Source organism: Harpia harpyja, chromosome 4 (assembly GCF_026419915.1).
Source record: "Harpia harpyja isolate bHarHar1 chromosome 4, bHarHar1 primary haplotype, whole genome shotgun sequence".
Lineage (NCBI taxonomy): Eukaryota > Metazoa > Chordata > Aves > Accipitriformes > Accipitridae > Harpia > Harpia harpyja.
This window is the reverse complement of record NC_068943.1, coordinates 82,180,958-82,392,605: the sequence shown is the minus strand read 5'-3', so window position 1 is coordinate 82,392,605 and position 211,648 is coordinate 82,180,958. Positions and strand designations below refer to the sequence as shown.

General features: G+C 50.7%; 6 protein-coding genes and 1 long non-coding RNA gene across 19 annotated transcripts; 1 reads left to right on the top strand and 6 right to left on the bottom strand.

Annotated features, from left to right (window-relative positions):
- Positions 1 to 1,850: 1,850 nt before the first annotated feature.
- On the bottom strand, positions 1,851 to 31,713 carry MRC2 (mannose receptor C type 2). The gene is given in 35 exon segments (XM_052785086.1): positions 1,851 to 4,734; positions 5,246 to 5,272; positions 5,662 to 5,841; positions 6,244 to 6,363; positions 6,653 to 6,802; positions 6,993 to 7,161; positions 7,249 to 7,487; positions 7,988 to 8,096; positions 8,292 to 8,455; positions 8,539 to 8,653; positions 9,033 to 9,178; positions 9,300 to 9,338; positions 9,341 to 9,399; positions 9,633 to 9,700; positions 10,016 to 10,176; positions 10,544 to 10,579; positions 10,896 to 11,034; positions 11,152 to 11,254; positions 11,672 to 11,763; positions 11,765 to 11,815; positions 12,058 to 12,160; positions 12,162 to 12,273; positions 12,396 to 12,411; positions 12,413 to 12,508; positions 12,510 to 12,546; positions 12,707 to 12,822; positions 15,271 to 15,378; positions 15,650 to 15,804; positions 16,996 to 17,184; positions 17,733 to 17,876; positions 18,632 to 18,745; positions 18,935 to 19,099; positions 19,311 to 19,484; positions 19,733 to 20,131; positions 31,541 to 31,713. Coding segments are annotated over 35 exon segments (4,407 nt in total). The 5' UTR covers positions 31,632 to 31,713; the 3' UTR covers positions 1,851 to 4,513.
- Positions 31,714 to 39,572: 7,859 nt separating this feature from the next.
- On the bottom strand, positions 39,573 to 83,928 carry TLK2 (tousled like kinase 2). Of its 7 annotated transcripts, none has more exons than XM_052785076.1 (23): positions 83,355 to 83,928; positions 81,126 to 81,214; positions 79,228 to 79,293; positions 72,638 to 72,709; positions 70,065 to 70,134; positions 68,962 to 69,005; positions 67,708 to 67,803; positions 64,798 to 64,965; positions 64,123 to 64,218; positions 61,059 to 61,151; positions 59,526 to 59,636; positions 57,992 to 58,128; positions 56,442 to 56,594; positions 52,613 to 52,679; positions 50,617 to 50,714; positions 50,160 to 50,241; positions 48,367 to 48,458; positions 47,310 to 47,399; positions 46,652 to 46,821; positions 45,016 to 45,154; positions 43,774 to 43,885; positions 42,665 to 42,772; positions 39,573 to 42,284 (listed from the first exon to the last, which is right to left on the bottom strand). In XM_052785076.1, exons 2-23 carry the CDS (start codon positions 81,204 to 81,206, stop codon positions 42,111 to 42,113), a joined length of 2,319 nt encoding a protein of 772 aa, XP_052641036.1. In that variant the 5' UTR covers positions 81,207 to 81,214; positions 83,355 to 83,928; the 3' UTR covers positions 39,573 to 42,110. The 7 variants fall into 7 exon arrangements, with proteins under 7 accessions (XP_052641036.1, XP_052641037.1, XP_052641038.1 ...); XM_052785077.1 differs by having other exon boundaries at positions 81,126 to 81,211; XM_052785078.1 differs by lacking the exon at positions 83,355 to 83,928 and adding an exon at positions 83,001 to 83,017.
- A 4,435-nt stretch (positions 83,929 to 88,363) lies between these two features.
- On the bottom strand, positions 88,364 to 107,972 carry METTL2A (methyltransferase 2A, methylcytidine). Of its 5 annotated transcripts, none has more exons than XR_008234825.1 (11): positions 107,632 to 107,972; positions 105,679 to 105,770; positions 101,328 to 101,689; positions 99,910 to 99,959; positions 99,370 to 99,430; positions 98,060 to 98,199; positions 97,155 to 97,261; positions 96,904 to 96,969; positions 95,256 to 95,539; positions 89,680 to 92,276; positions 88,364 to 89,439 (listed from the first exon to the last, which is right to left on the bottom strand). XR_008234825.1 is itself a non-coding variant. In XM_052785083.1 (9 exons), the coding sequence occupies exons 1-9, from the start codon at positions 107,718 to 107,720 to the stop codon at positions 95,388 to 95,390; spliced, it is 1,119 nt and encodes a 372-aa protein (XP_052641043.1). In that variant the 5' UTR covers positions 107,721 to 107,972; the 3' UTR covers positions 92,933 to 95,387. The 5 variants fall into 5 exon arrangements, 1 of the variants encoding a protein (XP_052641043.1); XR_008234823.1 differs by having other exon boundaries at positions 88,364 to 90,970; positions 92,093 to 92,276; XR_008234822.1 differs by having other exon boundaries at positions 88,364 to 92,276.
- On the bottom strand, positions 107,965 to 119,781 carry EFCAB3 (EF-hand calcium binding domain 3). The gene is made up of 18 exons (XM_052785850.1): positions 119,111 to 119,781; positions 118,868 to 118,967; positions 118,295 to 118,494; positions 118,081 to 118,160; positions 117,072 to 117,176; positions 116,400 to 116,498; positions 115,491 to 115,823; positions 114,818 to 114,889; positions 113,770 to 113,862; positions 112,768 to 112,870; positions 112,064 to 112,137; positions 111,442 to 111,585; positions 110,979 to 111,050; positions 110,315 to 110,441; positions 109,782 to 109,975; positions 108,901 to 109,064; positions 108,690 to 108,812; positions 107,965 to 108,120 (listed from the first exon to the last, which is right to left on the bottom strand). Exons 1-18 carry the CDS (start codon positions 119,320 to 119,322, stop codon positions 107,965 to 107,967), a joined length of 2,451 nt encoding a protein of 816 aa, XP_052641810.1. The 5' UTR covers positions 119,323 to 119,781.
- A 2,448-nt stretch (positions 119,782 to 122,229) lies between these two features.
- Positions 122,230 to 143,438, bottom strand: ITGB3 (integrin subunit beta 3). The gene is made up of 15 exons (XM_052785074.1): positions 143,174 to 143,438; positions 137,789 to 137,874; positions 133,189 to 133,381; positions 130,881 to 131,133; positions 130,206 to 130,368; positions 129,421 to 129,582; positions 129,167 to 129,262; positions 128,854 to 128,943; positions 128,334 to 128,468; positions 127,479 to 127,908; positions 124,974 to 125,196; positions 124,648 to 124,739; positions 124,402 to 124,521; positions 123,178 to 123,344; positions 122,230 to 122,440 (listed from the first exon to the last, which is right to left on the bottom strand). Exons 1-15 carry the CDS (start codon positions 143,229 to 143,231, stop codon positions 122,372 to 122,374), a joined length of 2,337 nt encoding a protein of 778 aa, XP_052641034.1. The 5' UTR covers positions 143,232 to 143,438; the 3' UTR covers positions 122,230 to 122,371.
- A 3,366-nt stretch (positions 143,439 to 146,804) lies between these two features.
- On the top strand, positions 146,805 to 148,737 carry LOC128140803 (reprimo-like protein). The gene has a single exon (XM_052785084.1). The coding sequence runs from the start codon at positions 147,580 to 147,582 to the stop codon at positions 147,913 to 147,915; it is 336 nt and encodes a 111-aa protein (XP_052641044.1). The 5' UTR covers positions 146,805 to 147,579; the 3' UTR covers positions 147,916 to 148,737.
- Positions 148,738 to 152,253: 3,516 nt separating this feature from the next.
- Positions 152,254 to 170,320, bottom strand: LOC128140804 (uncharacterized). 3 transcript variants are annotated; one of them, XR_008234827.1, is made up of 6 exons: positions 169,795 to 170,320; positions 158,588 to 158,746; positions 156,191 to 156,877; positions 155,377 to 155,718; positions 153,178 to 155,222; positions 152,254 to 152,821 (listed from the first exon to the last, which is right to left on the bottom strand). It is a non-coding gene; the product is annotated as an uncharacterized LOC128140804 (long non-coding RNA). The 3 variants fall into 3 exon arrangements; XR_008234828.1 differs by lacking the exon at positions 153,178 to 155,222; XR_008234826.1 differs by lacking the exon at positions 152,254 to 152,821 and having other exon boundaries at positions 152,840 to 155,222.
- Positions 170,321 to 211,648: the final 41,328 nt, after the last annotated feature.

Here is a 211,648-nt window from a genome sequence, read left to right as displayed (position 1 = left end):
ATGTAGACGCCGCAGCTCAGCTAGCTGCCCCAGCCTTCTTTTTTTTTATTCAAGAGAACAGGGCACTTGAGGTCACCATTCATCTGACCCAGTTTAGACCTACTAGTGCCCAGTGAGTGCATCCGAGCTGACTCCGACGGGAGCCTAAGGCTAGGCCAGCAGCCCAGGTTGACTCAGATTTATCAGATGAAACCCACCTTGGAGTCTAGGTGTGCTGTGCTGCACTTAGACACGCTACAAATTGCTTCTGAAAATAAAACAGACGTTCATCTTCAAAACCCTTACCACTAGTCCGCAGGCCAGGGACTGGCAAGAAGCACACCTGCCAATGGCTAATTTTAGTGTCCTAGTTGCCAGCCTCGGAGGTGTTGCCTTCCCTTTGTCTGATACCTAAGTAGTCAGTAGGGAAATTAAAGGGGATTAAAATAACGAGGCTATTTCGTATCCTTCTCCAGATGAACCCAGCCTGAACCAGACCTCATGGAATTTTCTAATGACTCCCTTCAAATGGGTGTGCTCAGCTCAAGTTCAGAAGAGCAGATAAAAGGTGGAGACTTCATTTCCGTGAGAAAGGGCCTTTGGTTACTACAAACTACTATTTTCTCCAAAGGCTGCATTTCTTTTAAATAAAAAAAAAAAAAAAAAAAAGCCCATTCTGTGCTTCACTGTTTAAAATCAGCAGTGCAAGTTTTACTGGGCTTCCTTTGAAGAGAAACCGCATACCTGAATTCAGGTCAGGTCACCCTGAGAGCATTTAAGCTCCAGAATGAGGATGACTCGAGTGTCCTTTTCCCCGCTGCAGTGCGGTGTCGCTCAGCATTATTTCCACTGCTGTTTGCAATTAAACGGAGCAGCCCTCACTGCCCCCCCACCCCGCCGTGAGGTCCTCTCACCTCTCGGGTGAAAAACAAAAGAAGGGAAAAATCATCTCTTTCTTCAAAGGCATCCTTAGAGCTTCTGCTCCAAGCACCTGCTCTGGGCTCTTCACCAAACGAAAGGCAAAACTGAATGGCCCCAGCAAACCCGAGGGAAACCTCGTTGAAATCTCCTCTCTCCCAACCCCATCAGCGTGGTGGGAGGGCGCTGGGTCTGGCCCCCCAGGGAAGGGAGCAGTGGGTACGGGCAGCCCCAGGCTACCGAAGGGATGGGGAAGCCCCGAAGCAAAGCGAGGCGAGAAAACGGCACCCTGAGCGAACGCGGTGCAAGCAGGGGGAAGCCTGGCGTGCGGAATCGCGGCCAGACGTGATGCCCCCGACGCGATGCCCGTGCTCCGTGCCAGCGGGACGCTGCCGACCTGGCTGCTTCGGGAGAAGTTCTCTTCTGCAACGGCTTTGGTGCAGCTCGCCCCTGCCGCCTTCCTCCAGCAGCAGCGCCCAGGAACGCCGCAGCCCCGGCCAGGGCGTTCGGTGCTACGGTGGTCGCGTCCACTGTTCACCGCTCCGATATGAGCTACGGCATGGAGCAGGTTCGGCTGGATTACGGTCCCATCTCCCCACCCTTGGCGAGAAACAGAAATTTCAGTACTTTTCCAAGGACCCTGCTCAATCTGACATCTTCCTTGAACTCAGGAGTCATCCACAAGGAAATGTTGCCCGTTCTCCTTTTTCTTCTCCCTCCAGCTGACTCTGCCAAACAACAACCAGCAGAGGAGAGCCACCATACCCACGGGACGCACAACCAAGCAACGCCAGGAATTAATAGAACACACCCCCCCTCACCTGGGCAGCCTTTGAGCCTTCTCCACTAGAGACAGGTAGGTGTAATTTCAGCTTTATGTTCGCTACTTGTTAGGGAAAGACAAGTTTTGTTTTTCCCAAATAAAGGGGAAAAAAATAAAAAAAGGAATAAAATAGGTGGGGAAGGAAATTTTATTTCCAAGCTTCTAAAAGGATCTTACAAACCACAGAGAGTAAAAAAATGCAAAACTATATATATATATTATATATATATATAATTGACAGGGTCCTTTGAAGCAATTCTTCACATTATTCTAATGGTGATAGGAGATACCACTTAACCATATATGCGTTTTTCCCGTAATCCTGATCACTGCCAACAGCTGACAAAACTCTTCTCATACAAAATTTCTCCTAGACTGTACAGATTTCTTTTCTCGAAAGCAAAGAAGGAGGAAAGAGAACAAATTAATCAAGGAGAAAAAAAAAAAAACAAACAAACCTCTCTTAAACAAGGTGTTCCCAGGTAGAGCTGTGTGAAAGCCGGTCGCGATGCCTCCTGCACGGCTACGGGACCTCCTTCCTAACCCCCAGCACTCCATGACTCTCTGTGGCACGGGCTTTCCTCCGGCACCGATAACTCACCACCGTCCCAGCCGTATCCCCCCGTGCTTCCCTGCGCCCACCTTGCCTGGGCTCTCATGCACTTCTCCAAACGAGCCCCAACCCTGCCCAGCTGCACCCCTCGACCTCAGCACCGCTCCTCGCCCACTCCTTCCCACCAATCCTAACCTCAACCTTTATTTTTTTTTAGGACTTCCTAACAGCTCGGCTCATCCAGGAGGAGTTAATCCCGGACCTCCATCCCCACCAGCAGCACAGCTTCCAGCTCAGCATCCCTCCTGCTATTCCAAGCACCCCTGCAGCACGGATGCCAGCGCACTCCAAGCTTGCTGCTTGGTACATCAACGCCCGCTGGGGACGAGAAGGAATTCACGCTCGGCTTTTCAGGATCCGGCACCCACGGCAGGAAGCCATGGGCCCATGGACAAAACCAACAGCTCCAAACCAGAAAGGACCTCAGGAAATAAATGCAGAGAAAGCCAAGAGACAGAAATGGAGCCGGGGCAGCTCCGTGCGCTCCAGATTCTTGCTCGCCCTGAAACGTCGTGGCTGCTTTTGGACATTGCCAAAAAGTAAACAAAACCCCAACGATCCCTTGTTCCCCCATCCCACCCCCCCAACAGTTTCTTAAACACTTAATGTCCAGCTTAAGTGAAATCAACAGATTTTAAAATCCACACAGATGTCAAAAAGGAGAGTAACAAAAATTAGCTAGTTCCCGTTGTCGTCACAACAAAAAAAAAAAAACCCCAATCAAGCCTCGGAGGCAGAGGGCTAAATGCAACGTCTCTTGTAGGGGCTGTGCCGCCCCACTTCAGAGGTCTAAGGGGCTCTTTGGGTCCCATTCCCAGCAGGGAACCCCCCTCGGGGCCCAACATCTCTCTCCGTCTCCAGACATCCTCTGTCCCGACCCCCGTACCGGGGATGCTGCTGCAGGCAGCCGAGGGAGGAGGATGGCTCAGCCCCGCTCCTTCCTGCACTGCTCAAAAGCCAGGCAGGGGCTTAGCCCTGTGCCGCCTTCCTCCTCCTCCTCCTCCTCCTCCACTGCATCCTACACGTAAAACAGGCAACCACAAACACCCCAGCCAGCTGTGTGAAAGAACGTATATATTCAGCACGCACTCAATACAGTATAGCAAAAAAAGCTATCGTTTCCTTAAAAAAAACACAAACCACTGAACTTTCAAAATAACCACCAACGCTTCCAAATTGCTCCCCACCCTACAGCCCTGACGCTCGTCCTTCTGGCCCGAACAAGGCAACCAGCGGCAAGCGACCCCAACCCCACGCCGTCCCTGCCTGGCAAGGGACAGAGGGTGGCCCCGGCTCTCCGGCAGCGCCTCATGCCGCAGCACCCAGCTCCTCCCGCGGAGCCTGGGGTGCTGAGGATGCTCCCACCGGAGAAGAACCTGGCCAGCCGTTTGCTCCGGTGCTATCCCGTGCAGTTATTTGGGGGACACACACACCAAAGAAAACAGAAAACTGGGCAGGCTCTGGCTGCCAGCCCGGGGCGAGCAGCCGCAGCCTCGCCGGGGCTGGACGCAGCCCTAGGGATGTGCCAGGGAGGAGAGGGGATCCCATCGCTGATGCCGGGGGCAGGGGGGGTCCACGCTCGGATCGCTGCGACGGCGTCCCCGCTGCTTTCTGCCGGAGGTTGGGGGACGAGGCCGAGGAGGGGGAGAGGAGCGGCACGGTGGCGGGGACGGGGGGCTGGCAGGGCCCTCGCCGCTGCGCGCGGAGGGGAGGTAGATCGGCTTTAGAGACCTCTTGCCCAGGAGGATGTCTTCTCGGACACCAGCTCGGTTCCTGGGGGGGAACGAGCCCACCGCAGGGCCCTGAACGCCTGCGCCTGCCTTCTCCCAAGGGGAAGGTGTCTCGGAGCCTGTTCACGCCGCCGGAAAGCTCTTGAACTGGGGGGGCGACTTTCCTCGAAACTTTTTAGCCCTGAAACTGCCCCTACGGCTGCTGCAGGCAAACTCCCGGCAGCTGGGGACAAGCCCGGAGGTGGTGGCAGCGACCCGCGGGGCAGGAGGGACCCCAGCTCCCTCCACTCGCCCGCCTGGCCGGACCCCAACCCCGACCCCAGCCCCTCTCCCTGCCCTGCTGCAATGGTCCCGCTGCCGCCCCTGCCCCGTGTGCCGTGGGGATAGCGTGTGTGATGCTCTCCGTCCTCCCCCCTCCCCGGGTCCCCGTCCCCAGCGTCCCCCCTGCCGTTAGTCTTGCTGCTCGTTCATCTCCATGTCTGACACCAGGATGTTCTTCTCGGCGGATTCGCTGGGGTTGGAGGTGGTGCGGCTGTAGCGGGCGCTCTCGAAGGCCCCCCGCTCCGCGCTCCGCCGACGCTTGTACAGGTAGACGGCGATGCCCAGCATGGCGCACAGCGCCAGCGTCGACAGCACCACCACCGCGATGGCCGTCGTGTTCTCCGGCAGAGCTGCGGGGAGGAGAAAAGGCCGGTGAAAGGCAGCCTGCCGTCTCCCGCTGTCTCACCCTGCGAGAGGGGTTTTGGCCGGTAGACCCAGCCAGCCAGGGGCTCTCGGGCAGAACGGGGCAGAGCGGGACAGGACTGTGAGTCTGCTTCGGTGTTTTGGGGACATCCTGCCTGTGGCACAGCTCCTGAGGCCGGGCAGCCTCTCTGGGTCACTCCTGATGTGCGTGAACATCTGGCAGCTGCCTGGGATGGATCTTTGGGATCCCACCAGCAGGGGCAGGCACTGTGGGCAAGGGCAGGAGAGCCTGGCAAGGGGCTGGCTGGACACACTCCTCCACGGAGGAATGGCTTCTGCTACTGGGGAGTCCTAACCCAGGACCAAAACCACCTGGAAGTGGGATTTCCCACCCGCAAACACCATTTTTTGATTATTAATACAAGCCAGGCTGCAGTATGGTCCCCCAGCACTGGTTCCTGGTCCCAGTACTGTGCCCAGGCTGATGGTGCCACTCACCTGCCTTGGAAAAGCTGCTCTCCTCCACTGCAACAGCAACACAGACAGATGAGTGCTCGGCCACAGCACCCTCCCCTCTTCCCAGCGCCGGCACCGCCGGCTCCGCATCCTCCGCTGCTCCCAGCGCCGCACCGTGCAGACGCTGGGTGACGCGCAGCTGCGGGGACCCGCTGGTTCTGCTCCACCACCGCCCCACCGCCCTCACCCTGCCCCGAGGTGCTGAGCCAGCCGCTGAGACACGCACAGCCCAACGGGGACCTGCAGACCCCAGCACCCTACAACCCCCCTACGCTGGAACTGCCCAAAACACGTGGCTGGTGCTGCCAGCGGGACACAGCTCTGCCCTGCACCACCCGGACCCCCGGCTCACCCCACATCAGCCCCAGGTGCCTCGGGCAGCAGCGGGGGGTCCCTACCTCGGGGGATCTTGCAGATGACCCCCATGGTGACGTTGGTGCAGGAGCCCAGGCGCCACACGCCGTTGCTGCTCTGGATCCAGTAGCAGCTGTTCTGGCTGAGCATGCTGGGCCCCGTGTCGTGCTGGCCCCAGTTGGAGTAGTTCACGGCAGTGTTGTCATGCCAAACCAAGGTGCCGCCTGGGAAATGGAAGAATTAGGTCTGGGGAGGCTGAAGGGGATGTCTCATCTTTTTGACCCAGTTCAGAAAGCACAGGGAGGTGTGATGGGGCGATGAGGAGGTGTGATGGGGCGATGGGGAGGTGTGATGGGGCGATGGGGTACCTTCTTAAACCTGCAGGCTCCAGTGCCTTGGAGGAGGCTCTGGGCTTCAAAGCACCACTCCATTCCCACCAAGCCAGAGGAGGACACACTTGGCGCATCCAGCACGGCCTGAGGCACTGGGGCTCCTGATCACACCACGGCACGAGTTCCCCCCCCACCAGTGCCACCACCAAGGGCTTCCTCTGCTCACCACAGACCTGGTGGGAATTCATGGTGGTGCCTGGGGGAGTACCTAAAACCTCACTCCTTCCTTTGTACCTTTGGGGTTGAAGGTCATGCCCAGCCAGGCACCCTTGGATGGGCCCTTGTACGCCTGGAGATGCTCCCACACGAAGACGTTCTCCATCTCGTCCTGGATGGACAACACTGTGCCGCCGACTGCGGAGGAAAGAGTGTCAGGGAAGAGCCCAGACCTCAGAGGACGGAGCTCGGGAGCAGCAGTGCCCGAGAGGACAAAGCTGAGGAACCACCCGTGAACCACGTGGTAGCTGGGGAACCCTAGCACGTAACAGCAAGGAGGAGACGATGGCTGACCGAGGCTGGACATGGGCAGGGGTCCCATTCAAGGATGCTCTGCTGCACCCACGGGCATCCTGGGGAGCCCACCCTCTTACATTTCCAAGGGTGCATCACCCCCCTCTGCCACCACCCCCCCCCCCCCCCATACCTTTCTGGCACCTCCTCATGGCATCCTTCTGCCCCAGGGTGATCTCCATGTGGAAGGTGTAGCAGTGGTCCCGGAAGGGGATCCAGGACGAGTCCTCCAGCGATTTGGGACAGCTGCCGCTGTAGCTCCACTTGTGCGTGCGGGGGGCACCTGGGAAGCACACGGCGCATTGGGGGTGGGTGGAGGGGCACAGGGCGTCGGGCTCTCGCAGCACGTTGGAGCACCCAACCCCGCAAGGATGCTCACCGGTGGGATGCCATCTCCAACCCTTGGTCGTTCCCCACCTGGTCCGCCCTGCGCCGAGCCCCCCCGTGCGTGCCCCCCCCCCCCCGGCCATCACCTGCTCGGAGCTGGCAGATGCCCCCCTGCAGCTTGGTGTCGCAGCCGGCCGTGCGCCAACTCCCGTCCACGTCCATGTAGGAGCAGCCGGCGACCTGCTGGGGCTCCCCGTCCTGCCAGTTAGCGTAGAAGAGGTTCTCCTCCGTCAACCACGAGTAGCTCCGGCCTCCCTGGAAGAACAAAGCGGAGGAGAAGCCGGGGGGGCTGCCGTGACCCTCTGCGGACCCTTGGCCCCGGTGCCTGTCCCCTTCCCTCACCTCGTCGTTGGCCAACCCGATCCAGAGCGGAGCCCGCAGGCTGCTGACGGCCTGGGTGAGGAAAGCCTGGCTGTAGGGGTCGGGGATGGTGGCCAGGGTGGCGTTGAGGGTCTCGCAGAGCAGCAGAGCCTCATGCCACCTGAGGGGTTTCTGCAGGATGCGGTAAGTGCTGTTGTGGTAAAAGAGGGTGCCGGTGGGCGAGGGGGGGTACGGCGTCCGCGCGGGGCTCAGGGATGGGTCTGGGGGAGCAAAGAGACATGGTCAGAGGGCACGGAGGACACTCCTGCATCCCAGGGATGACCCCCTCATCCATCCCACCCCCCCAGACTGGGGTGTCCCTGACAGCGCTGTGCACGGGGCACGGGCACCTGGGGCCATCCCGGTGCAAGCAGGGAGGGCGGCGAGGCCACGTCCCCAGGGGTGACGAGCAGTGACAGCCCGGTGCCATCCCCACCTTGGAGCCGTCCGTCAGGATGCACATCCCTATGGGACACGCCGAGCCAGGCTGGCGTCCACAGGTTTGGGGCTGCCCCACAAATGGCTGGGACCAGGGACCCCCTGCCCCCCAGTCAAGCTTGTCTCCCCGCACTCCTCCAGCACCCTGACCTCCCCCCAAGCTGAGCCCATCGCCCCGAGCTCCCCAGCCGCAGCCCCACCACAGCACAGGGCACTGGGGGGGGGGTGGTGGCAGGTCCCCAGCGAGCAGAAGCCGGGGCTGTCCCCCTCACCCCCCTCCTACCTATACTCCGTTGGCAGATGTAGCCATGCTTCTCCTCCAGGCAGCTCCGGTCATCCCAGCGTCCCGTGAAGTGGGGGGGCAAACCGTGCCACACCACCACGCAGTTGGTCTGCACAGCCAAGCCGCAAGGTCTTAGCATCGTCATCCCACCCCCACGCCAGAGACCCCCACCCTGCAGGGCCGGATCCTGCTCTGCCCTGGGAGAGCCACCCCAGCACGCTATAACCTTCCATCCTCCTGGTGGGACGTGGGGCTGAGACCTTCCCGGGGATGGGGGATGCTACGGCGGGGGGGTCTCACTCACTGGCTTGTCGCGGGCGCCGGAGGCACCGCAGCCCGAGGGCTCGCCGGGCGCCCAGCTCACGTGCCGCAGCGGCTCGCCCTCCACCCACTGGAAGTCCCTCTGGGCGTCGTGGAGGCCGATCCAGAGGTCAAAGGAGATGTTGGGCAGCATGGACGTGATGAAAGCTGCAAGCGATGGGTGAGGCGCTTGAGTACCACCCCCGGCAGGTCCCCAGCCAGCGGGGCCGGTGGCGGCGGAGCGGACCTACCCTGCTCCAGGGGGCTGGCGATGGTGGCCAGGACGGCGCCCTGGCTCTCGCACGCCTGCTTCGCCTCTGGCCACATCACTATCTCGGCTTTGTCGTGGCCGTTGAAGCTGAAACACTGCACAGGTGGGGGCACGGGATGGTCCAGGGGGTGCAGCCATCCCCCCCCCCGCCTCAAACCCTGTACCCTCCCTACTCAACCACCCTCTGCAGCCCCATTCTGCCCCAACACTCCTTCTCCCCTTTGCACCCTCATACCTACTGGTCCCCCAACCCCTCCCGCACCCCCACCCCACGGCGCACCTCTCTCCCAGCATCCATGTACATGCACCCGCACCTTGCCCAGCATCCCTGTGCGAGTCCCCCCCCCAGCATTTCCCCCCAAAACACATACACGCGTCCCTCTCCACCCTGCCATTTCTCAGCCACCCCCTCTCCGCCTCGGCGGGGCTGGTGGAAGGCCAGGAGGTGGCCGTCCCCTCTCCGTCCCACCGTACCTTGCTGAGGAAGGGAAACCAGCCACGGGGACAGCCCCCGCTCGTGGGAGCGGGCAGCGGCGGGAGGGAAGGCTTTTCGGCCGTCCCGTTGCTCCGCTTGCAGATGTAGGGCAGCGCCGTCATGCACTTCTGGTCCCCCCAGTCCTCTGTGGGGAGGGACAGGACAGGCATGACCCCCCCCCTGCTGCACTGGGATAGGGGTGTCCCCGCTCAGCCTGCGGTCCCAGCCCCTCCAGAGCCCCGGCACGGCCGGATCCTGCCCCTCACCTCTGCTGGCCGTCATGTACACGCACTTCTTGTCCTTGTGATGGGCCGGGGCTTGCCCGGCGCCCAGGAGATGAAGTTGAGGAGGGACCCGTCGGACCACCTGGGAAAGGCACCAGCGGGAGCACGAGGCCGAGCAGTAACTTGGCGAATGGGACCAGTTGCACTCCCCAACTGGGACCGTGCCCCACCACAGCCCTCTCTTGGGTGAGGAACCTCCATCCCAGCACCCCAGATGAGAGCCCCGAGGTGCAGGCGCTGAGCCACAGCGCTCCGAGAGCCGGCGGCAGTGGCGTGGGGACATGCAGGGATGCGGTGGCTTGGTCTCTGACTTACTTGAACCTCCCATCGTTCTCGTAGGTGTGCAGCCCGATCCACCAGTGCTGCTCCTGGCCCCTGGAGAACTGCACGCCCGGAGAGGACACATCAGTGCCCTGCAGGGACTGCGTGTCCCTGGGGACAACCGTGGCCACCCCGGGCACGGGGACCAGGCAGCCCACCCTGCAGCTTGCGCCGTGGCAAAAAGCATCACCTTGCAGTGATGCCCCAAACCCGCACCCAGACGCCGGGACCTGTTGCCACCACACAAGACCCCAGCAGAGCCCGGCTTTCCCCAAACAACATCCCTCCAGCAAAGGACGAAAGAAGCCGGGGAGGGAGCAGCCTGGGGAGGCAGCGGAGCCTGTCGGTGCCCCGGGAGGTCCCCGTCCCCCTGGTACCTTCTTCAGGTTCTGGCCCAGAAAGCGCAGCTCGGCCTCGCCGTGCACCGACGCCAGCTCTGCCTGGAACCAGCTGCAGATGCGCTGCGCCTGCACCCACGTCGAGTGGTGCTCGAAGAACTTGTACTCGGCCTCCTGGTACTTCACCCACTCTTTGCTGCCTGCAGGCAGGGACCGGTGTCACGCCGTGGCTGTGACACCCCCCGTCGCAGCCAGCAGCACCCGTCACCCTGTCCCTCGGTCCCCCGTGGGTTGGGCTGCTTTGCTTTTGCCCCTCTCCTGCAGCCGAGGGGGCCTGATCCTGCCCGGTCCCTGCAGGCAACCCCTGCAGCCACGTTGTGCAGCAAGGGGCAGCAGGATGCCCGGGCTCCCCTCCCTCCTACAACCCTACGCAGGATCCGTCCTCCTCCGGATAACGCTGCAGGGATGCTCTGCAGGGACCGCGTCTCGCTCGCGTACGCGACGGGGTGGCACACGCCCGGCGAGGACGGTCTACATCGGATGGACGCACGTCCACGGCCAACGCACCTTGGGTTGTGATCTCCGGCTCCTTCACGTCGGCGCCTGGTGAAAGGGCAAGGAGAGGCTGTCAGCGGGATGCGGGGCTGGGATGCTCCCGCTGATGCTTGCCTGCAAACCGCCCATGGGCTCCAAGGGTGAGATGCCCTCCCGAATGCCCCTGGGATGGATGGCAAGAACCTCTCCTACCTCTCCCAGCCCCTGAATTAGGACTCATCCTCCCATAAAAGCGCAGCCTTCGGAAGGGAGGTGACAAGAGGGTGCCCCTGCACCCGCCCCACCATCCCGCAGCCCATCCTCGGCCGGGTTATTCAAAGCTGAAGGGTTTGGGGGGTGGGGGGGGGGGCTCTTGGTTGGGTACCTTTGGGCAGTTTGCAGATCCAGTCCAGCTGGGCTTCGCACTGCATCGGCATCCACTGCAGGGAGGCCAGGTCCAGCACTGCGCAGGTCCGGATGTCATCGTCGTCGTAGTTACTGCGGTCAAAGTTGTGGTAGAAAAACTGGGGGTCGAGAGAGATGGGCGGTGTTGGGCATTTCCACCAGCGCCGGATTTGCCCCCCCCGCACCCCAAATGCCAACCGGAGTCATCTTGCCAACGCTCTCCCCCCCAGACTCACCCCCAGCCCGTCGCTCCACCTCCAGCTCCTGTCCCCTGCGGGGTCCCGCCGGTTCAGGCCGATCCAGAACCAGTGCTGCTCGTGGAGCTCCGGCTCTGACTCCCTGCAGGGAGCCAGGGGGAAGGGTGAGAACACAACTCCTCTCCAAACCAGAGGTTTTTATATTTATATACAAATATATATTTATAATCTGGCCTTTTTTTGTTTGTTTTCAAAGCCCGCTGTCCCCACAACACCCAAAGGCAGGAGCTCAGATAACAGGCATGCCGGCTAAGGGCTGAAGGATTTTTAAATCCAAGCTCTATCCCCAAATTACACCAAATTTCCTACACTTCTCCTGCATCCCCACTTCGGTGTAGCCACACCAACTGGCGCACCTTCTGCACACAAGTTTGTACTCAGAGAGTCACGTCCATACCGCGTCCATCCATCCATGCGTGCCAGAGCACGGGCAGGGGTGTGGGCTCGTGCCAAACACACTCGAGCAGCGGGACATGTGCCGGCACAGCCAGCCTCTCACCCGAAAATCTTGTTGAGGGTGTTGGCGACGAAGTGCTCCTCCTCGTAGCTGCCCAGGCTGAGCAGCTGAGCCCCCAGCTCCCGGCAAAAACTCCTGCGCCGCAATCCACGTCTTCTTCTCTTGCAGTTTTTCGAAGTTGAACACCTGGGGAAGGAGGAACCGGCAGCGGAGGGGCTCAGCGCTGGGAGAGGAGCAGAGCATCGTCCCCCGCCTCGCAGGCAGCAGCATCCTGGGGCACGCTACCATCACTCAGCCTGAACCAGGCTCCTGGGGTCCGGGCTGCCCTTTGCAAGCACCAAAATACGCTCCTTCACCCCTCCTGCACCAGTGGGGAGGCACACAGACCCCCACAACGGCCAGGACAAGCCCCCCCAGCAACCCCTTACCTTGTAGCAGTGACGGAGCTTGGAGTCGGAGCTCCATCCCGGGGGGCAGGCGGCGGCGAGGCTGGGCGTGGGATAGGGACCGGGCAGCTCGGGGTTGACCGGGGCCCAGATTCTGCCGGCAAATGTACTTGGCCTTGAAGGTGTTGCAGTTCTTCACCTCCCACAGCCCCACGGAGCTGCCGGTGGCCAGGGCCACGCAGCCGCCCTTGTTGTAACCTGGAGCGCTCACGGGAGCGGGGAGGATGCCAGCCTTAGGGTCAGACCGTGCCGGGCGGCACAGCCAGCACCCACCCTGCACGGAGGGGACGTCCCCATCCCACCCGCGGCCGTCCCCTTACCGGGCTGGTCGCGGTTTCCAGTGGGTGTACATAACCTCGTCGCCGCTCAGCCAGCGGAAAGCGCCCGTCTCGTTGATGTCCTGCAGCGCTGTCCAAAAATACTCCCCGTCCCAAGCCGTAAATAAGGCTGCTGACATACGCCTGCTCGAACCTGGAGGGGCGGCGGAGAGCGGGCGATGCTGCGAGCTGAGATGCTGAGCCACTGGCGATGCTCCAGCCCTTGTGGGCAAAGCCCGGCTGTCGGGTCGCACCTTGCCTTAGGGAGCTCGTTTTGGGGCAAAAACCACCACCACCACCAGCGTGGCACTGACCTGTTGGTGATGGTGACCAGCGTGGAGCCGTAGTCGGAGCACGTCTTGCGGGCGTCGCTGTAGGGGACGCGGTCCTCGCCCAGCCAGAAGCAGGAGGGGCTGTGCCACTTCCAGCCCTGGGGACGGGTGACAGGGGACGTCCGCCACCGCTCACCCCAGCCCTCCCCAGAAGGACAGGAGCAAACCCGGGGTGGGGGCGAGACCGACGTCCCACGTCCCCTCACCACCACCTCTGCCTTCTTCTGGGAGGTCTCCTGCCCCCCCGCCCCAGCCGCCCCGGCTTGACCCCGCTCAGCTTTGAGCTCTAACAAGCCCCTGGCCCCAGAGGACATGGCTGCAAGGAAAAACAAACACCCAGGCAGCTTCAAAGCCAGGGAAATGGCTCTCCCTGCCAACGTCCAGCCCCAGCCGGGGCGCGGGGAGGGGAACACAATCCTCCTCTATACGCCACAGGGCCGAATCCAGAGCGAGTCCCACTGCAGCCTCCTTTAATCCCCCGCCTTGTTGATGTTGGAGCCTCTCCGGGGCCAGAGACACAATAGTGCCTGTTTTCTGCCAGAGCGGGGAACGGGGCGGCCCCAGGGCTGGCAGCGGCAGTGGCGGCATGGGGAGGGACACGGGGGGCTCGTCCGCGAGAGCGGACACGCGCACGATGGAAGAGCAAGTCAGGGTGGGAAGGGTGAAGGGGCTCAGCTGGGGAAGAAAGTGGGTCCAGGCTCAGGGACCCTCCTGGCACGGCAGAAAGCATCGCCGGGGTTTTACCCCCTGGGTCCCTCAGGCATTGGAAGGAGAGCGGGGGACACGTGCCATCTGCAGCACCATCAGCACGGTGGGGAGGGAAGTGGGAGGGTGAGCAGCTTTGGGAGACCAAGAGGAAAATGACCCCAAATCCCATTTTTTTTCCTCCAAGCTCCTGCTCCTGCAGTCATTCCCCAAAGTTAGCACACCCAGGTATGGACCCACCGGCTGGCTCCCACCGGGAACAGCATGGATGCCGCTGAGCAGCTGAGAAAGGGGCCCAGCATAGGACAGTGCAGGTCCCCGATGTCCCCAGAGGGGTCCGGATGGTCCCAGAGGGGTCCCCAACTAGCCCCAGGCCTCAGCACCACTAAAACCACATGGGTGCTCTCCCATGCACTGAGCACCACAGAAAGGCCCTGTGATCCAAAAAGGGGCCAGGATGGGACTGTCAACCCCAACTGCTGCCTCCAGGTCCTGATCCTGGCATCCCTCTCCGGCTCTGCCTTTCCCATGACCCAAACCTCCGTCCCCCATTGCTTCCTTTAAGGCTGTTCCAAAAATAAAGGGGGTTTGGAAAGAGGGAGAACAAGCAGCAAAGGCACCAAGAAAAACCAGCACGATGGCCAGAGAGGACCGCGGCCGATCCTCTGAGCAAGATGCTGCCTCCTCTCCATCATCCTCTGCATCTGGGTGGCAAATAGCCCTGTTGAGGATGAGGAGGAGGAGGAAAGATGGGAAAAGGTCTTTCTTTGGTTCATTTATCACTCCCAGTTTGTTTCCCAGCGGGTACATCTCTGCTGGACACTCAGGGCCAGGCTAAGATGGTGGCTGGAGAGGCAGGAGGGAGTTAAATAGGGGACATCCTATTAGTCTTCAGGACTGCTGTGGGGACAAGTGGACAGGTGGTGGTGGCACATTGCCATCGAGCACCTTGTCCCCAGTACCCGCTGACACCGGGGCTCCTCCAGCTCTGGCTGGCAGCTCCCCCCTCCCCGAATCTGGCCCGGCATGCCAGCTCACCCGGCTGCTGCTCTCCCCCCGAGCTCTCGCAGAGCCAAGTGGCTGCTGGGGTTTGTCTCTGCTGCGATGGGGTAAAGACCTGGGAGGAGCCCGGCAGCACCTCTGGGAGCTGGCCCGGAGGGGCTGCTTGCTAGTCCGAGCGCGCGCCGGCTTGCTCTAAAACGCTGGGAGACGTTCAAGAGCGGCGGGAATGCCAGGCTTGCCACTCGAAGACTTTGCAAAGAGGCACAAAAGCCACTTCCCAGCAAGCGTGGGAATGGGGCGGCCTCAGCCCTGCTCGACAACTGGGGAAACTGAGGCAGGGCGCGGTCCGGGTGAAAACCCACCAGTTTGGTGGCCGTGTCCCCAAAATGCCTGTATCCTGCCCGGAGAAGGCAGCCTGCCATCACGCCGAGGCACAGGGCTGGCAGCTGCCTCCGTCCCGCCGGGCTCCCACGTGGAGCAGCTTTGCTGCCGGGTTTTGGCAAGAGAGAGGCAAGGGGAAAAAAAAAAAAAAAAAAAAAAAAAGAACATCCCTGCTGGCAACCAAGCCAGCGCAAGGGGAGGATCTTGGACGACAGAGACATGCGTTTTGTCCCAATTTCTTCCCGTGGCCTCATGCAACCATGGAAGCGAGGGGCTCAGCAGCCCCAGGATGCTGTCACGCTGGCAGCCCCCAGGCACAGACCCACAGCTCCGGGTGCTGCTCAACCAGGGCTCCCTGAAATGGTTTTGGGGAGAGGTCCCCCGCAACCCCGAAGCCCCAAGCATCGGGCAGAGCCGTGGAGCGGCCAGAGCCACCTCCCGCCCCAGGTCCCCCTCACCTTTCGGCATCCGTGGTCATCCTCCTCCTTCTCCTGGCTCACCCGACCGGGCTTTTTGCAGATGGATGGCAGGGTCTGGTTGCACGGGCTGTCGTTCCACCTCCCCTCCTGCACAGCGGGGAGAAGGGCAGGATTGAGCTTATCTGACAGCCTGGGGAATTTCCCAGCCCATCCATCCCCATCTTGGGTCCACAGACTTTCCTTCCCTGCATCAAATCTCCAAGGATGCTGTGCTGGATCCCTCCCATCCCAACAGCCAAGATAAGCCAGGTTCAACCCTAGCCAGAGGTGCTCCCCAAGGTATCCCTTCCCCAGCCATGAGGATGGTGCAGTGCTCCCTGCAGAGGTGCAGGATGAACCCTCCGCCCCGGGCTCTCACCGGTCCCCAGATGGTCACGCAGTCTTCCAGGCTGTCGCGGAAGTTGTTGGGCTCGAAGGGGTGCCAGTACGTGAACCTCACGGGTGTCCCATCCGACCACTCGAAGTTCATCTGCAGCTTGAGGTCATTTAGGCCAATCCAGAGCTCCTCCACATCTGCCGAGACAGGAGGGTCGGGGGGTGAAATTGTCTCTGTCTGGCTGAAACCTTGCAGAAACCCCCCCGCCGGTGACATGAACCCCCGTGATGGGACCGTGTCTCTGCAAAGCACCTGCCAAAACCCCACTGCAGGACTCAGCCTCGAAGCCCAGCGGTGCCAGCAGGCAGGAGAGGGCAGGGCAGGGCAGCTCCTGCCCGCAAGAACGGACCTGCAGAGGGGGAAACACGGGGACATTTGCCAGTTTTCACAGAGGTGCTGGCAGCAGCAGAATGGTAAAAGTCCAGACCCGCAGGCTCAGGCCCAGTGAGCTAATGGTTTTCAACCATTCCCTCCCATCCCATCCCCATCTGGCAGCGCTGGCACATCCCCCTCCTTCTTCCCCCCTCCTATGGCTCCTGCCTCCCTCGGCATTAACTCCCTTCAGCCCCCAGCCCCTCTCCGGTCCCCGCTGAAGTCTGGGTCCCCCCACGTCCCCACAGTGGGTTTTGCTGCCAGGCTCTTCCTCTGCGGCACAGGGTCGGGCTGCGGGCTGGCGGGAGCGCGTAATTTGGCCGGAGGGGCTGCGCTCACGTGGGAACAGCAAAACTCGAGCCGAGGGTGACCCTAACGAGGGGTGGCACAAGCAGGGTCTGGAGCACGGGGGCACGGCTGCTGTCCCGTACCACCGTGTGATTGCTCGGGCTGAAACTTCCCAATCTACCATCCCAGCTCCGGCACATCCCGATGCAGGAAACCAACCCACTTACAGCTGGGTGAAGCCAGAACTGGGAAGAGAAACCTGGGATGCCGTAGGCATCTTCACTTGACCTGCTGAGGAGGACACTCGTGTCCTGGGGAGATTTAGCAGTAAGAGGTGCAGCCTCCTCCCGCAAGCCCAGCAGGACTTTTTTTTCCCATCTTTTTCTACATTAACCAACTGGGACTAGTGCCATTCCCAGCTGCAGCTGTGTATTTTCTTCCTCGGCACTGCAGGCTCCTGGGAACAGCTTTTGCATTTGCTGGATGGAGGACGCGCCCGGCACACGGGCTCCTCCAAGCAACACATCACCTCCCAGCCTGGGGCCTCCACTCCCTTCACAGCCACAAATTAATTCAATTTTGCAGTCTCCATCACAGAGAAGTGACCTTTCCACGGACCCCAAAATGGGACGGGAAGGGTGCTGCTGACACAGCGGGCTCCCCCTTACCTTGCTTGATCTGCTTGGTGACGAACTCCAGCTCGGAGAGGGTGTGGATGCTGACCAGGTCCCCCCCGCTCCGCAGGCAGGTCTTCTTCGCCTCCTGCCAGCTCTTCTTCTCTCCCACCAGACGGTAGCAGTTGGACTGGAAGGGCTGCCAGCTGGGCTCGCAGTCCACCTTCACCTCCGACCACGAGTCTGGCAGGACACAAGGCAGCCTGAGGGCTCCTGTCCTGCTCTCCAACCCTCTCCTTGGCAGGAGGGAACCACAGTCCCAAGGGGTGCTCAGGACACCAAGCCAAAGCAACAGTGGGAAAGCTACGGCCGAAACGTAACGCGCAATGGCAAGGTATGGGCAAGGGTGGCTTTAGAGCTCCAGGGACAAAACAAAATCCCTTTTGTTTGCAGAGGAGCGATGGCAGAGCAGAGCAGAGAGCACCCCATCCCCTGGGACCACGGGGGACCTCTGGCTGCTCTCAATTCCTCCCCTACCACCCAACCTGTGATTGCACCAAGCGCTTCTCAGGGGATGCTCCTCGGGGAGGACCTTTTCCAAATCTAGGCAACCCTGGGGAGCTCAACCACTGCTCTGCACACCCAGGGCACCAGCAAACTGGATACACCATGGCCATCTCCATGGGCTGCTCCGGCATGCTGGCAGCACCCCCTGACCGAGCCAGGATGGGTGCACACCCGTTCGGGATACGGGGCTACCCATTCCCAGTGCTACTCATCCCCCTGCTCACCCGTCAGGAAGGGATCGGCGGTGGCGTTGGGCTTCTTCTTGCAGACGTAGGGGAGGGCGATGCCGCAGTCACGGTTCTGCCACCCCCCGGACGACTCGGTGCGGATCACCCCGCAGTTCTCCTCGGTGGGGTTGTCGGGCTGGTCTGGAAAGCGGGGCGAAGGGGGGGACACGCTGCTGAGGAGCTGGGGCAGAGCTGCCAACGCTGCCCACGCAGGCAGGGCACCACGCGAGGGCAGGCGTCGACAGGGTGCAGCTCTCCCGGCTCCAACACCAGCAAAGACCTCTTTATTTTGTTATTTTGCATGATGAAGACGTGACCCCGCGTGCCCAGGATCGTTTATTGTGCCTTGATGCACGAGGACCTGGAGCATCACCATTTTACCCAGAAATGTTGGATGGCAGTCGGGGGGGACACGGTACCAGACCTGAACTGCTCCTGCCTGTCCCCAAACCTCCTCCTGGGCTATCACTGTCCCCATGAGTGCCTCTGGTTGGCAGCACTGGGCATAACTGGAGCAGCCCTCGCAAAGGGTCCTTCTGTCCCCCGAGCACCCCAGGGTTAGAGATGGGTGTCCACAGCTGGGGACCACTCCTCAGCCACACTCCAGCACCGAGCTGGGATGCAACGACCCTCCAAACGAGGAATCTCAACCCAGGTTATCCGCAGGACTGCTGAAGGCTTGCAGAGGGACAACCCCCACTCCAGCACCCTGAATCCCCCCTCCAGCTCCACTGACGTCCCAGGCTGCTCCGCAATCCCACAGGGCTCTCCATCCCTGGGCAGCAAGGGGACACCCCGCAGCAGCCTGGGTCACCTCCCCTGCCATGGGGCCATCTCCAACGGTGACAGGCTGTTCCCCTGCTCCCCCATCACCACCGTGACCCCCCCTGTCTCACCACTCTCCCAGTTGAGGTATTTGAGGGGCGAGTTGTCCGACCACTGCCAGCCTCCATTGATGTCCAGGTCGTTGAGCCCAATCCAGAGCGTGGAGCTGTACCCCGTCAGCAGCCCTGGGATCGACGCAGCCAGAGGGGCAGGATCAGTCCCCCCCAGCCCGAGCTCAACACCCAGCCTGTCACCACCCCCAAACCAACCACCCGGGGCAGGCAGAGCGACCTGGCACCGGCGATGGCCGCGGTGCCACCAGCTCTGCCCCGGGTGAGGAGGACAGGGGTGCAGCCACGCTGCCGTCGTCTCACCGTTGATGTAGGTCTGCTCGTGGATCTCGGTGATGCTGAGCAGGTTGGCCCCTTGTTGCTCGCAGCTATTCCAGGCCTCCCGCCACGACAGCGTCGACTGGAAGTTGAACTGGTAGCAGCTGTTGGTGAGGTGGTCCTTGTCCCAAAAGGTCTCGCAGTCGTTGCCTGCAGGGACGAGCAGGGTGAGCACCCAATGCATCCCCACCTGCAGCTCCGAAAGACCCCAATAACCCAGAAAAGCCAGAGAGAGAGAAGCCAGCGGGGCTGCTCCGGCACTGCAGGCTGCTCGTGGGAGGAGGGATGAGGCAGGAGGAAAGCGGAGAGGCAGGAAAGCCCCCGGGAGGGATGGACAGGGATGTGTGTCCCCCCCACTTACTCTTTATGGGGCAAAAGCCCCATCGCTCGTCCTTGCCGTAGTCCTGGGTGGTGGCACACCAGAGATGGCCGTCCTCCCGCCCCGTGCTGGTGCACTCGTGAAACCACTGGTTGTCGTACTTGAAGGGGATGGTGCACGGCTTCCCGTGCGAGTTGCCCTGGATGGTGTAAATCTCTGCAGGAAAAGAGGAGCCCTTGCTTGAGGCTGCGTCTACGGGGGGCTGGAGGGAGGTTTGGGGTGAGGGGTGCGGGTTGGCCCGGCATGGGGGCTAGCGGGGTGCCCAGAGGCTGCCTGCTCCCCATCATCCTGATCCTGCCTGGTTTCGCAGGCAGGACCCGCTTGCTGCAGCACCACGGCCTCAGCTCACGTTTCAGGGCTGGTTTGGGTGATGGGATTAATACTAACGCCCAGCGAGGCATTACCAGAGTAAGGCACGGAGCACAGATCCTCCTCGGTGCCGTACGTCCTCCACTGCGAGCCGTGCCCCTGGTCCCCCCTGTCCAGGGAGGAATTGCCCGGGCGGGCACCGAGATGCTGGGAGAGCTGCTCCCCGAGGCCGCGGCAGCTCCAGCGCATGTTGACGGACTCACGGTCGCACTCGTAGGTGGCCAGGGGGTGCAGCCCCGCCGTGGCGTTGGCCCCGTGCCACGACACCCCCAGGCACTGCATGGCCCCCACGTTGAAGAGGCGATTTCGCGAGACCCATTTCCACTGCTGGGCCGGGGCGCTGGCGTTGCAGCTCTTGGTGAGTCTCACCAGCGAGTCCTTCGTCTCCAGGCAGCCCTGCGCGCCCACGTTGTAGATGAGGAAGATTTTGGAGTCTGGGTAAAAAACAGGGGGAAAGGGTTAAAGCATCGCTGAGGATTCGGCGTCCTCGTACCACGCATCGCCCCCAGCCTTGCCAGAGCATCCTGGCTCCCTTTCCATGCACATTAAGTTTTGGGGTGCATCCCTGTGCACGGCACCCAGCTCACTGAGGACCACCGCTTCCCCACAGAAATAACCCTGGCTTTTGCCCTGATGCCTGTCCTCGGGGTGATGGGCTCCAGACAGGGTCAATATGGATGGGTGTTTGCACCCAGAGCTGGCTGAAGCCTCGCAGCATTCCCGCGAAGCACCGGCGAGTGGCTTTCGGGCACCGGAGCCATTTCAAAGAGCTTGCCCGCTCTAACAGCATCATCAGAGCCATTTAAAATTGAATTCCCAACCGCAGCATCCTGAGGCATCGCAACGAGCCCCGTGCCGGCACTGGCAGAGCCCACGCCGACGGCTTCGGCACCGGCCATCTGCTGCGGGTGGAGAAAAACAGAGCGGGGAAATAGAGAGCACATCTGTCGGTTTTTACGTGTATTTGGGGACCTGTTAAAAAAACTGCGGAGCACACAAGAACTTCAGGGGAAGGTCTCCCAGCGCATGAGCAGGGAGTGATGGAAAACGCCGGCATGCAGCCGTGGCTCCCGCGGGCACGGCCCCAGCCCCAGCAAATACAAAACGTCGGGTCAGGACCCTCTGAAATCCCAGCCCAGGCGTTGGGAGGCGGGAGCGGAGCGAGGGGAATCGCTGCCAGCAGATAAAGCGCTAGCGCAGCTGCCGAGGGGAAAAAGGCCGATCTCAACCCCAGCTCGATGCATGTCCATGGTGACGGCCCAACCCTGCATCCCCACAGCAGTTCTCCGACCCCCAGCATCACCGAGGGCCGCCCCAGCACCCGAATCCATCTCAAAACCTGTATAAACCAGTAAACCCTGGACATTACACTGGGACACGTTGCTCCAGCTGACGTGTCATTTTTAAAAGATACTTTATTTCTTCAAATGACTGTTTCTAAGCTAAAAAGCCGCCCCCGGGCTCCGCGCAGCCGCTTCTTGCCCCAACACCCCAGCAAAAAAGCTGCCCAAAGCATCAATAAGATGACTTTGGTCGGGTTTTTTCTGTTTTAAAAGCGACCCTTTTTTTTCCACCACAAGCATTCACCAGAAGTCGAAGCGAACTCACGGGCCCTGCTATATTTAGCTTTGGTTTGCTTTGGTTTTTTGCCATTATATGAATTTTTTTGGGCTGAAAAGGTTTTCATTTCCTATTCCCCCGCAACCTCACCCTGCCCCAGCTATGTTGTTACAGGCAGCTCCGGCACATTCGAGCAACAAACATCTTGGCTCAGTGAACTTTCCTGACTTGTCTCTGAAAGGAAAAAAGAAATGGAGGAAGAACGACACCCCATTTCATTTCGGAGCTTCAGCATTGACCCAGCTCCAGAAAAGAAATGATGCAAAAGGCCTGTTCCCCAGCCAAGATGAGATCACTGATGACCTCAAATAAAAGTGAAGCCTGTTCACACGGCCATCTCCGGCGAGCAGGCTCTGTGCACGTGCAACAGAAAAAGGCAGCGATTGGAAGAAGAAAAGTTTCATTTCTGGGAAAATAGTTTTCAAATCACGACAAGTGAAAAAAAATACACAAAAATTCAGGTGGGGCTGATTTTGCCTGGCTGAAGCTCAGGTCCCTTAAACCGGTGCTGGTGTTTCCCCAGCTGGAGCTGGCTTGATCCTGACCTGGACATCAGGACACCAGCTGGTCCCCCCACCAAACACCCATCTCACCGTGCCAGCATCAGCCACGGCATCACCCAGCCCATCGCTCTCCCCCTTTCCCGCATGCAGTGAGAGGTGGTACAACCACCGCCAGCACTGGGGACGTGGCGGGGGGGTGTCTTTAAGCACTTCTAGGGTGATGCAGCATCAGTGCCGTGACCTGCTGGACCCAAGTACCAACACTCGGGCAGGATGAGGCCTCCCTGGGTCACAGGCTGATGCCACAGTGCCTTGCAAGGAGCCAAACACCGGCCCTTTGGTACTGGGAATAGAAAAAGCTGCTCTACCGCGAGCACTGCCGCTGCCGTTAGCAGCAGGGGTCAGCAACGGGACACCCTTCTCCGCTTATCTGTTAGCCCGGCTTTGCAAGAAAAAATTAATAGCATCTTGGAAAAGCCCTGGAGCCAGCGCCAGGAGTCGGCGTCAGGGTGCTCAGCGCCACATCGGGGCCGTGCGGCATCACGCAGGATCAACGCTCGACGGCCACCACGCAGCAGCACGGTGCTCAGAGAAAGCTGTCCAGACCGGAGGGGGCAGCCCCGGGGCCGGAAAAGCATAAAATACCATTTTACTCTAAAAAGAGAAGAGCTGGAGGTAGGAAATTATAGGCTAAGGGTTTTGGTCTGCCCCCACACGCTGCAGGCAGCTCAGCCCATGGCCCCTTTGCTCGAAGCAGGCAGAAGAGGACACCCAGTGTGTGTGTCCCCCCGGTCCCTGCTGAGCCCTGGAGGAACGGGAAATCTTTAGCACCAGCTCAGCCCTCGCACCTCTCCAGTACTTCCATCTTCTCCCCTTGCAAAATCCACTGCGCAGTGACGGCAGGGAGCTGCTCCCAGCGAGGCTGGAGCTGGGGAGGACGACCAGCACGAGCTCAACACACGTCAGCAAAGGCACACGCTGTGCTTCACCCAAAATACGCTTTTCTTTCACTTATTTATAGGGAATTTGGGGCTGACTTGACCCCTGTTGGTATCCATGTCATTGGCAGGCGCGCTGGGACAGGCCTCTGATGCACTGAAAGGAGTTTTCAGCCTCCCTGGCATGGCTGAGCCCGATGGGCTTCAATGTCTACAGAGCAAACAGCTCCCCAGCAGACCACCAGTCTTTTTTTGCACGGTCCTGAACATCTCCCAGCCGCCGCTTGCGAAAAAAACCCCAAAACGTGGCCGCAGGCGCTGTGCCGCCGAGCACCAGCCTGGCTGCGACCGGCTCCAGCTCCACCAGCGATGCCCAGTGCCGAAACTGGGGCCTGAGTGAGCTCTCCCTGCTCCCACCCGGCTGCCGATGAACGGGATGGATGCAGAGTTGGGTGGGATGGGGCAAGTTTGTATTGATGAATCCCTTCTCCCAAGCTGGTATCTCACAGAGCAAACCCAGCCCTCGCAGGAGGCAGGTCCAGAGCAGCATCCCAGTGGGACTGGGAATGTCCCCGTCCCTTCCAGGGCCCCCTCTCCTGCACTGCCCTCCGCAGTGGCACCCATGGCACAGCTATGGGTGATTCCTTTCAGAGATGCTCCTCAGGTTTTTGCATCCACCTGCGGACCTGAAACCCCACCGGCAGAGCTTCCCAACCACCCTCCGGCTATGGAAACCCAACCACGGCAAACACTGGCCGATCCTTCCCAAAGAGGAGCTGCCCTCCAGCGTGGGATGAAGAGCACTGGAAAATGCAACTGCTGGATGCTCTGCCTAGAATCACCAAAATTAAACCAGGGCTGGATCTGATGAGCGCTGGAGTAGGTACCCTGCGCACCCTGTGCCTCTCCCTCCTGCATCCTACATCTTTTGAGCAGGACCAGCTCAGAGCAGCTCTGCTCCATCATGTCCTGCTCCTCCTCCTCCTCCTCCTCTTCCTCCTCCTCTGCAGAAGAACTGTGAAAGCAAAGCAAAAACCTACACTTTCAGCAAGGATGCTGTCTTGTCCCAGACACGCAGACACCTGGATGCCGCCTCTGGCTTACTGGTATGAGCGTGGAAACGAGCTGGTGCTATGAGGCAGCGTGATGCTGGGGATGGCGGGGAGCTGGGGCTGAGAGCGAGACACCGGCTCTGCCCGCAGAAACGTTCTCCTCTCCCACGGGGGAAATACTGGGATGCTCGCCCTCCGGCACAGTGGGAGAAACCGGCCTTAGCACCGGCAGCTGAATGCAGCAGAGATGGAGAAGCTGCGATCCTTTGGGGCAGCCCTCAAGGGAGTTTTTACACCCCATGCCTGGCTCCAGGTTCTCTTTTTTTTAATTAAAAAAAGCAAGTTTTTAGCCAGCACAAAGTCTGAATTGAAGGGAACTCAGCTCAACCCTTCCCACAACAGCTTTACCACTCCGTGGCAAATAAGGAAAGCTTCGCAACCTACAATTTTGGGGAATGTGGGCAGCACTGGATGAGAGAAGTGACGGGGATGGGAAGGCTCCAGGGGACAGAGGTGGCTGTCGGGTGGTGGTAGACACAGAAAGCACTGCGGCACGGCACGGACGGGTGTCCTCGGCACCACCCTGCCCCGAGCGCGTCCCAACCCGGCCACCCACACCAGGACACCCAGAGCACCCCTGCTCCATTGCGTTTGTCACCCTCCCATCACCAGCAACAAACGCAGGAGCAAATTTAAGAGAGGATTGAAGCTATGGCTGGACCCCGGTCCCGGTTATCCCTGGCTGGAGCAGCTCCAAGGCTCTGGCCACGATTTCATCCGACCGCAGTCAAAAGTGAACGCTGGCCTCAGCACGGCAGTGCCACTCTGGCTCTGTGCCCGCATCCCCTGCCACCCACTTGGCTCCTCTGCGAAGCTCATCGTGGCACCCACTTGACGGCAGAGCCCTTCACGCAGCTCTGGGGCTCAGCCCCATCCTGCAGGTGAAGGTGCTCCCTGCTTGGTGCTCTCGCTTGGGATCGCCCTTTATTTGGGGTGTCCTGAAAAACCCAGCTCCAAGCCCGCTTGTGCAGGAGGCTGAGCACGCACAGAGCAATGGGGACGATCCCCTCCTGGAAGGATTCTGTGCCGCAGACACGGCCACAGATGTGGTTTGCTCCAAACCACCCATCAAAGGTAGCAAATCCTCAAAGCCCAGTGTGGTGCCCCAGCCACAGCAGCAAACTGGGCTCCCTTGGGGCTCCGAGACCCAGGAGCTTCTCAGGGGCTGCAGACCGCCGTGCAAGGAAAGCAAGCCTGCTAACGAACACCTTTGTTTGACTTTAGGAGCCCATGCAAAAGTTTTACCCATAACATCCTGCAGCAAGAAACCCACCCTTTACTTGCATGGTATATAAAGAAACCTCCTTTCAGCCTGAACCTCCTGGTTTCATGTGCTTTCACCCACTAGAAAACAGGGCACACCAGCCCCAAGCCACTTGCTCTAAACCGCTGGCTTTTCAGCCCATTATTGCTGCCCGAGGGTGAGCAGCAGCTCCGAAACCCACGCCGCACGGCTGGAAGAAAACCTGTGGGAAGTGGCAGCTCATTCACAATAAACAAGGTGGGGATGCACCAAGCTCGGGGGGAAGATCAGCAACAGAGAAGCAAAACCCCCTGGAATAAAAAACAACAGAAAAAGAGCCAAAAAGCATTGCTTGTCGAATACAGGAGGGCTTCACCCAACAGAGTGAGCCTCCACCAGGCTCGGCTTGCACAGCCCTGCAGGAGGGGAGGGAACTGCTGGGATGGGGAGAGAGCCATCCCAAAAATTCACCCTCCAGTGACACTTGGGAGTGCAAGACCCCAGGGCTGCATCCCAGCATTGTGCCCAGCTGGCTCTGCTGATGGATCTGCAGGGGCACAGAAAAGCCCCCAGCTCCATCTTAAATTCCATATTATTGGATGAAATATTCCTCTGGAGGAAAACCCCCTTCCTGGAAAAAAGGTCCCAGCAAAGCCTGGCATTACCACCCCTGGCATCCGCGCCCCCAGCCGTCACTCCAGGCGTGGTTGATGCCATCCCCAAGGTCTCAGTGTGGAGAAGAGCAAAAGCATGGCCATTGCCCTAAAGAGCAGCAATTTTGGGCCCGAGGAAGGAGCCTGTGCATCCCTCTGAGGGCTGAGAAGGGGAAGCGGTGATAAGAAAAGTAGCAGCTGTACCTGTGGGAGCTCCCGACAGCAGAGCTGGAGCATCCCTGCTGCCATCGACCACGGGGTACGAGAGCAGCCCCAGCCTGCTGGGAGGGCATCGCTGCTCTACCTGTCCCCCGAGCTGCTTTTGGGCATTGATAAACACTATGCAACCCCTTAAAGAGGCAATTCAGATTTAAAAAAAAAAAAAAAAAAAAAAAGGAAGGAAACACAGACTGCCAGCAGCCGCAGGGCACGCCGTGAGCCTCTGGCTCCGGAGGGGGCACCGGCACTGCTCCCGTCTGCTCGAGAACCGATGGCATACACCAAGCCACCCACCTCTGATGCTCCTAAAATAGCGGTTTGCATCAAAACACCACTGCTGCCCGACGTCCCACAGGCTCGCCCTGGGGCCAGCAAATCCCTGGAGCTCAACTGGGGCCAGACTCAGTCAGAAGCAGCTCTGGGTGCTCCAAGCCAAACTCCAGAATAAAAGATGGGCATTGTTGTTTTGTTTTTTTAAAAATAAACCTCAGGGAATAAGGAGCAGATCTCTTGTTACAGGGAAGAAAGTGAAGCTCCTGATGGCCTGGTTGAGGCTATGAAGCAGCAGGACCTGCACTTGGAGCCGAGAAACTCCTCTTGGCTTGCCCAGCGGCGTGGAGAGAAGCTGCTGTTTATATGGTGGGAGCCGTATGAGACAGGCTCCTTACTTGGCCACGGCCATGAAGGCTACCTACCACCCTGCTTACTCTCTGCTGCCTCGTAAAGATTTTGGATGGGGTCCACATACCACATTTCAGCCTCTCTGCAGACATTAAAAAGTCCCCTCTCCCCGCACCCTGCCTGGGATGCAGACAAAATGCATTCCACGGGGGATGATTGCCTGTGGGCAGCTCAAGTGACTAGCCCACAGCTGTGGCAGGGGACAAGGGAGCCAGGAGCCCCCGCATCCTCCCGCCGGTACCCAGCAAAGGGTAGAAAGATGGAAATTTTCCCCAAATTTCCCCCAGACCCGCTCCAGGCTCCAGCCCCGCAGCGGCCGCACGCATCCAGAGGTGCAAATCCCAGGTTTGCCGACTCCCCGGGAATGCAGACGGAGGAAAGCAGCCCCATCCATCTAACGGGCTCCAGCCGGGATGGAGGAGTGTGATGGACCCCAAGAGCACAGCAGGGAGTGGGGAAGGACAGGGGTCCCCCAGCTGCCACCGGCCAGATGATCCCCCCAGGAGGTGGTGGCCGGGCTCCCCGCGAATGTCCTGTCCCACAAACATCTTCTCACCCAGCCACAAAATCCCGGCAGTGGCAGCCTCGGCCATGTCCCAGGGGACCGCTCTGGCCTCGGCTCGTCTGATGACCCCCAATTTGCTCACCCCGAAGCATCGCCCACCAGCACCGCAGACCCTCCCAGTCAGCAAATTCAGGGCCATGTCCAGGGGCGTGATGTGATGTGCGGGACAGCCCCGACACGTGTCCCCAGACACGGTTCCAGCCCAGTTGGCTGAAAACTACCCAGTTTTTCAAAACTACTGAAGAAATTTCCAAAGAAAAGGAAAAAAGATCCAGAGATTTCTACTCCTTTGTTTCTCCGGCACCATTCCTGATATTAACACCCCGAGCGGTGCCATCAGTGTCTCAGGACAGCAGAACCCCCATTTCACCAAAACCAAGCACATTTGCACAGTAAGGATCAGACCCTGGTGTCCCACAGCCTTTTTTTTCTTTTTTTTTTTTTTTTTTAAATTAAAATTATTAACATGAAGCTTTTCTCACCAGGTGCTCTTTGCTTGCCTCGTGCCCAGCACTCAAGGGCAAGACTCGGGTAAATGGGGCCATTCCTGTAGAGCCCAAAGTCGCCGTGTCTAGATTCAGGCAGAGGAAAGGGAAGGGCTCGATCTCCCCATTCCCAGTCTCAGCACCATCCTGCAAACACGCTGTTTTACACGGAAAATCCCACTTACGTCCCTGTTACGACAGCACGAGGTGCAGCGCAGGATTGAGCTCTCACTGTGATAGGGATGAAGGGAGCATCATGCTTGAAAAATACCCTGTGCCCCCTGCCAACAGCCAAACCTTCGCTCCTGGGCTAAAGTGCACTCCCAAGAATTTGCAAGTCAATCCACTAATCATTTTCTAATCCTTAATTAATTAAAGATGGGTCCTTTAAGAAAAAGAGCATCTGTGTGGCTCTCTTTTGGGCTCGAGCAATCTTAAGAATGAGAAAAATGTCGATGCTCCACAGACTCGGCACAGTTCAAATTAATTAAAATCCTGCTTCTCGGCTGCATGCGAAGAACAAAATTTTACAAATCGCTTAAACAACCTTTCGAGGAAATGGCTGGGTCGGGACGGGCTCGAGCGGGCTGCAAGGGCGGCCGCCGCAGACGCTCCCACCCAAGAATCGGCCGTACTCGATGGAGCCGAGCAGGGTGCGATGCACTGGCGAGCAGCACCGGGACCTCCGGCAGAGCTGCCGACGTGGGCAACAGCCCTTCGCTGCCCTTCTCCGAGCACCGGCCGAGGTACCGGAGCCAGAGTCTCCTGCTATGGATTTATCAGCCGGGAAAGATGATTTAGCAGACAGCAATTATAGCCCCTCAGCAGCCATTTGCTTTGATTTCGGGGCAAAAAGTTTCCCTGGAAAATATTTAAGGAAGAGGGAAGGCAGGAGTGTGCCTCTGCCCTGCAGGGAAAGGTGCAAAATCCAGCCAGAAATAAAGCCAAAGAGAGAAACCTACAACATGGCTTTAGCCATCACCGGGACCTCACGCCTGAAAACACCTTCTCGTGTGCCGGTAAGGTGGCACCTTCACCTGGGAAACCTCCTGGGGCCACCACACCGTGCTGGGTGGCTTTGGGGGGAAGGGACAGTTTTGCACTGAAGGCTAAATCTCTTTTGCTTTTCATTCTTGTCATTCTTGCGCAAGCAGCCATCCCTCCCCTCGTCCCTGTCCCACCCGGCTGGCTGCTGAGGCTGCAAGCGTGCCGGGGCGGCGAGGTCCCCGGTTGTCCCCTGCGTCCTGCCGGGCGCAGAGCCGCTGGGCTCTTAGCCGCAAAGCCGACACCTCCATTCCTCTTTCCTGCTCCCAAATAATCCGAAGAAGATCGAGTTATGATTTCTTGGAGCTATATTTGCCGTGCAACAAGCTATTTCCATTGCAAAGAGGAAAATGGGGGCGGGGGGGGGGGGGAGCTTCATGCAAAGGCTGCTCTGTTTGTTTTACAGGCTGTAAATTCTTCCCTGCGTCCCCTTCACCCCCTTCCCCTCGCCACAAAGCCGATGAGGCAGCTCCTGCCGGCGGGTCCCGCACTGGGCACCGGCCAGGTGGAGAAGCCGATCCAAAGCACTGGCAGCGCCACGTCCCCCGCATCGACACGGGGACCTCGTCCCGCCTGCAGCCACCGCGGGACAGGAGCTGCTGCCTCAGTTTCCCCATGACAGGCACGTGGGTGCTCAAGCGATGCTGCAGAGATGGTGATATCTCACCGAGGAGCCACAAACCTCCTGCCAAAAGCCCCGCTCCGGCTTCCCGGCTGTCCTGGAGGCAAGGATTTGGCACGAACCCCTCAAGGAAGCGACGGGTCCCCAGGGAAAGCGATGCCGTCTGCCGGGCCAGCCCCCGCCGACAGCGACCTTGCGAACAGCACTCGCTCATGGGACTCTTGCAACTGACCCACCCCGATCCCAAAATCCCAGCGAGGATCCTTTCCGAGCTGCAAACCCAGCCTGGTGCTGGGGGACCTTGGATGTGGCACCTCCATCGGTGCCATCCCCTGCTCACTTCGCCCACTGGGACCAAGCCAGGGCTGATACTGGGGAGATCAGTGGAAAAGTGGGGATGGGGTGGGGGGAGAAGAACCGTGGGTGCTTGCACCCACTCGCCAGCGGGACGCTCAGCACGAGCAGCACAACACCGTGGGCTGGAGGCAGCTGAAAGCCGCCTTGTTCCTTGCCCTGCCCCGGCGCAGGGTCGGCTGCCACCGCGCTCCCCGCCTCACCACGCCGCCACGAACCGCCGGGACAGAGGTGCCTCTGTCCTCGGGCTCGCCAGACCTGGATCCCACCGACATTTTTCAGGGTGAAACAGCCAGACTCGATCCTTGCAGGTAGCTAAGCCCAGCTGAAATCAAGTGATTCCCTTCAAACCCGCAAAGGGAGAAATTCACGGCCCTCAAGTAAATTATGGGGAGGTTTAATGGGAAGTTGGGGGTTCAGCTCGGATGTCTCCAACCAGCAGCAAACCCTGGCAACCGCTCTTCTAAATGCCCCGGGGTACGGGGGTCTCCTTCCCCATCGCCTCCTCCTTTCTCCATCTCTCAGACGAGCAGTTTCTCCCGGCCGGGCGCCTCCAAGCCCGGGCTGGACCCCTCGCCTGGCACCGGATCGGTGCCCAACGGCATCGCACCACAAAGCGACAGCAACCCCACGCTTGGCCCTTGCGACGCTTGGCCCCGGGCTGGTGGAGAAGAGGGGAAAGCGGGGGGCAAGGAGCGGGGGGAGGAGGAGAACAGTGCCCTCCCATGCTGCTGTTTCCAAATCTGCTTTGGATTTGCTAAATGTACTCTAATAAAATAGGCCAAGGGTTTACGGTTGTTATTGTTCAGGCAAAAGTAGCCAATTTTGCTTTTTTTTTTTTTTTTTAAGAAGTTTTCTCAATAGGGCCAAATTAATCCAAGGAAGCAACAAAAGCAGTTTCTGCTTCTGTGCTAGACTATTCTGGGGTAAAAAAGTGTCTCAAATGGCAATTCCAGGGGCCGTCCCAAGGATCCTCAGGCGTCTGGCACATGGTGTCTTCAAGAGGTTTTAAAAAAAAAAAAAAAAAATGCAACCCGCTGCCTTTCTTGTGAGAAGTTACCAAAAAAAAAAGAAGGAAGTCTGCAAATACCCACTCGGGCCCCGATCCCGCGGGGCACTTTTCTATAGGTTTAACACGCCGGGATACGGGGTGGGGGGGGGTTGGGGAGGGGGGGGGGGTGTCAGGATGGGAGGGGGAGGAAACCTCCAACAAAACACTTCGGCCCCTTCCCGACCTCCCCCTCCGCGAACTGCCCTCCCCGGGGAGACAAAAGGCCGGAGCGGGGTTGCGGGACGCTGCGGGCCGGCGGCCGCCCCCCTCCACCCCCGGAGCCGCCCTGGGCCCCCCCCGCGGCCGCGGAAACGTTTCCGCCGGGCTCGCCAGACGCTGCGTGGCCGCACGGCGCGGGGAGTTAAACTAAAAATAATAAAAGCGAGCGTAAAACGCGGCGGAACGGGGAAGAAAACACGACGCGACGAAAGTGAAGAAAACAAAACGCGGCGGAACAAACCGCCGCCGAAGGAGGATGAAGTAAAACAAACCGCGATAAAAGCAAAGAAAACATTCCGGGAGGAAATACAGCGGAGCGGTGTAAACCGCGCCGGAGCGAAGCGGTGCCCCCCCCCCCTTCCCCGCCCTCCCCGCTACCGGGGGTCCTGCCGCCCCCCCCCCCCCGAAGAGCGCCCCGTGGGGGGGGGGGGGGTGTTCCCCATCCCTCCCCACGCTGCTTTCACTCCTCACCCCCCCCCTTCCCCCCAATAATAATTTTAAGGGGGGGGCAGGAGGAGGGAGGCGCGGTCCCACCTGGGTGCGCAGCGCCGAGCACCAGCTGGAGGCCGAAGAGGCAGCAGAGGGGGGCGCGGAGGGGCCGCGGTCCCGCCGAGCCGCGCCCCATGCCCGGAGCTGCCCCGCTCCGCTCCGCTCCGCTCGGGGCCCTCGCTGCTCCCTCGCCGGGGCCGGGGGACGGCGGAGGGGCGGGCGGGGAGGGAGACGGAGGAGGAGGAGGAGGAGGAGGAGGGACACCGAAAAGAGAGAAGGAGGGGAGAAAGGGGGAGGGAAAAAAAAAAAAAAAGTTAAAATAAATTAAAAAAAACAAAATCGTGTGCGCCGGCCTCAGACACTGCGTCAGCGGGAGCCGCGCTGCCCTCGCCGGTGGGCCCAGCCCAAAAAAAAAAAAAAAAAAAAAAAAAAAAAAAAGCGGCGGGGGGAGCGGGGAGGCGGGGGTTGGGGCCGGCCGGGGGCTCCGCCGAGGGGGCGGCCGCGGCCCGGGCACCGGGGAAGGGGCGGAGGGGGGGGGGTGGCCGGGGAGGGGGGTGTTCCCCGTCCTGCTGCCCAGTGTCGGGGCTCGGCGGCGCTGCTGGGAGGTTTGGGGGTGGTGCTGGGGGGGGGTGGGGGGGTTAGGTGGGGTTTGGGGGTGAAGGGGGGGGTTGGGGGGTGAAGGGGGGCTTGGGGGTGATGTTAGGGGGGGTTGGGAGTGAAAGGGGGGGCTTGGGGGTGATGTTATATGAGTTTTGGGGGCGAAGGGGTGGTTGGGGGTGATGTTAGGTGAGTTTTGGGGCGTGAAGGGGGGGTTTGGGGGTGATGTTGGGGGGGTTGGGGGCAAAAGGGGGGGTTTGGGGGTGAAGGGGTGCACAGCCCAGTGCATCCCTGCAAACCCCCGGAGAGGGCTGGGCCCCCCCCGCACAAGGGCCGTGCAGCATCCCCCTGCACCCCAGGCAGCCCCGGTGCCCCCAGAGTAAGGCCGAGGGCACGTGGGAGATGCCCACGGTGCCGCCAGCCCCACGTTGGGTCTCGCTGTGCCGCAAGCAAACGCCTTCCCCCGCCCGGGACCTCGGCGTGGGAGTCCATCTCTGCCGGCGAGAGGAGCCAAGGGCCGCTGCGAGCTGCTGTCGCGTGTTTTCGGTTGCACCTCTGGGTGCTCGGAGGGGTTATTTCAGCCCAAGTACAGTATTGCTGAGCCAAACCAGCTGAATCCTCCTCCATCCATCTCTGCGGCACAGAGCTGGGCAGCTCGCGTCTTACCTGCGGATGGGGGAATGCTGAGGTCGGACACAGCTCGTTGCATCTTCCACCGTGGGGCTGTTGGTACAGCGCTCCAGCCTCCCGGTACTCTGCTGAGGAGCGTGGGGTGAAGAGCATCACACAGTATCCAATGTAAATATATCCCATACCCAAGAGCTGAATATAAAAGGCTTTTAAAAACTTTAAAATGTCTTTTAAACTTTTTTTTTTTTATACCTGCCCTCCAGACAGGCCTGCCCAACCTCCCAAAAGCCACCCAAAGAAGGCAGCGTATGTGGAAAACACTGGAAATCAGCATTTTCCTGGCTTCGTACGGCCGTTGGGCGGTTTCTGTGCAAGGAGGCCCACTGCAATGGGAGCCACATGGGCACCACAGATTCCTGCTTGGGGGGGTTTCTTCGGTGCTAAAAACCATTTGCACCTTAAAAACCACCAGCACCAAACCAGTGCGGCAGCTCACACCTCCCCAGAGGTCTAGCTGGAGGTAACAGGTCACCCCAAGGCACCTGCAGAAGACTGAACGTCGCAATTTGCTTCAAACAAAAGCCCCAAATCCTTGAAACCTGGGGGGAAAAAAAATCCCCATCAGGCAGCCAGGCACTGGCTCAGCTGGGCATCGCCCTGCCCGGCCGCTGGAGAGCTGGTTCTCCTCCATTTCTGGAGTGATCAAGAAAGCTTTGAGTGGGGAGGTGGGAACACTTGCGGCACGGTGCAAAGATTTGGTCACAGCGATGCGGACAGGGTGATGCTTGCGGTGCCCATCTCGTGGGAGCATCCCTGGGGATGCGGGAGCCTCACCTCTTCCTCGAGCTTCCTCTCGATTTGGGCAGCACATCAGACCTCGACACGCAAACACTGACGTACAAAAGTCAGGCAAGACGATGCTTTTAATCAGCCCAAGACGATGGCAGCGCTTCCTTGAGCGGGGGAGCAGGATCTGGCCCTGAGACGGCACGACGCAGGGGGACGCATGTAAGCCAGCCACGTGTTTGGCCGTTCTTGCAAAAATAAATGAATCTATTGTTTCCCAGCAAGGCAGGAAGGACCTGCAGACCGGTGCCAGGACGGGCTTTGGGGATGCAAACCCTCCAGGGGGGGCCCAATTAAACACATCAGCATCTGGCTTGTTGGGTTTTTTTTAAGCCAGGGATTATTTTTTAATTGAAGCAGCGCTGGAAGAACAGCCTCGCTCGCCTTCCACAGCTGGATGCGTGCCGGCGGCTGCCCGTGGGTAGCAAACACGACAGCCCAGAGGAGAGGAGGGAATTGCCCAGATCCTCGCTCCCATCCCTAAACCTTGGAGACCACTCCTGGGGGATGCCACCCACCGAAGTGCCAGCGGCTGGACGCGATGGAGCCGTGAAGTCCCACGAGTGGGACCCTCTATCCATGCCGGACAAGCCTGAAAACCCTTTTCCGGGAGGCAAATTCCATGCAAAGGAGACACGGCAGAGTCAAAAGGCTTCGAATCTCATGGAGCATCACCGCCTCCTGGCCTGGTTCACCCCATGTCTTGGAGGCCCCTACGCTGCATGTGATTAGAAGATAATTAGCACTTCCTAATAATTAATTCCTCCATTGCAGGCCAACAGCTCCTTACCTACTCTCCTCCTAATCCGGTTTAGTACCAGCTGAGTTGCTACTCGTTGGAGTGGATCGGGAGGAAATGCATTTTTTCCCTTTCTCTGGGGTGTTTCCAAGCCGTCTGACCTCTCTGGCCCTAACGAGTTGCTGCCAAACGAGGGGACGCGGCCGCGTGCAGGGGACGGCCGACTGTGCCGTCAGCCATGCTCTTGGAAGAGCTCCTTGCACCAGGGGATGGATGGGATCGATGGGCTCATCCCGGGCTTAGCCAGCCCTTGGGATGTTCAGAATCTGTGGCTGATTCCCGCAGTTGGAGCATCTGTATCTGTCCGCTAGCTGGAAAAATAAATGCTGGTTTTTGGCCGAAGCAACATACCGTATGGGGAGTGGTTGCAGTGGAGGGGCTGTGATGAGACAGGGTGAAACAGCCTTGGCTCGAGTGAAAGTCACCCTGCAGAAGGATTTGGAAAACCTTTCCAGAGATGGATCCGTGCCACTCGCCCACCTTTGGCTGGAGGTCTGCCCTGGTCAAGAGCACTGGCAGAAAATGGGTCAGTCAGGATGCTTAACTTCCCACAGGCTGGAAAATAAGTGTCACTAACGAGCTGTGGGATTTGGGATGGGAAAGAAAAACCCAGATTTGAAGCTGGGGTGCTCAATGGCAGCAAGGCACCCTGTGAGTACTGAGTTTGGGGCTGATACAGGGCACATTTGAAGTTTGCTCATGCCAGAGGCATTAGAGGACAGGATCTGGGGACCCATGGACCACGACAGCAGCGTCTGTAGCACCAGGCTTGAGGGCAGATGCTCTGGAGGAAGGATCTGCACCAACCCATCAGCCACCTCTGAGGACTGGCAGGTCCAAAGGGTCTATTTTAGAGCCCGGGGAGGACATGGGGGTACATTATATGAGCAGGGAGGCCGCAGGTCCTGCTCCATTGTGCTCTTCCAAAGGTGTTCCCCCCACCCTATGGCTCTCCGCAGGACTGGGGGGCTCCAGGAGAACAGCGCTGGAGAGCAAAGCCCTGCCTCGCAGGCAGTGACCGTCGAGGGGCTGCCGGTGCCACGGCCACTTTGCTTCGCTTCGGCAATCGCAGCCGGGGACCGCCCGCACGCCGGGGACCGGCAGCACCTGCCAGGCTCCGCCGCGAGCTCAGCCCTCCGTCCGCGCCGCCTCGGCCTCATCCTGGCCTCCGAAGAGGACCGGCCAGGCCAAGATCAACAGCCACCTGGCAGGCGCTGCCGCGCTGAGGTCACCGCTTAGGGAAGAGGCCGTCTTGGCGTCTGCTGGCTCCTCTCTCCCCCGCGCCGGCAGCGGCAGCAGAAGAAGGCCACGTCGCTCTCCCCGTGTTGGAGACAGGAGGGGGGATGGCCAGGGCAGCCCCAATCCCAGCGATGGAGATGGCTTCCCCCACCCCCGAAGCTCGCTGCCGGGCTCTGCGTTGCGGGCAGAGAGGGGTGGTCTGCAGCCCCCTCGCTGGGACGTGGGGCTTGACACGTCCCCTGGCATGGTGGGGAATCCGCACGGGGATATGGCAGGGGACTAGTCCCCAAGGCACCAGTTTGCATTTGCACCCTCCCGCCCTGAGGACGAGCCTGGGGGCTCAGCTCCTCCACGGCCCCAGGCATGTTGGTGGCCATCGGGCGCCCGGGTGATGCTGATGCTCCCAAAAGTTTGGTTTTCCCAAGTGCCGACGGGTTTCGTGCTGGGAGAGGAGTCTCGGCGCTGGTGGTCGGGGCTCCACCGGGCAGGGGGGTGTCGGGGAAGCACCCTCGCCTGCACTGCAGTTTGCTCCCCGTGCTCCTCGCCTGAGCACAGAAACACAGTATTTAAGATCAGCCCCGGCTTCGCTCGACACCCAGCTGTGGGTAGAAGGATCCCAGCCAAAAAGAAGGGCCGTTTCCCTGCCTCCAAACCGAGCGTCCCCTCGGCTCTTGCAAGAAGCAGACGGGGCTTTGCCAGCTGCTGGGGTCCCTCCAGGGGCTCGGTCAGCCCCAGACCCCTTCCCCAAATCTCTCCCCAACCCCCTTCCCTCCCAGCACCGCAAAGGGGGTCCCTTTGTGGGTACCCCACGCTGAGGCTCTCAGGGCTCTTTACTGCTCTCTCTTCTGCAGCCCTTAAAAGTCAGGCAAGTTCAAGCTGCAAATAATTTATTAAAACCAGATGTGCTCGCTCAAAGCTGCCACGAGGAATCTCAGGGCGCTCCAGCCCTGGGAGGGCCAGCGCCGAGATCCCTGCCCTTCCGCCGCGGGGGCGAGACGAAGCCGGGGGCTGCCCGGGGAGCAGCACTGCCCTCGGAGCCCGCTGCCTCTCCTTCCTCCCCAGCCTCCCCAGGGCTCCTGGAAAGGAGCAGAGAGGAATTCCAGCCATTTGCAAGAAATTCGCCTTTTAGAAAAACACTTTCTCTGCATGACTCAAGAGCAAATTAGCAGAGCTGGGTTGCAGAGCGGGGAGGGAAGGCAGCTGGAGAGCGGCGGAGGACAGCACATCCCAATCGGCATCTTCCTCCTGCTGGAAGCAGGGATGGGACCGGGGAGTGCAGATCCCACCCTGTCCCACGGCCCTTTCCAGCAGGAGCAGCGTGGTCCAGCGGCCACCCAGTTGGCCCCAGATGCTTCGTTTCCCCCTCTGCCACTGCCTTACCTCGTAGCCACGGGCACGTCCCCTTCCACCTCCATCCCTCACCAGTCCCTTTAGCCTGAACGGGTTTTGGCATCAATCCCAGCCGGTCTCCTGGGTTTGGGTGCGAGCGGGTGGATTTTCAGGATTAGCAGGAGCTGGGATGAGCCAATGCTGAACAGAGCAGGTTTTGAGCCCTGATCTCGATGCGGAGCTGAGCCAGGCCAAGAGCGAGGAGGTTGCCGACACGGCAGCCCGTGTCCCGTGGACCCCGGCCAGCGTGTGCTCGTGGCTCCCACGCAGCTGGCAGCTTTGGTCAAGAGAGGACAGGGCTGAGCAGAGCTCTGGTTTTTTTCTTCCCATGAATGCAAACCAGAGCCAAGCACCTTATAAGCCCACTGCCTGCATTCCCCGTGGCTGCTCGAGTGGGGATGGGAGATCTGGCCTGCACACAAGGCCGAGTCTTCGCTCTGCCGCGCCCCGCAGCATCCCTGCATTTTTAGCTCCATTCCATGAGTTTTAGCTCCAGCTGGACCACAGCACCCCTCTCTGCCCCGTCCCTGCAGCCCAAGTAAAAGCGAATGGGAGAGCAGCTCCGGGCCAGGGCTGCCGGTGGGCTGGTGAGGCTCATCCCACACCGGTGGGGCAGATGGTGGCTAACCTCTGTTTTCAGGCTTTACTGGATCAGCTCGAAGCACCGAGCCTCCCCTGCGCTGACCCAGCAGCCGGCCAGCGTTTGGAAATGAGGAGCAACAGAGCAATAGAAACACCGAGCTGCAGCCGAAGGATGGAGGGAGAAGAAAGGCTGCGGCAAGCCATCCCACGGCAAGATGCGGGGCTGGGAGCGAAGAGGACCACGGAGGAGCGTGCGGAGCTGGCAGCAGCGTACGGCTCCTCACCAGACAGCACGCGCCAGCAGCTTTTCCCGTCCTTTGCACCCCCACGCAGTTAATGCATGAAACCAGAGTGTGTCTCAGCCCCGGTCCTGGCTCCCGCTCCCCCGCCCGGCACAGACAATAGCGTCCTTGTGGCCAAGACCCACGTTCCTGGGTGTGAACGTGGTGACGGGAGGCCGAGGGGCTCTGCGTTTGCTTGGCCTCTTGCCCCCCACCCAGGGTGATGGCCGTGGGGCGCCCGGCTGCACCCAAGGGCAGCGCCGGGGCCAGGGCACAGCCACGTGCGGCGGGTGAAATTCGGGGTCTCGGTGCAGAGATTCATCGGCGTGTGGTAGAAAGGGCACCTCTGGGTTGGGTGGGGGTCAGGACTGCGCCGGGTCCTGCTTCCACATGCTGCAAATCTCCTCTCCCCCTCCGTGCTGGGGGTGGGAAGGTTTAAGTCAAGGCTGCTTGAGCCAGGCTCGCGTAGCACCCAGAAAATAACATCCTCCGGCAGCAAACCCCAGGGAGGCACTGGCAGCGGTAGCAAACCTCTTGTCGAGGGTTTGCCAGGTCACAAAATAAACTGGGACTGGCCCATTTGGCAGAAGGAAGCTCATTTCATAGCGTGACTCCTAACCACTAACGTAGGAGGCGAAGCATCCAGCGAGGCAGCCCCTCGGTAAGTCTCATTCCTGCTGGCGTCAAGCTGAGCGCGTAATCCTGCGTACATCCCTGCTCCCGGGCACGCCATGCAGGCGTGGTGGGTACCTGGCCCGGAGGCCTGGCCGTCACCGCAGGATGCTTGTGCATTTGCTGCTGAAACGCTGCCGCCGCCTCCCCCTGCCCAAATCTGTGTCGCATCATCAAAACTGGCACCAGGGGCTGAAAAATAATCAATTGCAGCAGCAGGGAGGGAGCCGAGTTGCTCTCGGTGTTCGGTTTCACTCGCGCTCGGCGGAAAGCTGACTTTAACTTCAAGTGCAGCAAGGGTGACGTCAGGTTTGCGGCAAAATCCTGATCCCCAGCAACTCTTCCTCCGGAGGAACGGGGCTCTGGCGGGCAGGTACGGCCCCGTTTCATGGCAGGGGTGGCCGGGAATGCCCCGCACAGAGGTTGCAACACGCCTGCAGAGGAGCTGGGCATGTGAACTGGCACTCCTCAGTTATTAGTCCAGATATAAGCAGACTTGACACCTTCAGCTGCCAAGGTCCTTCTTCATTTTCTATTGTATGTTTTTTTTAAAGCTGACAAGACTCAGCCATAAGAAATTAAAGGAGCCGAGTTCCTCATCGCTGCTCAACACTGTTATTCTGGATGACCGGGACAGGAGCCTCGGGTGCCCACCGGGTTGCGGCTGGCAGGTTGCAGCCACCGGCTCTCAGTACAGCCACCCAGGGCATGGGAGTTTGACACAAATTTTCATCAACAGACAGAAAAAAGGTGTTTTTTGTGTCCTGAACATATATAGCTTCTAAAGGCAGCTGCTACTCTGCTAGAAACGAGGGACAAACCCACCTCAGATGTCTGTCTTGATGTTCCAGAACAAGATCAATGCCAGCAATTAAATAAAACCTAGTAATTTTCAGCGATTCCCCCCTCTGATGCAGAGATCTCATTGCTCTGAGCTGTTGAATGCAACCTTCCTCATCTTGTCCCGCATCACCTCTGCACAGCCCCTGCAAGAGAGCTCGTGCCAACACTATGAAGAGCAAAACAGGAAGAGCCAAGCAAATCAGTTTCTTAAAACTTATTTTAATATCCATGTCTCATCTGTTGGGTAGAGCCAAAACAGTCTGGCCTGGTTTAAGTTACAAATTCTTCATACACTTTTCTTTAAGTAAATGAACAGTGTGGCAATAGGGTCTGTTATTGGAAGTGAAACCCATATTAACAAGGAAGGTGTCGCAGCCAGAATTCTACCAGGGTTCTTCACCGCTATCAGCCCCGGGAAAGCCCAACGCTGTCCCTAGGCCCCTGGATGGGTGTCGCACAGCAGGAATAAATGCATCTGACACAAAACTAATCACACCCACAGAGATAGCACACACTGTATGTCCAAGAAACAACGGGACCAGGATAGAAAAAAACCCTTTTAGAATTCTCCCTGATGCAGACAGACACCAAATCATCAGTTTCAGCAAACGGGATGAAGCATCAACCCTGATTTCGCCTGACAGAGGCTGAATAGACATGTTGAAGTGCTGCTTGTTAAACAGTTAACTTCTGGAATAGAGCAGTAGAGATGGAAAGGGCTAAGAAATTATGGCTGAGGATTTAAAGATGCAGTATTTCTTTTCTTTGTTTAAAACACTACAGTTTAGAGACCACCTTAATGCAGCTGCAAGTGAATACATCCAATTAAAAGCCCAAGAGTCACTACAAAAATAGTAATAAAAATCAGAGCAGCAGAGTTCTTCACTTCCCAGGTCCATTGCTTAATTTCGACAGACTCCTCCATTTCTCAATTAACCACCAGTTCCTGATCAGGTTTAAGCATTGTATTTGCAGATGATGGCTTACAATAAGGCAGACAAGTGGTAGTTCTCTCCAAAAGTGCGTGACAGAGAACATCACTTGCCATGAGAACGCCATTTGGGTACCGAGCGCCCCAAACAGCCCACGCGCTGCCAGAGCTATGGGTACAATCCTGGAGGTGCCGCGCAGAGGATAGTCCACACCACAGCGGTCTGGGTATTGGGTTAGGAAGTGGGCACAGGGCAATTTGTTTTTTAAACAACACCCTGAGTTGCAGTAGTGCACTGCTCAGCTCCCTTCCGAGACAAACTTTGCTCTTGAACACTGCATCTTTAAATATTTCTGGCTATGAACTCCTGCCACATGTTAGGAGCACTCCAACCTGGCTGCCACATGTTCAAGTGCTGTGCTTTTTGTGTGTGTTTTCAGTTTTCCTTCAATGTGGGGGGAAAAGGGGGCAGAGTGGGGACAAGAGGCTTGCGTTTCACAGCAGGCAGACTCCAGCTGAAGGTGTAAGACCCCTCCAGGCAGATTACAGAAGGGAGACAAGAATAATAATTAGGGTGTTTGCTCCCTTCAAGAACATTATCTCATTCCCTCTCATCTGAAATTGGATGCAGCGATGGCAGCAAGTTAGGAAAGTCAGCAAGTTTTAAAAGGAAAGTGTTAAGAGAGAGAGGAAGCTTTGCTGCCAAGTCACCTAACTGAGAAGAGCAGACAAGTCTTCAGCTTTGGATTTTTATAACATGAACAAGATATGTACAGTACTGCGTGAGCACAGATCACACCTGTGATCAACTGAGCTGTGCTCTGATTCTTCCCCGTTTGCTGCCTGCCTTTTCAACAGTCAACAGATATCATGCTCACGAGAGCAGAGAGCATGTCGTGAACATGTCAGGGTGTGTCTTCAAAAAGAACAGCACTTCAAATAAATTAAAAAGGTGCAACTGTTGTGAGAGCTATGAAGCAGCAGCTGAAAACCTTGTGGCAGTCTGAGCTGTGATCCACTCTGATCACAGGAGATCTACGCAGGCCTGTTCTTCTATGGGCTTCGCTGCCCTCCTGAGAAGGTGAATTATTCATAAGAGGCCACCCCAAGGGAGCAGAAAGCTGCACCATCCACAGAATGGACACTGCCATGAACCTGCTAATACGGGTTTCACTTTCAGACCAGAAAACTGTTTTCTTCCAAAAAATTGTTATTTTTAAAAAACTGAAATTAATTAGGGGTAAAACACTAACTCTAGTGCCATGAACAGGCAGGATCAACTTTTTTCCCCTCCAAAGGGCAAAGAGTCATATACCATCCCCAGCTGAACCTTGGTGCTTCGAGCTTTTCAGGAGATGTTACCTAAACTTTATTAAAAGAAAAAGAACAATGTTTAAATATCAACACTGGACTAGCCCAGTCTTTTTCCAAAGTCCACATTCTTCATATGAAGCACACACGGCGTCCTGGATTCCCCAAGGCTGCATGTTCAGAAGTTCACAGTACATGGAACCATGTCTTTTTGTATTTTCTTGAGTTTCCCCTCCTTGCTCAGAGCAGCCATCCTTTTGTGGTCATTTACTGGATAAACCTCAAGCCATCTCCTATCCACATGGCTTGGCCTAGATGCCGAAGGTTTTCTTGATGAGAGTTGATGTTGTCATGCTCTATGGATGGAAAAAAGCAAGAGAAAAAAAAGCACCTGGTACAGGCTTCTTGAGACCCTTGCGGATTCCTCTATTCCAAAGCTGTTTCTGAAAGTCTTTTTGCCGGTTTCTCAAGCAGTTTTTGGCCTATTACTCTGTCTCAGTTTGAAGAGCTGTTATTGGATGATCCAGAGGTTGATGCAATTGCAGCTCCAGCTGGGCTGCTTGTAGATACAGATTTGCGGATGTGAGGCAGCAAGTATGGGTCACAGGCCAGCTGCTGGACATCTATCCGATCCTCCTTTCGGTAGGCCAAACAACGTCTGATAAATGCCTGCAGATACCCCAAAGGCAAAACAAGAATTAGTAGACGGACAGAAACAGGAAGCTTTCTTTGACAGATAACTCTTTGAGAGCGGGGCCAGTCTGACAACCCCAGCACTAAAATTCCTTCCCCAGTGACCACAGAGACAGCCCAGAACCTACACCAGAAGCTCATCTTTTATCAGGAGAAAGCACAGGCAGAGGCACACACTGCACTCTGTTCGGTTCTCAGCCTGACAATTACAACAACGCAAAGCCACTGACCACTCTGCAGGAGGCAAGCATTAAACACAGAACTCTTGCTGGTTTTAGGGAAACCAAGAGGATGGAAGTGCCAGTGCCTATCACTGACATACACAGTGTGGTCAAACTCGCTGCAAGAAGATTTACCTTTGCTTCTGGCGTGACTACTGGCTTTGGAGGGAACTGCACCTCGGTAGCTTTCAGAATTGTGTTCTCCTGCAGAATATCTTGTTGTGACTGGTTGTGACCGAAGGGCTACCAAAAAAAAATGGATGACAGTTGTTAAAGGTTGATGACAGGCCTTAAAAAACCCGTTAACACTACTGTTTATCATCACTTGACATCAGCATTTTTCCGGGCAAGAAGCCCATGAATGTTGTGAAGGTGCTACAGATTCCAGGCAGATGAGCAGGACACATTGCTCCCGTGCTTAAACTGAACAAAAGGGACCAAGTTGGAATGTGTCCAGCGTGTCTCCAGCTCAGATGGGAGGGATCTCCACCTGCTTCCACTCCTCGTAGGTCAGCTTCAGCACGTGCAAGAGGGCCTTCATCCATCTAAGCTCACAGGACATTCACCCACTTCAATCTTTGCTGGGCTGGTTCTACCGTTTATCTGACTGACAATAGTAAGCAACACAGGGTGTTTGTCAGCCCAGGCTTTCACCACACTCGGTTACCAAGGACTCGTGAAAACAAGAGTTGATGGAATCCTTTTCCTGCTCCAACCTATTTCTTCTGTTGTCATAAAACAGATTACTTTTTCTCAGGACAAATCACCTTTTCCTGATCCAGACTCTTCCCTTCCAAAAGCCATCCTAAAAACTTCTGGAGTGGGTCTTTGTACCTACTTTTTTTTCCTAGAACACTTGCAGCTGTCAAGCAGTACCAAGCTCGACAAAGACTTAGTGCATTGAAAGCGTCACAAAACAATGCCAGAGCACGAACCACAGGTGTCTGGCCCCGACCGATACACTTGTCCTGCCCATAAGGCCTCAGTGGGAACATGCCCAGTGGAAAGAGATGTTCTGCACAACATTGCTTTTGAAGGCTTTTGAAAGAAGTGCCAAGTAGAGCAAAACACAACCTAGTAAATTCTCCCCACTTCATTAGCATGGACTCTGTCTTGGAACTGATGGCAAGGAGACAAGGCAGAAGCACCTTCTAAGCCTGGGGAGGAGAAGGAAGCAGAAGCCAGGGCTGCCTCCCAAAAGGTTTGGGAATCACCACTAGGAAAGGAGTTAAATGCCTTCTTACCTTTCTGCCATAGAGACACTGATAGAAGATGACTCCCACTGACCAGACATCAACTTTATTTGAAATCTTTGGAGGTTCTTTTCCAACCACAAAACATTCTGGTGGCAAATACCTGATTAAAAGGAAGTCACAACAGGTTATGAGCAGCATCTTTAAATACTTTCAATCATTTCCTTTACAAAGGAAGGAATGAGCTTCTATGATCAGGTATTTGCTTGGGACTCGAAGGACCCAATTTCATCCCTGTGCATCTTCGGGCCAAGATCACCAATGCATACCCCTTCTGGGAACAGTGATCCCAAGGACTCTCCAGACAGTCATGGTCTGAGCTAGTCAGCAGTCAGTTTCTTTTCACCAGAGCACATAACATAATCCCATTTTGGTTTATCTTCAGAACGGGTATTTGTTGTTAAAAGGGCTTGGCCAACAATTCCACAATAGAAACACACAGCCAAAATACATATTTCTAGAAATACAACCCCAGATGCCACGTCCTAGTTAGAGATGCTCAGCCTCGCTCAAACTACAGTTAGTTTCATTTTTAGGAACAGAACAAAACTGTACAATACAGAATGCCTTAGCAAACGTTCCTGTACAACTGTTGCCCATAGTGACAGTCTGCAGCTTAGGTAATATTGAAGAACCATGTTCAGTGGCACTCACCGTAGGTCTTACTCTCAGTCACGGGCGATGCAGTGACAACATCTGGCACTGAGGATAAAGTATTACTGAAAACATCTTTCACGTGACACTTGAAAGAGAAGCTCTGGCTATAGACAGCACTGTGAGATGTATATCTTTTGTGAGAGCTAACTATGGATTTTCACCTCATTTCAGTGGCATACTCTTTCGATGTCCCTGATGTACCTGAATTTTCAAATAGGCATGGTACTCTCCTCCTCCTTGCTTAAACTGTTAGACAGTGCCATTATGGACTGTGAAATAGCAGCCAAGCTCCACTCCAGAGCTTGCTATCTCAGCAGCATGCAGCATATGCAGTTTTTCACCAGGCCCTTTGGATAAGGGACGGTTTTCAAATGTATAAACGCTAACCCACTGAAAAGTAAAAAGCTGCCAGCCTCAAGAGGAGCTGTGTGACAACAAGAGCAGTTTCCAGGGTCTCAAACCTCTAGTGTCTCAAGCTGTCACAGACAATGGCAGCACATACAGAGATGACAGATCCAAAGCTGTTTATAAACTGTTCTTGATCTGTAACTTGCAAGTGCCCCAGGCGACGCTTACCAGTAAGTACCAGCCCCCTGCGATGTCAGTTCCATGCCATCAACAGAGTTGTAGCTGTCATCATCCATGATTTTGGAAAGTCCAAAATCTGTGATTTTTATCTCTCCACATGCAGTACCATTGACTAGAAGAATGTTACCTAGACAGAGGAAGAAAACAGCCCCTTAGGATACACATGTAGCAGGAAAAAACAAGAATAAAATTGCATTGAACTCTGGCACCCTCCATAAGAGGACAAGGAACCTACACAGTGAGCTGCAGCAGCCTGGGGTAGATGTTTTAACACTCAATACCCCAAGCTCCAGAGACAACTCGGCTCCCACCAAGTGCTAGACGTGATCTGCCCATCCTTGAATGATCCAGTGGCCTGACATTACTTGGAGCCTCCAGATTCTGAGCCCTATTAGCCAAACGAGCTTGATGCCTGTGCTGTTTTGACCCCTCCCAAAGGTCCCGTTGGAAGGGCAGGTCAAAAAGGAGGATTAAGGAGAGAAATACACATACACACTTATGACTCATTCTGCCCAGAAGTCCTGACTTGTCCTGGCCTCTCAACAAGCCAGAAACTCTCTCCTTCCTGGCAGTGCTCCCCAGTGGCTTTCTAAGCTCAAAAAGGACAATTACTGCTTAGGCAAGAGTCTCTTACAAATCCATCAAGGATCAAGAAGTCAGATCATCACTGTTTTTCTCAAAGCCTACAATAAAGCAGCAGAATCGTGCGTGATGGCAGTGGATGAATCACAACTTTAGACAACTGTAGGCAGAGCTCTGCAGCATGCTCAGACAACATGATAACAGTTGGCAGCTGGGGGAAGAAACAGGGTCACTAGAACTAGTGCAACAGCACCACCTCCCGTACAGATTCCTCATGCTGATGCAATAAACCACATCACATACCAGTTACACAATGCTGATGAAGTGCCATCAGTATAGGGAGACAAGCCAGGGATAACTGCCCAAAGAGATGGCTGAATTTTACTGGACTAGGCAAAAAGGCTACATAGCCAATACGCATCACCCCAAAAGAGAACACTTCCATTTCTCCCCTCGTTACTCTGCCCAATGGTAAAGGGAAATCTGCAACAACATTTAGAGAGAACCTTCTACATGGCAGATGTTACTGAATCCAAAGGCAGACCTGAGCAGTTTGACTGTATGTCCTCAGCTTTGCGAGCTGCCACACAATACGAAGAACTGAACACTTCCAAGTTAGCTTCTGCCACCAAATTTTCAGGCAGATGATTACAGAAAGAATAAGCCAGAAGAATGGGAACATGAAACACACTAGTAATTATGGGAACCTTTATGAAGCAATAACAGAAGCTCTCAACAGCAGAATACAAGCAGGACATTAAGAAACCAAACACAGACACTTGGTGGTTCAAGGGCTCATTCTGAACAAGGAGGCTACTTTTTCTGGAACGTTACTTCCTTGTTTTATGTTGCAATTCTGAGAGACAATATCCTTTTCACAGCATGTTCTATGCATTTTAGTTTTTTTCTTCTTCCAAGTTAGTTTTCCCAGACAACCCCGTCTCCTTTTTGCTGTCTGACCAAAGTAAACTTCCCCACATTACTTATAACCCATTACCTTTAGTTAGCATCTTTAAGCACGTCAGCTAGCAGCACAACATACCTGGTTTAAGGTCATAGTGTATGATGGGAGGTTTGATTTCATTTAAGTATTTTAAAGCATTCACAATCTGCATGATAATGGATCGCGCCTCTTTCTCCGACATTAACTTGTGCTGTTTCAGGTAGAAGTCCAGATCATTTCCCTCACAGTATTCTAACACTGTACAAAACCTGAAGACAAAACAGTAGTCGTTGTAATTAAGGCACCTGATGGAAACCAGAACACTTTGTTATTGCTTGTCTGTAAGACTCACCTATTTGGTCAATATATTAAACTAAGAGTCCTCCAGCCTATTAATCCCTTTCTAAAAATAAGCTACCAGGAGCACAGTCCTCAATGCTCAATAGTACAAAGGTCAGAGATCCCCCATTAAGTGGTAGATCCAGAAGCAGAAAGCTTATCAGCTGGGGCATTTGCCCAGGCCAACAAAGAGTAGGATTTACTAGTAAAGCACCACATCTGACATAATACAGCATACTGGTTTGTGAGCTAGCATCTCTAGAAAACCAATGTATGTTGAAACTGCCTCAGATCTCTGCAACACAGTCTGTAACATTGGTGTGGACATTCTCTGGAGTCTCCTGGAAAGTTTTAAGAGACCAAATACTTTGTACTGAACGGGTCAAACCAAGTCAAAGGACACAGCAACATAACTTACGAGTCAGTATCCAGCGAAAAGTAGTCATATAGCTTAACTATTCGAGGATGATCCAGTTCTTTGTGAATTCTGTACTCTCTACACGCATGTCTGAAAATAGGAAAGTCTGAGCATTAGTCATACAAGTGACTTAATGCTAAGTTCTGCAGATAGCGAACCCAGACATACCACACAGCAGTCCAACTTCAATCAAACCCATGCACATTATTCAGACAGCTTAAGAAAAGGCAAGCAAACAAGGAACAGCACAGTACAGATCTTGAGAACCACAGAATCTGAGTGCATCTCAAACGCTGGCAATACTACAAAATAACTAATCTTGATTAATGGTACTGCTTGCCAAAATAGAATAACCTCATAATAAAGTTAAGGGATCCAAGATAGCTGAATACAAAAATCATCAAGTTCTAGAAAAACTCCATAATGCTCAACAGCCCAACTTCCAGGCTTCAAATTCAGCTTAGTTTGTCCCAGTGACACGTTGGGGAATTAATATCACAGCTTTATCTTTGGAGCTCTGTCGAGAAGGCTTGGCTGTCATTCTGCAGAGCTTGTCTAATCCATGGCATTAGGGAGCAAGTGTTACCAACAAGAAAAGGCTTCTTGTACCTCCCTTCTAGGCCATGACATAGGTATAGTCCTAATCATCTGTGAAAGGATTAAGTATTCTAGGAAACAAAGAGAAGGGGAAGGCTTTCAGGGAGCACAATGCAGGTGTGTACCTGGAAGACGGGCATGAACAGCTGTTTCCCACAAGAGCAGAGCTTAGACATTTCAGAGAGGAGAAGCCACTTTAACACTTTTTTAAAGCACCAGTAGTGCTCTATGAAGACTTTGTGCTGTAGTGCTTATACAAAACCGTGTGTGTGTGTGCATGCACACATTTAAAACATTTCTAATTTGACCATAACTTTTGCAAGTAGCTACTGGGACAGAGAGTGGCTTTTGAAGTGTGGCAAAACATGGGAAAAAAAATGGCAGCCTGTTTGCAGGCACTGGATAACCAAATACAGGAGGAGTATGGAAACATGGCTGGCTGCTTTACAGCCTTACTTACTTGTGATAGTTTTCTTTCTTCTCATCTCTCCAGTTTTTATTTAACTGGTGTATTTTCACAGCTACATATCTCTGTTCTGTTAAATCAAATGCCTGCAGAGAGAAGAGCTGAAAATCAGTAGGAATCACAACTTCAAGTTAATACTGCAAAAGCAGACAAGCTCTAGCAAACCAGTATCCCCACCCAGGAAATAAGCATTACGACATACTGAGTGAAGAGCAAACCCACATTTTGATGTAATTAGTTTCACTAATGAAACCAAGCAACTCTGAAAACAATTGAATATTCTGTGCTTTGATCTGACCTTCCCCATGGGCTCTAACTAATGCCGCATTTATTCTGACATTTTACCACCAGAGCTACAATGGGATCAGAAAGGCCAAATTAGCAAAATAGAGTTAATCACACTGGGAAAGACCTTGCCATTATTCCCCCAAGCCACCTAACTCATTTTCTACACTCCGTTAAAAAAAAACCCTAAACCCAAAAAACACACAAACAAAACATACAGAAGATTTTCAATACGTTGTTTCACATTGGTAGCTCAGCTCTCCATCTTGAAGCATAATTTTCAGCTTATTTAGAAGCTGGAGAATTCAATGGCAGAACTGCATAAAACCTTGTGCTGCATTTTTCCCTCGCGTTTCTTGCTATTTAGGCAGTCTTTAAAGAACGGACCACTGCAACTGTGCTCTTGGAGAAATGCAGAAATTTCTTACCTTCTCCGAGAGCAGCAACAGCTAATAATTTATAGGACGGGGCAAAATTTTATTGTAAGCAGACAAGGATAAACTGTGACCATCTCAAAAGTTGTATGCTTAACTCCTAATGCTCAATAGATTGGCCAAGACCCTGGAGAAGAAGGGCTAAGCATTTCTTTTTTTAATAACATAGTTACAACTCTTAAGTGCAGTCAGGTATAAAGCATTCATACCCTCTTGCTTTCATCTGTGGAGCCAAGGCTTTCTACTTAGTCAGCAAAGCCTCCAAAGAGCCATTCAGAGTACTTACATGCAGATCACACTCTTTTTTTCACTACCTGAGCAGTCCAGCCCCCCCGGTTTAGATATCTATTGTTGTATTGCATCAAAATAATAAATCACCGTGAAGTTTCCAATATTTGCATTGGCATAGTTATCTTCATTCTAGCCAAATTCAACATGAATTAAGAACTACTGGGTACAGATGGGGAATATTTAGAACTGGAAAGGCTTTAAGCATAATAGTCAAATAGCAAGCACCAAAGTATCACAGGTCTTGGCCATGCGAGACTGCTGACACACAAGTGATCCTCAGTTCTAAGGAAGTCCCAAGACTACACAAGCACCACTAAGTCTGCTACTTCAGAGCGTAAAATGAAGACACAAGAAAAAAGCCTTCTATCCCCCAGGAAATGAAGGCTTTGCTCTTATTATTGGAGCTATTTTCTCTTATTTATGGTGACGTTCAGACTTGCTAAGCCATACTCAATAAAAATTCACTATTTAAGGTATTTGTGTGTAGCACTTGAAGAAACAAGTGGTTTGCTTCTCTGTCCTGACAAAACTTGCAGACTTGGTGCAATATTTTCTTGAAACATACATTTGCAGGAAATCTGACCTCTGAGGACAAGGGCAGAACCTAAAAATCTCAAGCCTGCTGTCTATCGCAAGCCGGATGCAACATATGCTTTGTCCTCCCTTCTTCCCTCCACAACCACACACAGCATTGAGAAAACAAGTGTAAAAATTCTGCTTACTGCAATATTTCACTGCAGATTCAGATTACACCACAGACTGCCACTTCAAATTTACCTTATATACTTCACTGAAGCCGCCTCTACCCAGAAGATGTAGCAACAAATATCTATCATTTAGCGTTGGATGGTCTTTAAATCTGGCAAGAAAGACACAGTTTAAGAACACTGGCAGAAATAATGCAATCTACTGCACAATAAATTACAGCTACTACACAGCTTAGAAACAACATTTTTACATTAAGACAGAAAAATATTAAAACTGTGTTAACGACTGACAGATTTGATGCTATTTGATCACTTTGCACTGATGAAAGACTACATAATGGTGCCTTGATGCACTTGGAAGCCTTTGTCTTACATGAACTTCAAGTTATATTGCTGTGCTACCCCCCAATCAGGTGACATATTAAGTTTTAACACCAATTTAAAAAAGATTAAGTGTTTTCTATTATGAAGGGGACAAACAAAAAAACATTGTTATACGTTCTTGTCCCTGAATCCCATGTGCTTACTGTGAATTATCTTCATTGTGTATCCTTTTCAATTCCCTGATATGTAGATTTCTAACTCTCTCTAGCCGTTCCAACTCTGCCTGGATCTCTGCTTCTTCCTGCACAAGGGAAAACCAAAAGGAAAACACAACACTCTGTAAGACAATGCAGTTAGCATTTCTGCCTGATTTACAGAAACACAAATGTAATTCCACTTGTGAAGAAGTTAATGGTAAATAACTTGTTCGGGAGATTAGAGAGACGGTCATAGTCAACTAAGAGTCAGGTGGAAGGTGACGGGCATGAAAACTGACTCGGCAGTTTTGTTTACACCTACACACAGACAGAAGCAGACATATCTTTATGCCTTCTTGTTTTTACATTTTCTGTAATTAAGAAGCGTTGTTCCTCTGGTCCTGCTCCTTCCCTGATTTAAGCGCTATGCAGCTGTTTTTGTAGGAACTCAGCCTCTGCTGGGACAAGAGGACAGCCCTCAGAAGTAAGGAACAGGGATGTCATGATGCCACATGGCAATGGGGCAGCATCCAGAGAGGATGAAGAATGTGAAAGAACAACATTGGATCCTATTAGCAGTAAGTGGTAGAACAGGTCAGAGTGTAACTTAGCGCCATGTGGAAGTTTGGATAGGCTGTTCGTAGGGTTGGAAGTTCTAAGTGCCCTCGAACACAACACTAGAATTCACATCACTGTGGACAGGGCTGCAAACCTCAATTAAAATGTGCGCCTTGAGCAGTATTATTTGGTATATATGACTCAAGGGACATAGTTACCCATTTGTCTTGTGACTCTGTTCCTTCCCTTCTCAACTTGTTCTATTTTTAGGCATAAAGAATGAGCCAGTTTCCAAAAGTGGAGAAGGATAAGCACAGCTTCAGACAATGCCACGATCCCAGAACATTACTTCATTTTCCATTAAGGTCCATTTCCAAATGGATTCCTCTGTTCCAGGCTGGCACACTACATGCCAGCATAGATGGACCTGCAATTAATCCACTCTAGCAATGCGGAAGCTGTAGAGCAAGCATGCCTTTAGCACACTCGTGCCCATATCACTTATCTTTGCTCACAGGTCAATAAGACACAATGGGCAGAGTGCCAGCAGATTCCACGCATGCATTAACTTTCCCTTCCCACTGAAAATAACAAGGAGTACAGTAGCATTAATGAGGCCTTGCATTCAACTTGTGTGTCAAGGTTACAGGGAAAAACTAAGCATAGAGCTCAGGCACCATCTGAGAAAAGAAGGGGGACTCCCGCAATGCATTTGCACGCTTCCTCTTTGTTTCGTTCGGGAAAGACAACTCTTTGGCCTTAGCAGAGATCACAGCTAACCAGGAAATGGCAGAAGACATCTATTTTTTTTTCAGTACTTCATCTGTTGAAGCGTCCCAGAAAACTTATTTATAGGTTATTGCAAACACTATTATCTTTAAAGGTAACCAACAGCTTATCTAAATATAATCTCACTTGCAGGTACAGTTCCTACTGAAGCCAATGTATTTGAAAGCAAATGTGCATTACAACTACCTGAACAGTACTAGTTTCTAAAAGCCCAAGAGATTTTATTGGACTGTTACTGATAATGCTCATTACTCGATATTGCAAAGAAATAGGAAAGTCAATGATGGTTGCAGTTTTTGTTGTGTTCTTGTCATTTTCTTCCTTTGGTCCATTCCTTCATGTTCCCCCATATTAGACACGTACAGAGCCCAGCACTAAGCAGGTCATAGTGACAGAATAAGATGCATCAAAACAGTGGAACTCCCTGCATGAAATCATAACTGTAAGGACAAAGAAATCTACTTATTGAAGCAAAGAGCATCCTTCCTGAATACCACTACCTTGGAAAAAAATTATTACAAAATCCTGGCCATACTTTAAGCAACAAAACCCTCTCAATTCAAACACACAGTAGTGACCTCTACAGAGATGCTATTGTTCATAGAACACTAAATCAAAAACCTACCTAAAAGCCTTTTTTGCAGTTAGTTCTTACCTTTTTAAGATGACCTAGTCGGAGTTTGAAGATTTCTTCCTGTTCGTGGTATTCTGCTAACGTTAACCTGCATAGAAGAGACAGATCCAATGCATTAGGTTTCAACACGTGATAAAGTGAACAGTCTGCAGAATACACATAGCCAGTGGAAGTGACAACTACGCAGAGTATGTCAACAGCTGGCAGGAAATTTTTTAGGTAAACTGCAATCTATTTTTTTTTTTTTTTTTTAAATAATCAATCTAAAGGAGACCAAAAGCTTACACCTTGATAAAGCACATATTAATTTTAAATCCAAGTCCCTAATAACACCTATTTAGGCTAGTGACTGACTTCTAACAAAGAAAGCTAAACCATAATCTAAATATGGAACACTGAAGCACAAGTATTCCACATCTTATTTTTCCATTTAAAGTTTGCTTTAGTGACTTGTTTTCAAATTTTTCTTTGTAATAAAAGCTGGATAATTCAACCCAGCTATTCACTCTGGGACTAGTAGTACACCTGGCCACAGAGCTACTACAAACAGAGCAATGACCTGGGATTCAGAACTGTTTCAGGCTCTGCAGAGTGGCTTCCAGGCAAACCTTGGGAAATTTACTTCACCTTACCGTATCTTTGACTTCATGCGCAGTTACGAGAAGCAATGGGATAAGGGGAATAATCCCCATTTTATTGATGGTAAATGACATGCAAAGTTTCCATCCTAGGTGGCTGGTCAAAAAAAAGTTTCATTATGTTTGCCATGTCTTTTATAGCCAAAGTGTGTCATGTAGGACAGAGGCAAAGCACAGCCTTACACTAAAATAATGACAGAACCCGTCACTCGTGAAATGTAATAAAGTGTTGAGATAAGGTTAGAAAAATGAATCGCTGTATTACTTTTCTCACTACTACCAACAAGGAGTTTGGTAAAAGCATCATGCATGTGACCATAAAGCTATGAAGCCCGTATCAGCTGCATCTGTTTACTTTGTAAACAAGACATGCATGTGACAGCATAGAAATATCTTTTTTGAACCTAAATTGAGTTCAAAGCACATCTCAGGAGTATTCCTGTTGCAGCAGTTATGCTCTGCATAGCACTTAGTACAAAGATTAGTGTATGAGGTCTCCACAGCATCAATACTACAACTAGTTTCAAGAGGGGACCGAATCCTACGTCTGTGCAGGGCCGTGAGACCTTGGCTCACTGTACAGTAAATTGAAAGGAGATAGTATTCAGCTGATTAAGTGCTCATCTTGAAATGCCCCAACTTCTCTCCATTGCTGATAATGCAGTGGGGTCCACATAGTTGAAATAAGTGCTAAAGCAGTTGTTAGCTGGTAAATTTAATGCAAAACTCACAAGCCAAGTTCCCTTTGAAAGAATCTCAACCGTAAGGAACTGCTTATTACAGATTAAAGATACATACAAAACACAGCAGGTACTACAAATGTTTACATGTTGTCTCATTTCATATAAAAGCATGCTAATTCACACACTCCCCCACCCTTCCCCCGACAGCCTGAATTTTGTTCAGATTCAGCTAATCTAAAAGACCATCCCAAAAGTTTAGGTCTTTGGCTGGTGTTGCTGTGTTAAGGAATAGAAAGACAACTGAATAAACCAGCAACAAGCTTTCCACATATTCTTGTGCACTAATGAAATACAGGGCTAAACACCAACAGTCTACTCATTAAGCAAGAGATGTAATGAGTACCACCAGGCTAACATTGCCCAAAATAGCTGCCTGTTAGCAGCAAGCATTACAAAAATCAAGGAGGCTCTAAGACAAACACTGCCCTGTTTCACAGAAACATGCTTGAAATACACTACTTTAGTGCAGCTGAAGACTCTAAGGCTGCCCAAGCTGCCCTAACAAACCTCAGAAAGCCCCAGCAGATTAGTCTTCCTGAATGAAAATCTTTTTCTCATTCACAGGCTAGAAACTAGTTTCAGTAGAATGCATGTTTAAATCTGCATCATGGGGCTTTTCTCTCCTTTTTAATACACAGCAACAACCACGATCCAAAGAGGAACCAAAACCCAAATGAAGGAATTTGGCTGTCCACTTCTTATTCAACTTTCAGAAACATTTATATTCAACTTGCCTAGAAGACCACCTCTGTAAGAATTCCACATGAAAAAAACCTCCCTCCAAAAATCAGAAAATTTTGTACCTGATACACATTGGTCCAACAAATGCATTTACAGGATAACTAATGATTAAGCAAGTAGCCAGACTGTACAGTTGCTTCAGCTGACTTGCAAAAACAATGTTTTCATAAGCTAAAACACTCCACATGAACTACATCCATACACTGGCAAGCAGCTTTTATCAAGAATGCCACAATGATAAAACCCTGAAATATATCAGCGAAGGATGATAAACCAGCAAGAAACACAGAGAAAACGACCTGGTAGCACAAAAAGGCTTACTAGCAAACGCAGGTAAAGCTAGATTATGTCAAGGCAGGCTCACAACATAGGCAGAAGCTCACTAGGTATCACAGACATTATCATGATTTCCAGGCACATCAAGACCTGTGCTGCCATGTCTGCAGAATAAGCCACACTACAGCTGCACCAGTCTGCTGAGAAAAAACATCCTTACAGAAGTGGGGAAAGCGTCATCCTGTCCCTTAGAAGTGAAAGGTTACCACAAGGAACAGCAACACTTCAAAATATCCATGCACAGACATTCAATTTACTTCTCCCAACTCAAACGCTGCAGTGCAAAAGGATGGCTTTAGAATTTTATTTTATTTTTTTTTAAGCTCATTTGGCCGGAACGTGGGGTTAATGTCTCTATTCAAGCTACTTATTTGCAGAAAGCACACACAGTGCCCTCCAATACAGTACATCTGATCTGCAGGCACCAGCATCCTATTTGGGGGCACCACCCTGGTGGCTCAGAGTACACTGAATATCACGATTCACCCAGTCATGTGCCATCTCTGCTGTGACTGCAAAAGGCAGTGGGAGCTTTTGCTTCATATGCACTTTTAAAGATCAAGACCAAGAATTCAAAGGGCTCCAGGAACTTTGAGGTCAAGTCATGCCCAAGAGATTTAGTAGTGCAAAAAGAAAAGTGTCATTGAGAGTTATGATACTAGCCAACAGCAATAAAATCAAGACTTAATGTATTTCCAACTCACAGAAACTTCCAAAAAAATAATGTTCTAAATTTGAGAGACACAGCTTTCCTCTCTAAGAACACTGGGACTCTTAGAGCATCAGTAACGTCAAAAGAGGTGGTCGGGGGGAATCTTCTGTAAGAAGAAAGAGTAGCACTTCAACTACCTTTCAATTTCCCTGACTCGGGTATCTGCAAAGGACTGCTTTGGAGATACAGGTCAATGCTTAATGCACTGTCTTTACAGAGAGCATTTTTTTCTTTAGTATACCAAATTAATTGTTTGAAAAGCCTCACCAGAAAGTACACGGAAATAAAGGCTTCTAAATGCGTACAATTTTTTTCTTCCGTAAAAAAAAGCACCACATATCATACAGTGATACTTAAATCAATTCTGAAGTTTTAACACTTAAGACAGACATCACTTTTCAAACTTGATGCAACAGGAATACTGAAAAAGTTACTGCATTAAAAAAAAAAAGTTAAGCTCATACGAAGTTTAGACTCGGCAATGATCCTTGTTTTACTCCAATGAAAACTATTTAGAACTGCAGCCAGATGTTGCTGAATGCCAGGCTTATTCCACAATATTCATTTGTGCATGGAGTGAAGCCTAGAGGCAAGGGCAAGATTCCATTTCCCAGTAGATATTTTGTGCTCTAATCAAAGCATGCAGCTTTGCAATGCACCAAGAAGGCCACGTAACCTACGTTTCATTTTCTGCTCCATTGGTCTTGTTCTTGCGCTGCTTCTGCTCATTGCTTGCTGGAGGGGTCTGTCCCATTGCAGGCGGCTTCCGTTTTGCTAACATTTTTCGTTGTCTTTCTATTTCTTCCCGCTGGGAATTTATCCTTTCCTGTTGCCTGGAAAGCAGAGAGTAGAAAAAACATGAAGCAGATAACTAATGGTATGTACTTGGTTGTCTTCAGCATCTGTTCTTAACAGATTGGAGCAATGAATTTCAAATCAGTTGTACTTGTAAGATTAGTAACAAAATATTTTTGTACAGAAAAGGGGGATGTGCCAAACATTATGACTCAGATTTTTAAAGGTACTTTTACATAAAAGGGGATTCTTTTCCTGGCCCACAGAAACCTTTCAGTAAGTGAAAGGTTTTATTCATGCAGAGGATATCCAAAACCAAGGAGTTGCTAACCTCACGGAAAACCCAGCGATCCATGGTAAGTCACTCACTTTCCACACACTTTTTCCTAGAAGGCTCTGTTCTAAATCTCAGACTTTCCTGTTAAAACTATTCCTGAAGTCTGGCACTGTCTGAGAAAGTATCCTTATACTTCAAGGGTACAGTTAAACTATCCTTAGTTCTCTGAAACATAACCAACACCATTCCCAATTTCACTAAGAAAACAGTCTCTCCTCCAAGATAAAAAGACCAGCTTAAAACATTTTACAGGGATAAAAGCACTCTTGAAAGTTCAAGACTAAATGATTTGAGCATTTACATACTTAATTCACTTTTAAAAAGAGACTGAGACTGCAGGTAAATATTCCAGAAGTATTTCTTCCATGTTTTACAGCACAAACTAAGGAAGAATTATAAACTCCTTAATCTGTGCCTAACAAGAGCTGCACCTCCCTATCAGACTACAGAGAAGTGATATGATTTTAAAGGATCAAACATAGCGTTCTCTACTGCAATTAATTTGCCAAGTCCTACTTAAAGGTCTAGGCCAGGTGGGAATTGACTGGATATTTCCATTAACATCCTGCATAAAAGGGTCTCTGATCTTCATTTCCAGGTTTCTGCAGCCCCTTTGATCACTGTTACCAGAAGGCAAAAAAAGTTAAATCATACGGATTTTCTTTTAAGCTTCTCTACTTTCCACTTTGAGGAAAAAAAAAAAAAAGCAGCTAATTAGCCTTCCTTGACTAATACATACAAGTATGAAAATCAAATTGATTGACTCACAATACGTGTGAGAATTTGGTCCACCCCTTCACCCTAAGCATTGCACAGCCAGGTAGGTGCACTAAGAATACCCAACAGGGCAGCCTACTGCTTTCTAACCCAGAGGTCAACTCAAAGAATTTGATTCCAGTTCAAGTCTCTGGAGGTTTAAGTGGAAACGTATTTCTCACTTCAGTGCAAAAACATTCCCCGTTGTCAGTAGCTGAGTTCCTATCTGATCCTTTCATGCATCAGTCACATCATTCTCACATTTTGACATGCAAGACATCACACACAACTGCTTAGTTTTTCCGTCTCTGCCTCTGAAGTTAAAGACAACTCTGCCCTCACTTGATGAGGTTCTGGAAGGCATAGCCATCTGTCCACTGCTCGGTGAAAGACGCCCCGTGCCGCACCGTAGTGAAGTGACCTAGCCTCAATCGATCTTGCATGCTCTTATCTCTGCATGCCATCTTCTCCTGTTTTGACTGAAAACAAAACAAAACACATGTAAAAATAGAAGCCATAAATTAGCAGCTAAGAGCTGTGCTGTGTTTTAAATCACTACCAATTCTTACCACTTTCCATTGTTTCAGTACTGCTTATCTGAAACCCAGCTGAAAATCATTGATCAAATTATTGCTGGTGCTTCACACTGATCTGACAGGCATTTGTTTGACTGCCTCCTTTGTGACTTTTCAGCCTCACCTTTCCTTCCCCATTACTGCTTGGGCAGCTAACCCATTCTATGATCAGTTGAAATCAGTCTAGCAGTAGGATTAAAACTATCCCTTTGAATCAGTAACTTAGCTAGACTCCAGACGTGCCTCTGATCAGGCCCTTATTCACACAAACAGGAGATGAAGGAAGAAAGTGCACCTTGAATCACTGTTAAGACTAAGGTACAGCAATCAGCCAGTTCAGTCCTAGACTTGCACCACTCCCAGAAGTGACACAATCTCAGTTGGGTCACCAACATGCATAAAAACTGGTGGTGGTGTCTGTCACAGAGCGTTTCCGGTAAGTGAGAGAAAATTTCCAAGGCCTGAGACGAGAGCAGCAAAGTTTCAGTTAGGATTAAAGATGAACCAGCAAAGCTCCTCCCTGGAGCTACAAACCACCTCCTGAATGCCAGGTCTACCTAGCACCTAGCCCAGAGTTACAAATCCTCCAAGAAAGAGGAGTCCCATTCAGCCAAGAACAATCAGCTCTGTGACAAAATCAACTCAAACAGACTGCACGTACTGGCCAGCACCCTGGTAGTTTTGCCCATCCAGTGCCCACAAACAATACATGTAATTGGCCAACAGGTGAAAGAGCAATCAAACCCCCACGTTGTTTAAACATCAGGAAATCTGGAAATCTTTCAACACCAAAGCAGGCCGGATGCTGGTAAACAGCAGCCTGGCACTTTCCCCAGTGTCTTTAATGTGTTGTTGTGAGTGTTATACAAAGCAACGATCTCCAGCTTTGCCATTTGAGAGAAGGAAAGGTCTAAATCACTTGCCCATGTCACAGAGCGTATCTGGCAGTTTCACTGCACAATGGGATATTGCTCCTGTATTGCCAGAGCTGGACAATGTTGCTTTTCTGGTGTATGAGTTTCCAAATCAAGTAATGCCTACTGCATTTAGAGCTCAGACTATTTCACTTAAGCAAGGGAGATCACTCTTTGAGACTGTGGAAAGTAACCAAACCAAAATATTCTGAACCACTTCAGTCGTAGGATTACATTCCTATTTGCAGAGAAATAATTCAAGACAGAATTCTAGTTGTCTTTTATCACTAAAGCAATAGGAGCAGGTTTTCACTGCTCAAAAGAAGATAGAAAAGTTTTCAAGGACACGAACTGTGACTGCAGAGATGTGGTAAGTCGCCTGCTCACCTTTTCTATAAGAAGCTTCTTGCTCATCGTTACACATCTATTCAACCGCTCCTTGTACTTCTCCAGCATCTTTTGCTGTTCATCTATCTGCCGTCTCAAATCGCAGTTGGCCTAAAAGTGAACAGAAAAGAAAAGCCTTTGACTTTAAACCACTCAAAGAGCCAAACTAAGCATCACTGAGGAAGAAGTTTCTCCAGCTAGCTCTAGGCATCAGATTAAAGAACGCAAACCAGCAGGACAAGAAAAAAAGACTAGGTTCCTCTTAGCAAAACATCCAAGCCAAGCTCTTCAATTTTTAACCCACTCAAATCTTATCATCCCTCTACACCAGGAAAGTGCTATCATCCTGGTTTACATATAAGGAACTAAGGTACAAAGAGACTAAACACAAGCACAAGGATTTTTTTATTTTTGTTTTTTTAAACATTTAAGACTTTGCCACAGCTACCAAGTCTCAAAATAGCTTAGTCATCCCTGGACTATCCTCCCTCTTTAGCCACAATACTGGCAGAGGAAAAGGATGGGGTAACTCCCTTTGCATTCTCAATTAAATTCTGGTTCGAGTTACTATCCATGAGCCCCACTATATAGACTGCTCCCAGCAACAGCTGCTGTTTTTAACACCACCACAGCATACAGCAGGATTTTATGTGCAACCATTTTCATTGATAAAAAGTTACATTTAACCATCCCCCTTCCAACCAATAGACTGGCTTCTGATTAAACAGCAAATAGTTAAAAAAAAAAAAAAAAAATCTATTTCCTGCTTCATGGATTGTTTTCCACAAACTCACATGCCCCTGTGAATGTCTCTATGAGCTTGTTATAGCTCTTTTAGGTGCTGGGACCAGACACACACAGAGAGCCTCCCCTCTTCTGCCTTTAATGTGTTTTCTAATCCTTTTCAACACTTCACAAGAGATGCCACTCCAGCTGATGAAAGCTAAATCAATTAGAACTCCTCCATTAAGACAAGATCCTTGATTTAAAGGTATTTATCTTTTACTGAAGAATACTAATGGGTTAAGAGAAGCTTTATTCTTTCGGTTTGACCAAAAAACATTCTCCTCATCTCTGTACATGTCACAGACTCTCATGAATGAGCATTTCAGAATACAACTTCCCAGTCTACTGAGAGGCTACTGAACATGCTGCTAAACAAAAAGCAGAGTCAGCTCCTCAGTACTTAGACGAGGGGAGTAATTCTGCAGAGAAATATTAGGTTAGCTAGCAAAATACGCAAGTGTGCAACAGATCAAAGAAAGGCCAACAACACTGCTGAGCTATGATGACTCTGCACTGTATAGCCACAGTCACTGCTATACTGCTTGTGGATTCAAGCAGGCCCAAACAGAGTATCTACAAGCCAGACAATTATCTTGCAAGTAAGGGATGACCAGATTTGTTTTACCCTGCGAGTGTTGGTTCTACAAATGGTATACAAAATCCTGCTCTGCAGCCTCGCTGGCACATGCATTCTAGGTATCTTTAAATAGCAGCTTTTAGAAAAGTTGTCCCAGTTTAAATACTTACTCTTAGCAAGTCATCTATTCTCCCCTCCTTCTTCTCCAAGTCAGAGTTCTTACTGTTTTCTAGTGCAGATATTTTTTCCATTGTGAGGTCAGACTGTAGGGAAAAATCACCATAAACCACATTTAAGAAAAACAGACAATATTTCAGATAGTCAGCTTGTAACATCACAGTGTAACCCCCTCTGAACAGTTAGGCCTAAGAAGAAGGAACTGATCCCCTGCATCCTAGCAGTCGGGGGAAGAACTTTCTCCATTCTTCATTTTCTTATTGCATGGTGGGCTCCTCCAGCATAGGAGATTCAGTCAGCTAGCACAAAGCTGCTCTGGAGAACACAAACTGGTAACACATAAAGGGCTACAGTATCTATCCTCTGTGTCCTGCAAATTTTGTTTTTATAGTTGAGTTCTGCCCACTCCTTGGTGGTCTCTGATGTTCACTGTCCTCTCCTGCAGTGCAACATAGCTTGTACAGGAAAAACACTTAGGAAAAAAACCCCACCAAATCCCAACCCTCAGCTGGAATATCAAATTTATGAGATCTTTCATGGGCACAGACAACCACCTGCTAGAGAAAAGACAACACCTGTGGGTTCTAAGGGTGTCTTGACAGAAAACACAGGTCTCCATTTTAAAAGTATTATAACAGATTGACAGCAGGAATATTAGGTGCAAGCCTTTGTTTCTAACAAACTGATGTATTAGTGCTCACTAGGGACAGGAGCTTTATAGTTTTTGAGCAAAACCTGTTTGGAAAGTTTTATGGGGTGCAGCACATCTCAAATACCTTCACCAATGAAGTGAGAGTCATACCCAGGAACAAAAGACAAAAGACATATACTACATTCTCTAGCAGTAGGAATATTTCAAACTCAGCACTCTCATTAATGAGTGGGGAAGAAAGAAGAAAAGGGGAGGAAGTCAGTACGTACATGAACACAGCATCTAAAATACCCAAGTCAACACAAAGGAATCTCTCCCCATGACTGCATACACAGATTTCACATTTATGGCTAGCAAGAACTATCCTGGTTCTGAGAAGAGTTAGCAGACACTTACCTGTGGAATTGTTTTATATAACTGTTCTCCAAATTTCAGGCTTGCCTGGAAGCCAACACCATGAAGTAAGAGACAAACTTGGCTGACTGTTGCTTCTCTACATATGCCCAGTATGGGAAAGATCAAAAAGAACACCAGCCAGCATTGCACATCAAGCAAGATGAGCCTAAATCCCAAAAGACAAAGAGGAGGCCTGGGCAGGTCACCTCACTTCTGCCTTAACTTAGTTTACACTTCCTGACAGCCTGCAGGAAGCATGCGTGACAAAAGCTTTTGTCACTGAAGGCAACAAGAAGGCTGTCTCTTGAAAACCTATGCTGCATCCACTTGCCTAAGCAGCAGAAAGTTTCTTAAGTGACTTATGTCATTTCGCCAAATGCACAGACATGCTTGCACTGTGTCAGATGAAGTCATGTTTCAGAATGCATGCTCTTACATGCGACTTCATCACAACTCACCTTGCTTCAGAGCACTTGGAGGGCCCTAGCACTGACTGAAAATGCTAAGAAAATCATGCTCATGCTGACTTGCTTTTGTCATTGCCAGAAGCGATTCAAACTGGAAATCACTGAAGATTATTTTTTTTTTTTTAACCTATCAACTCCAAACATGTTTGGAAGGGAAAAACAAGAATGTATACATGTCCTCATCACGCAGCCAAGCATCTTCCTGGATTCTTTGCCTGAAGTGTATGCTACATCTAGACGTCTCGAGAAGCTGAAGCATTGGCATCATGAAGCTGAGCATTGGCAAAAAGCACACTCAGATAATGTCTTGCCCTTTTCAAAGAAGATGGACCATGTTAAGCACAGAAAAGAATAAAAACATCTTGCTCATTGCAGGTGGGACCACTATTTTAAGCATGGGTGTTGGGACAGCAAAGATTGAAAGATATCTCTGGCAGGTTCTTGAGTTATAGCATCATTCTCACACAAGAATTCTCCATGCACTAGCAAGAAACAGGGATCTTCACAGACCAGAACATTTAACAATACAGACAACAAATGTGACCCTAGTAACAACAGCTCAGAGACTTAGGCTAGTAAGTACTCCCAGAGGTAGAACTGCTCTTCTTCATGCACAAAGAACTTGTACCACCTGCTGGGGAAATGGAGAATGAACTTCCCCCAGCAGTAAAATCATCTCTGACACACACCGATGTGAGAAAATGATTGACAAAACTGATTGTTTAAAAATCACTCAAGGGAAGGGTCAGTCACAGGGACATCAGAGATGAAAATCAAAAGAAGATTAAAAGCAGACTTGGAGAAGAAATAAGCAAGGTGCATTGCAAATAAAGCTGAACATCCTTACAAGCAACAGAAGATGACGCAGCTAAAAGTAAATCTTGCCATAAAGCCACAAGAAGAATCTTAACAATTGAAAAGGCACCAAAAAGACAGCAGTACGGTCAGAAGAGCTACTCCTCTTCTTGAGTCCAGGTCAGTGAAGCTGCTGAGAAGCACTGTCAGAAATACATCACGTTCCTCCTTGACAGGACAAACTATTCCATGGGTGTACTCTGCAGAGGTCAAAGGACTTCCAGATAGACTGCGGATATTTGTACTGTAAGCAGTGTTGACGCACCCATGACCCAGTGCTTGAATAGAGGCATTCACAACTATCACTCAGGTTTCCTTCACGTCTTCACTTACAGAGAGAGGAAGAACATTCAGGATACAACAGAACTGAAGCAGACAGAGCTAAGGTGCTCCTCTCCTCAGCACATTTGCACACAGCTGAAGAACTGTCCACAGTATTGACACAGAAAAGCCTCGGTAACAGACTGGACAAACTCCAGTAGCAGCAACTGAAAGCATCCTTTACAGGATAAGGAACAAAGTTCAGAGTAATTCACTTCAATCAGTAGTTACAGACTGAGTTGGGACTAGTGGCTCTTTTCACTAGAAACATTATGTCTACTACAAGTGGCACCCTCTGGCATGGAAGACAATCTGCATCAAGCTTCAATCTCATATCCAAGAGATGTATCGTCTAGTGAGCTATACCTGTGACTGTTTGTGCTGGATGGAAATCTGTTTTTGGGAAGTGCAGGAATGCTCAGTGTTCCCTGATCCGGTAGAAGATGGGCTGCCTTGCTGGGCCTGCAAAAGAAAGTTAGGGTATTGTTATATGCTCCTCAGCATGATCACTAGTGCCCATGCAGATACACTTATCTTTATTCACATGGGAGGTGCAGCCTAGCCTGGGTACCATACTTTCATGTTAAGGTTTAAGAATGCTCTAGAGATTTAGTTCAGTAAAACAAGAGAGTCAGTTTCTTTCAAGAAGCCTGGCCCAACCTGCTAAAAGACAAAGCTTTTAAAAGCCTGATATAATTCATGTCAGCTGAGATTAAGCAAGGCCAAAACAAACACTTCTCACAGCAAGGCTCTACTTTGTTCTTTTGCTTTTTTGCATCTATCAGATTAGCCTCTCGTAGCCTATTATTTTGATCTACATAAGATTTTGAGTCATTAAAAGTCACATCATTTCATTAAACAAGCAAAGCCTGGGACCTAGAACTCTTCACAAGGAAGAGGAACTTACCAGAAAATGGTAGACTTGGTCATCAATAAACCAGGCTGCACTTGAATCACTGTCTTTGAGCAGAAAAGCTTCAAATTCCCCATCCCTTAACTAGAAACATCCCTTAGGATTCAAATCTTTTCAGAGCTGCTCACCGAGACAAAAGTAAAACAGAGGCCACCTCCCCTCTGTGCCAGCTGCTCATTCTCTAGCCGCTGTTTCGCCAGCATCACCGACATCAGCGTTGGCAGAGCAGAGTGTTCCTCCTGCGGTTCCTTTGCTGTGCTGCCGTCTACCCCATACAGCGGCTGCTCCACTCGCCGCTGTAACACAGTCAAAAAAAATACAATGAATTTTTTTTTTTTTTTTTTTTTTAAAAAGTGATTCTCTGACTCTGCCAAAACTGTTGTCAGTGAAGCAGCAGCTCAGGAATGGGCAGGAGGCATGGTGAGGATCTGATAACTCAAACAGGACTCCTGGAGTGATTGTTCCAATGGCAGACATCAAAAAGTAGATGAAGTTAACAATTAAAGTAACAAATGAAGACACAGGACAGAATTCCTTGTCAGTTAACACACGCCCTTCCTTTGCAAACACATGTGTTTCAGAGCCAATGGGACAAAATAGGTTGTAGATCCAAAAACTCTAGTGCATTGTGATTTTGGTCAATGCATCCAAAATTACGCTACTTGATATTTTTTAAGGACTCATTTTAAAATGAGCCAATGTCTCGATACATTCATTATTCTGGTGAAATAAACTGAGTCAGAACTGCTAAATGTCAGCAACCTAACCACGTCTAGGAGCCAGACGTCACAGTAAGCTCACTTCTGTCATTATAGCCGGGACCAATCTCCCGCAAGATAAGCAAAGTACTAATGCATTTCCAAAATCTTTTAAAGATGCATTACATCTCTTAAAGGCCAGCTCTTTTCTCCTGCAGTATACTCATTTTCCAACTGTGATACAGGAACTGGGTTCAATAAGAACAAGAATCATCTGAGCTACATTGATTACAGCACTCAGAATCCCATTGCCCTCACTTTAAAAGCCAGCCCATCACTGCTAAAACTTGGCAGTCTGGGTAATAATCATCTAAGCCCTTCCAAGCAGTAACTCCGGGCCAGGCATATGCCACATAGAAAGTAAACAGTCAGGTCAGGCTTCAGTTTTTCTTAAAAACCTAAATTGCAACCTGAAGCATATTTTCTGGCTAACATTACAAATGTCAAGAGTGTGCTTTCTTCCCCAAAAGAATGCTTGTATATGACAGTGACCTTGCAAGAGTCTGAAGACCTGCAGATCATTCTGATCAAAGGAGAAGCAAGGCAATTCAAAGCAGTCAAGAGATTTGAAGACAAGAAGTAACATTCTGAAGCCATTACAATTCCTCCGCAAGTTCTGATTGCAGAAAATTTCCAGTACAGCATAGATTAACTCACAGGTTTGGAGGAGGTTTGTCTCACTGTGAAAGACATTTTAACACTCTGCTCTCTTCCTGGACCATACTGACATCTCTAATGGGCAAGATACTCAATCTTCTCCAATTTTCACTCATTCCCCCATTTTTGGGGGCTTAGCTCAAACCATTGATATTCAGTTTGTAAGAAGAGGACAGATCTTGCAAATGCACATAATAGTTTGTTGTGAATAAGCAAACATTACAGGTTTAGCTGCAAGAGTAAAGAACAGAAGATAAGAAACACAAAGAGCACCTGCGTAAGGAGACAAACTGACCTAGCTGAAACTAACTAATATCAGTATTCACCACATGAGAAATACTCTGTTCAAACTTTTACCTACTTAATACATACAAGTGCAGAAGAAGAAAACCAAAGGAAGAATCCACTTGTCCCACTATAAACACCTGTAGGGTATCTCATCTGCTGGAATAAAGAACTGTCCCTAATACCCCATGCATTTGCAACATTCAGAGATGGTATTTCTTTCATTAACTTCTCTTTAAAGAGATGTACTAGTGAATTAATATAAGATAGAAGGAAGGGCCATTCAATTAACAAGATATATTTTAATTTTTATAAACATAAAAAATATCAAGAAGCATATGTGAAGCTCTCTCTTAAAGCAGCATTACAAAGCTTTCAAAATCTAGCAACGCATATTGAATTCCGAGCAGAGCATGCAGTGTTGGGATTTAGTTCAGTACACATTCGCGACCTGTGCAAAGGTCTCTGCAGAATAATGTAATTGGTAAAGACTTTGCATTTGGTTTTCGGAATACTAACCTTTCCCACAATGCTCCATACTTTTGTGACACTCAACAAATGCTGAAAATTTTTAAAGAGGGGCCCAGGCATTGGTCAAAACTAGAGATCAGACACCAGCACCTCTAAATATTGCTTTGCTAGTTGAAAGAAATTTCTTTAGCTCCTCTGTGCTAAAATGGCTTAAAAATACTGGCTATTTCTTCACATTCATATCTTGCAGAAATGCTGCGACAGCAAAATGGAATTACGTAACAACAACAAAAAAGCAACAGATGTGCATTTATACACATTTCTTTGCAAGCTTTTGCGAATGCTCCTTACAAGTCACATGCATGTAAACAGAAGTAAAAGACCTTCCCAACATAATTATGGTATGCATGTTTTCCAGTATACCCAAAGGGTCCAATCAAGATCAGAGTATCATTGTACTTGTGCTATAAAAACATACAACAGTCCCAACTTGATGGAGAAGTTCATGAGCTACAATGGAATACAAGATAACCAGTATGTCCTTTTATTAAGGACAGCGATCTATCTGTAACCACACAGCATGCTAAAAACATTCATCTTGCATGCTTTAAGCTCAGATATTCATATCAGTTACAACTGGACTAGCCACTGTTATAGCATCCTAGAAATCTGGCTTTGCTGTCTGAATCCAGTTTCAGACTTTAAAAAAAAAAAAAAAAAAAAGAGAGAACTGAATAGAGAATAAGCCAAATCACTCACCAAGAGACACTTCTTTTCTCTTCAGAACCTTTTATTACCCGTCTGAAGCACGGCCACCAACCTAATCAATGCCATGCCACCAGCTCTGTCTCCAGGGAGAACACTTACCGGCAAGGGGTTGGATAAGGAATGCTGCGGTGATGACCTGGCGACAGGCGGCACACTTCTACCGGGACTGGTTCCTGGGCCACTTCCCCCAGCAAACTGGCCAAAGGAACAGATTTGATCATCAGTAATTCCACAGAGATATTATATTGAAGCAAATTTAAAAGAGAGAAGAAACACATTAATCTTAAAATGAAGCCTTACAGGCTCCAGGGACTCATTTAAACAAACTGAAGTTGAGCTAAGAGGAAAACCTTAAAATTTCATGCACTGTTTTCAAAAACAACAGCAAAAGTAAGTACTTTAGACAAACATTCACATATGCACCGAGTACATCTTTCATTTTAACACAAAAAGGTATAAACCTGCACACTTGGATACAGATCAACTATTTACTGGAAGGAATTAGGAAGACTATTCCCTATGAGGAGATGTGTCTAACTGTGCACCACAGAAGTGGTAAGAACTGTACACCTCCACTGAAGCATCTGTGCCAGTCACTGTTAAAGACAGGATGGGTAAGCAGCTGGGCAACTGGTCTAGTTGGTACACAAATTCTTATGTTCCTGCACCACACAGTGTACCACACTTATAAAAAACTTGAGCCAGGAAAAAAGTAAGCACTAATAAGCACTTAGTTTCTGACTCTAAGTTACTCAGTAAATAAAGAGCAAACTTAAGAGAAAAGCTAGAGCTCTGGATTGCACAGACCTAGAAGAACTTCAGGGACTATACAATAAAAAGAATATTGATTATTAGAATGTCCATCGCTGTTTTGGGGAGGGGCCTCCATCTCTTGTGTGGTGCCAGCCTCCCATGGCAAGCTTTTCTAAAGAGGGAACCCTGTAAACAACTTCCTACTCAAATCAGTGGGACTTTGCAGGTAGGTTCTTTTGCAGCACTGCACCAGTATCAGAATAGGTTTGCACACTATGAGATACCCTTATATGAGATCCAGGTTCCAACAGAAGTCAACCTCCAACAAACACTTATGTGGCTGCTCTCTTTAAAAGAGCAGCAAAAAATTGCTTTATGAACTGTTCAAAGAAATGTTAATTTAAGAAACAACTTCCAAAAATCTCATATCCTCTACCTAATCAGATTTGAGCATATCAGGTTAACATCGTCCATTAATGACTCCAAGCTATTATTTAACATGATGGATCAAGTAACAGAAGTCATATTACAGACTTCCATCTACAGATTTTGCATAATGTGAATTCAAGCAGATTTCTCAAATAATGTAAAGATGCTTACCTCAAAATAATCACTAATTTTATGTCCTCTAGGAGTGCCTTTTCCTAAAAAGGAAAACAAAGGATGAAAATAAGAGTTGATTATTTTTAAGTGCAGAAGTTATGATGCCATTCTGAAAAACTACTCCTATATTTTGACGCTCTTTTCCCTGTAGAAAGGTGGAACACCTACGACAACAAAAGCTTCTGCACAACAAAAGACTGCCCCAGGGTTACAGCTCTTGTGCTGTTGTTGGGAGGGTTTACAGTTGACAATTCAATTAACTCTCAATTCCAAACATGTCAAATCCAATCAAACAGTATTTGCACTTGCTAAAGTACTTAGAAAACACTAAATGTCATTGAATGTTGCATAGTTCTCCAAAATTTCCTTCCAGATAAGGACAGAGCAAAGGGTACTTTTACTCCTCTGCCTTCAGGTAAATTACTGCATATCAGATCTCTCAAGCATTCCTATAAGAGTTAGAGAGATAATTAGTGGTGGCTTAATACCAGCTTGTTAAAACTTAACCCTTTTCTCTTATTATAATATTATCAAAGCAGTTCCGTCAATACAATCCTTGTTACTTCCTTGTTGAAAAATGAAAGAAATAGAAAACTGCCCCTATGCCCATTTGCTAGAAAATCTGAACTTGGGCTTGAACACGCTGGGTTTTTCGTAGTACTCTGAGACAGTACTGACTGCTTTATACTTGAGCACAGTTTGTTCTCTATTTGTTATGGTGAGAACTTACTCTAACAAGGCAGGCATACGTCTCAAAAAGCAAGGAAGAGAGTACAGCCTGTATTTTGAAGTCTGGCTGCTGTATATGTAGTGATGTGGGACCAAAACAACACTTCAGAGAAGCCATACTAAGTCTTTCGGCAGTCTGTCCCATAAAAACGCAATAGTTTGTGCGAGTAAGCCGAAGATGAGTATTTTCCTGCCAATGAGGATAACAAGGCTCCCAGAAGAGAACTACACCATCATGGAGTAGTTTATAACAAGCTGCCTGACACACCCTTGAGAAGAGCCATTAGTTTCCTAGGACACTGACTGTGCAAAACGTGCACAAATTACCAACCGTTCAGAAATCCTGCAGCAGGGTCAGGAGAATGAATTACCTTGACTGGTCTCGTATGCTTCTGCTTTCCTTTTTCTATTCCGCTGGTCATTCTGTTTTTTCTCAGGAGTCTGTTAAACAATACTTCAAAATTAACATTTCTGCAGTTATTCCAAGATTTAAAGAAAATGCCAAAACACAATAATCTGCTCCATATCCCCAGTGGCCATTTCACTTCTCTGGTGCATTTGTTTCTACTGCTGGTACTTAAAGAAACAACTGCTCTCAAATAGCTGCTACCTTCTGATATATGTGTTGCAGAAAGGAGAGAACATGGTTAGGAGTAAGGTTAATTTTTTTTTTCCTATTTCAGCTGCAGCAAGCCAGCCTCTACTGACCAGTTACCTCACATGGTTAGCAGAACAAGTTCAAACACTTATAAAAACCTATGTAAACCATTTCACAGCAATCACAGTACTGGTACAAGAGGAGTAATGACAAGAGGTTTGAGTACAGACATCCAAATTTGCAGTCCAGTGGCTACTCACAGTCTACCAGGACAATTCATCTTGCCTGTAGCTAATGGTTCTTCCCAAAGCCCTTTGCAGATGGCTACAAAAACTATCCTGTCCACTGGTGCACAACTGCAACCTTACACAAAACAAGGCAGAGCTCCCCAAGATGGCAGCCAGGAGAAAGCTGCCACAGATGCAGCAATTCATCTGGACATATCTCTCATTAAAGTCAAGGGTCAGTTGCATCTGCCATTTCCTGAGCAACCAGAGACCTGAGGGGCAGCTTATCAGTGGGCAGCAATATATTTATGCACAGGCACAATACAGAGCACAGGTGGACAGCTTGAAGCCTCCAGAAGCATCAGGCCTGTCTGTCTGTACAAGGCTAGCAAACCTAGAGATGCGAGGGTGGAGAAGACCCTGGCTCGGTGCTTTCCCTGTCACCAGGGTCACTTACGTAGCCAAACCTGCTGAAAACATTAGGAAGCACTGCGCTAGAAGCAGCTTACTGAGATTGCTGGGAAGAAAGATACCTTGTCATTTCCATCCCCAACATCATTTTAAAACCATCTCTTATTCCAAAGGGTCCCAAATAATTTCCAAGCTATATGCTTTACAGTCACTGCAGCCACCACTAAACTATAGCCTGGGGGCAGGAAGAAAACCACAGTGTGCAAAACACAACTCTGGGGGAGGGAAAACGATGGCCAGAAAGTTTGTGGTAAACCTAAGCTTCATGCTCTTTGGAAACCAAAGTCCAAAGTACCCTGTTTAAAGATCTCTGCCAAAAGACTTGCACACAGTAAGCACAGAAATCAATCTACCTCCTTTAATAGGATAAAAAGGATAAAGCTGACACAGCCAGACTCTAAACCTGGCTGTGTCCCCAGCGGATGCTGGACATCTACAGTCCCATGTTACCAGCTGGGCAGTCACCGACATGTCATTGTTTTGGTAAGAGGATGAACGGGATGTTAAGACAAAGGTGGCTATTGTGTCTGCAAAGCACTTTTTAGAATGAGGGGACTGAAAACTCCATAACTATCTAGAGACTTGCTGTACCAGCTCCTGTATGTGTAGAAGTCAGTGACATAGCCTCCTCACTGTGTAGTGAAGAGCAACTCATGAACAGCGTTGGCGTGACTGTAACACCACAGGCTCCATTACAGCCTCCATGGAACTGTAACCATATTAATGAGATTCAGTTTAAGTTGTTTTTCCCATTCAAGTACTTACGTAACAAAAATTACACATAACATTATCTGTTACAGACTGAAAAAGCAAGGAATGGTAGTTTTGATTATGTCAGCTTGGCCAATTTAAATCACTCCACAGAAGTTCATAAAAAAACCCGAGTAAAATGCGAACAAATACCCAGTTTTCCACTATTAACTATACTCACTTGTACGGAGTTTAAGATACTGCATTCTCAAAATATTTAGCTTCACTTGACACCTCATATCAGTACTGTCATGTAATAGAGGGAAATGCGATCCAAAACTTACCTGATAACCGTGTGGAAAGTTCTTTAAATGCATAAGCAAATGCATTTGAGATTTTGCTTTATTAATGTGGAATTTTAAAGTAAAAATGTAACTCTACAATTCATTTTGCTGCTTTAGCAAGTGTTTTGAAATAGTTAATCCTAAAGCAGTGAGATTAAACAGGGACAAAGCATCAATTTTCACCTCCCCACACTTCCACAGAGCAATTCATAAAAATGCTCCGCTTTGTACAGACTTCTGCAAACTTGAGTATTTGATAGGTAAGGCAAACTTTTCCATTAGTGCTCTTTGGCTTTTTATTTGGCCCAAACTGTATCCAAAACCAGCAAATAAATCACAATGCAGCTGAAAATTTCATAAGCTGAGCTTTACGAATGCTGTGTTTTTGGGGTTGGGTAAAATCTGCCTGCTATGGTGGGAAGCTTCAAGGACAACTGTTTCACCGCATGGTCCAAAGACCGTACGGTTAAGGTCCAGACTAAATACTTCCACTAGTCCCTTTCACCCCCAAAACAAAGAATGCTGTCACTCACTCTCACACAATTCCTTCTATGTTTTGAGTTCAGTCATGTCCACCTTAAACCCGATTACCATGAAGATTTGTGCCTGCTTACCTCCAATTCTTTATCACTCAGGGAACCCACGCTGCACAAGCTCTGGTTGGAAGACTCACTGTTTAATGGACCCTAGTGAAAAACAAGCAAAGACTGTTAGAAACAACTTCCATACAAGGCAGATACATTCTATCAAACATTGCATCTCTGGGCTAACTACGCTGCTCTAAGTCACATGGATAAATCAGCAACACAGGTCAAATACCTAGACATGTGACGGGGCACTAAAAAACTTCAGTAGTCATTTGGAGCAAGATGAAGCTGGACTACCAGTTGGACAGTCTTTTCTCAGTATACTGATCCAGCCTTTGCAATGATATTGCTGCATCAGTTTATATCCTAACTGCTCTATTTAACCACATCCACAAACAGCCAAGGCAGTATTCGTAGAGGTCTAAGACAACTGGTTTGAGAAACAAAACTTCTGATGTGTTGAGTAGCAGTCATTCCAAGCTCAGCTCTTCAGGCAAGCATCTGCTTGACCTGGGCTAAGAATTCAGAGGCATCTTCCATCTGGCCAGGCAGCTAATTACTGTTATCAGATGCTGGCAGTACCACTGATTTTTTTTTTAGATGTGTATTTTTTTATGCTTTTTTTAACACTAAGAAAGTGAACAAGTGAAAGCTGTGTCAACAGCAGTACAAATGGCACCCATAAGACAATCTCTCCCACTAGGCTATTTTATGGACCCGTGGCTGACCTGCCAACAGAGCAGTTGCTCCTACCAAGCTAAAGCACAAATTCAAGAGGCTGGAATAGAGTTACCAAAATAGTATCCAGGTACCTACAGAAGTCTGCCTGCATCTTTGCAGGCTCTACTCGATCCACATCTGCATTTTTATGTATCCAAGCAGTTTTGAAAATTATTTTTTTAAATCCATACCAAACCTGGTTTTAAAAGGAAAGAAAAGTGAATCATGCAAAGTCACTGTGTTTTAGCCTAGTGCTCTGACACGAAAGTATCCTCCTACAGATCTAACTTAAGAAATCTAGACAAATTTGACAAAGATATAAAAACAAGATTCACAATTACTGATGGAATGTATTAACAGGAAGAATGACATGATAAAGCCACCTCTCCATTAATAACTTGTGAGCATCTTTTCCCAAAGATTCAATCTATTTTAGCATTTTTATTTTTGCAGTAACCACTTCCCACCCATCAATCTTTCCTCAAGGCAAAGCCACTTCTCATTATATACTTGAGCAGAAGACTTATGGGAGGGGTGGGGGAGAAGCCTTAACACCACAGAGAAATCCCACAGTAGATTATTTTTGGGGGTAGCAGTTCTCCCTTCCCCATTTATAAGACAAACACGACCATGAAATTAAACCTGTGACACAACCTAGCTATTACTAACCCCAATTTCCAAGCAGGGACCCACAGAAAGTAAAAGTTCTGTTTACCTTTTGTATTACACTGTGAATGTTAACTACCAATCTGTTTCTCCTAAAAGGACGTGCTCAGTTGCTTCAACAAAAAAAATAACAACACTTGAACAACTCAAGAAGTTACACATTTAGGATTCCCTTTTAAAAGCAAATTACTTTAAGAAAAAATTGCAGGTTATATTCTTTAAGCCACACCATTACCCCTTCAACTCATCACACAAATAGCTCAAAGCCAGAAAGATATTTTACCTCATCTCTTCAGCAATACAAAAGCTTAAAATTTAGTTGCTTTTTAGACAAAGAAGCAAGCTCCCCACCACCCAATGCGATAGCTCACAAATCTTATAGGTACAACTCTTGGTTATGCGAGGGTTTTATTCCTTGGCCAATAGGATTTAAGAGAAGTGCCAACACTAGCCTTAGCTACACGCACATGAAGGCCTCACTGACAAAAAAAAAAAAAAAAAGTAATATCTTACAGCAAGTGGCAACAGAAAGTTAATCTCTTCACCCATGTAAAAAGCTTGTTTATAAACTGCACAAATGCTCTCCTCTAAAATCCTTCACTTCCTCTCATGCACTCAAACCCCAGCAGCATGTCCAAGACATCAACCTTCTGTGCAAGCGTGAAAGCTTTATTAGGTGCAGGAGCATCTCAACATATCAGCGTTTGCTGGTCTCAGATGGACAGGCTGGGGTTCTGAGATGATGAAGATGAAAGTGAAAGTTGTTTCCACATTTGCTTAAATCTCACTGCCTCCATTTTGCACATGGATAGCAAATGACAGGAACAGCTGCTCCCAAAATGCCACATTTGAGCTTTTCAGGAACACTGTGGTTGAAAGGGTACGTCAGTGGCTTATGAAGGGTCAATGTTTCAGCAATGGACCTGTATTCTAGGGTCACCTGGAGAAATACACCGATGAGGCTGTCCACTGTTAGAAATGATCGTAAGATTTTTTTCAGAAATACAAGTTTATCCTCTCCAGTAACTAACTACTTAGTTATGGAACCAGAAAAGAACAGCTTGTCAGATGTCTGTAAGTATCCAGCAAGTTCACTCTCATGTGTATTGATACTGTGAACAAATGCAGAATTAATTCTTTGTAGGCATTTCCACTGCATGAGCTTTCCTCTCTCTTGATGATCTTCTAGAGGGCCTTCCACTGATACTTCTCTTACAGTAAAGGATTAGGCCTATCTCACAGGCAAGGAGGTGAAGCATCTTGTTCATGTCAAAGCTGGCAAAAAAAGTCTTGTTTTGAGGTATTCTGGCTATGGAAACACAAATTGTTCATTAGAACGTGCTGTACTCGAAGCAATAAAGATGCAATACCTAGGATGTTTAAGGAACATGGCCTAGTCCTCAGCTGCACCTCTTCTCACATAGTTATGCAAGAGAAAGAAAAAGCAAGTTTTCCTCATCATCCAGCTAGATACCTAGTTTCACACATAACCTCATGTTATCAACTGCTTATAGCAACAGGTTTAGACAATGGATATGAGAAACTATACATCTGAGCATCTCCCCCTCAACTAACAGTCAGTGAGTGTGTGTATAAAAAAACCCTTCAAATTTATGTTTTACCATTCCTGACTGTTTATATTTAACTTGGCAACTGACATTGGATAAATGGTCAGTACTTAATTTAGCATACCATTATAAGTGGTCATGACACAAAAGGAATTAAAGGAACAAACCTGAATTTTGGGGGGGGGGGGGGGGGAAGTAAGCAATGGCAAAGAATACTAACATCAGAATATTGCTGGGGAAGTAGCAGCAGGGAACAATAAACATGCAATAGTTTACACAGGAAGGGCTTATAAATTTTGTTCCTGAAGAAGTCATCTGCACTGGCATCTGGCTTTTCTAGCATAGACTACTTCGGGATAATACTGCACTTCTCTGATATCACCTACAGCCCACTCATCCACTGTACCCTGTCAAGAGAATTGGTGATGGGGCTCAGCAAAAATTCAAAATACGTGGGTCATCTGAAATAAGCTAATAGTTTCTATAGTGTTTACCCAAATGACAAGCACAAGAACAGCACACACTTCCTCCTCCACAAGGAATTTCTTTCTGAGATAAGCTGGCATGCTCTTTTCCCTTGTGATTCACCTATCAACTGCTGCTTCTAAGTCCGTGACCTACCTATGCACAACAAAACCTCCATGTTGAGAAGTGGATGCAACAGTAGCAGGCGCTTTCAAGACTCCTACTCAAAGGCAAGAATGTAAAATCTGTCCACTCACACAAGCTGGTTAGTCATTTCTCCCTTTACAAGAGCCCTGGAAAGGCCACAAATGAGGCACAATGGCTGAAGTTTCAGTAGAAACAACTTAGCCCCATAATAGCTCCCACTGGATCTTCCATAACAAAGCTAGCCTGACTCAGACTGCCCTTACCTATCTCCTCTTCAAGTCTGTCTACTGCCTCACATAACTTGTGCGTTTCCTCAGCCTCTCCAAGCTCCCAAAAATGATCCTTCAGGCCTGTTCGCAACTCTTATGTTGGGCAGTCTCCATTTTGTGCTCTCCAACTTCTCGTATTGAAAGAGAGCTCTAGGAATTCAAGCTGCCTGGCCAGAGTCTCCAATGTGGACTTAGAGCAACATGCATTGCAAAATTCTCTTGCTAGCTCAATGGCGGAGACATGCTTCATTACCTTAAGCCAAGGTAACCCGAGTTCTTCTGAATTCTGTAGCAAATCAAGAGATTTCAAAGGGAAAAAGTCAATCCTTAGTTCCACTAAAAGTTAGTGCTGACTCCACACAGGCTTACACCAAAGTGAAATGGTTGAATGGTTTCCCAGTTACTCTGGTCCAGTGCTACTGTATAAGACAGGTTTAATTAACATATTCTTATCTTATTTCAAGCATCATATAAGTATGAGAATTATAGCCTGCTTCTTAACTGGGCTTTTAGAAAAACTCGGTATTATAGCCAATAATGAAATCCCCAAATCACCTAGGCCTTTTTGCCAAGAGAAGGTAATCTACTATCAGATGTTCACAGGGAACCTCCTCTATATCAGATGGGTAAGCAGATCTGCAACAGGATTTGCTTGGCTTCCATTATGCCTCAAGAGTTCTCTCAGGCTGAAAAAACAGTATTTTTATTTTACTGACGGCAAACTGGACAGAAGGGTCACACAATTCACCTTAACCCTCAGTTCCGGGACAGAAATAGAACTGAGGTCTGGCAATTATTTCTGGGCTCTAGTAGCCAGACAACACATTTGAAATAAGTAATGTTGCACACAGAAGCATCCAAACAATTTTCAAGTATCTGGCATAAAGTCCTAGCACATTCTGTGGCAGCTAATAAATTCAATTCTAAGTTTCAAAACTCTTATTAAACTAGTTCTTCTGGTGGCATGTGACACCTGTTAAGGACCATTGCTATACAGCACCACTTCTCTCCAAGGAAGACACGATTATTCTCAAACACAAATTCTCAACTAGGTAACTTTGCTGCTAAAAATGTTGCTAAGTAGACCACACAACTGGTGTTACTGAACTGATCAAGACTGCTAGAGTGACAGACAAAGGGTAAAAAGCAAAAATAATACAAGTAAATGCTGTTCTTTTTTATGAGCAATTCTCTTTTTGGAGGCAGATGTTCTGCAGCCTAAGTGACGCTCTTCAGGTCATTTTCATTTCCTTCTTCGCGATACCTCAAAGAGGCAGAAAGGGAGCAGTAGCTACCACCAAGACCAATACTTCTTCAGTTCTAGCACAGTCATCTGGATCTACAAGATTCTTACAGCACGACAGAGAAGGTTACTCTCTCTAGAAATACTTCAGCCTTTTTAGTTTAGCTATAACAAAGTGGCACACAGAACTTAGTTTGAAGATCTTTTAAAGAGCAAACTTGTAGAAGATATGCGTGCAGCTGTGATGATCTGCCCCAGTTAAGCCTGAGACAAGCCATATGCAAACAGAGATTCACCCATCACAATTACCTATTCCAATTCTTATCCAGGAAAAGTCTGTGGAAATGACACAAATCCTTTGGAGTTAACCCACCCGATATCTTAAAGGCAGCACCCAGACAGGGGGAAGGGAGGCAGAAGATGAGAACAGACAAAATTAAACAATGTTATCTAGAGAAGCAAACTACATTTTGTCTTCTGTACCTACTGACCCAAGGAAGATGTCCGAGATTACTACTCAGAATAATGCCTCAAGTGAATGCGCTTAGATTTCCCTTAGTAAGTAAACATAAACGGGAGCTAAATGAGCAGGAATACTGGTAGGTGTCAGATAGTCATGTGTTAATTCAAGGACTTGCTTTGCGGATTTGGGGAAGAATGGCACTTTACCATATGGCAAGAATAGACATCTAAAGCATCACTGGCTTTTTGAAGCTATCTAGTGACCTGGATGAACCACATGAGTATAACAGTTGCCTAGAAACATTCCTTGCTCATAAATTTAATTCCATGTATTAACTCCAAGCTTCTAGAGAAATATATTCTCCTGCTACTAAGTGAGATAATTCATCACAGACTTGCAACAGAATTTTGAGGCATTTGGGACTGCAGATGACCTCGGTCACTGGGTTGTGCCTTCAGCTACCACAGGAGGTGACAGCACACAGCTGTTTCCAAAACAGTTTAGGATTTCTGTCCTCTACTACTGTTACTGGAAAGCTCTTCCAGAATCCCATGACTCTGATGGCTAGAAGCTTTTTTTCTAGTTTCCAGCCTAAAAATTTATTGTATATCAGCTTAGTCTTACTCATTTCTCAGAAACACGTACAGTTCTTTACTTGCAAACATGGAGGGAAAGTGGGCTTTAAAGCTGCAGTTTTATTAAGGATGTAAACTAGTGCATAAGTTTTATGCAGGTCCAAAATACACCCTGTATTTTTAAACATTAAAGAAACCTAACCAAATACACTAAGTGATACACCCAGTCAGTGGAAGGCAGGAAGCTCAGTTACAACTGCCTGCTGCCTTCACCCAATAGGAGAGCATCTAAGATGACATTTCTTCCTTTTATGCAATAAACAGCAACAGAATACCTTCTATCCCAGGAGGATGTGCCAGTCCCGGTCCCACTAGATGGCACTAACTTACTCTATGTAGCTTTCCTTAAACATTTAATTGGAGAGAGCTAAAAATCTTAGGTGAATCATACAAATTGTATCACAGCTTTCCCAATATATTCCCTTTAAGACAATGACCTACCAATGCCAGTGCGGAGCATGACGGACGGAGACTTGGGGGGGTAGGGAGGGAATTTGAAGCACCAACCTGGGAGGGAATGTAGTATCTGAGATTAATATTGCAACCAAGATTTGCTGCAACATAGTAGAGTCATGCTAATTCATATCAATGGTTGGCTGACCTATTGCAAATTAGCAAGTATGCAAGTAAATAAATATATATTGTTTGAAATAAGTGTAATGCACTTTAACAGTTTACTGACTAGTACAAAGTAAAACACTATACTGCATAACAAAATGTAAAAATAAAACTCAGTAACAGAACAGCTTTGTTCAAAGCAAAGCCTCCAAGAAATGAGGCATTTGCTTCAGAAACAAAAATGAGTTTTCAATATTCACCCATACAGAGAAAGGGCGTGTACCTTCTGCTCCAAACGTATTGAAAACGTAATTAAGACTTGCTTTCCTGTATCTCTTAAAGGTTATTCCTTTAAAAGGAATAGTTCCTAACATTCTTTGTGAGCACTGAATATGTTGGCACTGTTTTAAAGCAAGAACAGCATCTAAACTTCTAAGTCTTAGCTATTCTAGAAAGTTGTTTGGCTTTACCTAGACTGGTACAGCTAAAGATGCTAAAGTGACATACATGGGGAGAAGAGGCAAGAAACAGATGAAAAAGTACATAAAAAGTTGTAATGTTGTATGAAACAAGTCTTTCAAGATCATAAATACATTACATACCATAAACTTTTATGCTAGTAAAAGTCTTAAAATTAAAAAAAAAAGCTTAAGAGTGGGTGAAAAGATCAAAAAAACCCCCACACTCTTACTTCAGTAACCGAAATTGTTACCCCTTAACAACTTCAAGTGTTAAGTCTTCCTCACTACACTACCTTACAGCTGAACATTTTACTTACTCAACGCTCCCTTCCAAGACTTAACCTTGTTTGAGTCCTGGCTGAAGTACAGATCAGAGAGAAAAGTATGAACTCAAACTAAACCCTTTTTCAAGTTCTGATTTGCTTTTAATTTTTCTAAGAAATACAGCATGTACAAAGTTTCTTCTCAAAATAATTCTAAGAGGCTTCTGAAAATTATCTAGCAATGATATGCTGTTTTACCATCTACCTTGATGTTGTCCAAAACTCAGTATCTTCCTCAAAAGTAAACTCCTTATCACTGACCTAGTTTCAGATGAGTTCTGCCACCATTTCATTGCTCAGAGAAACTATCAATTTAACACTACCAACAACATCTGGAGAACTAACAGCTTAATGCTAGTATATCAAGCAACCACACAATGATTTAAGTGCCTTACTCAAGAAAGGCAGCTACTGAACAGTTACGAAGTTGTACATGAGGACAAAGATGGGATTTTACTAGCAGGTTGTGGATCACAGATACAGGAGAGCTTACCTTCAAATACTTTTTGTGTGTGTGTTCTATGCGACCGAGTACACAATTTTAGCACACTGCACCCACAAAGAACTGAACAAATTCCCGAGCATATTAAGTCTGGTTACATGCTGTATCAAACACAGTAAACTTGAAACTGGATCTAACAAGTGGCCAAATTCAGTTCTCAAATGCATTCTTGGAGAAAGGAAGAGACAGATGAGATTCCCACTTCCAAAGACAAAGTTGTCACAGTTTTTTTTGGGGCGTACATGCTGCCTTAAGATGGAGCAACTCCCAGGAACTTAATTGGAACCCAAAATCTTCTGTATAGTAAAACATCTGCTCATAGAGATCCCATTTTCATTCCTCTTAAACACACTGCAAGCAAATTAGTGGTCAAAACACAACTATTGATACAAAACTGCTAGCAAAGCAAAATTATCAATGTAGAAATTAAAAAACCAAAGTGCAGCGCAGGATGGATAAGCAGTCATGCCTGTTACCAAAGGTACTTACACTCACCTTAGCAACCCCGACTCCAGTGAACCTGGCCTCCAGTAGTTCCTGCCTTCGTGGGTCCAGGCTATGCAATTCTTCCATCATTTCTGCTGCTATGGGAGAAGAACACTCAGATTATGCAATGCAAGGAAAGGAAAGGAGAGAGATTTAATATTCTGTGCCACTGACAAGACTCAAAAGTCCCTGTTCTGCAGCATAACCATGCAGAAAGCATTTTCTTGCAAGAGAAATGCAAGATTACCATGCAATAATAACATGACTCTGCCACCATATTGCTGTATTTAAACCATAACCCTGCTGGAGAGTCTCCTTTTCTATCTGTTGTACCAGCCATTTCAAGATCTCTAAATCCAAGAAACCAATTATGCCACATTCTCCCACTGGATGCTTTATTAAAAGGAAAACATGGGACTAGAGTGTTATGACTAAAAGCTTCAGAGCTTTTCATCTGTGCTGCATGACTAGGAGAAAAAAAAAAAGCAACATTCTTTACCCCATAATTTATTTTTGGCCAATCCTGGAAATACTAGATCTCCCCGAACTCCAGATTTCACTGACAACAGCTTTGGTTCTTCCAAGCACAGAAAGGGATTATAAGAAGAAAATAACGCTCGTTTAAACCTTTTACTGTATGGAGTAAAGCATCAGATACCTCTAGCATAACAGCTGCTTCTATATACTGGATGTACCTGGGGTATCTCTTGGCAATCCAACACAACGGATGCCATTATTTGAAGGGTTAAAAAAAAAAAAAAACAACATAGTTGTGTAAACAGGTAAAAAATCAGGAGATATACAATTCGAATACTGAACTGCGAAAAAATGGGACAAATTTCAATGTTCATTATAACTGTGAATCACATCTTCCCAACTGCACCAATCAAGTTCATTTCCAGAAATGTCTGTTCCAGTTTCATTTTCTGGACTAAGGTAGAAAAAAAAGAGACAGAAGATAAAGATTTGCTGTATAAAGAGCATATGCGATGAGGAAAGTTCTTGAAGGGCAGCAAGTGCCCTCTAGAATAGGCAGTATACAATTGTTCCTTTTATTAACTGTCCATTTTGTCCCTGCCATTTCCTCCAAACGCTGCAGATCCAAGTTACAGGGGGCAAAGTGAATCCATCCGGGGGCATTTACAACTGCTCTCCCAAATCACTAACAAGCCTCAAAAACTAATGGGGTACTAAATGCGGCTATAAGAGAGCCCTATTTCTACTATAGGCTTTAAAACCCCAACAAAGCTATCAGCCTAGTTTTCAAAACAGGAAATCTGTGCACCGAGGAAAATGACAGACAAGCCATGAACGCAAAGATGTTAAAGTACTCCCAGGTCTTTCCCCCATTACGGGGCACAGGGCGACCATCCGGGAGGGGATCGCATCCCCACCCCGGGATGCCAGTCTGGGGACGGGACTGCCACAAGTTCCCGAGCCTTTTGCCCCCCACCACCCCACCGCAGGGCCGAGCTCCCTCCCGCGGCCTGGGACTGCCCTGGACACCCCCCCCCCCCCCCCAATCCCTCCCAGCAGGGGATGGCATTCCCTCCCTGCCCTCCCCGACTCCTTTCCGGGGTGATTTTCAGCACCTCTCTCCCACCCTCCCTCCCCACTCGGGAAACAGAGGCACGCGTTTGAAAATAAGCCGGTGAGTGAGCAGCCTTGCCCCGCTGCCAGCTGCTGCACCGCCTCGGCCTGCCTCCTCCTCCTCCTCCCCGGCACCCCAGGCAGCACCGCCTCAACTCCCAGGCCGGGGATTCACAGGCCGTGCCCACCCCTTCACCTCCCCCGCCGGCCCGCAGCCTCCGCGCTCCCCCGGGCCGGGCCGACCCCCACACACACACCCCCGCCCCGCTCTTACCCCCCCCCCACCCCCCTAACCCGGGTCGGGCCGCGCTGCGAGCCCGCGGGGCCTGCGCTGCACCGTGCCCCGGCGAGGCGGGCACCCGCGGCCCAGGCCTCGCTCCCGCCGCCTCGGGGCACAGGCCTCGGGCCCTTCCGCCGTGACCCCGGCCCGGCCCCGCCGCAGCCAGCGGTCGGGCAGCGTCTAACAGCCTCCGCCCCCCGCCTCCACCGCGGCCCGGAGTCGCTGCCCGGCTTACCCCCCCCCCCCCCCCCAACCTCAACCCCAACCCCGGCCCCGCCGCCCCCAGGGCGGCCTCGGGCGGGCCCGGCGCCGGGGAGGGAGGCGAAGGGGGTCCCCGCGCTTCCCCCGCCGCCCCCGGGCTCTCTCACCTGGCGCTGCTACCGCTGCTGCTCCTGCCGCCGCCCCGCCGTTCCTCTCCCCTCCTGCCCGGGCCGAGCGCTCCCCGGGCACCGCTCGGATCCCGCCGCCGCCGGGGGCAGGAGCAGGAGGAGGAGGAGGAGGAGGAGGAGGAGGAGGAGGGAGGGAGGGAACCTGCGGCGGCGGCGGCGGCGGCAGCGGCGGCACGGGCGGGAGGGGGAGGCCAGGGGCGGCTCCGCGGCCTCTCGTGAGCCAGGCGCCGCCGCCGCTGCTGCGGGCACCCGGGCTCCACGCGGGGGAGAAGGGCGGAGGGGAGGGAGGGAGCGGGGGGGGGGGGGGGGAGGAAGGTGGGGGGGCTCGCCCCTCGCCGGCTGCGGGGCGGGGAAGGTAGACGGGGCGGGTGTGGAGGGAGCGAGAAGGGATGGCTAGGCCGCGGATCCTCGGCCTCGCGTAAGAAACCTAGCGCGGGCCGGGGTGCGCGCAGGCCGGCGGCAGCCGCAAGGCCTCGCCGGCAGGACAAAGGCCCGAGGGAGGGCTCGGCGGGCGGCGGCGCCCGGGCAGGTGGGGGAGAGCGAGTTGGGGGGGGGGGGGGACGGGACCCACGGGGCTGCGGGGACCCCTTCGCCTCCCGTGGGGAGGGGGGCGCGGCGGGGCGCGGGCAGGTGCCGGGGCCGGTGCTCGCCCCCTCCCCGCGGCGCTGGGCCCGGCCCGGCCCGGATCGATTGGTGCACACACACTAGTGAAAGCGCGCGGCGTCTCGCGAGATTTGCACGGCGGCGGAGAGGGCGGGGGGGGAGGGGCGCGGAGGGCAGGTCAGCGCGGGGAGGGGGGGGTGGTGGTGGGGGAGGTCAGCAGGGGCGGGGCCTAGGGAGGGGGCGGGGCCTGCTGTGAGGGGCCATGGGAGGGGCCCGGGGTGGGGGGGGGCAGCAGGTACAAGGGGGGGTCAGTAGGCCCTGGGGGTCAGGGCAGGCTTGGGGGGGGGGGGGGGGCAGAGGGTCAGGATGGACCATGATGTCAGGATGCCTGGGGGGGGGGGGGGGGCGGCAGCAGGTATAAGGTGGGGTCAGATGCAGCCTTGGGGTGTGGACAGATGTGGGGGGCAGGGCAGGGGGGGGGGCTGTAAGCACAAGGGGGGGGGCAGGGCAGGCCTGGGGGCATTTCCCTCTCAGGGGAGCTGAGGTTGACTTGCCCCCCCCCCCCCCCCCCCCCCCCAGGTTGCCCATGCACCCCTCCCCGGTTCTTCACCCCCTCTCCAGTCTCCATCTTCCACAGCCAGGACTGACCCGGCTCCCAAAACCACCCTCAGCCCCCCCCAAAGGAGGGTGCACCCCAGCACCCCGTCACACCATCCCGGCCCACCCCCTCACCCCGGGGACCCCTGCAAAACCCCCCAGGAACGGGTCCGGCCCTGCTCGCCCCCTCATTCGGGGCTGATCAAAGATGGATAGCGCCTGTGAAATGCAACCCTGGGCCCCCCAGCAGCTCCCCGTTAGCCGTTGTCCACCTTCGCCTTTCTGAGGCTGGGCTGCCGCGACAGGAAAAAAAGCCCCCCTCCCCCCAAAAATATAAAATAATAAAAATAAGGGCTCAGCCTGGCTGCAAACGAGCGATTACATGGCAGTTTATTCGCCTTTCTCGCAGGCGGTGGGGGCAGAATGCAAAATGCTGCTGCCGGGCGTTGCAACCCGCTCGGCTTGAAGGCTGAATCAGCTTTCTGAAAAGCAAACAAGCAAGGGAGAGGGGGGAAGAAAAAAAAAAAAAGAAAAAAAAAGAGGTTTGTTGGGAAAGGAAGTGGCCAGGCCTGTCCAAGGGGAGGCAGGCGCGGATTAGCGATGGGAGCGGAGGTTCCCAGAGCTCTATAAAGGATTCGCCTTCCAAAACGCCGGGGCAGGGAAAGCCGAGGGACGTCCGTCACCTCCGTTTTACTGCACGTCCGACATCGAGCAATTTATGACCGAACTGGAACCTACCAGTCTGGCAAAAGCGATGATGTGGAGAAGAGCTGGCGGAGCATCACGGAAAAACCGCTCTTGCAAGGCGGCGGGGAGGGGGAAGTTGTATTATTTTAAAATTGTTAATTTATCATACTTCGAGCCCAGCGTTATTTGTTAACTTGGTGTTGCAAATGGCTTTCGAAGCGCCTGCCTGTTCCTGCAAGCTGTGTTTCCTGTGCTTTAATCTGTTTTTCAGTAGAAGAGCCACTCCAGTTTCAGCTCCCACTCCGTGAGTCACATTTTCAGCACGACCAGCAGCAGGAATTTATAAAATAAATAAATAAATAAATAGCGTTTGGTGTCTGTGTTGCGTTGTTGGTTTTTTTTTTTTTTTTAAATTTCTAGAGTAAATATTCCATCAGCTGGTAAACTAATCACAGCCATTTAGGGGAGCGCTAATTAGTACCATTTGCAGTTAACATTGTTCAGGGAGGTATAAATTTCATGTGTGCATTTCTGTTGATTTTGGGTGGAGGGAGGAGAAGATCCGGGAGCTGTTACACCCAATAAAGGGACCGACTTCCAGTACCCCTTGGCTCTTCTGGACCCCCGCCACTGCCTCTAGAAATGCCTCCAACTTTAAAGGGAGCAGTTCACCCTCTCAGAGCGCCGGACAGGAATCGGATGCTGTAACACTGAATCTATGGCGCTGTCCCCCCGTCTTTGTGTTTTAGGGGTGATGGGGGTCACTTTGATCTAATTTCTCCTGTGCTTTTTGGAGGGAGCTTGCTGAAGCTCTTCCTCCTCTTCCACGCAGTGCTGGGGATCGCATTGCCAGAGATCACATTGCCATCAATCTTTTCTCATAGGATACCAGAAAAGACCATGGGGTTATAATTTCCTAAGAGCGTTTTGCTCGCTATCGTTTTCACCGAAGTCAGACAGATCAACGACCCTGCTCTTTCTTTCTCTGGCAGGACCAGGTGCCCAGGGAGGTAACAGCGTCCTGGAGAATTTACTGCAGACCGGAATGTTTTCTAAAAGACACCCTCCAATGCACCGCTGAGTTACAGGCTTGACACAGGACCTGTGGCTGCAGTCCTGGGCTCTGCCAGGGTCAGGCTGGAGCAGTGGGTGATGATTTCTGATACAAACCCAATAAGCTGAGGTTGCACTATCCTCCTCTTGTGACTTGTGCCTCTCCCTGCCCCATGTTCCTCTACGCTCAGCAAAATGGTTAGGGTTTCTCTTCTCACTTGTGATTTCAGGGATGGAGCACATCCCCTTCAAGCATGCCTGCCTTCAGTATGTTTTGGGGGAGCTTTGGGAAGACAGCTGTTGTGGCTCGCTGTCCAAGGGCTCCAGTGGCTCAGCTCTGCTCTTGGATTTTCAGCAAGCTGCAAGTGCTCACAAACCCCTTCCTCTTAGTCTTGGCTAGCCATACAGTCACATCCTTCCCTACTCCTCTGCTGCAAACTCAACTACTGTCCTCTCCGCCTTCATCCTCCATAGAGCAGCTCAGAGCAACGCTTTCAGCTGCAGTTTCCTTTCCAAGATGCCAAAATAGCAACTCGCACAGGACATGGCAGCTCGTCTTTCTGTGGTGCAGAGCGGGAAGGAATCAACAAGTTGCAACTGTATTCCTGGCCATAAGCAGAAATTTTGCAGTAGCCTTTAAGGGTACCGCTTGCTGTCAGTGGAGAGTCAGGTAGGTACAAGGGGATTTTAGACAAGTTTGTCAGATAGCCTCAGTAGGAAGTACTTTACTGGACAGATCTCCAAGTGCAGATAGAGCCCGTAAGTCAGTGATCTTGGAGGTTTTTCCTCCTACACTCCATCAGGACACCACTTTGAGCAGGGGTGCACCGTCCGTCCCAGCCTGGTACAACGCTTCTTACTGTGCTGTGCCAGTGCACCCTAGACTGGGTTCCCAGGAACAGCAATGGTCTCTAAGGTAAAAATATATTTATCAGTGATAAGACACAGCATACTTGGACTCTTTTTTTATAGCGTTATCTCCCACGGGAGCTAATCCCCCGAGTCTGGACTCAGCAGAGACATGGTGGACTGTTGGTTTTTCTTTTTACTTCTGCTTTCTAAATAAGAAAGGCCAACTTATTGGAATGTGCTTCTGACAAGAAAAGGTCAGTTTGTGAGTTTCTGTTTTTACAGGGAAAGGTTTTCTAATTCAAAGTGGCTGGAATATGTAAATATTTAATAATTTTGTATAGGAAAATTTTGGATTCAATTAAAAATTCTCATGTCAACTTTTAAGATTCTACTTCCAAAAGCCTATAAAGCATCAAAACTAAAACAATGCTTAAGGTTAGGAAACCAAAATTCTGTCGATCTCAACTTGATTTTTCCCCATAGTATTTCAGTTTGTAAACAGTTCCAGTATGTTTGACTTTCTGGCCCAGGGAGAGAAGAGAGTATTTGGATCTCCAAGAATTCTCATGCAGGAAAACTCCTCCTTCCAGCCCACACTTGAGTGACACTCAAAAACTATTCTGTTCTCCCCCTTTTCCATTAACTTTGTAAGAGCCCCTGAGCTCTGGTCCTTTTAGAGGAGCTGGTTTGAGAGCTGGCGACGGGATGGTTAAGAGCAACGCAGTATGTATACGGCTGACCAAATATTATCTCATTCATGGGGGCAAGCCAGCCCTCCTACACCATCATCTCTGCCAGATTCCTCCCGTACAGCATCCTCCTCTTCAGGTCTGCCATCAGCCAGTGTTAATGCTTCCTATTACATCCCCCGTGGCAGCTCTCATCTTCTTGCATTGGTCTCCTTGGATGTCAGCAATATCCTTGGCACATTGCACTTCTATCATGTTTTGAAGAACTACTCAGCTGCCGCAGCCATTTTCTTTGTCACTGAATTTGACTTGAGCAGTCTCCGAGAGCTCCCCTCCAGCCAGCGCAGCATGCTTAGCAAAAAAAGGGCAAACCCCTGCGTTCGCATCACAGCTTCACTGTTAACCCATGATCTGACCAAAATTTGGTAAGATTTTATAGATATTTTAACATAGCATGTAACAAGTTCCTTCTGTCCTGAATTTTGAAAAGACAAAATACCAGAAGTCGAGCTCCTGTTCTTTTTATTTAATGCATTTTGGTGACTTTCCTTTGCCTTGTGAAATACTCTAACTGCATTTTTCACAGCATTTCTGTACTGCCATGAGGTCTAGAAATGTATTGACATAACACATACACAAAAAAGAGAGCTGAGATTCCTCAGTGATAGCAGGACACTGGGAGCTGGGGACTTGAGAAAAGCATCAAATAGCCTGAGCCTTTAAAACGTAAAAGCTGGCATCAGTGATCTCAAATCCAAAAATTTTACAGCCATTGAGAAAAAAAAACCAAAACCAACCCACAAGAGTTCAGCACTCTGCAGGTTTCTTAAGGTTTTAGCACCGAGGGATGATCTCACCTCTAGGCATCACATCCAGAAGAGGCCAACCCTTGTCTGCAGAGCAGATTCTGTTGCACTTAACGACGCACAAGTTGCAAGTGAAGATTTTTCTGGACTTGGGGCACTCAAAACATCTCACCCTTGTGTGGATTCTCGAGCGTCTAGTAAGGGTAGGGCTCCCGGCACAGCCTTTCCCTCACTAGGAACATTAAAAGGGTCTTTCCTCATTTTCATTAGAGGGGAGAAAGTTCCTATCTCAGCTACTCAAAGATAACATGCCATCACCTGACTCCTTCCTGAGGCCATTCAGAGAGCCTCCACCCTCCCACACAATGGAGTTTATCTCAGAGGTTGTTCCTGCCCCTCCCTCTGTCTACACCTTCAGGTATCCCATTAGGGAAGCTTTGATACCCAAACCCAGTAGGAAAGCATCCAGGTCCCTCACCCTCCACACATGCAGCGAGCCAAGCACAACCTCAGTGCCCTCATCCATGAGTGCATGTCCTGCCTGCCGGAGGAGGCAGCCCGCCGCGCACGCACACCCAGACCTGCGCAACCACTACGGCCCGGCCGAGGGGAATGAAGACTCGCAGGTAGGAAAGGAACACCTCTGTGATCGCGTCCGTGTTCCTCAAAGCACACGGTACTAGCAAAATCCACTGTTTTTTCTTCTGCACACACCTGAAACAATGCGATTCTCCTTTATGTGCCAGCAAGTCCTTCCCTGTCCTCACTACCAGCTTCCTAGAATACAAGAGGGTATTATTCTCGGCAGGATTTGCCCCCCGCTTCTCTTCCTCCTGCATAAAACGGGCATAATAACACCCTACCTTACAGGGCTTTTGAAAGCCTCAATTAAACAAACTGCTCTGAGATTTGTGTAAGAGGAAAATTAAATCAACATCCTATTGTAAAGCTAGAGTTACTGCATGCATATTTCTGTAAGTATATTCAGCCTCTGTGTGAATGTAAATACATACCGACCTTCATAACAAGGCTCATCTCAGTAGGGAAGAAGTCACTTGAAGTTGAGGAAAAGCCAGATTTAGTTTTCCATGCAACCTTGATCGACCTCTTCACATCCACCCTTGGCACTGAATGTGGAAAAAAATGTGCGGCTGTGTAATTAAAGACTGTAGCGTAGTGTACCTGCCTAAGCGGTGCTCCCCAGATGAGGGGAACCCAGTACCATGCCTCGTGCTTGGTTCCATGGATGAAGAAGTAGTCTGAGGGGAGATCAGCCAATTTTCTTTCTCAATGAGGAATGCCACATCCAGTGCCCCTGGAGAAGGGTGGCAGGGTACCTCTCCACTTACAGCTGCAGAGCAGATCCCCCAGTGTTCCCCACACACGCCACAGAGGTCTGAGCCTGGCCTCTGCGACCCGGGACTGCAAACAGCAACTTCTCACTTCACACCAGTGGAAAGTAAGTTTCATAGGCCAAAGGATTGGCTGCAATCCCCCAGAACTCCCCAACCTCCAAATAACATGAAAATGCAAGAGCTACAAGGGTCCTTTGGACTACAAAACATTAAAACAACCTGAATACAGCAGTGACACTCACACTCCACCCCAAAATCAAGTTGCTGTTCACATGCTCTGTTGGCGCTTGCAGTGAAGACTCTTTGGGGTTATTCAATACCAGGGAGCACAGTTTAGAGCAGCAGGGTCCAAACCTCACCAGGATGTTCTTCCTTCCTGGAAACAGCCATGGACCAACATCTGGGAGGTCCAGGCAGGTCTTGACATGTTAGACTTGCTAGCGATCTTTGCCAACAATGCTTTCCAACCACAGCCAGTTCCCACTCATCCAACTGTGGGTCAAAGACCACATTTTCAAGAGTAAAAGCCTTCATTGGCATGACACCTCCTGTCATACCATACAGCCTTTGGGCAGGAGGTAAAAGCAGAGGCACACATGGCTCTTCTCTTGCTTCTCCCTGCCTGTGTTCCAGCCAAGTTCCCTGGTCTGGCTTGTGCTCTCCATAATGAAGGTAGCTGTATCCTATTTGGTTCACATTAGCACTCACTGTTGCCTATATAGGTAATTTCCTGCACTGTGTCCCACTTTCTTGGCAATACAAGCTCCCATTCAGCAGGGCACTTACGCACAGGAACTTAATGCCTTCAGCAAGAGCTAAGCACAAACTCCAGAGCTTTGCTGATTAAGCACAGAGCTGACAACTCCTTTCCCTCTAGAGTATCTCGCTTTGCAGAAGAGTCCTCCAAAAAATTCCTCCCTCCTCCTCGCTTTTCTAGTAATTTCTGTCTTGCCCTGAAAACATATATGACAACACTGTTAGAATCCTATGGACACTGTGCAAAAGATGTGTGCCAAGCACACACCCCTGTCAAGCTACAATAGCAACAGTGATCCTGATCATGCGTTTCTCTTCTGTACTAATTTTCTCCAATATGACACCAAACCAAAAGTGCTCTGATTGACAAATCAGATCCAGTTGACTCATCAGGAGAACAAAGAAGACTGCGTGACTCAATTTCCTTCCATCTTTACAGAGATGGAAGGATGCTCCCCAAATCCCTTGATAACTTGATCTCTGTGGCCTCATCCTCATCTGTACTCTCACTTCTAGGCTCTGAAACCTGTGCATCTTTCATTTGTGCTCGGGAAAAACAGTTAAGTTCAGTCTGGGCCTGCGATTCCTGCAGGGAATCCAGCTGGGGACCAGCTGGGGGTCATCCCAGTGCCAACGACAAAAGGAAGCTCTTCCAGCTTTAGTTACAATGCAATGCCAAAAGCCACTGGCATGCAGACGTGAAGGTTCCTTCTGCTCACACCTGTTTTATTGAAAATAATCACGTTTCATTTATCCTGGAGCTCTACAACTAACTACAGAATTAGAAATGGTGGTGACATACCCTGAGAAGGTGGAGCTAAAGCATTTGGGGGAGAAGACAATTGTGTCTGGTCTCACATGCTTCTGGTCAGAAGCATTTGATGATTACTGTTGTAACAATAAAAATCACTAAGGATGACTGCCATTTCCCACTTTCCTGTGATGTCAGGAAGATCCTGAGAAAGCTCCAATTTTCAGTGGAATTTACAATTTATTTATTTTTGAAGTGAAGGTATCAGAAATACTCCCCAGCCTCTTGTGGTCTTTTCCTCCCCTGTTCCCTTCCTGCCTCCCAGTTTCTAGCCGATTCGTGAAATCAGGATGCTGTGAGAGGAACAATGCACCTGGGGAGGCAAAGGGTTCTTTGCCATTCACTGGAGCCCTCAGCATCATGGCTGGATCGAAAGCCTTTCTGAAGGACTAGTTCTGGCTCAGCCCAAGTCACAGGCTTGATGCCATAATCCCTACACGAAAGGGTTATGCAAAGGGTCAGAATAGTTGGTGATAAAGTTCCCTTCCAGCCACAACAATCTACGAACCTCCAAGGAAATCCACCATCCTCTGGCAAGAGCCAGGACCAGACTTTCCGAAGTGTAACAATGTCTGGCTCCAGAATCGCAGGGGCAGCGCCTCTGAAGAGCTATGAAATCATCTCTTCTGCTTGGGAGGTTCAACAAGCTACGTTGGCATTGTCTGTAAGCCACAGACCGCAAGACTGGAATGCTGGGAACAAAACCAGAGCAGATATGTTCAGAATGGCTTTAAAGCTAATGTTACACTGCTAAAAAGGAAGAGGGGAAAAAAAAAAAAAGGCACTTAACCTGGCTTTTCAATATAGTAAAAGTCAATTTGGAGATTTCCTTTGAACATGCTAGAAAGCCATTGTGCAACCCAGCCTGCTCAGCAGGCCCAAGGTGGGAATGGCAGAAGCGGCTGCAAGTCAGGACCAAGGTACCTGAGCAGAGCTGTGTGGGAGGCAAGGCCTGGAGTCGCAGGAGAGCAGGAGCTTCAGAGAGAATGGGAGCTGGCGGAGATTAATGAATGAAGCTCAGACAGTATCTGTCTGTAGGAGGCCTGGCTCAATTCAAGGCCATTAACTTGTTGCTTTCTGAACACCACCAACAGGACTGGAAACAAAAGCATGTCTGCCCAGCATGGTTCATGTTGAGTGATTGCTTAAATACCCCTGCAGAATGAAGAGCATTAAGAAAGGCATAGAGCCACTTCAATGGCTGCAGGCTCATGGGGCTGCAAGTTTTTGCATGAAGCCCAAGTCAAAACCAGGCAGGCAACTGGGATGTAGCCTTGAAAGTAGAAACAAATAAATTACTAGCCTTCATCTTCTCCCATTCAGGAGTTTAAATTTAAAGGGGAGTCCATCAAGTTTAAATAAATCATGTTTATAATTAAAAACATATTCTCCTGCACTGCTTACAAGCCTTTGGATGATTAATACGGCATTTTTCAAATTACTTTAATTCACACTAATTATGCTGCTTGTTTACCCCAGTCAATAATTATTCTTCCAGGGAGATAAAGCTATCCCAGGAGGAGGTCTCCCTCCAGGGACCAAGAGGGAAAGGACCCCAGGGAACTGCCTAAGGCACCAGTAACACATGGGAGGTCTTTCACTGAAAGCGACAGAGCTGGTTACATGAGTCACGTCACATTCAACACTCTGGACTTTTTTTGCTAAGCTGACTCTTTGCCTGGATAAAGATGAGGAGACATGAGCTTGCTCAGCTCCCAGAGGCCTTGAGATGTATTTTGCCTAGACCTTTCCTGAGGAACCAACCTTGCCAGGGAACTTTGTAGGTTTAGCATGAAAACGTAGCAGCAGCTGCACAGCTTCTGGGTTGGGTCAGGCTTGTGCCTGGCAGAAGCCAAATGTGCTTAGAAATAAAGCAGCCTTATCTCCTCCTATTTCATTTGCAGATGCTGGGAAGTCTCTTAGCCCTTTAGAAAATATAGTACAACAAATTGAACAAGAATTCTTTTCCCAGTTATTTGATTCCCTTTCAACATTATTTAAAAGAGCTAGATATATATAAAAAAAAGCAATGGTGCATTTCCATTCCTGCCCCAGCACTGCAGCCTGCCTTTGTGGTGTGAATGGATTTGCTGGGTCACTATTCCACAGGAATGGCTGAAATGCCCTCACCCAGAAGACTTTGGGTAGCAGACATACTAATACCTGCAGGGTGACACAGTGACGTGGAATTTATGAACTGATCATGCTGCCACATGCCCAGCACAGAGTATTGCTACAGCCCCTTCCAATGCTTTACAAATCAGGGCGCTCCTGTTTGACTCTCCAGGACTCCTGCAGAGTCTCCAAAGATAGCAATGACATTTCCTCATCTTTTTACCCTTTCTCCTCTGTTTCAAGACAGCAGTTATTTCATAACCTACATGTGTCTATAGTTGACAGTTATTCTTAGGCAACTGTAAGCTACAAGTGTCTAGCTAACAAAATATACATGCTTCGTGTAGCATGAACTGCTCTTCAGCCAGCGGTGCACACACAATAGACCTTGTTGCTTCATGAACTAAAACAAGGCAGGAGATATCAGCCAAGGCTTTCCCTTCTTGACAGATGAGAGCAGGCACTAGTGAGACTCATGATAACAGAAGAGGCAAAAAACTGTAGTTACCTAATGGTGGCCCAAATCCTTCAGATCAGGCATGCAGAAGCATGTGAGTTTCTGTGGAAGCCTAATTTATATTAATCAAACCAGCATTGAAAAGCATTACCACAAAATTTATTCTAATATGTGTTGTACCACACCCTAAAAATAACAAAAGAAAACAAGCTGAGATAAAAGATATTTGCTGTCAAAGGTGGGGAAATACCTTCAGAAAGCCACAATGCTGGCTTCATCTAAGAAATTAAACAAGAGTGGTAGACATTATTCAGATTTCTTATCAAAGACAGGTGTCTTGTCTACTTGGGTTTAGCACACCACCATGACAGGGCACTGCAGTTTGTGACCTGGCGGCTGCAGCCAGCAAGAACAGTTTCTCACTGTTCAAGCAGAAAAAGCGGGTGATTCTGCATAAAACCTGGTCCTGTGAGCTGCTTGTGATACTCTGCACTCTGGAGGTGCCCCAAAACTGGCATCAGCCCCAAATCTTTGAAAACCTGAACCCTGCCTGATAGGAATTTACAGCACCTGAGCCATAGCGTGCTAGCTCCCTAGACGAACATCCTTGTGGACAGTGAGGGCAAGGCAGCATAATCTTCTTTCTCCACAGGTTATCTGCACACCATGAAGCATGCATGGGGAAGCTGGCACAGAGAAACTAGCACGCTCTCAGTTCCTGCCCTCTATCAATGTATTTTAACTTGTGGATTTGCACAAACCTGAACGACTAGAAGAGAGCTGGATGAGATAAGCTGGCTAAGGGATTCATATTAGGCCTAGTGAACAGTTGCAGAGAACAGCAGATTTACCCTTTGCATGGTTTTTGTTCCCAAGACAAGCATACACAACACAGAGGCAAAGTCAAAGCACTCCTGTTTCATGTGGAAATCCAGAGTAAAAGTAACTCACTATTCAACTTGCTCAGCTGCTGTAAGACAGCATGACCGTTTCTTAAGTTGTTAAAACCACAAATAATTTAAAAAACTCAGACCAGTAGCAAGACATCTAAAATACTGCTTGGTCTCCTCTTAGAGCATTCGTCCTTAGCAAAACTCACTTGAAGTGATGCTAGGCACTGTAAAAGGCACTGAGGTCCTGTGTGCGCTGAACTCTGTAAAACCACACTTCACCAGGAGACACTGCACATGGCCACGAAAAGGCTCAACCCCAAAAAGCATGCCCCGTTTCCTCACAGCTGAGGGGTGGCAGGCTTGCGGTATTTGCACTGGATCCATACTCGATACATCGTCATTTGTTTCCCACGGTTCACTTGCAATCGCCGATCAACCAGATTCTGGATTTTCTCCAGCCCAGCTGTTGTGAAGAGATCATCTAATTCATCTGGAAGCAGAGAAAAGGAGATTGAGGATGCCACAGCTTCCATTTAACTGATACCTGCTCACCCTGAGGGCTAAACTATGTTGAGAGATGGGCCAGAGGAAACTCAGTCTCTCTCTGGCAGGGAAATGTGAAGATCAGACAAAACTTAACTACTGTACTATGGGGGGATTAAGGTCACAGTTTCTCTAGCTTCCCTTGAGTTTACCTTCTACCAAGGAAGGAAAGAATTATTTGGAGTACAACTAGAATTACAGAGTCTTGACAAAAAGAAAACAGCAGCAGTTTCAGGCATGGGTACCGCCTCTAGTAACTGATAAAGGGAGCATCTTCTGGCAAGTAGGGACAGATCCATTCCTTCCCCCTCCCCCCTCTCTCCAGAGGAATTTCAGACTCTGCAAGAGCAAAGAACGGGATCAGACCTACGCTTTTAAATGGTGGCAGTGAGATCTGTGCTGTATAGGCTGGAGGGGAACAGGATTCATTAAGGTTAAGTTTGGGAAAAAAATCCTTAAAAAACCACACCCTGCTGGGGCCCAATCAAAGCACTAAGAGCCCTCGAGGCTGCAACACTTACACTGGCAGGTATTCCTGACCAAGCAAATAAGTATCATAGTGCCCCAGCACACTGGCCGTGGGCAAGCCAGACCGAGCCCAGCTGAGCAGCAGAGAGCTTGTTCAACTGCAGCCTGGGAGCACGTGATTTGTATGGAGTTTCTGTAGAAAAGGGCTAACAGGTCCCAGCTTGTGCATTTTATCAGATGCTTGCCATAGTGAAGCGTTTGCCAAACACGCATTAAACATTAATTTTGTTGTGACAAACAAGACCTGTGTGGTGGGGAAGGGAATAATTCATTGCAGTTGTGCTACTGCTCTAAAACTGACCTTGCAGAGGGGCCTGTGGTGCAAATGACTGGAGGTACAATTGGTGATAGGCAGGGAGAATACAACCCCTGCTGAACACCAAGCAGCAGCAGAACTGGAGAGGCTGCCTCAGCTCTATGCTGAACCACACCCTTCTTATATCCTCATAGGAGAACAGTAAAGTTAACAGAAGTTCCTTCAAGTGGTGTCCATCTCACTCCATCCTCCGCAGGCAACAAGGTTCAAGGAGAGGTCCTCCAATCCCACCCCTACCAGTGTAGCAAACACACTAGTCTTTCTCTAAAAGGATTTTCCACTAAGGAATTCACCACGCCATATTTGCATCAGCAAGTGACAAGCCCAGATCCCTGTGCAATTGGGAAACTCTTAACATTTCACACTGCTCCAAGAAAGACAGGCTGGAAAGATCTAGTGGCAAAACTTGAGGGCACGGGGACAAAAAGAGGTGAGGAGAGTCAGAGGGATGTTTTCTAGCCTCCTACCTTGTGTGAAGAAGTAGACTCTGGTGCCATCACCTCTCACATAGAAGTTATCAGACAGACATTGACCTAAGGGAAAGAGGCATTTAAACAGTTACCAGCTATCATTTAAAAATCAACAACTGCCATCCAACAAGAGGCACGTCTCCCAGCACACGCTGTGCTTAAGGGGAATTAATGAGCTGCCTCCTAAACTCCAAAGAAGCATCATCTATTAGTGATCTGGCAAGACTCCTCAGGGGAAAAGAAAATACCTTTCTTAAACCGAAGCTGGGCCAGATCGTAACGGCCATAATCTCGTAACAAAATCATTCCTCCTGGTTTCAGAAGGCGACTCAGTCTATTAACGATGCATTGCATCCTGAGGAAAGAACAAAACAGCAGTATTCAACATTCTGCAAAATGATGCTTGTTTCGTTAGCCTACTTTCCAAAAACAGGTATAAAGTTTTACTAAAGTTTCAACTTCATATAAAGAGCTACCAAAAGCTAGCACTTTTCTGAGCTCTCTCAGACTTAGGTGGGTTGATTTTATTTGGCCGCCTTATTTCTGACACTCCCTGATTCTGCTTTTTTTCCCACAATGATAACTTAGCCTGCCGCAGCAGGGATTAACTGCTCTCTCTTACTAATTACAGAAGTATTTCCACTGGTTTCTGTAAAACAGTAAGTGAACTTGAAAAAAAATGCTGTGAAATAAAACCAAAGGAAACAAAAAGAGAGACTAGTGTAGGTTGTAATACACTGTCACACTAAGATCACAGCACTTTTCTTAACTGTTTTCTGAACCTGACCCCTCCCTTCTTGCCACCTCCCATATGAGAAATTCATCCAGCCTTTGAGCCTTAAAATCTAGCAGCATACTTTCCACAAATGGGTGCTGAGTGCTCAGTGTGGCTGGGGTTCAGAACAGGTGAGCAACTGTGACCGCAGCAAGACGTCATCTATAGCCACTTAGCACTTCAAAATCAAACCTATCCTATGCCAGAATTTGTTACAACAGAAAGTACCTGCAAATTTCCTTTTCAGAGGCTTAATGGAAAACTGGACCAGACACAGAATGAACTTTAATTTTCCTTGATATGAGGGGACCTACTATTAAAGAACTCCAGCTCTATATGCATTATCTTCTGCAACCAGAAGGAATTATTAAAACTTACTTCTCTGGGAGAATCGCTGAGAGGACAAAGATAAGAATAACAACATCAAGACTCTTGTCTGGCATTGGGAAAGGACTTTGGTCATTGCACAGGTCATGGACAAAAGCAAAGCAGCGAGAAGAATCATATTCTGCATTGTTCTGTATTTAAGGGGAGAGGAAATAGAGCATTAGCAGCAGACCCTGATCTCAGTATTATCTGAACATGGGCACATTTTAACTTCCACATAATAAAGTGGTGTGTCCAGAGATCTGGTTCAGCCTCACTGGACTAAGACAGATGGGGTCAGATAGATTCCTTGGTCAGACAAGGAACAGGGGTGAAATGTGAAAAATAAGTACACATGGGAGATTTACAAAGAGCTTTGGACTTGTTACATTCAATCAGCACTGCCAAAACCCCAAAATTGGATTGAGGGATTACTGCAATTTTAAGGTCAGATTTTCCACTAGTAGTGGTAAAAAGTGAGGGATTTACACTGTTAAGCTGGAAATCTTTACAAAAGTGAGAGCATCAGGGCCCTGCTCTGCATCACTGAAATAAGTATTCAACTACAAGCAGACTACTCCCTATACCCCCAAAATCAAATCTGGCTGCCTAAAGTCACGCTCTTAAAAATCACATTTAGACTTCTAAAGGAAGTTGCATGTTTTTCTAAAGCTGCTGCTATGGATTGCAGTAGCCTCTATGAACGGTGCTTGTGTCACCTTAAGAGGATGAAATGGCATGCTGCCTCTGCTGCTGTGCTCCCCATCTCATCTCATGAAGTGACTGATTACATTTGATACTTCATATATTCTCAGTTCTGTTCTGACCTGAAATTTGTTAGCAGTATTTGTCCTTTGACTAAATGCCAGCCTCCTGCTCCACAGACAACAGTATCCCTCCTCAGCTGTCTGTGCAGAAGCAATCACACCACGTTCCCAGAACTGCAGTGACAGTAACGCACACACAAACCAAAACCAGCTTCAGTTCCTGTTAGAAAATAGCCTGAATGTTTTCAAGGTTCAGCAGTTACTCAGCTAAAAGAGCACTGGATTTAGAAAAGTACTGACAACCACAGGGGAAAGAAAATCTGGCTGACTTGTCTGCTGCCAATGTGACATTTTGAGAACTCCAACTTCCCTCATTTCTACTATCTTTGTTGGCTCATTTTCATGATTTACCAGTACAAGGGTCAGCATCAGGGCTAGCTAAAAAAAGAAAGCTGAAAACACCACTAGACAGCCAGTGGCAGCTGTGATACATTTGTGTTAACGTGCAATTGGCACCATGTACTTCCTACCTTCATAAGTCACCATTAAGTTTACCTGGACAAGATCCACAGCTGTTGTAGAAAAATCACAGCAGTAAACAAAAAGGCCTGGGTCACTGAAATAAATAAAAGAAACTATCATCATTTATATAAAGGTGCTCCACAGGAATTAAGAAGTGTCTCAAATGCACAGAGCACAGAATTGGGAGCCAGAAATCCTGGGCTTTAGTCTATCTCTGTCAATAATGCCTTGTGCAAAATCTGGTGGACCACGTTGCTCCTTTATGCCTCAGCTATTCTCATACGGAACTGACTGCTTACTTTTCCTTCTGGAAAAGGAGAGACACTAAGGCCTGTATGAAAATGCTTTCAGAATGAGACATGTAAACTCACATCATGTTTCACTGGTTGCATTCTAAGACCAAAGATTCCTAAGCTCTAATCACAATCATTTGAAGTTGCAGAAGGCAAAGGCACCATTTGCACCTGGCCTTTCTCTAAGCTTGTCTAAACTAAGAACAAGTGCAACACGTTTCCAATTGTTTTTCAGAGGTTGGCATATCATGCAGGTAAAAACCTACTGAGAACTACTTACTTGTTGGTTTGTAAAATTGGGAAGACTGTATTTCCAGCACCACAGCCAACCTGCACAAAGTAGATGTACACATAGTTAAAATAATTTCTTCAGCATGTCCTATGCAGCTAATTTCAAATCACCTCTCTACAGCCATGGAACAAAGAGCAACTCATGAGTAACAACTGAGCATAGCAGTGACCATTTGCAAATCTCACTGCGAGATCTGAATACGTTCAGCTCTGAGGAGCAGGCTTACATATAAGCATTTGTGGGAAACCACTAAGCCAGTTCTCGTAGAAATCTTACTAACAAGCTATATATTGTTACTCTCTTGAAAACTGTTATTGCTGGAATCCCAAGCATAACAACCACTATGAGTCACTGAAGCATTGGCAAAGGCCACGGATTAGTTGCATTCACTTCCATTGAAAATCAGAGCAATGGAGAAGGAAGTTTGCTTTACTGTAATTACACCCTGCTGTTTCAGAGTTTCCTTCACTAGATGGCTCTTCCTCAAGTTACAACTAGGCCTACAATGATTCTGCCTTATTATTCCTTCTACTTGTTCCCATTTGAAGATGGCTCACACAACTGGGTTTGGGGAATTTGCCTCTAAATGTTTAAGGAATCAGTAAAATTGAAACAGATGGAGCAGAAAACACCACTGATGGCTTGCAGTGACAGATATTACTGAAAGTACCCAGGTGAGACAGGAAAGCCACAATGAACCAAGAACGTCAAAGTCTGTGGAAGTCTCAAAGCCTCAGATTAAATAAAAAAATCAAAAAGACAGGTCATATTAACTCTCCCTGGAACGGCGGAACTTCCATAGAACATGAAGCATTCAACAAAAACAGTGATATCTACAGTGAACAAACTAGAGGTGGCAGAGCAAAAGGTCATTACCAGCTATCAGGAGTCTCTTATTTAGAAGTCCTACAGACTTTTCTGGGACAAACCATGTTATCAGTCTTAGATTCCCCATTATTACATGGGCCATAAGGAACAAACCAAACAGCATCTTTACATTCTTGCTTTCGTTGTTTTGTTTCACACCTCCCAAGGCAAGGAAGAATCAGCACAAACATGCAAAACGTAAATGACAAGGGAAAGCTTTATACAGACAAGTAAAAGAATCAGCTTCTTCAAAAGATGACTTTTAAATGCTTGTTTCAACATCTGATAGTAACAGTTTGTCTTTTAAACTCGGAAACTTCTTATGGTCCTTGTGCTCTGCCAATTCAGAGTCTCAACCAAAAGAATCCCAACAGATTTAAATCAGTTCTAAGCCGCTCTCTGTTTTTTTCATTTTACTGACTTAAAGCAATCATCCCATTCACTTGCTGTTTGCCAATGATATATATTTTTATGTCCCAGTCACACTAACACTGATACAAGGGACTGTCTGATGTGTGACTATGTTTTACAGCTATTACCTCTAATATACGGTAAGATGCAGATGATCCTGGGTAATCTCCATCACTTTGATTCAGCTCACTGTACTTCTGTGTAGCCAGCTCCTCTGTGCAGATCTTAGGTGTGCTTTTTATCAGGTTTAATTGATTCTCTGCCCTGGTTTCCAATGAACAACGTCCATTTTCACAGCTTCCCAGCCCTTCATTGTTGGAGTCGTCTTTGTTACTAAATTCATGCACAGAATCCCCGTTTTGACTTGGGTTCCTGTTAGGTGCCAGCTCAGGAAATTCAGTGAACAGCCAGTGCCTGTCCTTGAAGAAGCCATTTTCATGGATTTTATAAAACTCATCCCAGTACCTCTTAGCATTCACCTCGTATTCCTCTGTGAACACAAACAAAAATATCACCAGCAGTCAAATCAGAAGGTCTCAGAGTTTAATCAGTTCAGACAGTGAGGGATCACTGCAGACATCTATTCAGCAATCTGCTTTAAAAAGTAAGGTTATTGATTGAAAATCACCTTTATTTAAATTGTGGCATCCCACATAAACTCAGCCTGCCTCCTCACAGTCACTTTGGTAGGACTAAAAAAGGGAAAAGACATAGAAGAGGAAACTGTCTGTCTCCTGCTAGGATTTAAAGGAAGCTGGCAACAGAAAAGGCCTCTTTGAAGGAGACTGGAATGAAGAAATCCAGGTTTTACTTCCATCTCTAACACTAACTTGTTCAATTCACTGGAACGATTCATTTGGAGCCTCATGACACTCAGTCAAGCACTTACAACTTCTAAGGAATTCTATGACAGCTGCCTGGAGCTGAAGAGCTCCTGTCCAACACACTACCCCTTTTTTCAGATGGAGAAACAGAAAAATTAGTCAGCTATACAGGCCTGGCAGAAAGCTTAATTAGCATTTGCGCAATACTCCAAGATTACAGGACAGCATGTTTTACACAAATAGTGCTAGAGTCCAGCCTACAGCACTTTGTTTTCCATAGTTCTGTGCATGTTACAGCATCACACATTTCTGAAATTAAAACAAAAGAGGGGAATCAACAGAAATGACCGCTGTCATTAAAGTAACAGTGGAGAGCTAAGGTGGATAGACAAAAGATGATAAGAATTAACTTTAGCAGCAAGCATTATCATTTTCACACCAAGTAGATACATTCCACTAGCAAGATGAGTATTACAGAAGGCTGGAAGAACTCTTACAAAGCTGTGATCTAATGAAATTCAAGTCACTCACAGAATTCTTTCCACACACCTTCACAGATTTCAGATCAAGTACAGTACTAGAGGAACTATTTTTTCCATGGGAACTGGCTTCTGAATTCTCATCAATGTGATGAGTTCTCTGTCCTGGGAAATAAGAGCTAATTATAGCATCCTATGCTTGTAATCACCTAGATGCATTAACATCCACGGCCAGAGATCCCGACTGCATTTCAATAACATGCAACTCCTTAGCCATCTTTGCACAGCAACAAGTGCATTACTGAATGCAAATGATTCTCCCACAATTAAAGATGACGACTACATGTAAGAATGGATAACCTCTCTCCAACTTCTACTAAGAGTAGGGTTAAGAGAAAAACCAGGCATCTTAAAATTGGAGATTAGCATTATTATCTCAACTGCAGTTTATTTATTAGTCTTTCTGAAAAGCATACAAGTGTTTAGAAGATATCTGAAGGGAGAGAGTAAAATAAACCAAGAACACCTGGGAAAATATGTAGCTTCAACCAAATATAGAGAAAAATGGCTTTAACAAAGAACCAGAAGTCAGTCGTATGTATATTTTTAGTAGGATCTATCCCTGAAGCACAAAGAGCTATATATAAAAATAATCTCTTTACCTCAGCTACAAGGTTTTTGTCCTTTTAAGAAGCCTTGTCCTTAAACCCCAAGCCAAAAGAAATTTTAATGTCTGATATTAGACTAGAGCAGTAAGTTTGTGCCATGATCTCACTGTAGCTCAAAGTAAGCAGGGTCAAGTTAGTTTACTTTTTGCGCAGGAGAACTCAATGACTGCTAATGTCAGAGGAAGAAGCATTATTGATTCATACCCTGGCACACTCCTTCCTGAATTGTCACTTCTTCCATGTACTAGTAGGGATATGCAAGGCTGCTGGGGCTGGAAATGCTCTTTGACCTCACAGAAATACAAAGTCCTGATTCCTGCTGGTCCCTAACCATCCCATGACAGCCTGACTGTAATGAGATGCTTACCTGAGGTGCTGGGGCAAAATTCCAGCCCAGCCATTTTGGATTACCCACATTTTTTGCCACAGTATAACACTGAACAAGACATTGTGCTCTTCATGTGTTAAATTACTGTGAAATTCTGTTGGATGCTATTGAACAGCTGTTATACTCCAACCCACATGTGTGGAAGCTTTATTTAAAGCTCATTTACCTCATAGCCTAGTGTTTTCAAAGCACTGGAATAAAGGATCAGTAACAATATAAATGCAAGAAATCAAGGGACAGCTGACAAAGATCATGCAAGAAACAGATTTAAAGCAAAAAAAGACCACATTAACTTTTCAGTCTGACTTCCTGCACAACTTATGCCAGTAAAGTTCATATAATACTTGCTTAAAGATCCTTTTTGTGGTATTAGCTCATGGGGACATCAGTGTGCAAGCCAGATTTCTCCAGAGACTTTCTTGATAAGGACTTCTGACTTTTCTGCTCGTCTTTGTAAGGACACCCCCAAAGCCAAGCCCATACTCACCCTTTCACATTGCAGAAGAAAGGCAAACAAAAGTTAACTGTTCACAAAAGACAGGAAGAGAACCAGGGACCCCCCGAATTGCATGGGGGCTAATTATGGAGCCTCAAAAGGAAACCAAGAAACTCTTCCACTTCTTTCTTTGTTCCCAGCCAGGAGACACATCTTCGACATACCCCATAGAACTTCTCTCCTTCTTCAGAACAAATTCTGACAGCCCCAAGAAGTCCACAGAATAATACAGCCATAATGACCAATAGCCTGCCTTTGTTCTCCTGCTTGGACATTACTGATTCTCAAAATACTAGACCCTTCAGGCACATTTGGCTGGGCTAGCTTCCCTACATTTCAGCCATCCCATTGTCTCCACACGCTTCCCACTGAATAGCAACCATCAAAATTTGACTGGCCTCCATTGTTCAGTCTGGGAAATACATCATGAAGACCTGACAAACTGCTCTAACAGCAAATTGTTCCACAATTTCATAGTTGTATATAGGTTCTCAAAGCATGACAGACAGCATCCTTTAATGTTAACCAGATTTTAAAATGAACTCGACACAATGGGCATCACAATAGCAACTGCTGGATACTTCTGGGAATCCAAGAAATTAGGAGGGTTGCTCTTTGGTATAATTAAATTTGCTATTGTGAACACAACTGGAAGCTATATGGGAAGTGTCTCAATAGCTCCAGTAGTGTTCAGCATCACCTTAAGATGACACAGTCAATTTAATTTGAACAAAAGGAGCAGATCCATCCTAGAGCTCGGCAGGGTATAACAAGATCATCATCAAACAAGTCTCTTATCATACAAAAGAACAGGAAGCCATTTCACCATCGTTTAAGGGACTGGATATCTAACAGGTCTGGAGGAAAGACGCATTATTAACCAACTCAGAACAGCTTCAACCGTATTACTTGACTATACAGCTGTGCACCTTTAGTTTGATTCAGATTCAGGTAAGCTTTGCATTTTGGATGTATAAATCTCCTTTAAGTCAAGTCTGAGGAAATAAGAACTTTGGAATCCCTCTTCTGCCTCTCTGATGATAACTCTTTAATCGGGATAAAATAATTTTTCTTCACTTCTGATTTAATCATTATCATGCTGTTTGTTAACCTGGTAGAGATGAATATGGACACTACTTTATTAGACCGTCTTAAGAGAAAAAACAAGCTTGCATTAGGGATAGCTCCACAGCATGCAAGCAAACAGAAGATTGCCTGTTAGAAGTTAAGCTTTAGAGAGCAAAAGCAAGCAGAGAAAATAAGACTAAATAAGGCTGTTGTTCTACACTGAAAGAAGTTTGTTGACAAGGAACACTAACAAGTATTTAAACATACACAACATGAACAAAGAAGCTCAACCCAAGATGACTCCTCCCAACCAAGACCATTTCTGTTGCAGTAGGATGAATCACGAGAAGGTGGAAAAGTCAGAGGGGTACATTAAGAGCAGAAAGATTCCTCCTCCTCCATTTTTCATTATCAACAACTAGGTAATGTATTTTGAATGATTCGGGAGAGGGGGGAAGGGAGGAATAAATGATGATGCACATGTAGCTCTGGCCAGACTGTTCCACTCTAGTATGCACAAGTCAAGACTTAGCATTAGAAGACTATCCAAAAGTACCTTGTTTATCTTGTGGCAATAGCTGTGAGCTGTTCTCTTGAACTTTACTCCTGGCACTGGCTTCCTGCTCTTCTGACCATTCCACATTATCCCTGTTGTGAAAAATAAGATGAACTACTCAGCTGAGAATGGTAGGGCAAAGACAGAGAGAAAAGAGAAAGGTCTAGATAGCCCTCCAAACGGACAGATGTGGAGCTTTTCCACAATCTCTAACTCTAGCTCAGCAGCAATACAACAGCTATAAGCACATACAGTTCCCGGTTCTGAATGAACTGCACTCGTAGCACTACAAAAGATGTAACTGGAATGGATCCCAAGAGACACCAAATCTGTCCCCTAATCCTTTTCCCTATTTGATGCTCAGCCAAGTTTAGAGGAGATAAATCCTTTCAACAAAACCACGAGGGCACTCAGCACAAACAGGCCTCATTGGAGAGGAACTGCAATTCCTTTTCATGCAGTGAAAAGCATTTGTTCCTGTACAGGTGACAGACAGGTAGACACTTGCATGCTTTCACTCAAGCACGTCATCAACATCTGATGTATCTGTCTTAGAAAACTACACTTTCCTTCCCAAGTTAAAACAAAAAAGGCAGTAGCGTTATTTGGAAGGTGAAGTGTTACATTAATATTAAATCCAATTGTGAGAAAAATATGCAGGAAGCTTTAAAGCATTAATAAGTATTAATAACTTAAATGTGCATACACGGTTGTGTAGTCATTAAAGTGATTCACTTGACCTTTTTTCATTAAAACAAGTGAATGAAAAGCAGAATACAAGGACCAAGAAGCACTATTCTGGCCTCAGGAGGAATTAGTCTTTTGACATTAACTCACAAAACAAAGACTTAAATGTCAAGTGTGTGAAAAACTAGATTACTAGGAGTTTCTGCAGGAAAATACTGTTGAGGATATGCTTTTGTAACATACCTTTGGTTAGTGTAGTCCCAAAATGAATGACAAGCTGATGCATGCATGTATTACTTTATTACAAATTAAACATACTCAATCCTTAATAGGGTATAGCAGTCAGAGACCAGAAGTGGACATATTTACTTAAAAAATGCAAAATACCTTCAGTTCCCAGCAAATTTGAGAATTTGGGTGCTAAATATATCTTAAAACAACAGCTTTCTCCAACCAAAGACCTCCTGTTCCAAGCTAACACCTAGCACGACCTCACACTGTTACAGCATCTTGCGGCAGCAGATGGGTGAAATGATCTTTGTTCAATTTATACATTAGTCACTAATGTATACAGATGAAGAAGGGTTATAGATTTCTGAGAGCGGATAATTTAACTTTATTAACTACAGCAATGAAGCAATTGCTACAAAGCAAAACAACGCATCCTCCTGAAACATCAAGGGAGCCAGAGGAATCCCAACTGCTTCGGGAGGAGCCGAGGAAGGCTCAGGACCCCTCGGGGATTAGCACCCCGTCGCACCGGCCGAAAAGGGCAGGGTCCTCCCGCCCCTCCAAGCCCTCCTGCCACCCTGGCAGCGTCCCAGCCCGGGGGTGCCGGGCCCCCGCCCCAGGCCCCCCTCGCTGTCGGGCCTCCAGCCCCACACCCGCAGCTCCCCCGGCCCCGCTCCGCGCCCCGGTGGGGGCTTCAGAGGCCAGCCCGGGCGCCGCTCCAGCGCGCTGGGAGGGGAGCGCGAACGATGTCTGCGGCCGGGCCCCCGTGAAGCCGAGCGGGGCAGCTCGGGGCTGACTCGCCCCGGCCGCCGAGAAGCCCGTTATCCAGCACCTGGCCACAGACTACCGGGGCGGCGAGGACGAGCCCACCCCCGGCTAATTCCCCTCCCCAAGCCCCCGCGGCCGGGCGCGGAGAGGCACCGCAGGGCAGCAGCGCCCCGGCCGGCCCCCGGGCCTCTCCGCAGCGGGCAGCAAAGGGCCGGGGATCCGGCGCGGGCACAGACGGGGCGAGGAGGAGGCGGCGGCCGCCCTCACCAGGCGTTGTGCTGGAAGAGGCGGGCGGGGTCGGTGAGGAAGCGCCTCCCGAAGAGCCGCCGCTCCGGCGCCTCTCTGGGCGCCGCCATGATGGGCCGAGCGCCGCCGGAACCGGAAGCACGGTCTCGCCGTCCGACCCGAAAGAGGACTAGGCGGGCGGTGGCGGTCACGTGAGGGACGCCGTTGTCACGTGGGGGGGCGGAGGCGGGAAGCGCGCGGCGGGAGCGGGAAGGGACGCCCGTTACCTCAGAGGAACGGCCGCAACGGCGGCGTCCGCCTTGGGCGGGAAACGGCCACCACGGCGGCAAAAACGCTTTTCCTGGCTTTTATTTCTCATTTCATACAGCGGGGGGAGAGCAGGCCCGGCCCAAGCCGCCGTTGTCCAGCCTTCACCGGCCTCCGGTGGCGTCCGGGCACGGCCTTCGCCTGGTGTCCGTCGCTGTTCCCTCCCTCGCGGGCCGCCGCCGGCGGCAGAGCTGGCGGTCCAGCCTGCGGAGATCAGCGGTTGTCACCAGTTCGCGGTGGGCGTTCCACGACCAGGAGTAGGTGCAGAAGGTGTGGTGGAAGCGCTCGCTGCCCGGCTGGCCCCCGCCGATCTTCTGCCACAGCTTCAGCAGGCTGCGGCGCTGGCGGAGGGCCGGGCTGTGCCTGTACCGCTTGGCTGCCTGCGCCTTCGGGGAGGAGGGAGGGAAGTTGAAGGAGGAGGCAGAGGACCCGAGGCGAGGGGAATCGCACGGCTTTGCCCAGGTGGGAGCACGTGCCACGTGTGTACATACAAGATGAAAAGCACCTCAGCGGCATGTTATGATGCGGTGCTGACAGGTTATAACCAATTCATGCTGATGATTAACAATAAACAACTAAGCTATTATTATACCTCTGGTTTCGTTTTTCCTGGAGCTTATGACAAAATTGCTCTTTAATACCTGCGTTTAGTTAAAGCACTCACCAGACAGTTAATGTATAGGTTACATGAGCGACCAGTCACACTTATTTCTGCTCTAATTGCAGTCCCGTACGACAAAGGGTAACATCTTCCCTCTACGTTTCACACTCACTTGTGTTTGTGTCTTGCCTGGGCTGTCCGTTGTCAGGTGACGGGGTGTATTTGGGCGCTCGGTGTTGAGAGCAGGGGAGCGTCTCTGCTTTCTGTGGAGAGCGGGAGGCTTGAGAGCAGCTGCCTGATTAAACAAAGCATGGGTTTTCAGGCTTGTCCCCGCACCTCCTTCGATACTGTTATGTAGCTGAAGCATTGCTTGTCTCTCTCACCTCCTGCACCCGGTTTCTGTCATGGAAGAAGCTGCTCGCAAACAAAGCGGTTGGCTCATTCCTCTGCCTCGCCGCCTTCTGCAAGCCCTTTCTTGGCTTTGCCAGTGTCGTTGCGTCTTGTTTAGAAATCAGCGGGAAGATGGGTACCTGGGCATAAGGGCTGCCTGAATGGGGCAAAGGGAAATAGGAGCCAGAGTCACTGACTGTGCAGCCAACAGCCAGCTGCCTCTTGGTTTGCTTCCTCTCGCCTGGGAAGGACTCGGCAAGTCCTGAATTCCTCACTCCTCTGAACCACGAGTCACAGGAGCTGCCGTCCGGCATGCCCAACGTTAGCAGGCGTAGACCCACAAAGGCACCAGTGCCTTGGCTACGTTGTTGAGGTGCTTAATCTGCAGCAATCCATGGCGTAGAGCAGCTTGTAGGTGTTGGGGTAACCCAGAGCTCACCCACCACTAGATGCTTTGTAGTGGGGTGTTTATGGCTGCCACCTTGCACAGAGACCTCTGGGGGGTGATTCCGTTGCCCATATGAGCCCTTGGAGCAGAGCCCACTACAGCTGTTTGATTTTGCTTCTTGCCTTGGGTGGGTTTTGAGCTGGCTGGACTCCCAAGGTCTGCTCCAGCTCCGTTTTTCTGTGATCCTCTTAGGAGTTACCTTTGGAAGGCTTTGCTGACGCAGGGCTGACCCTGAGCCTTGCTGAACTCAATACCAGAAGCACCGATCCTCCACCTTCGGAGAAGGCCACGTGCCAGGAGGGGACAGAAGAAGCTGTGGCAAATGCCCCAGTTGGGTTGTCACCCTTGTAGCTCCAGTGACTTCCCTTTTGGACAGAGTGGGAGTGACAGCGTGCAAGCCTTACCTTTGAGGTGTGCAAGCCTTACCTTTGAGGTGCTCCCTGTAAGCTGTTTTGTCCGTTTTGTTCATGGCTGAGGCACGGGCAGCACTTACAAAGGCAGGCATCAGGTAAACTGGCTTTTTCTGAATTTTGTGGGGCTTCTTTCTGTGACACTTGAGGAAGTCACCATCCAACCAGACTTTTTGGCCAGTGCAGTCCCTAAGCTTCTGCTCGTAGTAACTAGAAGACAAAAGAGGGCGTCATTGTCCTGTGAAACACAGCCCAAAGCCCCGCTCAGCGCTGGCTGCTGTGCACCCACATATCTGGAAGGACCAGCTGCGTGAGGATATTTAAACTGGAAAGGTGTGTGATAGACACATGGTGGCATTTACAACAGTGTCTTTGTAGAGCAGGTGTCTGAGTTATGCAGGGGCTTTTGGATGTCCAACTAGATATAAAACATTTCTGGAAATCTAGTCTTGGAGCCCCTGTGTTCTGTATATTTTGTTATATAAGGCACAAATATCCCAGTAAAGTGGGGACCTCCCTTCTCTATCTCACAGAGCTAAGGCAGCTCACCTGATAATCTGAAACAGAGTTCTCCGGGGCAGAGCTGCCAACTCCACCAGCTTCAAGAAGACTTTGAAGAGGAGGATTCCTCTGGCATCGACAGAATCGAAGCTGCCTGAGTCATTTTTCCCAGGGGCTGGAGAGGAGGAGAGTGGTCAGAACCATGACTGAGCCTTGTCTTACCTTCACAGAGCTCAAAGGGAGCAGAGATCCCAGCAGCTCCCAGGAAGATCTGGACAAGTTATGCCATGGGGATCCATCCCCATTTTCTGCTGAGTGCTGGTTAAATATCTAGTGGGGAGGACAATTCCCTGCAGCTTATCACTAGCCAAAGAAAGTAAGGTCTTCTACTCCTCCTGTGTCCCATCTTGTAAGAGAAGAGTTTGGCCTCTGCTTTTGCAGCCAGGAACACCTGGACAGAATGCTGGATTCCTGCCCCTGTCCCTGAGACTGGCAAGCACAGTGATGGTTGGTCGTGGGGGCAGAGCTAACCCTGAGCTGGCCTGTCATGGCCCATTGACCTATTGCTGTCTTGTCTGAGTAGAGCGGCCTTCATTCCTTTGGGTCCCAGATGCTGATTTCTTGCTCAGTACCAATTAGTCTGAAAATCAGGTAAGTTCAGATATCTCTGGATAAGCGAGGCTTTTGCTGGAGCAGAATGTCTCTTACTTACATATTGTCTGGGTGAAATGCTTCTTGTCAGTAATGATGTCCAGAAAGTCAGAGAAATCCACTGTCCTGTCTCCTGCAGGCAAGTAGCATCTCTGTTAGCAAGGCAGTTTTTTGCTGTAATGAAATGCTGGGGTAAGCAGCTCAGAGCCGGTGCTGCAGAAAGATTTGCTACTAAAACCTAAGGGTAGGAGAAAAGCTGTTAAAGCTTTCACGTGTAAAAGTGGGCTGTGGAACTTGGTGTTTCAGCATGCATAAAGAGGTCCAAAAAGCACAACGTATTCATGAAGGATAGTCCCTGGTAAGTGCTAAAATGCAGCAGCCCAAGTACAGCCTCTGGCTCAGGAAACATTTTGGTACAGTATTGCCCTGGGCTGGGAAGGAACGTGAAGGAGGATCGCTTTGCACATCCAGAAATTGGCTCAGAACAACCCACAGGGGAGTAACGTGTGGTCTAGTGCACTCACCATCGGCATCTGCACACACCAGTTCATCGTACGCCTCTTGACTGGTTAAGCTAATCCCCAGCTGCTTAGCGGTCACCTCCAGGCTGTGAAGATTAATATTGCCATCCGGGTCTTTGGGGAATAAGTTGAAAGCATCGGAGAATGCTGCAGGCAGGGAGAGGACAGCGGATTAAATGGGCCGGAGGGAGGCACTACCTATATTATATTCATTTGGAAACAATGAACTATAACCACTGAGGATTTGGGACTGGGATCAGGACGGGTTGTTCCTTACTGCCAGTGGCAAACCATCTACCTCTAAAGAGCTACCGAGGGTGCAGGGGAGTTGGAGAATCTGGGCAGAGGAAGGGTGAGCCTGTGTTTAACGTGAGGTGATTGGTTTAGTTCCAGCTCTGCGCTCATGAGCTTCAGTTATCTCTCTGTCAAAAAGGGTATTGATGCTTCCTTCAATCACTGGATCCCCAAATCCTTGGGACAGAGGATTGTCCTTTCCTTTGTGTACTCCTGGTTGTTGTCTCGGGAGGATCATGAAATGCCGCAGGACCAAGCTAAAGGTCAAACCACTCCTGGCCATGCTGGCAACACGCCTTCAGGGAGGAAGCCATTAACAAGGTGCCATTACCTTTCCGTTGTTTCCTTGTCATGTTCTTTGCTGCTTTGCACTCAATTCTCTGCTGAGGGATGCATGAGGGCTCCCTGCCACACACACAGAGGCATAAAGAGAGATGGACAGACTGACAACTAAGAGGCGTGCAGTGACAAGAGACCAACCGATCATGCAGCTCCTGCTGATGGAGCTGGAGCAAGCAATGCAGGCGCCAGTCCTTCTCCCAGCTCTATGGGCCAGACAGTGCTGGAAGGACTGCCAGAGAAGAGCTCACCGCCCAGATCCACACTTACAGTGATGGGAATGAAACACTGTGTGGCAGCTCACATTAACTGCTCAAGGCTGCACAGAAATGATAGTGGGATCTCAGCTGTCTTCCCCAGTTCAGGCTAACTTTGGCAGGGGGCAACTGTGGCCACCCTGGTGTGTGCAGGGAAGCAGAAACATTGGACAGGAGGCAAGAGTCCTGGAAATCTCCCTTGGCCGCACTGCAACACTGGATGGATCAAGGTCCGTGACCCACAGCCCTTGTTGGGGCTGGTGCTTCGGAGCCTGGCCCAATCCACCACCTGTGCCTCAGCATTTCTTCTCTAGATTGATAATGCCAACACGCACAGCACTGTAGGGATGAGCGTGAAGGTAGGACCTCTGCACGTGATCACATAACAGACCGGGGACAGCAGCATTTTCACACACCCAGTTTCTATCTTCATGCTCACCTGGGTGCCTCCCTTGGGAGGGGTTTTATCACCCTCTTCTTTGGCAGATGCTTTGGTGTCACCCTGGTTTTGGGAGCAGAGCCAGGAGAAGGAGCAACTCTTTCTGCATGTGGAAAGACAAATTAGCAGAGAGTCTCATGGGCTTCCCTCCAGGCAGGACTCACAGCTGTAGCCATCACCAGGAGGAGAGCTGAAAGGACCCTGCGATGACACCTGTCCCTGTTTTGTGCTATTGCAGCATTAACTCACTGTCTCATCCTGTTTATGGGCAGCAGGCTATCCAGCAATGGAAATCCTGCACCCTCCCAGCGTTCCCTGTCCTCTGCTACAGCATCTTCCTCTGCTCTAGTGTCTTCACTATGGCTAATTCAGATCTCCTCTTCTTGCCACTTAAGCCACTGATTGCCTATCCCACCTGCAGTGGATGTGGAAGGTAGTTTATTCCCCTTTCTCTTTGCCTTTCCCTCCGGAATAACCAGTGCCTGGAACAGCAGATAGCTCGCAGACAAACTGCCACCCATGGAGGTGGCACTTCATGGACAAGCTGATTTTCCTTTCTCTACCCCTTGAACATGGTCCCTCATGGCAGCCAAAGGCTAACTAGTCACAGGGGGGGAATTAACATCACACCAAGCTCTCTCTTACAGATATTGTCCTCAACCTGCTAATCCAGAACCTGGTTCGGCTGATGGAAGTGAGGCCACACAATTGTGATTGCAGCACGCCAGCCTGTCATCCCTGCAGCACTGTGACCCAGCACGAAGGTCCCATGGTGTGGGTGGCTAAAGACCCAGGCTCAGTTCCTGCTGTCGCCCCAGAAAATCTGAGAGACACTGGGCAAGGCACTTTGGGCCATGCCCAGACTTCCAAGTCCCAAAGGAGGTGGCCAAGGCTTGGCTAGACAAAACCTCAACCAACCTGACCTAGTGCTGGCAATAGCGGGAGGCTCATTTGGAGGCCCCCGTAGGCTTCTTCCCACCAATATTTCTATGATTCACTCACCATTCACTTTTGCCTCTTTCAGCTTCTCTGGGTTTGAATGGATCTGTGGGGTGGCCAGGATGGAGCCCGCACCGCTGACATCAACTTTGTCCTCTATGAAAATAAAAAAGCCCCGCTGAGCATTGTTTTCCTTCTAAACATGGGTGTTTTAAGTACCATTCTAAACATGTCAGCAAGGTGCTACCATCTTCCATGCACAGTCAGGACATGGAGGGAAATTGGTTATATAAAAATAAAAGCAGTGTTAGTAACATCTTTTGCCTTTCTCCAGCTCTGTCCTCCAGAGGATTTAAAATCTTTTCAGCACATTAGTGAAACTAATCTCTCCCGCGTGCAAGGAGGGGAAAAGCCCTGCCATCACTGCGACGAGGGGGAAGCAGAGCGAGATGAGGTGGCTTGCGGACAAATCAGGTCTTGAAACAAGAAGGGAAACAGAAAGAAGAGCGTGTCAAGTAAATCTTTGTCAGTCTCAAGCAGCCCATCCTACATCTGTGATTTCCCACCCTCCTGACTCAAGAGTTATGACATGGAGCAAGGAGCATGCTGAGAGCAGCATCGTGCTTTGATTTTTCCAGCAGCTTCAGCTTTGATGTGTTAATCTCTGATGGCCCTGAGCAATATCAGGGGTTCTGGTGGGAAACATATTCAGCTGGAAAGTTGGACTGGGGACGATGCGTTTGAATCCTCGATGAGAAGTCGGAGTTTAACACGGTTTCTGGCGTGCTGTACTTGGGAGCTTGGCTGCACAGCCCAAGTGCTGTGACTGCCACGTCTAATCACACGTGTTAAGGAAGGCTAGTGAATATGGGAATTTGTGGTGCCTGTCTGGCTTCAGCGAGTCTGCACATGGCTGTAGTGAGCCTTGCATTGAAGTTTCAGAAACCTACTGCAGTGCTGGTGTTTCTCTGGCTCTCCCTGCACAGCGTCATTACCAGCAGATTTGCAGTTCATTAAGATAGGTGGCTCCGGAGTTTTTGTCTGAAGGACACTTGTCTAATCCCGTTTGCTGTCATCTAGGAGCAATTTGGGTTATGGAGATCTTGCTCACCTTCCCCCAGGGGTGGTTGCTGAACCAACCTCACCGCCTTCATGGATTCACCCGGATTCACCTTCCCATCATCTGCAGGGTGAGAGCAGCGCTCAGTGTCGGTGGAAATAACAGACACCAGAGCACAGAGGGGATGAGGTGCTGGTGCTGGACCCACTGGCAGCTACTGCACAAAGCTAGGGGCTTTCCCAAAATGATGGTTAGAGCTTTCTTCCTTCCAAGTGAAGGCAGGATGGAGTCCTTGGGCAGGGTCAGGTATTGGAAAAAGAGAAAGTTGAAAGCAAAAGTGCTGTGGCTTGCTTCTCTTTACACTGGTGGAAATCCAGATCGGCTTCATTGGGCACAAATCCCCCTCATAGCATGATGCCTCTGTGGCAGATGGGGGTACAAAAATAAGATACTAGACCCTGCTGAGACAGGGGAGGAGGATTTTACTATTAGAGGAGCAACTGAGTCGTTCACCACCACAGACTTTCCTCCATGTTTACCCCATGTGAGTGGGAACCCACTGCATTATTTTAAGGGAATCAGTTGCCTCGTGTAGCTCCCGTGCTAACATCACGTCCTCTTCACCTGACAAGCACCATACAGGCATGCAGAAGGCTCTTTACTAATCTGTTTTTTCCCAGAGATTTCTAGGCTTCCTCCAAGGAGAAATACCTTAGATACCTACCCTCACCTTCCATGTGTCCTAAGGCTTCCAGCTTCTCCTTGCTGGTCAGGGGGACCTTGGTGGCCACGGAGCCCAGGATGGACCCGAGGTCCTGGGTGTCACCTTTGTACCCTAAGGTAGGGCCCGGGCAATATTTGATTGAAGCAGGGTGTCTCGCCAGCAGCACGGACTGGCTCTCCAGGGAGATTTCAGGCCTTGGCAATGACAGCGGAATGGCAGCCGGAGAGACACCATCCACAGCAACAAGACTCAGCACCTCCTGTGGCTCTGGGGTCAAGTGGGTCTCCACCGTGGCCAGGTCAGAGCCCTGATTATCCACAGTGGCTGCATCCTCTGTAACAAGAAAGTGTTGGAAACTTCCTCTGCATGTTGGCAGTCAGCACAGAGAGACTTGGCAAAAAAAGGTTATTAATAATAGAGACTCCTTTGCCTTTCACCTACCCTTTCCATCTCAGGATCTAAAGGACTGTAGCCACAATAATGCAATGAAACTCCCTCCCCGCAGGGCAGGGTAGGATGCTGAGGCCAAGCAGGATTAAATTCCCTTTCCACGGCCATTCATCACCCATCACCTCCCTCCACGCTGCACCATGTATAACACGCTCTAGACACAGCCCCCTTCTCCTTTGACACGCCGAGGGATGGCATTTATATCTTGCCGAGACACACAGAGTTCACACTATGCCCCCTGTGCCAAATAATGCAAAGCAAAAATTCAACACAAGATTAAAGCGAAGGGAGAAATGGAGAGGATTTAACCTCTGCTGAGTGCACGGTGTATCCCACGCCAGCTGTGGGCCAAGCACGAGCTGCAAAGCACCAGCAGCCTCCCCGTGCTCCTGTCGCTGGGTTGCTGGCTGGAGGGGCCAGGTAGGAGTAGAGAGCAAGAAGGGAAATATCGGTTCCCACCTGCGGTGTGTCCTAGGGCTTCCTGCAGATCCTCGTTGGCTAAGCGGACCTCCGTGGTGCCCATGTTGGAATCTGCATCATGGATGTCAACTGTGTCCCCTGGGGTATGGGGGAAGATGGAGTTTAGTTAATGGGGAAATATGTTTGAGGAAGGGGAGCCCAAAATACAACAAGAGTTTGCAGGGAGACTCTTGGCTGCAGCTTTAAATGTCTCAGGACACTCACCAAAAGGGCAGTTTACAACACTGAAAACTCTCATATCCACAAAGGATTTGGTGATCTTAGAGACTCTCACCCCAAAACTGCTTCCCAAACCAGGGCCTTTTTGGCCAGATGTAGGATGGAGGTCCAAGCTTTCCCCAGACCACGGCGCACTTTCATCGCAGGCTAACCCTGACTCCTTTACAGCCCTGGAGATCCTACAATGGCTAAATCCCAGAGTAACCTAGTCTGATCTCACAGCTCACTCAGCTTCGAGCAAGAAGTTGGACTAAGAGACCTCCTGAGGTCCCTTCCAACCTGAATTATTCTGTGATTTTGTGCCTTGGGAAATGTCAGCATTTTGGCTTTTTTTTAATTCCAGCTCTTTCTCCTCTTCTTTCCCAAGTCTTAAGCTTTCTGCCCAGCAGATGCTCCAGATCCTGAACAATCCTGAAGTGCCGATATACTCACCATCCACAGCCACGTCCTCCCGTGCCTCCTGGTGAGTCTGGTCTGGTAAGTGGATTTCCACTGGGTGTAGGTGAGACTTCACCTCTCCATCATTGACCTGCTTCCCTACAAAGGAGAGATGTGTTTCATTTCAGAAAATTTCCTAGAGACCTGGAAAACACAGTTCTGGGTTGTGAATGGGACAGAATGCATCTTAAATCAGCTCCTAGCTGCATCAGGAAGCACTTTGCTCATTCTTGGATTTATTAACAGACATCAGTTTACAAAAGGAGTTGATGTATTAATGGGGTCCAAGAAGAGGGAGCACTTCACTGCTTCCAGGAATAAAAGTAGCATTAAAAAGAACCCCGGCCTGAAGCGTTGCTGCAGGAGCTGTGTCTGTGCGATGGGTTGCAGGGTGTTCCCACCCTCTGGAAACCTCCATGGGGGAAATTTCCCTGGGGATCCCCGTCTGCAGTGGGAGTTGATCAGAAAGCAGCACAGAAATGTGGAAAGCATCTGACCGAGCGCATACAGACATCACCATCTAGTGGTCCCTAACACCAAAAGCCTCAACCCAGCCCAAAATTTGCAGGTTCAGCGGAGCTGGAGTTATTACTGCTTGCAAATGGCTTCTCCCAAGGAGCTGAGAGCAACCACCACCTCCGCCACCTGCCCCAGGAGGTACCTCTGGCTGCTCACACTCCTTTACGCTGGCCAGCACAGAGACACAGCCCTGATTTTGGGGGGGGGAAGCCACTCCAGACTCCCAGCAGCTGGTCCTCAAGGTCATGGGCCTGATCCTGCAAGCAGCCATGCCCCCTGGCGTCAAGGGGCAGTGAACTCAGCTAAACAGGGGTCTTGTCTCATCCCACAGCTCGATGGGAAATGGAGATGATCTGCCCGAATCACACAAGTGGCATCACTCTGGTTTCTCCAGCGTGCTGGAGTCATCGAAGTGGGACAGAGGATTTCAGAGGAGCACGATGGAGCAAACACAGCTGAACGGGATGGGGACGAGCAGGGTTACCTTCCAGCTCCAGCACAGCCTCATCCTGCTCTTCTCCCTCCTCGTTGTACAGATTCACGCAGAGGCTGGACATGCTCTTCCTACCAAGGGAGCAGACAGACACGTGGGAGACGACCCTGCCCAGCACCCATCCCTCTGCCTTGGGGGGCCCAGACCACCCTGGGGGGAGACACAGGAGTGGGACTGGCTCAACCCCGGACGGTCCCTGCGTTACCTGTTCTGGACTGTGACAGCTGCCTCAGGGGGGCCAGGGGCTCTGTGCTGTGAGGCTTGGGAGCAGCTCTCTGTGGCACTGCTGGCCCTTGAGGCTCGCTGCTGCGGCTGATCCTGGTCATCGCTCATGTACTTATTTTCCTTCTTCTTCTTGCCCTGTGGCAGCCATTCCTTCTGTAACACCTCGAAGGAAAAGGGGGTCTGGGGCCAGGAACACCCACACCATCAAACGCTGTCCAAGCATGGGCTGAGCCCAGGGATGGGAATGGGAGGGACCCGGCAGCCCCCATCTGGGGGGGCTCTGGGAGGGTCCAGTCCTCCATCTCTGGAGGGTCCCCAGCTCCTGTGCAGGAGTCTACCCCAGGCTGGGCCACACCAGAGTGCTCACAGCGGCCAAATCCTTGTCTGTGCTTCCCGGGAGAACATACAGACACACAGCTCCTGGCATGACCCAGCTCCATCCCTGGGGATGAGGGTTGCGTGCATGGGTGATGGGCACATAGTTTTGGGGTGCAGGCATGCTTCCAAAAGAACTTACGCGAATGTGTGTGGGGCCAGCACTGCCCAACCTCACCTGCGTTGCTTTATCTGCCTTCGGCACGTCCTTCCTGTACACTGCCTGCCTGGGTGGATACGTCTCGGCCATCAGTACCATGCACCACAGGGCAGCCCCCCTGCAATTTTGGCACCATCCTCTATCACCCTCCCCTTCCCGTCCTGCAGCTTTTCTGCCTTGAGGACAAGCGGGGAACACAAGGAGACCGAAACATGGGCAAATGTGGGCTCCCTCCATCCAAGGAGGCACCCACTCACTCACTCGGGGGTCCTGCTGGATGTGGATTTCTTGCAGGACTTGGCACTCTGGCTGGATGTGGAAGTCCTGCCGGATGAGGACACCCTCCTGGGAGCCGATGGGGCTTGGGAGCAGGCAGATGTGTCCCGACTTTCTGTTGAGCCACATGGTGGTGGCTGCTGCTGAGCCTTGGTGGCTGCAGGACTGCAGGGTTTTGGCAGCTTGCTGGGGTCCATCCCCTCCTCGTCCTGGCCCTGCTGCGAACGGGGGCACCCGGGGGGCCCCGCTGACACCCAAGGGTCTCCCACCCAGCAGGGCTGTGGCCGAGGGCACGGCTGGGAAGGATGCAACCCGGGACTCTGTGTCTGTGGCGGGGCAGGAGGTGACTTTAGTGCCGGGGGCTGTCTAGCAAGAGGGTGCTGCGGAGCTGGGTTCCTCCACAGCACCCCATGTCCCCCTGCCCCTCCCCAGGGACCCTGCAGCTGATTCACCCTCTGAGCATCTGCCCCGGTGGCCTCGGGTGCACCCAGGCGGCACGGGACAGTCCCCAAGCTCGCTGCCTGGTGTCACCTCTTTGTCCCTGTTCTGCCTGACGTCACAGAGCACTGGTGGCACTGGTGGCATTCCCAGGCTCGGCTCCCTGCCACCAGCGAGCTGTGACAGGCTCCGATGGGGTCCGATGGGGTGTCCAAGGCATAGGGTGGCACAGGGATGGGGACAACACCCAGGCCCTGATGACAATTGTGCCTCCATCCCTCCGGCTGCTGCTTGCTAGGCCCTGCGCCGTGCCTGTAGCCCTGAGCAGGATCAGCCCCTGTGCAGGCTGGATGTGTCCCGTGGGAAGGACCTGTGCTGGCCGGGCTCAGCGGGGAGAGCTGGGCAGGTTCCCAGGCTGGATGACCTGGGGGGGGGTGGCTGCCCTGAACCCCGGGCTGGCACCGCACCCCTGCGGCACCACGAGCTCTGCAGCATTGCGGAGCGGGTCCCCAAACTGAGTGCTGCTCCAGGGCAAGCGCAGAGGGATCAGCCAAAACCCCCGAGACCCAAACTCCCTCCCCAGCTCACTCGGCGCTGGGGCAGCCCCAGCCAGCTCGGGGGACTCATCCTGCTCCTTCGTGTTGCAGCCAGGCTCTGCCTTGAACACCGCTTTGCCTTCCCCTCAGCCCACCCTGCAGCCAAAACGCTCCTCCCTGGGGCCAAACCCAGCTGAGCCCAACTCAAACCAACACCAGAGCCCACTTGGGTGCTGGAAACACCCATCTCGACCCCCTGCCCGGTGCAGCTGGGGGCACTGAGCGCTGCCCCAGGTGCCTGAACACACTGCGTGGGCTGGGAGGCACCCCGTGGCCCAGGGAGGTGTTGGAGAACCGGCCAAATAGTTTTTCCAGCATCCTCTGGGGTCCCCAAATGCTGCTTTAAAGGGTGGCCGCTGGGTGTCCCCGCAGCCCTGTGCGATGCGGTGCCGAGTGGGTGCACGGGCTGGGTGCTGGGGGCACAGGCGGGTCCCTGCTCCCAGGTTTAGCACCTTCACCCTCAGCCCAGACCCCAGCTGACCCTGGGATGGTCCTGCAGCGGTTCCAGCCCAGCTCCCCTCCTCTGGGGGCTTCTCCAGCAGACTGCAGGGCTCACAGGGACCTGTGGGGCAGGATGGGGGGCTGCTGGGGTTCACCCCACTTGCAATGAAGCGAGGTGGCTACCAGGCATACCACAGTCTGCAGCAGGCTCTGGCCCACCCTATGCCCCCCAATGTGTTATCCAGCCCCAGGAGGGCACCAGTTACAGAGCAGAGACCCCCATGGGGGCCCACAGCCCTGCTTGCGCTGGCTTTGCCATCCCTCAACCCATCTCAGCTCAGACCAGTTCCCCGAGTCATGCTGGGGTGCCAGGGGCTGCCCACAAGACAGGAAACCTGGGCACAGACCACTGTTAGTAGTTTGAAGGTTTTTTTATTTTATTTATTTGTATTTTTGTGGCGTGAATCACTCCCGCTCTCTGGTGCTGCCCATCCAACCACCCCGCTCCGGGGCTCAGCCCCAGCACCCACCCCCTGCCCCTGCTCCCACGCTGCTGGGGACAGGCCAGCCAGGGAACGGGGACACACAGACACCACCAGCTCAGCCAACATGCTGCTGGGGCCCTTGGGGCCAGCCCCACTCAGGGCACAAGGTCTCCGTTGCTTTTTGATGCAGTCAAAGGGAGTATAGAGCCACCATGCTCTGGCTGGGGCAGGGACCAAGCAGCAGCACCATTCCAGCCAAACTCTGCTACTGGGACGTTTCTTTGTTTTTCCCCATAGGACAATCCATGAGTGATACACAGCCCCAGGCAGCAGAACGTGGCCTGAACCCTGCCTGCTCTTCTGGAGCCCTGAGTTACATGGAAAACCAAGCGTGGTGCAGTTACATGGCCCGAAAAGCACAGAAAAGGGAGAGAGGTGGCCAGGCTTAAGGGATAACGGGCATCATGACCCTCCCCAGGCTGCTGCCTGCACATCCATGTGCTTTGTGGCATGGAGATGGTGGAGGGAGACACGAGGAGCTCAGCACTATCCCAGGGGATGAGCCAGGCTGCAGCTGGGACCAGCACAGCTGATGCTACATAGAATTGGCTGGTGGTGCAAACTGAGTGCACGTGGAGGGAATGAGGAAGGGCACTGCAATGCCAGGGCATTTGCTTTTCACTGTCCTGGGCCACAGCAGCGCCAGAAACACGTGGCTGCAAGAAGCGTGGGGCTGCCAGGTTGCTCAAGTGGTGTCCTCAACCCACAAAGCCATGCGATGGCTCCTGCCTGCTGGCAGTGAGCGTAGCTGCTCTGTCCCTCAGGGAGATGGCTCCTGTACCCAGTGGGATCGCATCTGTCCAGTGCACGAGAGGACTCTCTGAGCAGGCAGAGCTTCGCCAGCATGGGCCATGGAGGAGAGCACAGCTCAGCATTTGGTTTGAGCAGCTGCTCCCGAAATCTACTTGACCCGATGAGCACCTAACAGTTCACAGACTCGCCAGGCAGAGAAAGTCCCATTTCTCTGCATTCAGTGTATGGAGGGGCCGCCGGTTCCCACGAGGCGACCCACTGAGGTAAGAACGAGAGGTTTGCCGTGGAAAGCACGTCCCTGCAGTTACAGTGGGGTGATGGACAACAGGGCTTCGGAGGCAGTCGAGGGATTGTTAAATTACACGCAGACACACTCACACACAGAGACACACACAAGCTTTTCTGTAAACCGGACTCCAGAAGATCCCACGGATCCTTGGCTAATCCCATGGCCAGTGCTGGGTGCAGCATCCTTACATGTTCCCGCGGTACGTGATGTTGGTGAAGGTAGACGTAGCCTCTTTATATAAAGGGTTGTTGCCCTAGAAGGAGGAAAAAGAGCATCATCACTTTGTGCTTGGCATCAGCATTCATTCTACTTTACAGCTGGGGAAATGGAGGCACCATTTCAGCATTGAGTGGTGGATCCATATCTCCGCTCAAGGCTTTGGCTGTGCAGATTAATGGCTTCCCATAATGTTTAATGGGGGAGAGCAGGGAAAAGCTGCTGTGGAGCAGAGGAAAGGCAGCAGGAGCTGAGGAGCAGAGAGGCCTCCTGAAAGAGCCACCCCATCCCTTCCCTCTGGGGAGGTGGAGGAGAGGTGGGTGACAGGCACTGTCCCAGCCCTCTCTCTTGTGCTCTGGGTGCCTCAGCCCTTCCAGCGTCCCGTGGCAGTAGGGACCTTCCGCCTCACTCATGGGATGGAAACACTGGTGTGGGCAGTGAGTAAGAGGGTCACGTTGGTGACAAGTGCTTGGGATATGCAGGAGGTGGGAAAATCATCCGGGACATCCGCTATCACCTATGCACAGCCCCTGGCACTGCAGTGGGTTCAGGCAAGGGGTGTCCAGGCTGGCAGTGTCACCCCGAGTCCTGCTTGTGACACTGTGCCATGCTTCAGAGAGGGATGGGGCAAGCTGGTCCCTAAGGACCATGCCCTGGGACCACAGAGAGCAACTGGGCTCTCGTGCTGGGAGCACTGGGATCTGCATCCACTCAACCCAGCAGCTGTGGGATTCAAGGACTTCTGCCCGGCACACCCAACCTGCTGGCCCTCACCGTGTCCCACTTGGCCCTGGCCTTCTCCTCCTCGAAGCGGGCAAACTCCCGGCGGTCATGGATGGTGATGAGGAGCTTCCAGATGAGCAGGGCAGCGAGGCCGATGAGCAGGATGGCGCCCGTCACTGAGAGCAGGACCACCAGGACGTCTGGTCCCTTTGGGCAGTCTGGCAGAAGGAGGAGGACAGGGTTGGGGGGGCTCAGCACCCCCAGGGCTGCCTGGGCACAGGTACATGGAGCTCCTCTGGTCTCAGGAGGGCTTCATCCTTCCCTGTCAGGGAGCAGGAGCCTCCACCCTTGAGCACAGCAGGCTCTACAAAGGAGGATCCCATCCATGGGGTGCTTGTGGCGAGATTCTCGAGCTCCTGTCTATAGGGTGGAGGTCTGCCCCCAAGCCTGGAGCAGTCCAGGTCAGGGGCATCACAGGTCCCATCCGTGATGGGGGATGATGCCGGAGACCAAGTCCTTGGGCTGGTGGAAGCTTGTCCCCAAACCACCAGCCCCGCTGATGCCCCGCACCGCCCCCGCTCTCTGGCTGGGCATCAGCACCACACCGGCAAACTGGGGTGGTGAGATCCGGTGCGAACACCAGCAGCCACCCTGCTTCCCCCGCACGCTGCCCAGGGCTGTGCAGCCACCCCAACCCTCACCTGCCTTTCCCCTCCAGGCGTGGGGGCTGGGGAGGGTGGGCTGCAGCCCTGCCAATGGCAGGCACTTGTAGTGAGAGCTGGCAGCTGCCTTCGTGGCCGCGCAGCCCCTGACTCAGCTGGAAATCAGACCTCGAGGTTGCTGGAGACCCCAGGGCTGCTCTGCGTCATGGGCGGCTGCCATATCCCTGCCCTGGGGCATAACCTCAGCATTGCTCCCGCCTGGCTAATGGGAGCCAGCTTTATCTGCTTCTTGAGAAAAATCACACCCATGGAGTCAGAAACAGGATCAGGGTGGTGGGAAGGTTGAGGCCCCATCCTTGGCTTCAACGGGGGAGTGGAACAACCAAGCAACACGGTGGGGAAACGCAAGACAGAGGCAGGAAATCACAGCGCCGGTGACACGGAGCAGGGAACAAAGCAGCTCTTTAACAGCGCTCAGCCCCGACCGTGGTGCCCTGTGAGCCTGGCTGGTGTGGGATGTACAAAGGGCACTCAAAATCCCCCCTTTTAGCACAGAAACCCAGCACGGCATGCTCTGCATCCCCCCAGCCTGACCACGGCAGCCAGGTCTTACCAGGCTCCTCGATAACGTAGAGGATGGACTTGCCGCTGGAGTCCTCGTAGTACTGAAACCGCACCACACAGTCATTCTCGTCCTTGTAGGTGCAGTTCACAGCGTCCTTGCCCCTGTCACCTGCCAGAGCGAGAGGCTCAGAGCCCCCCGTGCTGGGGGGATGCACACACAGAGGGAAAGCGGATGGCGTACAGACCCCACCAGATTTCCACACTTTAGGGCAGGGGTTTGGGTCTCTGCTCTTACCCAGTTCCTGCACTGTCTCGATTTCGTCGCGACATCTGCGGCTACAGGACTGCTGCACTCCCCGCTCAAACTTCTTGCACTCCACACACTCCCTGAGGAAGAGGAGGGAAGTACCATGAGCTCCTCCACACTTTTCCTGGGGAAACTGTCACACTTTTCAGTCTCAGGTTGTGGAAATCACTGCAATCCCAAACCCAACTGGGCTGCAGCCGGTGAGAGCTCCTGCCACCACTGCTGCCAGCTCCCTGATGGGGTATGACCCATCCCAGCTCTCTGCTGGCTCCCCGATGGGGTACAACCTGTCCCAGCTCTCTGCCCTTTCTCACTTTTTGATGGTGCAGGCGTCCGGGCACGTGGGACACTTCTCGCAGGTGTCGCCGTAGGAGCCAGGCTGGGTGCAGTCGCACTTGCCGCAGATGCAGGAGCCGTGGCCGCTGCACACCAGCCCGTTGCTGGACATGCACGTGTCGGTGCGGGTGGTGCAGTTGCAGTAGTCGCCGGTCCAGTCTGAGTCGCACAGACAGTCCCCGCAGCTGCACTGCCCATGGCCTGGGGACAACCCAGAGGGCATTAGGACCCTCAAGTGTCCCCATAGATCCCGTTAGCAATCACCCATATGGGATGCCCATGTACCCAGAGCGGCAGCTCTACCTCCGTGGGCATAGCAAGGCAGACAAGCCATCCAGGACAACCCCTTTCCACTGTCCTTGGGGTGGGACACACAGCACCTCACATCAAACCTCAACCGTCGCCACGTCCCCAACACTCCTCTTATTCCACTCAAACAAGAAAAAACTGCCAGATTTCAGGCTGAGCTGCCCCAGCTCTGGCAGACTGGCAGCAGCAGCTGGAGATGCTCAATCAGATCAGTCTCTGAGCTAGTCAAGCTTTGGCTTTGGCTTTTGATTTCAACTTGAGTCAGGACATCTGGTCAAACCCCCCAAATCCCACTCGTTTCCCAGCCCCAGACCAGGCAGGGGAAGCCGACTGCTGGGAAAAGCCCGACAAGCTCTGCATGCTTGCCGAGACTGGTTTAATCAGACAGACAGACAGACATGCTCAAATCCTGCCAAAGCCTGGAGCTATTTGGATTGTGGTTTGATTTCAGCTCAAAAACAAGACCTGGTGAGTGGTGGAAATGCCGTGGAGCCGGCACACACCGACCTGTCCCAAGCCCTGAGCGCACTGGGGCACGTCAGGAACGCTGATCCCGGCGGGGGATCAGCCAGGCATGGCCTCGGGGGCACCGGCATGAGAAATAAATGTGTAACCCTGTTAATGAGGAACTAGGGCTTAGTCACAGGAAAATAGTGCCACGCTGGGTGACAAGGCATGGAAACAGACAGGGAGGCTGGGGCTTTTCCAGTGGCTCAATGGGACTGGGACGGGGTTGATGCCAACAGGGTCACACGGTTCAGGTTAATTAACAGCTTGCCCAGGCTGGGGGGAATGCTTCATCATCACCCTTCGCCTGTCATTGTGCAAACAGGCAGCGGGAGCAGGGACAGGCACCCAGCTCCCCGAGGGCACCAAGGGTATCGACTGTTCAGGGTGGGGGAAAACCCCAGCACTTCCACCTCCACTATCAGCAGGCTGTTAAGATGAAGGACCAATCCCAGCAGCACAGAGGCAGCTGTGAGCCATAAAGTTGGGCTGGGGGGCAGGCAGGGTCTGAAAAAACTCATTTTGGGGATGCTGGGTAGCAGGAGCTGAGTGTCATCTGGCCAGCAGGTTTCATCTCACCCAGGCTGGGCTCCAGCACAGTGGGATCAGCTTTAGCCACTGATGTTTTCCTGGGGATTTTTGAGCTTGCAGCAGAAAAGGGGTGGCTTTTTTGGCACTGTGTTAGCAGCTGCCTCACCTGGGCTCACGGAGGGAGGCTGGGGATGGGAAAGAGGGTGGCTACCCCCTCTCTCATTCCCCTCTTGAATCACTTTTGCTCCTGGAGGGGATGTGCCACAGCTTCATGCCCCAGTCCCGGGCACTGCCACCCCTCTCACTTCCCCTGAAAAGACAGGAGATGGGGCAGAACGCTGGGGTTCACTCAGACCTCCAGTGCTTACTGGAGACATAGGTGGGATAAACCATAGATGGGGGCTCCTGATGGGGAAGAGGCCCTGGCACATCAGGACATGTGAAACCACTTCTGGGATGGGTGTTTTGCAGAGAGGGGCTCCTTCCCCAGTCCCTGGCATGAGAGGAATACCCAAGGATCTGGCCCTCTCTCCCCAGTACTGAGAGCAGCAGCAGCTGGGGCTGGAGTGGGGGAGTCTGGTAGCACATGGAAGAGTTGAATATTCAGGAGGGCTGATGCCGTAAGACCAGTGAGGGGGGAGGATTTGCTTCCCCACCTCTTTTGTCAATGGGGAGTCTTCAAGAACTGGGTGGAGGATAAAAATTGTCTCTCCCCACCCCTCTCCCTCCACCCTGGGGTTTCCTCCTGCAGAGCAATACCTCTGATGTGTCAGGGGCTGCAATTCAAGCAGGGTCCAGCTGGTCCCTGCCCTGCACACCCCCGAGCTGCTTCCCTGGGTGCCCACCAGCCCCCCTGATGGGACTCCTGAGTATAAGCCAGGACAGAGGTCTGCTTTTAACCCTCTAGCCCATCATCCTGCCACAACTCTCGGGCACAGAAGGTGACACCAGCTGCCAAAAAGGGAATCATTCCCCCAGCATCGCTTCAGACCTATTCCAAAGAGAGCCACGGCTAAGCAAGCCAGAGGTGGGGACAACGCATGGGACAAGCCCCAAAATAGCTGGTATCTCCCTTGTCCATGAGCTCAGGCAGCATAAACACCCTGAGCTGCCTCCCGTCCAAGCCCAGCACTCACCCGAGCACATCTGGCCCTTGAAGCGGACACAGGAGAAGTCGTCGCACTCGCAGTACTTGCCCGTCACCTTCCCGAAGTCGCTGCTGTGGCACACGCACTGCCCGCAGATGCACTCGCCGCGCTGGCTGCAGAGGGGCTGGCCCGGCCGGGGGCTGCAGTTATCCTGCTGCGAGGGGTTGTACTCCTCCTCCGAGCACTCGCAGTGCGAGCCCAGGCGTCCGGGGTTGCAGCGGCACACGCCGCACTCCAGCGTGCCGTTGCCTCGGCTGCAGGACGAGCTGTTGGCCTCGGCTTGGCTCTCACAGGAGCAGTCGCAGTCGAAGTTCACCACCACCGTCAAACTGTCCTTGAAGCCCACGGGTTTGATGGTGAAGGATTTCTGCCGCTCCCGTGGACACCCCCGTACCTTGGCCTCGATGCTGAAGCTCACCTGGAGGGCAGAGGGGTGCGTCTGGGTGTCAGTACCACCAGCACGGTATTGGGGTACCCACTCCAGTCCATGCCCAAGCTTAAGGAACACAGAAATGGGACCCACCAGGTCTCTTTGGGCTTTTCAAAGCTGTCCCAGCACGGTTTGGGTTGGGGCATCTCCCTGCCACAGTAACCAGGCTAAATCCCATGCACTGTGGCCAGCAGCCTGGGCTCAGCTAGAGGACCACGGAGTTTGCATCCAGCAGACTCAAATAAGCATTTTCCTCCTTGCACCCACCCAGCTGGACCCCTCTCTCCACTGCAAAGATCACAAGGTCTGTGTCACCCAGGCAAACAGATAGTGCTGGTGGAGAACATCAGACAAACTGGCAGCGCTGCTACATAGAGGGGGAGAAGAAAGAAGCCCAGGAACAGGATCCTCACCGTGTCCCCGATCTTGAGTCCCATGCAAGACTTGAGCCCGGGGATGACCTCATTGTTGAGGCAGGTGGCATTGAAGGCCAGGGACAGCTCTTCGGGGAGGTCACGCACCTCCAGCTCCACCTTGGAGCGGATTTTCTGGGGAAGGATAGAGGAACGATGGAGAAGACAGCACAGCCTGGGCAGGACTCAGTCCCAGGGAGGGTCCTCCCAAGCAGCCACTATGCTGCAGCGATGCTCCCACATGCACGGGAGAGGAGCCAACTGCCCTGAGTCTTTCTCAGGGCTCGGCTACGTCATTCCCACAGGGAAATGACTTCGAGGATGGGAAGGGGCAGGCGGCAAACACAGTGATGTCCCCTCCCCAGGGTCTTCGCACGTGTGGGTGGAGGCAGATGCTCACAGCTGGCCCAGGGAGAATGCTCAGGGAGCTGCCAAATCTGTGTGGGCTGCTTGCAGCATCAAGCAGTGGCTATTTGGGGAGGGAGCGAGCTGTTGTGGGGCCATCACACTGCACACTCACCCCGTAGGAGTCCACTATGAGCTGCAGGACATTGCTGGAGTCTCTGGACAAGGTGCCCACGGTTGTGCCTGGGATCAGCTCACTGTAGTTCTGGAGAAATATCATACGCATGGTCTGCTTGTGACTCATGAATGTGCCACGGCTGGGCCAAACCCTGTCCTGGCACATGGGAGCTTCCGAGGGAGCTTCCCAAGGAGCTTTGATAGGACAGGAGACCACCAAGCTATGTCTGGCCACCCATGGCCAGCTGCAAAGGGTACTCCTCGGGACCCACCAGCCCCCCACGAAGGTGGCTTTTCACAGCAGCTGTTACCTGGTAGAGGCCAACAACCGTATCTGTCACAGCAAATATCAAGTTGATGTTCTTCTGTGAGAGTTTCTCAGTCATCAGGCCCAGAGAGGGATAGTCCTGGGGAAGAGGAGAGGCTATACCCTAAGAACACGTACCCCCAACCACGCTGGTCCCCATCACGCTCTCCAACCAGGGCTGGACCACCTTTCCCAATCCATGGGGACCCTCAACAGGAGCTCTGGGCTCCCCAACCCCATGCATGGGTCAGGGTTTACCAATGTGGTGGAGGCAGAGTAGAAATTATTCTTGTCAATGTGGCACTGGGCGTCGTTGGGCTGCACGATGCCGGCCAGCCTGCCATCCAGCGCGATGTGGGTCTTGGCATCCGTGGTGAAGACGAGTAGGTGGGAAGCATCGTTCCTCCAGCCGATTTTCTCCTACAGCGAAAGGCAGCTCCCAGTTGTGCGGCAGCATGTGCCGAGGGCAGCCCCATGTGCCAGCACCCTGCTACCGCCTTTGCTGCCACCCCGGGTCATGGCTTGGCCATAGGGACCAAACTGCCACTGCAGAGGGAACCAAGGGCAGTCGCTCTGCCAGGGAAGTGCTGTGAGGGGTGTGTGGGCTGTGGGGCCCGGCAGGTGGGCATGGGCTTCTTGTACAGGTGAAAGACAGGTTTTAATTTGCTAGAGCATTAATCAATGGCTAATGACCAAGGGATGCAACCCTTCCCATCACCAGCAAAACCAAGGTGCAGGCACAGGAGAAGATGTCCCTTCTGGGCTGGTTACTGCAGGGCTGACATGGGATAAGCATCAGTTCCCAAGCACCTGCTCTGCTCCTCTCTCCTCCCAGGACCGCATAAGGGTCCTGCTCTTCCCTTGCCTTGGCTATTGGTCTAGAAATGTCCTAGATGAATGTTCACCCTCTCGAGATCTGAGCCCTGCAGCGGCTCCACAGGGCTTACGGTCCTGTCCTTGTGGGATTGGGTGATCTCTGCCAACCCACCAGGTTCAGCCTAATGACCCTCGTGCAGCCCCAGCCAGGCCTTGTTGCCCCTTACATCGCACACGGTGGCCTGGATGATGGCATCGAAGCCTCCCTCGGGTGCGTCGCGGTTCCGTGAGACGCTCTGCTTCCGCACTTCCTCGTTGAAGCGGGTCACCTCATCCGTGAGTGACAGGACATGTTTGTACCCAAACATGGGCAGGCAGGTTTCCCCAATCCTGCAGGAGGAGAGCAGTCGGGGCATAAGGCTCGCAGGGCTCTTCCAGCTCCCATCCCCACCCTACAGCCATCCCACATCCCATGGTCCTCTCCAGGATGCACTGGTGGGACCCAACCACTCCAAGAGCCCGAGGACACAGTCAGAGGCTGGTGAAGGATCTTTTAAAAATCAATCACATGTTCTAGAGGTGCTGGGCTCAGGTCGGCTCCCAGTCTCTGTCGTGCTGGGATTTTTAGGAGCCACTTTCTTTGAGCCTCAACATCCCTCCTGAAAAAATGGTGTAAAATCATTTGTTCCCTTAAGAGCTTTTCAGTCACAATGATACTTTCAGTTTAGACCTGTTCTTCCTCCCTGTGCCAGCAGAACATGCAGTGCAGCAAGGTTTAAACCCTGCCCAAAATCAGGCACCCAGCTCCCTGCTGAAATCCATTGGTATGGATTTCCAGCCATGTTTCAGTGATGTCCCATTAACTTCTGGCCCTTATAGGACTCCCTCAGCCTGGGACTTACTCATAGCAAGGGTTTGTGACGGCTTCTGGAGGAGAGATATACATGTAGGGGGAAATGGGCTTGTCCACAAAGGCCCCAAAGCCGATGCGTAGGTTGCTGGTGAGCTTGCGCATCTCACTGGCCAGCTTTGTGCCCAGGTTCTGGATGTTCCTCAGATCGTCCTTCATGGAGTTGGACAGGTCCATCAGGTAGTAGATGTCCACCGGGTAGTCTTCCACTTGACGCACTTGGACACTAAAGATCTGGGAATCATCTGTAATGTGACAGGGCAATGGAGTGAGAGATCCTCTCCCAGGAGGAGCAAAGGGGGCTCACCACAGGGCTAGGGAGAAAGTCAACCTACGGCATCAGCAGGAACCCAAGGAGATGGTTTAAAGCTGCTGGGAGGAGAACATCGCAGTTAAACAGACACAAAGGAGCAAAGCCCTTAGGGCAGGGTGCTTGCACGGGAGATATGCTGTGCACCCCTTGGAGATGGCAAATACAGCTTATGGCTCCTGTTCTCCAAACCTCTCACTACCAGGACATGAGCAGATCCTCCTGCTCAGAGCTGACCCCCAAACTGTCCTGCATGAAGAGCGTGACCGACACATGCTGGATGGAGCGAGTGAAACACCCAGCATGTGGGCAGCAGGTCTTACAGGGATTACCAGGGGCTGCATGGCTGCTTCAGACTTCTCTGACCTCCCAAGGACTCCAAGCATCTCCTGGAGCCTCCCCCACCCCTCTTGCTTCCCTCTCCCCTCTTGGCTCCTCCCAGCCCTTTCTGGGAAATTTTTGGCGAAACATTTTCCATTGAAACAAAAACCTCCTTGGACAGAACTTTCTAGGGAACAAGCCAGTTTCAATGACTTTTGCACTTCAAAAAAAAAAAATGCTGAAAACACTTCGGGTTGACCTTTTCTTTCTGCCTTTTAAAAGAGACAAAGGTTCTTTCTTTCTTGCTCTTCTTTGAAATGGCTTCTTTGAAATAGTAAGCCAGGGCACAGCTGCAGCCTTGTCAGAACACCTCAAATATTGAGGAAAAAAGCTTTAATTGAGCTTAAATTGTTATTGTTTTCATATTTCCTTCTAAACCCGCATGTCACATTCTAACTTTCAGGATGGAGAAAGTTTCAAAATCTATGAGAGTCCAAAGAGCTCCATCCTCCCTCCAGGTGCATTGCTGGAGCACCACCATGTAGTCGGGGTCTCAACTTTGTGCTCAGAGATCATCTGTTTCTCCTTGTTGAGCTAAAACCATGAGGACTTGAGCTTGTGGGACATGGGCTGTGACCTGTCCTACTTATATCCTTCAGCATTTATTCTCGATTCATGAGTCAAGGCAAATGACTCGTGCCAAGCCTTCTTGGTTGGGCAGAGATGATATCAAGGTGGGATTTTCTTCTATTGCTTCCAAGGAACAGGGATTTATGGCACTGCACAGTGCCTCTGTTCCTCTCCAGAGCAGCACACCTACCTGCCTCCTGCCAAATATCTTTAGACCTAAATAGAGCAAGGGCCACTTAGCAGTTACATGTCCCCATTGAGTGGGGACACTTCAGACTGCTGTCATTCAGATGGGTCAGGACTGCTCTTGGCCAGGCCCAAGGATGTACGCAGCATGCCACATGCTATAAGCCACTGATATCTGGCCCCAGGGCTTTCATGAGCACAAGGAACCAAAATTGCTCCTGCTGAGACTGGAAGAGTCATCCGTGAGTGCATGGCCAGGGGTGGGCTACATGTGGGGCAGAGCACAGCGATGGCACCACTCGCTCCATGTTCCCCAGACTGGTTTTGTGACCTTGGGCGAGTGACGCCCATTAGTTTTGCTGCCTGCCTGTCATTGCTTGAAACTCCTCGATGCTGGTAAACGACCGTAACAGTTGATTTCAGCCTGCCTGGCTGAAACAAGCCTGGGAAATTAGAGGGACCTGTTGGCAGTCCAACCCTGCCAGATGCTCTAAGGCTCATTAGACACGAGTGGACTTCCACCAAAGCAATCAGAGTGCAGCAGCAGTGGCCAAGGTCTAAATGGCTTTATAAAATAAGCCTGTGTGTTGTCGAAGTTGCACTCCATCCTGCCCCTCGGGATACTGCAGGATTGAGCCAAGAGACTGAACAGCAGAAATCAGCTTGCAGACAGCCCGGCTACCCATCAGGGATGTTCCCAAAGGGTTTGGTGCAGCCCCCAGCCTGGCCTTGCCCCCGATGGACACGAGACAGCCTTGGCCAGTGAGGCAGAGTGATGGCTCACTCATCGCTTGAGCCCTTTGGGTTATTCCCACTGCATCTCCCCTTCCCGCAGCAGTCTGGGGGCTCTTACCCGGCCGCAGATTCAGCTGTATTTTCTGGGGGCTCATCTGGGTGGTGGTGGAGCTCCCCGAGCCCTTGCTGCTGAGGGGTCGGTCCTCCAGGATGGTGACGCTGCTGATGGGGAACTCGATGTAGTCCTGCCCGCAGCCGTTTTGCAGGAGGTTGGCACGCAGGTCACAGCGAGGGGACGATTGTGCCAAGACCTGCAGGAGAGGGACACGGTCAGGAGCCAGCTCCCCCTGGGGTTATGCTGGGAGGAGGAGGAGAGGGCCCCCTTTTCTCTGGAGAGTCCCCGCTTTGTCACACCTAATGCAAGACTGGGATAAGAGGCTTTTTGGAGCTCATGGTCTCTGCTCGAAGGAGGTGGCAAACAGAGGGGATCCAGGATCAGCAAATCCTGCTGAGGCTCAGCGGAGGTTTTGGTCTGCTGTGCTCCACAGGGAAGCTCAGCAACCCCTGCCAAGAAGGAGCGATGGCTAACATGTCCCCGCCAACCCCCCTCCTGACTCCTAGCAGCTGGAGCCTCAGGTTTGGTTTTTGGCAAAGCTAAAAGGAAAGCCTGTCTACATGGGGTGGCTAGAATAGGGTGATGTGGAATGTGAACATGGCAGGCTGGGGGCGAGGGGCAGAGTCTGGGACTTTTTTTTTTAATTATTTTCTAAACTTTGGCAAGAGACAAGCCACCTTTTCCCCCCCATTTTCTCAGCACATACCCTTAGAAATCTCACTGCGAGCAAGGAACAGGCCTGCTGCGGTTGAGCCCATCGCATGAAATGGTGCTCGGTTCCTGCCCGAGAACAGTTCAGGCTTATCTCCAGCTCTCCAGCTTCCTGCCAGTTGGAGCCAGCCGGGGGAAAGGAGAACCAAAAAAGGAGTGAAAGAGCAAAAAGGCAATGGGGCTGCGGGAAAAGCCGTCAAGTGCTCGTCAGGGGCAGGAAGCACAAAGTGTGGAGTCACGGTGGGGCGCCAGCCCTGTCCCTCCTTTCCTAGAAAGCTCCTGGCTCCTCACCCTTATCACAGCATGTACAGAAGGGCGCCCATTGCTCCAGTTTCTCATGAAGACAAATATGGGAAGAATTTCTCTCCCAGCCCAATGCTGCCAGGATCTGCTGCCGCAAGTTCCCAGCCAGGCAGCAGCTACCCTCCCCTCCAGGGGATTTCTCCATCTCCCTCCCACAGCTCAAATCTTTCTACATTCAGAGTGCTGCAGCAGATGACCTGCACAGCCTTTTCCTGCAGCAAACAGGGGTGGCAGAAGTCCCAGTGTGGCTGGTTCAGCTCCCTCCCTGCTCCTGGGAAGCTGGATCCCAACGCTGCAGCCTCCCAGCACTGGAGAAGTTCCCCATCCAGGATATCAACTCCCTGAGGTTCAGGCTGGCTGAACCCAGGAATGAATTTGTGTGTTTTAAGCAAACAAGTAGAAAAATGCAAACAGTGTCAGGAGGGCCTGGCTGGCCTACAGCCCTCTGGAAACAGCGGCCAAGCGATTGCCAGAAAATACATCAGCAGGCGTGTTCCTCCCCTGCGGCCTCCCGCTCCCACCCTTGCCGCCTGGACAGCATGCTGTCAGTGAAGAGGACAAGTCACCCCTCTAAATTAGCTCCCTTGCACCCACCCACCCCACAGGCTCGCCCCACGGGGCTCCCTGCTGCGGGAAGAGGTGCCTAGTGTACTCCAGATGCCATCAATCATCCCATACATTCCTGTCCCAGGCAGGGAAATCACTGGAAAGATACGTGGGTGAAAATCAGGCTGGGCAGACAGGTTTTTAACTGTGGTGCTGGGCTCCTGGGTGATACCTGGAGATCTCAGGGAGCTCCCAGGACCTCAAAGGCCATGTAGCACCTTATGGGATTAGCAGCATCATTCCTAATGTGAGATTCCCATGGAGAAGGTATTTAACCCCAGGGCTGCCTCCTTCCCCTTTCCCTGGAGCCCCAAACATCATGATTGACTCAGGATGCACAAGAACCTCCCAAGCAACAAAACTACTGCAAAAGGCAAAGGAAAAAGTTTCTGCCATTGATGGGACATTTGGCTACAAGGCCCTCGCAGCCCCCAGTCTATTTTTTCTCCCCCAGTCTCTGTAGACTTGCAGATTCAGCAACTTGGACACAGCCCCAGGTAGGAGTGACCCAGAGGCAGCCCAGGCTTGCTGGTGACAAACTCACAGTGCAGGGACTTCGTCCACTGATGCACAGACCCTGCAAACCCCACTTCGCTGTCAGCACAGCCCTGACGGCATCAGCTCCCTGTTACAGAGATGCTATGGGGGGGTACATGTTCCCACCCCTCTGTCACAAGCCATCCCACAGCCCTTAGCTGAGATGCTCCCCAGCTCCACCTCTCCTTCAGGCACCTCTGTCCCGCTGCAGGAAAGGATGTTTCAGCTCAGCATCTGCTCAAGTTCCCTCCAGGATGGGAAACCTGATGATTTTATCCCTTGATTGCTGCCTCCAAACCCTGTAAGTGAGGGCAGGGTTGGGCAGGGTGCTGGCAGAGGCAGCTCCATCCCCAAACTCCCCTCGCTGCTGGGCAGGGAGGCTGCGGGAAGTCATGCATCCCCAGGGCATCTCCATTTTCATCTCGCAGGCAACCACATACAGCATCAGCTTCTCTGCAGGAGAGCTCCTGGGAGGACCCAAAGCACAGTTGCTTCTGCAGATTAAGCTAAAACCTTCCAGCAGCTTCTCTAAAATCAAACCCTGGCCCAGCCTTGCCTCCACCTTTCCTCCAAGGGAACCAGAGTGGGTGACATTTTGGGTGGGTGAAACCCCAGAAGATCTGTCATGATAACCTCCAAAGTAATTTTAGAGCCACATCTCGTCTCAGTGTTAAGGCTTGGCTGACTTTCTCCAAAGGGAAAAGTGAGTGGATGGGCATATCTACTTGTTGGTAAGAGTGGTCAAGGTTTCTGAAAAATAAATAAAACTCAATTCTCTGCATCAGCACTCAGTGATCACAAGAAACCACAGTGCAATCCTTCTCCTGTCCAAAGCCAGGATGGAACAGGAATAACTGATAACCCCTGGCTCCTCAGGAAGGCAGCATGGGTGGGGAAGGGCTGCAGTGGGAGCAGAAGGAGCGCAAATAAGGGCACTGTCCCTTTTAAAAAAAGCGGGGGGGGGGGCAGTATCAGAGACCTCCCCCACTCCAGGGAAATTAAACAAACCCACAGAAAAAACCCTCATTTGCTAAATTAAGACAATGTGGTCCAGATGTTGGAGGCAAGAGTTGCTGAGCAGAGCTTGCACAGCCTAGCTCTCTGGGGGCCGGTTGCTGGCAGCGGGATGGCTCCCTTGCTGCTCGTCACGTCTGTCCATGAGCACAGCTCTGAGCAGCACTGGAAATATTTCCTTTTTTGGAAACCTTTGCTGATGTGGAGGAAAAAAAAAAACCCGTCACAGCCCCCACTTCAGTGTCAAGACACCAGCCCGTCCCAGGACCAGCGGCTGGGAAGAAGCAAGCCCAGCCCAGCCAGTCATTCCCCCTCCCAAGAGCTGAACGAGGCTCCTTATCATGCTGCAAATTTCAGCCACTCCTTGCAGGAGATAAGATGGGGCATAAGCATCTTTATTCTGGTGGTATCTTGCACAGCAAGCATCCCCCAAGGCATCCCCTCCAGATACACACTAACCCCAAAGCATTGGGCCATGCAGGCACAATCCAACAGTGTTTTCCAGCTTGGATCACTTTTTCCCAGTTTTTTTCCCCAGTCCTGGTGGGCAACACGGGCACATCTGCAGCCAGAGGAGGCAGGGTTTCATGGATGGAGAAGCAGAAAGCAAGAAAAGCCTTGACAGAGGGGGAACTGCTCCTGGCTGCGAAGCCCCGAAGGAGGTTTCATCACCTTCATCACCTCTCCCCATCCCAGCCTCACGTCCCCTTGTCTCTGCCCTGGGGCTGCTCTCCCATCTGTTGGGAAATTCCTCTTACCTCCCCACCAGATCAACCCCCAGGGCAGCATTTTTGGAGGAGAGCGTGGCAGGTCTTCCAGGCTCTCACCTATCCAAACAGGGTGATTTTAGAGCCACAGCTCAGCTCTCACGTCCTCTTCGGCTCAGTAACCAAAACCAGGCACCTTGTTTTCCTTCCCCTGCCTCTTTCCAATTAAAAAAAGGCTTTTAAACCCAAACCCTAACTTCTAATTAGTATTTTTTCTTCCTCCCACCAGGGCCCCTTCCCTTTCCAGCCATTAAACTCCTTTAGCCAGAGCTTCACAATGGGTTTTCAAGAATCAAACCAAAAATAAACTAGGTTTTCAAATGTATTTTTTTTGAGAGACAAAGTGAATTCCCAGCGGAAACATCAGCATTTCCCATTCAGCTCCATGTAGCTCCCACCGACAGATGCAGATAAGGGGTAGATTTTCAGAGCAAGGCAGGAACAGACAGCCCAAGCCCCATGATGTGCATCTCAAGCTGTGGTCAGAGCCAGATGCCACTGAGGAATATGTTTAGACACGGTGGGAACAGATGGAGACCAAGCTTGCGGCTGTAACACAGGGACCAGCACCCGTCCCACAGCCCAAAGGCTCGTCTCTTCCTATGCGTCCCCTGTCCTGCTCAGGGACGTGCTTCAGCCCCGCTCAGCCTCCCCCCAGCTCTTACCTCTGCGGAGCACCAGGCACAGAGTGGGCTCACGGCCAGGCACTGCTTGCAGGAGTTCACCCCACGGGTGGTGCAGATGTTAACCCCTGAAAGAGCAAAACAGAGAGCGGTTACAACCCGCAGAACCCGAAGCCTACACGTGTGCTGAAGTCTCAGTGCTCAGCCAACAGCTTCAGAAGCAGACACAGCCCCCATTCCACCAGGGCTCTTCTATGACACCTGTCCCAGCTCCAAAACCCAGGTGCTGCCTCCCTGCCCCTTTTATAACCACCTCCCAGGCCCAGTACCAGCTGTGCTTCATCCTGCTCAGGACTGAGCATCATTTCCCACCTGCCAGCTCCTAAAGGGTCCCCCCATCCCTGCAACATTGCACATGCGTTGGAGTGAAGCTCCCGCCAGTGGTGGGGGAGAGGACATCTCCCTTTGTGCCTCCTTGCAGACATTTTGGGGCAGCAGGGAGGGGGAAGGGGTGAATTCTCAGGGGTGCAGCGTGGTACCCACAGCCCTGCCAGCAGCTGGGGAACTGCCACCTCTTCCCACCGCTGCGGAGCCAGGGTGGTCAATGCCTTCTTGTGCAGATGCTAAACTCAGCGGCTGGTCTTGGCTCGGGTTCAAACCCAGGGAGAGGAGGGGAGGGAAAGGGCACGAGTCCAGAATCGTGCTGGTGGCGGTTTGCGCCGATGCCCTGGGCAAAGGTTGGGCTCTGTCGGTGGAAGTGGCAGTGGGGACTTTGGGAGATGCATGCTGGCACCAGTCTTGAAGGTCAGAGGCCAGCGGGTCTGTGGGGGGGATTAAAAGGGCCCCAAAATACCCGCGGAGGCCCCAGGGCGGTGCCAGTGCCTGCCGGGGCAGGAGGAGCTCCTACGGCAGAGGCAGGACTGTGCAGCTCTGCGGTTCCCACTGCCAACGGCCGATGTGGTGAGCGGCTGGGGGCACGGCTGCGGTGGCATCACCCTCGGCTCTTCCTCCCTCCTGGGGCACAAGTGTCTCGGCAGAGTTTTAGGATTCCCCGGGCAGAGCAGACCGCAGCCATGTGCCAGCTTGGTTGGGGGAACGCTGCAGCCTGGCGAGCCTGGGGAATGCTGGCATGGAGCAGCGGGTGCCGGGGTCTCCTCTTTGCCTCGTGTCCCCTCGTCCCTGCCTAGGGCTCTCCCCATCAGCTGCAGGCAAAAAAAGCTGCGTTCTCCGCAGCCGCAGGAAATGCAACACAAAGCAGAAAGAGGAAACAGCAAAACAATGTCGTCAAGTCTTTGGACAGAACCACGTCAACGGCACCGTGCGCTTGTGCCTGCTGGCACGCTGCCTGGGAGCGTGAATGTGTGTGCATGCGTGCGTGCATGCGTGTGTGCGTGTATGCACGGTGGCTGCGCGTGCCGCGTGTCGCGGATGTGTGTGTCTGTACGAGGGTGGTGTCACAGGCTGTGCTGGACATGCTGTGGCTGTCCCGAAGGCCAGCAGCTTGCTTGGGGACGTGCCCCAGGGCACTGGGGACGGTGTGCCCCATCGGACCTCTGCTACCCGCACTCCCCGCTTGTCCCACGCAGGGGGAATAAACTAAAGGCTAAGCCTCAATGGCCTGGCTGAGCACCAGCTTTGAGGTGGCATTCACTCCCAGAGCTCTCTCCATACACCAAAATACCCAGCTGCAGCATGTGAGAGTAGGAAAAATTTTAAATTTAGCATTGCTCAAAAGAGTGACAGCTTGATCTCTGGTGCTTTCTGCACCAAGGACACTTAGCAATGTGTGAACAGCAATATTGCATCCTTGGGTGGAAGGTCTGGGTAGCCGGGGCTTGGCGGGGGGAAGGCGAAGGGCTTTCAGAAAGCAGCAGCGGCACCAACAGCGCCGGCTCCCGCTTCTCATGCCTGCTCCTGCTGCGTCCGTGTGAAATCCCTCCTGCTTTGCCAAGCGCCGGTGGCTGCAGCCCAGCGCTGGGGCACGTGCCTTGGATTTGCGCTGTGCCGTGCAGCTGGGAGCCAGTTCCAGCATGGCTGGCAGCAGCTCAGCCCTCCAGGGACAGCAAGGGAGGCATTACCCTGGCAGCCCTTGGAGATGGGGATGGCCCTGGCAGCTCGAGGTGCTCAGGATTAATCCCTCAGAGCTGCCAACCCTGGGGCCAAGAGCCTGAACACGGGAACAGCTTCCGAAACTGCAGGTCCCTGCGGAGCCCCGATGCTTTGATATCTGGACCAGCACCATGGCCCCTCAGTCAGGGATGGGGGGAGAGGTGCCAGGTAGCCGCCTGCCCCATGCCAGGAGTTCCATTGCTTTCCGCTCTCACGTCCCTCCCTGTAGCGGCCATGTCCCGCTGCTGACTCACAGCCACGGAGGCTGCAGCCCTGGCTGGGGCAGGGTTGTAGAACCCAGTACCACCGGCAACGCTCCTGGCCCAGACTCCTATTTAATGCCAGCGTGGGGTTTGTTCCCTCAGGGGTGGGTTTTAGCTTGCCATAGGATGGTTGAGTCACCTGGCTCTGCCCCAGCACCCAGCTTGCTGGGGAAGTGCAGAGCTGACAAGGGCCCCTGCCACCCGTGGGTGCTCCAGCCTTGCTCCCAGCCACGGGACGGGACCCAGGGCTCACAACAGCATCCAGGATGTGAGACGCACTGGTCCAAATCCTATCACAAACAGGTTTCCCCTGTGACTTGAGCCAAGTCCCTCAACCGCTCCCTGCCTCAGTTTCCCCTTTGCAGTGTTAACCCTGGTCTCAGCGAGATGCGGCTGCATTGAAACACAATGTGGAGGACTTCCAAGCTTGTGTCTGCCGGCCGAGACCCTGACTGCCACCGCTTCGCCTCCTCATGCCACGAAACCTGAGCTCTGGGGCTAACGAGCCCCAGGACTGTCCCTTTGGCCTGGAGAGCTCATCCGCTCCCCAGCATTTGGTACAAATCATCTCCTGCCTGTGCACAGCCTCAGGACCCCGACAGTTTCGTTTCCTCCCCTCCTGCTACCACCCCACAGCCCAGAGGTCCTTGATCTGGTGTCCCCCCTCCATGCTAGAGATGTAAACCCAGTTTTCTGATTGATTTTGGAACGAGAGCCACAAGCTGGGCTGTCCTGCCTGGGCACATGGGATTAGATGGGGCTGCAGCACAGATGGTCCCTGCGGGAGGCATGCTGCCATGCCTGAGGCTGCCCTGGGGTCTGCCGTCACATCGTGCCACCTTGCCATTGCTGGCAGCGGTGGCTTTGCCCGGCAGGGTCCCTGCAGGTCAGTACCAGTCCTCTCGGGCTGCCCAAAGCCCCAGCCTGTGGGTATCTACCCCAGCCTCAGCAGCCCCATGGTCCTCGTGGTCTCCGTCGCTCCATGACCAAGACACGTGCCCAGGGATGGAGGACCCTTCCCCAACCTCCAGCACCGTACAGAGCCATTCTTGGCTGCACTTAACCCAGGGCTGGATGGAACAGGGCCATCCCTTCCCCCTGGGAAGGGGCCGAAATCCCCCAGGCGCCAGTGGTGATTAACACAGGGCAGTTATCACCATCCAAACATGAGGCTAGTCCTGCTGCAAGCAGGCAGCTTCACCCCCCTCACTGCGGGGAAATGTCTCTATTTTGGCATTTCCAGCATGGCTGGATGCAGGGTGTGGTGTCGGGAGGGCTTTGCGGGAGGGTGGTGGGGAGGGGGCACCTTGGGGTGATGTAGAAGCAGAAGCGCAGGCGGAGGAGAGCGGAGGATGCTGCAGCTTGAGCCCCTTCAGGTTGTGGCCCTGTGAGTGCCCAGCACTGCTTCCCAGGCTCAGGATGCTGCCTGGCTGTGAGCAGGTTAACAAGATCCCAGCACAGCCTAATAAATTCTGTCGGGTTTAGTTTTGGTTTTTTTTTTTTTCATTTTTGGGGCTTGTTTTTCCAGCCATAGAAACTAATAGACTGAAGTACAAAAGCTGCATTTTTTTACTACAAAATCAGCTGGTCTCATATAACAAATTGATCCTAAAGACTCAGGCTTTACAAAAGAAAGAAATCCTAGTACATGAAATACAGGGAAACAGGAGAAACTGGGCAGCATGGGAACCACCCGCCTGGGGCTGGGCAGTGCTGCAGCCCGAAACGAGGTGAAATGATGCACTTGAAATACCCCAGACGTCTGTGGCTGAGCATCACCCTTCCCTGGCTGGAGAAAATTACTCAGCCCCCAATCTGCACTCCAAGTAACCTTCTCCATGTACCGCATGGGCCAGCCACACACTTTGTTTTCTCCCCCTCTGCCAATTTGAGCAAGAATGTGCACACTGAAAACTTGACAAAGATATTTTAGAAAACTCAATAAGGATACAAATCATACTTACATCCTCTCTGGCCTTTCTGCTTGACTCAGCGATAAGGATTTGGGCTTTTCTGGCTGATCTCCTGCCCACGCCATCCTGGGACTGTGTCTTTTCTCTGAACCTCTCCCTGTCTGCCAGCATCTTCCCGGAGAGGGGATGCTCCAAACTGAGCTCAGCTGATTACAGGCACCGACGCACAGGACCAGAGAAATCACCTGCACGGCTGCAAACTGCAGCTCTATAAACCCAAACTCTTCCAGAGGTTATCCTATGTCCTGTACTGATGACAGCTCCCTCCGGCAGCAGATCAGAGCCTCAGGCTGTTCCTGGGAATTCAACAAAGTCTGGAATTCTTTAGACAGAACAATGTTGCCCCAAACCTCCTCGAGTGGGGTCTTGAAAACAATGGGCCTGATTTATAAATCAGGAGCTGAAAACACAGCACCGTTTTTCAGTTGCAAGATTTGCTTTGAGCCCTGGAAACACACCTGGGGAGGAGGTAATGCTTTTCTAGACTTCTTCTTCATGCTTCAGACACTGGAAATCTTTTTAAAAATACAAACTATATTTGTCCTGAAATCACCTGATGCCAGAAATCAGAGTTTTTAAAGAAAAGCACCAAAATAGCATGAGAAAAAATAACACAGGGCAGCAATGCTGACATAAATGCACCCCATGCCCTTAAAACGACATGGCTACAGCGACTACCTGCACTGCAAACTCCCCCAGTGTATTTTCTGTTTATGAAGGACGGAGCCCAAGTCACACCCCAGTCCTTCCATTACAAACCAGTACCCGGAGCCAAACACAGCGTAGGTAGAGAATATAAACTTGCCGCACCCAGTACGAGAATAATGCACCAAACCATGCCTTGACCCTGTAACACCTTTGAGAAACCCTCCTGGCGCCGGCCCAACCGGCTTGAGCGGTGCTTTGGATTTGGGAACGGCGCCGAGGTTTCAGCCTGCCAGCTTCCCCTCTGAGCGACTTTCCCAGGAAATCGCAGACCCTGGGAATGCAGAAAATCCTGGAATTTTGGGAAATAACAGGCAACATAATCGCTAAATGACCTGGCTTTAAGCAAGCGACAATGCTATGGGCTGTAAACCTACCCCAGCCACCAGCGACGCAGAGCATGAGGATCCCGAGAGCCACGTAGAGTTTTCCCATCTTCTTCTCCAAGCCCCGAACCGGGGGGGGCTGCTTGGACCAGCCCCACCGTGAGCGATGGAGAGCAGCTCTGGGGCGGCTGGAGGTTTTGAACAGTTCAGGAGATGAATCATGAGTCTGGGTGTATGACACACATGTCGAACGGGGCTGGCTGGAGGAAACGGCGCTGGCTCGTCACTCAGTTTTGAGTCAGGGAGTGCCCCCGCCTGCTCTGCCTGCAGCTCCTCATGCTCTTTGCTCTCTCAGCTCAGACAAGGACCTAATAAACCCTGGCAGCAAGTACGGTGACCTACAGCCCTGGGGCTGGTAACAGGCTCTTTCCCATAGGCTCTTTCTCCTGGGTTTAATTCCTTGCAAAGTCTTGCTCACTCCCTCCTTTTATTAACTCTTGCATGAAAGGCAGCGCGGGTCTTAAACCCGGTGGAGTCTGAGCTGCCTCTGAGTTCAAGGATTTAAGGGGAAATAGAGCAAATAAATACATACCGATATGAAAGTGTGGGTTCTCAGCTCCTCTCCCCAGAGCACTGGTGCAAATTGGAATAACTCTGCTGAAGCAGAGCTGGGAGCTGAGTGAGACCCGCCAAGGACTGGACCTGGTGAAACCAGCAGTTTGGGTATAAACCTGGACATTGCAAAGGGAGGGAAGTTCAGCTTTGGGCCAGATAATTTGGACCTGATTTTCTTCTCACTTGTATTGTTTGTTCCCCTCAGTGTCCTCAGAAATTGCTCCTGTACTGAGCAAGTACAGGGAGTTGGATCTGTGCAGGAATTGTCCCAGCTGAAACGCCAGAGCTGCTTGTGGGTGGCTCCTGAAGGGGTTTTATAAACCTCTTGTTCCCCTGCAATACCAAGGTTCTACTCAGAGACAGGGAAACTGAGGCACTCAAAATACAGGCTGGCGGAGGGCAAAAGGGAGAGAAGGGCTGGTTCCCTGGCGCCCTTGGATGCTCTCTCTCCCACCAGGTGACAGGGGTTGGGGACAGTAATGACACAACCCTGGGTCAAGACGATCCAACACACGGAAACACCAGGCAGTGGAAAACGAGCTTGTGTGGGTGCTGAGAGCTGCAGCCGCAGCCTGGCAGTGCTGGAAGCTGCAGGGCGATGTGCAAGGTGCTGTACAAGAACCGCAGCCCCACGCCAGGAGAGATGGGGATAATGGCACCTGCCCCAGAGCCGTGTGTGGCTGTCAACGAGAGGTGATGGTGTTTGCGAGGGTGAGGTGGAAATGGGGACTCTGCCTCAGGAGTTGGGGACTCTGCGTGGCTTTAAAAGAAGTTTTGATGCCTCTTTGCTTCCCCACTCAGCCCCACTGTCCCTGAGGGGTGCTGCTGCCCTCCCGCGGCTGCGTGGGGCTCCGCTCAGTGGGGGATGGTTTTACGCCTGGGATCCAAGTCCCTCCCCAAAACTTGTTAATGGGGATTTGGTAAAGGGGACTAGGAGAAGCTCACCAACCCAGTGTCAAAAGGGCTGCATCTTGGCTGGGACATCAATACAAACCCCAAACCTGCTTTCTGGGGGGCTCTAGGTCTCACCCTGCTCCAGATCCCAGAGGCATCTCACACTGCAGACCCCACTAGCCAGTTTTAGGGCATCCGAAGTCCTGCTTTTCCTGCATGTGTCCTGCCTGGAAATGCTGCCTACGTGGCCTTTCCTCATCACGCAGGTCTTTCTGGCCACATGGCAACCTGTCCCCCTGCGCTGCACTGTATCACGCTGCGAGCATGTCTGAATGCTTCATGGGAGGGACAATGAATTTGTCTAAGTTTCTAGAGAGAAATGTGGGAGCCCTGCTCGGCTCTGCACACCCCACAGATCTGACCTGCCATCTATCTCGCAGGCCCTCTTCACTGAGGGACTCATCCTGCCCAGCAGCTGGTTGCCCAAACTAGCAAGTGCTGCTGGCTCCAAAGGGACACACAGCCCTGCGTGTCCTGAAACTCCCAGCCTACCATGAGCTGCGATACTCCAGCCCTTGCTTCCAGCATGGTGCAAAAACTCTTGAAAAAGAAGAAAGAAGTCACAAAATGAAGTATTTGACCTGCCTGCACCTGTCTGGGCTCCCATCCCGCCTGAGGACCAGGATGGCATGAACATAATTCAGCACATTTGGACTGGATTTCCCTGCCAACTGCAAGAAGGTGCTGCTTGTCCTGAAAACATCGCCGTGATGTTAACTCCAGGCATTGCATAATAGACAATGGGATGCTCTGGGTTTTGAAGTCCCTGGCTGGATGAAGGCAAAGAGCAAGCAGGGGAGTGTTTGAGAGCCAAGCGGCCCCACGGCCCCGGCTGCCCCATCACCGCAGGTTGTGACCCAGGAGCAATGTGTGCAGCAGCCCAAATCCATGCTGGAGTGTGCGGGGAGAGGAGAGGCTGGAGCTGGAGCCACCAGAGGGAGCAGAAACTCCTTCGGTGTGGGAGCGAGCCGGGGAGAGGAGCTCCCACCCGGGCTGGGGCACCGGGGATGCTCTGGTTTCCCGTGGGGATTTTTCCGGGCCTGCAGGTTAAACATGAGCAGATGCTCTTGTTCGATCAGGGCTTTCTGCCTCCCTCCTGCAAGTGCTTCTGCTGCAAACTGCCCTCGCAGACCAGGCAGCCCTTCAGGGAGAGAAACGCCACGTGCAAAATGAGGAAAAAGCAACAAGTAAAACCCAAACCAAACAGTTTTTGAGCCCCTAAAGTCACAGCAGCAGAACAGGGACACATGTCCCAGCTGCCTAAAAGGAAAATCAATTGACATTCTCTCTACCAAACCATCCTCCATCCTCAGCCGGCCAGCCTCATGCTCCTGCCTTTAGCTGCAATTTATCAATTCTCATTTTAGGTTTACTAAAATCCCCTTTGGGGGCTGGGCAAAGCAAGCGAGCCAAGATGTACACAGATAAATCAGGACAAGGTCCTCACACCATGGCTCGGGGGTGATCTGCTGTTCTGTGCCATCCAGACATGATTCCAGGCAAATGGCAACGGACAAAGCCGGGAAGCCGGGACATGGCAGTTCCATGGGCACAGCCCTGGGACGGGCAGGGTCAAGACTGAGGCAGACACGTCTGGACACCCCGACTCGTGGTGTCACTTTGGGAGCTTACGCAGACACAGAGAGGGGAGCGATGATGAAAATTCCCCTGGGATTGCCTCGGTGGGGCTGAGGGGCCTGATGGAGAGGGTCCACGACGCTCCAGCCCTGGGTGCAGCAGTGATGCTGCTGTGGGACCCAGAGCTGGAGACAGGGCAGGGAAAGGGTATTGGGCAGAGATCAGGGTGCAGCATTGCAGTGGTCCCCCTCAAAGGGGCTAAAGGAGCAGGAGGGGAAGAAAAGGGAGACAAAGATGCTCGGGGAGGAAACCGTCAGCCAGAGGAAAATAAGGATGCAGAGAGGGGGATGGATCCAGCTCTCATTTGGAGGCACAGGACAGGCATCACTGAGCAGAGCTGGGGGTGGACCGGGCTGGATTGGGCTAGCACTGCTCTAAGGAGTGGGTGGCACAGAGCAGCAACCGGGGTTCAGCAAGAGCAGCACTGACCTGAGGCTCACGGGAGCTTTCATCAGGGGTGGGTTGGGGGGGACAGGAACCTGCCAGCGGTCCAGGATGAACACCGACCATACGGGCTGCTTTCGGGAGCAGGTTGCGGGGGGGATGGAGGAAGGATGAGTTAGGTGCTGCTCCACAGGGCCTTAGGGGTCAGCCCCCACCTGGGGGTGGCACAGGGGTGGGTGCGGGCACCCACGGCAGGGCAGAGAGGGGGTGCACACGCGTGGGAAAGGGGTGGGCAGCCTGGGTGAGTGCGGAGGGGGAGGAAGGCGGTCCTGGGGGGAGGCTGGAAGGGGGTGGAGTTGCTGTTTTTTCTTTGAACACGGTGAAGACTTTAGCTTGGAACTTGCATTTGTGGAGCTCCCAGCCGGCAGGAATCAGTACTCCCTCCTGCGGGAGAGCCCCTGGGGGAACAGGCTGCACCGCTCCCCTGCCCTGTGCTTTGGGGTGGCAGCTTCGGGGCAGTGGCGAGGGCAGGAGGCATGGGGCGATCCTCAGCTGCCTTCCTCTCCCCTGTGCCCTCTTTGCCTTTTTTCTCATTCTCTTTTTGCTTGTTTGGGGGCTTGTGCTAACGCTGCCTGTGCCAGGAGGGATCCGGGAGCAAGCCATCCCTCAGCTGCACGAATTGGCTTCCCACCTGCTCGCAGCCTTGAAGAAGTTTCCCCTCCATCTGAGGCGCTGTGAGAAGAAAGGCAGGAGGTGGCTCGGAGCCCACTGGCCCGTGGTGCTGAGCCCTGACACGTGAGGGGTGGGCAGGGGGACAGCAAGCTTTCCTCTTGCCTTCCCCGGAGATTTGGGATCACGCATAGACCATGAATGGATCCTTTTTCAACCAGACTCTCCTAGAGCAGGGAGCTTACCCCAACAGGACCCAGGGCTTGGGGATGCTCATGGCCTGCTGCAATGGGACCGGCTCAGTGCTGGCGACTGACGGCGGCTCCTCGGTCCTGGCGCCTGATGAGAGGAGCCTTTACATCACGCGGGTGGTGCAGATCGCTGTCCTCTGTGTCCTCTCCTTGACTGTGATGTTCGGCATCTTCTTCTTGGGCTGCAACTTGCTCATCAAGTCAGAGAGCATGATTAACTTTCTGGTGAAGGACCGAAGACCTTCCAAGGATGTGGGAGCTGCAATCATGGGACTTTACTGAAGCCACCGGGCTTTTGTAGGCAAGTGAACTGTCTGGACCTGGTGCTGAGATGCACATTCCCATGTGTTTGGGGCAGCTGGGGGGAGTGGAAAGGGGGGAGAGGGGTCTTTTAATATGTCTCTGTCCATGGGAAAGCAAACCTGCGCTTCCCAGTCAACAAACTCTGTCATGGTGAATGGGGATATCTCCCCAGAGTTGTATGAAGCACAATAAATGACCAGCATCGTGTTGCATGCAGAAATGGCTTAAGTTTTGCATGAAACTTGCAGAAACAGTGATAATGTGCAGATCTGGACTCTTTTCTGCTGTTACCTTGGATACCGCTACCTGGTATTTAGGGCTAAAAAAAAAAAAAGAAAAAAAAAGGCAAATAACTGACTACAAAAAGAAAAAAAACCACTAAAAGGAAAGCAAAATGCATGGCACGGACCACATCTTTGACCATGGGGCAGGGGAAGGGAAGTGCCGTGTGGGTTGTACAACAAAGTCTCCGTGCTACAAAATGTGTCAGTCTGTTTGTATTTCGGACCTCAAGCATGCATCTTCTGCTAGACTTTTGTAATGAGGAAAGCATGTTCTTCCTTTTTTTCTGAGCTATCCTGTTAAATAAAGCAGTACTTTCTTCTTCTTTCACACTATGCTGAAGGAAGAAAAGAACCCAGATAAATACAAAACCCCACTCCAACCCCAGAACAAAAGCATGCTTGTTTTTGTACACAACAGCCTTTTTTTCAAGTGCTATCCTGTTACAGTCCTTGACGTTTTTGTAGTTTTTTGAAAACTGGTGAACATTCAGGAAAAAAAGAACCTGTTTCAAAAGAATTTTGTGTTGTCTTCATTTTCTTTCTCTGTGTGTGCTGAGTTCAGGTATTTCAATCCTAGTTCCAGATATAATCATCTCACCTTCCAGCTGAACTCTAATTAGAGCTATCTCTTTAAAACAGAAACTACCATACATTTCTCACAGGCAAGTATCAGTTAACACTAGCAAATACATTTGTCAAGAACTACATATTTCAGGCTTGTGTTAAATACCTGCACAGTACTGAAGCAGAGATTCATAAAGATGCACTGAGTGCCTCTTGCAAAGCTAGATTTCACCCTCCGAGTTAAAATCTCCAGCTCCTCTGGTCCTGATGAGCTGTCGAAAATAAATTATGTGAGAGGAGGAGGACTCCTGACCTTTGTTCTGTGATGGAATTACGGCTCTGTCTGTGGGTGTGAGATGGAAATAATTTGAGTTTTGTTGCACCAACAATATTCCTGCTGGGTCCACTTATGTAGTGGGAAAGCATTCCTGGATACTGGAAAAGCTGATGATCTGATCTACTTGGATGTAAATCCAGAAGAACAGCTCTCTGCCTTTCCCAGAATGAGGAATAAGATTGGAGTACGTTTTGTAATTAATCAATATTTGCTGAGCACCTTTTTCAATGTTCCCACAGAGTACTGGTGGACTAAACCTGATGCAGATCAGGACTAGTGCAGCGCTGTCTCTGGTTGCTCCCACTAACTTGTTGTCTGTTAACGCCTTAAGAGCACAAAGACAACGTGGCAGCAGGACCACAATTTGGGATTCGAAGCTCTGGTATGTCCCGTTGGTGCCAGTGAAACGGCTGAACAGGCAGGGCTCTGATTTTTATGAGCAGCTTGTAGGTCTGCATACCTGAGCAGCCTTCTCAGCATGGAGGGTTTGCTGCCCTGCCAGCAAATGTAAAAGTGGCTTCACACAGCAGCGTGGAAGGGGATTTTGGTCCCTGCTGCTAAAGGGGGTGTTATGGCCATTGATCTCTTTGCATATGAGTGCAGACTGTTCCCACTGTGGGAACACAGCCTGGTCACACCATCAGAGTGAGATGCAAATAACCCCAATGCATATGATGACCGAGCTCTGCTAACACTTAGGAGTGTACTTGCATGTACAACCTAAATGTGTAACTGCATCTTCAGGTCACTGTGCTATCAGAGGACAGCCCAGATGTACTCACTAAACTCCCATCCAGCTTCTGCTTTAAGTTGGCATTTGGTCCCTCTTGCCAATCTATCCATCAGCCGTGGCCCCAGCACAAGGGAGAATTCAGAGATGACAGAAGAACCTTCCAGTGTTAGCAATGCAAGCAAGGCACAGGAAAAATTGCAAATCCAAAGAAAGTATCAAAATCACCTTAACTCTGACCTGCAGCAATGACCTGAGTGAAAAGGTTGGTCAAATTATCTCAGCTGTCCCTACCTGCCTTGCTCTGCCAGGGGCTGTGAGAGCTGGTGTGTGTGTTGAGGTGTCCTGTTGCCCAGTCGGGAAACATGGCTCTGTAATCCCACATAGCCATCAACTTGTCAAGTGTCCTTAGAGGTCACATCCAGGAATGGAGCATGGGGATCTTCATCCCTTTTGTGCTGTGGAGTCTTCCAGAGGAAAGGAGAAAAGTCAACCACAGTAGGGTCATGTATACATGAGGTGGAGGAGCAATGTAATCCCCCAGAAAGCAGAGCTGGACACCTGCTGAATCAGATGGAGCTTGCTCAGGAGTCAGTTAGGACAATTAGACTTTCCACATGGCCCCTTGGGGCAAAAGCACAACTTTACCTTGGCTTATTCATCCTCTAGTCGTGCTGTGTCTCTTTCCTGACCACGAGGGCTATGTCTACATTACCAGGTCGTGTGGACCAACAGAAGAGGGTCTGCAGAGTGAAGCAGTTGGTGGCCACCATCCACATTTGCCATACTACATGCCATGTGTCTCCATGGGGTTACTGGGCTTCTGCCTTGCTTGCGGTGGGTTTAAGACACTTGCACACAAGTCCCCATCCCATTAGATTCCCAATAAAAAGCTGATTACCCCACTGAGAGGAGGAATTATTTGGGGAAAAGAAGATCTCTGGAGGACTGATGCCAGCACTGAGATGGCAAGGGGAGACCAGAAGGAAGGCAACGGAGGGCTGGCATGGTGAGGGAACCCCTTGGGTTAGAGATTTGGGGTCTAAAGACCCTCTTGAGGTGAAGTCATGGTTGCTGTTTTAACTGCCCTGATTCCTTCCCCATCCTGTTTGCACAGAGCAGATGCCAGTGCAGGTCATGCTTGGTGGAAGGGAGGGTGCTGAGGGCGTCATGATGCTCCCCAGATCTCAGGGGAAGAGCTGCCACCTCAGACCCTGAAACCCAGCTGCCCTGCCCCAGAGACATGAGTCCTGCAGCCAGAGGATGAGGTGGTTACTCTAGGCCTTGCGTAAGGAAAGCAGACCATAATGGCTCTTTCTGCTGCCTTTCCCCACAAATAGCTGTGTTTTTTCATCTCACACCTACTCATTTAAGTTAAGCTCGCAAGTGGGTACTGGCTCCCAAGAAAATTTAAGCAGTTTTTTTTTTGAACGAGGCTGGTTTAATGTTAATTTGATTTATTTTTTTAATTGTTGCTTGTAGCACATTAGTTTCCAGAAAGTCAGTGGGGTGCCAGGAGCCATACACGTATGACTGAGAGACACTGCTGGCTATAAAGTATAGCAGAGAGACAGGGAGAGAGGGGACATGCTTAGGTGGATCATCACATCAGTGGCAGAGTGAGGACTAGCCATTGAGTCTCATTTAAAATCATCTCCGAGCAGTGGAATACAAGATACCAATGCAAGCCAGTGGGACTGCCCACATTGGTCTGAACCACTGGTCCCCCTAGTCTGCATCCCTTCTCTGAAAACAATCATAATTTTAGGCAGTACGTGGTCAGTCAAGTTATCCTACTAATGGGGAACTGCTTCTTGACCCCCACCAAGAGCAACCTGCACTGGACCTTCACAATCCTCCTTCAGGAACAGCTCCCTGTCTCTGGGCTGGTCCCCACTTGTTGCGATTCTGTTCCAGCTGGAATTTCTTATTTCTAGACAGGCAGCAGGGAAACAGCAGGGAAAGGCAAGTGTGAGAGCATTTCCCCCTGCTGAGCAGCCTGTCTGCAAAGAGAAATCCTTTACCTCTGTAATCACTGATTTTACAGTTGGAGAAATAAAGAGGTGGCTTGACCCACCTGAGAAAACCCATCAAGCCGGGTCATACAGTCCTGCCTGCAGTGGGGAAAAACCCAAACCAAGTCCCAAACGACACCCACCTCCTTCTTCCTGCCCTGGCAGTCTTGGCTGAGGGCAATGAAAGAGTTAAACAAGATGAGACAGACAAACAGATTAGGGGGGAGGGAGGATCCCAACCTGAGCCTGGCACCAGATGTACTGGAGCGCGTGCACCAAACATACACAGTATTTAATAATTCCTGAGAATTGCCATGGTAATGAAGCACAGAGTCAGGTTGTTATGGTAACAGCTTTTTTTTTTAGGCAGGGAGGCATTACCCAGGTTGTAACCTCAATCCAGACTGAACACATTTCTGAGAGCACAAAAAATAAAAAAGAAGTAAAATAAAATCAAATTAGGTAAGTAGCAGTTTCCTGTCTCTCGTCTGGCAGTTCTCGGCTTGTTCTGTAGGTAGGTGAAGGGAACCAGGTTGTTCCAGACACACATTGCCCTGGAAAGCCTGGGGAATGGCTGGAGTGGATCTCTGCAGGTTTGAAACCGAGTGCTGATGGGGGTGAGGGGCTGGACCCCTCTCATGGGTGGGTCTGGGATGCTCGCCACCACCTGGTTTCCCTGCCAGACCTCTGGCCTGGCTTCAGGCATGTCCCCAGCTGGCTAACACGAAGGACACGTGCGTCTCTCCAAGTGCATATGCTCAAGAGAGCAGTCATGGACAAGCCCTCATCCCAGCCGAGCCCACAGAAGGATGCTGTGATCCCAGTTCGCAGCCTGCTTACAGTTACCTGCATCCCAAGCAATGAAGGTCCCAAAGCTGGTCTCCAAGATGAGGCAGGTGGTTTGGGGGCTGGAAAGGAGGTAACAGACCACTTTTCCTAAAGCCACACGACAGACCTAAGAAGAAAACACAGGTCTTCTGAGCTCTGGCAAGGTCTCCAGGCTGCTGTGCTCCCCAAAGGGGGATCATCAAGCAAGAATGGAAGTCTCCTGTGTCTCCCTCCTGCCCTCCCATCAGTGGGCAAAAAGCCACTTCCATCTCCCCTCCCAAGCCACCCCGCAAGCAAGAGTGTCAGGTTTGTCCAGCTGATCCTCATATTGAATTTTAATTTAGTGCTGGTTAAATCAGAAGCTTTGTGAGCCTATTCTCTATTAAGGAAGCCGAGGCAGTGCATATAGGGGTTCACTTAGCAGGGAGATGGCTTGAAATAGGCAGTGCAATTACTCAGGAACATCGCTCCATAAATCCCCACTGCAGCTCAGTGTGGTTCTCTTGTATTGGCTGTGTGAGAGCCATTAGCCTCCAGATAAAGCCTCTGTAGTCCAGCTCTGCCAGAGACGGACAAGTTGATGCCATGAGTCAGGTACTCAAAGGAGAACTGAAGCCAAACGATGACAAAATTCAAGAGTCAGCATTGCCTCACAGCTTCAGAGACTTTGCCTACCAGTTTCTCTGTTTGAAAGGGAAACGTTTCCCGGTTTCTGTGTCTTCCCAGCTGCTTTGCTGCTGTGGCTGCTGATGGCATTTTGGCCTGGAATTCCTCAGATCCCCTGTTCTGCCCTGGCCCCATGCTTGAGCCTGCCTGGAGTTGCTAGCCTGGCACAGTGCTTGCTCCCTCCTGAGGTATGCAGAGCACCTGGCACCCACCACAAAACCTGGGGCACAGAAAGCTCACTTCTAAATAAATGTGGGTTGTCCCTCTTGCTCTTTGCCAAATCAGAGCTGTTATGGGATTGTGTGAGCATTTAGAGTCCTCGGTATAAAACACAGATCTTACAGCTCCATCTGTACTAGGAAAATGAACAGCACCAGGAATGTTCCTGGGCACTGGAACTTGACTGATGATACTGTTAACTTGTGAGAATGGTTCTTGGTAGGGTTCAGACCTGTGCCAACAACCTGACCTGAACAGTCCCTAGGCAGTGGCAAAATGACAGAGTTAAAAGACTACGGTACATTCAAGGACATTGCTTTGGACTGTGCTGTCTGTGCAGAGTGAGTATCTCACTAGATCTGATGGATTTACATGCAAGCATAGATGTCTTTAAAGCAGTTGTTTGGCTTTCTGAATCCAACTTGGTTTTCTCAAGTATGAATGAGGGACTGGAAACCCCTGGTTTTAGTCCTGGAGAATATGTCTTTGGAAAAACAGTGAACACAGGGAAGCACAAAACATCCTCAACAGCCTTGACAACTGCCTGTTGCACGGTATTGGATACATCTTTGGGTTCACACTAGTTCCCCCATTAAGATGACTTAGCCAAGCAATTCCCCAGCAGTCTGGTCAAGTTTGTGCTCCTGTGATTTTAGAGACAGGCAATTTCTTGGACTTGTTTGTTTCATGAGTACATGGTTATGGAATATTCAGTTAAGAGAAAATCAGAATGCTGCCAACAATCAGTATGGTTTGGCACATCCCCGAAGATATCCCTGTCAACATGCTGGAAAGTGGTGGGGGCACTGGCAACGCTCAAAGACATGAACATGTATCCAAAGTGACTGTCTCTGATCTGAAAAACGCTGCTCATCTACATGTATTTTAGTTTGTAAGTATAACAGAAGTCTAGCTTCAGAGATGCCTTTGCCTCTCATCCTTCCCATAAGCTCATTAGTGTGGATGATGTTTTCACATCATTAATTTAAGGCAGGTTAATCAACAACAAAGCAAAAATGTCTTTTTAATGACGAAGATTTTAGCACAGTAGTGCAAGAAGCTGAGAGATGGGTCTGCGTGGCAATCCTGGCTGCAGGTCACAGATGACTTCAAGGTGAAGGCAGCAGTTTTGGCACTTTGTCAGCCTGTGGTATTCAGCTGGTCAGGATCATGAGTCCTGGCCGTGGCAAAGTGCTCTTTGTTAGGGTGCAGTCAGGCAGCAGCTATTAAATCAAACATGTTTGCTCTTTTTGAGTTAATGAGACCTGTCTGAACATTGCTTCTCAGATGAATGGGTTTCTCCTGCCCCAGTGACCACCTTTGAAGATACCACCTCTGCAGGTGGATTTAATCTCCTAGCAAGGAGCTGTGAGATTAGAGGACACAGCATCAGAATCCCTTGTCAGATATGCCTTTTCTTTCCATGTGGGCTGACTGGCTCTTTATGATTTATGCAGCACCAGCTGTGCCTTACTGATACCTGCCTTTGGTGAACACCACCACTTTTGGGTTTGCTCTGAGTGACTCTACGGGGAAAGGAGACAAGATCCATCCTTCCTGTGATGCTCCAGTTCTTCTGAAAGCATCCAGTGATGGACTGTGAGGACATGAGTTATCACCTCATTCTCACTGTGGATGTGACACTGGAAGTGGAGATGATCAAGGCAATAATCAACAAAAGGCAGGAGAAACGTCTACCCTGTGGCAGCAAGCAACTAGAGTGACCTTTCTGGAAAAGGGGCTGGAACTGCAGAGCTACACAACTCTGATTCTTCATTAAAGAGACAGTTTTGTTACCTTAGCGTGTCTGTTGGTGTTGTTCAAGGCTGGTACACAAGCATGAGAGTGAGCATGGATGCAGGTGCTTGTGCAGAACACTGCACTTTCCAGGAAAACAAGGTGTGCATGAAAGCAAGCTCAGGGCACTGTTCCCTTTCCATGACAGCTGCCTGGCTGTTGCTGGATGCTGGCACTCTGCCCAGGCACGGCTCAAGCTTTCATGCATGTGGGGTTAAATCCAGAGTCATCCTTTCTGGCAGGACCCACAAGTGTTCACATCTTACAGGTTTCTGTGCAGCTGTGCATACTCCCCTCTTGCCTCACTGAGTCCCAAAATGGAGGTTTAATAGGACAAGACAGCTGAAGAAACAGGCAAAATGTAATTAGGCTTTAATTAGCTAAGTTCGTTCTCTCAGATAATTGAAAATCAGACTAATTGGTTGCAACGAATTCCCAGTACAGACAGCCATCCTGCTTGGTGTGTGCTATGCCAGCTGCCACACCACTGCAAAAGGACCAGCCTGGAAATTGAACACTACTACCCGCTGACCTGCAATACTCTGCAAGGCCCAGTTCTTCATCTCCAGGGAGATGTTAAAACCCCTAAACTCCCCAGACTGCAGTGAGGGTGGTTTAGTGACCCATGTACACAGCAAGGCTCATTGTTCTCCATCCCACACTTCACAAACCAGGGAGCCAGCAGGCCACTAAACCTCACGCATCCCTGCAGGAGCGTGCCAACGATCCTAGTGTGACAGGACTTGCCCTGGGCCATTTGCAGCATGCCAGAGGGTTACAGCTGGAAAGGACAACAGGTTTAATCTGCACTTACCTCCATCATGATTACAGCATGCAAGCCGTTGGCTGGCCTCAAAGACTGGCTGTGTACGGTCAGTGCTGAATCAACTGTGCTGGTTGCCCCTTCTCCTGTCTCTGCTGCTCAGTCTGTCTCAGGTGGTGGGTTTCCAGAAGCTCTGTTTCATGATCAGGTCTACCCTGGGCTGACAGAAACCTCTAGGGTACAAGTTGGAGTTGGCAGTGACACTTCTAGATCTGCCTTGGCCATGCTTTCTCATAGAAACCCAGAGATTTAATAGCCGCTGGTTGTACTGGAGCTCCCTTCTACTAGGACAAAACTGAATGTCTCCACCACGAATGTGACAAGGCAAAGTGAAACAATCATTCTGGCTGAGGAGCTTCAGGAAATAGGTTGCTTTGCCCAGGTACACACAATTTTTCTAGCAAGTCCCTCGTGAGACTCCACATCCCTGTTTCACGGAGCAAAGACTTTGTATTTGGTACAGGTGGCAGTTTCCCAGTGGCCAGGGATGGTTCAGAGAGGTTGCACAGGTAGGAAAAAACATGATGTTGTTCTTTTCATCACAGCGCTTGAAGGATCATGCCTAGAAAAATGCTGGACTTATTCTGCATCCTTGGCTCAGGTTCCCCTTCTCTCTCCCTGCTAGGCAGCGTGCTGTGTGCCAGGTGGCTACATTTCATTACGGAGTTTATAAAGTGCCTGGGGAAACAAGGCATGGGGGGATGAAAAATTACGCACACATTTCACTCAGCGCTAACTGTTTGTCATCTCATTGTACAGAAATGTAATAAACACTGGGGTGAGCAGGGGGTGCAAGAAGGGAGGTACTAATCACATTTGCACCATTCCTGTAGTTTGTGGCTTTTTTTCACACTTCCATCTGCCTGGGCTGTATCACTAGGGATATTTCTTTTGCTTTGGAGTTAAAACCATTTCCAGCTTTACATGCTTCCCAAATAAATGGGAACAAAAAGGAAAAAAGGCAGCTCTGTGGTGGCAGGGAGTTCTGGATGTTGCTACAATTTCAAGTCAAGACCTGACATCTTATTTTTCCCTTGGGCTGAAAAGCAATTCCAAAGTACTCCTCTGCACTGACCACATTTCACAGTGGTACGAATGGCTCTGCCAACTCCTATCCTCTTGTGTTTGAGGTGCTGATTTCAAAGCACTTTGCACAAAGCACTGCTGGATGAGCCACAACAAACCCAGCTCCTTGGCTCTAGGTGAAGCAGCAAAGGCTGATGGGAGAGAGCAGTTGGTAAGAGCCTTGGCTGTTTAGGAATTTGCCACATGCATAGTTACTTTAAATGGCTCAGGCCTGCTGCCTGCAGGTGTCTTATTTCAGAGCTTTAGGATGACTAAGAGCTCTATTATTCTCTGCAATGTATATACCAGGTTAGCCTTTAACAGGCAGGAGGGAACAACACCTGGCAACAAAACACAAAGAAACACAGCTGGCCATTTGGATGCACTGGGCCAAAGTCCCTTTTTATAGCTCCCTCCTCATGCATAGGGGGTTGTGGGATGAAGAAATCAAAGAACAGCAATGCCAAAGCTCAGCATCAGCACTCCCCTCTTTGTTATGGTAGAAATGCCCAGCTGAGCCTCACAGTTATGGCTGTTTCTGGAGGAGGGGATTGTTTAGGACTGTGCTTTCATGTGCTAAAGTTTGTGGCAGCTACAGCTTAGAGCATCCCCAGCTCCTTGCATCCTTGCTGTCTCTTCGTGCCTCCCCACTTCACACATAGGGGAGTCATGCTGTGAACCAGATCAGGGAACCTGAAAAAAACCCATAGTAAACTAACACTAAACATAGGTTTCTATGTTGGTCAGTTCATTCTCTGGTTCACCCTGCAGACCCCAGGCAACACTGCTGGCACAACTAACAGGAACTGTGTACTGCTACAGGAAACAGGAGGGAAAGGCTGTCACATTTTGAAAGGTATTTCTCAAGCTCCCCAAAAAAACAGCTTTAGAAGAGTTCTCCCTCAGCTTTGGATCCACTAAAACCCTAGGACCATTCTTGTACAGCTGCTCCCCAGCTCATTGTCCCCCATCCACAATTTGTGTAGCTGATGATCAATGCAGGTTTGCAGAACTGTGCATTTGTTCCTAGTGAACCCCATCACAGGTGTGATTTCAGTGTCATTTCTCTGTTTTACTGGGCTGCTTTCAAACTCTCGTCTTGCATTACTCACACCTCTCCTCCCAGTGTGCAAATGTATTACATATCCTGGTGTCCTTGTTCAAGCCACCAGAGTCCTTGTGCAGAAGCCCCTTGTTTTCTGGGAGCTTCTCCCTTGCTTTTTCTTTTCTGGCTGTGATGAGGCACTTCCGGAAAACGGAGGTAACACGCCACCAAGTCTGCCATCTGCAACAGTAATAAATGCCTTGCCCAAAGCAACTTACATGGGACCTGTTGCTCCCTTACTCAACGTCAAGTCTTCGCTGTAGATCAGTTCACTGCAGTGGAGCTGGGAAGTTTTACTCCCACTTTGAATTTGGATCACAATGCAGAGATGGTGGGAGTATGTGGCATTGGCTTCCTGCTGATGGGTAATTTTGGAGCTTGGGAAATAAACAGAAAGAGACAAAACATTAAAATCTCGTGATAAAACTTGGCTTGCTTTGCCTTAGTCCAGCTGCCACACGTCATTTCCATTTCTCAGGCTTTTCCTCCCTTCTTTTAGTCTCCATTTATTGCAATGTGACAATAAAATAACTTTTTATTACAAAATTGGCTCTTGTCACTTTGCCTATGTCAAAATGTCTAACCTCCTCTTCTTGCCCCTCCCCCATTTTTCTTCCAAATGTAGTCCCTTTGCCCAGCTGGGACAATCTCCCTGTGAATCCAGGCTACTCCAAGGAAATGATTCCACTTAAAAATATCCTAGAGCAACCAATTCTAAGCCATTCTTGTCATGGTTTGCTTTGTGTGGGTCTCCTGCAAGTTATTTCCTCCTGAAATCCCAAGCTCAATGTAAAAGAATTACCTGTCTTTTTAATCAAGGAATAATTTCAGCTGGGTAATGAATTGCCTGAGAAATGAATACGGAAGGAGCTGAAGCCCTCCAACAGAACAACCTCCAGTTTTGCGCTATTAATGCTCCTTATGAAATGTGTCAAAACTCTGCCAGCCTTTGCTGTGTCTGCTCTGGGGTCTCTGCCTCGTGACTAGGAAAATGAGAAGACAGTGGGGGAAGTGTGCCCAGAACAGGGCTTGAGGAAAACATCTCGTGAAGGCCAGAGCGCTCTGGCATGGCTGCTATATTCAAGCTGAACACAGGGAGCCCATTGTGCTGTGCTGGGGTTGAAACTGGCCCTGAGCACCTCACTGCTTTGTCTGCAGGCTGCCACAAACCCACCGAGCTGCTGAGAACAGGCTCTGAGTATGCACAGTCCCTTGTGTGAAGCCCTGCATAGCTAAATCAGGTCCTGCACTGACTGCACGCTTACACCAGCTGAAATCGCAAATTCACGATTGCACACCAGTGCAGACAGCCACCAGAGAAAGGAGTTCCCTCCTCCCATCCCCTCTCCTGTGCCCACCAGTGAGGCAGATCAGGGAGCTGATCTGGCTGAATATTGGGGTTTTTTTGTCCTGAGTTCTCTGGATCAGCTCCCTTGCCTGACACACAGCAAGGATCCATTTGCTGCCAGTGCCATCACAGGGGAGACAAGTGGGAATGTGGGATCCTTCATCTGGCAGTGGCCTGCATCTCCCTGACCACAGCCACAAGATCATGGCCAAATCTTCAGACAAATCAGCTCTCCATTGTGAAGGTCAGTGAGGCAGAGGGAGGAGCCCTGCAGCTGGAGACACTTAACAGGGAGCAGCAAAGATGCTGGTGGACACTCCTGCAGTGACTGAACCCCACTGGTGGCTCGGGGTACACAGGGTGCTGTGTCCTATCCCAGCAATGAAGCCAGCGGTCCTGACGCTGAACACTGCCTGCCTGCTCGCTACGTGCGATCTACCATCCCGCTCCTGCTGGATGCTGATGAACCAAAATAACTCCCTGTTTTTCCCAGCCAGCGCTGAGCTAGGATGTGTTTGGGAAGGCGACTGCGACACTGTGACAGATGGCCAAGAAAGCAAATGCTGTTTTTTATGTCACCTCCGTGTTTCCTCCTCTGCTGTCTCCTGCGCTGGAGGCGGTGTTTGGAGATGGTGTGTGCTGCCAGCACACGGCTGGCGCCAGAGCTGAGGAGACAGCAGAAGGTTGGAGCAAGGTGCTGGCTATCTCGCACATATTTTCCCCCCGGCTCTCTCATGCTTTGTGACCTACATCAAGGCCTTCTCCTACAGGAATTTGTGCCAAAGATGGGGCTTAGAAGTGGACTGGTGCTTGAAGTGGAGTGTTTGCTTTTGCAGAGCCACTGAACGGCCCCCCACAACCTGCCTGAAATGACTGCTGGCCCAGTCTGTTTTCTTTTGCCCTGAAGAGCCAGATAGGGCAGGAAAACTAGGCCAGGGTCTTCTTCTGCCAGCTAGTGTCCAATACTGGCTCTTCTTACAGACCCAGCACTAACTGCGCATAGAGGACCCCAGGCAAGCCAAAGCTTCGATAAAAGCCAGTTTCTGAAACTCCATGATGTGCCACTGCCTTGCCTCTGCACATGTCAGTTGGTATCTTTGGGCAAGGGACCACTCACCTCCCCTCCTGGGGCACAAACATCATGGCAGTGTTCAAGGAGGGCTGGGCTAGTGAGAGATTGAGCCCTAGATCCCTGACATACAGTGGAAATTCAGCAGGGAGAGAAGCACACAAGCAAGAGAAGGGGAGCACCGAGAAGCTGGTGACTGTAAACTGCTGTCACTTGGGTTATACCTTGGAGGAAGCAGGAATGGCCCTGTGCAGGGACACAGGCATGAACTACACCAGCCCGTGCAGGTGGCTGCTGCTCCACGCTGCGGGCTCTGTTTCCATGGCAGGAGAGAGCCGCTTCTGCTGTACTGCTTGGCTGCCAGGACGCCAGCTCCTTTCGCAGCCTGCCTGGTGCGGAAGGAGTGACTGACATCTCTGTTTGGCACAGCGTCTAACTGCCTCCTGCTTCTGCCTTGTTGCACTTGGCAATTCTCCCCCTTCTCCCTCTGTTTTTCCACTAGGAGATCTCACACTCCCCTGCCTTGGCAGCGGGTAGACAGACGAGAAGGGGTGGACAGATATATGGACTCAGAACAGCTCAGCAATGGCTCTCCTGTCTCTCCCTGCCTGCAATGGAAATCTCCCCTGAATTCAAGGATCCCTGAATTCAAAGATCTGGCATTGAGCAGTGGGGATCACTGGTGTTTAAGGCAGCCAGAGCCTCTTTTCCTAAGATAGGGAAACTGAATTCAGAGAGGCTGGTGAAAAATCAATGTCACACTAGGTGACAGAGCTACGAACTGGACTCATTTCCACTGGGAGCTGGGAGCTCTCATGGGCCTGGGGAGACCCAAAGGGCTCTAAACAGCAGCTTCCAGCCTCATGGCCCAGAGAACCAGGAGACCGCAAGTGAAGGATGAGCAGCTGGCTGCAACTCTGCTTTGCGGTCATGTTGTGCTGGGCTCTCTGGCTCACTGCCACCTCAAAGCCCTGGGAGGGGTAACTCAAGCCCCATCTAAAGATGGTTCAGGAGAATAAAGCAAAAGAGAGAGTGGTGGGCAGATATGAAGGTGAGGGAGCAGGGCGCATACGATGACAGGAAAATTCTGTGGAGAAGCAGCACAAGGTAGGGAGAGGCAGAGAGGAGCTAGTCTGCACCCACACACCCAGGCCCAGCCCTTCCCCGCAGCAGGAGCATTGAAATGGAAATGACTTGCTATTTACAGTGCCAGCATCCTTCCTGCTCCCCTCACGGAGCCAGACTGGGGCCCTCCCTGCCTGCCTTGGGAGGGCAGGCAGGGAGGGCCCCAGTCTGGCTCCGTGAGGGGGAGCAGGAAGGATGCTGGCACACTGTGCCACAGATGTATGTGTGTGGGGGTGTGTGTGAGAGAGAGAAAACAGGAATGCTGTAAGGCTTAAGAATGCCGTGGGGAGCAGGCTCAGCTCCCTCATTCTCTCTGGACAGCACAAAACCTGTAACGGTGAAAAGGAGCAGCGTGCTCATGATTAAACACATTCTGCCCTCACCATCTCCCTGTGCCACTCCATAGTCATCCAGGGGCTTAGAAAAAAGGCAAGGTGGGAGACACAGGGGCTGGGCAGCGCCACGGTTTCCTCCAAGTGGCAGAACAGGCCACGGGGTATTTCAGACCTCCCTAGAAGTCCCTGGTCATTATTCTGCAGCATTATTCTGCTAAGCAGGGAGACACATGCGTGGGAACGCGTAAAAGCAATGCCAGCCCATGACTTGGCTTCGTTGACCCACAGAGGTAGCACTGGCAGCAGAAGAGAATCTTGATCCCGTGCTGCTCACTGCTGTGGCTGCACTTGCCTGGCCCCAGGGGAATTAGTGTTGCAAGAGCCAGGCACCACTCCAGTTCCTCAGGGCCAGCATCTGCTGACAGGTGCCAGTGAGCAAGAGCTGAGGCTGAGCTGTGCCTGGAGCCAGCACCCTCTCTCTGAGCTGCCAAGCAGCACTTGTGGTTGTGGAGACCTCCCACCGCTCAGTGGGCCCCTCGGCCCATGCTCTCCTGGAGTGTGGAGCAATGTCAAGGTCAGGCTTGTCACAAGGATGTGCCCCCAGTGCTCAGCAGAGAGAAGATGATGGGTCCTTTGAGAGCACAGCTATGAGGGCACAGAGCTTCAGCACAGCACCCAGGTTTTCATCTCTCTCCACTCTGCCACACACCAAGGGCAACTGTCCCAGACCTGGAAAAAGGTCTGTAAAGACACAGAGAAAGTCTGCGAGGGCTGGCCTGTGACTCTGGTGGCCTGTGCGGTGGTGGGATTAAGCCCACCCTGCAGAGCTCTGAGCTGCAGAGGTCCTTTATATTTCCCATTCTTTGCCTTCATCAGGTCTACTCTGAGTAGCACTTCCACAGCACAGTTCTTTGATGTGGCACTCTGCAGACTAGATGATGTTAACTGTCCCCTGGGATGGGGCTGTGGCTGGCAGCAAAGCAACTGTGAAGTCAATTAAGCAGAAAGCTGCTCCTCCAACTACTCCAGGTCCCTCCCTCTCTGCTCTTTCCTACTACAAACAGGGGTGGAGGCAGAAGAAGGAAGGAAGCCAAGAACTCTTAACACTGGCATTACCTCCCTGGGCAAAGCACGAGAGCAGCCTCATACAAGTCCTTTTGGAAAAAACAATAAAAGCGGTGACGCTACAGACCTGGGAAGTAAGAGGTTTTTCAGTCACGTATTTGGTTCCTTACATGGCACAAGCCCAATCATCTCCCCAGTCTTATTCTTCTCTTCCTATGCACTCCCAAGCATTCACACCAAACCAAATGGCTCATACCAGTGCTAGCCCAGTTTCCAGCCTGGAGACCTGTGGGCTGTTCTCTAGTTGGGCTGTCTCAGGCCAGACGGCCAGAGGTCAGAGGCTGGCTGGTAGGCAGTAGGTGTGCTTAGCACGATAGCTGGTGGGGCTGACCAGATGGAGCACGTCTGGGCTCAGGTGATGGCAGGGCAACAATCTTTCACACAGCTGCCTCCTGTTTCAGCAGGGCTGGCTGGGAGGGTTCCCAGTGGGTGTCCTCCTGGCTGCCCGAGGAGAGCAAGAGCTGCTCAGTCCTCCCCTTCCCTCCTGCATGGTACCCACATTCATTCAGATGCAACAGGCCAGCAGGAGTGAGGTTCAAATAGGATCAGTCAGGCACTTGCCTATTTTCCAGCTCTCCCTGGCCTTTCTGAAAGAGCTGCCGCCTACACAGCTCCCACGTTGCAGCACAGCTTGCTCCTCAGAGCTGACCACACAAAGAGTGCAAGCCTCCACAGGAAGGGAACTGCCAATCACTTGGCCAAGGTCAGCATCTCAGGGCCTGATCCTGCAGCACCTTGAATGAAACAGAGCCAGTTTGTTACACCAGAGTAAAGACAGTGTAAAAAGAGTCATGTTTTGAAGCAATGCAATTGTTCATCATTGCAAGGTTCTTTCATGTTTTCCTGGGGCAGCTGGAGCCTAGTCCTGGTTAAACAGTATGACGGTCCAGAGCAGAAAGAGCTCAGGATCATTTTTACCTGGCTCTGGGCTGCTTGATAACTAAGTTGTTTCAGTCAGGCAGTGTGCCTTAGTTTCCCCATCGCTAACGTCAGTGATGCTCAGCTTCCGTAGAAGCACTGCAGCATGCGGTTTGCTGTGCTATAGACCTGGGTCTGATGCTGGCTGTTACTCCATTCCCCTCGTCCGTCTCTGGGCCTTAACAGACTTCTTTCCTGTTTATACCATTACAAGGAAACAAAAAGTCAGGATCTTTAGTGGCTGCAATACACACTGCCTGCTCCCAAGGCAAAGAAGGGGCTGCCTGTTTCCCTGTGAAGGGCTCCTGAGAAGTTAGACTTGTACCAGAGGTCTGTCAAACTGCATTTGGGATGAAGCTACGGTGAATGAGCCACCACCTGCCAGCCAGCAGCTCCATTAATGTAGGACTCCTTGCAACAGAGTGCAGGCAGGAAGGGCATAAGATGGTCCCTATATATTGGGACTTCCCACAGGAAAACAAGAGCATACGGTGGATATTGATCTGCACACACAGAAGATCTGATGCTTCTGGGCTACCACAGGTCTTGTCAGGCACAAGCAGCCACTGTCCTGTGTGTGAATCATCCTAGAAGGCTCTGCACAGCACAGCTGTAATCCCTGTTTAAGATTACTGCTGCCTTCTCCTTCCTGTAGTATGGATTGGGCCCACAGTCCATAGAAGATGCTCTGGCTTTGCTGGCAGAGGAATGTTATTGTTTCAGCCTTTCCCTCCCATAGCAGTACAAGAAGGGATGGGGGACTGATGTGGTGTCTGTGTTGCAGCTTCTAACAGAATTAAAAGGAATCAAAGATCAGAAGTGTGGAACAGCTCCTCTATGGGATGGCCTAACCCAGAAATCTTCGGCCCCGAGGAGAGTTCAGTGACAGGTTTGCAAGATCTTCAGACAGTGACTGGGGAGCAAATACCACTCATTCCTTACTCTTCAAGAACTAGAAAGGCAGAACTCAAAAGAAATGAAAAATCAGCAGGTGCAAAAGAAATACATGACAGTGCTTTTGCACACTGCAAGATTCACTTTTTTTTTCAGGAGCCAAAGCCACCAACAGGCTTGGCATGGGGTGAGATGCACTTGTGGAAATCTCACCAGGACTTTAAGCCATAAAACAATCCCTAATCTGCTCTTGGTGAAGGAACATGTATGAGCAGAGCCAGACTGTCTATCTCTGCCCTGTTACTCATGTGCTTCAAGAGACAGCACTGCCTGCAGGCAGCTACCAAGCCACATGCCCTTTGGTCTGACCCAGCATGCCTGTTCTCACCCCCTGCATGCTGCTCGGCCCCATGGCTGGGAAGAAGAGACAAATTCCGTGCCTGCCTGCCTTGGCTGACGCAGGGCAGGCTCAGTGTTATTTCAGGACAAGATTTCCATGAATAACTCCCCTCATCTGCCAAACCCAAATTAAAATTTGCTGCCAACAGTCATGAGCCCTCCCCCCCATTCCTCCCTCTCTTCTTTTCTTTTTGGGTTTTTTTTTTGGACAATTTCCTGCATTAAGATAAACCAGTGATAAATCCAGATTGTGCATTAAACACTGGCCCACGCGGTCTGGGAAACAAAGAGCATGAAGGAACACTGCGATTCAAACTGTTGCTAGCCGATACGCATTTGGGCATGTCAGCTTTTAAAGGATTTTCTCAGAACAATTCTTTCAGATTTCCTAATGAGTCTGTAACACGAGATTCTGTGAAAAAGCACTATAGCCTGCAATCATGGGAGCCCCAGACCCAGAGAAGTCCTGGAAGGCCCAGTATTGATGCCCTTCCGTGTGAAGGCAAGAAGCCTGGTTAAGGACTGGGAAAAGCTATGGTGCGAGGCCCACAGCTCTGCATGATGCTGTGTGATTCCTGCAGTCCGCTCACCAATTTTTGGTCAGCTTTAGGAGGCTCCCAGCCTACTGTCCGGGGTAAAAGGTACTTGCTTTCTCTAGCCATATCTGGCACTTTCTTCAGAGTGCTGGGGTGCCCAGGCAGAAAATTCCTTGCGAAAAAGGTCTAGTGTTTTATCTGACTGGGATTTCTCTCTTTTCCTGTTCTCTGGAAATCTACAGGAGTCCTGGGTGCAGTGACACAAAATCTCTTTCTTCTGCCAATGAAGGTGTTCTGCAGCCTTGGAAAAGTGAGGGTGGCTTCCACTGAAGAATGAGGGTGGGCTCTCATCCAGCAGCCATCTCCACATGCTCACAAAAGCTAACAGTTCCCCTTCTTCCTCATGGAAGCAGCCACAGAGCAGATCAGTGTAGTGTGAAACTTTGCAGCAGCAAGGTTCAGTGTAGCTCAGGCAAACCCTTCACTCACTGAAGCACTGGTGGTAGCTTTGTGCATAAATGCGAGTGTCTGCAAACTAAAGGAGCGATTGAGAGGGCACCAGTGAGGCACACAAGTGGGGGAAGAAACCCGCTGGAAGAGAACAAAGGCATTTGTGTGTGTCATGCCCACCCCAACCCCTGGCAGCTCAGCCTGGAGGGCTGAATGTCCACAACATTCATTTCCCTTCACCTCCACCTGGTCTATTCTAGGAAAGCCTGCCTAGAAATCATTCACCCAAAGCGTCACACTTCACAGCTCCCTTCCCACGCAGAGTTCACCCAGCAGCTTGCCTCCTTGCTCTGAATAAACACTGCTTCCCTGCCTGCCTCCCCACTGCCAGGCTACACTGCCCCAAAGGCAGGCAGGGGTACCTGCCTCCCCCCGCACCCAAGGGAGTATGTGGCAGGCCTAATCCATACCACACTGGTCTTGGGCAGCTGTGTCCTGCTTCCCACCAAGGGCAGGAAGAATGGGTAGGGATAAAAGCTACACCAGAGCCTTCACTCTGATTTTTGTTCCCAGCCAGGGCAAGCAGCGGCAGATGCTCCCAGGTGGTTAACACCAAAAGGTTCAGTGCTCAGGGCCAACCTGGTGATGTGGCCCCAGTTAGATCCCAACCTACCTCTCTGAATCTCTCTGGCGTTAAGCCATGGGCAAATGCCTGTTTTGAGGACAGCAGCAGGTTTGCGGCTCTCTGGAGAAGAGTCCCAACCCCTCTCTGGCTCCTTGATGCAAAGAGGGCTGGCAGTGCCCAAAAGCCCTTGGTTGATGTAGATTTTGACCCAGTCCTTCCTACAGTAGAAACAACTGATTTTCATGAAAGCTGCCCATCAGCAGTACATCACAGCACAAGGGCAAGAGACTCGGTGAACCACCACTCTCCTCAGACATCTCCAAGGCAACCACAGCCATAAGCTAAGAGCAAGTTCAGAATCTCACCTGCTTTCGGGACTCAGGCCAGCGCTCATTAATGAAGGAAACATACTGATCCAGAACACAGAACACCGTCCTACTCTGAAAGGACACATTCAAGTAAGCAAAGACATGGTAACAGTGCTTCGACTATGAAATATGCAGAACAAGTTTTTCAGGAAATAGATCAAGGACTGCTTCTGTGGGGACTGATAACGTGAGATGTGAAAACCCAGAGAAAAGCAAAGAGAGAACTGGCCACTTGGGGAACGCACACATGGAGAGCCCAGCAAGCCCAGATGCAGAAGATAACAGACTGTGATATTACTACCACTAGAACAGACTTAGATGGTGAGATTGTGAATACTTCTATCCCGTTTCAGTCTCTTGCAGGAGTAGATGGCAATACATGGAAACTCCAACAAGCCCCATGTTCAAGCCTCACAAATGGAATCATCCAACATGCTGCCTCTACCCAGGACTTAATTTATGAAAAATTAAAAGACAACCAAATTCACCATTTCACCTGCTTGTAGCAATGAGCTAAATGTCAGACTGATGGCAGGGCTGACAATGGCTTGTATCCCTATAAATCTGTTATTTTTATGTCATTTAATCCCTCTCATTTTAACCCTCTGTGCCCCAAGTATTGTCTTTCACAGTGGCCACAGGCAGATACTTGTATCACCAAGAATGACACTTCCCTCATCTCTTCTCCCAATTATTTTCAGACTTCCTGAGCTGGCTGTAGTTTCATTGAGTAACTCTCTCTGGATTTTCCTTCCATGAATTTGCCTTGTTTCTTTTTGACTTCATATAAACTTCTACCACCCTAACAAGACAAAGACTTCCACAGGCCAACTCATACGTAAAATATCCCCAAACGTAAATCCTCCTGTTGCCCCTCAGCTTTGGCTCCAAAGGACACTCTTCCACTGTTGCAATTTAAAAAAAAAAAAAAACAAAACAAAACAACACACCATACTCTTATAGATGGTCTGGCCCAGAGTTTTTGGCAGGTGCTCCCCAAGGCAGCCGTAATCACTCATTTAAATCTCATTTATTTTTATTTTAGAAAGCTCCCTAACAGCACAAAAGATTTTTTTCATGCATCTCACTGGAATTGTGTGTATATTGCCATGGCAACCATGCCAGAGATTTTTGTGGTCCCAGACCCATTTTATTGGTTATTAGATATCTGTGCAATAAAAATATATATATAGCTTTGTTCTTCCATCTGTTCCATCTGCTTATTTCCAAGTGAAATACAACCATTTGGCTCAGCCACAGCTTTCTCTCCTTCCTCATGGGATTGGCTGAAGGAAACAGAGATGCATCTGCTGGTGGTCATGGAAGTGGTGAAGGGAAGGAGGAATGAAAGACTGCTGTGGACATGAACCTGACCATGACACACATGGAAAAGCCTATCAGCTGTGACGACAACACCTGCAGGGTTAAGCAAATTCTTCCTCACAGTCCAAGTCCCTGGCCACTATAGCTGGCCTGCCCATTTACCAATTATCTCCCAGATGTGAAGGGGAAGAGAAGCTCAAGAGGACTCTGGCCAACACAAACCTCATTTGCCCCTGGTGGAACTGCTGTGGCCCAGCTGCAGCTCAACCCCAGCTGGTTGGTTTCCTGTCACTGGGGAAGTTGAGTCAAACGTTATGCCAGCGGTCAGTGAACAGGAAACTCATCACAGCTCAGCTGCATCCATTAAGAGTCCTTTCTACCTTCCCAAAAGAGAAGGAGACAAGTATCACCTCATCCCAGTACGCACTGTTCCATGGAATGAGAAAACACCCATAATGAGACCTCTGTGCCAGGCTGACCATGTTCCTCCCTACAGTCATCTGCCTCAGATCGGAACCCACGCTGACAGCTATTTGACATGCCCCCATATGAGGGACTAATTCCTTCTGGCAATGTTTGCCTTGCCTGTACACCCCCACAACCTCTGCTGGGAGAGAGGATGCGTTTCCAGCCTCCCAGCTCCTCTACATTATTTAAGCTGTCGGTTGTTAATTATAGCACTGCATTTCAACTTGATGCTTCCCAGGGGACCAAACTACACTAACAGACTAAAAGCAGTTCCCAATTGAATACTTTGGGAGCCTCTGCTAGAACTGAGCCTATGTCTCCATCAACCAGGGTGAGAGATTCCCTACTGCCCTGACTGCTCCCAGGAGACTGGAACTGCACCTTCCACTCTAAGACCCGTATCTGCACTTTCTTACCCTACAGAATGAACATTCCCACTCACCAGATGGGAGCCATGGCTTTCTTGCAAGGGATGTCAAATTGGCCTTCAGCTTTCTCAATGTAAACATCTCCTCGCCTGCCTCCCTGTCAGGTCTGAATCTCTCAGTGCAGATGGAAGGGGCAGGGAGGATGCACAGACTTGTCTAGTTGGGGATGCCTCAGAGTTCAAAGCACAGAGTAACCCTCACCACAGCCTCTCCCACTGCTCCACCCTGCTTCCACCTGACCTGCAGAGAAAGACCAGGGTGACTTGGTCCCATCAGTCGAGCTCCCCATTTCTAACAGGCTAGAAAAACCCTGCTGCCCTTCTGTTGGAGCAAATCCAGTCTCTCAATCCCACAACCATGACCACCAAGCCTTGGGGACCCACACACCCCTCTCAATGAGGAACGCATTACCAAGCAGTTGCTAAGCAAGCAGTCAGGTCAAGTGAGAATAAGCAAATGAGAAACTGATGTGATGTTGATGCTTTCTAGCTTGTAGCAATATCCTCCAGCCAGGTTGCCCCTTCACCTTGTGTGACCACGGAAACATCTGCTTCAAATACAGAAACAAGTGCAGCGATCAAACCATCAACTTGCTCAGGGCAAGAACATGGAAAAAACCAAAAAGGTGGGGGTAGACAGTAGCATGGGGAAAGGCTTGAGGATCCTAGCTGGCCAGCTCCTGACACAAGAGCATCCATTTCCCTTGACTGGGTTAAGGGAGATGTTGCTTTGTGGGATTTGTTTCCAGAATCAGATCTAATGGCTCAAATGTGCCAGAAGAAGCTTAAAAGCTGGTTGAAGAGTGCTTCAGAAAGCACCTGCTGCTTGCACCACCTTCCAGTTGTAGTCATGTGAGTCCATATCCTGCTAGCTGAGCACCACAAAAAGCAGCATAGCCCAGCAACTAAAGCCAAGGGAAGTCCAGCTATGCACCCTCTGCCGCTCTTGACTGGTTGGAAGTGTTTTTCTCAACACCTACTGAGCAATCACCATAAGAGAGTTCACAGCATGCTTAGCAGGATACAACTCTTCCTAAACACAAGAAAAAGCAGAAAAGAGGCAATAAATGAAAAAGAAGAAAAACAGAAAAGTGAAAATTGTACTGCATTGAGCCATAACTACAGTTGAGAACAGCCTTTAGACCAGGAGATTCAGGGCTTCTGTTCAGCTCCTATGTGCTTTGCCAAATTTGCATAAACAACCCACAGTAATTATAATTTCATCTTGAATAGGTATCATTTTAATTGTAACTGCTTTTCCTGCTCAGCGCTAATTGGAGAAATCACAAAAGAAGAGCAAAGCGGGAAGGCTGTTGTTACTTCAGCCTTTCCTTCCTCCAGCCAGCTCACATGCCCCATCAGATCCCCGTTCTGGTTGACCCCCCTGAAGCTTCCTGCAATGCAAAACAAACCACACAATGCCGAAATAATTACAACCCCTAAGTGGCCGTGCAGAGAAACCAAGCACCTTCCTGCTCTGGATGACTACAGCTCTCAGCAAAGCTGCCTCAGAACATGCTCCCAACCATGGACCCACTTTGGCACTTGCTGGTGGGGTCTGCAACTTGAGCTCCAGGCGGGTTCCCCTTAAAATCGGCCGCTCAAACAAACCGCTGTGGTTCTCAGAAGGCTTAAGCCCGCAGCAACCCCTCAGACAAACTTGCCTCAGCGAAACCCCTTCTCCCGCCCGCAGCCCTCCCTCATGGCGGCAGCACCCACACGCATAACGGTCGCAGGAGGAGCCTTATATACCCTCGGTGAGGCGCGGCCGAAGGGGATTGGCCAGAAGCCCCGGCAGCGGCGCTGGATTGGTCAGCACGCAGTCCCGCCCCCACGCTTTCCTGAGGGGAGGCCTCGAGGGTGCGGCGGGGCTGAGGGGGGTCGCTCGGCTTCTCTTGCTCCTGCTGGGAGCCTGTGGGTCTGGGATAAAAACGCTTGAATGGGGGTTATAAGGGGGAGAGGGGGTGCCTGAGGCATTCAGGAGGTGAAGTGTCTTCTGCAAAATGGGCTTCTGCAGCTGGGAGTGGGCGTTCGTGGCTCTGTGGAGTGGGTTGGAGTCTGCAGGGCATACAAGCGGCCACAGGGCTGTGGGGATGAGCATCACAGCCTTGGGTAGGGTCCACATGCCCTCTGTGGTTCAGAGCTGGAGGACATATCGCTGCTGTACCAGGGCCCTTACCCAGCACTGGACTTGGCTGGGCTGGGCTTTGGCCTGGGCTGTCCCCTGGATCCCTTCTGCCCCAGCCGATGCAATGGAAGAGGGTCTGGGGGTAATACATAGCTGTTTGGTTTCTCATGAAGGCAACTGTACTTCTTAAATAACTTAATTCTCATTGCTTGATAGTCTAATATCCAGCCCAAAGCCTTTGGGCTGCGAATTACGCAAATTTGCTTGCCTGCCATTCAGTGGATGTGGACAGCCATCTTTCAACACCATTTCAGGGACTGGTAGCCCGCTCCTGCCCCCTTAGCTGCCTCTGACCTGAACTGAATACTCTTGACCTCTCAGTTCTGTAGAGGGAGCAGTTCAGGCCTTCCAGATGCCACCTGCCCTCTCTAATTTGTCATCTTTCAAGGCATGATGCTCAAAAGTGGACGGTCTCCAGCTGAGAACTCAGCAGCAGTGAGCAAACCGCACTAATTATCTCCTACATCTTGCATATGATAGCAAGTATGTATCTTTGGAGGAGAAAGAGCACACCAAGTGGATAGTGGTCTTTTTGGGCTTGAAAGAAAAGATACGCAAAATTAAACAGGAACACTTCTAATTAATTGCTGCCTATGGACAGCAGCTGGCAAGACAGCCCTTTGCCCATCAGCATTCAGGCAATTAGTTAACTCTGTACTCCACCTGAGATGGTGGAGCAGCTCTGTATTTATTCATATTTTGGATAAGATCAAAGTGAATAACTGCCATGATTTATTGTCTGCAGAGAAAAATCTCTACATCTCATTTCTTCAAAGAGTGCAGTCTTCAGCTCAGGGATCAAAGCACTGTCAGGGAGACATTCTCCTCTGGGGAGAGTTCATGACTGAGCTTCTCACTTCTTTGGTGCCTTTTGGCAGGAGCTGTCTGTGACAGGCAGCCTGTTCTTTGCTTGTGTCACCAAGGACCTCCAGCCCAAAGCCAGCTTGCTCACAGTGGCAGGTGCTACCATGAGAGTTTATCCTTGGCATTGCCAGCTAGGCAGCCCTTTTTCCTGGAAATCCGGGTGGTTTGTGGTCAGGCAGGAAGAGTCCTCAGCTGCAGCCTTTGGGGTTCACCTCCGAGACAACAGCACGAGCCAGCCCCTGATGCAGCTCTCTGGGCGCTCCCATGTTCTCCCTCTGCACCTAAGCTAGTCAATCTGCATCTCCCTGTAGGTACTGAGTGAGATGCGATGGTCTGGGCAGACTGTCTTCATGGTTTGGGGTGGAACATGTTGTGCGAGGCGTGGGGACGCACTCTTTCCTAGGTCCCTGGTGAGGTGTGATGAAGTCTATCTTACATCACATAAGCAGCAGAAACAACTCAGTTTTTGCACTAGTTCCCTGTCTGTAGGCTGTTTGCCACATGTGCAAGGGTACTGCTGTGCAGTGGATAGTCGGGATCCGAGATACTCCTGGAGTTGCAGTGAATTAATACAAGGCTGTCATCAAGGTGTTTATCCCTCCATCGGATTAGGCAGTTTTAACAAGAAAGAAACAATCCCATACGCTCCAACTCAAAGCAGGTCTTGCTTAAGGCTGAGGTTACACAAGCAGGTGCTGGAACTGCAAATAGTAAACTGAACTTGCAGTTACCTTGAGATAGGAAGTATATTATAAACCGTCACAAAAACCAGCAGTCATGGTATTTGCTCATAATTATTTCAGAGGTTTTTTCATTAAAAATCTCCAATTGTGTATCAAGTAGTTAGCGATCAGATATGTTTTAGAAGTGGTTTTATTCAGCAGTCCCAGAATCCAGAGGGAGAAGGTGTAGTCTGTCACCTCTGGCACCTGTCAGACCGGCAGGACCACGTTCATCTGGCTTACCCTGCTGCTGGGAGGCCCTGAGTTTCAGGGGGCACTGGGAGCAAAGCAGCAGCAAAGCCTGAGGAAGAGAGAAAATGGGCATAAAAGAGGCAGAGCTCTTCCTTAGCAGAGGAAATTCCTCCTGCTTCCACCTCCACCACAAATCCATCCTGGCTTTCAAAGAAAGATGGACCCCTGCAACATAGAGAGCCTTGCAGGAGAAGGGGACAGCCTCATGGCACAAGCTGTTTTCCCTGAGAGGGTGTTTGAAGGACAGGTGGACCGCAACCCACTGGAGACCTGTGGGCTTGCTCAGATGCAGATGGCCTCAGTAAGGGCAAACTTGGAGGCTGCTCTCCTGAATTGTTGCCATAGGCCATGCAGTAGGCTGTCTTCCAGCACAGGGAGGACTAGAGGGCCAGGAGGAGAATGTCTGGATGGAGTTCACTCATTCAGAGGTGTTGGTGCCCCTTGCCCTGTCTGTGCCAGGCTCAGGATAGTTCAGCTGATTGCTGCCAGCAGTGCTGGTGTGTGGATGTGGGTGGCAAGGGGCTGGGAACAGCAACCCCAGCGCTACCATCTCCTCCATCCCCAGCAGCAAGAACAGTCAACTCCTCACACTGAAGATCGCATGAATCTGGCCACAGTCATCCTTCATCGGATGGCAAAATTTGATGTTGCTTGCAGCACCGAGAAGCCCTCAGCTGGCCCCAGGCCTTTCCCTGGCCCAGTTCTACTGTTTGGTGACAACCCCTTGCTCAAGCCTGGCAGCCTGCAAAAAAGGCCGAGAAAAGCTCAGCTTGCAGTCATGCAAAAATTCTTTCCTCTCTTGGGGTCCTCTGTGCAACTAGAGAGTAGTGAGCTTGTCACCGACAGCTACAGGCACACCAAACACACTGCCCTTCACTCCTACACCCACCCATCATGCCTTTCCTTTTCGAGGCAGTGCCACATGCTAATCAAAAGCCAGACCTTCACTTTCTGCCTTCAAATCCACCCCATCCTGGGGGAGGAGGGCTGTGAGCCAGATGGGGGGTCTTTAATGTTTCTCAGCAGGCTTGGCCCTACTGGCCTGAGCGGCCACCTCAAAGGGGTTTGGGTTGCAATTTGCCTCATTGTTGGAGCTGACATGCAGCCTCCCTGGGACACATCCTGCGCCCAGGAGAGCTACCTAATGAGACATCACGTGAGCCGAGTGGTCCTGCTGCTGTTGACTGGGGAAGGGAGCTGGGCTTCAAAGGACCCCACTCACTTCCTTTGTCCGGAGGAAATTTCCCCACGTCATTAAAACCGGTGGGCCTGTGAGCCTGCAGGCCTTGGTGTTGGAAAACAGCACAGTGTTAGCACTGCAGGGCAGAGTAGCCCTCCCGAGAGGGATTCACTGGGGGCATTGATGCTGTTCGACACCAGGGTGGCTCCTGCTGCGCTGCAAAGTCCTGCTGTGCTTGCAGGGGCAGCTATGAGCTTATACTTTTACAACGCATGGGGGACATGGCTGCTCACTGAGGGCAAGCTCACTTGGGGTCTGTCACATCCATGCCTGCTAGCACTCTCCACTTGGGGGTCAGGGGTGGGGGCACTGGGGGTGCCTCTGGAGCCCAAGGCAGCTACAGGGATGGAGTGACTCACCCTCTGGGGGGTCTGTCCTTCACCACTGATGCCAGAGCACTGGGGGAATTGACACTCATAAGCTTGGAACTACATGGGAAGTTTCTTGTCCTTGTGAGCATTGCACCTTTGTGCCATCCCCAAGTCCTCACATGTGCGTTCACTACAGACACTCTGTAGCCCCTTGGCTCCTTTAGACCCCCAGCAAGGGGTGCTCTGGTGCAGGAGAGTTTCAGCAATTACTGTGAGCAAATAGAAATGAGAGGTTGCCATGGATGCCAATATACAATTGAGGGCCCAATTCTGCACTGCTCTGCTCCTCCTGTCATGTGGGATCAGTGGAGGCCTCATTTCATATCACAGGGGTAAAGGCAATTGAAAATTATGAATTAAGAATATGACTTTGGTTCCTAACTCTTAATTCACCCAGCTGTACCTCCCAGCTCCCATTTCACTGGCATGGGTCTTGATTCAAACAAGTCTGCATGAGGGCGAAACTGGGACAACAGTTTGAGAGCAGAGCCCCCAGCCTCTCACACCAGCACAGATATTCCAAAATGTGCAAAGCCAGCATGTATTTTGGGCTACCCAGTCGCTGATGGTGGAAAGGAAGATGAGTGAAGAGGTACATGCAAAGAAAGGTGTTTGGCAGCCTGGGTAGAAAGCCCTAACCCTGAATTTACTGGGGAGATTAAACCTCTTCTGGGCTGGATTCAGGCCCCCACAGAGAACTGGGCAGCAGCTTTACTCAGCATTTCTCCCCTGGGCTGTGTAGGACTGCCTTTGTGACCTCCAGAAGTTTTACAAATGCAGGCAAGTTTCACCATGTTTTCATTTTCAGAGGAAAACATGTCCCCAGTATAAAAATGAGAGGTCTAATTATTTCATGCCAAAATGTTTCGCATTTACCATTTGAAATTAGTGTTTCTACTTATCCAATACTTGTTTTTGTTCTTTATTCTGGCCAATAAAAATTTCCCATTGCTTTTTCCCTGTAGAGTTGATCACAGTGTTCTAGTTGGATTTTAGGCATAAAATAAATTCTGGACCAGAACATTTTTTTTAAAAAAAGGCAATTACTGAGGGACCTTGGGAAGATGAAACTTTGGTTCCCAAATTACTTCTGAAAAGGTTCTATTACATGTACAGAATTGCCCTGATTTAACAGAAGGCCTTTTGAGATCCAGCAAGACTGAATTCTGACATAAATAAGAATATTTTCAAGATAATTGCTTGCAAACATAAGCATCAATTATTTATCTCAGTCTGGTTAAATAGCAGTGTGGGCAGATGATTACAAATGATTGTGTTGCTGCCACTTACTGCCTTACCACCCCACACCAAAAATCCCTTTGGTTTTCCAGAAACCCAATTACCTTGGTCTTTCTCTTAGATCCCAGTCCAGGGAAGCACCTAAACACATCCTGACACAAACATCCCCAGATGCTGAAAATAACACGAGTGCTTAACAGACTTTTGAATTAAACCCAGAATGGAGGCAGCCTTTTTTTTTTTCATGTTCACGTGGAACAGCAGCACCAGGAAGGCAGTAGTGCATTAAACTATGACATATTGTAGGAAAGAAACAGGAACCCACAAAACATAACAAACTGTGGGAGGCTTTTGACCAACCCCATGACAGAGTGTTCAGAGCAACGTGTACACTAGTCCCATACTTTTTTGCAGCCATGCCATCAGCTGGACATCATCTGCCTATCTTCAGGCTACCAGCCCTGCTCTGCCCAAACCCCTTTCTTAGCCCAGTTCTTTGAACCCTCCTGGAGGACACTGACTTGGGTATGGGGAATTTCACTGTCCGGCTTTTTGCTCAGCACTTAATTGCAGGGGCAAAACAGCCTGTATTGAGAGCCACTTCCCCCACCCCTTCCCCACAAACTCACAGTACAGCCCACACAGCCAGGGACAGGGGAAAACCATGACTCCTGCCCACAGCCCTGCTAATTACACTTGTCTCAAGATTAGTCAGAAGGAATCTGTTCCCTCCAAGCTGGGCTGCAGAGCTAAGTTGGGCAGCTGCTGCCACTGCCTCCTCATCCCAGCCTGTGCCAAGCGAGCAGTCTCATTACATGTTGCTGGGTCTCTCTGGCATGTACACAACCTCCTCAAGGCAGCGGGTGGGCATTAGCTTTGCCTCATTAGCATGATTGTGGTTTGGGCTGCAGCCCTGCTGGCATGCAGGTTCATTCAGAAAGGGGTTTGCAGCCCCCTGGAGGATTTTGCAGAGGGGAGAAGCTGAGAGTGACTGAGGAGGTTGAGCACATCCAGGCTCCACAGTAGAGGGGGGAAGCCCCAGTGCTCCTCAGTCCCCATGCCCCAGGGACTTCACCTCCAGCCTGGCAGAGCAACTTTAAGGGGACAGACCCAGAACTGACCTGCCTGTTCCCACTATCTCCTTTCCTGCAGTTTTACTCCAGCTCTCCACGCTTCAGAGAGCCTGAAAGCCAGCACTCCCATCACTGGCTTTTCCCCTACCTTCGTCTTCCTGATGCCAAAACTGTGTTTAATCATCTGCTGCAGTCCCACAGAGGAGCCTTGTGAGCTGGAGAAGAGCTGTGAGGAGCAGACGAACCACGGAGCTTTATAGCTAACCAGTGGCCCTCCTGTCATCTCCTTCCTGCACCTCCTACCTGGAGACTCACGGCCCCCTCCCCTCAGACATCGCACACACCTGCCCCTTACTCTGCCTCTTCTCCACTTTGCTCTACTCCCTTCTCTTATCTCCAGGGCACTTTCTGGCATTCCTGCCCACGGACTGGCCACTGCTGGGCCGGCTGGTCTGCAGGCAATGGATGAATCGTGCCATTTCTTCCTTCATTGGGCCTCAGCAAACAGTTGCCAGCCCACACTTTCTGCTAAGTTTCTTGGGACAGCTTAGTGCACCTAAAACTACCATACTAAACACAAGTCCTGGAGCTGCACTGATGCCCCTGCTCTGAGTGTGCTTCTTCTACTCCAAGAAGCAGAGTCAGCCTTGAGTCAGAGAGTCAGAAGCAAAATGCAAGCCCTTTTCTTGCTTGCATTTTGGATCCAGAGCCTATTTCTGCTAAAAATCATCCACTCGCTGCCCAGGCTGTTCTGTGCTGGAGCAGTGCCTCTCTCACTGCATTGCTGCCCTCTCCTGGACTCTCCAACAGCTGCTGGGCTCAGGAAAGTTTCAGCTACAGATGCTAATCTCTGAGACCACGAAGGTGGGAATCCTTCCCAAAGCCCCGTGTCCCTCACATGGCAAGGCCTGGCTCTGAAAATGAAGAGATTTGAGGCTGAGCTTTCTCCTGCCCTGTCCTATATAACCTTGACCCAGCAAATGCTCTGGCTTAAGCTCTTCCCAGGGGCTGCTTTTTCAGGGATGTATAAAAAAGTGGTATAGGCAGGAAACCGAGTCATTCCTTAGTGCAAGACTGACTGGGCATGATGCCTTCAAAAACTAAAGACAAACACTTGGTTCAATCTGTATGATAGGTCCCCTCCTTTTAACACCCAAATCCTGCTGTGTCTGGAGCGTCCAGTGTTGCAGAGAGGTGCAAATAGAAGCCAGTCTTTATTAGCAAAAGGAGTGGTTGTAGTCAGAGCTATTTGGGAAGAAAAATTCAGAGAGGAGAAGGAGGGTATCCCTCTTCTCCGTTGCTGGATATTTCAGCCAATGTGAGGTGGTTGGGGACACAAACAAAATGGACAGCAGTGGCTGGACAGATCCTGTCCCCTCAAGTTGCTGTGCTCATGGAGAGAATCTCAAAAAGTGTCCTTTCTGTCCTCCAGTGTCAGCCCAGGAGTTGTCTCACCAGTCACAGTAGCAAGGTTCAAGGTCACGGCAGGGGATGGTTCTCCATGTGTGCACTCCTCATCACCCCCCTGAGATGCGCTGGTATCCAGATGACTGGCGTCACTGGCAGGTCCAGAATCAGGGCCAGGCTGGGGGCCCTGCCTGGGGATCTTGAAGAAACTGGTCACTGTCTCCATCCTTGTGGTGCTTCCTGTCATCTTGGAAGCCCTTGGAGATGATGCTTGGTACTCTTGATAGAAACAGTAACAAGAGCTGCTACAGAAAGACAGAAGCCCATAGTGAAAAATGGGAATTTTGTGCCAGGAACTAGCACCAGAGCCCTGCAGCCACCCAACACCAGCCCTCAGGGACAGGATTCCTCAGAGCCAGGATTCCCCAGGGCCATACCCAACCACTCCCTATATGGCTGTGTAAGCTATTGCCAAGAATTATCCCAGCTGTTGCTGTCCTGCACCCTTGTTCTGCCATGCCACCTTCTGCTGGTGTCACAGTGATGGGCTCAGGTTTTCCTTCATCTCCTGTTCCACGGAGGAATGTAGAGCTGGGGGACTCAACACCAATAATCTGCCCTCAAAATGTCCCATGTTGGGAGAAGGAGCTCAGACTTACAGGATGAAGAGAAAATTGATGGCTAGTAATGCTGGCAAGATGATAAGAAGCAGGACTGGGATCCTGTGCACAATGGAGACAGCTGAGGGGAGAGAAATGGGTGGGACTGACTCAAAGGGAGAAGTCCCACTGCTAAAGGCCCTGGAGATGATCCTGATGCTAATTCTCCCCAGCCCCAGAAACAAGCAGGAATATTGTGACCTACATTACTCCTAGCAGTGAGGTTGTCAGAGCTTAAGGCAAGTTGAGGACACCAAGGTGGAGAGAGAGAAATCAGATTGTTGAGCATTGCCGTGGTGTGAGGAGCAGTGAGGGAGCTGTGATCTCTTCAGGGATGGTGATGGAAGAGACAAGAAGTACCTGTCTCCCCAAAGGGACCTCCAAGGGCTGTAGAAGTTGCCATGGCCAGCATTTTTGGGGCAGCTGCTCTGGGGTCCCACTGTAGTCCCTGCCCTCAGTTCAGAGTCCCCCAGTCCCCTCCCTGCCCCGCTTCAGTAGCAGATGATCTGTGTACCCTGCTTGCTCCTTTCCTTCTTGACACAGTCCATCATGGAGCTGGCGCCTGGCACCCTGGTGATCATGCCGTCCTTGCAAGGAGTGCAAAATGCCATCCCATAAATCAGGCTGTAGGTCCCAACAGGGCATGAGAAGCACTGGCTGTTCTTAGGAGGGCTGAACATGCCTGGTGGGCATACAACTGAGGAAAGGACATGTAGAAAGGCCTTTCTAAGCAATGGCACTGGCTGTTTGATAAAGTTGTATTCAAGGAAGAGTCAGGGAAACTGAGCCCTGATGCTTAAGGGCTCAGAATTACTCTGTCCACTACATTCCCTGGGCTGGGTGTGCATGGGGACAGCAGCAAGGACCCAGAAACAGAGCTGTGCATGGGCAGGGGAAGAGACAAGCAGGGGGAAAGAAGAGAGGGGACCAAAGGGCTGTGGACTCTTGGCTCACTGCAACAGTCGAGACATCTTTGCAGCTGCTTGGTCTGCCCATAGCCCCCGCTGCACTGCTTGGTCTTTAAGAAGCCGATAAACTGGTTGGTGAAGTTTATGCTGGGATTATCTGCCCCAGTGACGTGGAAGGACTTGTGCTCCTTGAAGAACCTGGTAAGGGCGAGCTGGACCTGGGGAGGGCAGAGCAGGCAGAGCTCAGTAGGGCAATGTTGGTGTCCAAGAGGGAAGCTGAGACCTTGCTGCATAGAAAATGTCCTCCCAGTGCCATAGTGTGGGAGCTGTGGCATGTGAGCCAAGGGGGACAGGCACTGCACACCAGCCTGAGTGGGAGCTCTAGCTGGGCCCCAGGGAGACCGAGCAAACCCTCAGGGGTGCTCGTCTTCACTCCAGCACTGCTGAAGATACCTGGGCCTGGAGAGAGTGTCCCGGTTCCACCCCCTCACCCTGTGCCATGCTCCCTCCTTTGCCAATATGCTGGCTCCAGGGCTTACCTGCCCGAGGTTGTGCTGGACTGTTTTGTGGTAGCAGCCTGTGATGGTCTCCATGTCCTGGGATTTGCAGTGTTCGTCCCACTGGGGTCCAAAGAGGGACACTAGAGTACGGAGAGTCACTGGTGCAGCTTAGGCAGCCCCAGCTCCAGCAGGAGATGGGCAAAGCCCTGAACAAATCTAGCCATTAGACACCACTGCCTTCCAAGAGCCCCTAATTTCACTACACTCCCTTCAGCCCTGTGCTGCCTCCCTTTTCCCCCTGCAAGCACAAACTGTGATGCCTGAACTTCTCTCACTCCACCCCACCGCCTCCGTTGTCCCCTGGGGACTCTGCTGTGGTGCTTCTGCCTGAGCCTCTACCTTCTAGCTGTACTTGGATGATGAACTCATCTGAAGGGTTGTTGAGTGAGGGGAAGCAGAAGGTGGCGGTGAACTGGAGTTTGCAGTGCTGCTCAATCTCCAGCTGCCTCAGCTTATCCTGTAGACCCCACAGGAAGCTTTTGGTCCACTCATCCTCACAGAGCTTGCTGTGGAAGAGCAGCACAGTGTCCAGGCCTCCGAGCACATGGTAGCCTGTGGGAGAAAACCCTGAAAGGTGCCTGGTTCTTCCCCCTTGCCAAGAGAGAGCTCCTTCATCCAGAGAGCTGAGTATAGTCCCATCCCTCCTCTCACCCCATGGCCTCTCCACCCTTCCTGCTCTTGTTGGGTTGGCTACCCTGCTTGTTAGCATGGTGCTGGACTCACCAAAGATGCTGTAGTGAAACGTTTGGGATACAGGGACCCCGTGCTTCATGTAGGAGATGGTGCAGGAATACTTCCCACTGTCGCCTGCTTGGAAGTGTTGGAAGAGGAGATGTCCCTCTTTGGTGACTGAGAACAACTTGGGGGCTAGTGCAGAAGACAGAGGGGTTGGCAGTGATCACCAGGAGTTTGCTGTCTTGTGCTGAGTTGGCCCAGTTCCTGGGCGGCTATGTCATGCTCTCCTAGACTGCCCCATATTTGGTCTCCTTAAACCACTGCTGACACTCTACAAGGACTCCCAAAGCTGCTCTTCCCTTTCCTTCTCTGATAAGTTATTGAGGGAGAGGGAAGAAGAAATTAAGAAACCCAGTGCTCTCTCTGCCAGAAATATCGCTATCTGCAAAAGAACCGTCCGAATGCCTGAAAACTTTCTTAACAAAACCTCTCAGACCTTATTAGGACAGAAAAATGGGTATTACCCCATAACCTCATGTCCTTTTTGCAGTTCAGCATCTCCCAACACATGCAATCTCATAAGATCCCTGTCTTCACGTGCCCCTCACCTGCTCCACAGACCTGCTCCTTCCTTGGGTGGCTGTTTCCCCTCCTACCCCTCTCTTGCCTCCCAGTAGCAGAGCTCATCACAGCTGCTTGCTCCTGTCTGTGCAGCTGAGAGGAGCCAGGACCTTACCTGCCCTGTCCTGCACCCAGTGGTAGGTGGGATCAGCCACCTCCATCTCAATAGGGCTGCAGGGCAGTGAATACAGGCTGCTGTCCGTGTGGATGAAGACAAGGCCTAGGCCAGAGAAAGACAGACAAAAGCTGGGGACACATTTGAGGAATTTCAGGGCATTGCAAAAAACAAGCCTGGAACTGAGGAGAGAGGAGGGTTGGGAAGCCACTGGAGCAGGCTGGCAACCTGTGTGGCATGTGGATGGACCCAGCCCCACTGGGGACCATCCTACAGGGAGACCTGAGGTTGTTTATGTGCTTAGAGGAGACAAAAAGGCCAGGAGCTGGAGGAATAAGTGGCAAGAAGTGAGGCTGTGGTGAGCAGAGCTGGTAGAGACCATAAAGTCAGACTGGACCATCTCTGCTCATGTTGGCCATGACTGGGAAGCCACATCCTCTGCCCAGGTCGTTGGCAGAGTGGGCAGCAAGGAGAGGGTCCTCTCCCCAACACCTGGACACAGGCTGGATGGGGAGACTACTTCACCCAGGAAAGAGGAGTGCATGGGTCAGGGACGTCCAGCAGGAGAGCTTTGCAAATCTCACCGCCTTGGTGTTCCCAGCTGGAGATGGCTGGCAGGTCCCAAGGCAGGGACGCAGGCTGTCCTAGGAGGAAAGCAGAGGGGCAGCGCTCGGGCTCAGCTTGGAGGGTGCTCAGCTCACTCTGGTCACCTCTCCAAGGCTCCAAGGAGTCAGAGCACAATATATCCACCTCCACACTGATCTTTTACCTGAGCAGCTACAAAGCACCAAAGTCAGGATCCCCATGGTCCCCAACACCCTGGGTCCCCCAAAGACTGGCCAGATGCGTGGAGCACAGAGCATCCTGCCCCGCTGCACAGTGTGGAACATCTTGTTACCATGGCAATGAGGAATCTGCTGCTTCTCCCTGTCACCTTAGTGATGGCTCACAGGCTGGGCAGCATCATGTCTCCTGCCCACCTTGGTCACACTCACCAGGTCTGGGCTTTGTGGGAAACGTGGCCCTTCTTCTGGGGACCACCTGGGCAGGATGCTCTACAGGAAATATAGCTGGGGACAACGTAGTAGAAAAGACATGGTAGGAGAGATGATCGGAGGGAAGGAGGAGGAGATAGATGATGAGAGTGCTATGCAAGGCTTTTTTGGTGGAAATCCTAGCAGACCAAGAGGCAAGGGAAAACCTAGAAAGCCTAGATTGGTGGTGAGTTTGCCCCACAACTCAAGAGGGAGACTCCAGGATCTCCAGCTATGGAGGGTACCTAGAACTGGCTGTGAAGGCTATCTGAAAAAATAAGAACATGTTGAAGAAAATAGGAAATAGTGGTTTTGAGGGGAAATTATGTGCACCAAAAGTTTCAGAAGGAGAAATGACAGAAGTTGCTGAGCAAAGGAGAGCAAGATGTGGCCAGGTACCAGGGGGGACTTTCTGCCAGCTTGGGTGCATCCTAAACAAGAGCTCAGCCCACAGCTTCCAGCAGGAAGTTTGGTTTCAAGCCTGGGACACTTCAAGCAATCTCTTGGTTCAGATTGGAATCTCTTAAAAAGGGTGTGTTTTCTTAATCTTCCTGTTTGTGCTAGAAATGAGATTTAGGTTCCTATGATTGTCCATTGAGAACTAAAAGTGAGCAGTTAAAATATACGGACAGCCAGAAACTTGGGAAGAGTAAAGCTAAAAAATCCTTCTCACTTGTACCAGGGTTTCTGGAGGCGAGGTGTAGGGGGAGGGAGAAATGCTTTTAGGGTAAATATGTTGAAATCATCTTACTGGCTTGTGAAAAAAATGTATACATGAGAAAACAGTACAAGTTAAAAAAACCCAAGAGAAATCAGAAAACACCCACCACTTCATTTAAGATACAACAGAAATAAAGAGCACACAACAACTCAGAGACAGTAGAAAGCACCAGCAATTATTCTTGGGGAAAATCATGACAAGCAAAGGCGGCCCTCCCTCCCTGTCCTCCCAGAATGACAAAATCATGAGAAAATCAGTGAAAAAAGAACCTTACACTGTGGCTGGGAGGGGTGGGGGCCAGATCCAGCGAGGGCAGCCTTATCCCTCTGTCCTGGTGAGAGCCAAAGCAAAGGGCAGGGCTGAGCAGGCATCTCCGGAGGCTGTTTGTTTTCAGTCTGTGCGTATGGAGAAAGCTTCGCCCTGGTGAATAATGAGATGAATGAATCCTTAGTGTTTCTTTAAAAAGAAAAAAAAGAAATCCCCCTACACCCTAGATCTCAAGTTTTTTTGGACAGTTTTAGCATAAATTAACCAAGCCTAGCCTGAAATTGCTTGGGATAAAAACACAGACTTGTGTGAGCAGCAGAACGAATGAAGATTTCCTTTCGATTTATGGTATGGGGCTGTGCGTTGCCTCCTGCCTGGTGCAGACTGAGTCATGGCACAGCTGTGGCTTTTCTCGATGATCACCTCTTTTTACTAAACGTGTAGGAGCTTGATAGTATCTTTGAGATCTCCAGTCTGTCAAATTTGAGTAAAACTCATGTTCAAAAGTTATTACGAAGAGGGCAGCCAGCCAGGCCAGACTCTGAATGACTCCATGGATCTCATTTCCTGAGGGAACCGGGCTAAAAATATATATGATCTGAGGCAGGTGTGACATTTCTGAAATGTCCTATTTTTGCATTCCTTTTAACTCATCAGCTCATTAAGGGATTTGTTTGTGAGTTCTCAGAAAATGTGTTTAGCAGTCACTGAATGTGTCCTGCGGCGTTAGGAAAAGGGATACCCTTCTTACATAGCAAAGAGCTTGGATCCCTGCTTGAAGTGCAAAATTCAGGCTCACGTATGAAGCTGAACTTGGGTCATCCATAGTAAAATGCCAAGAATACAGATTCACTTTCTTACCACCTTATAGAATTTGTTATTCATTTGCTTATCTTGGAATGAGCACAACCACTGCTTCAGTAAGTACATAGAAAGATCATTCCCTGCATTGTTCTGACTAGGAATTAACCTTCCTCCCTCCCTCCAAAAGACTGTTGCGACTTACACTCACATGCAAACTCCATTTATAAATAAGAATTGATACAGGAGCGTCTCAGTAGTTTCTGCATCCCTACATGGCTGGAAGGGAGGTATCTGGGATTTGTGGGCATTTTGCATCAAGAAGGTTTCATTTTCCCTTGGCTTGTATGAACTGCAGCAGTGCCCAGGGATGGAGGAGCATCCTATTGTGCTGTACAAACACAGACCTACTTTCTGCCTCTGGCACTGTCCCTCCCTGTTCCCTGCTGGCAAATCTCACAGGATCTCAGTCTGTATGTCCTCACGTCCATCCCCTAAAATTGGCTGGAGAGACCTGGATTGCCAGAAATTCAATTAAATCTGGCTAAGGCTGGGGTACATCTAAGTCCAGATTCACAAGGAGACAGAGGTGCCCAAGTTTGATCTCTGGTGGAGGTTAAACTTGTCAAACAAAACAGTCACCAGCTTTAGCACTGAATGAGAAGGTGCCCTGGTCCCTTGGGGACTCCTGAGGGGCATCCAGGGAACTACTTCAGGGCTACAAGAGGAACAAGTGCTTTATGACCATAGCTGGCTCCTAGCCGTGAGATCCCGATCCCCCTATGCTGTTCAGCACAAAGGGAACGTGCCCCTTTCTGCAGCTCTTGAAGGCCCATGGAAGCCAGAGCTGGATCTCTTGAGATCGTGATGCCTCCTAAAGAGATCGTTTGGGCTCCCACTGCCCCAGAGCAACACCTAGACTGGATCCTAGGAGCACCACCTGGAAATGTCACCATAGCTGCTAGGTCTCTTGGTTTCAGACCGGGACCGATGATTTGGTGACTATATTCTGTTCTGGGAGTGCTCTCTGCTAAAGACGGCAAGACTGGTTATTGTAGGCAATCAACAAGTTGTGTTAGCAGTGCAGGGTCATGTTTATCTCCCTGTGAAACCCCAAGCCCTTGGGACAGGCAGCTGCATGCCGCTTCCTGGGGGAGAACGGCACAGCTTGGCAGCTGCGGTAAACAACCGATTTCGGAGAAAGAGATTCCACACTTCAGATCCTATCAGGAGTCGGTTGAACATGGCTCATTAGGAGGGAATTATGCCCTGATCTCTCTTCCTGTGATAAATAACCTTGATGGTGATAAATATTCAACGTGGGCACCAAAGCAACAAGGATGGCATTTATCTCTTGGCTTGTTTTCCTCTGTGAAGGGTCAAGGGTTGTTAATAAAGGCAGGAGTGGCACTGATACCACCTCAGAATTAACCCTGGCGATGCCAGGCCATGCTCTGAGACCTGCAGAAGGGCTTTCAGTGCTTGGCAGGCCAGAGTCCCGCTCTCCTGTGAGCCGTTTCATATTTGTGAGCAATACAGAGGGAGGAGCGGCACAAGGGTAGGGTTAGGGGAAGCAGAAAGGACAGTGTGAAAAAGCAGGTTGGGGGATGGAGGGAAGCACAGCTACTCTGCGTATGGAGATGATAATATTTGGGAGATGTGTCTGAATGGTTTGGGGGAGCAGATGGTTGAGGGGGCAGCAGGCTCAGCCCAAAGGCACCTGGAAAGGCTCAGTGTCTTCTGATGTGAAGGATGATGATGCCTCTCTGGCAGGTGACAGAGGGACATAGAGGAGAGAGGAAAATAGCAGTGGCCTCTGCTAGAGGGAGGTGAAATAGCAGGCTGAGGACAGCAGAGGGTAGCAAATGCCTGAATTCCTCTCCTGGCCTTGCAGGGCTGGTGTGAGCCACCGGCACGGTTGGGGGATGCAGCGTGGTATGGATTCACAGCGCACATCTGTGCAGATTTTGTTTAAAAATAAAACAGGAAACAAGGCGTTTTGATAAGATGGATATGTTCTTATCACAAAGGCTCGTTTTGAAAGACATTTCCTTTAGAAATTTCCTGCTGAGATATCCCCAGTGACCCCATCACTGCCAGGGAGAAGGCAAGGCAGAATGTGATGCTTTGATTATAATCAGAGTGGGAGGTTTTGACCAAATGAAAAGAAACTTCTCTGTGGGGATTTCATTTCCCAGGAACAGTAGCAAAGTTGCAGTTTGGTTGCTATTTGGGCAGATTCTTCCTGACTTTCCAGGTTTGAGCTTTGCCCAGCTCTGCTGTGGTGTCATGCCTGTGGATTGCAAGGATGGAGATCCCCCATTCCCTTCCCTGGGTATCCTCCAAAGGCCACGTGTGGTCTCACTGGTTCAGAGGGGAAGCAGATTTCCTTCATGCTTATAGACACAGCCAGCCAAGTACAAATCAAAAACATAGCAGTAATTTGTACTCATATTGGAAGACCCAAAGCTGTCCCTTGTGCCTAAATCCCATTCACATTCTTGCCATTGCAAACCAGCACAGCTGGTCCTGCTGAGACTTCACCTCTGGCATGTCAAGGTCTCCTGCTGCCCTTTGCATGCTGCGGCTTTCCTGTTCAATGCCGGGGACTGGGCAGGGGGGTGGCTGTAAATGCTCTGTGTCATTAGCACCCCAGGGTTAATTATCAGGCAATCTGTCTCCCTCCTTCCCTGCAGATGCAGACGATGCCTTATTCTCCATGTCAGACTCAATGCTTTGCTTTGCCCTTAAAGCAGCTGGGAGATGGCCCCAGCTACTGGCTCGTGTCATCACATCAAAAAGGATCATTCATCTTCATGAGGGAGCTGGCTGACTGGGGCTGTGTGTGACATGCTGTTCCCAGGCTCTGGCTAGGGGGGAAGTTATGATTTTTAGGTGCTGGAAAAGGGCACAGAGCCCTGGGTGTTGGGGAGGGAACAGCTGCAGCGGCCGGTCCTGGCCTGGTGGCACCTGGGGTATCCCAGGGCAGAGTTAAGGCTGTTCCTTGCTCTTCACAGAAAATCTTTCAAATCCTCGCTGAGTTATTTTTACGATGACTGTAGATGATTCTGCCAAGTATGAAGGAGTGGAGCTTTCTCAATGAGGCATATTTAGTTTGGTGAAATCAGTTTTCAGGCTCGTGTCATCTGCTAAAGAGGCTCTTGCAGAGATACAAGAGCAGTATCTTCAGTGTTTATAGGTGGCACTTAATGAGATCCCCATTGCTTATTGCTATGATGAGTCTTTAACATAGTAAGTGGGTTATAGACGGTAGAGGAGCATTTGGGAGGAAACCTCTTACATGCTGCTTGCACGACTAGAAGGCTCTGCTTAAATTTTGGCCCATGGCCATGGGGTCTGGCATGTCAGGCACATGGAGCAGGAGACAACTCACAAACTGGAGAGCAACTGGGAGACACATTTTTGGGCTTATAGGGTCCATATTCCCCGTTTAGGCTTGAGACTTACCATCCTGCCTTCCTTGCACAGGAATCCACAAGCCAAACACACTCCTCTGGCCATGGGATACAAAACTTTCTGCCTGACTGGAAGAGTGGCAGCTTGAAACATCACTTGATGCAGGAAAATTACAGTGTGCGGGTGATTTTCAGAGTTGATTTATCTGGCTCTTTACTGATTTACACACCACATTTTACACCCCTCTGTTGTGAATAACAAGACCAAGTATTAACAGTTAGAGGGAGACAGTGATAGGATTGGGACCAGGTACTCAGGACTATTTTCTCTGCAGTTTTTGCTCTAAATTCAGCCTAATATTGCAGAGCTTTCAGTTCTGTTTTAAAGAAGGATACATCTTTTTTTCTCTTGAACAAAGGAAGAGATTTTCCCCTTGGTTTTGTATTTCTGAGTCATTCCACGTTATAGCAAATTGCTGGCAAAGTTGCAGTTATGGCTAAATGGTCACTTCAGATTTATGTCTCTTTTCCAGCAGCTTTATACCTTTTAAAAGCAAACAATTGCTCTTCTGGGATGAAAATTTCTCCTCACTTGGTCTCACTCTGATGTCAAAATATTCTGGAACATGGGGAGAAAAATCAATCTGAATCCCTGACATAGCTGATAACACCTTTTCCTTTCCAGTTGGTTTCCCCTGTGCTGATGGCTGAAGAAGCCATAGTTCCTCTAATTTGAATTGTAATTAGGGATAATTTAGCCTCTCTCCGAAAGCGAGAGCAAACAAAAATATAGTGGTTGGCAAACAGGGTGAGATGTTGGGTCTGTGGACTGGGTTATTTGCTCAGAGCTGGAAAGCATGGTTTTCCATGCTCAGCTTGAAATGACCTGGATGAATCCAGCCAAGTCACTTTTCTGTATCTCAGTTCCATCCTCTAGAAGATGGGGATAAGGATCCTATCTTCTGTCAGTGTCATGTACCAAATACTGTCCTTGATGCCAGTACACTGTGTAGCAATCCCTAGGGAGTGTGGAGAGAGGAAGAGTTTAGTCCAGGAGACCAGACGGGTGCAGATGGCTGTGGCATTGATGCAATCAGTTCTCTTAACAGAAACTGTCAAGGTCCTCCCACATTACCACCCAAAACACTGGGTCCAGCTACAGCAGGGAGGTGATACAGCCATTCCATCTGCAGGAGAGCACCTGGAAGGTGCAGAAAACTTGGTACAGCTCGGGGACATCAAGCTAGAGGTGGGCAGAAGTCAAACCAAAGCGGCAGCAGGCTTTTATAGCACAGAGATGTTGAACAGTCTCTGCCTTCTGTAGAAGGGAGCTGCTGGGTAGATCTTTGAGCAGTCCGACCTTTGTCCCCCTCAGCAGTGTTGCAGTGAAGCTTTCTTCCTTCTGTTGCTTTTTCTGGAGGAAAGCTGGCAGCGAAAGCAAAGGGCACCTTCTCCTCTGCTGCTCACTGCAGACACATCAGTCAAGAGCTGAGGCTCTTCTTTTCCTCTCTTTGGATGGTGAGGCTTTTCCTCTACAAAGATTTTTCACATCTGGCGGTGTCCAACCTTTGCCAGCCTGCGCCAGGACTGATGTTTTAATCCTTGAGCTGTTCAGGGAAAGCCTTTGGATTTATTTTCTGGCTCCTGGCAGGCACCTTGCCAAGCTCCTCTGGGAACCTCTGGCTCTCCCTTTCCTTTCCTGCTCTTTTTTATCCATTCCCCTGGTACCATGGTGCAGAGACCGGCTGTGCCAGGGCAGGAGTGGTGCCAAACCGCTTCACTTGTCCTCAAACAGTTGGTGTTGGAGCTGGCTGCAGTCAGTGCCAGTGTTGTGATAACTGTGCCCCAGGGACATGATGTGGGGCAGCCTGCGTGCTGTGAGCCTGGTGAGGGATGCAGAGGCTGTGCATCCAATTTCCCTGCTTGCAGAAGTCAAACTGCCTGGGGAAACAAATCCCACTTGTCTGGCAGGGCCATCTCACAGCCTGTTGGCAGGAGGGTGTAGGAACTTGTAGCTCCAATTGAGGGGAGGCATCATGGGACCTCTGGGGATGTGGATCTAATAATTTCCTTACTGACACCTGCAGTTATATGAGAAAATGCAGTGAAATGCAGAGGTGGGGAGGCAGGAGAGATCTGTCTCAGCTGGTGCATGATTGCTCCCTGGAGGGAACTCACTCAGCTCTCGTGCAGTGTAATTTTGAGCATCCCAAATGATGGAGTTTCTAACTCTTCCACACTCAGGAGGCTAATTTCACAGGCTAATACTTTTCCTTACTGCTCAGCCTGGATCATCCCACCTCTGTTTTCACACAAGCAGCTCAGCCATGCTGCCTTTGAACTCTCTTCCACCATAAATATTTCCTTTCCTTCCTTGGCAGCAACATTCCTTGATATTTGGATATTGCAATTATCTCCCTGAAGCTGAGTCATCACAAAGCCAGCTGGATCTGCCTCTCTGCGGCTCGACGTGGCTCCCTCCTAGAGATTTTCCCTGCTCTCAATTTTAAGCTTTAAGCTCCCTCCACTGTGTCAGTAACCGAGACTAAAACTCGTTGCAGTCCTGCAGGAGCGCTCCTGATGTCCATTCATTGCCCCCCAGGATGGAGGAGTTAAATCACCTAACACTCATTCCTCCTCTATATAACGGTTGAGTAAGACACTGTAGCTGTAGTAGAAACCATGGCGCATTACAGCAGTGGACTAATTCCAAGGCTGGATGGAAAATAGTCGACCAGTTTGGATGTTCAAAGTGTGTTAATGGTCCAAATCAGGATGAGAAGGCAGAACTTTTCTCAAACTGGGAAGAAAAAGAAAAAAAAATCAAATGAGGCCAAACAGTTCAGTGATTCATGACATCTCATTTTGCCTTGGACCATTTGCATCTAAATATTTATTTTATTTTACCATCATTATCCATTAGTGCCGAAACAACTTTTGAACCAAAAAACTAGCTTTTTACCTCAAAGCAGCTGAAACCAAATAGTTGCATGATTTTAAAGCTTTGCCAGATGTCTCCTTGAGGTGAGAAATACATGGAGGAGCCATCCGCTCCTGTGAAAAGCTTCAATTTAGAGGGAGAAACATCATTCACTGGAAGAACAGGAAATAATAGATTTCCTGTGGAGCCACTGATCTGAAATGAATCACGTCCATCCTGGCGGGGAGGACTGGGGACACAAAGCACTGCTGCTGGGACACTTGAGAAGGATTTTGCTGTGACTCCAGTATTACAAGGGGGACATCCTTCAGCATCACAGGAAGAAGAATAGCTACAGGTAAAGAGATAAAGATGAAGAAGGGAGATGTGGGGATCAGTCCCAGCAGGTGTCTGAACCCTATATGAGTGCCATGGCATTTCTCTGGGATTTACTGGCTCTGAGCTCGTGGCAGAAGTGCTGCTAATTTTCCTTGCTATTTCATTATCGACTGAAGGGATGTTTATTACTGATCCCTAGAAAAGCATAAAGTGCAAGGTGAGTAACACTGTTGTTCAGAAAACCAGATGGGATTGTTCAGTTAGTCAAACCAAAGCAGAGAAGAAAAACAAGCCAAGATACCCAGTCCAGAGTGTTTTGGTTTACAGCTTCTCCCTGCTCATCTCAGCCACTATGATGTCCATCTCAAGGGGTGGGCTGAGAACTAGAAAAGCAGGTGGCTGTGGCAGTCTGGACCTTGGGGCTTTTCTTGCATGCTCTGCTGTGATGTTTGGAACCAGGTAAGCTCTCAGCAGATGCCAGGCATGTTGCTTCTGTTGCAACTTCTCTCTGGCAGAGGTTATCTTATAATTTTTGGCAAGAGTTTTCAGATGACCAACCCCAAAGCTGTTCAACCCACAGAGGTGCTCCTACATGTTACACCTTACAAGGGAGCATCAGTTCTTTTAATTGACTTTGTGATGAACACAGAGCAGGGAACATCAACTTGTCCCCTGATACAAACCCGTGGTGTATTGCATAAAACCGTCACTGCCAGGACCACTGCTAGCTTCCATCTGATAACAGCAAAAAGGGATGAGTCCAGCACTGCTCCAGTTAACAAGTCCCTGGAGGACAGTGGGACCCAGTTTGGGCCCCTGAAGACCCTGGCCAAGCCCCTGGGGCTCTCTGGAGGGCAGCAGGTCTCTTTACAGGTCGCTGCTAGGCTTGCTAAAGCCCCTGATGGGAACCTATTCAAACTCATGCCTGGTTTCTAATGTCAGTGTGTCTGCCTACCTTCCAGCCATTTGACGTCTTGCTATGCCTTTTCTCTACTGGATGAAAAAGCTTTTCAGAATCTGGTATTTTCACCTTTGAAGATGCTCATCCACTACATGCAAGTCACCTCTTTATCTTCTGTGACAACTAAATTGTCTAAATCGCAATGCCTGGAACCACAGCACTTCTATTCACAACAACACTTACAGACCCATTGCTCTCCCGTACCTGACGAGCTCTCACAGGGATAATTGCGTGACAACAGATTCATGATGTGCTGGGTCTCATCTGTAGCTTGTTCCACAGCCTTTATTTGATGATCTTCCTTGGCTGCCTCCTTACTGCGGTCTGGGAGGTTTGTCAGCCCAAGCAGAGCTGGCAAGAGTTGGGGCAGAGTTGTGGCAAAATACAGTATTTTGTGAACTTTGAGCATCTCTTGTTGTCAGTTACTGTTTTAAGTGGGTGACAACAGTAGTGACTGTGACATGGAAACTGGTGCCAGGCCATCATTACGCAGTGAGCAGTACTACTTTTGCTGGCTGCTGCAGTCAGCTCCTCTGTCCAGCAGCATGGATTTAAAAGACTCCTTTTTTTTCCCCTGGAAAAGGAAAAATCCCAATGGGTGACTGCTGGTACTCTGGGTGGGACAGGATTCATCTGACCCATGCTGGCAGCCACAGACAACCCCTCTGCTGTCAGAGCAGATCCAGTTAATGGAGCACTCCCATTCCCCTGAGATTTTACCTCCACCCCAACAGCCACCTGAAATAGGTCAGGGGAGCACAGAAGTGCAATGGACCTGTTGTAAAGGGATCCTCAGGATGTGGGGACTCTGCAATTGCCCTCGGTGCTGATAACTTTGAGGATCAGGGACATGGTATCTCCCTGAATCACCCTCATTTTGCTACAAGAAGTGTTATATGCAAAAAGCTGTGCTTGCCATGATTATCCATGGGCACCTGTGCACAGAGTAGGACCAGCCCTCAGGGTCGAGCAGCACAAATAAATCCAAGTCTTGCACTGGAGAAGAGCTCAGCACCAGCCATGTACCAGTGCACCCCACTCTGCATGACATTTGTTCGCTTGGCATTAACTTCCCTGGTGCTCTGAAGTCCTGCCCTGCCCACCATGGAGGAGTTTTGCAGTGCAGCACAGCGAGACATCTGAAATCTCACTCCTTTTTGTTTGTGGAGCTCTCATTTAAATTGCTGCAGCTCGTGAGCACCTGTCAGTCCCATCGCCGGGGGCTAACGGGTGGCAGGTTGGTTGTACACAGGGTATTTTTAGCTTGTAGACACCCAGAGGATGGCAAAACTGGCAGCTGAGCCGGCTTCCAGTGGGATGGGGAGGCAAACTCCCCCAGGGATATTTTCTCCCTGGAGAACAGTAGCAGAAAAAAAATTCCCTTCCTTGGAGGACTTGTTTGCTAAAAAAATAGATTAAATAACCTTCAGCTGAAAGTTTGCACTGAAAATTGCATCTCCAAGCTGCAGTCAGTGGTGGTGGAGCAGCAGGAGTCCTGGGTTATTTGCTGGGCTCCTGATCCAATAACCAGCTAGTCTCTAATGCCAGGAGTCAGTATAGAAAAAAAACCCCTCTAAGACCCTCATTCTCGTGTCTGGTGTTGATGAGATGAGCTATAGAGCAACACCACCCCCTCCATAAAGGCTGGTCCAAGTCATTGTCCTGGTTTAGCCCAGCCAAGCAGTTGTTGCTTGCCAAGGGTGGTCAGGGCAATATAACACCTCCCGCATTGCTGGGAGGTTGTGGTTGAACAGCCCTTAGAAAGGGCAAAGAGTTGCTGTGTGGGACCGTGGGGCATCATTATGCAGCTTTGCCAAGACCCATACTCACACCTATCAGCCCCATTTGCTTTTCAAGCTGTGGCTCACATCTCTTGCCTCCCTGGAGCTGAAGTTTTCAGCAGCTTGAGAAAAAAAACAGCTGAAAACTTTTTGTAAACTGTGTTTATTTTTTTTTTACTGCAGAATCAATAGAGGCAGAGAAAGAGAGCCCCTATTATTGAAGAAAGCCTCACCTAATCTCAAGTCATTTTCAGTACATTTTTGTAACCTCTTCCTGTAAATAATGGAATCATCTTCAGTTAGGGAGGTAGGGAAAGGCTATCCTCAGGCAACCTGCTTGTATTCTTGAAAACCTGACTGCATCCTGGGTGATATTAGCGGGGTGGAGGGAGGAGAGATGTGCATTCACACTCTGCTGTTGCATAAAGCACCAAATCCACGAGAACACCAATTTTGTAACATCACAAGAGGAGCAGGGTCTGCCTTAAGATCTCTTTTGGAGGTGGGTGAAAGACGAGGACATGGGGAATTACAAGGATGGATGGCTGGGACCAGTGTCTGCTCATTGCAAGGCTCTGAGCCACCTCAAATGGGGACATGTGGTCTTTGGCCTTTTTATTGGTGGCAATTTCTGTCTTCAAGTCCAAGCTGTGGCATGAGAAATGGAGTGGGAGTCCAGATTCAACCCCATCTAGGCCAACAGTGACAGAAAGTTATTGCCAACTGCAAAATGCCTTCTAACCTGCACAAAATGAGTTTGTTGGAGCTCAGACTCCTTTTAAATAAGCTCCTGGGCAGTACGCAAAGAGCCACTGGAGCATTTAGCCTTGCACAGCGCAGGGTGATGGCCAGTGGGGACTATCTGGGGGTACCAGGGTGTGCCCTCTGTGTCAGGTACTGTATGCTCAGACCTGCTCCACAGCAGCTGGAAATGGTTCAACAAACCATCAGTGAGAGTAAAATATACCCACAAACACCAAAGGAGAGAAACTGAGGACTGGAGGACACAGAGAGCCAATGAACCATCATCACACATATGAGTGATCCATCTTTGTGCCTACACATGTATGGAGATTCCCCAGTCGTAGTGGTTTTTGTGTTCCTGATCCCTCCCTGGGGACTGGAGGTGGTGGTTGGGGGCTATTCTCCATCTCTCTCTCCCTTTACCCCTCTCCATGGCCGCACAGGGTCATGTCAAACTTTTCCTTTTTGCTGCAGCTTTTCTAATGCACGCTGGCTTGCAGGTGCTGTGCGTTAGCGTCGGATGCTTGAGAGCATCAAGAGGCAAATGGTGGTTCTTTGTGCTCTTTGTGCTGGTGGATGTTTGGCCACTCATCTTAATTGTTGTGTGGTGGTGCAGGAGCAGTGAAATCTAGATGAAGGTTTATGATCACAACATTACTTAGGAGGACTTGATTGCATCAGCGGATTTGTTACTGAAGAGGTACTTTGACTCTGTGTGTGCGCGTGGTGTTTCTTAATGGAAAGCAATGAACTGAAATATTCCTGTTAGATGTACGCTCCCTTGCTGCATACGGCTGCAGAGACTTCTGCAACCAAATGTAAAGAGGAGAGGTCCCTGATGTGGGTTTGATTTGGTGACCTTGGCAGTGTCCTTGCACTGAGGAAGTTTGAGAGGTCATTCTTCATGTGCATCACAAAAATCCCCTTGTTTCATAACAAATTCTGCCCTCATTCAATAATTGCTTCCTTCAGAAGTTACAGGTCTTATTGTTTTGTGCCAAGAAGCCAAATGCATGGGGCAGGATAGATCTGTATCTGATGTGAATCAGCCTTGCACCATTGACATCACCTGGGAAACACTGATTTATTGCATCCAACCTGGTGGCTTTACAGGAGTGCAGGGAGGAAAGCACACACACACACAATAAAATTAAAGGTGAGTGCGGCAGTTTTAACGAGAAGCTGCTGCTGAACTGTTGCTGCTGAACAACCTCCAGACTTTATTGCCAAGGCAGGTAAATAAAACACAGCCTTATGCCATAAAGAGCCCAATCCCCATCATCTGTCTATTGTAAGCAGCTCTGGATCCACAGGAGGGTGTTTACATCTAAATGACTGTTAGATGGAGATTGAAGATTTTGCAACTGCAAGATTTCGGTGAACCTTTGCAGCTTTTTCTCTTGCTAGATCAGAAGGAAAACATCCATTTTGTGTAGAGTCCCAGCAGCAGGACTGCAGATGAACTGGTGTGGAGTCAACTCAGGGCTGTGGGTGCCAGTTTTGCTGGGGAGCAGCCTGATGGAGGGACCCAGAATTGCTTCCCACCAACAGAAGCTCTTATTTCAAATCCCCGTTAAAGCACCTGGTTTATTAGGGCATTGTCACTGGTGCATGCTTTTGTGAAGAGTTCCCCACCAGCTCTTGATCCTGCAGTTCCTCTGCAGCTGCACATGGGAGCAGGCAGAGAGCAGAAAGTGCATGGACACACAGCGATGCCACAGCCCCTGTACAAAGCGCTGGCAGAGCTGGAGGGAGAAGCTGCGGTGTGAAACTAATGTAAGAGAAGCCAGGGAGAGCATGGAGGTTATGCATAGCCGGAGATTCATAGAGCCAGAGCAGGAGAAGCTGGAGGGAGACTTGTCTGTGCTGGCTGGTTTGGTCAACCTGTTGTTTTTCTGCCTCAGTTCCTGGTGTCACCCTGGGGCAGCTCCTGAAGTCACCTGTGCAGAGTGACCCTGCAGAGCTTGAGGATGAGGATGGTGCTGCCAAGCTGTTCTTGTTCGGAACCTGCCCAGAGAGTTTCAGGATTAAATCAAGTTATTTTACTCACTTCATCCACAGTGTCTGCTCACTCCCTTGGGGTGTCCAACTTAGTTCCCTTTTAGCTCAGGCACAACCCATTAGGCAGCCAGGAGGAGGTGCTCATTACTGCCCATTAGCGCGGTGTCTACCTCCAGGCATCTCACCCTGCTTGAGCAGTACTCGGGTTTAGGCTGGCAGAGCAGCGCTGGGCAGGAGGCATGGACTCCCTGGGTCACCAATAGCCCAGCCCCATGCACAGCTCCAGGGCTGAGCGGGGAGCGGGTTTCAGGCTGCTGCTTTCATCCACAGAGCCGACCACCCCCCTCTCGCGCCTGGCTTGTGATTCATGAGCAATTCCCTGCTCTCCTTCTCCCCGCTGCTTTGTTACCGCCACCAAACTATTTCCGTGCATATTCGATTGATGTCAAATGCAGGCTCAGGATCTTTCTGTTCCTGCTCCTCACCATTTCCAGCAAGAGAAGAAAGATTGATCCTGTCTGTCTGAGTTACTACCCTGATGCCTGAAGGCCTATTAACACCAGGAGGGAGATGCTGCTGTCGTCTGCGAGTGTCTACATTGCCGTCAGAGATGTGCCTGCATCGCCTTCCTCCAGCAAACACAGGCTACAGCGACTCCTGCAGCCACACGGGCAGCTCAGGCTTGGCCCTGGGATTGAGTGGATGGCTGAGATGGGAACTCAGGTCCCCACGTCGCAGTTGTGCTCCTGCCTAGCGTAAAAGCAGCCTGATGGGTCGCAGTAGAAGTCCTTCTCACCAGGTAGCAGCACATGGACAGTGGCCAAAAGCAAGTGCTAGAGAAGGAGCAGAAGTACACAAAGGTGTGTTCCTAGCTTCCAGCTATTTGTGGCTTAGGGAGTTTGTGAGACAGAGGTGGTTTCTCTGTGTAACAACTCTCTGAATTTCCCTTCCGCATGGTTATCTGGTCCCCTTATACTCCTGCAGACTGAATCTCCTTGCCACAAGCTCTTGGGGACACCAAGTACCCTCCTGACCTCCCCAACATTGACAGACTACACAAGCTGTGACACAGCTACTATTAGATAAGACTGGGCTTAACCTCCATGCAAACTTTGGCTTTGGCCCCAGGGGTACCAGTGTTTCTATTTGGGAAAACTCTGGTTTTCCATCAGAGGCAATGAGCCAAACCCCAGTCCCTCCTGGCTGCTCTCTGTGCCCATCCCTTGGCAGCAGCTGAGCAGGATCCGTTTGCTAAAGCAGACAGCAACAGGCTTCTGTCAATTAGCCCATAAGGCAATAAAATCGAGTAGGAGCTGGGCTAGGCAGGGATTTAGCCAAGATTAGCTGTGTTAACAAAATACTTAATTCAGACCTGCAGCAAATTCCCGCTGGCTGCAATCGCCAGCAGGCAGCTAGCACAGAGTGGGAGCACTGGCCAGCTGAGCCTGACCAGGGCTGACTCTAGTTTTTGGACCTGGCTGGCAGTTTTGAGAAGCTTTTGAGCAAAGGCAGCTCTCCCTTCAATGCTGCTTCCCACTGCTGATGTTTTGGGTAAAGGAGAGTCGAGCCCACAGATTAAGCCTTAAGCAGGGTGGACTAACTGTTCCCCGTGCAGAGGAACAGGGGACTGGAAAGCCCCAGGGGGACAGATAAGAAGGTGACTGCCAGGGTTGGCAGGTGATCCAACCTCAAACCAGCAAATTCTTACTGAATAGGGAAAGGCAGGAGGTTTTCAGAAGCATTCAGTTGATTTTGGAGCTGAGTGCTGGGGACTGGAGCCCTTCTCAGAGGCAAATCCCACAGCTTTGAAATCAGTTCCCACTGAAATTCCCAGAATATTGGGAAATAAGCCAAGGCAGCTGTTTGGAGTCAAACACCTGCACATGTGACTCTTTCAATGTAGCTTGTCTGTAGGAAGGTATTTTGGAGCAATTGTTCAAAACCAGCCCCTGCAAGCTGAGCCCACATCCGTTCAGGTGCTGGGCTCTGACGCCTCATCCCATGGACCAGGGGACGGCTCTGTGCCGTCACACAAGGGTTCAACATCCCAAGCACTGTCCTGGTGGCAAAGGCATCCCTGTCTCCTTCCCACCACAGGTTCTGTATGGATTTTAAATGCATTTTTTTTTCTGAAGTTACACCTGTCCCAAGTTTGGGCACAGAAGAGCAGCAACCCCATTTGGTAGCACGATTGGAGCACTGTCTTCAAGCTGCAGCTTCCTCTAGCCACGGAAGAATGGTGATTAAAGTGGGACAGCACCGGACACCTTAACCTAAGAAGCATCACAGGTCTTACAGACCATCAGCATGGATGTGTACCCACATATTATGAACTACTGGGTATTTACTGCTGCGGGATTCCTTGATAGACCTTTGGGAGTTTCTTGTATTTCTGATTACACTTATGGAATCAATTCCAATTTAATCCAATTTGTTAGTAGCTGGTGGGCTCTTTGTAGCCCCAGTGAAAAATAGATAATAGGGCAAAAATTAGGTAGGAGCAGTTATTGTAATTAACACATAAAGTATACCCAGTGAAGCACACTGATAACAGAGAGGTAGGTAAAGGTAAATCAAATCTCTGCAGCCCACTGCTGCTGATCACCTGCTGAAAAAGGCACTGCATTCAACATGTTTTTGGGGCTTGCAGCAGATGAAGTTTTTTTCTAGCTTTATAGCTGTGAACAAAGAACCAAAGGGCAAAAAAATTCCTATGGAAGAGTGTAAGTCAGAAAAAAGTTCATGCTTGGGTCTAAATAGTTTGCATCCCAGGCAGGAAAGGGGGAGCAGCCTCAGGAAGAGCGTTTCTCTGGCCACACTGTGATGGCCAGTGTTCCTGCTCCTTCTCCTTTCTGCATTAACGTCTGCCTGAACGTCCAGTTTAGGATGTTTTAAAGGTAAACTTCATCTGTAAGAAATGGAGAATAGGGACTTGAAAATGAGCAGGGGTAATAAGTTAATAAATTCAGTAATTACTACAGGAAGCTAAAGGTAGCAGCAAAATGTCCTTAGGATCATGCTACGCGTGCTGAGTCTGGCTTTCTGCTCCAGCTCCTATTTATCACCAGTCTAAGACATGTTTTAATGCTCTGTCACACTCACCCATATCTCTACATAGGCCAAGAAATTCTCCACCCATATAACATAAATTCCCAAATGGATTTTCACAGGTTTTGGTTTCTAGTGATGGCATGGCTTGATTTGAAGATCCCTGCAGTTTGTTATATTTAACTTGCTGTTAAAGACCCTGCAGCATTTTTGCATCGCTGGCATTCTCCTGCCTGAAGGAAGGGGAGAAACCAACAAAAACCAGCGTGACAATAAAAACTATGTTGTCCCTGTGCAAACAACAGGAGGACTGACTGCAGCAGCAATTTTTCTTTCTCAGCTGTCAGCAAAGTTGTCATGGATTCCCCTGCCGAACCCCTTACTGGCAGAGCAACAAGGTGATTTCTGTCTCCCTCTCTCTGCTCACAGCCCTGCATCCCAGAGCTTCCCCAGCATTCTGGGAATGCGGGGGGGGATAAGGATGGCTCTGCATGTGCCTGCATGTTTGACACAGCAGTGTTCAGCAGCCACCTGGTTTGGCAGAGAGGTGCAAGCTCACGCTCAGGGGTTTGAACACAGCACTCGTAGCGCGTCCGAGCCGGGAGGAGACATTGCGGGGCTCTTCCCACAGCTTGGAGATTTGTTGCGGCAGCTTCAGCCTGGAAGTACCAAGAAACCCACCTGCCAAAACCCTGCTTTTCTTGCAGGCGGAGATGCTCTGAAATAACCTTGACACCTTTGCTGGTGACAGCCATACCACGTGGCTGGGGTGACAAGGCTCCAGCTGCGCTCCCTACCCCGTCCCACTTGGGACCACGCTGGGCTTCCTTGGAGGCATCATCCTCAGAGGGCCACCAACACGAGCAAACCAAATTGCTTGAACTGATGCTGCTGTGCGATGTGGAGGCTCTCACACCGCGTTAGGCTGGATGCAGGCGCAAGCATCCACATGCCCTCCCCAGCACTTGGGATGCTGAATTAATGTGATGCCTTTAATTTCGCAGGTGTGCAAGCACGGCTCCCCCAGGAGCTTGCTGCAGAGCAGGAGTGAGTTCGTGGAGATCATCTCTGCATGTTAATGAAACTAGAAAACCTGATTATTCCACACAGAGTTAATGGGTTACCTGGGGAGGCAGCAGGAGCTGGATAAAATCACGTCCGGTTGCAATCCTAGGGGGGATTTCCATCTGATGCCACCACCAGCTCTCCACAAGTCTCCTTTTTGGCTCCTTTTCCTATGCAGCTTCTGTCATCTGTAACTGCCTCTCGGCTTTGCTGCCACCCCTTCTAAGTTTAGATCCCATCTCCAGGCCTCTCTCTCCTCGCTTGGCTGTTTACTCTGTTAATCAGCCAGGCGTTTCCAAGCACTGCGTTGGGAGGAAAGATGCTCTGCGCAGAGTACATCTGGCTCAGACAGCAATAAATATGCCGGGCGTTCACCTCCAACCGATTAATGCTTGTCCTGTCTGTGTGATGAAATTACAGTGTGGGGAAAGCCTCCAGGGGCAGGAGTCTGCTTTACCTCTGCTCTTCTTTCCCCAAAACGTGGAGAGAGGAACTGTCTGAGCTGCCTGAACTCACTGAGACATGTTGGTCTTTGCAGTGCTTTAAAAAATGAGCAGGTCTCCGTCGCCTTTGGCAGGAGCCCAGCTGCTTGTGTTTAGCTGCCGTGGGTCAGCAGCCTGCCCGGCCTCTCATTTTTCATTTTTAGCCAGCCACCAGTTTCGTGGCTCTCAGAAGCAACCCTGGGCATAAAAGGGTCATGGTGCTGCTGTTTTCTGTGTATCCATCTCCCTGGAGCTGTCACGGCCAGGAGAGCCTGGCAGCATGGGCACTTTGACCCAGGTTGCGCAGCTTGCCCCAGGAAGGTATTTTCTCCTATTTATTCCTGTCCTGGATCCTCAAGCAGTTGCCTGTGCTGGTACACATCATCCCTGTGTTATCCTGGCTGCTGCTGTTTCGACGGGAGCTTTGACTTCAGATAACACTCAAGGACCAGCCAGGAGCTGCAGGACTCTTCCCACCAGGCAGCAGGAGCTGCTGCAGAGCCCGGCTGCTGCCACCAGCTCGGGAAATCCTCTTTGCAACAAGAGGTGGAGATGTGTGGCATGCAGATACCTCAGAGAAGACCATGGGGGGCCTTGGGTCTGCCTCCAGCTTTTCCTCCATGGATAAGAGGCTTTGCCAGCAACTTCTTTTCAGGTGAAAGGAGCAGAAGGGAGTTTTCCACGTGAATTAAAAAAAAAAAACCCTAATTTTGTAGGAATTGCAATGGGAGGTGAAAGCAATTTAACAGAAAAAAAGGAATGGGGTCACACCCACACCGCCTTTCCAGCATTCAATATTTGCTGGAGAATATCCTTTAATGGAGAGCAACACAGTGAAAAGAAGCCCCTTGCACTCCGATTTCATCAAGAACGCGTGCAAGCGAAGCTCACCTTGCCTCTCATTTTTGTTTTTGAGTAAATGAGGAGAAAATCTCTCCAGCACCAATGAGACATTGATGTTCAGTCATTAGTTTTCAATTTGAAGGCAATGAAGCTTCCCAGAGCTGCTGTGGCCCATTTCTCCATGCCGTGCTGTGCATGCCAAGGCCGGTGCCAACAGTGCCACACACGTGACTTCCAGTTAGTGCTTTCTTTTTGCAGAGAGAGGATTGGAGGGATGGGGAGGATCGAGGGACAAGGGTGCTTAAATCAAGTAATTCTTCAAAGGAAAACCAGCAGCTCTGCAGGTTAAATCTACTCTTGGGCAGTGAATGAGGTGAAGAAAGAGAGAAAGAGGATCCAGATGTGGCAGGTAGGCTCCAGGACTTCAAAGCATCCTCGGGAGCCGTGGGGGAAAGGCAAGTCCAGCTCAGCTGCAGGCAGAAGGCACTCAAGTCTCTGGATTTCTCTCTTCCCATTTCATTTTTTTGGATTATTTTTCACTGCTGCTGTGGAGAGATGCCAAGTTAGAAAGCTGCCTCTGCTTGTGCATTGCTGCTACCCAAAACGGATGCCTTGCCAGTATGTCCCATCCTGGGATCCCTGCTTGGGCTTAGGGAAGGTGAAACCCACTCAGAGCTCCGAATTAACCCAGAAGTGACTGTGCAGGAAGGACTGGGATGGGGAGGGACGTGCCGGGGCATCCTCAGCTCTCATCCTGCCATAGCCATGAGCGCAGTGGAAGACGTGACCTGTAGACAGAGGTGATGAACGCACAACCCCCTTCCAGACTACATCTGTTCCAGGACTTGTTAAAAATAAATCTTAACTGAAAACCTACAAAACTAAGAAGAGTTTCGAGGTTTTAAAAAGTTCCTTGGAAAGACTTTGATTTTGGTTCCAGGCCAAAACATCTTAGGTTTTCAGCAACTGAAAGCTGAAAGCTTTGCCAATAAAATAACGCTTGGGGGTTTGATCTTCCAGTGGGAAAGAAAAACAAGAAAGGAATAGGTACTTTATTAAAGAATAAAACAGTAATCAATCCCCAAATGCTTCTCAAGGAAAAAAAAAATATCTTTGACTGAGAGCATTTGATAAGCCCTGACTAATTTTTTCCCTTTACTGTAGGAAAGAGATGATGGAGAAAAGAGAGAAACACCATCAACCTGGCCAGGGCATCAAAGGATATTGTATTCATTTATATTGTATATGAATATTATTGAACTACTGAAAAAATCCCACTCCTTTGGGTGAAGTAAGCAGTGCAGATGCTTTTTAAAGTGCATCTCTTCAGAAACAGGAATGGGTATTGACCGGAGTGGGAAGAGCGCGCGAAGCAGCGGGTATTAGGGACAGATACAGAGAACATCAGCCAAACTCCAAAGTCCACATTAATAAAAGCTCATACATAAATACAGATGACAGGTATTGATTTTCCTTTGCAAGCTGCATGCTTTCCCCTGACTAATGAAATGCAGCCCCTTCTTTAGAGGTCGGCAGCACGGTGTAGCCACAAAGGTTTAACCGGGTGGGAAAATAAATAATGTTCCTCCAAGAGGAAAATGCAGCTGGTCTGCCCAGGTCTGTACCCACTGGAAAATGTCTGTTTGAGGCTGGAAATATGAATTCAGACAAAAGTATTTTGTATTATGAACAGTGCTGGCACACACCAGGGTGTGTAGGGCTTCTGGTGGAATTTGTCAGACTCCCCTAAAATCCAGAATGACTTTTTTCTCCTTCAAGCTTGAAATATTTTGCTGTGATATTTCAAAATTACGTGATGTTGATTCCTCCCAGGACACTGATTTGGGTGGAAATTTGCTTCCAAAGCCTTTTTTTAGTTCTTTTTTTTAGACAGCTGCTCTCATCCACTGAGGAATATCTAACCCCAAAACAAAGTCAGTGCTGGGGAAGGGGGGAAAGAAATGCTTTACTTGAGCTTCCACCTCTCCTAAATCCCAGCTGTGTTCTTGACTGGTGCAAATGTGCACCTTCAGAGTGTGCCTTGGATGGCCAAGTTTGCCAGATCAACGTGGGGCAACACTGGACCATCCTCTTGCAGCAAAAACCGGGAACCTGGTGTCTTCCCTGCTTGTTTTAAGGAGCCCATGACACTGTTCATGCACTGAGCATGGCAATGAAAAAAAAGACGCTGACTCTCTACACCATTCATGCCCCGGGAGCGCTGCCTGTGCCCCTTCCTGCAGCGCCCTGGATGCCTTCAGTGCCAGCGCAGTCCTGTGCTGCCTGGGAAGGACTGCTGAGATGACAAACGCTGCCGCAGCTGCCCGCCGTCCCATTAGGATTCCTCTCATGCTGTGCAATCGCCCTCTCTGAACGCAGTGAGAGCCCAGCCAGGGTTTTCTCCGCAATTGCTTTGTAGCACGGGAGCGCTTGCAGCAAGTGGCATCGGCGTGCTCTGCTTGCAGTGGCGCTGAGCTGCTTGCTCAGGCTTGGCTGTGGGAAGATTGCAAAGAACAATAATGTTTGATGGAGAAACCGCCTCTCCTGTTTGTAATGGCGCGAGTGATTATGCTCCTCCTGCTCATGGTTTGCTAGGGTACATCCCAACCTTAATTATGCCGTGTGCCCTGGGAAAAGCCTTGTTCAGTCGCTTCCTCGATGCACCTTTGCTTTAGCCCAACAGCTCCAGTAGATTTTAGCCCACCTGCTAAACAGTTATTTGAAAATGGTACCTCTAAATACAGTTTTTCCCTCCTTCCCAAGCATGTTTTACTTGCTCAAACACTTTGGTTCCTGCACAGCATCACAGTGGCAGAGTTAAGGGTATATGGAGGATGGCACTGCTTTGTGGGCCTAACAGTGTCTAAACAAGCGACAAACATCCCTTGAGTGACCTGCCCTTCGTTGGCATAGTGCTATGGGTGGCTAAACGTGCTTAAAGTCATTCAAAACCCTGAGAGGATGACTCATTTGCTTGAGGCTGGATTTCGAAGCCAGGTGTCCTGACACTGGTCTGCTTCCCGCTCCCCATCTGCTCCCTGTGCTGTGCCACTGCAGAGAGCCACTATTGCTGCTAGTTTATCACACCATCAAGCCAAGAACCACTAATTACCTTCCAGCGATGGGGAGAAGGGCATTAGAGCCCGTGGGGAAGGAGCCTGCGTGACCGTCCTGCTTGCTGCCTGCTTAGCACCGGGCTGTGATGCTCCCCGGGAAGAGTAGCTGTGGTTGGGGCCATGTGAAGTTCCCGGCTCAGTTTTCATGCGCCGGAGGCAGGGAGCTGGCGGAGCCCGAGGGATGGGTATTAGTAAGTGGCTGTGAAGCACGGGGCCGGACATCAGGAATGGGAACGCAGTGCAAAACCCGGCCTCGCAGCACCTGAGCAAGGAATAAGTCATTTCCTACCCTCTTGCCATGCACACTGGGTCTCCCCAGGGTGCACCCACTGCCACTGGTCATACCCAGGGTGCTGGTGGCCCAGGACAAGGGCCAGACCCCGATGGACACTGGCAGCAAGCACCTTCATCATGGGTGCTCTGGATACGTGGTCCTCCACCTATAGGTGCTCTCAGGAGTGTGGGAAGAGCTAAATACATCTCCTGGTCAATGCAACAGGCTTAATTTGCCCCAGGAAGAATCAGATGAGACATGAGGGAACTATTCCTGCTGGGGGTTAGAGCAGATGTGTCCCAAGAGCCACGCTGTGATTCACCACCGCTTGCCCAGGTCTGTGGCTCAGGCGCCTGGAGAGCCCCCAGGCTGCCGGCAGTGACCGCGCTTTGCTGAGACGGACAGCTCTGTGCCGAGCACAGTGTCTCTGTTGGGTAATTAGCTCCCGTTTACATCCGTTACGTGTGCGATTAGTCTCCTATTAATGCAATTAGCACTGTGGCATTAGCGTAAGTATGTAATTGGCCCAGAAGGCAGCTGCAGCTCAGCTGCTGAGCGCCAAGCATCACCTATTTAGGGGTTTATCTGAGCACAGTGAGAAGGGGCGGCTGGTGGTCACCTCTCCCAGTGCAGGATGGGCTGGTTTTTGTGTGAATCCCTGGTTGTGCACCCACACGTGCTCCCTGCTTGCTTCAGCTGCAATGCAAAGCAATTTTCCACCCTCTGTCCTTGCTTCAAACCCCCAGAGCTGTTTAGGGGAGCTGATGAGAAATGTCCCAGCTGTTTCCCAGAGCTGCGGGACTGGCAGAGCTGGGGTCTATCCTATTAGGGGGTCAGAGGACAAGATCTGACCTTGGCTGGATGCAGGTCCTTTCCCAAAGACTTTTATTCCCTGGGGCCGTGCGGATGTCAGAGGTGACCGTCCATCTGGTTACCGTGCCGGGGGCGTGAGGGTGGACGGGGGAGGAATCACACATTTGCCCGCTGCCAGCCATTCCTTGGGCCCAGCCTGTCTTGGCAGGTTATCAGCCCATGTCAAGGCTTGGCTTTTGCTGAGACAGTCTCACGAAACACCCTGTTTGCCTGCTGCACCACAGCGCTGACGGCGGACACCGTTGGCCTTTCGGGATGTCAGGGAAGGAGAAGGGCTGCGCAGGATGGGGACAGGCTGCGGAGGGTCCATTTCCATCCCACCCCAGCAGAGGTGTCCCCTTCCTGACCACCAGCATGAAATCCCCAGCCCTTTTCTGGAGAAACCAACAAGCTGTCCACCTTCTCCGGCCAGCGCTTCTGTGGTTAATAGATGAGCAGATGAAGCTGCAGCAAAGCAAAGGTCCCTGCCAAGCCCTCACTCCAGCAAGGATGTTTGACTTTGGGAAAGCTTCTGACAATCTTGATTAACAGCCTCTTCATCTGTTCACACCAGTGATAAGCCATGGGAGCTCTGGGCCATTTCAGCTCTATAATCAAGAGGGTTTGAAAGAAGCAATTTTCTCCTCTTGCAACCTGGTTAATTCTCATTTAATTGCTACCCATTTTGCATAGATTTTCCTCGATTGCCACGGCATTGGCTCCACCCTTCCTCCTCTCCAGCGGTGCTTGACTTGTGTCTTGTTTTTCCAGGCTGGGATTTGCAATGCTTCGGGTTGTGTTGGGGCCTTCAAATCTCTCCACGCAGTTTGGGTGTAACGTGCCTGAGATGCAGCTTTTATAGGAGAAAATCTCTGGGGACTGGGCTAGGCTTTGTTCCTTGCTATCGCACAGTGTATTGGGGCACTGCTTCCAGAAAAAGAAATAGAAAAGCATGGGAGTTACACACAGATCGGAAATTTTAGGGGCAGGAAACACACCTTCTTTAAAAAAAAAACAAAACCAACCAACCTGAATTTAGCATTTAAGCAAAAAAACTTTCTCCTAGGGGTAAAAAGAGATGGATGAAGCATTTGTAAGCTGATCTGAATTAAAATATGTGATTTGAACCATCTTCATCTTCAGTGGGTTTGTGTCCAAGGGCTAACACCAAGGAGGGAAGGGATTAAATGCCTCCCTGCCACTGAAACACAGCAGCTAATGACAGTTTCCATAAGGAGCTGGGGACCATCTCCCAGGTGGACTCAATCGTGTTGGGACCACCTGATGCTGCGTGGAAGCAGTGGGGCTGCTCTGGGAGGCGGTGAGATGCACTGAGATCCCCAGTTTATAATGCATGTGTCAAGTCTCAGCTGGCCTGGGGAGATGGACCAGAAACACAGAAATGCTGGAATCTGCCTGGTGATCCTGGCCATCCCTGGGGATGCTGAGGGTGAATGGGAAAAAGCACATGGTGGCATCTCCCAGCTATCACAGCGAGGGACTGGCAGTCCCAGCAGCACCCGTGCAGCAGGGAGGGGAGGTAGCAGCTAATTCAAGGCTGCACCCACACAGGACACATCAACGCAGGTCGGAGGCTGCCCCGAAATCATGGTTGTGGGCTCCTCTCAACCAGGCTGGGCGATCGGTCTCAAGGGCATGCAGGCGAGAAGCTGTGGTGGCTCAGCTCATCTCCCTGTCACCATGTGCGAGCTTGCTTGGTTTCAGCTTGCAATTTTTTTTATTGCTAGTAATCGGATGAGTTTCCCTGAGCACCGCCTGGCACAAAGGCAGCAGCCAGAAAGATCCCTGTGTGGAAAGCTCTATGGAACAAGCCGTTCCCCATTGAGCAAAAAAAGGGCTATTTTATCTGCTTAGTCAATCTGCAGTCTCTAAGCACATCTTAACCATATTAATGCATTAAAATATAGCTCTCATTAGCCACCCAAATAATTTTCATCAGAATTATAAGCATTTCTATTACCATGGCTTTGGGTTAGTGATGCAGCACCGGTCAAACTTCAACAATGATGTAATCATTCTAGCCTATAATCCAAGGCTTTTCCTGAATGTCTTACCTTATTTTCCTTTTGAACCAGCAGGCACAGTCACACTGCTTTTTCTTGGCTTGTACTGAGATCCTATTTCCGTGTTTGCAGCGTATTTCACGTGCTTCTCAGGCTGCAGTTTTCCTTGTTTGTGTTCCTCCAGGTCTCTGGCTCCTGCTGTGCCAACAAGCCCTCTGCAATCAGGAACGCTGCAAGTGCTTAAGCCAGGGGTCCCCTTTTTGTCCCTTATTTCACATACCCACAGGCTTCTCCAGAGCCACCAGCTCCTTGGGACTCTCCAGCCACCCCGCTGAAGTCATGCTCCTGCGAGAAGGACCTCATCCAGCCTCCAAGTCATCACCCGGCACCCCCAGAGCTACAAGCACTGGACAGGAGAACCCTCCTAGTTGCAACACAGCTGGATCATCTGCTCTCCTGAAGGCTGGTTTCATCTCAAGAAAAGCTGAAGCCCTTCTGGAAGCAGAGAGATGCTAATAGTCTTTGGCAGTTGGAGACGATCCTTTGGGACCGAGCCATGAGCCCTGACACCCTGTGATCAGAGCTCAGCCACACTCACCAGACAAACCCCAAAGACTTTGTGCTGGCTGAGCTGTGACGGCTGTGTCACCGACACCATGTGCTGGCAAGGGCAGGTGAGGACCAGTCATTTGTGATTTGCCTCCGTGCAAAAGTGGGGAGGCAGCAAATGAAGCAGCCAGGGGCTGTGAGAGGAGATGGACCTCTGGATGTCAACCACTTGCCACCGGCACTGCTGGGGGACCCCACTGGGCATTGGTCCCCATGGGCATAGTGTTGAGTGAGGGAAGTTGTGACCCTTCTGCTGCACTCAAAATTAGGGTCTCCTGCTGTGAAAGCCAGGAAGGGCAGCTCGATATATCAGCAAGCTGGCTGGAAATGGATGCTGCTGTCGGAGCAGAAGGCAGTCGTGTTTGAGGGATCGTTGGTTGGGTCAGGATGGGGTACCTCCTGCTGGGGCTGTTCCCTCTGGGGCACAAGGAGGCTGCGGGCTGCTGAGGAGGGTCCCAAGCCCCCCATCACACTGATGTCTCCTGAAGCAGGTCTCAGACCTGGATGACAGGGGCTGGAGGATGCTCTGCAGCAGAGGTGTCTGGCAGGATAGTGCTCAGCAGGCAGAGCCCAGCATCTCCCTATGCAACACGGTGCAAATCCATGCCTCAGTTTCCCCTACCAGCAGGAGGCTCAGCAGCAGATTTGAGCAGCCTAAAAGCAATAGTTTCCCATGGAAACTTTTGCCTGACAGGGAGGAGGGCAGGGCAGGGGAGCTCAGCTGTGGTGCTTGCCGGGGCTCTGCTGGTGCTGCGATGGGAGCAGGCTGTCGGCGACTGCAAGGGACCAAACTATTTCCAAACAAACCTGGAAAATCTGGACAACCCTTGGTGCACATCCCCATGGGAGCATTGCTGAGGGCTCCTGTCAGGAGGATGGTCTCGGGTGTGGGTGACCACCGTGGATAGATTTGAGAGTCACAAGCATGAGTGACTCTTGGTCATGGGACAGACCCATCACTGTTCCTTGCAGATACGCATCTCCAGCACATTGTGTGATGCACACACCTCTGCTGCCTTTGGCATGGTCCTGGGGCTCCTCAAGGAGCACCCAGAAAAGCCTTTTCTCCAGGACTGGACAGACAGGCTCTCCAATGGGATCTGTGGGAGCCGCACTTGAATCTCTGATCTTTAGATTTCCTCCAAACTGGAAAAATACAGCCCTTTGAAAATTTCATGAGGGTGACAGAGAGCTGCCTGTCTCTCACCGCCACGTGCTTTTGAAAGCCATTTAACTGTGACTGTAGTGACAAATGTCAGCGGGAGGCTCGTGCTGGGGGGAGAGCAGCGAGAGAGAGGGCATCGGAATTAAAGGATGAAATATTTATTCGGGGGGTTGGCAGCGCTGGAAGGATGACACATCACAGGCGAGAGGCATCTTGGGGTGGATGGTGCTGAAAGCTGCCATCGGGCTATAAACTGCCATGAGATTTCTTCTCCCTCCCCACCTCCCACCCCTTCTAGGATCGTTGCCAGTACAGAGAGGGTTAAACATCCAGGAATGGCCCAAAGCTGTGGACAAGCAGACAGAAATGCGGTGTCTGAGCCAGGATGGAGGAAGGGGAATGATAATCCGGCTTAGCTTTAAATACAAGCTACAAACCCTCTGACTGATGGACAGTGCATCACGCCCATGGTGGTGGAGCAGGACTTGGGAGGTCCTGGCTCTGGCAGGGGG

Excerpts from the sequence above, each read along its gene's own strand:
- METTL2A (XM_052785083.1), bottom strand. The coding sequence starts at position 107,720 with ATGGCGGCGCCCAGAGAGGCGCCGGAGCGGCGGCTCTTCGGGAGGCGC. Across the intron at positions 99,960-101,327 it reads CATCTTACCGTATATTAGAG|GTTGGCTGTGGTGCTGGAAA; the intron begins GTAATAGCTGTA and ends TACTTTGTGCAG. Across the intron at positions 98,200-99,369 it reads CAGCTGTGGATCTTGTCCAG|AACAATGCAGAATATGATTC; the intron begins GTAAACTTAATG and ends CCTTAAATACAG.
- EFCAB3 (XM_052785850.1), bottom strand. The coding sequence starts at position 119,322 with ATGGACCCCAGCAAGCTGCCAAAACCCTGCAGTCCTGCAGCCACCAAG. Across the intron at positions 116,499-117,071 it reads GGAGGACGTGGCTGTGGATG|GGGACACAGTTGACATCCAT; the intron begins GTGAGTATATCG and ends CCCATACCCCAG. Across the intron at positions 111,051-111,441 it reads GGTGTGTGCAGATGCCGATG|GAGACAGGACAGTGGATTTC; the intron begins GTGAGTGCACTA and ends ACTTGCCTGCAG.
- LOC128140803 (XM_052785084.1), top strand. The coding sequence starts at position 147,580 with ATGAATGGATCCTTTTTCAACCAGACTCTCCTAGAGCAGGGAGCTTAC.
- ITGB3 (XM_052785074.1), bottom strand. The coding sequence starts at position 143,231 with ATGGGAAAACTCTACGTGGCTCTCGGGATCCTCATGCTCTGCGTCGCT. Across the intron at positions 137,875-143,173 it reads CTGCGTCGCTGGTGGCTGGG|GGGTTAACATCTGCACCACC; the intron begins GTAGGTTTACAG and ends TTGCTCTTTCAG. Across the intron at positions 129,263-129,420 it reads ACTCTGCCTCCACCACATTG|GACTATCCCTCTCTGGGCCT; the intron begins GTAAACCCTGAC and ends CCTCTTCCCCAG.
- TLK2 (XM_052785076.1), bottom strand. The coding sequence starts at position 81,206 with ATGATGGAAGAATTGCATAGCCTGGACCCACGAAGGCAGGAACTACTG. Across the intron at positions 72,710-79,227 it reads CATGCTCCGCACTGGCATTG|GGTCCATTAAACAGTGAGTC; the intron begins GTAGGTCATTGT and ends GTTTTTCACTAG. Across the intron at positions 45,155-46,651 it reads ACACTATGACCTTAAACCAG|GTAACATTCTTCTAGTCAAT; the intron begins GTATGTTGTGCT and ends TCCTCTGTCTAG.